The 288,358-nt window shown below is 40.7% G+C and overlaps 1 protein-coding gene and 1 pseudogene across 5 annotated transcripts; one reads left to right on the top strand and one right to left on the bottom strand.

The window, feature by feature from the left end:
* Positions 1-123,121: 123,121 nt before the first annotated feature.
* LOC149318659 (heparan sulfate glucosamine 3-O-sulfotransferase 1-like) lies at positions 123,122-240,067 on the top strand. Of its 5 annotated transcripts, XM_089507847.1 has the most exons (5): positions 123,122-123,299; positions 182,372-182,503; positions 190,029-190,217; positions 194,139-194,231; positions 237,941-240,067. In XM_089507847.1, the coding sequence occupies exon 5, from the start codon at positions 238,067-238,069 to the stop codon at positions 238,994-238,996; it is 930 nt and encodes a 309-aa protein (XP_089363973.1). In that variant the 5' UTR covers positions 123,122-123,299; positions 182,372-182,503; positions 190,029-190,217; positions 194,139-194,231; positions 237,941-238,066; the 3' UTR covers positions 238,997-240,067. The 5 variants fall into 5 exon arrangements, 4 of the variants coding, with proteins under 4 accessions (XP_089363973.1, XP_089363974.1, XP_089363975.1 ...); XM_089507848.1 differs by lacking the exon at positions 190,029-190,217; XM_089507849.1 differs by lacking the exon at positions 194,139-194,231.
* Positions 240,068-279,250: 39,183 nt separating this feature from the next.
* LOC149318658 (small ribosomal subunit protein eS17 pseudogene) lies at positions 279,251-279,701 on the bottom strand (annotated as a pseudogene).
* Positions 279,702-288,358: the final 8,657 nt, after the last annotated feature.

Genomic DNA, 288,358 nt, shown 5'->3' with positions numbered 1-288,358 from the left:
GCAGGCTAGCACCTATTCCCTACTTTCTGGGAGTGGAACTGAATGATGCCAGTCAACTATATTATAATGTTCTTCTTAAGGTGTAAAATGAGATTGAGAAAAGGCAAAGATGGGGGGCGAACTCAAGGTCATGGAAGAGCAGGACAGTCCCAGAAAGAGCAAAAGTGATGTTTCCCTGTGCACAGCCAAGGGGGACTCCATCACCTGGTCCCAGCCAAACTATGTTGGGAGGAATAGATCTTATAATATCTGCCTGGTTGTAACCATCATGAGATTTGGTGAGGAGTCAAGTCTTTGAGTTCAGCAGAGTTTGTGAAATCTGGGGAATCTCAATAAGAGACTTGAGTCTGGCTGATCAAGTGGTGAGGTAACAAGTCCAGGGTCTACAACTTGGGAGAAGATGGTTGCTGGACTTCTCTTTACTTTGTTTTTAGTCTTTTCTTGTTTCTCACCCTTCCTCCTTTGTTCCTTTCCATTCATTCTGTTCCTTCTCCTTTTCTCCTTTCTACCCTATATAATTCTCCCCTTTTCTTGTGCTCATCTTTTGGTTCTCCTGCCTCCCTCTTCTTAGGTGGTCTGTTCCTTTTGGATAGGCATCCTCTCTTTGTGGTGCTTGCTCCCACACTATCTCTGGAAGACCAGTGGAATAAATAGGGAGTAATAATGAGCCAGTATGGCATAGTGGTTTGAGTGATGGTCTGTGACCACTGGGTGATCTTGGGCAAGTCACATACTCTCAGCCTCAGGTAAAGACAATGACAAACCTCCTCTGAACAAATCATGCCAAGAAAATCCTATGATAGGTGTGCCTTAGAGTCTCCATATGTTGAAGGCATACAATAATAAGTGACAATAATCATAGAATCATAGAATCGTAGAGTTGGAAGAGACCACTAGGGCCATCCAGTCCAACCCCCTGCCATGCAGGAAATCCAAATCAAAGCATCCCTGACAGATGGCCATCCAGCCTCTGTTTAAAGACCTCCAAGGAAGGAGACTCTATCACCTTCCGAGGAAGTGCATTCCACTGTCGAACAGTCCTTACTGTCAGGAAGTTCCTCCTAATGTTGAGGTGGAATCTCTTTTCCTGTAGCTTGCATCCATTGTTCCGGGTCCTGTTCTCTGGAGCAGGAGAAAACAAGCTTGTTCCCTCCTCAATATGACATCCTTTCAAATATTTAAACAGGGCTATCATATCACCTCTTAACCTTTTTTCTCCAGGCTAAACATCCCCAGCTCCCTAAGTCGTTCCTCATAGGGCATGGTCTCCAGACCCTTCACCATTTTTGTCGCCCTCCTTTGGACACGCTCCAGTTTCTCAATGTCCTTTCTGAATTGTGGCGCCCAGAACTGGACACAATATTCTAGGTGGGGCCTGACCAAAGCAGAATACAGTGGCACTATTACTTCTTTTGATCTAGTCACTATACTTCTATTGATGCAGCCTAAAATAGCATTGGCCTTTTTAGCTGCCGCATCACACTGTTCACTCATGTTCAACTTGTGGTCTACTTGGACTCCTAGATCCCTTTCACACGTAGTTTCATTCAGCCAGGTGTCACCCATCCTATATCTGTGCATTTTATTTTTCCGCCCTAAGTGCAATACCTTACATTTCTCTGTGTTGAATTTCATTTTGTTAGCTTTGGCCCAGCTTTCTAGTCTATTCAGGTCATTTTGAATCTTGATCCTGTCCTCTGGGGTATTAGCTATTCCCCCTAATTTGGTGTCATCTGCAAATTTGATAAGTATGCTCCCAATTCTGTCATCCAGGTCATTGATAAAGATGTTGAATAGCACTGGGCCCAGGACAGAGCCCTGTGGGACCCCACTGGTCACTTCTCTCCAGGATGAAAAGGAGCCATTGTTGAGCACCCTTTGGGTTCGGCCGGTCAACCAATTACAGATCCATTTAACAGTTCCTTTGTCTAGCCCACATTTTACAAGCTTGTTTGCAAGAATGTCATGGGAAACTTTGTCAAAGGCCTTACTGAAATCGAGATATACTATATCCACAGCATTCCCTTCATCTACCAAGCTGGTAATTTTATCAAAGAAAGAGATTAGATTTGTTTGGCATGACTTGTTTCTCTGAAACCCATGTTGACTTTTTGTGATTATGGCATTGCCTTCTAGATGTTCACAGACTCTCTGTTTAATGATCTGCTCCAGAATCTTTCCTAGAACTGATGTCAGACTAACTGGACGATAATTGTTGGGATCCTCTTTTTTCCCCTTTTTGAAGATGGGGACAACGTTTGCCCTTCGCCAGTCTGCTGGGATCTCTCCTGTTCTCCAGGAGTTTTCAAATATGATTGCCATAATAATGACTTAGAAGGAGGAGGGGGTGTTGCCAAGGAACAGCTTCTAGTTTTGGGCAACTGAGAGATGGCTCCTTGGTGCCTTGCCTATCTATTCTCACAAATTGGCAACAGGCAGCAGATCCAGTAAGCAACTGAATGTGAAGATCAGCAATTCTGTTCTTATCTCCCCTCTCTACCTGAACATGTTATATTGTATTGTTAATAATGGTTGTGTCTCATTTTACTCCAACAAGGGTGTCTGACTATTATACTCAGCACAATGGGTGACATAATAGAGAAGAAGCTACAGAGATAACACATGGCTGCAAGGAATGTGGAATGACAACATGAATGGTATGGCAAGCCAGTAAAATTATTCATTTCTGTGAAAGGAAAGCTGTGCTGAAGAAATGTTCAACATCCAATCAGTTTTAGCACATGCAATGGGAAAGGGGTGTCATCTTGTTATTTGCCTCAGTCAGCATACTGTCTTGGTCTGGCCTGTCCCATATATACTTGATAAGCATATAGACATGCTATACTTGACCACTTTTCACCATATACTGTCACAGCTACTAAATGCTGTGATGCACATCAAATACACACCCATGCAAGCACATGTACACTACATCACACATTCACTGCGCTTAATCTTTGGGAAATGTTCTAGGGCTTTTTGGCCTGAGAGGTAAGGTACATTGAATTCAGGCTTCCTTTTGAGTAAGGTTGCAAAGGATTCCAGTGTATTTAAACCATATGCACTGAGGCAAACAACAACAATAAAAAGAATTTCCTGTAGTTTTACCCTGATATTAAGTCTATGAGATTATTAGAAGGCAAGCTATATCATGCTTTCTTTGCCAGGGCCATTTTGCAGTTAAATAATATAAAGTCTCCAAACCAGAGACTTAACTGAAAATCAATGAATAATGATACTTACAGGCAGTAAATTACTTAATTTAATGCATGTAAGTAGCAAAATTCACTGACTTCCAGTTAAAGCCCCTAGTTCTCAGATGGATTTCAAGACTAGGCACACTATGAAAATCATTGTGGGTGAAGGAATTGGGTTTCAATGCTTTTATTGTTTCAGACAGCAACACACAGTTATTGAAACAAATTTGTACATTTCAGCAATGAAGTGCTGAGATTTAAAAATAATACATGGCCATCATTATGCATCTAAAAAGTTTGCATTGTTTTTGTTCTCCTGACAAGGCTGTTCTGCAGGGAATTTACACTCCCTGACATATGCCAAATTATACAGAAGCTCATCCATCTAATTGCATATCATGTACAGTGACTTTTAGAAGTCTATTTTAAAGTGCCTAGTCTCACAGTAACCTTTAAAACAGTGCTTCGTCCAAACATAGCATTGCTTTCCCCACTACCTGATTCATATTCACATCATGGCATCATCCTTCTCTTAGGTTTCGTCCTGGCTCATTAGAGTAAGATTTCTTTGTTGTCACTTTTTTCACTTTTTCAGGGCTGTCCCAACTTTCTGGCTCTTCCACGATCTACCCCCCCCCCCAAAAAAAGAAGATGGACATTATATGGATTAAGAGCTATCCATAGTACTTGACCCAATTTCACATAGCCTTTGTCCTAATTTCAAATGCCCACTGCAAATGATCAAGTCTCCACAAGACAGAGCTATCTCTTTTCTAGCAACCCATGGGGAGGTCAGGAGACAGTGAGAAAGAGAAGAGGATAATAATAATAATAATAATAATAATAATAATAATAATAATAATTTATTTCTAGCCCGCCCAATCATGAAGAATCCGGGTGGGTTACAACAGTAAAATGCATCAAGTTACAATAGAGTTAAAAAAAACCCAAACCCTAGACCTACCCCCCCCCCATTCCCAGTACTAAAACAGAATTAAACAGTGATAGTATAAAAACATTAAAGACATTTAAAAAAATAGGAAGAAAGATAGGCAGGGAAGAATAGACAGATGAGGGGACAAATATCTCTATATCTCGGGAGGATAACTAAGTTGGAAAGCCCTGTCAGAAGAGATCCGTCTTGAGTGCTTTCTTCAAAGCTGTCAGAGTGGGAATGTGACGGATCTCCTCCGGCAGGTTGTTCCATAGTTTTGGAGCAGTAGTAGAAAAGGCCCTCTGGGAGACAGATGATAGCCTTTTTTTGGCTATAATATATTTCTTCCAGAGGACCTTAGTGTGCAGGACGGACAATAGGGAAGAAGGTGTTCCCTCAAGTACTCTGGGCCCAAGCCATGTAGGGCTTTAATATTTAATAATAGTTGGAAAGGATAACATACTTTCCAACTGTCCTGATATGCCAGGGATCATCCTGAACAATCCACAGCTTTCTTTTTCACTTTTTTCCAGTTGCTTTTAAAATGTCCCAGTTTCTCTTCTCCTCCCATTTTCCTGCTTTGTCCTCAGCTTACTATAACCTTGTCTGCTGGGCCAAAAGGCCCATTCTCTCCCTTCTAGTGTCAGACACAGATGATGTATGGCCCCAAACCTATATCATCTGTACAGATGATGCATGGGCCAAACCTTGGTTCTGATCATGTGGGCCATCCAAACAATGTTTGGCATGTCCCACACCAAAATTGGAGCAGGGTTACAAAGAATTGTAAAAACTCACCTGTTGCTCCTGATCCACCAAGAAGATCCAGAGCCCTCTATTTCCATGCTGCAGTGGCTGTCTGTATGAGGGTCCTGCTGGGCCATACAGTGAGTTGCTGCTGCCATGAGTTGCTCTTTCTGAGGTCAGAATAAGGCACCTAGCATGTGACCACCACATCATTCTAGCCTCCAAAACGAACAACCTGCAGCAGTGACCCAGTGGGGTGCCTGTGCAGACAGCTGTCACGGCATGGAAAAGGAGGGCAAGGTAACAGGCAGATTGGGACAAATGTGGGCCCCAGATACTTCAGACTGCCCCTAGAGTATTCTGGCCAGTGCAGACAAGGCCTATTTTGCTGCAAAGTCAATTAAAAGTACAAAAGTACTATATATACTCATGTATTAGTCTAAAAATTTTAGTCAAAAAATTGACCCAAAAAACCTGGACCATCTTATTCACTGCTCAATGCAAGTACTGTACTTTAGCTCTTCTCTGTAAAAAAAGGAACCATCTTCTTCGGTGAGTAGAGTGGTGGAAAAGAGAGAACTTAGTCCATCTTGGGAACACCTAGAAGAAGCACCGACTCCCTCTACTCACTTATTCATCCAACCTTTAGGGTGAGCACAAACAGTCATGCCTACCAGAATTTTTTAAAGTTCTTTGGCATCATTTTCCTTTGCTTCATGCCCTACATTTTACCCTCAATTTATCCATGGGTCATATCATAATCCATCATTTTAGCCCCAAAGCTTGCCCTTGATTTATACATGAGATGGACTTATAGTTGAGTATATATGGTAGGTTACATTCAATTCAATTAAATCAATTAACTCAACCATGGGGAGAGGAGAAGAGGGGTTACAATTTTGCCTTTCCCTTCAAACTCAGGTGAAAACAAACTGTTGGGGCCTCTACTAGCTTGTGTGCTATAACTTTTGCTATCTTGATCACACTCTAATGTTGTTGGCCACACATGTCCTAGTTTTTAATCTCTGAGGTTATAGGATGCTGGTGAGAGACTATAGAGAGTTTCAGAAATGGAAGGAATGATGGCGTTGACCACTTTTGACTAAAATCCTTCTTTCATTCCATACTACAGAATCCCAAGATTTGTAATTTTGTGAGACACCAGCATTCTTTGGCAGAGGAAGCTAAAGACCTTGTAAACCACAGATCCCAGGATACTATAAGATACTACAGCACTTAAAGTGGTGTCAAACTGCAACAACTCTGTGGAGTAGATGCACCCAAAGTTTTGGTGTCTTTGGCGGGATACAAACCGCCGCTTTGCGGCGGTCTGCCGCCGCCGCCGGTTAGTCTGCGGAGGAGCCGGAGCCTCCACACGGCGCGGCTCCCGTGCAGACTGAAAAAGAAGCTCCAAAATGGAGCTTCTTCTTGAGTTGCGTTTGCGACGTAGCGAGGCGCCAGGGGCGCACTCGCTACGTCACAACGCCCGCGACGCGTACGGACGCTCAGCGTCCGATACGTCAAGATGGCGGCGCCCATGTAGAAGGGGCGCCGCCATCTTGTACGTATTGAATACGTACTAGGGTTAGGGGGGTGCGGAAGCACCGCCCCTTCCTAACCCTAGTACGTATCCTATACGTACTAAATGGCGGTATGTATCCCGCCAAAGTTCCTTAATCAGGATCTCTAACCACTGTAGTGACTAATTCTAATAAAGCTGAAAAGGTTCCACAGAATTACCTCCCAAAAATGTGAATTATGCAAAACTGAAGTGTACTTTTTAAAAAAAATTGTTGTTTTAGGTTTAGTATTTAAAGGTCTCTCAAAGTCTGTGTAATTTGCTTGGCCAACACTGACTGTAAACATGTCCACACTGGTTTCAGCTCTGAGCCTAGAACAGATTATTGCTTAGGGGTTGTCACTTGACAGAAAAAAATGTTGCCCACCCTTACTACATGGTCTGAGAAGATCCATTATTCTCATGCTTAGCCTTCACCTTAGTATTGTAACTTCCTTTATATACTTTTATTACACATGCAGGCCATAAATGGAAAATTTTCCCATTCTCTTTTTCTTTATTTCCTGATTTGATGTAAATACTTCTTAGGTTATTGGATCACAACACAATGAATCATGAGACAAACAGTCCTAGAAATGTTGTTCTGTTTACTTCCTTTTCTTTGCCCCATGGAAGCCCCAAGAAATCTAGCTTCTCTAACCTACCCATTTTTAATATCGCTGGATCATTTTAAATGCTTTTCTTCTCATTCTACTACCTTTTCCTTGAGGAGTAAGTGGCAGTGAGTTCAAAATCTGTCAGTGAGCCTCCTTAATTGACAAAAGCGGAAAGATTTGAGTGGCACCAGGTATTCATTCCCTTCCACAGAAGTTCACCTCTTCAAGGTTTCCCACAAAACTCCAAACTAGGTATTTTGGGGGTGGTTGATCATGTCAGTGTACCCATGGTGCCACAGAAACTCAGAAATGTATAATGCTGCACATCCATAACTTTTTGGTGATGATAATAGAAACTGCTATCTGAATGACTTGTTTCAGTGCATCAGGTTTTTTTTACATGTAATGGCAACATGAATAAGAACACAGGCATAGATTATATTAACAGAGATAGCATGCAAAATCCACCATCATAAAACCAATATATAGGTATACATACAAAGGTCAACAAAATTATCTAGGCCTAAATCCAATGGCTACTCCGAACTAGACTAAAACCTTTGTGTCAATGGGATTTAATGTTGATTTACCATTCAGTAATTGATGCAATGGTTCTGCAGTATGAAATAGCTAGCTGAGACTAGCCTTTGGATTTTCGTCTTAGATTACTAAATGAATATAACAAGCAGCAACAGGCAAATGTTTTATTCTGTTCTACACACTATAGATAAAAATATACAACACTTTATAGTGATTTGCTAATGTCTTAAGTCAGAGGTTGTTCTTTTTAGTAGCAGCTAGCTTGGGTTGCCTATAGTGCACACTAAGGCAATTGGTTTGAGGCAGTCAACCACATACCAAACATATGTGCTTCCAAGTCTTCATCTGAATCTGGGTTTTGAAAGGCATTAAAGGTCACCGTAGGCAAGTCTGGTTCTGTGGGCATAGTACTGTGCACTGGAAGGCAGAGTGCATTTCATCCAATGGGTGGTGGAAGGACTACTGCTTTGAAGTGCATATTGGTATTGCTCAGTCACAGGGGAATGCAGTGTCCCTGACAATATTTCAGATAGTTTAGAGGTCAGAATCCTTAGTTGCCTTGGTCATACAGCTAGATGAGAAGGACCTCACCTCCCGCAAGAGTCTGGACTTGATTTGAGCAGCAAAGAGGTACCTTGAAGTGGTATTTGGCTGCTTTCCTGGCACTATGTTGCTTTGGTCAGATTTTCTGGAGCAGTGATACAGAGGATTGATATCATGAGGAAGAAGGCTGACCTAGAGGCACTGTTCTATGAAGATGGGTTACATCTGTTAGACTGCGGACAGGCCATGTGGCTGTGTGACATCTGATATTAGCTCAGTTCTTGGTTGCAACTGTAAGGGGTTGGTGGGAAACAGGTGCATTGCACACTCCTCTAGGCAGTGTGGCATGGGGAAAGTTCCAGCTTGTGTGTAAGAGGCAGGCTGTGAGCCTGTCTTTCCCTGGGGATCACTTGTAGATTGATAGGGGCAAGGTACACTGGGTAATGCCCAGCTTGGGGAGCATAACTGCCTTGCCCTGGATGGCAGCAGAACCACACAGTAGCTATGTGCCCAAGTAGTTCTTCTGTCACTATTCCTTGGCTGTTTTCTTTCTTTTTTTTGGGGGGGGGGGGTCAGGAGGCTAGGTTGGGCTGAATACTTTGGGTCATTCAATACCTAGGTTCAATCCCAGATCCATGCCTGAGGCTAGGCCAAGCTGTACAGCTGTATGTTGAATTAACACATGGCCATTGTACTTCCAAGTCAGTTGTTGGGCTCTTGTTTGTCATAACTCTTGACTCCTTCTTCATCACACAGATATATGCACCTAGACCTGCAACTGGTCTACATCACTTTTCCTCCTTCTCACTTCACCGTGTGTAGAGAAAGGGGAGTGTGAAGCGTGCCAATGCTGTGTTCAAGATACTGTTGGAATAATGAAAATTTGCTTCAAACAAAGGCTTTGTGGTTTCTTTGTTTGATTCCCTCCTTTCATACATATAAGCATGAAGTCTGACAGTATTTCAGGTGTTTGCGATTTTTGGCAAAATCCTAGCTGAAAGAGAAAGAAAAAAGAAAAGGCATTGACTTTTATCAATGTTCTGTTTCTTCAGAAACATGGTGCTGTACATTTACATTGCACGAGTTAATAAATGATGGCAAATTCCTTTAGGCATGATCAAACTGTGTGAATTTGTGTATCTGATCAAATATTTATTAGCTGCAGTCTCTTCCTAGTCGAAGTTTTTTTTTCCTTTTTCGCTTATTGCTCTAGGCCTTACTCCACAGCACTGTGGCAATACCCATGGGTTTGTGCCCCTGAAGAAAAGCAATCATTATGAAAAACCTTCTTCAAAACCACAGGCAGGATGAATTTTAATTTTTTTTATTTCTCCTCACCTCCCCCCTTAAATAAACTATCATGCTATTTAATTATCTTCTCCAGCTCATTTGCTTGACCTATATTAAAACTATGATGAAACAAAATTTCATTATCAGAGCTGGAAACATACACTAATTTCCACTGATATGACCTTTTACTCATTTTACTCTTTGATGAAAAAAATTGTTGATACCATATGATGACATAATACAGAAATAGTATCTTCACTTTCCATGCTTTACAATAGTTTTGCAGTCAAAAGGTACATTGAAAGGGAAAGGGGTGGAGACTTGTCATGATAAAAATTATGAATCTAAGCAGATTTTATTTATTTATGTAAAATATTTCTATATTGCCCTATGTTTTAAGATCTCTAGGCAGTTTACAAAAAAATTGGTTGAACAATTTAACATGTAGGGCAATGACATTTAAAATAATTTAAACATTCTAAAAAGTTGTGAAAGATTGCACAGTCCGAAATGTGGAAGTTAAAACAATAGGAAACGAAAACATCAGGTGAACCCATAGGCCCTAAGGAAGCTTTATTGAAGAAAAAAAAGTTTTAATTTGGCAACTTGGCACAAGGATGAAACCATCATGGCCCCGGTTGGCTCTCCTAGTTGCATTCCACAATTAGGGTATCACACCTGTGAAGACTCTGTTTTCACATACTGTATTACTCCCATTGGGGGAACACAGGATCTCATTTCTCAGGCGAGCATATACGAGGAGAAGCACAGTGTGTGTTTTTACTCACTTTTAAGGGGGGTAGACAGGGTTCGGACAAGGGCAAGTTCCAGTGTCCAGACAGTTTGCACCACAACCAGGGATTGGGCCTGGCACCATTAGGACTACTCACCATGGGAATGGGGGGAGGGAGACAACATTTTATTTGGACTGTGCAAACAGGGCCTTCCTCTTTTTTAATGTCTGCCATTCCCTGTTTTTAAAAAGTCAGTCAGGTTCCCATATTTGTATTTCCTTTTTTTCCTTTGCTAATTTGGCACTAAAGCAAAAGCAAAGTCCCTCTTCCCTTGTTTTGGTTCCTAAACTTCCCAAAACAAAACCAGAACTTTCAGTATATTTTATTATTTTGTTTAATTTTTTACATTTTGAGATCTGGTACACACCAGAGTGGATCTTGGGATAGCAATGGATCCTGAGAGGTAGAAAATTATCCCCCAAGACCACCAGGGCTGCCTACTCCAGCCGTAAGTATTCCCAACACATGATCCAAAGTGGTTATTTTACTATAGGAAGGGATGGCTGCTGTTCTATATAAATGTGTTTGTGTAATGAAAGAATTTTTCCTGTACATACAGTGAACTCTGGAAGAGAAAGAAGTGTCTCTTTCGAGAGGCATGCACAGATATTTTGATTTCCACAGATGACTATAGTAACCATACTTAGGCTGCATCTGCACTGCAGAAAGAATGTAGTCTGACAACTGCTGTGGCTCAATGCTAAGGAATCCTGGGATTTGTAGTTTGTTGTGGCACCAGAGCTCTCTGACAGATAAGGTTACATATATCACAAAACTACAAGTCACAGAATTCCAAAGCATTCAGCCATGGCAGTTAAAGCAGTGTCAAACTGCATTATTTCTACAGTGCAGATGCAGTACTAGAATCACTGGGAGTACAGATGGAAATCTGGAGAAAGCATTCCATTAGCAAACCCTGTACACTCAGCTCTCCATATTCACTAATTCTTTATCCGTGGATTCAAGCATCCAAGGCTTGAAAATAATCCTAAAAGATATAAATTCCAAAAAGCAAGTCTTGATTTTGCCACTTCATAGAAGGGACACCACTTCACTATACTGTTTTATTTAATGGGAGTTAAGCATTCACAAGTTTTGGTATCCTGGGGGGCAGGAGGAGGCTGGAATCAAACCCAAGCAAATAGCAAGGCCCCACTGTATGTGCAATCACAATTAGTTAGTCTTCTATTTATTTATATACTTTTTAAAATTAAATTTATTCAATTGTCATTTATGTAATTATGTTAAAATTACATTAAAATTTTAATGCATTTGATATTTTTAATTTATTTCCTGACTTTCAATATATATAAAAATTAATCTTACACCTTTAAGCAAACTTGCCTCTCAAAGGTCCAAAACACACTGCAAAAATAATCCAGTCTGAGGCCTGGCTCAGTGCTAGGGAATCCTGGGAATTATTGTGGCACCAGAGCTCTCTGACACAGAAGGCTAAAAATACAGTTCCCAAAATTCCCAAGAAGCATTGAACCAGGGCAGTTAAAGAGGTTTCAAATTGGATTATTTCTGCAGTGTGTTTTGGACCAAAGATCATAATCCACATCTAATTGAGAACCTTATCGTACCCATTTTCCCCCGTTATGGGCACGGGAAGGGGCCGCTTGAGGCTGCACGAGTCTGAGAAAAAACACATTTTACCACACCTCAAAGTGTCCTCAAAATGGTGCCATTCCATCGCCCAGCGCCAAGCCGTTCCCATTCAGGGCTGAGGCGCATCCTTTGCTTCGGTTGGAAGTCTGACACTTTGAGGTGTGGTAAAATGCTTTTTTTCTCAGACTTGTGCAGCCTCAAGCGGCCCATTCCCATGCCCATAAGGGGGGCAAAATGGGTGCAATAAGGTCCTTCAACTAAGGCAGTTTCATTGACTTTTCAAGGGCTACCTTGGAATAACTAAATGGCAAAGTGAAGCCAAGGCCAGGTCAAGCTCAGGGAATATCTCAATGAACATCACCATTTGAAAAGACTAATATGATAGCACTCAAATAATTGATATAGCACCAGAGTCCTTTTGTTGTTGTTACTGATTGCCTTCAAGCTGGCTTCTAATTGTAGTGACCCAATTAATGACAGAGAGCCAGCATGGTTTGTGTGTTAGACTACAACCCTGGAGACCAGGGCTCAAATCCCCCTTTAGCCATGGAAACCTGTTGTGTGCCCTTTGGTGAGTCACATAATCTCAGCTCCAGAAAATCCGTTGATAGGTTTAATAGAATCTAATAATAATAATAATAATAATAATAATAATAATAATAATAATAATTGTTTTATTTATATACCGCTATTCCAAAGATCATAGCGTTGAACAGCAAGTAAGCTAATTTGCCCCCAACAGTCTGGGTACTCATTTTAGCGACCTCGGAAGGATGCAAGCCTGAGTTGAGCTTGGGCCCTTTTGCTGGTCTTGAACTCGCAACCTTGTGGTTTTGAGTGAATGGCTGCAGTACAGGCATTTAACCACTGCGCCACCAGCCACAGAATCATGGAGTTGGAAGAGGCTGCAAGGGCCATCCAGTCCAACCCCCTGCCATGCAGGAAATCTCAATCAAAGCATCCCCGACAGATGGCCGTCCAGCCTCTGTTTAAAGACCTCTAAGGAAGGAGACTCCACTACACTCTGAGGGAGTGTGTTCCACTGTTAAACAGCCCTTACTGTCAGGAGGTTCCTCCTAATGTTGAGGTGGAATATCTTTTCCTGTAGCTTGCATCCATTGTTCCAGGTCCTGTTCTCTGGAGCAGCAGAAAACAAGCTTGCTCCCTTCTCAATATGACACCCCTTCAAATATTTAAACAGGGCTATCATATCACCTCTTAACCTTCTCTTCTCCAGGCTAAACATCCCCAGCTCCCTAAGTCATTCCTCATAGGGAATGATTTCCAGACCCTTCACTATTTTAGTTGCCCTCCTCTTAGGGTTGCCATAAGTTGGAAATAACTTGAAGATACAATACAACAGGCAACAAAAATGAATGACAACCTCCAAGACACAGTGTTATTAATAGCTCTACTAAGGTTTTGACAAGTCAGGTCTATGGCTTTTTTGAGTGCATTTATACACCTGTATTGTGTTCTCCCTCTTTTCCTACTCTTTTTCACTTGACCAAGGACTTTATTGCACCCACCTCCAGTGCCCGATTTACCTCTTCCGAATTGGGCTCAAATTAGGAAGTTACACTAATTTTATCACATGGACATTTTCTTCAAAAAGACTTCCTGCTCCCTCCAGTGTTGAATTTGGGCCCTGCAAGTTGCTTTGGCGGCCATTTTTTCCAAATCAGAAGCTTTGAAATTGGAAAAAATGGGCACCGAAGCAACTTACCGGACCCAAATTCAACACTGGAAGGAAGCTGTTTTGAGGAAAATGTCTGTGCCATAAAATCAGCATAACTTCCAAATTTGAGCCCAATTCAGAAGAGGTAAGTCAGGCATCAGAGGCAGTGCTATAAAGTCCCAAGCTTTTCCATCTTTTCTAAAGAGTCCTATTGTTTTACGATATGTTTAAAGTACAGTAGCCTCAGTTTGGTCATTCTGGCTTTTCAGGACATTACAGACTCATTTGTCTTTTTGGCAGTCCATGGCATCTGCAGACTCCCCCCCCCTCCCCGCCCCATATTTCAAATAAGTTGATTTTCTTCCTGTCAGCTTTCTTCACCATCCAGTTTTCATGAATATATAGAGAAAATGGAAATACTATGGTGCTTTTTATATCACCAGTATGGATCCTTCCCAGTTAATTTCAGGAGGAAGGCAAGCTCACAGAATCTGTATGATTCTGCAGACAAACACATGAGAATTTAATCCCCTTCCCATCTCCTCCCATCTCCCACCTCCTCTGTACAAACAAGCTGGTATGGTAACCTAGAGAGAAAATTGTATATTTTAGAGTTTCCCCTCTTCCACTCTTTATGCAGCACTATCATGGGTAAGGGAGATCTTCAAATGCAAATTCTGCAGGACAGTGACCTTTCCCATAATCTGCATAGGAGAAAGGCTACCAGTGATACTGCCTCACTCACACTGTTCTTTAGAGAATGCTCATAAACCCACCAGTGAACTGTATTAACATATTATTGCAGAAGGAAGGCGAACATACATAAGCAACATGATGGTGAGTTACGGTTTACCAAGCCACGCATTTTATACCAAAAGATTGGAAAGGAGTCTTCAGAGACTAATTGAGACACAAACTACATGTGACTCAAATGTATTTACTTATTTGTTTTTGTTAACAGAAACAGACCAAGAAAGACCTGAGCTGAGTTCAAGGCATTCTTGACAATATCTTATAAACATAGGAGTTTATTGCATTAAAAACAACAACAATGTACCCTTGCCATATTCAAGTCTATTATGGGATGCAGTTGAGTATTATCACATGCAAAATGCCACTGATGCTGCCACTCAACTGCATCCTGCCTAAAACCTGTCTACAAGCCGGACTCAGATGGCAGATTTGCAAAGCCGGGAGCTTCCTGACTTTGCAAATTGGCCATCTGAGTGCGGCTTGTAGACCGGTTTTAGGTAGGTTGCAGTTGGGTGACAGAATCAACAGCATTTTGCATGTGATAATAACCGACTGCATCTTGTAATAGATTTGAACATGGCAGGAGTAAGTTTTTTTTTTTTTTTTTTTGGTAATGCAATAAACTCCATTGACAACACAAAGAACAAACCAGGGCAACTATAAGCCAGGACTCATATCCTGTCTTGTTTGCTAGGATTGTCATGTGAAATAAGGGCTCCTATCCCTTTAACAGTTGCATCAAAGAGTGAGCTTCATCAGGTATTGCTTCCCAAATAATCATCGTCTGCTGAAATTATCTCTTCTACACAACCATTAAAGGAAAAGGAGTCTTGTCCCTTATTTCCCCTGGTAACACTGGTGTCTCCCACACAGAAGATGAATGCAGCACTACACTTGAGCTAGGTCGTAACTGGTGTGTGTGTGTGTGTGTGTGTAAATAATTTGCACGCATTCAGGGACTCGAGTATTTTTTTATGCACCAACTAAAAATATCTGGGGTAGCCATGTTGGCCATATAGCAAAGTGCAATAACATCCAAAATTCACAACAGCAATACCTCTACAGGACTAAACAAAATGCACAAAATACATGATGTAAATTTTCAAAGCTACACTGGCTTCTTCATCAGGCAAAGGTGTTAAAAATCATACACAAAAAATAACAATATGATAATGTTAGTCACTCTTCTGCATTTTGTCAAGATGTTGCTGCTATTGTTGTTGGTCTCAGTTAAGATGGTATGGAGGGATATCAATGCAGGCAGGCCCCTCTTCCCTCCAACCATGGGCTCAGGGGGACAAAGAGCAACAAGGTCCAGGAAATGGATATCATGCAATAAATATTTTGTGCATTTTGTTTGGTCCAATAAAGGTATCACTGTTGTGGATTTTGGATGTCATTGCACCATGTAAAGGCTGTCTTGTTTACCAGTGTTATTTTTTGTCAATGGTTAGTGTTGCATTAATTAGTAGGTACCATTATTAGTGAGTTATTAAGTACTTTATGTGGAGGCAGCAGTTGCCTGTTATGGTCCACGGCTTGCTGACATGTCTTTGATTACTCCTGCTTCAAGATATGAGTTTGTTTTTATCTGCTGCTGCTACCACTACTGTTTATGCATTGTTATTTTAATGGCTTTTTTATTTCTTTAGGAGGAGCTTCGAATCATGCTGTATGGCAGAAAAGTATCAATAAAGAAAGAAAGAAAATAAAATTCATCTTATCTGCATGTGCATGGCTTTCACAGGGCTACTTTTGCATCATTCAGAGGGTTGTTGCAGTATAGTGCTTCAGAGACAGGGCTATGGCAAAGCAAATCATGATTCAGATCTCATTCTTTCATAGACTTATCCAATAACCATTAGCAAACCACTATGACTTTCAGCCTCTCTCCACTGCTCCCTTCTGTAATAAGGGCTTTAAAACGATTGTCTATCTGACATAGCTTTTGTAAGGATTGCAATGGGACATAATATATGGCAAGTATTCTGTTGTTGGGTTTTTTGCCTTCAAGTCAACTTTGACTTATGATGACCCTAGCATAGGGTTTTCTTGGCAGGATTTATTCAAACAAGATTTGCCACTGCCTTCCTCTGATGGCGAGAGTGAGGTTTGCCTGATATCACCCAGTAAGTGTGCTGGAGTCTTAGAGGCTTATCGCACACCTTCCCCCCCACCCCACTATGGGAACTGGAAGGGGACACTTGGGGGCACACACAACCTGGAAAAAACTGAGTTTATCATACAGCAAATTGTCCTCAAAAGGGCCTGTTCTATCCCCCAGCGCCAAGCTGTCCCCATTCAGTGCTGAGGAGTGTTAAATGTTCTGGTCGGAAGTCTTCTGACTGAGGAAAATGGCACCCCTCAGCACTGAATAGGGATGGCTTGGTGCCGAGGGATGGAATGAGGCCCTTTGAGGATGATTTGCTGAGTGATAAACTTCGTTTTTGCCAGGTCGTGTGCAGCCCCGAGCTGCCCCTTCCAGTTCCCATAATGCGGGGGGGGGGGGGAGGTGTGCGATAAGCTTCCTATGTGTCTAACACTCAAACCACATCACTACACTACCCCTGAGAGGCATGTATACAAGCTCTGTTTAAAAATCTCCAGCAAAGAGTTGACCAACCTCTGATGGAGGCTGTGGGACTTATCATTAGGAAGTTCCTCTTAATGTCTATTCAGAAGCCCCTTTCTTATTATTTGAACCCACTGGTCTAGGCTCTACCCTCTGGAGCAGCACAAATCAATCAATCAATCTTATTCCATCTTCCATGACACAGCCTTTCAGATATAAAAAGATGGCTACTGTATCACTTCTCAGTCTTCCATGCTAAAGTCATCCAACTCCCTTCTGTTTCTATTGCAAACAGAACCTGCAACAAAATGTTGCAGTGTGAAGTTGTGCCAGTTCAGTATTCAAACTGCTCTGTTCTGTCGCCTAAACCCAGTTTTTGTATTTCATTACCCACTACAATAGTGGCCCAGCATCTTGTGGCAACTGAACAACTCAGTCTGTACTCAAGTGTGTTGAGGTCCTTCTCCCATTAGAGAAGGATTTCCCTCCTACAGACTGGCGGGGGGGGGGGGGCTACTTCTGCAAACTGAGAGGGTCTGCTGGAACCAACCAGTACATTCATCTTGTGCACAGGCTATATTGGTTTTGTTCCATTAAGTAACTGAACTCACCACTCAAGCATCAGACAATGATGCTGCAATGCACCGGAGGAGAGGGAGGAACTGTATAGTCATAGCCTGTATTAATATGAATTTAAAGATATAGCCATGTTACTCTAGAAAATCAGTATGCAAAGGGAACTTGTAGCACCTTTGAAACTAAGGGGCTGTGCACACAACCCTAAAGGGGCAGCCTCCAGCTGCCCCTTTTTACAGCCAGATCGGGGCTGTGGCAACCACATGTCACGGCTCTGATCTGGCCTTTCCAAGGTGTGAAAAGTAGCCACAAAAAGCAGCTCCTATTTTTATCTGGAAGGGGTACCATGGTCATGGTGGCACGGCTTCATGGCACTTCTTCAGCACTGCATCGTGCAGACATCATGCTGCCCTGGGGGCAGAACTGGGGCATGTGTTGTGTAGATGCTACACCCCGACTCTGCCCCCTAGCCAGCCTTTCAGGCCAGTCTTTACAGTGCCTAAATGAAAGAGAAGTTGGAAGCATGAGCTTTTATAGACTTCAGTCTACTTCTTCAAATGCATACAACAGAGTGGAAAGTCCAGGGACAGACCTATATAAGCAGGCTGTGTGAGAGAAATGCAAAACGTTGTGAATGTGGAGATGAGGTGACAAGTTCAGTTTTAACAATGGGGGCAAGACAAGATGTTGCCCAAAACCAAGGTGAGTAGATAACCATATGAATGAGTATCGGATGTATTGCGGGAACCAGAAAGGAGATATGATAAACTGGCTAAGAGCACCATCATGAGGCTGGGGTGCAATAATATGTACAATAATATGTGTAGTGTGCCAGGAAACTATTGTCTCTGTTCAGCCCACTGTTGATGGACTGTAGTTTGTGGATACATTCCAATTCTGCTATTTCTATAGTTTTTTGTAGGTTTTTCAGGCTCTGTGGCCATGTTCTAGAAGAGTTTCTTCCTGACGTTTCGCCAACATCTGTGGCTGGCATCTTCATAGAATGCTTGCCTGGAAAGGACTTGAAAAATCAGCAGTAGCAGAACATGCCACAAACCATCCTGGGAATACAATACTGTTTGAAAACACTGAAATTCTGATCCATGCCAACCACTACCATGTCAGGATGCACAGGGAAGCCATTGAAATCCACAAACACCTGGACAATTTCAACAGGAAAGAGGAAACCCTTTCGGTTTGGCTACCAGTCCTGAAAAACAGCAAGACAAAGACTCAACAAATGCAAATGAGAAATCTCCCAGCAGACAATGAGCACTATCAAGCAGACATCAATCCTCTTTTGCAGACCCTCTCACCCTGAGGCCTGACATTAGCAACAGAACAATCCACATGCAAATCACTCCTGCCTTTCCAAGTAAGCATTCTCTGAAGATGCCAGCCATAGATGCTGGCGAAACGTCAGGAAGAAACTCTTCTAGAACATAGCCACATAGCCCGAAAAACCCACAAAAAACTATGGATGCCGGCCATGAAAGCCTTTGTCTGCTATTTCTCTTTCCAATCTTCCTTTGTAGTGTTGTGTTGTTGTTGTTGTTGTTCAAGGACCACTGTTCTGAGATGCAAGATGGAATGTCCAGTAAGAATGAGGTGTTCTGCAACCCTTTTTTGTTTTTTGTTTTTTTGTTTTTTGTATTCCCATTCCTAATGTCTGAATTATGTCCTCTGGGCCAAAGACTGTATTAATATGGTAAGTAGTAACAGGGGGTCCAAGGAAGTGTGAAACGACGATTGGCAGATAGTGTGGGTTTGCATGTGAAAGGGGACTGGCTGGAGGGGGGAGGGGAGAAGGAAAGCACAGTAATAGACAGTGGTGATGTGAGAGGTGACCTTTTGCAAAACAAATCATAAACGTAAGTATAGACACATAATCCACATGCACAGTTATATTGCAGCATTACTCCTATTTTTGTTCATCCTACATGGGAAAGTCTATAAGCCAACATCTCTGAAAACATTTGTGGCTTGTTTAAGACCAAAATGTTTACTATGGCACAAGCTTTTGTAGACCATAGCCCATTTCATCAGATTCATCTGATGGCAAATAAAATTTGTTGTCTTCAACGGTGTGACAACCAGGGCTGGGGAGTAGGAGTAACAGCCTTTGTCAAGTTTGTTCACTTAAGTGAAAACCTCTCCTCCATGGAAAGTTCTTTTAAAAAATTTCAGAGCTACAACCAAAGCAAAAACAAAACAAAACCAAGATTTGTGGGAAGAGAAGCCCTAATAAATATTCTCTCCCCACTCCCTCTCCCCAATTGGACTGCTTGGTTTCTGAGACACCAACAAATATTGCTATTGTCTCAGAGATTTATTTTCTCAACCAGGAGGGTTAAAAGCACAGCGCATTTCTACATTAGTTGTTCCCTGTGGGTCAGAGTCTATCGAAGTCATCTGACCTGCCTTGTCTAAGCTATGGCAGGTAACTGTACTGACAGCATGTGGCAGCCAGTAGAGCACGGTGTTACTGTTACCACTCTGAAGATTATGTTGTTGAACAGACTCCAGCTTCAGCTACCTATGTGTGGAAAATACAATTACTCAAGTCATGTGAAAATATGTTGATTCAAGCTGCCTTTATCTGGTTCCTTCCTGAATAAATAATTACATTTATTTGGACTCTCTCTATGACAACAGCATATTAAATTTATTTATAAATTCCATGTGTTATATCTGCATAGGTTCCTTACCACTCCCATATTTGTTTAATACCTTTTCATCTGTACACTAACCGGGATGAGCTAGGAGGAATCAAAATTAAATAAGTAAATAAAAGAGGGAAAATTTTGTTAAGGCACCCTACAGCTTTTGCCAGAGTTTATGATTACCATCTTTTATAACTGCAATTTACCTGGGAATAAGCTCCATTGAACTCAGTGAAATTTGCTTCTGAGTAGAAACATAAAAATTGTGCTTTTCAGGGTAGGAGCTAAGTAGCTGACATAAAGAAAATTATCTCATTACTAAAATAAGTACATGATTTCCCTGTTTTTCAGGTATGTTTACAGATATACCTCAGCTAACAAAGTAAATGAGTTCCTGGCCTTTATTTCTTTAACAAAAGAAGTTACAAGAGGTAGAAATAACCTTTGGTACAAGAGGTAGCATTAACATGAAAAGAATGGAGATAGGTTCCTACACCATAAAAAAGAAGAGCAGTTCATATTTCAGCATATCTTTTAATCAAATAGAATGTTATGCATCTATAGAGTGAAACAACCAGGTCAGGTAAGCCTTGAACAAGTAAACAAAAAACATTTAAAATATTCCACAGACCACTGTTGTTTCAACAGCCTCCACTTTTCTTATGATTTCCATTTTGATGGTGAAACCTATGGATCTATGTTTTTTCAACATGCCTGGGTAGCTAGGGAGACATGTCAATCTGTTTTACCTTTTTTTACTGCTTTGCTCTCCACTTATGCTCAATAAGTGATTCTGGAGGCATCTGTTTATCTTCTCTGTTGTATGCGAGCACACACAACTGCAATAGGATCACCTAGGCCCTTCCTGCATGGGCCAAATAAAATATTTTTTCATCATTCCCATTATGGGGATGTTCCCATTGGCTTATATTCCATGCTACAAATCGAATCCAAGGTACATCGTTCCTATTAGAAACCGAATTAACTCTAGAACAGTTCTAGAGCAACCTGCAATCGTTCCCACTAAAATGCGAATCGTAAAGCGGATTTTAATTTAATCCGTGTTAAAGGCATATAACCCGTGTTAAAAAAATAGAAGGGTCGAACCTACATTTTTTCCTTGATCCGAGATAGAAATCGGATTATTGAAGTAGGAACGATCAGCCTCAGAAATCGGGTTAGCTGGATGGGAGGAGCGGAGCGCGATGGGCTGGCTCGGAGGAGTCTCCCTTTCTTGTCCCCATCCGTCGTGGCTGTCGCCATCTTTGCTTCCCTCACCCCTTTGTCTGCTGATAAGGATTTTTTTATTTTTTAATTTAATGGTTTACAGGCGCTTAATCTCTTCAGCGCTTTAAGCTTCTCCTTCCCTCCTTGCCATCTCAGACCCAAGGCAGCGCTGCCTTCGGTTTGGGAAGGCAAGGAGGGAAAGAGAAATGGCCCCGTGCCAACTTCTCCTTCCCTCCTTGCCATCTCAGACCCAAGGCAGCGCTGCCTTCGGTTTGGGAAGGCAAGGAGGGAAAGAGAAACGGCCCCGTGCCAACTTCTCCTTCCCTCCTTGCCATCTCAGACCCAAGACAGCGCTGCCTTCGGTTTGGGAAGGCAAGGAGGGAAAGAGAAACGGCCGGTGCCAACTTCTCCTTCCCTCCTTGGCAGCGCTGCCTTCGGTTTGGGAAGGCAAGGAGGGAAGGAGAAACGGCCCGTGCCAACTTCTCCTTCCCTCCTTGCCATCTCAGACCCAAGGCAGCGCTGTCTCCCCCAGCCTGGGGTCTTTCTTCCAAGGCAAGTGCTTTGGGGAGGCAGTTTTCTCTCCCTCAACCATCTTTCCCCACGAATAATTGCAGGACTCATAGGCACTTTAAGCGCCTCCTCATTGGCTCTTTTATAACAAACTGTGAAATTTAAAAGTGACGTTATAATGACGTTGCTTTGATTGACAGCACCAAAATGGTGAGTGGGAACGAAATAAGGCTAAAACCGGTTTATATATACACCGTTTTATTTGAATAGGAACGAAAGAGGATCACTTAAAGCGAATCAGTTGGTAAATGAGAACGAAGAAAAAAAAGCGATTCGGAACGTGGGATAAGACCAGGGTTATTTTGAATCGATTTAACTGATACCGGTGTATTTTAAAGCGTTGTAAATCACAAGTGGGAACACCCCCGATGATGCATCCAGATGATCAATGGTCCAAACCCTTGTTCTGGTGTGAACTGCCTGGATGATGTCTGGCCAATTCAGCACCAAACCCACTCTATACCATCCTTACAGCCTTGTTTTTTAAAACTCACCTTCGGTCCTGATCTTCATGGACAATCCAGAGCCTTCTGTTGCAACATGATGCAGCTGTTTACAATGTGTCCCACTATGCCATCCGGTGCCACTACCACTGGTATGAGTCACTCGTCCTGAGATCAGAACAAGGCACCCAGCCATGTGATCAATGCTGGGTGCTTCCTTCTGACCTCAGATTGAGTGACTTGTATCTGTGATAGCAATAGCAGGCACCATAGTAGGGCACACATGCAAACAGCCACCTGGTATTGCAACAGAGGGCACCAGGTAATGGTGGATCTTTAGGGCAGCTCTGAGACCAGAATACACCAGGCTGCTCATGAAATATTCTGGCCCATGCAGACCCAGTCCTAGATTAGAATCCTATTGTTTCCAAGATCGAGCTTTATTGCATTGTTTACTACAGACATGTTGCTGCAATCCTATACTGAAAGTCTATCGTTTTACAGCCCTCCTCCACAATCTTCTGAATGCTAATGCTACAAAACAACAAAAACCCCAAACCCTTCCAACTAGGCAGAAGACAAGAAAATGGGGAGGGATGGGGCAGGGCTTAAAAAGAGAATTTGTAAAAAGGACCTTCTTTGGCAGGGACTTTGTTAACTGAGGTATGCCTGTATGATTCAGACTAATCCCTCAGGAGGTGTACAAACCATAGCATTGAAAAAAATAATAATTACAAATTATGAGTTGCCATTCCTTCCTTTTACCTAATGAATCTGTAAGGAAATGTTCAGACCGGCAGTTTGGGCCAGCTTCGGGGTGGAGTTGGGCATAGTGTACATATGATGCTGTGCCGAAGGAGCACTGCCAAGCCTCACCAATGCGGCTATCACACCCTTTGCAGGGTGCAAAAAGGAGCAGATTGGGGCTGCGGCATGCAGTTGCCACAGCCCCAATCTGGCTGAAACAGGGGTGGCTGCATGCTACCCCTTTTGAGGCTTTCTGTAGAGCCCCTAAGTTGCATATAATTTAATAAGGGGTGCATTTATTTTGTAATGGTGGACTTTTGAGGTTGCTTTTGTAGTTCTAGGGTGTGTAGCCTCACTAAATGAAGGAGGTGGAATATAGGTTGAAGGCTGTCTTGTGGTGTACCTCAAGGAGTTACCTCATGTTCTGTTGTGGGTGTTGAAGTCATGTTGAAGTGGTTGGGAGGAAATTGTTCTATTCCATAATCATTTTTTAAAATTAACTAAAAATTAAATGTTCCAGTTACTTCTGAAGAGTGGGAAAGTGATAGTAAATATTACTTTGACTTGGAAGCATAATGACAACTAATTGCTTTCTTAACATAATTTTACAAGACTATGGACCTTATCGCACACACAATTTTAAACGTTCTAGGGACGGAAGGAGGACGCTCGTGTGCGTGCGTGTGCTGCAGAAAACGGAGTTTATCGCACACGAATACGTCCTCCAAGAGGCCCTGTTCTGTCCCCCAGTGCACACCCATTCGCGTCCAATCCTGACGGGTATGATTTTTTGCTGACGGAAGGTAATCCATCAGGCAAAAATCACGCCCGTCAGGACTGGATGCGAACGGGTGCGTGCCGGGAGACGGAACAGGGCCTCTTGGAGGACGTATTCGTGTGCGATAAACTCCGTTTTCTGCAGCACGCGCGTGCACACAAGCATCCTCCTTCCGTCCCCAGAATGTGTGTGCGATAAGGTCCTTAGTTTGCTTTGCAGTTCTATTTCACTCTTGTAAAGCACCCTAGAACCCAACTGAGGGAATGGCTGTAAGTATTTAAAATAAATAAATGTGTTTTCAAAAACTCTGCAAGGTCAGTTAGACACCACACACTTCCCTTGCTGGTGTTATGTATTTTAAATTGTAGGGATATGATTGACACAAATATCCCTTGGCAACCATATTTGTACTACTGTACCACCATCTTGTCTCATATTTTGGAAATAAAGTGCAGTCATCTATTAGTTAATGTTGGAAAGAACCTTGTTTGAAATCCTGGAGAACTACTGCCAGTCAGAGTTGACAGTAGTAGCCAAGATGGACTAATTGTCTGACATGACTACCATTGAACCTTTAGAAATATTACCACTAGGCCCCTGCCAAAGTCAGCCTCTGTTTGACCCACCACCAGCCAAAATCCTGATAGTATACCCTTCAACTGCCCCAACTTGTCAGGGATAGTGTCATGGCCTGCCCTGGGTCTGATGAGGAGAAGGACTCTGAGTATGAGACAGAAACAGACCTGGACCTTGGGCTGGGGGACTCCCTGCAGTTTCCCAGGGCAAACACGATTCAGAGGAGGAAGAGACAGATCCTACCATGCCTGTACTAGGACCCTCTGAAGACAACACACCAAAGAATCATTAAGACCCTCATCCTGGCTGGAGGCCAGGAGGAGAGCTAATTGGCAACAGCTGAAACACACCAAGGCTCTCCCTCATGGCACCCTCAAGGCTACATCGTCACTCTGATCTTTGATACCATGAATTGGACTCCAGTTTCTAGACCTTCAGAACAGACTTTAGACTACGTTTATGCTTAATCCCTTTGTTGCTTATTGATATTTGCCAAGGCTTTGCAATCTGGACTTCTACTGTGAACTTCTGCCTCTTGGTGTCTGCCAGCTAAGGTTAAACAGGACATATAGTCCTGATGAATTATCTGTCATGCCACTTTTCCTGCTGCTTTTAAGTTACCCCAGTTTCTTCCTCCCCCTTTCTTCTTTTGTCCTCATCTTACTTCAGTTGTTTCAAATTGAGTTCAAAGTGCAACAGTAATTTGCTTAAATCAGCAGAATTTTGATATTCCCAGTAGGCTCAAACAAGAGCAACCAGCTGCAGCCTCTCTTAGCTTGTATGTTCTTCCTCAATGATAAGTTTTCCCATCTTGATCACACTCTGATATTGCTTGTCCACATGTGCCTCAGTTTTCATCTGTTAAAAGTTAGAGCCTATGTAACAGGCAATATAGTTGTTCAAGTTTAAGTTCCAATTTATTGTGTTATAAGCAAACAGCCATTTTACATAAATGTAAGAACAAATAAAAGTGTGAAAGAAATATCTCTGAGTTATATAGAGATATTACCCAACCTTGTCTTAGATAATGTAATTCAAAGTTGTATGGACTTGGCTAAGAACTGTGCAGTTCTAAAGGACAAAAATATATTTGCCTCAAATAGAGACCTGGGCATAAGATGAGAGATCCTTAGATGTTTTTAACAGGGGGGGAATGTATGTAATTCTAAGATCAGGCAAGATAGTGGTGGATGCCACACTTGAAGGTTCCATTTCTCTTATTCACTTTTGTAGGCACTGATAACACAGCCCCCAGACCCTATAGAATCAGAGAATCATAGAATTGTAGAGTTGGAAGAGACCACTAGGGCCATCCAGTCCAACCCCCTGCCATACAGGAAATCCAAATCAAAGCATCCCTGACAGATGGCCATCCAGCCTCTGTTTAAAGACCTCCAAGGAAGGAGACTCCACTACACTCCAGGGGAATTTGTTCCACTGTTGAACAGCCCTTACTGTCAGGAAGTTCCTCCTAATGTTGAGGTGGAATCTCTTTTCCTGTAGCTTGCATCCATTGTTCCGGGTCCTGTTCTCTGCAGCAGCAGAAAACAAGCTTGCTCCCTCTTCAACATGACATCCTTTCAAATATTTAAACAGGGCTATCATATCACCTCTTAACCTTCTTTTCTCCAGGCTAAACATCCCCAGCTCCCTGAGTCGTTCCTCATAGGGCATGGTTTCCAGACCCTTCACCATTTTTGTCGCCCTCCTTTGGACATGCTCCAGTTTCTCAATGTCCTTTCTGAATTGTGGCGCCCAGAACTGGACACAATATTCTAGGTGGGGCCTGACCAAAGCAGAATACAGTGGCACTATTACTTCTCTTGATCTAGACACTATACTTTTATTGATGCAGCCTAAAATTGCATTGGCCTTTTTAGCTGCCACATCACACTGTTGACTCATGTTCAACTTATCGTCTACTTGGACTCCTAGATCCCTTTCACACATAGTTTCATTCAGCCAGGTGTCACCCATCCTATATCTGTGCATTTTATTTTTCCGCCCTAAGTGCAATACCTTACATTTCTCCGTGTTGAATTTCATTTTGTTAGCTTTGGCCCAGCTTTCTAGTCTATTCAGGTCATTTTGGATCTTGATCCTGTCCTCTGGGGTATTAGCTATTCCTCCTAATTTGGTGTCATCTGCAAATTTGATAAGTATGCTCCCAATTCTGTCATCCAGGTCATTGATAAAGATGTTGAATAGCACTGGGCCCAGGACAGAGCCCTGTGGGACCCCACTGGTCACTTCTCTCCAGGATGAAAAGGAGCCATTGTTGAGCACCCTTTGGGTTCTGCCAGTCAACCAGTTACAAATCCATGTAACAGTTACCTTGTCTAGTCCACATTTTACAAGCTTGTTTGCAAGAATGTCATGGGAAACCTTGTCAAAGGCCTTACTGAAATCAAGATATACTATATCCACAGCATTCCCTTCATCTACCAAGCTGGTAATTTTATCAAAGAAAGAGATTAGATTTGTCTGGCATGACTTGTTTCTCTGAAACCCATATTGAGTTTTTGTGATTATGGAATTGCCATCTAGATGTTCACAGACTCTTTGTTTAATTATCTGCTCCAGAATCTTTCCTGGTATTGATGTCAGACTAACTGGACGATAATTGTTGGGATCCTCTTTTTTCCCCTTTTTGAAGATGGGGACAACGTTTGCCCTCCTCCAGTCTGCTGGGATCTCTCCTGTTTTCCAGGAGTTTTCAAAGATTATTGCCAATGGCTCCGATATTACATTTGCCAGTTCTTTTAAAACCCTTGGATGGAGTTCATCTGGTCCTGGAGACTTAAATTCATTTAGATTAACAGGATGTTCCTCTACTATCTCTTTACTTATTCTGTGCTGAAATTCCCCTATTCTGTCCTCTGCTCCATTATCCTCAGGTTGAGCACCCTTTGCCTTTTCTGAGAAGACTGAGGCAAAGAAGGTATTGAGTAATTCTGCCTTTTCTCTATCTCCTGTTAGCATTTTGCCATCTTCTCCACGCAGTGGCCCTACCATTTCCTTCTTCTTACTTTTGCTGCAGACATATCCAAAAAAGCCCTTTTTGTTGTCTTTAACCTCTCTAGCAAGTCTGAGTTCATTCTGCGCTTTAGCTTTTCTGACTTTACCCCTACACATGCCTGCTATTTCTTTGAATTCCTTTTTCGTGATTTCCCCCTTTTTCCATTTCTTATACATGTTCCGTTTCAAACTTAGCTCGGTTGAAAGTTCCTTAGTCATCCATCCTGGTTTCTTGAGACACCTCCCATTTTCCTTTTTCACTGGAACTGTTTGAAATTGTGCCTTCAGTATCTCCCTTTTGAGAAAGTCCCATCCGTCCTGAACTCCTTTATCTTTTAGTATTTCTGACCATGGAATCGCCCTCAATACTTCTCTAAGTTTACTGAAATCCGCTCTCCTAACATCTAGAATGTGTGTTTGACTATGCCTGGCTTCTCCTTTCCACTGTATTACAAACTCCAGGAGAACATGGTCACTTCCACCTAAGGATCCCACCACTTGCACCCCATTAACCAAGTCATCCTCGTTGGTTAGGATCAGATCTAAAATAGCTGACCCCCTTGTTGCCTCTTCCACCTTTTGGAGAATGAAATTGTCTTCCAGGCAAGTGAGGAATTTGCTAGACCTTGAGGATTTTGCTGAGTTTGACTTCCAGCAAATATCAGGATAGTTGAAGTCACCCATCACTACTACATCTCTCCTTTCTGAGTGTGTAGTCATCTGTTCTAGAAAGATATCATCCAATTCCTCAGTCTGACTTGGGGGTCTGTAGTAGACTCCCACCATAACATCCTTGTTGTTTCCCTCCCATTTAATTTTTATCCAGATGTTTTCCACCTGGCTTCCAGGATTGATGTCCTGGATCTCTTCACTGGTGTAAATATGTTGTGACCCTGGCCCTGAAATTTTTAAAAGGCATATTTCTACATTCCTGTGCATTTTATATTGTTTCACCCCACCCTAATCCCCCAAAAGGAGAGTTCTCGGCAGTAGTATTTTTTAAAAAGCTTGCAAATGGTCACATGTTTAATAATACCATATCCCAAGGTGTTTTACTTTATGGCTTTCTCTGGATATAATAGACCCTGAAACCGGATTGATACAATAAATTTTTTCTTATTGACTATCTTTAAATTCAAAATGTGAAGGTCTTGAAGAGCCATTGTGAAGATAGGCATGGTATGGATTATAAAGCACTTGACGTATGGGAAAAGCAGTATAAATGATAAATCATAATAAAAATTATCTACTGTCAAGAAAGCTGGTCTATGAATGCAGGAAGAGGAGATGCACTAGAAGCAATAATTGTATGTGTTGTTATGGAGCTTCAAATCATTTTCAACTTATGACAACCCTAAGGTGAACCTATCATGGGGTTTTCTGGGGCTGAAAGTGTGCGACTTGTCCAAGGTCACCTTGTGGGTTTCCATGGGGAATTGAACCCTGATCTCTAGGGTTGTAATACAAAGCCTAAACCATTACACCACACTGGAATATACTGGGAAGGGGAGGTGTCTATTATCATTATCATTAGGCCAAGACTGTAAATTAGAAATAAGTTGTTTTGCATCTTTAAGGCTGAGACTCCAATTTATAACAAGTATATGAAGGCTGGTGCAAAACATATTGGGGTCTCTTGACGTTTCTCTCATATGGAAGATGCAGAAGTACACAGTGGGCCCTTGGAATCTGCTGGGGTTTTGGTTCCAGGACCCTCTGTGGATACCTAAATCTGGGGATGTTCAAGTCCCATTAAATACAATGGCACAGTAAAATGGTGTTCCTTATATAAAATACCAGAATCAAGGTTTGCTTTTTTGAATTTATAAATTTAAAAAAAAAAAATTCAAGCTGAAGATAGTTGAATCTGTAGATAAAGAATCTGTGGATACAGAGGGCTGACTATAATTTGTGTCTCCACTTGAAGAGAATTCTACTGCCCTGTACAAAGATTTCAGCTGATTCAAATGGCAGTCACTGCAGCATGAGGCTGCCTGTTGATTAAGGCAGGGAGCAAGCACCAAGCTGTTTCCTCTTACATTGCTTATTTGCACTGCAGTCCTCATCAGTGAAAGGACTCAATTAGGTTTCTCTCTGGGGATACTAACAGTATATTGGAAAGCAGAAAAGATGCTTGAGATAAGACTCCTTTGAAGGCCTGCTTAGAGGATATTCTTGGGCTGCCTATCCCCCCCCCCCCCTGCAACACTGCTGTTGTCTATTGAAGCTTGACTACCGATTGAGGCTTCATGTTGGCATTGATAACACAACATGTTTATTAACAGGATTATATGCCACTTCCCTACAGGGGTCTAAATCTCAGATGTACAGAAGGTTTTCTCCATTCCAAGGGAAGAGAAGGAGAAGGAATCTGGAGAAAGGATACTGTGTACTAAGGAGGTATGTGATACAAATAGTACACAATCACCATCAAATAGATACAATTTTAAATGCTGTTGTTGTGTGCCTTCAAGTCATTTTCAACTTATAGTGACCCTAAGGCAAGCCTCAGGGATCAAGGTAAGGCTGTTTTCCAGCCAGTTTAAAACTGGCTGTGGTTAAACCAATCCTTTAAAAGCCTTTCCTTGACCCCCTAGAGAGATCCATTTATCACCCAGAATTACTTCTACAGTTTTTGGGTAAGGTGATTGAGAGGGCCGTTGCCAAACAACTCCAATTAGTCTTGGATGACACCGATTATCTTGATCCATTTCAAGCTGGCTTCAGGTCAGGATATGGAATGGAGACTGCCATGGTCACCTTGGTCAATGATCTCCATCTGTGCTTTGGCAGGGGAAGTGTGGCCCTATTGGTGCTCTTAGACCGCTCAGTGGCCTTCGATACCATCGACCATGGTATCCTTCCAGAATGGCTGAGGGAATTGAGAATCGGGGGCACTGCTCTGCAGTGGTTCCAGCCCTATCTCTCGGGCAGATTCCAGATGGTGTCATTTGGCGACAGCTGTTCAGCCAAGAGGGAGCTCAAATAGGGTGTCCCTCAAGTCATGATACTGTCGCCAATGCTCTTCAACATTTACATGAAGCCGCTGAGTGAGATCATCCGGAGATATGGGGCGGGGTGTTATCAGTACATTGATGACACCCAAATTTGCTTCTTCATGTCTTGGACTGCTTCAGTGACCAAGGATGGCATCTCTTCTCTGAATGACTGTCTGAGGTCAGTAATGGATTGGATGAGGGAAAATAGACTTAAATTGAATTCAAATAAAATGGAGGTACTCGTCATAGGCAATTTCAATCCGGGCATGGTAATAAGCTCCCCAGTTCTGGATGGGGTCACACTTCCCCTAAAGGACTGTGTTTGTAGCTTGGGGGTCCTCCTGGACTCGTCACTTCACCTGTTGTCCCAGGTGGACGCAACAGCCAGGAGTGCCCACTATCAGCTCTGGCTGGTTCACCAGCTACGACCCTTCTTGGAACGAGAAAACCTTGAAACGGTTGTACACTCCCTGGTAACCTCTTGTCTAAATTTCTGCAATGCGCTCTACATGGGGCAACCCTTATGCCATGTTCGGAAGCTGCAACTGGTCCAAAACATGGCAGCCAGATTGGTGACTGGGAGTTCCAAATTTGATTCTATCATACCCATTCTAAAATCCCTTCACTGGCTACCTATTAGCTTCTGGGCACAGTATAGGGTGTTGATTATTACCTATAAAACCCTACATGCCCTGGGTTCAGCTTACCTGAGGGAATGCCTCCTCCCATATAATCCTTCCTGCACTCTCAGATCCTAAGGGAAGAATATACTATAGTTAAAGAGAACTAGACTGGTAACTACTTCCCAGAGGACATTTTCTGCTCCTAAAATTTGGAACGATCTGCCGGACGAGATTTGCCAACTAATATCTTTGGAGGCCTTTAAGAAGGCAATAAAAACGGATCTCTTCCGGCAGGCCTTCCCAAACTGATCCCCTAATCTCACTCTCCACTTGCTAAAATTGTTCTCTTCAGACTGATTCATGCCCATTGTTTGGGAATTGCTTTTAATGTTAATTTTTTTTGGGGGGAAGGGAGTGGGAATCTGGAGTCTAGTGTACTTTTATCTACCATTTCTGTGCTTTTGATTTTATTGTTTTCTCTTTTTATATGCTGTTACCTGCCTTGATCCAACACAGGGAGAGGCAGGTTATAAATAAATACTATTATTATTATTATTATTATTATTATTATTATTATTATTGGGTTCTCTTGGCAAGATTTGTTCAGAAGAGGTTTGCTTTTGTTTTGCTCTAAAGCTGAGAGAGGATGGCTTGTACATTAAGTGGGTTTCCATGGCTGAGCGGGGAGTCAAATTCCGATCGCCAAAGTCGTAACCCAACATTGAAGTCACTATATAGCTCATCGGTTCACTATAATCCACTATAGGCATAGCTAATACAGTAGTTAATTAATAAGTTTAGCTAAATAATTCTACCTGTTTACAATAATGTGCACAACAGTGCACTCAGTAACCATACTGGCATAAAGCAAAATCCAAAATCCATATTAAGGCAATACCTTTATTGTATCAACTAAGAGCACAAACTTGCATGCAAAATCTCTTTATCAGGCAAGGTGTTGCAAAAAGTGCTGAGGAAGGATGGGGGAAAGGAAAGACTTAAACCTGATCTAAAATTCACTACGTTCCCATTGCACCCAGCGCTGTGATGGAAGAGGAAAAGTAGAAAGAGTCTGCAGATATTTGTATGTAGCTCTGTCGGTGTTACAGTTACATGGCAAAAGGAGTAACAAAGTTACACTTGTAATGCTATATCAGGATGCAAACCGAGTTCAAAGTGCAAAAGTAATTTGCACTCAGTAGAGTGGAGCGAGAAAAGGGAGGGTGGAGAAATTATGCTCTTCATAAAAGCAAACTGCTGCAGCCTAGCTTGTCTATGCTTCCTCATTAGTAAGTTGTGACCACATGCTGACGTACCTTGGCTACAGGTGTCTTGGTTTTCATCCGTGAAATGTTGGGTGGTATTCAATTTCAGCCCCAACACCAATTCCGACAGCCATACCACTTGTGGGTTATGGACAAGCCCCCATTTCACAAGAAAGTTCATTGAACCAACAGTGCAGAAATCATTGCTTTACCAGGCCACCTCCGGTCAGGCACACTAGTACACAATGCTCTGAAAAAGACTGATTGTTGACTGGAAAAACCAAACTAAATGACTTTGATTCTTCTCAGCCAAGAGCTTTTGCATCTCATACTTCACTGATGAGATTGGTTAAATATTTCATACCCAGAAAGGACTCCATTTGGGTACAGTGTTTCTCTCAGGTATGAAAAGTAAATTTTGCATTAAAGTGAAGAAGTTGCTTTTCTCCTGGGAATTCTTGCTTCTATAATATATCTGAAGAAACATCCTGAAAATGTAAACTGTTTTATCCTAGTTAAGATTTTTGAACTATCTTATACAGTGTGTGCACCTGTGTCATACACAGGTGTGCCATACACGGCTTTCAGCATATGCTGAAAGCCGTGTGCTGGAAGATGCAATGGCGCACACACCCATGATGCACAAACTGCACCACACCACAGGCACAAGCCCATTGTTTTCAATGGGGCTTCACCATATACGGTGTTTCCCTTACGTAGGGAGGTGGGTCTGGAACGGATCCCCCGCATAAGGGAAGGGCACACTGTATACTGGGCCCCTTCAAAGTTTATTCTACCTTCTGTCACAACCAACTTTTCAACAGCCAAGACTTCAGCAAACATACAAAGAGAATTCTCTCATGTTCACTGTACATATGCTGCTCACTGTGGTGTGTACTTAGAATTTGTGGATTATTACTCTAGCAAGCCTTAAAAAATCCCAGAAAAACAAAATCTCACATTCCACTCATAAAACTAGCCAACCAGAGAAGTGGCTGAATAGGAGAAGAATTACCGTGGAAGGAAATTTCCATGATGCTAACATCCTCTGTGAAGCTTACCATCACTGCTTTTACAATCACAACACTATTTCTCCCCTGTTGCCTGAAAGAAAATCTATCTGGCTCAGTTTGTTTCAGGATCTATTCTGTCCCTGGCACTCCATGTTCTCTCTTTCTCATCTCTAAGTATATTGTGCTAGGGATTTAAATCTTCACATATTTCATTTTCTCATGAAAGAACAAAAGTTTTCTCCACCCTGGTCATGATTATGACAGGGCTTTATTGATCTGTGGGGTATAGTTTTTGCACATTTCCTTTTTTAAAAAAAAACATTTCAGGACGTTTCCCCCTCAAAAACATTACTTGTATTTTAAAAAAGGATTTTTTTCTTTTTTTTTTTTTTTTCATTTTTTCATAAACAGTTTTTCTCTTCTGCAAACAACAACAACATGATTTCTTGGACAAAAATTTTGTATTTTATACAGTAAAAAATCACGTACTAAAATTTTGCTTTTTGTACAAAAATTGTGGTTTTGTAGGGAAGGAAACATTTTCAGGGAAAAAAAAACATTCCTGAAGTGCACTGTTTTCCTGCTGGAGTGTCTTCAAGTGTCAAAATAATAATAATAATAATAATAATAATAATAATAATAATAATAATAATTTATATCCCACCCCTTTGAGGTCAATCGGGGTGGCTAACAGCAATAAAATACGATACATTGTACATCAAAATTCCCTCCCGCCCTTAAAAAATTATTAAATCAATTATAATTAAAACCAACAAATTAAACAACATTAACATATACACATTATTACAAGACAAAAACAAAACAGAACAAGACAAAACAAATAAAACAGTAAACTACGGTAGCATTTTCAGGGAGGAACCTTGGGAATTTTCATGAGAAGAGGGTTCCTGAGGCTGGGGTTATCTATCCCGGAAAGGCCTGCCAGAAGAGATCCATCTTGACAGCCTTTTTAAAGCTGTCTAAAGATGTCAATTGACGAATCTCGTCCGGCAGGTCGTTCCATAATCTGGGGGCAACAACAGAAAAAGCCCTCTGGGAGGTAGCTGAAAGCCTAGATCTTTGAGGCTGCAGCAAATTCCTCCCAGAGGACCGGAGTGTGTGGGGAGGATTATATGGGAGGAGGCGGTCCCTGAGATAGTTTGGACCCAAGCCATTTAGGGTTTTAAAGGTGATAACCAACACCTTGTACTGGGCCCGGAAACTAATAGGCAGCCAGTGGAGGGACTTTAATACCTGAGTAATATGGTCCCTCCTCGATGTTCCTGACACTACTCTGGCCGCCATGTTCTGCACAAATTGCAGTTTCCGAATCAAGCACAAGGGTAGCCCCATGTAGAGCGCATTACAGAAATCTAGATGTGAGGTTACCAGCATATGTACAACAGTCTCGAGATCCCTTACTTCCAGAAAAGGGCGTAGTTGGCGTATCAACCGAAGCTGATAACAGGCGCTCTTGACTGTCGCATTTACCTGATTTATCATCAGGAGCGACGAGTCAAGGAGCACCCCCAGACTGTGAACACAGTCACTAGAGGAGAGTGTGACCCCATCCAGGACTGGAGGTTGCAACCCAATTCTTGGTTTCGGGGCTGCTACCGTGAGCACCTCTGTCTTGTCCGGATTCAGTTTCAATCTGTTTTAACTCATCCAGCCCATTACTGCTTGGAGACATTCATTGAGAGAGGAGATGCCATTAGAATTCGAGGCCGACGAACGAGACACGGAGAAATAGATCTGGGTGTCATGAGCGTACTGATAACACCCAGCTCCATAACTCCGAATAATCTCACCCAGCAGCTTCATATAGATGTTAAATATCATTGGGGACAGTATAGCACCCTGTGGAACCCCACAGGTGAGCTCCCTTTTACTGGAGCAGCTGTCCCTGAGCAGCACCCTCTGGGATCTGCCCGAGAGGAAGGACCGGAACCACTGCAATGCAGTGCCTCCGATACCTAACCCCCTCAGGCGGTCCAAGAGGATGCCGTGTTCTATCATGTTGAAAGCTGCTGAGAGGTCTAGGAGCACCGACAGGGTCACACTGCCCCTGTCGATGCTCAAATGCAGATTGTCGGTCAAGGCAACCATGGCAGTCTCAACTCCAAAGCCTGTCCTGAAGCCAGTTTGAAATGGGTGTAGATAATCGGTTTCATCCAAGACAGCTTGGAGTTGAAGAGCAACCACTCTCTCGATCACCTTGCTCAAAAATGGTAGTAAAGAGACTGGCCTGTAATTATTCATATCCAGGGGGTCAAGGGAAGGTTTTTTCAGAAGCGGCCTAACAGCCGCTTCCTTCAAACAAGATGGAATATGTCCTTCCCTGAAGGACGCATTGATGATATCCATAAGGAATCATCAATGCACCCTTTGTTTCTGAGAAAATGTGCAAATATTTTTATATCCCTTTATCACACACATTCCCCAAGGACTCGACAACCTACAATGACTAAGACAGTATCATCTTAGGCCAGTCTCTTTACTACCATTTTTGAGCAAGGTGATCGAGAGGGCGGTTGCTCTTCATGATGATGGGGATGAGGATATTAGGGAATCTTTGGCCTTCTGGTTATTTTGGACTACAGCTTCCACAACAACCATTTTAGACCATAAGACAGAACTGATGGGAGGTATAGACCAAATCATCTAAATTATTGCAGATTCCTGATCTTGGACCATGCATCAGGTTTATCTTACTATGAGCTGGCATTATTTGCTGTTGGATCATAAAATATCCACATCCAGGGCTTTGGCTATATTTGTGAATGCTGTCTTGATGAAAACATTTCCCTTCTCAGGAGTGAAGAGTGAAATGGTGCCCTTGAAGTTAGACTAATAGAGTCCTGGTGGCTTTATTAGTTGACAGTGCAAAAATTATGAAGGGCTGGCAATGTTTAGTTCAAAAAACACTTTACATTGCAGTATCGCAAAATCTGCAGTGAAAGGAATATGAGGCTTTTAACTACTACCGTCAGCTGCTTAGTTAAAAATACCTAGCAGACTGTTTTCTTTCCTGAGAGTCAGTTATATGCTGTGAAGTAAGCTATGAAATATAGACTTGCATCCAGGAAGAACATTATAGTAATGTGCCAATAAACTGTGATTCTGCTGCCTTGATTTGATTTTCTTTCCACAGTACTATGTTTCTCAAATGAAGACTGCCTAAAGGCTTCTGAAAGATTAGACCTCGTCCTTAGGTTTCCCTTTGCTCCTAAAAAGAGGGCATTTTAAGTGTTAAGAGCCTGAGGTCAAAGAAATCTGGGAGAATGTATGTGTTTTATAGATATTAGTAAAATCTTTAGTGTAGCAGTAATAAAAATGGAAGTTAAAAATTGTATTTTGTTCTCACCCTGCAATAGGAACCACAGATTCTAATTAAGTTAACGTTGGAGCCAAAGGCAAAATTCTCATATGTGTTACTTCCATCTTAATGGTCTTTAAAATTATAATATGAAATATAGTTTGCATTATTCTTCTAACAGGCTATACTTATCATTTGCATATTCCAGAATATCACTCTGCATCTTCATAGTCAATCTTCATATTGTTATAGTCTATCAAAGTGAAAGACAAAGGGCTGTGCTTTATTAGCACATTGATATCTGTACATTTATATGTTTGGTGGCCCCTGAAGTGTATTTTCCTGCATCTATTATGATTTTATACTCAGTTGCTTCTGAAAACAAAATATCTACTCCAGAGTAAATGTGGCTTACTCCTTCCTCCATGGATTGAGTCTCAAGCTATGTGACTGGCAGCAAAGAAATTGCAATAGCAATAGCAAGTTTCTATACCACTTATCAGTGAACTAGCACTCCCCAAGTGGTTTACACTGTATTAGCCAATTGCCCCCCAAAGCAGGGTACTCATTTTACTGACCTACAAAAGGATGAAAGGCTGAGTGGACCATGGAACTTTGCAGGATCAAACTCACAAACTTGTGGCTGTGAGTGGTTGCACTACTGGCATTTAACCACAGCGCCACTTTGCAAGAAATGCTAGTGATTGATACAATAAACTATTAAAACTTGATAAGGAAACATACCTGCTTCCAGACACAATTCAAAATGGGGTGGCTACCTTTAAAACTTTAAATGGCTCCACGTTCAGTACCAGTTTGTCCATGCCCTAATATTTGATGGAGAAGTACTGCCTGAGCATAATGATGGTGAAGTTGATGGAGAAAAGAGGACAGATCTTCTCAGTGATTTGCATCACTCATAGAATTACTTGCCTAAAGAGGCTTCGTTCATACCCCCTTTTTACTGGTCCAGCTGGGGCTGCTACCACACTGTAGAAGTAGTGCAGTTTGACATCACTTTAACTGTCAAGGCTCCATCATATGGAATTCAGGGATGTCTAATTTGTTTTTGGCAGAGAAGACTAAATATTTTAACAAAACTGTAAATCCCAGATTTCCATAGCATTGAACCATGGCAGTTAAAGCAGTGCTAAACTGCATTATTTCTGCAGTGTAGATGCAGACTGAAACTCTTATTCCTGTAGGTGTTTGGTTTACTGTGTAGTTTCTTTCTATTGAACCTGCCTTTATTCTCTTTATCAAATCTTATTATATTTTATGATTGCTGTTATAATTGCCTGACTGATATCTAAACCTTATAAGCACCAGATGACTGCAATACAAATCCATATAAAAATAAAATTATACATAAATATAGGTCTACCTTATGCTTCTCCAAGCACTCACTCCCAACCTCAGAGTTTCATCTTGTTCACTGTTGTCTCTTCTGACTGAGAACAGCTCTTTGGCAGGGCCCTTTTCAGCATTTCAGCTGTCAGCATTTCTTCAGCTGGAGGTGGCAAGAACTGAATTTGCACACAAGCATATGTGCCCTAACATAAAGATTTGGCCCTTTGGCCTCATTGTATGCATCCGCAAGGATGCCTGATAGACATTAGAAAGTGGTCCGTTTGTCAACTGAGTGCATTCAACCATCTTCTAGAAGTCCAACTTTAGGTTGTATGTTTAAGTCATTGTTTTGCATGTGGTCAGTTACAACAGATCCCGTCAACTCAACCTACTTCTTGGTATGTTTCGGTATGCAAACTGAAACTAACTGCTTAGGTTTCAAACCTTTGAGATTTATCTTCATTGAACCAATCTGGGATTCTGCAAAAATTACTTTTTTAAAAAAAAATTCTATGGAGGGTTTTACAATCCATCAAAAAAACCCACTACAAGCCATTGTCATGTGAAGAAGAAATAAACATGAATGTAAGCATACTTCAGGCAACTTTTTCAGGCCGAGTTACACAGTTCCTCAGTTAAAAATTGTCTAGTCCATTTGTTTTGGCATAAAAGGCAGAGATGTCCAGTCCAATCTTTAGCCATATTTCTCCACAGGTTAGACTACATTGCTGGAGACCATATGATATTCTTGCTGAGTTAATTAACAATACAGATGAAAACCAAATAAACCTCAGTATTATGTCTCTCTTTAGTTTCCAGGTTAACTTTTGTAAGAGATCTTGTTTAGCTACATCCTTACTGACAAGTAGGGTTTGTTGTTGCTGCTGTTTACTGCCTTTGAGCTGACTTAGGAGTTTTATCACATGCACTTTTCAGCCAGACCTGGGACGGTATCAGACTGGAATGGGGGAGAACGGGGTTTATTGCATACAAAATTGCTGCTGTGCTGCCATCCAATCATCACCCATCCCTCAGCTATGCTCTACTAGCCAATTTTGATGGTACGAGAAGCACAGCTGGAGGATAGGTGGTGGTTAGGCAGCAGTGCAATTTTGTGTACGATAAAACCCATTTCCCCCGTTCCAGCCTGATCCCATCCTGTGCCCAGATCGGGCTGAAAGGTGCATGCGATAAACTCCTTAGACTCATGGTAATCCCGTGAATGAGACACCTCCAAACTTCTCTATTCTGAACTGCTCTCAGTTCCTGCAGACTCAAAGCTGTGGCTTCCTTAATTGAGTTTATCCATCCAGTATGCAGTCTTTCTCTCTTTCTATTGCCCTCTGCCTTACCAAACATTTTCTAGTGAATCATAACTTCTCATGATGTGGCCAAAGTACAACAGCTTCAGTTTAGTTATCTTGGCTTCCAGAGAGAGTTCAGGATTGATCTCTTCAAGATCTTGACTAGTTCTTTCACAGCTGCCCTTCCCAATCCTAGGGTTGCCTGGTTGGATTTGGATTGGGGCTATTGTAACTTCAGGCCTAAACAGATTGAGAGGCAGGAACTTTGAAGCTATGGGAGATGGGGCAGATGAAAGGGGACTTTGGCGGGATACATACCGCCATTTAGTACGTATAGAATACGTACTAGGGTTAGGAAGGGGCGGTGCTTCCGCACCCCCCTAACCCTAGTACGTATCCTATACGTACAAGATGGCGGCGCCCCTTCCACATGGGCGCCGCCATCTTTGCGTATCGGACGCTGAGCGTCCGTACGCGTCGCGCCGCTTGTGACGTAGCGAGCGCGCCCCTGGCGCCTCGCTACGTCGCAAACGCGACGGTAAAAGAAGCTCCATTTTGGAGCTTCTTTTTCGGTCCGCGCGGGAGTCGGGCCGTCTGAAGGCTCCGGCTCCCCCGCGGACCTACTGGCAGCGGCGGCAGACCGCCGCAAAGCGGCGGTCTGTACCCCGCCTTAGAATCCATAGAATCCAAAGCCTTCATTTTCCTTACAAAATATCCTTGAAGCTGCCCAGACTTGCTCCAGCCCTAGAGCTAGGACAGGTACTTTTGGGACTGTTAATGTCAATAAGATTTTTTATTATTATTTTAAAAGAGCCACAGTGGTCAAAAGATTATTCAGTGCATAGGGAGTTGCATTGTTAATTCTCCCCCTCCAGCTACCAGAGAACTCCTGTGCTGGACTCCTTAATACTTTGACCATCATTGTGATCATACTTTAGAAGACAATCTTTTTTTCAAAATGAATTCATCAGATGTGAGAATATTAATCCATAGTGTAACTAGAGAATGTTGAAAAGTTCCTGAAGTATTCATGTTGTTTTGTACCTGAGGCAATATAAAGACTGATTCCATATTTCATCCCCACTTCTACCCTGCCATTTTCTTACTAAGCATGTGGAATTCACCCATTTCAAGATATAAAGTGAAAATTCATTTCACTGTAAACCCATAACTTGATTATATAACAGCTTTCTTATGGCTGCAGACAGGTCTCTTGACAATCCTTCCAGAAATGGCTTTTTATAATCCCACACAGCACACCGCAGTTTCCCATTGTTTATACTGTCCTAATTATATTCCACACTTGGACTTCAGTTATTAATTTTTCTGCCATTGTCCCTGTCTATAGAGGGCTGGTGTTGATATTTGAGTTCTCCCAATCATTCTAAGTTAGGTCTCCTGTGGCTGACCCACATTTGTGAAACTCCTTTTCCTTCAATTCATTGAAAGCTGATTTTGAGCATTTTCCAGATGCTTTATAGAAAGAGAAAATTTCTTGGGGACAGCATCTCAATGGCTGGGCTGGGGAGAAAGGGAAATGTCTGATCATTTAATATTTGAGATATTAAAATATTTGGAATCTGAAAATATATTGAGAGCCAGCATAGTGTAATGGTTTACGCATTGGACTAGAATTCTGGAGAACAGGTTTTGAATCCCCACTCAGCCATGGAAACCCACTGGGTGACCTTGGGCAAGTCACATACTCTTAGCTTCAGAGGAAGGCAAAAGCAAACGTCCTTTGAACAAATCTTGCCAAGAAAACCTCATGATAGGTTTCCCTTAGGGTTGCCATAACTTGAAAATGACTTGAAGGAACAGAACAACAATATTAAAATAAATGTCAACACCTATCTTAAGTAACCCAAGCAAGAGGAGGAGGAGGAATACCTATACCTGTAAGCAATGATTAGGAATGACTGATAAAGTGGAAAGAGCCTCTAGCAGGAATCCCTGGTCACTGGTTCTTATTGGTCCAATCAGGACGGTAAAGTAAATCCTTAAGTACAGTATTCATAATAGGGGGACAGAGATTGGGTGAAGTTGTAACACTCCACCAGCACACCTCTGTACTGTTCCCATGCGCATGTAAGACAACATCTGAGTGTTGAGGTGCACCTCCTCGACAGGGATGGATGGGAGCTATGTGGGCCTTCTATCTGGTGAGGTTTCCCCTTTTTAAAAGGAATCAGGAACAGGAAAGACCACCCACAGTACAGCAAAGTTCAACACCTTCATTTACCGAAGAATCCTAGCTACTGGAATTCTCTTTTCTGAGTGAAAAAATGGAGAGTGGCCACAGAAATGAGTGAGAGTATGTGTAGCCCAGAGACTACATGTCACCCAGCTTTGTTGTATTCAACCAACAATGACCTGTTTCCACAGTGCAGATTCAGAGGCTTCTGATGTCACACTGCCAACAGTGTCTCCATTCATGCTTAAGCAGCAATGTGAGTGCGTTTCTAACAGACAACCAGGGCCATTTCACACTACAGTATTACAGCACTACAGCACTATGATTTCACTTTAACTGCCATGGCAACAGTGTATGGAATCCTGGGGTTAGTAGCTGGTGAAGCACTAGAGCTCACTCATTATTGGGAGAAAGGTGGAATATAAATGAATGAAATAACTAAATATTTATTTATAAGATACCTCTCGCCATTGATTGTGGCTGATAGTAGTAATTTGATCATTTACCATTTTCAAGTTTCTGAGAATGGATGATCTGTCCAAGTTATGCATTGCCCAAGTCAGAAATGAGCAGGTGTCTTTGTTTTTAACTTGAAGTGCACAGTCCATCAAATCAGAGATAAAATAAGGTATGAAATAGGGGAGATGGAAGAGGTGACTGTTCATTCAGAAAATTAAGAGACAGAGGCCAAGATCCTAAACTGCTTATATGCAGTGTAAATTTCAGCTGGCAGAGTTAATAATATCACACAGCCCCTGCAATGAATACCAAAGTAGAACAATATATGGGGATAAATGCTCATTGCCGACAGCTGACATCCCGTTTCACAAATGGAACACATAGTTCCCTTGAACTGCCACATGCACAGCAATTCTGCATGTGGAACTTGTTTACATAACCATCAGCAACTGTTGCACAATGCCCACAGAATTCACTCTGCCTGTGTAACACAACTTACATCAAGGTAGGTCACTAACAGGATTCAATCCAAAACACCTTTGTTTTCCTTCTGCATACCAAAGCTGAGGCCACAGTGCTTCTTGTAAGTACTCTATGAGGGGTGGGGAACTCACTGATCTCCACCAAAAACACACATACCAAAAGAGCATGAAGGGTTCATTCATTCATTCATTTATTTAATTTATATCTCATCTTTCTCCCAACACAGGATCCAACCTGGTACCTTTTAAGTGTACAATACAATTGAAAAAACTATTAATGCAAAAATTAAAACACAAACTCAATTTCTCTTATTAAAAATAACAAGTTAAAACCAGCATTGAAAATAAGTTAAAACAGTATTAAATGATGCTTGAAAACAAAATAAAACAAAATCACTACATGCCCCAATTTTTTTTAAAAAAACTTTGTCTGGAACATATACTGGGACCCAAAATCTTCTTTAATTACAAAGATCTTTACCTGATGGTGGAAAGACAGCAGGGAGGAGGCCAACTAGACCATCCGGGGAAGGGAGTTCCATAACTTGGGAGCAGCCACTGAGAAGGCTTTTTCTCATGTCCTCAGCAGACATGCCTGGTATGGTGGTGAGAGCAAAAGAAAGCCTTCCTCTGCAGATCTTAGAACACAGGCAGGCTCATATAGGGAGATATGGTTGTTCAAATAATCTGGACCCAAGCTGTTTAGGGCCTTCAGGGGATACAGGTAGGTGCCTTCTTGTTGATCTTTTGAACAACCAGAATTGTAAAAACCCCGTCACCATTCTCCTAGATATTTACCAGAAGATCCAAATCTACTTTCTGCCCACCCCACTTCAGAAATGAGAAGCACTGTATTTCAACTGTCTCTTCAATATAAAAGAAACAGCAGGCATGTGCCCTTACCATTTTTTCATGCTTGTTTGCCCATTCTGTCTCCTTTGCCGAGAAATTTTCAAGATCTGTTCCTTGCTGGTAAAATCCCAAACTTCTCTGGTCCTTTTTTCTGGGTCATGTCCCTGAAATTTTCTTGAGGCAAAATATCTCACTTTGGGAAATTTTCCTTGCCACCCACGCAGTTTACATCAACACTCAGGACTCCTTTTTTGTCTTTATTTATTTATTTTAAAATCAGTTTTCTTCTCTCATTTCTCCCCATACTTGCAGAGAGATGCTTTCCCCCATCACTTAGCAATCCAGTTGAGCCTATCAGATCCCCCTGTTGTTGTTTATGGCTTTGGTGTTATTAAAACTTTGAGGAAAGAGCATTCCAATTTAGGTTTTTGTCAATGGTCCAAAAACAGGAGGGAGGAAGCTTAGATGGGTAGTAAGAATGGCAATAGAAAGGCAAATTAAATGGCACATCAGATTAATAAAACTGTCAAGCTTCATTCAGCAGAAGGATACCTTCTGTGTTGATGTGGAAGGTTATGGTTTGGCTTTTGTGCTTGGCAAAACAATGATGAGAAGGTGCAGCTGGCTGTTGAAGCCTTTCTGACTATTGCCGTTTAATATTGCAGCAAGCCATTACATTATAAAGCGTTCATTAAAATGACTTAGTGGTGATTCACGCTTGCATGTTCATTACTCTATGCCTCATTACTTGATTATTCAACAGTTGAAGAGTCATAACTGAATGTGTGAACTTGATGTCTTATCACTTGATTACACATTCAAAAAGAACACAAGTGGGGGGGGGGGAATCATAAAATACCTCTGCACCTATCTAAATGGGTCCTGTGTTTACAGAGCAGGAGACATAATTGTGCAGGAGCATTCTGGGAACTGTAGTGCAAATGAGTAGCAATGAGCACCAGATATGGCTGTGTGTTGGTGGATGAACTTTGACTATTCTTGAAAATGTAGCATCAGTCTGGTATACTTGGAAACAAAATGCTAAAATGTGATCTAGGAAATTATCGTATGTCTTTTTTCACTCAATCTGGACATGGGCTGGGCACGGGCATGGGCATGGGTGAAAACGGATCTTATCACATCCCTCCATGCCCAACTTGGCAGCATCACATACTTGATCTGGACTTGGTGTACTTTTTGAAGACGATACTTTCCCGTTCTTTGAAAAGAATGCCAGGTGTCCAGTCCAGATTGGTTATGCAATGTGGCCGAGTTGGTCATGGAAGCATGCAATAAGATCCATTTAAACCCCAGCCCATGACTGGATTGGGCAAAAAGAGGCATGCAATAATTTCCCTAGATAATGCAACTGTTAGATAGATGTGTAATTGATTGGTGAACTTATAAAGGTTTGTTGTCATTCTAGACAGTCCTGTTCTGGCCCCAGTGTTAATCATTTTTTAATATATATATAATCTATTCTAGAGATACTCATTACATTTGCAAATGACACCAACCTGGGAAGAGTTAGTATTACTTATGTAGACAGAAATTAAGTATGACTGTTAGTTTCAATAACAGGTTGAAAAAATGAGCCAAAACTAATAAATAATAATAAATAAAACTTTTATTTGTATCCCACTTCTCTGTACAAGCAACCAGAACAGCATACATAAAATTCCAACAATATCTTAAGTATAACCCACAATTTCCACCCCCCTTAAAATAACAATTAAACAAGTAATTGTTAAAATAACTGTTAAACAGATCATAATTAAAATCTCACAAATTTAATAATAACTAGAAAACATCATTCCAATCTGGGCAAAGGCTAAGTAGGGTATAATGTAAACAAACTCTATTATTTTTATAGCCGGGGTTTTCTTATTCAGGAAAGGCCTGCTGGAAGAGATCCATCTTGACATCTTTTTAAAAACTATCTAAGGCCCCATGCGGACAGGCCAAAATAAAGCTGCTTCGGGTCACTTTGGAGGTATGCTGTTTAAATGATGTGTGCATCCTAAGAGTCCGGAAGCTGTGCCAAAGCTGTGCTCTGGCCCTTAGGACTGGATTGTGGCTTTGGCATGGCATCCGGCCTCTTAAAACGCATGCATCATTTAAACAGCATACCTCCAAAGTGATCTGAAGCAGCTTTATTTTGGCCTGTCTGTATGGGGCCTAAGCTGGTAATATGACGGATCTCCTCTGGTAGGCCGTTCCACAGTCTGGGAGTGGCGGACAAAAAGGTCCTTTGGGAAGTAGCAGTCAATCTGATCTTTAAAGGCTGCAATAGCTTCTTCCCAGAGGATCTGAGTGTGTGTGTGTGTGGAGGGGGGGGCAGATTATATGGAAGAAGTTGATCCAGTAGATAGGTTGGGCCCAAGTCATGTAGGGCTTTAAAGGTAAAAACCAACACCTTGTACTGTGCCCAGAAACCAATAGGCAGCCAGTGGAGTGATTTCAGGATTGGTGTTATATGGTCATTCTTAGTTTTTCCGGTGACCAACCTGGCTGCCATATTCTGTACTAACTGAAGTTTCCAGGTTAAGCACAAGGGTAGCCCCATGTAGAGCACATTACAGAAATCGAGTCGTGAAGTTATTAGTGCATGTACCACAGTTTCTACTAACACAATGAATTTCAGCAGTGGCAAGTATAAGGTACTATATTTGGTTAGGAAAATTCAGATGAACAAATACAAATAGCATGGGTGTCACCTAGCTTGATGCCACTACATACAGAAAGTATCTAGAGGTCTTAGTAGACTCCAAGCTAAATAATAGCGGTCAACAAATGTGGCTGATCAAGGCAGGAAAAGTATTATTCTATTCTGCTTTGCTCAGAGATCTCACTCGGAATGTCACAGTACAAGAAGGCTATGAACAAACTACAGCATGTTCAAAGGAGGATGACCAAGATGGTGATGGGTTTGGAAACTAAACAGCATGATGAAAAGCTGGAGGAGATGGCTATGTTTAACCAGCAGAAAGTAAGTATGAGGACTGATATGATAGCCATATTTAAATAGCTGAAGAGATGTTATGTGGAGGGACTGTCATGTGAAAAGTAAGCTTGCTTTCTGCTGCTCCAGAGGATTTGAATGAAGAGACTGAAATTGCAAGAAAGGTAAACTCCAACTAAATATTAGAAAGAAATTCCTAATGGTAAAAGCTGCTTGACAAAAAGATTTTTAATGAGATTGGAATGTCATTTCATGTGGATTCACTGACATTTGGCCCCTGAACCCCTTCTACCATTTCCTCAAAACCCCACCCACCCCTCAATGGACTAATTTCTGTATATGTGGGAAGGCTGTGTGTATATGTGTCTTATACTGTGCAATCCTGGCAGTAGGGTTGTGCTGGATGTCCCTTATGGTTTCTTCCAACTTTATGGTTCTATCATTCATCACTTTAGTCCCATAACAGAGCACAAGTGAGAAACACCAGGTACAATATCAGCTAGCATCTGAATCTGGACATTTTTTTCTTGTTCCATCAAGTGAAACCATGTCCTCATAACTATTAAAGTAAGTAAAACATTTTCATTACACCAAAGAAGGAAAGTTATTCTTTCTTAAGTTACAATGCTCACATGATGCACTGAAACAGTTGGCCCTTCAGATCCAATAATTTTTTATCCATGGATTCAGTCATCCACAGACTGAATATATTCCTAAAATATAAATTCCTAAAAAAGCAAACCTTGATTTTGCCATTTTATATAAAGGATGTAATTTTACTGTATGATTGTATTTAATGGGACTTGAGCATCTATGAATTTTGGTATCCCCAGAGGGTCTTGAAACCAAACCCCAGTCCAAGGGCCCACTATACTTTCAATATTAGACAAAAGAACTAATCCATTAACAAGCTATTTGAAAATTATTACTTCAATCCTATGAAGATACTAAAGTGTTAATGGAGACACTGGAACAGAAAGGGAATTATAGTTCAGCACTTTGGCCACATCATAAAAAGGTATGGCTCACTAGAAAGGATGATAATGCTAGAAGGCAATAGAAAGAGAGGAAGACCACATGTCAGGTGGATAGACTCAGTCAGGGAGATCACAGGCCTGATCCTGCAGGATCTAAGCAGAACAGTGGAGAACAGGGTGTCTTGGAGATGTCTTATCCATAGGGTCAAACTCGAGAGCAGTTAACAACAACAAACAAAACATCATTTAAACCAACATCAATATTTTTAACTCAAATCTTTTTTTTTAACACAAATTAATCCATTTGTGTATTTATGAAGGAGAACAGTTGACATTTGTCACAAAGAAGTGGCGTAGTCAAAAGTAATTTTGGTATCTAACATTTTTAATAGGAAAAAATGATGAAGCACCAATCAGCACACATACAACTTAATCCTATTCATATTTATACAGATGTCCCACTGTGTTCAATGAGTTTTGTTTCTTAGTGCATTTAAGATACATATTGAGACACATTCACAAAATGAATTGAACATACATGAATCTTCTGCCAGACTGTGCCCACTTAACCAATTAAACCAATAATATAGAACCACTTTCTCTGGCACTAAATCTTGACCTCCTGGTCACAATCCAGCCCTACTCAAACCTTTTGAGTAAAGGAGACTCAGCCTGTATTTTGGTCCCACCTCTTTGCCTTTGCTCCTGCTCACCACTGGAATGGGCCGCTGCAACTCAAAACATTGTCCATCCTTTAGATAGTTCATTTATTCATTCATTCATTCATTCATTCATTCATTCATTCATTCATTTATTTGACATGTGTGCTGCCTTTCTCCCCCTTTCTCCTCCCCCAAGATAAAAATGGTCAGCTTTGTATCTACTTTGCAATATTTAAGCAATAGGAAAATTTATTTCACAGGACTTGTGAGCGTTTTTTCCATTTTAATTGTGCTTCGTGTTGTATGAACAAAAGTTTGTTTCACTATCTACATAATTTACAAACAGAATGGACAGATTAATAACATAGAGCTCTTGGTAACAAGACTGTAGACATTCTGTGCATTGTGACTTGGGCCTGGAAATAATAAAGATGTTCTTTTCTAAGTCTTTGCTGTGTTGGCTGGTTGGTTTCACACAGTAAGAAATCTTTTTTCTGCATGTGGAAAAGACACTAATACATATTTCAGTCCTTTATGCATTTTCAACTAGTCTGGAGCTTTGAAACTACCTAGAATGCCTCTATGTATTTCACTTTTATGAATTCATGTCTTTGACCATGCTTCTGCATAATTGGTGTATCCCAGCATGACGTTATGGCCTAAGAATATGCATAATGCTGATTCTTACCTTCTTTTTCAGCACAAAGCTATAAGGGATTCTCACAAGGATTATTAGAGACAATCTCAGAGTGATTTTGGAAGTGGATCTGTTATTGTCTGTCAGTAGGATCAACTCTCCTCTGCACTAAAGCAGCACAATACATGGATTACCAGAAACAATGTGAACTTCTAAAATTGTATCTTATTTCTATCTTAGGGCTAGTCCAAAATGTTTTGCTTCCTGAGAAAACAGACAAAATGACATCTATACCCCACCACCACCACCAATCATTCCACCTGCAGAAACCAACTTGACTAGTAAACTTATTTCAACATTGATTGACTGTAACATGCTTCACCTTTCTTGAGAACAAAGCCAAGACACTACAAAGATGGAATATACAGGTCTATACTCTAAAAGAAAGGAATGACTAGCGGCTATTGCTCTGCCCCCTTTACACTACTCAGCATTTGTTGCCAGACTTGACTGCCTCACTCTGCTTAATGGTACAGTATGAAGCCACACCTAAATTGTGGAATTCATTGCCGCAGCAGTCTAGAGTGGAACACACAGAGGGATTATTCCATCACTTGGCAAACTGTCCTCTTTAGATGCATTTGCTGCATGAGTTTAAGTGATGCCTATTGTATTCTGTCCCTTTTTATCGTTGTTCTGAAAATTTAGTGTACTTCATGTAATTTAATGTAATTTTATGACTGGTTTAAACTGTTAATTACACTGAGTGTGGTATGAGATATATTTATGTCATCTCTCTCACTCCCTCATTCTCTCACTAATGGTGGGGCCCTTTTTGGAACTCATAACACCTACACAAGTCCTGTACAATTTCTAATCCCAAGGGCATATATCAATGCTACTCCAAGTGGTGGTCCATGGTCCACTGCCACTTTGTTAGCTATCAGTTGTGTCAGTTACTTGGAGAATCTCCAGAAACAAATAAATAATGTGTAAGTGCCCTGATATTCCCATGATCCAGCTGTATTTTGATATCACATTGCTGGAGGTCAGCATGGACTGCTGAGAGTATAATGACTTACAAAACACCAGAAAAGGTAGTATTGTGAATATTGCACGTAGACCCTGGGCATGTGGAAGGCTGAATACAATGGTTGAGGGGGCTTAATAGAGGACTTAACTCCCTCCTCCCCTCCCATTATCTGCATTTCTTACAAAATCAAAAGATGAGTTTTGGCAACTAGATCAAATTAGATCAGATTCCCTTTCATCCCCTATTGTATTTCTAAATACCTTTCCTGTCCACTCATTTTGGGGGTACTCCAGATCTGTTGTGGTGTTGTGAAGTCAATGAAGCTGCTGTCAATCAAATTCGTCTTTTTCATCTTTTGGATAACAAAGTAAGCCAACACTTTGGGAACCCTTTTGGTCCTTCCAAATGACTATCAAGTCTTTGTTTCCCATGAAATCATCATGGCCTGGAGCTAGTTTTAAAGTACAAATATGACCAGGAAAAAGACAGGAGTTTACTCACTCAGCTTCTTCCTTCTTTATATTGTACAAGCTGCAGGAGAGAATCTGATGTGGTGTGGACTGAACTCTTGATTCACATGGGACAACAGTGAGATACAAAGGTCAGTGTGGAAACAGTTTCTTGAAGATAGAAAGTTAAACTATTGAAGCTGTATCCCCAGTTTCATTGTGTTAATCCAATGCATCTAGTATCTTCAGGCTACATGAGAATTGACACAAATTACCCACTAACAAGTCAGAGAGAAATGGCAAGTAGCACAGTCCATGGGGGGAAAGCAAGCATATAACCCCTGTAATGTGTTCCTTTTTCTTTCCTGAATGCAACTGCCGGTATCTCTGGGACTGCAGAGTACTACTGTATCTGAAGCCTTAGAAGTTTCATTTAAGCTTTCGGCCAGCTGTAGAAGCTCTGCCAGTATATGACAGAGTATAGATCCAGTCCTGCAGTTTGTGTCATGTTGGTAGTGAAGTTTGGATGTTTTCTCTGCCATCCCAGTGTTAGGAGGGAGGGCAGGAAAGCTCCACTTGCTTAGGGGCTTGCTATGCTTGAAGAACACAACTTCAAGAATAGAGGGGCTCAAGCTGTCCCTTGGCATTGCTATTCTGTTTTAAAAGATGGGTAACAGAATTTCCTTACTGCATAAATCCATATACTGATTTGGTAGGAAACAGAGTGGCAGATGGAGGGTAAAGGTACTAAGAATTTCTGCAAGGCTACTCAGTGAAGAAAGGTGGTGTAGCTCTGAGTTTCATTTTGTTAAATATGAAATACAGATTCATTCTGTGGGAAACAAAGCTCATAGTCGTGCTGGTCTTCATATCCAAACACCCAAGGAGATTCTTACAATTGGATTGAACCATGTCTGTCTGTCTGTCATACCTCTCTCTCTCTCTCTCTGTATTTATGTATGTGTAGGTGGAGCCCTGGTGGCGCAGTGGTTAAATGCCTGTACTGCAGCCATTCACTCAAAACCACAAGGTTGTGAGTTCAAGACCAGCAAAAGGGCCCAAGCTCGACTCAGGCTTGCATCCTTCCGAAGTCACTAAAATGAGTACCCAGACTGTTGGGGGCAAATTAGCTTACTTGCTAATTAGCTTACTTGCTGTTCACCGCTATGATCTTTGGAATAGCGGTATATAAATAAAACAAATTATTATTATTATTATTATTATTATTATTATTATTATATCAGGGATAAAAATCTTCTCTTTCTGGCCTCTCACATTATACATTACCACAGTTTGATGACACTTTAACAGCCATGGCTGCATGCTATGGAATGGTAGGATTTGTAGTTTGGTGAGCTCTCTGGTAGAGAATTCTAAATACCTCACAAAACTGCACATTCCAAGGCCTCAATCCCACTTACGAAAAAAGCAGTTTGAGTCTGAATTGATGGATCGATTCGATGGCAGAGTATGGTTCTCACTACATTTGCCCTGATCGTATTTTTGCCCTGTAAAATAATCAATTTGTGGCTCACATTCACAAATGAATAGGTTCAAAGTGGACCCGCTCCAGCCAGCCAAAGGGCAAATTTAAATTGATTCCCATCCACATCTGGTTCACACTTGCGCAGAATCGCTTTATCCAAAAAGACGTGGAAAACATCGGTGTCAAAAAGACGTTAAATGGATCTAGCATGTCCCCCCCGCCCCCCACCAAATCACTTCAGTGATTCGATTTAAGTGGGAACCAGCATCATTTGAACCAGTTCAAACCAAATTGCAGTCTGGTTTAAAAGGTAGTGGGAATGAGGTCCCGGACTCCATATGTTGTTGCTACAGGAATAAACATGGTCTCAAAAGCTATAACTTGGCAGTGTGAAAGAAACCACTTTGTTTTCACATACAGAGAGGGATATTCACCACAGCAGTCTCCTCACTGTGGAAGAAAACAAAGACTTCTCTGCAATGACTGGGAAGTAGTCTCATCTTGTAAAGTCTCCAGGGAAAATATTCTGCACAGAAATTCACATTTTTTTCCTATTGAGAAACATGGAAACAGTATGTGTGTGTGCGCGCGCACAAAACATAGCTCCTGTCCTTACCCCATCCTTATTGCACCATGCTTATCCTGTCCTTCTCCCATCAGTGGGCCAGTCATTCATTGTATTAATGGGAGTTTCCATTACTAAACAGTGATGGGACCATGCCACTTCAGTGATGGGAGAAAAATGGGATAAGTGCGACATCGTCTGATAATCTTATCGCGGTCATACCTTAAGGATGCCTTAAGGACAGGGTAAAGATGGAAGCATCCTTCCTTTACCCTGTGTGATAATCTCCATAGTGTCTGCAGCACAAAAAATACATTTTCTGTGAAAAAAATGTTATGTGTTTTTGCTGGGTTTTGAGTAGAAAAAATTAATCTTATGCAGCTGGAAGGACTGGCATGTATGGTTGATTTCTTTCTCTGAAGCCTGTCTTACATACTCACTCATGGGAAGATCCTTTGTGACTTCTACCTATGTTCCTTTCTTAGAATTCCCATTTAAAATGATATTTCCCTGTTACCAGGAAGAATGGCAGCTCCCTTAGAATATGCTTTCTTACAACCTATTCACAGCATAATCTCTTTCTGTAGTCTTGAACGTAGTGTTCCACATCAACAGTGGAGCAGATACCATACCCTCTAACTGTCCCAAATTGGCAGGGACAGTCCCCTGCTGCTTTTTTTGGCTGCTTTAAAAATGTCCCAGTTTGTCTCTCCTCATCTCACTTCCCCCCTTTTCCTTCAGCTTATTTCCATTGCTGCAAACTGAGCTCAGAGTGCAAAAGTTGTTTGTGTTCCATTAACTCAGCAAGGGAAGAGGAGAGGAAGGGTGGAATTTTGCCCTTTCCAGCAAGCTTAGGCAAAAGCAAAGTGCTTCTGTACTTCCTAGCTTGTAGGTTCTTCCTAATTTATAACTTTTTCCCATGTTGACTACACTAATTTAGGGCCGAAACAGATGGCCCTAAAGGAGTGGCTTGATCCTACCCCTTTGATCGCCAGATTGGTGCTCTGGCAACCACACACTGAAGCCCTGATCTAGCATTTTTCTGGCCCAAAAAGCAAAAAGGGTTGCTTTTTTTGTTCTGGAAAAAAGCCACTCTTTCTGCCACCACCATGGCTTTTCAGCTCTCCTGTGGCGTGCGGCATCTAAATGCCACATTGCCAGAGCACAAAAATGCTGTCCCTTGTTTGGGTGGTGGGGCAGTGTGACGCTGGCTTTGGGGCAGTGTCGAGGTGCGTGTTATCTGTACGCCATGTCGGCACGCCACTGGGAATTTGCTGTATTGTGTCGGTCTGTACCAGCCCTTAGTCAGGCATGCCCCAGTTTTCATCTGTGAAATATTAGAGGGTATAAGATACCCTCTGCCTACTTGACCATTCTTGTGTGTTTCTTGTTTAAGCTCAGGACGTCATGCTTCAAGGTAATTTAGTTCTTTCCCTTCATGACATGTCTTCTGGAGCTCAGTTCTTTTGAATAGTAGCCCTGAGGTGCATGGGCTTTTTATCATTTGAGAATGGCCCAGAATAAAGGCCTTTTGGAGTTTGTGTAATTTTATAGGAACCTGCTGGTATTAATATCTTAGCCAAGCTGTGCAGAAAGCCACACTGCATAAGTAAATTGTGCAGTTTACTTTACTTATGACATTTTTGGCAGCTTGAATAGTACTCTGTAATAAACTATGTTTCTTCTGATATAAACTGTTTTCAGGCATCATATAATACTAATAATAATAAATAATAATAAAATTTATTTATATCCTGCTCCTCCAAGCAATCAAAGTGGCTTACATTAAAATAAACCAATAAAATACAATATCAATACAATATCATATAATAACATCATAACCCAACCCCTCCCTAACTCTCCTATCAGTAATAATAAAATACAATCAAATTATCAATTATTAAAACAACCATTAACAATTAAATAATTAACAATTATTGACAATAACCAGAGCAGAGGCAACAAGCAGTCACAGATTGTTAGGATATCGATTTTACTCTGAAAGGCCTGCTGGAAGAGATGTGTCTTGACTGCCTTTTTGAAGCAATCCAGATTAGTGATACATTGAATCTCCTCTGGCAGGCCATTCCATAGCTTGGGAGTGGCAGACAAGATGGTCTTCTGAGTAACTGCAGCCAGCCTAGACTTAGCTGATTGCAGTAGATTTTTATTTGAGGACCTCAATGTGCAGGGCAGGTTGTATGGGAGATGGCAATCCTGTAGGTAGGCTGGACTTTAAATCTTACAGTGCACCCATGCTATACGCGGGTGCCTCATACGTGGCTCCCTGCTTACACAGAAGCCATGTGATGGGAGAGTGAATGGCGCACATGCCCATGGAGCACACACTCTCCCACAACGCAAGCAGGAGCCCCCATTTAATCAAATGGGACTTGAACTGATGCGTTTTTTGGCTTACGCGGGGGGATCCAGAATGGATCCCCGAGTAAACCAAGGGACCACTGTATAACCAACACCCTGTACTGTGCCTGAAAAGTAACAGGCATCCAGTGAAGGGATATGGTGACCTCTAGATCTTCCAGTGACCACCTTGGCTGCCATATTTTGAATTAGTTGAAGTTTCCAGACTAGGTGCAAGCGTAGCCCTATATAGAGCTCATTGCAGAAGTCAAGTTGTGAGTTTATCAGTGCATGCATGATAGTTTTTAGGTCCTCAGAGTCCAGTAAAGGGCATAGTTAGTGTATCAGCTGAAGCTGATAACAGGCACTCCTGGCTGTCGCATATATCTGAGCTGACACCTGAAGTGATGGATCCACAAGTACCCCCAAACTATGAACACAGTCCTTTAGGGGAAGTGTGACTCCATCCAGGACCAGTTCACAAACCTCCAACTCCAGATTAGGGCTCACAACAATGAGCACCTCCATCTTATCTGGATTCAGCTTCAGTCTGTTTTTCCTGAGGCCCATTACTGCCTCAAGAAATTCATTCAGAGGGGAGATGCCTTCCTTAGTTGACACTGCAGTCCAGGGCATGGAGAGATATAATTGGGTGTCAGCAGGGTACTGATAACACCCTGCCCCATGCCTCCAAATGATCTCTCCCACATTGCACAATTAGAACCTCACATTATTCAATTTGAACCTGTCATAGGAGAGTTCGTTGCATTCTTTTGTCAAATTATCTGGAAGAAACAGATAATCTCAAGATCAATAACTCTTGGTTGTTTTTTTTTTATTATAATAGAGTTTGGAAAACTCCCCAGAATCTTCCAGCTAGGGTGACCAGATCTTGAGGTCTAGTCTCCAGGATTGTGTCCAGGCAGGAGATACAGTAAAGGTGGGCTCAACTTTGGGCACTTGGAAAGAACTTTGTGCAAACCTTCAGCTCAGCTAGTAGAGCAGTAGCTTGCTGCTCTTTGCAAAGATTAAATTATTAGTAGCTACAACTTGCAAATACAGTCCAGGGTTTTTGTTTTGTTCTGTTTTTAGTTAGATAGTATCCCTCTTCCCTCTCAGTCATCATGGCACCAGGACTCACCATCCACTCTGTTTTGCATCCACCCTCTGGATAGAAGCAAGTAGGCTAGATTAAATGTTCCTTACCTTATCTCCCTAAGCAGGTGAGAAGAAAGAGTCCCCTCATTTCATGTTGATTTGGAAACAGCTCCATTAGCTAAAATTTCTGACTTAAATTTCGAAGCAAGAAAATATGTTCTCCTTCCATCCCTCCCTCTCCCTTTCTTTGTGCTCTTGAATGACAAGTTGTGAGCAGCTATGTTTGGTATTTCATGCATAATATTCAATAACGTAATTCCTAGGTTTTATGTTTTGGCTGAGAAACCTTAAGGACAAAGACAATCCTAAACTGGCAACCCTACTTCCAGCTAGTATCTCTGTTATGCAGGCTAAGAATTGTGGTCCAAAAAAGGAACTTTTCCTTGCTTTCTCTATGATAATCCCGGTCAGTGCTGACATATGATATCTGCCTTTCATGATTTTTTTTAAAGGGAATCAGTTATAGGATTCAAGTGGAGGATGTTAATAAATTCCACTGTGTGGTAAGAGCAATAAAATGAAATTTACAAATCCTCAAATGACACTGATGGGGATCCATATTGATTCTGGCACTATTGGAAGCAGGATTTCAGTGCCTGGGCTTCAATATCCCTTGGAGCAGATCGTCACTTAATTTTTCCTTTCCAAATATTAGGTCATATATTTAGTATGTGATTAAAACTGAAGCTGAGGGAAAGGGCATGTCAGAGGATGCTGAAAAATGTCTTAATTTCTTACAGCACCAGCTATGAACTATCCTGAGGCATAAGGTGGGAGGCTCTTCTGCGTCCATCTGTTCTACTGGGAAGCTATGAATCTGCTCTCTATAACTCATCTGCCGCAAGAGAAATCATTGGGAAGACTTCCAATGAAGTTGCGATGGGTCTTTCAAGATATCAAGTGGGGGGGGGGGTTATGTTGGGTTTATATTGTTGGTATCTATAGCACTGATTCTGCTGCAGCAGTGTTAATAGCCCTGACATCTCAAAGTCAATGTGGTATAGTGGTTACAGCATTGGACTAGGGAGATTATCACACACTTCTTCTCGAAAGCTGGGCACGGGCTGGGTAGGCGTAAACTGCGTAAAAATTGATGTTTTTTGCATGCTCAGAGGCATTGTGTACCCGATCCGGACTTTGCAAAGAATGGGACTCTCCAAGCTGGGCACCGAGGCATGTGAAAACATCTGGTTTTAAGTGGTTTATACCCATACTCAGCCTGTGCTCAGCTCGAGAGAAATATGTGTGCAATAATCTCCTAGGACTTGGTAGATACAGGTTCAAGCCTCCTCCAACTCATTAGTTGTCATGGGTCTACTCTCTCATTCTCTGTCAGCTTCACCTACCTCAGAGGATTGTTGTGGAGACAGCTGTATATATTACCTTGAGTTCAATATATGCAGCAAATGGAGGCTGCAAGTGAACAAATAAATCAAAGCCAAAAGAATGATTTTTGTCATCACATGCTAAACAGAACCTTCCCAAATTAAATCTAAGTAAAGCTGAAATAGTGAGTCAGCATGGTACAGTGGTCTCAAGGTTGTCTGAGCACTGGCCTATGACTCTGGAGTGCAGGGTTTGAATCCTTGCTCCACCATGGAAACCCACCTGAGTGACCTGAGGCAAATCACATTCTCTCAGTCTCAGAGGAAGGTAAAGACAAACTGCCTCTGAACAAATTCTTGCTAAGAAAACCATGATAGGTTTGCATTAGGGCCACCATAAGTCAGAAATGACTTGAAGGCACATACCACCACCACCAAAGGCTGAAATGCACAATCAATTAATAGGTTGTCAAATTATTTGATTAGTGCATAATATATGACATTCACTTTCTCAAGCACCTGGATACGTTGACGTGTTTCAGCAGTTCTGAGAAATGGGTGTTAGGAGCCAAACACCCAGGAGTCATCAACCTCAGAAATGCTCCTGAGTTGAGCACAATGAATCCTTATCTTCTTGGACATTTTCAGGCATTAGCTGGAACAAGACAGAGTCAGAATAGCAGCAACAGCAGCAGGAAACAATTGTGGGCCAAGAGGTAGATAAATCCAATTGATTCAGTGGGAATATTTAGGACTAACAACAGGATTCAGGTCATAACTATCTACACTACAGTAACAAATGGAATGCAAGGTACCAGCAAGTCAGGCATGATGTAGTGCAAAAGGTACTGACCAAAAAGACTTTATTCTGTTAAAATTCTGATTTTTTTAGCCTCATGTGATAAAGCCCAGCATCCCTTATCATATGCTATGACCTCATGGGGTGCTGGAGCCTCTGTGATGCAAGATCTTGGATCAAATATCAAGGCATTTCAACCATCAAATATAGTCAAATGCTGAAATGGTGTTGCATGTCAATTCTAATAACAACTTTCAAAGAAAATGCTATTTCATAATGTTTGTCGAATATGGATAAATATCAAATATCACCTCTCAGAAAGAAAAATCATTATATGTCAAATACTGATATTAAATATTGCATGAATAATAAGTATTGCACACCTAATGGTATTTCTTTCTGATAGGTGATATTTGATATTTATCCATATTTGACAGTATTTGATATTCAGTATTTGATATTAAATACTGGATGAATAATCAGAGAAGTCGCAACAACAAAATTTGTAGGGAGAACCTTTGAAGGAAATTTGTTTTTGCGGTGGAGTCTTCTATTATAATTTTATCAGGTGAAATACACAGTGCTCTTGACGCACATGTCTTTCCATAATGCGACGTCTGAAGATTTCATATACTCATCAGAAATATTTCATGCCAGTGTGGTAGAAAACCCATTAACAGACAATATGATTTATTTATATTCCCCAGACATGATGCTGTTGAGACACAACATTCTGAGCCTATTTCTGGATAGGTAGGTGGGAAACTGCTGGTGTTTGCAACTGACAATTTTTGTCCAAGAACTAGATAAGATCTCTTCAAGGTCTTTCCCCCAAAGACTTTGAATTGGGTTTTGATAAAAGATTGTGCCAGTCAAGTGTGCAACAAAGTAAATGAAAGATGCAAAATTGTGTTATTTATACTCAGATTCTTAATGCCAGTTGGGTGATGAAGCAGCAGCAGTCATACAAACATGACATGTTAAATGTCAGTGTTTTTAATTTGGCATTCAAGCAAGCTGGTATTTCAGCGACATAATGTGACTATCTGAAATGCATGTCAATTGCCTACAACCAACATGACTTCACTTTCAGGGGAGGGGGGACGAGTGATCTCCTTTTTTTGTCTAGAATAAGTCCTGATACCACTTGGACTTGGGTATGAGCCACTGATTTCATTGGGATTTTGCATGAACAATTTTGCACAGAAATGAACCATGGGGCAATAGTCTATTTTCTCAGATTAACAGCCTTTTTGCAGATCTGCATTCAGTAACACTGCACACTGTTTTGTGTGGAAATCATTTTAAAGAGAGTGATAAAATCCTGAACTGAGAAGTGGAAATAATGCTGTGTTTTCATTAATGACATTTGATTACATACCAACACACTGTGGAGTTTCGTAACCAAAAAACAAAATTTATTGAACAAAACTGTAGGAGATAGCTATTCTTCCTTTAAGGGTGGAGTGGGAAACATATGGCCCACCCAATATTATATTTATCTTATTTATTTATTATTGAATTTATCCCACATTTCCCCCCCAAGGCAGCTGAGATTCATGTTGTTGGATTATAGCTCCAGCCACAGCTAGCATAGACAATAATGAGAAATCATGAGAGTCGCAGTCCAGCAACGTCTAGAGTAGGGGTGAGCATTGTGTAGGAGCTAGGAGACAATTCTCCCTCCCATAGCCATCCTATGGGTAACACTCCCTAGCAAGCCCAAATGGCTTTGTAACTTCCTATCTCCATTTTGAGATGGACTACAGAGCAAAACAAATGTATACCTACCATTACCTACCATTAATTTTCCATATGCCAGCTTTTATTTTTCCATTTTTCTAGATAAAATATAGACATATTGACAATGATCAGTACAAAAATGTAAAAAAAAATCATTAATTTGTGAAGCTACTATTTTCAATTCCAGATTTCAGAGAAATATTTATAATACTAGCAGTGCAAACCTAAGGGTTTTCTCAGGCAACTCCATCATTAGACCCTGCAAAATAACCAAGCCATACTGGGCTCTTGCCAATGGGACAAAGAAAATAAGAGGTTGTTGTTGCAGCTGCTTGCTTTTAGTTCCAGTGGGTGGGGGAATACTTCACACAAAGTCCCAAGTTCAAGTAAATGTTCCTCCAGGTTGGAGACATTTGGTGGCTGCAAAAGATTTAGATCATTTGGACCCAAAGTCTCCCAATCCTCGCTGTAAACACTCACAAATTTACTCCATTTTCCTCTCTTTCTGAAAACAGAGTTCTAATATCAGAGCAGAGCCAAGAATGTTACTTGTAGAAACTGATATATCAGCACTGCTGTTGCTTTTGTGTGAAAAATTAATGCATTGGGTGTTGTTTGTTGTTTTACCAGTAATGTGTTAGTAATGTGTTACTACCGAATTATATTTTAATTATTTTTAAAGCTATAAAAATAGGGATGGAATTATTCCCAAACAAGCCTCCCAAACAAAGTTTTGGACTAATTACTGAGGGAGGGGGGAGATGTTTCATTATTTCACACAAAACCCAGCATCATTATGCCCTTGCTACTTCCAAATAGTCCAGGTTGGGTCTCATCCGAAAAGCTTGGGGCCTAAAGTGCTTTGGATTTCAGAGGGGTTTTTTATAACTGTTATTTTGGAATATTTGCATATACATAATGAGGTATCTTGGAGACGAGATCGAAGGCTAAACATGAAATTCATTTATGTTTTATGTCCACCTTATACACATAACCTGAAAGCAATTTTATACACAATATTTTTAAATAATTTTGTCCATGAAACAAAGCATGTGTACATTAAACCACCAGAAAACAAAGATGTCACTATCTCAGCCTGTAACATATTAGAGGTATTATTGCTATTTCTCGGGAGCTGGTGTAGTGTTGCAGTTTGAGCATTGGACTACAATTCCCTACTTGGCTATGCAAACTCACTGAGTGACCGTGGGTGAATCACACACTCTCAGCCCCAGAAATATCTGTGAGCTTTAGGATCATCATAAGTGAGAGACATCTTAAAGGTATACAACAATAACAATTGCTATTTTCAATGTGTTATTTCCAAGAGCTGCATGACAGAAGTGAAGGACATTTATCTATCCATTGGGACAGTGAGAGAAGGTTTCTATGCAGGATCTCCTCCTTTGGGGTCAGATATTCTGTACAGTACAACCTTAGAGGAGGAGATATGATATTCCTTATAACCCTTGGGATGCCATCAAAGGGACCATAGGGTTGCATTGATAAAATTTTATTTTTAATATATCCCCAGTTATTATTTTCCATTACACAGCCATAACACTTGGATGTAATGGGTTATGCTAATAGCAGTGACAATATCACAAGGCTAATAAGGTGTAAGAATTCATTACATTTGATTAAAAATTATATTGAGCATTAGGTTTTAAAGAAAATGGTTACAGAATATCCTTTTTTGGCTTGGCTTAAGTATAAAATGCCTCTAAAATAAGGCCTTACTAGCAATTTGTTTCTAAATGTTTCCTATATATAAAGCCCTATTCACTATATGTAATTAGTGCCCCTCTGAGACATAATCCAGTAGCATAAAAAAGAAGAATTGATTTTCAAGCACTTCTCATAGATTTCAAAAGGACCCTAACTCTCGAGAGCAAACATAGGAAAGGGTGAGATCCATGCTATGCAGGTACAGCACTTTGATATCATTTTAATATTGGCCACATCCTATGAAATTCTAGGTGGTTTGATATGATCCTTAAAATATTCTGGTATTGCAGATCATGAGGAGTGGCCTAGAGTGCTTTACTGGTGGATTCTTTGTCTCCAAACTACAAACTCCAGGATTCCATTGGATGCAACCATGGAAGTTAAAGTGGGATCAAGGTGTTATAATTGTCCAGCGTAGATACACTTTAACTAATCATCATCATTTTTCTCATCCCACTAGTGGATGCCTTCTGTCAGAGGTAAATCACTAGTTCCATCATGTCCTTAATTAAGAATTAATATAAAGATCGCCATCCTCACCAAATTATAAACTGTCAGCTCTGCAAATGTAGGGTTCTTAACTTTCTTCCTTTTTAAAAATCTTGATTTTTTAGTTTCCACATATAAGTCACCAAGAGTACAAAACAATAAGGACAAAACCATGTACATTCCCTCTGTCCTGAATTGTAAAATACAACACAAAACACAACACAACAGCACATTTGGTTTTTTAAAAGTTCTTAACTTTTAAAGATTATCATTTCCGTGGTGTAGTGGTTTGAGCATTGGACTAGGACTCTGTAGACCAGGGTTTGTATTCTGGCCTGGCTATGTAAAACCACTGGGTGACCTTCGGAAAGTCATATTCCCTCAGCCTCAGAGGATGCCAATGGCAAAAATCCCTGCAAAGAAACTTACCAAGAAAGCCTCATGATAGGGTCGCCATGAATCAGAAACGACTTGAAGGCACACAACAACAGCAACAATAGGAGCAAGAATAATTGTTTTATCTAAATTATTTTTGTCTGTGAGCCACCTGGGGTCCCTACTGGGAGAAAGGTGACATACTAATGCAGGGGTAGGCAACCTTTTTGAGCCGGGGGCCGGGTTGCTGTCCCTCAGACAACTGGGGGGCCGAAGTGGGGGGAGCTTCCACCCTCCGGGGGGGGGGGCCGCATGCCAGGGGTGGAGCTTCCATCCTCTGGGGGCGGGGCCACATGCCGGGGCGGAGCTTCCGCCCTCTGGGGCGGGGCCACATGCCGGGGCGGAGCTTCCATCCTCTGGGGCGGGGCTTTCTCTGCTCCCTTTCCCGACCTCCAGCTGTCTGAGAGACAGCTAGAAGTGGGGGGGGGGATTGGGAGAGGGGGGTGACAGGCGCACGCCTGCTCCTCCTGCCCTTCCTTGGCCCCCAGCTGCCTCCCAGAGAACCAGTAAGGGCCTGTGAGGGGCAAGAACAACAGGCGCGTGGTCCCTGCTCCTGTCCTCGGGGCTCTGCCAGGCCTCAGGTGTCCTCTGAAGGACACCTCAGGGCTGCCAAAGCCCAGCGGGGAGGAGGAGGTGTGTGCCTGCCCTCTCCTCCTCGGCCCCTTCCTTCGGCTGAACGGGCTCCAAGGGGCCCTTTCAGCCGAAGGGACGGCCGAAACCACTATCATTGTTAAAGCAGACCTTTTAGCATTAAAAGCACTGAAAATACACAGAAATGCACTTTGCAAAGTCACACTGTCTCAGCTTCAGAAAGACTGCATGTCTCTGAAACTGACATATCATCATCATCATCACTACCACTCTCATTGTAAAAGCAGACCTTTTAGCACTGAAAGCACAGAAAATACACAGAAATGCACTTTGGAAAGTCACACTGTCTCAGCTTCAGAAAGACTGCATGTCTCCGAAACTGACATATCATCATCATCATCACTACCACTCTCATTGTAAAAGCAGATCTTTTAGTACTGAAAGCACAGAAAATACACAGAAATGCACTTTGGAAAGTCACACTGTCTCAGCTTCAGAAAGACTGCATGTCTCCGAAACTGACATATCATCATCATCATCACTACCACTCTCATTGTAAAAGCTGATCTTTTAGTACTGAAAGCACAGAAAATACACAGAAATGCACTTTGGAAAGTCACACTGTCTCAGCTTCAGAAAGACTGCATGTCTCCGAAACTGACATATCATCATCATCATCACTACCACTCTCATTGTAAAAGCAGATCTTTTAGTACTGAAAGCACAGAAAATACACAGAAATGCACTTTGCAAAGTCACACTGTCTCAGCTTCAGAAAGACTGCATGTCTTCTTCCTCCTCCTCCTCCTGCTCCTTCCTTCCTCCTCCCTCCGTCCCTCCTCCTGCTCTTTCCTTCCTGCTTCTTCCTCCTCTTCTTCTTCCTCCTTCCTCCCTCCCTCCTCCTGCTCTTTCCTTCCTGCTTCTTCCTCCTCTTCTTCTTCCTCCTCCCTCCCTCCCTCCTCCTTCTTCCTCCTTACTTCCCTCTTCCTCGTGCTCCTTCCTTCCTCCCTCCTCCTCTTCCCCTGCAGACCCCCGCCTCCCTCTCCCCAGGCCCGTGGCCCCACTGCCTCTCCCTGCCCTCTGGGAGGGCCAAGGCTTCCCCACAGGGTGGGGGGAAGGCGAGCGCCGGCGGCCCCAGCGCTTTCCCCGCCCCTCAGGGCAGGCAGAGGCCGGCTCTGAGGGGCGGGGAAAAGCTAGCGCCGGCGGCCCCAGCGCTTTCCCTGCCCCTCAGGGCAGGCAGAGGCCGGCTCTGAGGGGCGGGGAAAGGCGAGCGCCGGCGGCCCCAGCGCTTTCCCCGCCCCTCAGGGAAGGCAGAGGCTGGCCCAGAGGGCCGGGGAAGAAGCGTGCCGGCGGCGGCAATCAGCGGCGGGGTCGGCCTGGGGCCGCTCCTACAGTGCCCGCGGGCCGGATCCGGCCCGCGGGCCGTAGGTTGCCGACCCCTGTACTAATGAAATAAATAGATACATAAATATAATGAATGAATGAATAAATAAATACATACATACATACATACATACATTGTATGGGCTGGTTCTGAATGTTCTTTATTATTATATTATTACAACTTATAATTAATGCAGCCTCTCAGGAGGGAATATTTCCATCTAAATTAAAACAAGCAGTAGTAAGACCACTTTTAAAAAAACAAAACCCTCCCTAAATCCCCTGGTAAGAAACAATTATAGACCGGTCTCTCTCTTACCATTCTTGGGCAAAGTGATCGAGAGGGCAGTTGCCTCCCAACTCCAAGCTGTCTTGGAGGAAGCCAGTTACCTGGATCCATTTGAAACTGGCTTCAGGGCAGGAAACAGAATTGAGACAGCCATGGTCGCCTTAGTTGATGATCTCCATCTGGGCATTGACAGGGGAAGTGTGATCCTGTTGGTGCTCTTGGATATCTCAGCGGCTTTCGATACCATAGATAATGGTATCCTTCTGGAACGCCTGAGGGAGTAAGGTATTGGGGGCACTGTGCACTCCTACCTCTCGGGCAGATTCCAGATGGTGAAGCTGGAGGACAGTTGCTCTTCTAGGAGAAAGCTGACATCTGGCATCCTTCAAGGTGTCATTCTATCCCCCATGCTGTTTAACATTTACATGAAGCTGCTGGGAGAGATCATCCAGAGACATGGGGTGAGGTGTTATCAGTACGCTGATAACATCCAAATCTATTTCCCTATGTCTCCGACTGTTGCAGTGACTAAGGATGGCATCTCTCCTCTGGATGCCTGCCTTGGGTTGGTAATGGAATGGATGAGGGAAAACAAATTCAAGTTGAATCCAGAGAAAATGGAGGTACTAGCAATAGGTACCCCAAATCCAGAGATGGAATTTTGTCAACCAGTCCTGGACAGGGTCACACTTCCCTTAAAGGACAAAGTTTGCAGTTTGGGAACACTCCTGGACCCATCTTTACAGTTATCATCCCATATGGATATGATGGCCAGGAGTGCATGGTACCAACTTCGGTTGATATGCCAACTGCATCCCTACCTGGACCAAAAGGAATTTGAAGCACTGGTTCACGCACTGGTAATCACTCGTTTAGATTTTTGTAATGCGCTCTACATGGGGCTACCTATGTACCAAGTTCAGAAGCCTCAAATGGTGCAAAATGCGGCAGCCAGATTGGTCACTGGAACATCTAGATCAGACCACATAACACCAGTATTAAAATCTCTTCACTGGCTACCGATCAGCTTCTGGGCTCAGTACAAAGTGTTGGTTATTACCTTTAAAGCCCTACATGGCTTGGGCCCGAGTTACTTGAGGGAATGCCTCTCCCTACACAATCCACCCTGCACTCTCAGAACAACCAGGAAGAACTTATTAGAGTATGTAAACACCAGGTTAACAACAACTTCCCACAGGGCATTTACTGCCGTAGCTCCTAAATTATGGAATGGTTTGCTGGAGGAGATCCATCTCATTACCACCTTATATGTCTTTAAGAAAGCACTTAAGACTGATTTCTTCCAGCAGGCCTATCCACCCAATCTGCTATTAGAGAGTTTGAAATATCCCACCTCTATTTGTAAAGATATGTATTTTAAATGATGGTTTAGTCTATGTATTGTTTTGACTGTTTTACTGAGTGTATTTTATATGGAATTGTAGGTTTTTATCTTGTAATATTGTTTCTATTGTTGTAATCCCACCTTGATCCGCAGGGAGAGGCGGGAAATATAAATAATAATAATAATAATAATAATAATTATTATTATTATTATTATTATTATTATTATTATTATTATTATTCCAAGCTATACATAACTTTAGTACTCCAGCAATCTATTCTTTAGCTGGCAGCCCTCTAGGCAAGAAGAAAGATGGGAAAAGAGAGAGAAGAAAGGGGTGACAAACAAAGAAAGAAAGGGTGAACCACTTTTGGTTCTACTCCAGTCCCCAGATTTCTTGCACTGCAGAGTGAGACACTGAAAATAGTTCATACTTAGAACTCTTCTATTTGCTACGTTCATATTCCTTTGGTAACTCTGCCTTGTTTCTTTGGATACTGAAAGCTATATTTCTAAATGCCCAATGAAAGATTTCAGTTACTACAAAGCTGAAGGAAAATTTCATGGGAGTTGGGCAGAATTCTTAGGGGGGGGGGGTTGTGCCCTCATTTTGTTTGCTGCCCAAAACTACATCTTTGGAAGAGATGGGTAGTGAATAAGGAGTTTGTTTTTAGTATATTTGTGTATAATTTTAGTGTTTTAGCATTTTATAATGTTGTGTTTCATCTTCTGTTTCTGATTATATACATCTGATGTTCCACCCTTTGGTGGAAAGTGCATTATAAATCATCATCATCATCATCATCATCATCATCATCATCATTGACAGAAAACAAATTGCTCTTCCCTCCATTTGAGTATACCATTGTTGTCACTGTTGTGTACCTTCAAGTCATTTCTGATTTATGGTAACCCTAAGGCAAACCCGTCATGGAGTTTTCTTTACAAGATATGTTCAGGGTTTGCCTTTGTTTTCCTCTGAGTATAAGAGAGTGTGACTCACCCAGTGGGTTTCCTTGGGTGAGCAGGGATTCCAAGTCCGGTCTCCAGAGTTGTAGTTCAACACTCACACCAATACACTACACTGATGCTCAGAACATACCATTATACTGTACTAAGCTATTTCTTATTTTCTTCTTAGACAAAACTGTATTTTACATGCTACCATTTCTGCACTCATATTTTTTAAAAGACTTGCCTACTTTGCTAAAACATACATAGGCTAGTGACAAATGGCTTATGGGTTGTCTGTATAAATTTCATTTTCAAAAGCTGTCTGATATTAATCTAGAACCATTCTTCCTTTTCAGCTTGAATTTAATGGTACAAAGGCAAGGAAGTTTGTGAAGGCAGACTGCTAGCATAACAGACTGTTATTTCTACTTTTTGCAAAGCAACTGCAACAAGTCACTTGGAACAAACTTTGATGTGGTAAAGAGCCATTTGCACTGAGAAAAATTAGCAATGCAAACAAGACACAGCCGATTCTGGAGTATTTTCTTGGTATGAAGACAGATAACAGTTTCTGAGAAAGCTAAAGGCTGATGAATTGAAGGATTGCTTCCCATGGCAATACAAATGTTGATTTGTCTGAAGGTTAGCTTTGGTCAAATGGGTTTTCAAGCACTACACAAATCTGAAAATCTGATACCAAAAAAGAGGCCCTTCACAATACTCAGGGTACATCTACACTGTAGAAATAATGCAGTTTGGCACTACTTTAAATACTACAGAATCCTGGGATTTTGAGTTTTGTGAGGCACCAGGATTCTTTGGCAGTGAAGGCTAAAGACCATGTATAACTACAAATCCCACGATTCCATAGGATTGAGCTACAGCACTGAAAGTGGTGCCAAATGACATTATTTCTGCAGTGTAGATCAGTCGTTCCCAAATTTTTATCCTTCAGATGTTTTGGACTTAAGCTCCCAAAATTCTTGTCTACTGGCCAAGCTGGCTAGGGTTTGGGGAGTTGAAGTCCAAAACACCCAGAAGACCAAAGTTTGGGAATTAATGGTATAGATGCACCCTCAGTTATGGTAATGTGATTCCATGATGCTGTAACTTTAACTACCATGGCTACATCCTATGGAATACAGGCTGTCTTTTAAAACAACAACAATAACAACAAAACTACCAGATTATTGACTACTAATCTGTCTGTCTAATTTGTCAGGTTAAATTAGGGATGCTATATCCCGCCTGTAGGCGGGACAATCCCGGTTTGGGCGGTGCCATCCCGGTCCCGGTCCGGTTTGGCGCCCAGACCGGGACGGCACCACCCGCGGCCACCTCCATGCGCCGCAGGGTCCTCCAAGGCCTCGCTGAGGCCTGGGACCGCTCTCCGCGGTCGGAGCTTTGGCCGCGGAGACGCTCCCTCCCAGGCCACAGCGAGGCCTTGGAGACGGCTCCGCAATCGCGGGGTCCTCCAAGGCCTCCGCGAGGCCGGGGAGGAGGAAGAGGCCGCTGGAACCGCGGCAATCGCCGCGATTCCAAGCGGCCCCCATTCCTCCTCCCGGCTTGGGAGCTGGCCTAGGCATCCTCCGAAGCCGGGTGTCATGCCCAGCCTGGAGGACGGCTTGGAGGACTCAGAGGATGAGCTAGAGCCCCTGGGACCTGAACCTGTAATGGAGGAGCCAGAGCCCCTGGGGCTTGAACCTGTAATGGAGGAGCCAGAGGCTGGCCCTAGTTCTGCTGGAGCAGTCTGTGGCCCCTCCAGAGGTTCAGCAGTCAAGTTTGCCTGGTGCCGAGGCTGTGGACATGGAGGAGGATCGGGGCAGTGTGCCTACCTTCAAGGAGCGTCGAGCAGAAAGAGAGGGCCTTTGAAGATCTTGGAGGCTTTATCAGAAGCATGTTCGTAATCAGACACAGCTGAAGGCCGGCTCCTTGCCTTCTTAAGCAACTGGAGCATGCGTGGTTCTTTGCCAGTGGATATCTGACTCTTTTAGAGGAAATTATGCCCAAGATTGTAAGGGCTACCTGTTTATCCTGAGAGCGTGTAATGAATATCTCCCCTCTCCAAGGACTTATTCACAGTAGGGCTGACACAGACATTGAGACACCAAATTTGGTTTTAAACACCATGCATGTAACATTTATTGAATCACACAAGTAACACAACCATTGATTATCAAGAGCTCTTTCACTCACACATTCATACAATACTCACACACACTTTCCTTCCGCCGAACATTGATCAGTTGTTCTCAAAGGCTGGGGATGACACCGTTGCCGTGGTAGATGCCAACAAAATGGAGATGAAAGTCCAGGGTCTTTATACTTTTTCTTCTCTCTGGCTTTTGGCTGCTGAAGTCTTGCAATATTGCAGCCCATTACTCAACTTCCTCTTTTGGGAGGACAGACAGGTTGTTCAGATCAGTCTGTGTTCAAAGCAACTCGTTCTGTTCAAAGCTCTCCATTGTCCTGTCAGTTCCTCATCATGACGACTCAGGAGGTAAGGTTCTTCCTGGTCATGGTTCGTCACACCTGGACGGCACCCCGCTTCAGCTTCCAAGTTTTCAGACTTTCCTTGCCTCGGTTGCCAAATACCTTCGTCACATCAATGCTCTGCAAGGAACCATCTTGTTTGGTCCTTTAGCTATGTTTAAAGCATAATTCCTTGGTTCTTCGGTTCTTCAGCTCTGGGTTTAAGTCAGAGCTCACTCATTCATCTTACAAGACTGGCTCGTTTGGCTTCTTGTCTTGACTACTCGGAAACATTGACCTTGGACTGCTTTATCGACCTGCCTATCTGTTACCCTGAACCTCGGACCATCTGACAATTCTCTTGGTAATCCCTTTTGGTAGAACTGCTGTGAATCTCCAGGACTGTGTAGCTTACACTGACTTTGCTGTGCTGGGAGGGGGTTTGTTTGTTTGAGAACTAGCTGCCTTATCAGCCCTTTGGCTGCTTTCCCGGACACCGGGAGGAAGAAGAGGCCGCTGGAACCGCGGCGATCGCAGCGATTCCAAGCGGCCTCCGTTCCTCCTCCCGGCTTGGGAGCCGGTCTAGGCGTCCTCCGAAGCCGGGAGGAGGAAGAGGCCGCTGGAACCGCGGCAATTGCCGCGATTCCAAGTGACCCCCGTTCCTCCTCCCGGCTTGGGAGCCGGCCTAGGCGTCCTCCGAAGCCAGGAAATTTTAAAAAAAGTCCTACATTTTCAAACCTGGTCCTACATTTGTCCCGGTTTGGAGGTCCTCCATTATGGCAACCCTAGGTTAAATATAGTCTACATAGTATGGGCAAGCCCAGCCCTTATAGCAAAGAAAACAATGGCATCTAAAGGAATTAAACAGAACAATTTAAAGGGTAGAATGTGTGGCATATTATTATATTGCTTGTTCATTAAAAACTAGTTTGGACACATATGCAAGATCTCTGATACTCACCATATTTCTCCTTCAACTGTTTGGAAAAGAATATAAAACTAGCACAAACACTGTGCCAAGGGAATCGACTGTGTTGTAATAGCCTTACGCATACAACTGGAAAAACAATACAGAGGAATTCCTGTTGCTTCTAAACTGAAATATTTACATATAATGCTGCTTTTTTGTAAATTTAATCAGAGTGTTCAGAGAGAAAAAATTATTTTTCTGATTTTAGCATCCCCTCCATGCTATTATGATAAGTCGCTACTCTCAATATACACAAAAGAACATGATGTTAAAACTATCCAGAAGGTTGCAGTGTTTTTCAATGTGGTTTCAAAAATCAGGATGAGGATATTAGTAAGTTGCTTGTGGTATTCATTGGACCTTTACCATCATATGAATTCACATTTTATGTGGTTTTTATTGTTTTGCTGATTAGTTGCCACTCTGTAGCTCCTCTGTATAGCCATCTTTCTCCTTGTAAATGGTAAATGCTGTGTGGACTGAGTAAAGCAAAGTCATTCCATATGCATAATCTGTATCACAATTCTTCTCAAACTATCAGCTATAACTTCAGGTAAACCAATTAGATAAAATGTGGGATTCTGTACCAGAAGTAGTAGGATAAATTCATACAGGTTGGGGCTATCGGTGGTCAACAGTCATGAGGGCTGTATATTATCTATATATTCCTAATATACCTCTGTAGATCAGTCTCTTGGTAGCATGATCAGAACATTAGTTGGCACTTACAGTATATGTGGGCTACTGCCTAGGTTGGTGAGTATGAACAGAACATTGGACTACATGTTCTTAGATCTATAAATTGATATAGGCTGCATCCATGCTACATAAATAATGCAATTTGACACCACTTTAACTGCTATGGCTCAATGCTATGGAATTCTGGGATTTGTAATTTTGTGAGATATTTAGCCTTCTCTGTCAGAGAGCTTTAGTGACAAAAAACTACAGTTCCCATAATTCCATAGCATGGAGCTATGGCAGTTAAAATGGTGTCAAAGTACAAATTATTCCTGCAGATGCAGCCACGGTCACCTGTCTTATTTCCATACAGCAAGTGCTAGGCAGGATGTCAGATAATCCCAAGTAAGGCCAATAGCTTCATTGAGAGGCCTAGAGCAGATCAGACACAGCATGCAGGAAGCCAATCTGAGCTCAAGGCACACATCAGAGTCATCAAAGGAAGCAGGCAAAAAATGGAGACCAAGGAGATTATCACATCCTTGTCCTGTCCTTCCTGTGCGATCATGGAAAGATTATCATATGATGTCATCAGTATCATGTCTGTGACATGGTCTTATTGCACAATCGTGATAAGATTTTCAGAGACGTCACACTTATCCCATCCTTCTCCCACCCCTGAAGTGGCATGGTCCCGTCAGTTTGTATTAATGGAAATTTGCATTAATACAATGATGGGGCCACTGATGGGACAAGGACTGGATAAGTGTGGATGTGATAAAGACAGTGTTAAGGACGGGAGCAATCCCTCCTTATCCCATGTGATAATCTCCTATGAAACAGAACTGGGAAGATAACGGATCATTTCCAAAAAATTCCTTGCCAGTCAGATGCTTGGAAACCAGAAATGGAGTTCAAGAAAGGTCAGACATGAGGAGAACCAAGTGGAGTAGGAATTTTTGGACTGGAACTAGAGAAGAGAACACGACATTTTGATTGTTGGCCAACAGGACTTTGTACAAAGGAACAGACAGTACTCACAGTTTTTGCCATTGTAGACATGCTGCCAGAATGTCTTGACACTGTCTGCATGGGCCAAATAAAATGTACTCCTCCCATTCTCTTGGTGCGTACTCTGGATGATGCTGAGCTCAATCCCCAAGTCTGGTGCAAATAGTCCAGGTTATACCCCCTTTAAACTTTTAAAAAATTCACTGTTTGCTTTGGGTTTTCCCAGAATAGCCCTCAGTTTTGATGCTGGGCAGTTGTTTAAAAGGTGTCCTACTGTGCTGGCTGGCATAGTTGCCACCACAGTGAGGTCAGAACATGGTGCCCAGCCATATGATCACTGCTGGGCACCTCATTCTGATTTCAGAGTAAAGCGCCCCATGGCAGCAATGGCCGTGCTAGGTGGCATAACATTGTGTGCAAACAACTGCCTGGCATTGTAATGGAGGATTCCAGGTGACAAGAGTGGTCAGGGCAGCTCTGAGGCCAGACTACTCCAGACTGCTCTCAAAGTATTCTGACCAGTGCAGACACTACCCTTTACACAAGCAACCCTTACTCCCAAGGAACCCTCTGCTAATGATTTGCTCTTTTTAAAGAACATCACTACCTCTTTAAGTGTTATCTCTCCCTCAAACTTGGGGGTCACTCTTCTTTAAACTCTAGTTAGGTGTTTGATCATCCCTCCTGAATGCCCATACTCTGCTTCAACCTCCTGTGATTCCGTTGAAGCAGAGTATGGGCATTCAGGAGGGATGATCAAACATCTAAGTAGAGTTTAAAGAAGAGTGACCCCCATGTTTCAGGGAAAGATAACAGAGAGAGAGCAGTCTGGAGTATTCTGACCGCTAATGGGGGAGATTGTTAGCTGTAAGGTAAGTGGCATGGTTAATATTTTCTGAGGTTTAGTTTGAACTTTAAAGGTGCTGAACTTGTTTTGGTGCTTATCTAAGGTGCATAACCTATTTGGAGGCTAGGCCTCAGCAACTTGAACTTAAAGTTCAAACAAAACCCCAGGCTGGATTTGCAGTCCCATTGACAACAGAGCCCTCAGGCAGTGGCACCACTAGGGTTGGCATTACCGAGTGCAGTAAGTCAAGGTGTCATCGCTCCCCCCCCCCCCCATTGATGTCCTCTCATACCACACCATACAAAATCCTTAAATTTTTTTGTACTAATATTACTCATGAATGGTAATTCCCATATATCACTTGCGGTAATGGCAATAGTTCTGACATAAACAGCTAGCAAAATTAAAATTACACCTTTAAATTATCACATCATATGCACCGCTTCAATGTAATTACATGTACATACTTTCATGTGGCCAAAGTATAAATTCAGTAACGTGATGGTTTAAAGAAAAAAATAAAAAAATAAAATAAAATTGCATTTTATTTTTTAATTTTTTAAATTAAAAATTAAAAAAAATATTTTTTTTAAAAAAAAAATCTGGGGCCCTTCCTTTGTCCTTGCACTGAACTTCATCCCATTCAAACCATTTCTTCAGTGTTTTAAATGGATGCAGGCGAATGCCACGGCCTGTTTCTGCCAAATGGCAGATGTTGAGGAGCAGTGACATTGTCCCCTTTAGGGTGCCACCTGGTGTGGTTTGAACCCCCCAAACCCCCTAGTGATGCCTCTGCCCCTGCCCCCAGCTGCCAAGGCCACTACAGACTTGTGTCAGAATATAGAAATAACTCAGGCCAGAATAAAAATGTAAATGAGAATTTAAGTCCTCACTGTTGAAGAGAAAATTACTATGACTCTCTCTCTCTCTCTCTCTCTCTCTCTCTCTCTCTCTCTCTCTCTCTCTCTCTCTCTCATATTTCCTCTCTCACATTCCTCTGAAACACATCCTGACAAAAACTGGGAAGTATAATAGTTACAGCTTCACTTAAGGCCAAAGCAAACGCCTGGAAGGAGCAGCCTCTGGCCTCTCAGGCCCCAATTGGGCTTGGACCATGACAGCCGCATGGCCTGCTCCAGAAACAAGCCACTGCTGCAGTCCCAACCTTGCAGCTGATCAAGAGTGGATTATTATTATTATTATGCTTTATTAAATCTGCTCCTAAAAGAGCTGGCTCTTGCCAGCTTGGAGCAGCTCTGGCGCAACTTCCCGTCATTTTGGGAGCATGCGCCATCTAAAAGCCATGCCCCCAAAGCAGCTAGAAGCTCATCCATTTCGAGCGCTGGTCTCTTGGTCCAATTGAAGGAGGGGTGGGGAAAATAGAGTGCATGGCATGTATGCAGCCAGTGAAGTCTTGTTTTGTGGCTTCTGAAGCATCCCCATACCCAACTCCCTCATTACAAATTCAGAAGCATTGTTTTGTGGTTCTTGAAGGCCACCAGACCCACCTATCCAGCCCTTTAAAAAGTCCAGCAGCTCAAAACTGCTGCAAAATGTAATGATTTTACTCTCACAACCCCTCCTGGCTCCCACACTGATTAAACCACCCACCCAAAAATATCACTAAAACCTAAATTAGAAGTGACTGGATGTCACTTCCAGTCACATTAACTGGAACTAGGCCTGCTGTTCCCCTTCTCTCACAGGATGAATTTGTTTTTGTTTTGTTTTGTTTTTTAAAGTGGTCCACAGTCCCTCTGCAGTTGCCCAGCCCTGAATTAAAGAACAGCCAATGTAATATTGCCAGACACATATGTTTTTTTCAAACTCAAATTTGAGTTTGTTGCAGCTGAAAATCAATACAAAACAATACAATACAATAAACTTTATTTATATCCCGCCTACTCTGGGTAGGATCAAAGCAGCTTACAGTAAAAACAAATACATGATACAATAACAATATACAATAACCCCAGGTTGTACCCTCCCTCCCTTAAAATAGCAATTAAATCATATATACATTAAAAGAATTATTAAAAACAACAGACAAAGGATGGGATGCAAGATGTTTGATAAGATGGGCTGAGCAATAGTTGGTTTTTATGATGGCTGATATACTATTCCAGAAAAGCCAGTTGGAAGAGATCCATCTTGATAGCTTTTTTTAAGTTATCCAAGCTGGTAATATGGTGGATCTCATCCAACAGGCCATTCCATAGTCTGGGAGTGGTAGCAGAAAAGGTCTTCTGGGACGCTGCAGCCGATTTGGTCTTCACCAGTTTGAATAAATTCTTCCCAGAGGACCTGAGGGTGCAGGGTGGATTATACAGAAGAAGGCGCTCCCTTAAATAGGTTGGACCCAGGCCATGAAGGGCTTTATAGATCATTACCAACACTTTATACTGGGCCCAGAAACTAATGGGCAGCCAGTGAAGTGATTTTAAAATGCGTGTTATATGGTCGTTCCTGGTTTTATCATCAGCCAGTCTGGCTGCCATGTTTTGAACCAACTGAAGTTTCCAGACTAGGTACAAGGGTAGCCCCATGTAGAGTGCATAAGAATATAACACAGACCCACAGAACAATAACAGATGCATCAGTTCTACACTAAATCAATAATGTTAAAGATTCCACATTGTGTCTCAGGGTAAAACGTTCATTTCTAGAAGCCACATGATTTCCTGGCTTTACTTTTCAGCTGTCTGAATTAGACTCAGCTATATGCAGATCAACATAGCTGGTGACATTTTGCTACAGCCAAAGTAAGGAACACCTTTTGTATCACTCTTTGTTGTCATTCTCAAGCAAAAGTTCACTATGTAGCTGAATTATACTTCTGATATCCCTGAAGTAACTGAAGAAAGAATTTGTTCTGCATAATTTTAGTCAAAACATTCAAATTTATAGTGCGAGGAATCTTTAAGTACTTTCTAAACAGAAATACTGTGGTGATAAAAGATGATTGGCACCAGGAATTCACAAATCTGCTTGAGAATTCAGCAGCAGCAACCAAATACTTTAATTAGGGATGTGAAAGGTTGTTTCATCTTCCCTTGCATTTAAATGTTCTCATCCTCAAGGATTTTTCCATCCCAAATTTGAAGGAATTGACAAATGTTGGGCAACTGAAAACATAAACAATATTGTCCCCACTTGTCCCCATCAAATTGAACAAGTACGTCTGAGCACAGAGGGGAATATATTGTAAATGAATGCCAGAGAGCTATTAAAAATGAACAGCACTTTTGAAAGAAAAAGAGGTGTCACTCTAATTCAGTGCTGATATGGTTAGTATTTAGTGATTAAAACCTATCATTTAAGAGTTAAGTGATCAAAATGATGGAACCAGGATGGACAAAAATGTCAGTTTCAGTTTCTCCTTTTTTAAAAAAATCCACCCCAAATATGCAAAATTGGGGAAATTCTAATAACCCCACACACACACTTGTATGGAGTGCGATGTACAGATGTTCAGCTTATCCTGGAGTCTAGAGGCTCTCAAAAGCACTCCACTGAAGTTTGTCATGGATTGCATCCACACTGCAGAAATAAGCCATTTTGAGTCCACTTTAACTGCCATGGCTCACAGTGATGGAATTCTGGAAATGCTAGTTTGTTGATCATGCAATCACACAATGTCCCAGGTGTGACTGTGCAATTGGGTGATTGCAGTTGTGACATGCAGTCTGGAGAGGATGAGCAGGGAGGAGGAAGAGAAAAAGTAAGAGAAATGGGGAATAAGAAAGGACATAGAAGCTGAATGCTTTCCGGGTTCTTTTTACTTCGGAGAGAAGCCGCATGGTTTGGTGGCTGCGGCTTCCCTCTGGAGGGAATTAGGCCACCAGCAGAAAGGGGCAGTCTGTACCACGCCTAAGAGAGCCTCTAACTCTCACCATAATACCAGAGATAAGAATTCTGCTCTGGTCTTAGGTTCCTGCAGCTGGGGCAGCATCTACACTGTGGAAATAATCTGGTTTCAGCCCACTTCAGGGAATGGTAGTTTGTTAAATGGTAGTTTCATGGGTACTGCCCATGAAAGGAAAGGGATGGGTGGAGGACAGGGCAGCTATGAGTGGGAAGCGACATCACGCGATCAGATCACCAAAGCTGCTACCTTCCCAGTGAAATTACAGTTTAAAAGCTGTGTGTGGTAATCTCCTAAGAAATATATTGAAAAGATATGGCTAGTAAAGTTCATTGGTTAATAAGAACACCATATTTAAAGCAGAGTTTGGGAACATTGTTTTTTCTTTGGAAAAAATTTCTTTGGTTGAACATCAACTCCCATGTGTTAAAATTAAGGCTTGGGTTGGGATATAAAACATCTAGGAAAAATTTGATTATTTTTCTATTCAAAGCTGAGCCTGGCAAAAGTTTGTTTGTTTATTTATTTATTTACTTTATTTATATACACCTTTCTCCCAGGATGGGACCTAAGGTACATCCATAAAAACACATTAAAAATGTTTACAAAAATTTTTAAAGTCACTATATTAAAACTTTATAAAACAGATTTAAAATCATACAAAATTGGATTACATCTTCCATATATAATTGCTATAAGCAATGTTTACAAAGACCTTTAAATAAAAGAGCTGGGAAAATTTTGTTTATCTGTTCAAATCAGGATAGAAATTGTTCTTCAGATGGACTACAACTCCCAAATGGTCTTTAAAGTAGTATTCACCAGATGTTACAGAGTTATGGAAAGCTTGTGGGGTTTTTTCTCTTCAGTGCTGAGAAATGAGATCACAATATTCAATCAGATAAATATTTTTTTCACTTGTTAGACTTTGTACTTTTTATTGGAACGAAATGCTCTAAGCAACTTTGTTTGATGCTTAATTTATCATGCTTAATTACATCACTAGGGACTGACCCCCTGTGACATCATAAAAGGCTGTCCCAGCTCAGATTTTGGTCCTGACATCTCAGGATCTGACCTGGCGAGTAAGGGACAATTAAAACTTAGAAATCTTAATGCTGGTGCTGGGAAACTGCTAAAATCCAAAATCACAAGTGGCAGGAATGAGTGCAAAGATACACTTATCTCTGGGGTCCCTGGCAACAGCAGTTTGCTAAATATAGATGAGGATAAATGTATATTTTCTTACATTGCTTTTTGGGATGATAGGGTCCATTTAAAGTGTGTGTGTGTGTGTGTGTGTGTGTGTGTATACATACATATATCTCAAAGTGGCAAATTGAAGGTTTGTTGATTTGATGCCAACATGCAATAAACCTGTTTGCAAGAATCCAGAGAGGTATGAAATGGCTCCTACTCACTATACTAGCCATTTCTGTTTCACATTAAAAGCAAACCCTCAGAACAAGACCAGATGGCTTAGTGATATAGGCCAAAAAATGGAAACTATGCCATTAGATTAGGAATGAAAAATGTGTGGCCCTCCAAATGATGCTGACTTGCAACTCTCAGCATCCCTCCTCATAGGCTGTCCTGATTAAGGCTGACAAGAATAACATTCCAACAACAGCTAGAAAGCTATGCATCCCTTTCCCTGGTTCTGATAATGAGGATTTAACTGTATATGTACAGTGGGCTCTTCTTATCTGTGGGCTTGCCATCCATGGATTTGAGTTTCCATAAACGGACAAGCCCCATTGTTTGTAATCGAGGTGCATGCATGTGGCTGCAAGACTTGAGGTCCTGCGTTTTTTGTTATCTGCAGGGGGATCCTTAATGGTATGCAACAAGAAGGGATGACTATATTTAGGCTGCAATGGTGAAGAGACTGTTTTAACAACTGTCAGGATGGAAAATCTGACAGCATAGTGTGGTCTACTGGACTGAATGTTGGATTAGGAATCTGGGAGATCTGGGTTTGAATCTTCACTCAGCCATAGAACCCACTAGGTAACCTTGGGGAAGGCCTCAAGAAGGCAATGTGAAACCACATCTGAACAAATCTTGCCAAGAAAACCCTCTGATAAGTTTACCTTAGGGTCACCATAAATCAGAATGACTTGAAGGCACATAACAGCAACAATAACAGTACTTCTCCTGGGCTTTTAATAAATAAATAATAAATAAAACTTTTGTTTATATCTTGCTTTTTGTTAAGACAATCAAAGCAGTGTACATCATTAAAATAGTACAATAATATATACACAATACCCCCCCCCCTTTACCACAGTTAGCTATTGTAACATCAGCTTGAAGGCTCTGGGGTGCATCACTGTGACCAGACAATGACAGGGGGAACTGGGTGCTCCCAAGAGACATCTAGCTATATGTATGCAACTTTCCATCTTCACTGGCTATGGGAGTGTACCCAGTGTCTTCAGAATGGGGTTGTATGCAAGGGTTTGATGCCTGGAGATGTTCCGTGCATGATAGCTCTCCTTCTGCAATGATTAGAAAGGGAACACACTTATGTAATGGGGTGTGTGTTATACACCAGTGTACGTCACCAACAGGATTCAGCCTGTATACTACTTACCAAGGACAGACCTCAACTGAGACCAATGGAAGAAACTGTTGATATGAATATCACAGAAGGCAATTATACTGCAATTGCACTGGTTGTGAGGGTTTTGTAATGCTACAAAATGACTTAGTTCCTGAAGTTTTCATTAAATTAAAATGGAACAATTGAAAAACTAGATTCAATAAAGTAGGAAATTAAATCAAAAAGCAGTTGAATCAAATGGGACGCATAGAGACCAGTGGAATAATGGATCTATTACATTACAATGCAAAATATTATATTACATTACAAAATTTTGCATGAAGTTCAAAATATAATTTACTCAAATAAGCTTTGGGGAGCTTTTACCTAGATTTTTGTATTCATGTAAAAATGTTATGCCTGTTTATATAAGAACTTGGAAATATACATACATTTTCATATATAGATGAATGTATGTGTATTTCATAGGGATGCGACGGCTCAATGGTTAAGATGCTGACTCTGATGATTGCAAGATCAGCAGATTGGCAGGTCGAAGGCCAAGTGCCACATGATGGAGTGAGTTCCCATCACTTGTCCCAGCTTCTGCCAACCTAGCAGTTCAAAAGCATGTAAAAGTGCAAGTAGATAAATAGATACAGCAGTCTGGGAAGCCATGCTGGCCACATGACCATAAAGATGTCTTTGACAATGCTGGCTCTTTGGCTTAGTAACAGAGATGAGTGCTGCCCCTTACAGTCGGACACTACTCAACAGCCTTGTCAAAGGGGAAACCTTTACCTTTACCTATGTATATTTCATATTACTGCAGTTAGATCAATCCAGGACTCCTCTTTAAACAGAAGTTATTTCACATACTACATATACCGGACCCACACTGGATTTAATTGTGACAATTAAAATAGACTACGAACTCATATCCAGAAACTCATTTGAACACTTTCTTTTTCCTTTTCTGCCAATCTTATTGGGACCCAGTCAGAAATATTTTCTGTAAGGGTAATAAACATATGCACATTTGCATAAAATAAATTATTCCATTCCATCCACTTCTTGTCTGCTTGCTGTATTAAACCCATTGGGGGGGGGGGGGGGTTACAAAACAGCGTCATTGTTCTCCCATTGTCTTGGTGGGGAATATCATTTAGAATACACTTCTTTTCCCACTGAGATAGAACTACCCTTTTTCTATGGATGGAGCTGCACTATTATTGAAATAATGATTCCTAAAAATCTAAAATGGCAATTGTGTCACCATAAGGAGAATGTTGGATTGCATTCCCAGCATGCCTCTTCATTGGCTATGTTGACTAGGGTTGCTGGGACTTGCAGTCCAATATGTGAAATGCACTACTCTAAGGTCTTTACCAGCCTTGAATCAAAATGAATACTATTTCTCCCTCTCCCCCTTATTTTTATTATTTCATTCATTTATATCCCATTTGTTATATAAGATGTTTTTGTATGTTTTAAAACTGTATATATGATGTGTGTGTGTGTGTGTGTAAAATGTTGGTTTTGTGCGCCTTCAAGTAATTTCCAATTTATGGCAATTCTAAGGTGAACCCATTACGTGGTTTTCTTGGCAAGATCTGTTCAGAGGGGGGTTGCCATTCCTTTCCTCAGAGGCTAACAGTGTGATTTGCCCACGGTTACACCTATTGAGTTTCCATGACTGAGTGGGGATTCAAACCCTGTTCTCCCAGCGTCTTAGGCCAACACTCCAACCACTACACTGTGCTATTTAAGACACACTAAGTTAAAATCAATTAAACAATCTATGGAAATAAAACCATTTAAAATTCATCCAAACAGAGATTATAAAACAGCACACCATGAAAAGCCCATCACACTCAATTCCTGAAAACCTGACAGAATAGGAAAGGTTTCATTGCTAGTGAATGGAGAGGAAGAAGAGAGCCATCCTATCCACCATGCAAAAGGCGTACCAAAGTCAGGGAGCAACCATGGAAAAGGGCATCTCCCTTGCTCCCACTAAACAAAGCATACAGATCTATACAAACTCCTGCTGCTATGTCTTTTCTAGCACTGATTAATAAATGCAGGTCAGAATCTGGAAAAGTTTCTCTTTTGAATAACAACTCCCAGAATCTATGCCTATGGCATTCTCAGAGGAGTATCCAAAAAGTAATTCTTCCAAGGCCTATCACAAGCATTATGTTGGAAATATCTTGTTTGGTTCTGACTTGGAACATAATTGTCATTTGAAATTTGCAGATGACTGAGGAAATGGGGAAAGCTCCCAAGGAGTTAACTGCAGCTTTGTTGCTAGCAAAGAACATGGAAATGATCAAATAATCAAACGGATTAATCCCAAAGTGTGATTCACCTTAAAATTAGCATCTGACCTTGGGGCACAAAACCATTCCCCAGCAAACTAAATGTACTCTTTTCTGAAAACAAACAACATACTGGCCTACTGATGTGGTTTTATATAAATGCAGATTAGCTTGGGGAGGCGGAGGGAAGGAAATCCTCCATGTATATGATGTTTGTATTCTAACTCGTATGGATCCTTCTTAATTATGTGCTAATGAATGCCACAACACATATTATATTCTCACACCAGAGGCTGACATTTTTACGCTTCATCTTTTTTTCCCCTTTGCAGTTATTTGAAAACAAATAGATAACAACTTCAGTATGCTCCTCCACCAAGTTCTTTGTTTGATTACCACAGGCAAGCTTCTAAATATCAGTGGGATGCACAACCCCAGTGTATTACACTGTGTACGTGCAGGGGAACGACAAGAGTGACTGCCCTCTTGTGGCAGGTGAAGCTCATCTAATCACTGGTACTGTTTCTTTAGCTGAAATAGTGTGGCAACTATACTGTGTAAGCATAAGAGTAGACTCAGTAACCAGACTAGTGTTAGATCAGAGTTAGGAAGAGCTAAATGCCAATTGTACTCATCACTTACATCTCATAACTCCATTAGCTTCCAGGGCAAGCTGTTCTAATAGTCAAGAATTTGGGAGGATGTAATCTGCTTGTGACATGGTAGTTAATGAAAACTCCTTTCTCTTGCCTCTTAGAGCATCATTCTTCACTCTGGAAAAACCAAATGTTTTGAGAAATCTACATGGCAAAATCAATGTCACACTGGGACATCTCATAATTGTCATGATGGCCATGATGTCTTCAGCTACTCCTAATAAAAAAGGTTCAGCAAGGATAATGTGGTCCCTCCAAATCTATATCCTTGGGATCCTCAACACCAACTGAAAGATCATTTTCATGAATCTAGGCAAAGAGCATCGGAAGCGTCGAAAATCTTAATCTGTCCTGCTTTCACAGCGTAAGATAAAAACACTTGAAAATGAGACATACCTCATTGTCTAGACTGATGCTTATTCAGATACCTAAGTGGGAACAAATGAATGGCATTAAATCCTCTTGGTTTGTCCATCTGTGATGGCTGCCAGGTTGCCCTCTTCATCCATGCGATGATGTACTATTTGACACCCAGCGCAGATCATTTTTAATACCCCTCTCCTCTCTTCAGCAGCTTGGTTCTGGCAGAGCTGCTAAGTGAATGGGAAAGGAAAAGACTCACTTTCCTTGCTCAGCCAGCATAGCTGCCAAAACTATAAGGCAGCCTCTTTCCACCAGTGGCTGCTTCTGTTGCCCCACAGCCTTTCTGGGCCTGGTGGAGTTCCTGGGTGAGCAGGAAAGAAAGCTGACTCACTTTCCTGCCTGACCAGCAGAGCTGCCAGATTGAAGGGCAGCCTCTTCCTCTTCCTACCAACTTACCAAGTGACACCCCACTCTGAGATGTCACCCAGTACAATCACATCCGCACTTTACCCACCCCTTGTGATGCCCCTGTGGTCCATGATCCTTGTATCATGAGTGATGGGAGTCCAAACTGATATCCTATGCAGCACTGGTAGGCCTGAAGGTAGATTGGCAGAGCAACTAAAATCACTGTAGTTTGGAGGGAAATGGAGGGGTGGAAAGCATTAAATGCATGAAAATCAGCATTGAAAGAGGGAGAGGAGAGAGGGGGGGTGAGAGAGCAAGAGAATGATAGGCATTGATGAATATGGGCATCAAATACTTGGTGATTAAATAGGACCACCATTTTTAAAGGTATGTAGTACTGTTTGGAGCAGGTCCTCTTTCCTAGGGTCTTTTTTTTTTAAGACAAAGGAGAAAAATCCCTGGCTTCCCCATCTGGACCACAGGAGAGCAAGCCTTTCCTTCTGTGGTAGGGTTCTGAGATACCCCGAAGGCAGTGGACACTGGTGGCTTCCATGTCAGGAGCGGTGGTGGTGGTGGTGGTGGTGGTGGTAATGAATCCAACTTGTGTTTTAGCCCTTAAAGGAGCTGTCCAAAGTGCTGAACCCCTGCATCTTGCATAGCTCCTTTGGCATATAGACTAAAACCTGGATTCACCACCCCATTGACAGGGGAGGCACTGGGTGCCATATTCATGAGGGTGATCCAGTCTATCTTCAACAAGTGGTGATAGATGCCAGGGATTCGTTTCTTGGCTTTGTTCCTTTTAGAAAGAAAAAGGGAAGAAGTCAGCTGCTCTTAACCAGTATTTCCAAGTGCCCACTCAGCTTCAGTCTGCTTTATGTGGAGAAGAGTAGAAAGAAAATAAAGCCATTTACCAAGTGGTATCTTGACACTGTGGGCAACTAACCATTCTGTATTGTCCTGCCAAATTGTAAGTAAGCATTTTCTTGTGTGTCTAGATTTCTGATCTGGCACACAATTTGAAATCAAATGGCATCTACACTACACAATTACAGCATGTTAATGTCACTTTAATTATCATGGCATCAAACAATTGAATCCCGACATTTGTAGTTTTTTGAGGCACTAGAGGACCCAGACTCTCATCAGCCTACAAACCCCAGGATCTCATAAAATGGAGCCATGGCAGTTAAAGCGGTATCAAACTGTCGTACTTGTACAATGTAGATACTCCCAAAATTTTACTTGCAATTTATATCTAACTTTGTTATAAAGGAAAGGAATAAAGAAAGTTATTATTATTAGTATAAAACTATGGAACAAAAAACATTAAGATTAACCCTTTACTAACTGAAATTCATGTACATCAAATCATTGTCAAACACATGCCCAAACAAATATGAACAACTACCAAATCACATATACCTTCAAGAAGGGTACTTACTGGAAATGCATTGGCAAATGAGAGGGAGATGAGGATGGTGTACTATATTTAGTTTTTGCTACTTCAGAACATTTCATAAAGAATGAATTGGGAAAATTATGCCCACTTTATTCTAAATTGGAAGACCTTATCCAGTTAAAAATAAGAAGGAAATTGTTTTGTCAAACATACTATTTGCTCTGAACTACTGCAGGTGCATTCTGTAACTCCTCCTTTTCCCCAGACATCTCCTGGTTCCATAAGCAATTACATAAGCAATTGCCTGGTTAAATAAGCAATTGTCTTATCAGAGCGTGAATATTGGAAAAAGAATGCATAGCTCCATCTACATTACAGAATTAACGCAGTTTGATATTGATTTAATGGCCAGTTAAAATGCTATGGATTTGTGGGAGTTGTAGTTTTGTGAGATACTTAACTATCTCAGTCAGAGAGCTCTGGTGCCACAACAAACTACAAATCCTAGGATTTTATAGGCTTCTGATGTCTATGGAACAGTTTTAGAATGCAAGTGGAACTACATTTGGAATGTTGTTGATTAGCTCAGGGTCAGGCCTGCTCTTAAACAGAGTAAAGCAACTGCCTCAGGCAGCAGATTTGGGATGCCATTAAAGGAAAATCGTTCTTTGGTTATTTACTTTGTACAACTAGATTTTTCCCCCTCTTCTAAGGATAGGAGAGGTGCTTGTAGGATCTCCAAAGGTACTGGTGGGACTTTCTGCTTCATGGACAAAAAGAATCACATGGTTGATTTTGTCTAATATGCACCATGACTTGGGTGGGTGTGGCTTTGTCTCAAGCAATAAAACTTTTTGGGCTTGCACCTCCATTTATTTGATAAAACAATATATGAAAACTGGAATGGCATAGATTTTGCATAAGGGCTAAATATTTAGATTTTGTCACTGCCATGAATTCAGCACATCAGTGGTTCTCAGTTTTTCATCCTCCAGATGTTTAGGCCTTCTGTTCCTAATCAACCAGCATAGGTCAGGGATTCTGAGAACTGAAGCCCCAAAATTTTGGTAGACCAAAATTTGAGAAGCACCACACTATGGTGGGGTACAGACCACCAGAAAGAGGCAGCCAGGAGCCGCCTCTCTTTTCCGTGTAGCCGCACCGCAGCAACCAAATTGCACGGCACGGTTGCGCAATAAACAAAGGAGCGCTGAAAAGCGGCTCCTTTTAGTGCCGCTGCAAACTGCTGGGGGCGGTATGAGCACATCACTGCTGCGCGGGTCCATCTGGATGGCATGCAGCAATGACATCATAGCTGTGCATGCCATCTGGATGGTGCTACACAGCTATAGTGTCATGGCGATGTGCTAGAGTTGCAGGGCGTGTGCACGTGCTGCCCCGAGGCAACCCTAGCACATTGCCATGATGCCGCAAAGGGCCCGTCTGTCCAGGGCCTATGTGACTTTTTGGAAACACATTGTCTTTTACCCACCCAGTCCTCAATGTGGAGATAATCATGTTGACTTAATTCACAGAATACAGTATACAAGAGGATAATGTCTGTGAGCATGCTAAGCCTGCAATTCTATATGCATTCACCTGCTAGTAAATCCCAATTACCACTGTAGGCTAAATGCCAAGTAAAGCTGTATAGAATTGCACTAAAACCCAAAATATAAAAGACAGAGATGTTAAATTTGATTTTATCTACTCTGATGACCAGTTCTATGAGTAGGAAAACTTTCATCACCATCATTCCTGATGTCAGCTTAGGAATGAAATGGACATAACTGGAATGGGTTTTTTTTAGAGCAGGGATGGAATCATGTGACCCTCATGAGGTTATTGCATTGCAACTGCCAGTGTGCTGAATCATTGGCTGTTGCCATTGGCTGCTGGACCTTGCAGTCTAATAACTGTAGGGTCGCTTGATTCTGACCTCTCTTCTAGAGATTCACTGGACACACAAGCAATTTAAAACAATTCATTTTAAGCAAACATCAGAATGCTCACTTAGCAGCAAGGGACAGCAAAACTGATGCCTCCGTTCTCCAGCTTGGCTGGACACACTACCTTTTATGGGAATTGCATAGTTTGCATGCCTTGACTCCTAGATCCTATTTGTGGCATCTAAAATTAAAAGATCTCAGTGGCAGACCTGAGATAGTCAATGATAATTATGCTAGGCTATGTTTTGCTTTGAGAGCCATATGTACAATTTTGGCAGGTTACTGGCAGTCAGCAAGTTGCAAAATAGGCTAAAGGCCTGACTCAATTCAAGACACCTTCTATTGTATTCTATGTTACATTTATGTCCTGATGTTTCAACGCATTGGTTTAAGGTGACATATGTGGCTGTCCTCCTGCTAATTTTATCCTCACAATGATTCTGCAAGGATGGTCGGTCTGAGAGACAGAAAGAGAGAGAGAAATTGAACAAGGGATTTCCCAGTGACCTGTGTAGCTCAGTAGGTTCTACAATCTAGACTTTTTGATTTGGATATCATGACCAAATTATGGCTCAGAAAGACTACTCCATCCTGGCTTCCCTTTCTCTGTATCCGTCCAATCCAAGTGAGTGAAACCTATAATGTTTCAGTGTAGTGTGTTGCTCAGGCAGCTACAAGTCCACCCATCCTCTCTCCTTCCTGCTGGTTTTCGATCTCTACCAAGAATGAGGCAGTTTCTATAGCCACACTACACAATTATTATTAATTTGACACCACTTTAAGTGTCATACTAGTGTTCTATGGAATCCTGGTATTTTTAGTTTGGAGTAATTAGAATTCTCTACTAAGGAGCTCTAGTAGTGACATTCATAGAGAATAGACTAGCATAGAGAATTCTAAGCAGTTCACCTTCATAAATCCCCAAATTCCAGAGGATGGAGCCATGACAGAGTGGTACCAAACTGCTGTAACTGTGTCATATCAGTTCACTCTTATTCATTTAACAGTTTGGGGGTTCCTCCCCTTTAAGATTTTTTTTCCAAATAAGGATTTCCTTTGTACTTATGCAAAACTTTGGGTATCATCTCTCAGGTCCATTGATACCTCCCTCTCTGCATGGATGGTTCAAAGCCTGAACATAATAAATACATTCAGGAGTGGTTTTAATACAGGAAATGCTTCATTATACTCCTTTCTTGCCTTTCCAGGTAGCAACCTTTGCCAACATTCTGAAGCAATTTCCCTAGTATTAAAATGATCTATGTGTATACCTTTTTATTTAAATTGTTAATTCAAAAATTACAAACAAATACAAAATGAGGTATAGAGTATAGCATCCCATTATTATGGGTACTTTTCATTGTCTTGTTATCTTTAGTGTTCAGCCACCATTATCAGTTAACCTACATTTTTTGAGCATTTGTGCTGGAAATTCCGGTGACTATTTGCTTATAAGTGGCATATATTTAATATTTAAGCACTTTCAGCAAATCTTTGAGACAATTATCTCATAATGAGCAGCCCACATGCCAGCAAGCTAGTCTAGAGTGCTTCACAAATGCATGAAAATATTAACCTTTAACAAGGGGGTAGAAAGAGGAAAAAAAGGCCACACGATCATCATCTCAACCAGAGCACTTACAATGACAGAATGTATTATATTTACAGAAATGTCCTTTCTAAAGGTGCTGTTTCTATATAAAGTAGCAAGTAATTGCTGTAAGGGAACTTGTGATGCTGCGGATTGCCTTGGCAATAAAAAACGGGGAAAAGAATGATGCTTATACAATTTGGCTTACAAACACAAGCTAAGTCAGTGCAGATATAGGTCTAAAACTGGGCCAGGCTTCTTATTTATCTATTTCTCTATCTATTTTCAGATATACCAGCCTTCCCAAATCTAGCACATTCCAGATGTGTTGAGTAACAATTTCCTTCAATCCGAGCCAGCACAATGGGATGGTTATCCAAAATATCTGGAAGAGGCTTAGCATGGGCATATCAATGGTATGATCTAACTCTAGATTTTATTGTCTGATTGTTTGTCTTTATGGTACCAAAGTGGCACTATTTAGGAGGCACAGATGAGGGAATTCTCAGCAGGTCTGAGTAAACCCAATATTTGCAGAAATTAAATTTCTTTTTTAGAAAAGTAAACTATAAGGAAGAAGGGAGGGGAGACTGAAGCACCCCAAGTGAGAACCCAGAAGAGCTCAACTTAATAGCATTGGTCAGCATAAAGTATTGATAGTTGAGGGAGCCGGGATGGAAAACTGGGAGGCAGGGAGTTTCCTAAGAATGAAATGTCCTGACCAAAAGCAATCCAGCATTCTGCAACATTTTGTTGCAGGTCCCACTTACTGTATATACTCATGTATAAGTCTAAAAACTTTAGTCAAAAAACTGACCCTCAAAACCTGGGTTGACTTATCCATAGGTCAATGTAAATACTGTACTCTATCAAAAAAAAGGAATCACCCTCTTCTCTGAGCAGAGTGGCAAAAGGCAAAAGCTTAGTTCATCCCAGGAACACCTAAAAGAAACACCAATCCACTCTACTCTCTCTGCCACGGTGCCACTTCTAGCCTTTTTTAGTGCCTGGGCAGGAAAATGGTGGTGGTAACTCTTTGGCACTTCCTCTCAAAGGGTACTGAGTGAAATTAGCCCTTGAAGGTTCTGAATAAGACATTTGTGTATGTTTGTCAGCTTTTCTGGATTAAAATCAGGCAAAGTTATCACATTAAAGTATAGCCTGTAATGATGGCTAATAAAGTTTGCTTTGTCTTTTCATCCTTTTTGACATGTGTTACTGTTTGCATCTGGTTGCCTCCCTCACAGATCACACAGGAATGATTTACTGTGAGTCCCTCCTAATCCATCCACCCTTTAGGGTGAGCACAAACAGTTATGCCTGCTGGAATTTTGTAAGTTCTTTGGCATCATTTTCCTTTGTTTTGTCCTTGACATCCTTCTTTTACTCTCAACTTATCCACGGGTCATATCAGAATCCATAATTTTGCGTCCAAAGCCTGCCCTCAGTTGACTTATAGTTGAGTATATCTGGCACATTCTCATGCTTTAATTCTAGGAAGTCAAGCCTTCTTGCAATATTTCAATCCATTCATGTGTGGAAATAGACTTTCTCCCTAAAACAACTATCTAAAATGCAGAAAATCCACAAGTCACAACAAAAATAAAAGATGCACAACCATATATAGAGATATAGAAATATAATGTGATGGGGAGACTGGATATGCGGTGTAGTGGTTTGAGTGTTGAGCTAGAGCCCTGGAGAGGTTAAAAATGTGCTTGGTGATGGCAATCCATTAGGTGACCTTGGGCAAATCACAATTTCTCAGCAAAAGGAGGTGATAATGGCGAACCTCCTCTGAATAAATCTTGCCAAGAAAATCCCATGATAGATTCAATATAAGTTAGAATCAATTTGAATATACATAACAACAAAGTGGCAGTGGAAGCTGACTTTTCTGACTGTCTCACAAAGCATATTCCTCTAAATGTTGTTGGACTCAAGTTACCATCAGTACTAGCCAAATCAGGGTACATCTACACTACAGAAATAATGCACCACTTTGTGCTGTAGCACCATCTTATGGAGTCCTGGGATTTGTCATTTTATAAGATCTTTAAGCCTTCTCTGCCAAAGAGTGTTGGTGCCTCACAAAGCTACAAATCCCAGGATTCTGTAGGATGGAGCCATGACATTTCAAGTGGTGTCAAACTGCATTATTTCTACAGTGTAGATGCCCCTTTTGCCAATGGTGAGGAATTATGGAAGATGCAGTTGCAATAACAAATTGGAAAGCCACACTTTGGCTACCCAAAGTTTATAACCAAGGTTTGGAAAGGTTACTTTTTGGATGACAACTCCCAGAATCTCCTAGAATCTCCCAGTCACTTTTGCATCTGCAAGAGTCACTTTAACATGTCCTTGTGAAAACCTTCTAACAGTTTGGATCTATAATCAGATAAATTTGCCAAGGTGGGGTGCAAAAATAACATTCCTCAGCAGGTCAAGTCATTGAGCCAGCAGCTGACTGGCACTGTGTCCTCCCAACTCAACTGAAATCCAACATAGTCAATTTTTAAATAAAATAAATGGCTTTTAAAAAAGATTTCAAACTGTAGCATAGATGTTTGTTATTCTCCATAATATAATCATGAAGCTTAGCTATCAAAAAAGGGGAGATTTAAGATCGTTGACATAAAAGCTTACTGATGTTGCTGAAAAATTCACAGGTAAGGGGTACTTTGAACTGGTGAATAGACAGGCATTGCTGTGATCTGATAAATCCAATCTTTTAATATAGAAATCTGGGGATAAAGCCCAAAGGAACAGCTCTCTAAGAGGACATTTGAAAAGTATTTCTTATTTAGATTATAAACATACATTTAAGGAAGCACAAAAATACCCAAGAAACCATGGAGAAACTGCTTTTAAAGTGGCTCTTACTGGTTCCCTTGAGGCACAGTAGCACTGACTCTCAAACTAGAAATAAAAAAGTCTATTACAAGATTAAAATATCTTAGAAAATAGGTATTTCCATTGGATAAAATTCAAGATGGGTAAGGTTTTAATTTGTATAAGAATTTGTCAAAATTTCAGGGGGACCCCTAAGAGAGGACAAAACAGAATTGCTGAACATATCTTTCCAAACCCAGGTCCTTGAGGCCAACATCCAATTGTCAAACTAGAGTAGACACATTTAATCACTGGTAAATTAACAGCTATGCAAGTTCTATGGATTCAGTGTGTCTGTTTTAGTTGTCTCTAATTGGACTGGCCATGCTGAATGGAGGATTTTGGAGATTGTAGTTGTGGTAGTACTGAATCACTGTCTGGATGCAGTAAAAGATACAGGTGCATAGACTCAGGCCTAATCCAGACAAGAAGAAAGTGCTGTTGGTCAGTAAGAATATCAAGCTGGGTGTGGAATCACAGACTGTTTTTGGATGGAATTCCACTCCATTTCAAATATCAGGTTTGTAGTTTGGGGGATGCTCTTGGACTCAAGAAAGCCAGGATCTTGAAGTGGCCAAGACTGCCTTTGCCCAACTTTGGCTGCATCCTTTCTTGAGGAAGGCAGATTTGGCCACAGTGGTTCATGTCTTAGGCCCGGAACAGACGGGCCTTTTGTGACACCCTTGTCACGTGCTAGGGTTGCCTCGGGGCAGAGCGCCCACACACCTCTCAACCCTAGCATGTGACGAGGGTGTAACAATGGCGGCACCCTGTATACATAGGTGCTGCCATTGTTCCGTAAGCACTGTGCAGAATCCGCATGGCACCACATGGCACTTACATAACAAGTTGACCAGTGGCACACTAGGTATGTCCCCGCTGCGGCTTTAGAAGAACCTGCTTTTCACGGGTCCTTTTTCTGCCAGTGGGAAGCTACATGGTTTGGCGGCTGCGGCTTCCCTCTGGCAGAAAAACAGGTGCCGGTAGGCTGCCCTTTTTGGGTGGTCTGTACCACGCCTTAGTTACTTCTTGATTAGACTACTGTAATGCACTCTATGTGCTGCTGACTTTTAAAGGTGATTGGAAGCCGCAGCTAGTGCAAAATGCAGAAGCCAGACTGGTGTCAGGTGTGTATTTTTGAGACCATATAACAACAGTCCTGCAAGAACTGCACTGGCTTCCACTTTGCTTCTGATCTCAGTTCAAGGTGCTGACCTACAAAGCCTAAATGATTTGGGGTCAAAATATTTGAAAGACAGTCTCCTCCATATGAGCCTACGAGGAATTTGTGATCTTCAGAGAAGGCTCTGTTGAGTGTCACATCATTTTGTGAAACTGGGTTGGTGGGTACATATACCAGGTTTCTCTGTAGCAGCACCTCAACTGTGGAATTCCCAACCCAAGAAAGTTAGGCTGCCCTCTCTCTTTTAAGTTTCCCTGCAGGCAGCCAAACAATTATGTTCCACATGGCATTTGAAGTTTGAAATTGCTGTTTTAACTGTTTAAGAACTGGATTCTCTAGTTGTTTTAAACTGCCTCTAGGAGTTTTTCAAGAGAATTTTAATGTGTTTTAAACAATGTTTTTTATATTTGTATTGTTTTAATTGGTTTTTACTTGTCCATCACCTCAGGAGCCCTTGTGGACTGTGAGGAAATACTTTAAATAAATAAACAAAGAAATAAACTTTATTTGAGAGAGGGTTTCCTATATTTTGAGATGCTCTGGAAATTTTTAGAAAGAGAATTAAGGACAGAAAGAAATGTGGGAGACATGAGCTAATACTTGGGCATGTTAGATCCCATCAGATCTGAGGATCTAATTTGCATTACATTATGCAGATTATTATAATTATGCATATTATAAATTTGCATTCTAATTATAAAATTCAGCACATTGATAATTGCATTTTTCTCCAATTATGTTACAGTCTTCTTGCCATTTTTGCAGCTACAACTCTTTTCAGAGAACTAACATAAAGGGGTGGAACAGATGGGCAGGAAGGAGCAGCTAGAATCCACTCCGAGCTTGATTGCCCCAGGGCTGTGGTGAACACCTGCCATGGCCCTGAGGGTACCTCCTCCCATGGTCCTAAATAGGAGTGGAAAAGATCTGCTCCTTTTGAGGCTGGATTTGGGCTGCCTTAGGCAGCCCCAGCATGGCCCCAGGGCAGCTTCTGAGTGCTCCGGGGACATGTGTCATCTAAACTACACACCCTCCTTGAAGCCACTCCCGTCTGCCCAACTGTTTCGGGCCAAAGTCACCTGTCAAGTTATGGTGACCCATGGAGTTGATAGGGTTTTCTTAGGCAAAGAATACTGAGGGGTGGTTTTGCCAGTTCCTTCATCTGAAATATAGCCCACAACACCTGGTATTTGTTGGTGGTCTCCCAACCAAATACTAACCAGGGCTGACACTGCTTAGTTTCTAAGATCAGGAAGGATCTGGTGCCTAAGGTATTTAGGCAGAGAGACCCAAGTTCAAATCTCTGTTTGGTCATGGACTTTGCCATGTGACCTTGGACCATTGCTACCTCTCAGCAAATATACTACTATTGTGGGAAGATCCTTGGAATGATGACTGCCACTATGTGTGTACTGGATCCATGCTCTTCCTGGCTCTTAAAAGCACCCCAAGGGGGACTGGTATAATGGCTTAAGGGAGTAGTGATTGCCTCACTACAGCAAAGCTGGTTTCCATCTGGCCTAAAAGAGGCTATGGTGAGGCTATTATTGGGGGGGGGGGGGAATCTTCCCCTGGACCCCATCACACTAAAGAATTATTGGCCAGTCTCTACTATGTTTTTTGTTCAAGGTTCTAGAGCATATGATGGCCTCCCAGTTCCAAGAGTTCCTTGATGAGATGGATTAACTAGATTCATTTCAGTCTGGTTTCAGGCCTGGCTATGGCACAGAGATAGCTTTGGCTGCCTTGCCTATGCAGGAAATTAAACAGAGGAAGTATGTCCTGGTAATTCTCCTAGACCTCTCAGTCACTTTCATTACCATTGACCATGATATCCTTCTGGATCATCTCTATGGGATGGGACTTGAGGGTACTGATTTGTGCTGGTACTGCTCCTTCTTGAAAGGATAAACTCAGAGGGTGGTGCTGGGGCTCAGTTCTTTCCCTCATGCTGTTCAATATTTACATGAAACCAATGGAAAACATTATCTGAAATGTTGAGGTTCAATGACCAGTATGTTGATGACACAATGCTTTCTCTCCTTTCTATTTGATTCCAAGAAAGCTGTTACTTTACTAAAACCAGTCTCTGCCATTAGTAATAGGCTGGATGATGGTGAACAAGGTGAAATGTAATCCTGGCAAGACAGAGGTGCTCCTAGGCAGTTGCAAGGCAGATCAAGCAATATGGATTCAGCTTGGGCTGGATGAGTTTATACTCCCCCTGAAATCTTATGTTCATAGCTTGCGTGAACTCAGAACTGAGCCTGGATGCCCAGGTTTTGGTGGTGACCAGGACAGTTAAAATTAGTGTGCCAGCTATTCCCATTCCTTGAGATATAACATCTGGCTATGGTGACACATGCCTTGACTACACCTCTTTTGGATTATTGCAACATACTGTATGGGAGCTGATTTGGAAACTGGAAATTTCAATATGTCCAAAATGCAATTGCCAGGCTCTTCACCAGAGCTGGTTACATTATGTGACCCTGTTTCTCTTAATTCTGGCTTTTGTATATGATAGCTCATCATTCCAAGGTTTGAGCTGGAAGGCTACTGGGAAGAAACTCTGTGATATAAGGTAGGTCTCATGGTATTTTCTCCAAATAAGTTCCAGTGAAGTCAGTAAAACAGATCTTCATGAAGATGCATGGGAAAACACCACTTCCAAAGAGAATGGCTTCTTATGATTGAACTTTCAGGCTAGGCTGCAGTAATTTTTTTTATATGCAAATAATACTTATATTAATCTACTGTCTGTATAAAAAAAGAGTAGTATCAAATACTAGTGTGGCAAGGTATAATAATGTGAATTAAGCCTTTATTTTACATCTTAGAGTCTGCAAGCCCTCGATTTCTCTTTAAACAAAAGGTAATTGATTTTGCATATATAAAAACTACCACTGACTTCAGTGGGAATTTGCAAACTCAAAAAAATCTATGCAACCTAGAAGGATACATAGATTTTTTTTAAAAGTTCCTTTAAATATAGTTTTCTTTACAAGTACAATTGTAGTAGAAGCTTTTACAGAGAAATTTAGTGAGCAGTTAATGAGGGAAACTGATTTGAATTATCTGGGTCTACCAGTCAAAATAACAAATACCTTAGTAAAAAAAAATCAAAGGAGTAAATTCAATTGCTAGTCCCAACGAGAAGAGACCTATTGAATAAATTGATTCAGTGGTAAGTTAACACTTTTGTAAATTCCTTTGATTCAGAGGACTAGCAACTGGATTTTGTTGTTGCTGCTAACTGCCATCAAGTCAACTTTAACTTATGGCAACCTCATGAATGAGAGACTTCCAAGCCACCCTATAATCAACAGCTCTTCTGAGGTCTAGCAGTAGCAGACTCAGGCCCATGGATTCCTTGATTGAGTCTATCCATTTGGAATGTGATCTTCCTCTTTTCCTACTACACTCTGCCCTCCCCATATGTGGAGGATCCATTCCAGACCCTCGCACATATGGGGAAAAGAGTATATGTTCTTTTTTCACTGTCCAACTCTCACAACTATACACAGAAATGGAAAATACAATGGCACTGACAATCCTAACTTTAGTCTTCAATAATATATCTTTACAATTGAGGATCTTGTCTACTTCCTTCGTAGATGCCCTTGTCTTTTGATTTCTTGACTTCAGTGTCCATTCTGATTAATGACTGAGCCAAGGTATGGAAAATCTTGAACTATCTCAAGGTCTTCATCATCTCTTTTAAACTTATGTAAATAATCTGTAGTCATTATTTTTGTTTTCTTAATGTTCAACTGTAAACCTGCACTTTCTTCAATAATTGTACGAAGTCTTTGATCTTTTCTGTTAGTAATGTAGTGTCATTTGTATTTTCACATGTCCTACCACTGATTCTAATCTTACATTACATATGATATGATCAGCATACACGTTAAATAGATAGGGTGATAAAAGGCAACCTTTCCTGGCTCCCTTTAGGTATATTATTTCTAGAGTTTACAATTTTAAACTGAGTTTAAAACTTTTGAAAGTATAGACCCCATCCTTCTCTACCTTGCAACTAGCCACATAGTCTAGGGGGTTCTGTGAACCTTAGTACAAAAATTAACTTGTTCCAGCTCTGATTATCTCACAGTTGTGCTTCCTGATCAAAGATGGGAACTAGCATAATGACACTGAGAAGAACTGAAGTACAAATACATAGTTACAGTTAAGGCATAGCCAAATTCCTTTACACTTGAAACGTAAAGCAAGATACCTCTTTACTCATGCATCTGAAATTTCTTAAATCCATGTCCAAGCATGGATTCAAACTGTTGTCTCCCAGTGTCCTAGTCCAACACTCAAACCACAGTACCAAGGTGGCTCACCTATAGAGGTATGTTCTCATTAAATTATGGAGGAGGAATATGTCATGGTTCCAGTGCTGGTGTATGCCGCTGTTTTGTGTTTTCTGTTGAGGAAATAGGGAGCTGTGTGTGAGAAAGTTAGTGGCCTGCAGTGTTCAGAATGTTTACTGAACTAAAAGTTTTTTAAAAATCGTTACTTATGAGAAATGGGAAAGTGCATTTTACTTTATTTTAAAAAGTAAATATAACAATAACTATCTACTTGGGGATGTTTGCAATATTGTGTTGTTGTGTTCTTTCAAGACATTCACAACTTATGGCAATGCTAAGGCAACCCTATCACAGCATTTTCTGGGGCTGAGAGTGTGTGACTCACCCAAGGTCATCAATGGGATTTCCATGGCTCACCAGAGAATCAAACTCCATTCTCCAGGGTTGTAGTCCAGCACTCAAACCACTACACCACTCTGGCTCTCATTTGCAGTATAATGGCAAGAAATTAGTTTTTATAAGTAGCTTTCCAAGCTCTGTAACTGACTTGGGAAGCTAATGCTGTTTCCTTTTGCTGGAAGGTTCCTCCTTCCTCCAAACATCAAAAAGCCAGCACCTATTTGCATATGCACATTAACTGAAATATATCAACATTTCATTTCATGCATTGTTGCTGAGGTCTTTGTAAAAAAAAAATAATAACCATAAGAGGAGGGGGGTGGGGAACAAACTGATTATGATACCCCACCACCCCCCCAAAAAAAATAGGACATTTGAAGCCTTTCATGTAGCAATCATAGCTGTGAGATACTTTTCTCATTATTAACTTTCAAAGAAGCAACCCATGAATTTTCTTGCAGGCAGCTTTCAACCTCATGACCTTTTATTAATATATGGTTTGTTTTTTAATCAGAAACTCAGTGTAGCTCTGTTAAGCTAAACTTCTTGTCTTGCATTCTAGTACATGAAAAGCCCTCTTTCCTGCATGCTTCCAAAAGCGATATATGATGTTTGTGCTTTGGGCTGACAGCTGGTAGCCGGGAGGATAATTCTAATTTTACTGTACTTTCTCTGTCTTTATTACAGGTAGAACAGGAGACAGACATCCAGTATTCTATAATGGAAGGAACAGATATGTGAAAAGACTGACAGAATTGCAATTACACTGCAGTCATGTGATAACATTTTGAGAGCTTTGGAGAGTTACTTTTCTGGACTGCAACTCCCAGAATACCAGCAAGCTGGCATGGGCACTTTAGTAATTTTTCCAAGTCCTGTTTATATATTTTCAAAGGAAAAGGATCAGATGAGTGCTGAATATTTTCATGAAAGGGGGATGTTTCCACACTTTGGAAGCCCTTCCATAAACCATTTAACAACATACCTTTAATTTTCCCCCCCTCAGTATTATGCTGACAGTGAAGAACAGGAACAGGGAATGTATAATGATCCAGGGAAATTGCAATTCCTTCAGTCATAGCCAATATAACCAAAGATGGGAAATGATGGGAGATGCAGTCCAACCACATATGGAGGACTGCATACTCCTCAGCACTTAACACTCGCACTATAAAAATTAAAACCACACTTGAAGTACAGCTAAAACAACCTGAGTATCTAATTCACTGGGCTAAAACTGATTCCACTGCAGTGTTACCACAGAAAGTGGTGGTTCCCCACTAACTGTGTCAGCCTCTCTTTAAAATATGGGGGAACTGATTAGCTCAAAGAATCATGCGAGAGGCTGGGTAACATCAAGGGTTGTTTCCACCTATTTCCACCAGTAGTAACTGTGGGTGGAATAAGTTTGGGTGAATAAGAAGATTTTTGTTTAGAAATATGCAAGAGAGCAATCAAACACATGGTAGAAACACACCAAAATAACCAAAATAGAGAGATGGATATTGGATAGCGAAGTTTTAGGGGAGCAGTGGAGGTAATATTTACCTGTCCTGAAGAGGTGACCATGGAAAGTGGGATGTGGCTCAGAAGGGGTATGAGGAAGACACAGTAAGCAGGTAACTTGGTTCGGGAGTGATATTTATATATGAGAGCCTAGCCTTAAGGGGTGCTAGGTGCTATCTCACAATGTAACAAAGACTTGATTGTCTTCCCAGGGAATTGACAATGGGATTCCAGAACAACTGGAGGCTTTAACTTGGAAGTTACAAAAAGAGTGACTGGATTTAGGACAACCCCAGGACAGTTAGATAGGGAGGAGGTAGAAAGTGTTGGCTTACTCGCATTTGTATTTGTTTCTAGTCTGAGAAGATGTGCAGAGAGCTTGAATGAGGAGGATGAAGCAATCAGCAAACCCATCCCGCTTTTATCTTGGTATTACCTGGATTGTTTAAGTCTTCAGGTCTATGTGTGCATCCCATGGGGAATTCTCCTAGTGTTCCAAAAGTCACTGTGATCTCTTAAGATCTTGCCTGGCTCCAGATATGAAAATATGTAGACCTCAAATATAACATGAGGTATGTTGTGTGTGCTAACAGCAGGGAAGTATAACTAACCCATTCACTGGCATTACTATTTCCCATCATAATGTATTTAGAACACTTTACACTTCATCACCTTCATTAAAATTAAAATGACTGTATTTACTCAGGCAGAAAACAGAACCAAAGAGCTTTTTATCTGTTGGAGGCTACCATTGGCATGTTTGATGTGTGTGAGGATAAATTGTGCAGGTTTTTATTTTTATTATTTAAAACACACACACACATATAGCGCAAACATTTCAGTCAAATCTAATCCTGTTGTCAGGACAGTTTTCTCCCACAAAGAACATCAAGCCCAAAGCATGAAAATGAAAACCCAATTTGTAACTTTAAAAAAAAAAAATTAAACAATGATTAAGCCAACCGTGCAGATCAAATGGGAAATCGAAATGCTTTTTGCATGTGGGAACATTCCTACCCAAGATAAATAGGAAGAGAAAAATAAAAGATAGAGTGACTAAGTTGAAGGTACAGAATATTAGCCTATTCACAAATGTAATCATTTATCAGTGAACCTCTGTTCCATTATGCTGATTGATGGAGCTTCACATCCTTCTTTTGAAAGTAGTAAGGCTAGCAAGTCTTTCCCTTGTTCCTCACATTTCTCTCTCCTGTATCTATCGCTGTCATCTGTTAAACCATAATGAATGCTTTGCTTGATAAAAAGGATAATGATCATTCCCCAATGTCTGGATAAATAAAATTCCCAGCTCCAATTTTCTCAGCACTGAGTTGAATGCAGTGGGACTAATCTCAGCACATTTTATAAAAATAAAATAAAATAAGGTATTTCTTGCAAAAGACAGAAAAAGAATGGTGTGTCTTCTCAGGGCAATTATATATACAACCAGGCTTAGACTGAAATTAGTTCTTATGGGACTAGTTTGTCATAAAATCCTAAAAGAACTAATTTGAGACCAGTCTTCCCAGGTCAAAGGAAGAACAATGCTATCACTATCTCCAAGGTGGATAACAGGAAGGTTGTCTTGGATTCCCCCAGAGACCTGAAAAGAGAGAGTGGGAAAACAATGGCAGCAGCAATCTCAACACATAGACCAGAAAGGACCTATATGCCTTTAAATTATCTTTAAATTGCACTGTTGATGAGCAGAAGTGTACCAGACCTAGGCAGCATGTTTAGTAAGCTTTGCCTAGAAGGCAGCAGTTGAACACCAATGCCTAAAAATACAAAGAAATTTACTACAATGATATATAGGTCATATCTCTGTGCCACTTGAAGTTCCTATTGGGCCACTTTGTAGCACTGAAGAATTTCACCCTGTGTATGTAAACAAGACTCACTAGTCCCAGTCTCTTTTGTAGTTTTCACAGAAACTTTACTTCCATTAGAAGTCTTTGATGAAAGTCCAAGCATATAAATTTGGAGCCTTATCATCACACTTCTCCAACTCTGGCAACTTGTGCAACTAGGACAATTTTGTCTTTGTAAGGATACACATTTCCTCACATGTTCTTTGTCTCAACAACTAGGACACAAAATACAAAGCTATTCTGAAGGGTAAGAAATTAAGTTTTGTTTTTCTCCCAACTAGGGACAGTGGTTTCAAGAGTGGTCTCATCCTTGATCTCCTCCTAGCTTCTTTAAAATGCATGCCATTGTATTCCACACCTACCTGCACCTCTGGCATGAGTGTATTTTCACAAGGTGATTTCATTAAAAATTGCCAGAATTACATTCTGAGTGCCTCTTCATAGGATTTCCTCCTTCATATGATCCCATTGCCATTAATACCCATAGACCTGTATCTTATCACATTCTGCTGTACACACACCCAGCCCACACTTCATGCAAGCCATATATATTTGACTATGAACTCTACAATCCCCCAGCCAGTATGACAATTGGCAGGGCACAGTTAGGCTGGTCTGAAGAGGGCATGGCTTCTGAGATGACAGTTAAACAGGACCAATGCATGCTGCCTGGCTCACCCTTTAGTAGTCCCTGCCATGGAAGGAGGAAGAAGAGAGAGAAAAAGAATATAGTGCTGTTGGTGGTCTCAGCTTTTCTTGATGCTGCTGTGGCCCCATACAAATGGACAAAACATAGCTCACCTCTTGTTTTTAAAGCCTGCTGAGGCAAAAGCACTATGGAAAGGAGGCACCAGTGATTTTCCCAGCCTCATAGTTACTTGGATCCATCAGGCATACATTAGGTTACACCAGCCTCCTCCTTTCTTGGTTCTTGAGTGCACCCATCTTCCACTCTTCTTCATTCCATGGTGCGCCCGATGTATGGATCAGGAATAGGTAGGTAAGTGTGTTATAGTGTGGGAGCACCAACATTGAAGAGCTGCTATAATGGCTGCTGTTTCTAAAACTTAGGCTGTTGTCAGGCAGCAGCAGCATGGATCACTGTGGGGACATTTCTGCTTCTTGGTTCTGGGCTGCCAGCTCCTAAGCTGCACCACTGGCAAATGGCTGTATAGCCAGGTATGATAAGAGTAGTAGTCCACTATATCAGGACAGTGTTAGGTTGGGGAGGGCAATAAATGCCCAATTGTCCATCTCTATCGAGTGGACCTGAATAAATATGAGTTGTGTAAAAAGGTGTAATGCAGTCACTACTTTGTTTCCCTGCCTCTTTCTCCCATCACCTTTCCCAATTAGGTAAGTGCAGAGTTGGTCCTTGTCCCCATTGGAAATATTCTCAAGACTCTGAGATTTTCCAGAACAATAAAGAAACAGATTAGATCACTGATTGCATATTCATCTTTACAACAACCATGCACAAAACTGTGTTTTTTAAGAAATGCCTGGGGAAGAGGAACCCTCTCTGGCTTTTGTGGTTGGGATATCCAATTGGTCATATGTTTACTAGCCTATTCCTATTTTTCTGGGCTTTCTAGCTTTATTTTTCTCATGTTTATTCTTATGATGCTTAATTATATCCATCTTTGGAGTTTTTAAATTTTATTTTATTATATTATAAAAATCTATTTTATTGCATCAGTTTATGGCATAATAAACTTTTTTACCTTTGTACCTATAGATACATGAACTCATTTGTTGTAGTGGTTTGAGTGTTGGACTGTGACTCTGGAGGCCAGGGTTTGATTCCCAGCTCAGTCATGATACCCACTGGATGGCTTTGGGCAAGTCACATGTCCTCAGCTTCAGAGGGCAGCAATGACAAATCTTTTCTGAACAAATCTTGCCAGGAAAACTCCATGATAGGTTCACTTTAGTGTCGGCATAAGTTGGAAACAAACTTGAAGGCACTGAACAACAATAACAACAACCAGCCTGTTGATACAAATATTGTCAGATTCCTGCTGGGTCGTTACGAAAGCATAACTGAGAGTTACACATTTCTGTCTAATTCATATTCATGATCCCTAAATATCCCCTCCTTTAGGGGATGCATAGGGACTGCTGTGAAAGTCACCCAACACCCACATACCAACCACTGTGATGGACAGGGGTCCATTCCCCTGTCACTCAGGAAATGGCTGACTGATATTCTCACCACCCCCTTATGTGAGTGATCTCCACTGAGGGGGGATTCTGACAAGGACCCTGTTTCTGCTGTCATAATCCAGATAGTTCACACAAGGGAGTGGGCACAGTAGTAGGCAGCTTCTTGAGTGATAGGGGAACAGACCTCCATCAGTCACAGTTGCTGCTGACTGGTAAGTGGGGATGAGAAGGGGCTTGGGCCAGGATTCATTACTAAGGTACATAACTACCATGGTTACATAGCAATATAAAGGATTTTGAGCTTTGTTTGCAATTAACCTTATTGTTCTGTTTTGATTGTTGTATTTGTTGCCATTGATTTGAACTACTGTATTGTGAGACACTTGAGAATCAATCATGTGCAATGAGAGGGAGAGAGAGAGAGAGATGGTGATCAAAATCCACAGCTTGGTGCTATGCAGCTCTTATATTGCGGTGAGAATGTGAAAATGTTTGTTTGTTTGCCCAAGCATAAGTATACTAGAGAAGGAGGGTGGGAATCATGTTGCACTCCAGATGTGTTGGCCTGCAACTCACAACATTCCCCTCCATTGGCTATGCTGGCTAGGGCTGCTGGGGGTTGCAGTCCAACAAGCTCTGGAGTGTTGCATGATTTCCACCTATCCTATACAATAGCCATATATTTACAAACTAAAGTTGTGCTGGCTTTTTCCCAGAGTATAGGCTTTTTTTTTTTCTGCTAAAAGTTCTGCATTTTTTTAAGAAATTTCTCACCCTTTCCCACTCTTTCAAAAGACTATTCTGCAGATTTTTCTCCAAATATTCTCCATCGTGAGTGGAGGGTCAGTCTGGACCACATTTCCAAGAAAATGACCTGAAACAATGTTAAAGCATAGTTCAGAACTTTGGTTTGGAAGGTTTTGGGTTTGTTTTTTTTAATGGTTGAAAAATGTGTTTCAACCATTAAATGAGGAGAATTAGGCTGATGAGAGACTTTGCAGTTTGGGATTCATTTGGCACAAAATACACACATGGTTGCTTTCTGTGCAGAAAATGCTGTTCTCAGCACACATACAAGGGACCGTGGGGAACACAAAACAGCCCTGGGGCCACATGTGGCTCTCAGTACAAACTTTTACCTGCCCCTATCCTATAAGAACCTGATAGAGTCCAGTCAGGGAAAGGCTTTCTCTAGGTCCCACCACCACCATAGGACCATCTGCTGAGGAATGGTAGCTGCTCCCAGCCTGTGGAATTTTGGGGGGCTAGGGAAGACTACCCTCACCACCTCTCTGATCTCCTTTCATCAGCAGGGCAAAGACCTTTTATGCAAACAAGACTTTAATGCAGTGGTTCTCAGATGGTGTGACAGGACCCACTCAAGTATGTGTGCAAAAGTTGCTAAAGGTGGGTGTGAGACCTAAAGGCTCTGATCCCTCCTTTTCCTCCTCCTGCTCCTCCCCCTCCTCTTCACAAACTTTATGTGTAAATTTTGCAAATGCGTTGAATTAAATATCGAATTTACTTAAATAAAACTTCTAATTTGGATGATATTATTCCTTAACAAAATGATAAAATATGAATATACATGAATGTGTGAATGAAAATACATACACTAAATAAACAAAATATATTTATTTTTATTCTACATCATGGGGGGGGGCATGACATCAACAAATAGATGTAAAAGGGGCACAGGTAAAAAGTTTGAGTACCACTTCTTTAATTATTACAGTTAATTATTACCTTCCCGTCTGCAGAGGTTTGGTGCCAGGCCCCTGTCCACTGATGGGGAAAAAAGGGGGCGTGCAAGCCCATATTAGTCAATGGGTGGTGATGTGCAGTGCCTGCACTTGCCATCCACAGGCATGTTCTGCTGTTGTTTAATATGAGGTGTGGTGATCTGAGGAATCTCCACTTCACAGATGACTAGTTCGCTGATACAGTAGGCTCACTATAACTGCTTGTCAGGAGGTTTTTATGGTATGTGTGTGTGTACATGCTGCATTTTTAATTTTATAATCATTTAAAATGATTTTATATTTTTAAAAATATAAAGGTGCTTTAATGTGATGATCACTTAATAGTGTCTTAATTTTTTTGTTATTGTGTTGGTAACATTTTGTTTTTAGCCACTGTAAGCTGCCTTGGGTCTCATGGATAAAGATGGATAAATAAAATAAAATGATAATATGAATAAATTATCATAATATGAATAAAATAAAATAAAGGTGTGTCATGTTTCCAGACCACCACCAAAGCTTATTGGGGTAGCAAGCATCCCACATGTAATGCTGGCATGGAAACAAAGCATGTGATTAAGCTAATGCATAGGGCAATCAATGCATCAAAAGGAAGTGTCCCAAATATAAAACAACAGGCAAATATTTATAATGATATAATCATTTTTAAAATGTATTTTATTTTGAACTATAAAAGAATAACATACCATGCTATTTTACAGGCAGGTATAAAGTCAGGTAAGTAGGCAAAGTCCATTTTAATTGTTGTGTTGTTCCTTTGATTAAAGTTTGTTCTAGGTGCTGAAGAGGAAATATGTCTTCATTCTAATTCATGGATTTAGGTGTCCAGGAAGTTCACTGTCCTGTCGCTAAGAGGAATTGAGCTTGTAATTGCATTGAGTTAGGATTCTTCCCCCTTGCCAATTACATTGAATAAGAGTTTTGTATCTGAGACGCCAACTTGTCTGACATCATATTGGAAATACCATTTTAGTTTCTCCTGTTTATTAAGCCACCCAATGGCAAATAAGAGAAACATCACAAAGAGAAAAACCAATCATAGCTCATTTGCTGATGGGAGTTTATTTATTTTTGCCCCTGTTAAAAAGCATGCATTGTCTATCCTCATTAACTGACTCTTTTATCCTTTAAATTACAGTTTTGCAAAAGAGTCAGAGCAGTTTAATACCAGACATGGCAACTTTACTCAGAACTGAATAGAGTTGCAACTGGCTTTCTTTCCCTCCTTCCATCTACTTTTCTCCTCTTCCTCCTCCCCCTTCCATCCTTTATTTTATTCTCTGTCTGCAGTGTTTGTTAGGCAGTTAAATTTTCAAATAGCTGTTCTCTTTTGAAGTGCTAATGTCAGCACTGCTGCTTCCTTAGCATTTAACTTTGCCGGCTGTCAAGTTTCACTATTACTTTTTGTTTTGTGTTTGTTATTTTTTAATTATCAGGAGAAAAGCAACACAACAAAAAAGAAACTCTAATTAGGATTTTTGTGAATAAATGCTAAATCCCAGCAGCCCTACCACCTTCAGGCTATGATCTTTTCAGATCTAACCAGCAAAGAAGGTTATGCCCACCTAAGTAATTGGATAGGAAGCCATCTTAAAAAACCAAGGACACTGCATGATGCGGAACTGAAGATCTGCAATTTGCTAGCAGATGTCATGTGCTGCCTATAAGCAGAAGTGCATGATTCAAAGCCTGCCTTAGCCATAGGCTGCAGAATGCACTATAGTTCAGTGGCATAACCCAGGAGTGGCAAAAGGCCCCAGCTTCGATCCCTGACATCTCAGGGTAAAAGTAATAGGTAGCAGGTAATGCAAAGTCTTTCTCCTGAAGCTCAGACCAGCTATTGCCATCACAGTAGGTACAGAAGACTGGTGAAACTGTAGCGCTCTATATGTTTTTTGGCTATGCTGGCTGTAGCTGGTTAGAGCTAGAATCCAAAAACATCTGGAGATTGTTCACAGGTTTCCCATCTTTGGTAAAGACAATGAACAAATCATTTGCCCTGGAATTGTCCTGTATTCCAACTTGGAAGATGACTTTAGGCATTGTGTGAACCTCTATATATTGCTGGACTGCAACTCTAATCAGTGGTGAGGGATGCAGATTGCTAAAATCCAACTTATCTAGAAGGCAATTAAAAAAAATCAACAAAAATGAGTAGCCTCAAACCACAAGCCATAAGTAAGTATACCAAATTCCATGGGATTTATTCCTAGGTGTCTACAGAAGAGCAGTTCCAGGGATCATAAAGATTAGAGAATCAGAACAATCATGAAAGATTGTTATCATAAGCAGTGCTAAATACTATTAATCCACAGCAATTACAATATTACACACCAAAATTTCTGTCTCTCTTGTGGCTCTGCATCCTACCACAGAAGAGAATCCTTGTCTGTGTGCTGTGTTGAAGGGCATTTATTTGGGGTTCCAGGAGATGTCACAACTGTTTGCATTTCTTTTACTTCAGCACAATATTTGTGTCATAGCCCCACCACTTTCCCTAAAAAAATAAACCCCTTAATGTGTGTAGGACTAAAACTCACTTCATCCTGAGATGGCTAGGGTGATGGAAGTTGTAGTCCAACATATCTGAGAGGTGGATGTAAGTTTGAGGAAGGCAGTGTTATAAGATCACTAGTAGTGTTTACATAGTTAACTACCATCTGTGATCTCCAGTATCTCCAGTGGCACTTTGTCATTTAAACAAGAAATTCTTCTCTAATCCTAGAAGTCCTTTGACTTAATTTTACTGCTGAGGCAGAGCATTCATATTCACACTCAACAATGGCATAACTCTCGAATGAGCTATTCTTTCAGGAGAAAGGCTACACAATAGTTATTTATATGTTAATGCACAGAGCACTTTTGGGACTTATGGATTAGCTATAAACATGTGGTATTATTAAAGCAAGTATCATGCCGTAAAGTTACTATATTAATCCCCATCAACAGGGACTAAGAAAGGTGGTATTGGGGGTAGCTATAGTCTAACTAAGGGAAGAGGTGTAATTCATGACTGTGTTATGTTGCTAATTTTCAGATCCATTCCACACCACAGAAGAATCTGTTCAGTGAAATGAAAAGCCTGTGATTGTGCTGTGGCCAATTTATCAGAATGCTGCTACAATTCTCATTTGTTAATATTGTATGCCTTACAGCCTCACAGTAATCATATTGCAGAACTACAGCATTTTCCAATCTCTTCAAATTTTAATTTATTATGGAAGTTTAATCAGTTTGCTAGATGCAGTGATTACAGAAAGGAAAAGAAAGCAGAAAGGAGAGAACAACTAGGTTCAATAGGCCTAGGTTGAAATACTAACAATAGGCCTGCTGAACAGAGGTTTGTATGTATCTAGGATTAGGCACCAAAAAACCGGTTCAAATGTATATTTTTGAAATAGTAGAATTCCCTCTTTTACTTGTTGTTGCTGTTGTGTGCCTTCAATTCATTTCCAACTTATGGTGGCCCTAAGGCAAACCTATCATAGAACTTTTTGGGCAAGATTTGTTCAGAGAAGGTTTGCCATTGCCTTCCCCTGAGGCTGAGAGTATGTGACTTGCCCAAGATTACCCAGTGGGTTTCATGGCCAAGTGGGGAATCAAACCCTAGTCTCCAGAAACATAGTCCAACACTCAAAACCACTGTGTCATGTTGTTTCACCTGTACCTCTATGGATTTCATTTGTTGAGGAAGTCTTTCTATGTGAAAAATCATGTTAAAGCTACCATTTTTGAGAAAAGGCTAAGTAAGGACCTTATCACATTGACAAAAAACCTGACTGTTCCCCAATGGTATACAGTCGGGTTGTGGGTTGAATTATCGCACATAATTCACCACTGATTCCTCTGGGTGATTGCAACCCAGCTGCATCCCGGGTCCCAGGAGCGCTTCAGAAGCCATTTTCCCATGACAGCAGCTTTCTGACTTTGAAAAGCAGCCTCCAAAACATGCTTGGGACCTGGGATGCAGCTGGGTTGCAATTGCCTGGCAGAATCGGTGGCACATTACATGTGACAATTCCCAGTAACAATCTGCAACCCAACTGTATCCCGTGGGGAGCAGTCAGGTTTTTTGTCGATGCAATATGGTCCTATATTTTGCATATTGTTTTCTCACTCTTTCTTCCCCACTTCATCTAAATTTTCCCCTCTAACAGTGTCTCTTACCATTTGGTCCTTTAGATGTTTTGGACCTTTTTCTCAGATCCCTTACCATTGGCTATGTTGGCTGGGGTTTCTGGAAGATTCCAAAATAATAAAACATCTAAATGAGCAAAGTTTAGGAATTAGTGTTCTTAATACCCAGGTCAACTTGTGAGTCTGGCACAGAAGCTATATGGCATAGAATCTTTTTCTTTTCTTTTCTTTTTACAATTAACTTAAAAATTAAGGCTAGTGCAATTAGATTTGACCTGATTACAGAATAAACATACCTTTACTAATAAACTTGACACTCAATGAAACCATCGTATAACTAATTGCATCCAAGCAGCAATTATATGGTGTTCAATTACTGTGGGTCTCGTGTTCCAATTGTTCCAAGACTGGTGTTTGAGCTGTTGTTGGACTTAAATTCTCATTGGCCTTAACTATTGGCTATGCTGGCTAAGGATTATGGAAGATGAAGTCCTTCAACATTTGGAGGAATGGATGTCAGGGGATGGCTGTAGCTCAGTGGTCCAGTGCATACTTTTCATGTAGACGTTCTCAGATTCAGTTCCAGACATCTCTAGGTCGGTTGGAAGAGTTGCTCCAGTTTATTATTGGCATCGTTGGGTAGATAGACAAAGAGTTTGACCAAATATAATGCAGTTTCCTAATACCACATAGCTCTCAACCTTGTTTTCAATGCATTACATTGTTTGAGCAAGTTGCCTTTGAATGTCCAAAGCTAGGATTTATTATTTTTCAGAGGATAGGAAATTAAGTGGGATACAGTATGGTGGAATGATTTGACTCCTGCGCTATGAATCTGGAGACCAGTGTTCCATTCCCCACTCAGCCATAGAAACCACTGGGTGACCTAGGGAGAGTCACATAATAGATTCGCCTTAGGGTTGCCATAAGTCAGAAATGACTTGAAGGCACACAACAACAATACAGAGAGTAAGTGCAGAACTGTGCAACCATTCTGCAATGGTCCTTATTTGACAGGGGATAGCAAATTATTTCTCATTAGCATTAAACATTCCAGAGAGGCATAGATCATCTCATGAGATGGATTTGCACTGGCCTGCTCCCAGAAATTCTGGTCTGCCTCTTTAATATTAATAGGATTTTCTAACTATCTGCAAATTTTCTGTGGATAACATTGTTTTATTATAATTAAGAGGTCAGGGATTATAATATTGGTAATTAACAAGTGTTAAACAATATGCATTTCTCTGGAGTTTTTCCTAGTCTACTCATGTGCAAATTCCAGCTCAAGTATGCCAGTCTTGAAGATTTTTTTATCCTATCCACAGACCCAATTTGGATACCTGATTGTAGATACATGACTATGCTTTATTTTTATTTATTTATTTTTTAAAAAGGCCAACAATTTAATTCTACCAGTTCCTATCAGTGGTACAATGATAAATGGTGCAATGCACATGTTCCTCATGGAAGCCCCAGAACCATATGCTAGAGGAGAGTTTAAAAAAAAAACAGGCAACGGTGTTCAGGAGCATCAATAAATCAGCTATAGCTGTTTTCCTCACTACCAGCTACAGGTGTTCTATAAACCTAATGGGCCTTAATTGGCCATTCAAGACTGTGCCACTCCCAAATATCTTTCCATAACTACCATTACTGGGAAAATCCACCAATGCAGAACACTGCAGTAAGAACTGCAGCTGAGCCCATATTTGCGGAACAAAAAGTAGATGATATCAGTGTCTACTTTTTAGTTAAGGCCTTTTGCTTTAGTTCTGTAAGTTCAGAGTTTAGTTCAGTGTTTAGTTCAGAGTTTAGTTCAGAGTAAGTTTAGTTCAGCTTGACACTATCACTAACTGAAGTATATCAAAAGATAGATTCCAAAAGCAGACACTGGGGATGGATGTTACAAGATGAATTTAAATGGTTCTTTTTCTTTTCCTATTGTTGGACTCTGCACCTGGCTGTGAAGGCTTATTAACAAAAACTGAAACTAAATATGTCTTAGAATGCAATCCTATGCATGTTTTCTCAGCAGTAAGCCTCACTGTGTTCCCTGAAGCTCAATGGGTTGTATGTTCATAGTTGCAGCTTAGGGTTTATCTGGCCATTTTTTAGCTAAAATAAGAAAGAATCTGTAGCCAAAATAGAGTGCATGTTAGCTGTGTAACCAGCATTAAGATGTGTGTTTCAAATCTCCTTGAAAAGAGAAACATCTGAAGAAGCATGTTTAGTTACAAAACATTGTTGTAAGCAATTTTAGGAAAACTAAAAAGGAAGCATTTGTGCTTAGTCTCATTGTCTGTCATGTTTGCTTAGTTTACTAGAAGCACCATCCAAACACAGGCTGTATCCCTGTTCCCAAATGGGTCATGTGCCTAATCACTGGACTAAGCTTCCATTTGTTCTCTCTCATCTTGTCCAACTCAGATGTTGGTTCAAAATTTACTACATTGCCTAAAAAGACAGCAAAGAACCCAGCAATACCTTGAAGACCAATCAGTTTATTGTAGCATAAACTTCCACAGTGCTTCAGTTGCATCAAAGATGATTTTTTTCCCCTTTACCCTTCTGGTGCTTGATTTAATAACACATGGTTTATTTCTTAGCTTTGGAATTTTATTCACTTACCTGGAACAAATAACATTGTTATCCTCCATTTCCAAATAGTTCAAAGGGTTTTCATGTAGCACAAAATAAAATATCAAAACAAAGAGTTTTTAAAAATTCTGGTTATTTCCCTGGAATAGTATTAAACTGATATCCAGGGATCATCACAGCTTGTTTTGAAATTATAGGTGTGTAGATTGCTGGGGCTCTTCATACTGTAGTAATCAATCTCTCCCATCTCTCTACCTGGCCATCATTCTGAAATCAAAATTTTCTTGCTTCTCAGGACCTAATAATCAGAAGCTCACATACTTTCTGCACTTTTGTGAGTTATTAGGAAGTTAATCAACATGCATTAATTATATGTATATAACTATTATGAATTCATTATACTAACTTCATACAACTTCAGCATATTCTGCAGAAGCTATGGGATCCTTTTCAGGTATGTTGACGAAGGTTGTATTTCTCTTTGTTTTAAGAGCCAGTGTGGTATAGTGTTTTGAATGTAGGACTAGGACACTGGGAAACCAGAATTCAAATCCCTGCTCAGCCTGGAAACCCATTGGTCTTGGGCGAGTCACACTCTCTCAGCCCCAGAGGAAGAGAAAGGCAAAGCCCTCTGGACAATTTTTGCCAAGAAACCCCTGTGATAGGTTTGTCTTGAAGACACACAACACCCACAATATAATTCTAGTCTATTGGATTCACTCCCATATGCTGAGTTATTGTTAGGAAGTGAACATCACAATTCTATACATTTTTATTTGGAACAAGTGCCTCTTAATTCAGTGGTGTTTACTTCCATATTAAGGGTGCAGATTTACTTGAAAGCAAGCACCACTAAATTCAGTGATATTTACTTTGTGTAAGCATGTACACAAACATGTACATAAGGGCTGAAAATCAAGCGTCCTTCCAGATATTGGACTGAATCTGCTGCCTGGGAATGCAGAGGGGTGTAGTTTAACAATATCTATATTGTTATATGATTCCCAGCCTTGCATACACTTGTAATTCTAAATTCTCTTTCTTGCAACTAACTTATATTGAAACCAGTGGAGTGCACTTCCAGATAAAGGTTTTTGTTAACACATTCAGTTAGGAGATGCTTGAATGTGTTCCATGTGTGCTTGAGGGCTATATATCTAATTTTCTTCTGTTCTCTTTCTCTGCCTCTTTGTAGCACTATGGCTTGAAAGGTCATAGAGCAATGGCTGTGAAAGTCAGAAAAAAATAAAAGAAAAATAAGGGAAAATAGAGAAAATATGGTATATTTTTAGAAAGGGAACTTTAAAAGTATTCCCTCGGTATATGTGAATATAATTGTTCCAAGTTAACTATTTTCTCAAAATGGGATTAAATTTGATTGTTCATGTATGACATACAGAGTTCTGAGTTTTGCTTTAATAGTATAAAGAAATGTGAAAATTCAACAGTAGGCTTTCTAGCCATGGTTTTCTCTAATACAGAAAGCAAATAAAAAGTATATATATTGAGGAAAAGAGCAGAGAAAAGTATGAAAGGCTAATAATAAATACTGAAAAGGCAAGCATCCCATGAGGTCTTACTTTGCATCTTACTTTGTGTTTTTTCCTACCCTTTTATAATCGTAATTATACATGCAATCATTAAAAACATTTATTTAACATTTTATCTACTGCCAAACTATTGCACCCAAAGCAGTGTACAACATAGTAGCAGCAATAAATATTACAATAAAAACTTCCTCAAAACACAATAAAAACCCAAGCTCAGCTAATACAGAACACAGCCAAAAAATTTCAGCTTCTTCCAACTGAATGGTACCAGTTCCTATTGCCATTAACTAAGAAAGAAAAAGCATTAGGCCTCAATTGTGGTTAGGTCCTGATCATTGGGTGTCAAAGGGAAAACATGGATAGAACACAAAAAAGCTCTTATTTTTTCTGAACTACAATTTCCAGTACAGCTTTAGTCTTTAAAAAGTAACTTTTCTAAGATCTGGGTTTGGTACACACAGGCTTAAGGCTGGAACAAACACACTGGGGGGTAAAGCGCCATGATCCCAAAATTCCAGAAATCTGTACTGCAGAGCACATCAAGGCACTGGGGATCTTTTTCTGCTGCTAAAGTACTTGTAGAGATAAGTTGATCTCATCAAGACAGCTTTGTAGTTTCAGCCTGTGGCCTATCTGACTGACCATCTGGTGTGTATGGTCTTCCTCTATTTCTCCTGCCCTCTACCTTTCCTAGCATCATTGCCTTTTCTAATGATTCATGCCTTCTCATGATATGGCCAAAGTAGAAGAGCCTCAGTTTAATCATCCTGGCTTCCAGGGAGAGTTTGGGCTCAATCTTTTCTAGAACCCATTTGTTTGTATTGGCTGTCCATGTTATCCTCAGCACCCTTCTCCAGCACCACATCTGAAATGAGCTAATTTTCTTTCTGTCGGCTTTCATCACTGTCCACCTCTCATATGCTGAAAGGGAAAACAGTGACTTGGGCAGTCTTCACTTTTGTGTTCAGAGTTATATCTTTACACTTTAGGATCTTGTCCATTTCTCTCATAGCTACTCTTCCCAGTCCTAGTCTAATTCTAATTTCTTGACTGTGGTCTCCGTTCTGGTCGATAGTTGATCCAAGGTATGGGAACTCTATTACATTTTTCTCATTATTTAGGTGGCAGTCTTAAGTCAGCCAGATTTGCAGAGAAGGCAGAACACCAAAGACACAGGAAGCAAGGTGTCACGTTGTCTTTGCCAGATGCCCTTTCCCCACACTCTGGAACCAAATAAAATGATTCCTACAAGAGCTGTATCTTAACATGGGAAGTTAAGCAAAGACATAGCCGATAGAGAGGTCTTTCCCTTTGTCTTTTACTACGTAGGTGCCCACCACAGGCTATGCAAAACTCCAAGTATCAACAATTAACTTAAGGATAGGATGGGGAGAAATCATCTTCCCCAGTTCAAGTGGCACTGTCCATGGAAGAGCTTTCTTAAGGTTCATAGACACCAAACTATATTGAGTGTTAAAGCTTATAGCCAGTTTCAAATCCGGGAAGGAAGCAGTTGAATCAGAAAAGGATATGCTGTATATCAGGGGTAGGCAACCTTTTTGAGCCGGGGGCTGGGTTGCTGTCCCTCAGACAACTGGGGGGCCGAAGCCAAAAAATAAATAATTAAATAATTTAAAAAAAATTAAATAAATAAATAAACCGGGACAGATGTAGGACAAAATTTTCAAACGGAGGGCACTTTTTAAATAAAAAATGGAGGACACGCAAAAAAATTTGCTGGTTTTTAAAAAAATGTTAAGATAAATGCATGTTTCTGAGGCTTCTATAGACAATTGCCCCCCTTGCCCCACGCGCAAGACGCCAAAGGCCCTGGCGGCAATCGGCGGCAGGACCGGGCTGGGGCCAGTCCCAAGGCCTTGCCGGGCCACATCCGGCCCATGGGCCGCAGGTTGCCTACCCCTGCTGTATATACTCATGTATAAGTCTAGAATGTTTAGTCAAACTTTTGACCCTAACAACCACAGTCAACTTACTCATGGGTCAATGTAAGTACTGTAGTTTAATTCTAATATATATAAAAAAAGAACCACCCATGGGCAAAAGGAAAGAATATAATCTGTCATGGAAGCTCTATTCCTTCATCCATCCAGCCTTTAGTATGAGCACGAACAGTGTTGCCTGCTGGAATTTTGTAAGTTCTTTAGCATTTTTCTTTGCTTCCTCCTTTAGATCATTTGTTACATGCCCCTAACTTTTACCTTCGATTTATCCATGGGTCTTATCAAAACCCATAATTCTGGTTCCAAAACCTGCCCTCTATTTATATATGAGGTCTACTTATAGTTGAGTATATAAAGTAATGTGATTCTAGTATTGGGATAGGGACTAGATTGGTAAAGTAGTGGACTTCCAGTTGCTTTTTGGAATGGTTTCCACCTCCTTTCACCTTATGTTGACTAGGGCTGATGACAGTTTTAACCCCCTCAAAAAAAAAAAAAAAAAAAAAAAATCTGCTGGGACCAACATTTCCCACTTATGCTCTAGTGGTTCATGTGATAAATTGGTGGAAGTGCCACTGGGTCTGAGAGCCAGCATGGTGTAGTGGTTTAAGTATTGGACTATGACTCTGGAGACCATGGTTCGATTCCCAGCTCAGTCATGAAATCCACTGGGTGACCTTGGGCAAATCACATGCTCTCAGCCTCAGCAAAAGGCAATATATCGCCAAGAAAACCCCATGATAGGTTCACCTTAGGATCACCATAAGTCAGAAATGACTTGAAGGCACACAGCTGCAACAAATCCACTGTGTCTTCACTGTTGAGACTTCAGTAGCAATACAAGATAACACCTAGGCTATTATCTTTGTATTTTAGGAGAATAGGAATTTTCCCCCCAAAAGCTTGTATTGGCAACCCTCCAGGCTGGCAATGCTCCACCCAATAGCCTAGGAGAGTTATTAACAACCCCCCCTCCACACACACACACACACACACCCTGCAACCTGCATCTACATTTAGGGCTTCATTCAATGCCTAAACCATGGCTCCTGGATTTGAGAACTGGCTTTTAGCCTATTGATATCACAAGATTCCAAACTGCTGAATGTTTTCTGTCATGTATCAGACAGTTGCTAAAAACAGCTGTCAAAAAAAGTAGGAAGTAAGATGATACCTTTTGCTGTGTCATACAGCATTTGTCAGAGAGCTATGAATTACGCACCAAAGTGCTGGGCATAAGAAAAATTCTGTGCGATAGTACTATCTTTATTAGGCTAACACAAAGGTCAGCAAATGTGCAAGATTTCAAGATCTGCAGAACTCTTTATCAGGCAGTGGGTCAGGGGAGAAAGGGAAGTCATAAAGTCTGAACAGTGAGATTCTTAAGATGAAATGAGGGAAGAGACTGCAGATATTCAAGTTAAGCTCTGCCTGGTGATATGAATAGTCCTAGCTGCATCCCACATGCATGTCCACAGTCCTGATCAGACAGGCCTCATAACTTCAACATGACAGCCTTTTCTTTGTTCCTCAGTCTTCACCTACTTCACTTACTTTTTGTCATACCTTGCTCTGTTTCACCTATCCCATTCCCCAGTGATCCCAACACTGTCAAGATCACTGGTTTCCTACTGATAATGATCTCAGTTGGGATCACTGAGTTTGACCTCTCACTTAATTTGATCCCATACCTAGAACCCAGTGTACAACAAGGGGCAAGTATAATTGTATTTATTTTAATTTTCTGCTTTTTGTAAGTCACCTTGAGTCCCAGTTTGGGAGAAAGGTAGGATATAAATAGTGGTGATGATGATGATGATAATAGTGTGTGTGGCACTGAAAATCCCTAAAATTATTAAATAGTTTTAGCAACGGTGAGAATGTTGTGGCTGTCTAGATGTTGTTGGACTGCAACTCCCAGCAGCCCTAGTCAGCAAAGCCAATGAAGATGAATGCTGGTAGCTGCAGTCTGAGAACACCCAGAGGACTGTTTGATTTCCCACTCCTGTTCTATAAATATATTACTGCTTGGGTAAACAAATATCTTACAGAATGGCCCAGAAATAGAGGGATGAGGAATCTGTGGTTCTACAGAAATTGTTGGACTCCAGTTCCCAACAGTCACAGCCAGCTTCATTAACAGTCAAAAGACCAGTAAGACTATCTGTACTGGCTCCAGATATAGTCTTTAATGTCCTTATTTTCTTTGTGACTAAATAAGCAGTAATTTGGAGGTCCCAAAAATGAGTGGAATAACAAGCACAATGGACCAACTTATCCCAATATGCTCAGTCCTTCCCTCTCAGGGGCCATTCAGTCCACCTTTTACCCTGGTTCAGAAACCGGATTAAAAGCGGGAAGTTCATATTGGCCCCGATTCTTTAACACCCAAATTTGAGGCTTGCACACTCATTCAGGGGAAATACCCCTTGGTGTGGGTCTTTTGAAAGCGGAGTTTTACCTGTATCTTTTGAGAAAAACCGAGTCCCGGCAAATATGAACTTGGTCCTGGTCATGATCGGGTCAAGTTCAGGGGAGGGATTAGGTCAGAGGGAGGGCAGAGGGCGGAACATGCCTCCTCTTCATCGGGGTGAAGGAGGAGGAGGAGGAGGAGGAGGAGGAAGAAACAGGAGGAAGGGTGCCATGAAGGGCAGAATCGGGGCAGAGGAGGAGGAGGAAGGAGCAGGAGGAAGGGTGCCATGAAGGGCAGAATCGGGGCAGAGGAGGAGGAGGAAGGAGCAGGAGGAAGGGTGCCATGAAGGGCAGAATTGGGGCAGAGGAGGAGGAGGAAGGAGCAAGAGGAAGGATGCCATGAAGGGCAGAATCGGGGCAGAGGAGGAGGAGGAAGGAGCAGGACGAAGGGGAGGGATTAGGTCAGAGGGAGGGCAGAGGGCGGAACATGCCTCCTCTTCATCGGGGTGAAGGAGGAGGAGGAGGAGGAGGAGGAGGAAGAAACAGGAGGAAGGGTGCCATGAAGGGCAGAATCGGGGCAGAGGAGGAGGAGGAAGGAGCAGGAGGAAGGGTGCCATGAAGGGCAGAATCGGGGCAGAGGAGGAGGAGGAAGGAGCAGGAGGAAGGGTGCCATGAAGGGCAGAATTGGGGCAGAGGAGGAGGAGGAAGGAGCAAGAGGAAGGATGCCATGAAGGGCAGAATCGGGGCAGAGGAGGAGGAGGAAGGAGCAGGACGAAGGGGAGGGATTAGGTCAGAGGGAGGGCAGAGGGCGGAACATGCCTCCTCTTCATCGGGGTGAAGGAGGAGGAGGAGGAGGAGGAGGAGGAAGAAACAGGAGGAAGGGTGCCATGAAGGGCAGAATCGGGGCAGAGGAGGAGGAGGAAGGAGCAGGAGGAAGGGTGCCATGAAGGGCAGAATCGGGGCAGAGGAGGAGGAGGAAGGAGCAGGAGGAAGGGTGCCATGAAGGGCAGAATCGGGGCAGAGGAGGAGGAGGAAGGAGCAGGAGGAAGGGTGCCATGAAGGGCAGAATTGGGGCAGAGGAGGAGGAGGAAGGAGCAAGAGGAAGGATGCCATGAAGGGCAGAATCGGGGCAGAGGAGGAGGAGGAAGGAGCAGGACGAAGGGGAGGGATTAGGTCAGAGGGAGGGCAGAGAGCGGAACATGCCTTCCTTCTCACAGGCAGCTTTTTCTCTCTCTTTTTTGGGGGGTAATTTTTATTTTTGACATACTATGCAAATAGTTCTACAGGTTGATACATATTGATAGAATGTGTCTGCTTGTGCTACATTTCTCTTTCTGCTTGCTGCTGGCATGGCAGGTCACTTTGCAAGAGGATTTTTTAAAAAATTATTTTTTGTGTTAAATATGCAAATACTACAACGCGAATGTTACAAATGTTTCCCTTTCAATTTGGCAAATTGATACAATATGTGAATGCTTTTGCTACATATGTGTATTGTAAGGCATTCTGAGGTTGCAAGGAGGTAAAGCAAAGCAAGAGGATGCAGAGATGGCATTCTGAGGTGTTATTATTATTTTTATTATTGTTGTGATGGGAAGAGGATGGCATGGGGGGGAGGCAAGGGCTTCAGAGGCAGCATTGGGCTGGAAGATAGAGGCTGGCATTCAGAGGGAAGGCTGTGGAAACCCATGACTTTGGGGGAGTCACACTCTCTCAGCTCCAGGGGAAAGGCAATGGCAAATCTCCTCAGAACCAATCTTGCCAAGAAAACCCCAGGATGGGGTCGTTTTAGGGTTGCCATGATCTGTAATGACCCAAATACACACTACACACAACACACACACACACACACACACACACACACACACACACACGGAGGTTTTTAAATTTGTCAAGTTGACAGAATATGTGCACACTGCCACCAGTTTTTTTTTTAAAGGAGGGGGAAAGCACCCATTCCATTGGCCAATGGCTGTAAGATATATCACCTTTGATGAAAACGGAAGTGAATTTGATTGACAACAGAGGAGGCTCCATTTTAAACTGATACTGCAAATGTGAACTTCAGAGGGGCAAATTGCCCTGATCAAGGTAAAAGATAGTGGGCACTTGTTTCCAAGCAGATTCGACATGGGGGGACCCGGATCTGCCCAGTTCTATCCAGGACAAATGGGTGAGTGGGAATAGGGCCTCAGTTTAGTGAAAATGATCTACATATGAGACCAATGGGTCCTGCATATCCTGCCAGACAGGAATCTCTTTCATTGGATGACACTCATTATATCTCAGCCTAGCCTTTTTGAAAAGATAGCAGTGAGAATTAAAAAGGACAATGGTGAGTATTAATATCACACTGAGAGCCAACAAGGTAACAGAACAGAGGAAGGGAAACTCTGCCCCTTGGCCCTAGGGAGCTGTACAAAGCTTCAGAGACAGTAACTCTATAGTATAGTGAGATTCCCTTATGTGCCTTTCTAAATGGGTGGAGAGATCCACTTACAAATATTCATTACAAACACTTCGTTGTTTAGAACTGTGGTACTGATGCATCTTCTCTGTGCCAGACTTGACTCCCTTCCCACTGACTTTGAGAGAGGAAGATTGGGAACCTCAAGGTCAAACAAATACTGAAGGTTATTGGGTGGCAGCTCTTTCCAGCCTTACCAGTCTCCCAAACTTATAATGAAGATAAAATGGGAAGATTAAGTTCAGCTCCTGTTGATAGCCACAGCTAGAGCAGACTCATTGACTCAACTGACGAATGGATAATCAACATATAGGCAAATCCTATAAACTTTAGAATTAGCAGAAATGGATCAATTATCTACCATTCATCAACAAAAATCACCTGAAAATTTTGTGAAAGGTTGGATATGATTTATTCAACTCCGTAAAAAGAAAGGAGGGAAGACCATACATGCATCTTTCAAGTCTTGAAGTATGAAGGAGCTGTTTACAACTGTAACTATAAGAAGGAGTGGAAGTTGATGAGATACTAATGATAAATAATAATAATAATAATAATAATAATAATAATAAAATTTATTTATATACCGCTATTCCATGGATCATAGTGGTTTACAGCATAGTAAAAACAATTTAAAAACACAATATACAATAAAATAACAAGATAAAAACAACAATACAATTACAAGGCTGACAGAATGGAAAAACGTCACATTCAGGGGGAGAAAAATAACACCAACGTTCATGGGGGGAATGCCTGACGAAAAAGGTAAGTCTTCAAGTTTTTCTTGAAAACGTCAAGTGAAGTGGACATGAGGAGCTCATTAGGGAGTGTGTTCCAGAGTCTAGGGGCTGAGACAGAATAAGCCCTCCTCGTAACAGCGTAGCGGACATCTGGAACCGTCAACAGATGTCTTTCTCCTGATCTAAGAGTGCGGGGCGGACTATATGTACTATATAAAGTACATAAAAGGTTTATAATTATGTCTTAGGTATAGGAAATTGTGTTTTTGTGTGTAGGGATGAGTTGTGGGGTTGTGTTTGTTTTTGTCTGTGCTATTTGTGAAAATTCAATAAAATATTGGAGGGAACATATGCTAATTCCATTGATTTAGTGAGTCTCTTCTACCCAGGCCTAAAAATAAAGTTTAGGCTCATGTGTGCTGCCAGGAGGTCCTTGGGACAGACCAGGAATGAATACTCAGTAAATGTGTTTTCCAATAATAACTGAATTGTTTGTTCTGCCAAAGGTTTGGTGTGGGTTCCTTTGAGTTCTTGGGATGGATTTTTGGAAGAATTCCAAAGGTAGTGAGAAGCTTCAGAGCACAGCATGATATTGTGAACAGGGTTGCCTGAAGTGGCAACCTGAGAGATCAAAACTGCTGTTTACCTAGAACAGTACAACGCCAAAGGCTGCATCTGCACTACAGAAATAATGCACTTTGACACCGCTTTAACTGCCATGGCTCAATGCGATGGAATTCTGAGATTTGTAGTTTTGTGAGACCTTTAGCCACCACTGTCAGAGAGCTCTGGCACCACAACAAACTACAGATCCCAGGATCCCACAGCATGGACCCATTGACAGTTAAAGAAGGGTAAAGTTGTGTTATTTCTGAAGAGCAGATGCAGCCAAAGAGGTGGTCAGTGGACCATGGTTATGACCAGCCTATGATCCATCAGCTACTAGTTCCTGGAAAGTTTCCAGGTAAGAAAGAAAGAGTTTGAGGACAAATGAAGTATCAATTCCTGACACATTGGGAAGAGGAAAATATATATAAAAATGCAGGTCCTCCATGATGGATAGCTTGAGAGGCACTGATTTAGAAAGCATTGCCAGGGATGAAGTGCATCTATTCCTCAGAAGCCAAAATAACTTGGTTAGCTGATTTCGGGTACTGTGCACTTTTCAAGAGTTGGGGAGCGCAAATTGCTTTTCTGCCTCAGGCAGTAAAATGTCCTGGGTTGGTATTGGTTCAGGAGCAAGGTACCATTTCTCTTACGCAAAACACACACACACACACACATATATATATCGTAGAGCAGCCACAAATCTGGGCAGGCTGCTAGCTGCTCAGAAACTGTGGACAAAGCCTTACTCATTCCTGTTGTGACCAATTTATTGTTTTCCTTTTTGAAAAAAAAAAACACAGGGAGAGGTTGAGAGAGAACACCGAAAGGCATGTTCTGTTTTTAGAAGCTATGCTTAAACGCTCTTCTTGCTCCCCCTTCCTGGTCACAATTTTGCCTGTGTGATTCAAAATGCTACCTTGGCTAGAGTATCTCTGTGGGATACACACATGCTTTTCAGCCTGTTCTACTTTCTTATGAAGTTCGAGGGCTAAAATTACCTAACCTTGCCCTCGCTTTTATATCCTTTATACACACCTGGATTTATGGAGAGGCAAGGTGGGGAGGAGAGAAAAACATTATTGCTAAGGAGATAGCAGTGGCCTCGTGCTTTGAGTGTTAGGACTACAACTCTGGAGTCCAGGGTTCAAAACCCTCCTTGGCCATGAAAGCCCTGGGTGGCCTTGACCAAGTCACACTCTCTGAGCCTCAGAGGATGGCAAAGGCAAACCCCTTCTGAACAAGGTGACCAGAGGCTTCCTTTTCCAGGACATGTCCTACATTTCAGCCTTTTGTCCAGGAGGCATTCCAAAATATCCTCCATTTTGGGCACAGCTAAGAAGCAGCATGAATTTACATTTCTGTGAGAATTTTTAGCTTTTTTATTTGGTCATGTCTCTACATTTTTTTCCCTTGAATGTCCTACATATTGAGGAGCCTTTACTAGGACCACCTTGGGCAAGTCACACTCTCTCAGCCTCAGAGGATGATAATGGCAACCCCCCTCTCTGAAGAAACTTGCCAAGAAAACCCCATGATATAGGGGTGGAAAAGACCAGAAGGAGGAAAAGACTTGAAGGCACACAATACGCATACACACACATGTGAGGAGAGTTTAAAGTATGACTAAAATAGCCAAGTATGACTATTTTAGCCCCCATGTTTCTCCGCCTTTTTCTTCCCCTCACAAATTCAATCCTGTTTCTAGTAAGGGGCTGCAACGGGAAAGAGGCTCTGGCTGGACCACCTTCTTGACCCTGAGGCCTCCCTCCTAGCCATCCCTCCCTTCTCAGGGGGAGCTGCCTCAACACCCCCCAAAAACCTGTCCCAAAGACTTGACTACAGAAAACAAGACCAGCTCAGACTCAGAGTGACTAGACATGTCCTCCTTTCCCAGGACATGTCCTCCATTTCCTGTCCAGGAGGAATTCCCTCCGTTCTGAGCAGGACAAAGAAGCCTGCATTTAATACTTAAGGGAGTGTTCTGGGCTTTTGAATTGGGCCAGGTCCCACATTTTGAAAGGTCCTCCATTTTGCGGTGCCTGGCCCGCCTTTGGCGGTGAAGCCACCTGGCCACCCTGCTCAGACTCGGAGTAGCCAGACATGTCCTCCTTTCCCAGGACATGCCCTCCATGTCCTGTCCAGGAGGAATCGCCAAATGCCTCCAGTTGGAGCAGGACGAAGAAGCCTACATTTCATATCTGAGGGAGTGTTCTGAGCTTTTTTCTTGGGTCAGGACCTACATTTGGGAAGGCCCTGCACCTGGGCCCCCTGTGAGCCTGAGGGCCCCCATCCCAGTGAGCCCAGATGGACTGAGGGCTGGCTCCAGTGAAGAGGGCCAGGAGGGAGCCCTTGCGCGCCAAGGCGAGCCTCCTTCCTTCTCCAGCCTTTGAGGGGAAGGGGAAGGGGAAGGGGAAGGGGAGGGGGGTCTGGCTTTCCAGAGCCAGGGGTTGTGCCTTGACAAACCAGGGCTAGTGGGGAGCCACCTGGCTGCTGCCTGCCTCCCGCCCCAAGCTCCTCCTTCCCTCTTGGACTTGGAGAGGGCTCCTTTCAGGAGCCTCTAAAGAAGCCAGCCATGAGAGGAGAAGAGGCATGCATCCATTAAGGAAGTCCGCGCGCGGGAGTTCCAGCCAAGGGACCAAAGCTGGCCTTGGCCTCCAAGCAGACCTTCTTTTTCTCCCCTCTCTCTCCCTCTCTTTTTGCCCGAGGTCCTGGTCACTGGGATTGATGAATGAATCATGAGGTGGCTGCTGCTGCTGCTGCTGCTGCTGCTGTTAATGCATTTATCTGGGGCAGACTGTACCGCAGCCTGAGACGCCAGCGAGGAGCGAGTGCTCCTGGAGAGCTCCCCTGTCTCCAGACGAGCGAGCGAGCGAGCGAGCGACCCAGCCATCGCCTCCCTTGACTGCCCTCCTCCTTGGCCAGAGATGGGGGGACCTTGCAGCCGAAGCCTCGTCGCCTTCCCTGGCTCCTGAACAGGTGAGGATGCCCAGCCAAGGGGGGGAGTGTTTTGTCTGAGGGGGGAAAGCCATCCCATCCCTTTCAGAGGGAGGAAAGGTCTGGGAGGGAGAGGGTTCTTGCAACCCATCCTTGGGAAAGGGGTTACTGAGTGGTCATGAAATCACCTTGTGTGTGTGTTGTGTGCCTTCCTTCCCTGGGGTTTCCTTGGCAAGATGGGTTTATAGAGGGTTTGCTATTGCCTTCCCCAGAGGCTGAGAGAGTGTGACTTGTCCATGGTCCCCCCCCACCAGTGGGTTTCATGGTCCACCCAGAGGCTGAATATTAAGGGAGAAATATGGGTAGGGGGAAAAAAAACTTGGCATGCAGTCTGCTTGGCACTCAGTCAACTGTTCGGTGACTGTTGCCCTCAGACTGGCAGTCTGAGCTCTTCTTGTTTTTTGTGGTCCAGTCTTCAGGACTGAATCATAGATTCGTAGAGTTAGAAGAGAGCCCAAGGGCCTTCCAGTCCAACCCCATTCTGCCCTGCAGGAACTCTCAATCAAAGCACCCCCTGTCACAGATGGCCATCCAGCCTCTGCTTAAAGACCTGTAAGGAAGGAGACTCCACTACACTCTGAGGGAGTTTGTTCCACTGTCGAACAGCCCTTACTGTCAGGAGTGATATTTATACCTTACTGTCAGGATAGGCAGATATGCCCCTCAATCCAACCCCCAATCTCCACTATCCCCTTTCACGTTTCCACTTTGGTTAGCTCTGAAAGCTGGATATTGGAGCGAGTTATTCTTTTCTGCTTGTTATTTTGGATTTCTTCCAAATTAAAGCCCTCCGAGTTCTGGAGTCCATATCAGTTAGTACTGGTATACGATGATGGTTCCAGTCCTAGACGTTACCCACCCTCTTACAAGCCAAAATAAGATTCTCCAACATACTAGACTGCCGTTGTTAGAGGAGGATCCACAAGCCTCAAACCTTTGTGAGCAATAGAATTGGGTGACACAAGGTTACTAAAAGGTTTGGGTTACCTTTGGTTGTGGGGAATAGATGGGATCCACGTGTAAATCCATCCTGCATGTGTATATGTGAGAATGGCAGGCTTCTGAAATTTCCTCAGACAGTAGCTGAATGTTGCCCTAAAATTGGGTACGCTGACTGGAGTTTCAACTTCTTTCAGTAGATGTTATGAGTAAAACATTGTAATTAAAACAAAACCAAAACACACACACACACAAACTTGTCATTAGGGGGATAGCTATGATACAAGTATAGGTTCCCCTCTCTTTCATGAGAGTAATGAAGGTTTACTAATCAATGTACATATTGGGAGCATTGCTTTTGAAGGAGGAAGGGAACGCCACTTATGCCCCCTTACCCCCACTATAAGAAACACTCCGTTTCTCATCTTTGTCATGGAGTTTGTCTTCTGAGTCTTGGGGATGAGTTTTATGCTGGTTACTGATAGAGGATTTGGTTTTGGTTCTCTCTTTCCACTCTCACCCCCTCATACAGCACATTTCCAAAATATGGAATTTGAATTTCCCATTGATTTAAAACTGATGTCAATTACAGGGTAGCTAACCCATTTTGTAGTAAACTGAAAGCCTGAAGAGAGAATTGTCTTGCCTTATCCAAAGGCAGGTAATTTATGTCATGTTGCTTAATTTCTAACAGAGCAATCAGGCAGAACTCAACCCTGCTTACTAGTTATTTGCCTTGATTGGGAAACCAGATCTCTTGTTTTCCCAATTGGGTGTGGAAAGGGAACTCTGCATACACTCAGGAGCCATGCTACTATTGCTACACCTGGGCTGGAAAATAATTTTCTTAGTTGGTACATTTAAGCCCTGTTTCACATATCCAGGCTCATGTTAACTAATTGCTTAAAAACCCTGGTCTGTTTCAGCCATTGTGCTGTTGCTGTTCCTGGCACTGAAATCATTTTCCTAATTTAGTAATGGACAGTTTTAAATAAGTGCTTTAAAACATTAGTCTATTTCAGCTTTAAAATACAGAATGATTGCTGCAATTTGGCTAATGAGTGTGAATTTCACTTGGATATTTAAAGAGTAATCATGTACATTCAAGCTGTCCAGTATATATAATAACTGAGAACTTGTAGGCACTCCTGCAGAGGTACTCTATTGTGAAACTGCTAAATTCATACAGTTTGACGTCATACTTAAATTCAACACTTTTGAAATTTTTATACTTCATACCACTTAGGTATTTTTACCATTTACTTCTACTTTTGTGATGAAGTTAAAATGAATGAATTTGACTTTACATTGCATCTGTATTACGGCTGAGGTTTGGGTTTGTTTTTTTTAATATAGTCCATGATTTTGACCTGGCCAGTCTATTAAAAACCGGTTTTGTAGTATGCATATACACAAGGGAGAAGCAAATTGGAGTTGGACATCAGCAAAGCTACATTTGATTGTTTAAAATTAAAGGCATGCTTTAGAGAGCAATCTACGAAACATGTAGGGCAGGAGTGAGGGGGGAGAGTAGATTATAAAAGGTATCTTTCTACCTGCTTTGCTGTTGTTCATGAGGGTGTATAAATCTTGGTAGTTTAACAAAAACAGCAACAAATAGGTTTCCCCTTCCTAAATTAGACTGTGGAAAACTTAGAGGAAAATCAGGGATAGATTTTAATTCAGAAGGACTGTCTTGAGGGCCCTGGTGGTTGAGTGGAAAAAACAATCATTTTGATATATAAATAAATAGGAATTCCTGACCATACTGTCCCTTAATTCTTTCCACCGAACCTACTATTTTACACCTGGCTCCAGGACAAGGTGGTAGTAGATATCTGATTTCCATTAAAAAAAAAAAAAGCAGATCTCTTTATCCTGAAGTGCCCATCCATGATCTAAGACATCTTAGCCATTTTGGTCCAGTTCAAAACAATGGCATTGAACCACTCTAAATAGTTCAAGTCGTGTGTGCAGCTTTGTAATATCCAGTATTTACATGGAGACCTGGGTCAAAAGAGACTGAAAACTGTCCCCTTGTGTTATAAAATCAGTCCTCTCTGAAAACCAAAGGTGACAGCCAGCTCCTTGGTGTGACAGCAAAACTCATCCTGTCATATTAAGAAGAAAACCATCTTTAACATGATCCATCTGATATGTCACCTTCATCTGTGGCCATTTCTGAAGCTTGAAAGTTAACGAGAGAAGATGAATGTAAAATATTCAGTGTGATAGTCTGTGTAATCCTTCTTAATTTCAGTAGGCCTCCCATTGTATTATGTGCTCAGTGCTAACTGTAATTTCTTAGAAGTAAGTTCCTTCTACTGAATAGGCTTCACCCCTGAGTCAAAGGGGACAGAGCCAGACTGCTACATTTATCATACAGTGACACATGTACATTTAATGTGTGCATGCCTAGACAGCTGCCTGCTGTGGGACCCAAATCTAAACATGAAATTCCTTTATGTTTTGTTTGTACTTTATACACATAGCTTGAGGGTAATTTTATGCATAATATTTTTAATAATTTGTGAATGAAATAAAATGTGTGTACACCAAACCATCAGGAAGCACAGGTGTCACTATTTCAGCCACCCATGTGGACAATTTTGGATTTTGGAGTATTTCAGATTTCAGAATTCCAGATAGGGAAGACCCAACCTATTTGGAGGCTAAAATACAAGTTTTCCCAACCAGCTTTTTTTCAGACGGCTGTGCATTCAGTGTGCTGTTGCTACTTATTTATGGTAGGGAAATCCAGAATCTACTCTCCTGTTACTGGGACATCAGGTTTCCTCAACAGTATATGTATTTTTATTTTGCACCAGTTCTTCTGCAGCTGCCATGTAGGTTCTCTGTGGTGTGTTTTGAATGTGGCATATGTTGAGTGTGGTATCTGAAGGTGAACACAGTTGTGACCTAGTGCTATGCCATTTTATGGTCTTATTGTTCTGAACCCTAAGGTGAACCTATCACAGGGTTTTCTTGGTAAGATTTATTCAGAAGGGGAGGTGCTTTTGCCTTCTTATGAGGCTGAGAAAGTTTCAGTTGCCCAGGGTCACTCACGGGTGTTTGATCTCCCTCTGAACAAATCTTCTCAAGAAAACTCCATGATAGGCTTGCCTTATGGTTGCCATAAATTAGAAATTACTTAAAGGTACAAAACAGCAGTCCCCTTTGCCATGCTACTTCTATCATCCTGGTTTGGATGTTACTTTATAATGAGTCAGTTTAGAAAGAGAATACACAATTTTTATCTGATTTCCAGTTTGGAACAATCAGAGGATTGGAAATACCTTTAAGCATATTCTGAATGTCCTTGCTGGTTTTGCAGTTCATTTGCTTTGTGCTGTTATTTTAAAAACTCCATGTCTGGTTTGGTATTGTTATTTCAGGGTGTCCATACTCTTTTGCAATCCATATTGAAACTATCTCATGGACATTTTTCAATGAAAGGCGAAGAAATTGTTCCTTGGAGATTGGATACTGGGATTGATGTTGTGGCTTGCTCTTACTAGCATGACCTCATCTGGGAAATGCTAATTAAACAGAAAAAGATTTAACAGGTGGTGGCTCTGTAGGATTCGAATTTTGTTGTCACTGATAATAAATAGGCAGTATTATCTGACAATTGCACAGTTTGGAGCATTGAAACAATATGGTGAATCACATGGTATACAACAGATGTGAGATTTGTTTGTCTGTTTTGATGCAGATCTCTTTCCACTGACATCACTGTGTTCCACTATTGTTGGTTTGGGAGGGGGGAAAGTTAGCAGTTATAATTAACCTGTAGTTCACAATACATTTTTTTACTGCTCTTAAAAATGTATTGTTCTTCCTCCACCCTATTCTGGGAAATGTCATGAATTGGTTAGAATATAAACTAGAGTACTTTGGTGCTCCTGCCCCTGTAGTCTAATAATCACTACATGACTGGCCATTTCAGCTTTCCCATTTATTATAGTGCTTGAAGGTATTTGGAACACATTGGAAAAAGAGTACAAAGTCTGTGTTTACAATTTCTTGGGGGTTTTTTTCTTCCTAAAGTTCCTTCCCTTCAAACAGGTCTTCCCCCTTTTGCTGATCTCTCACTTCGAATGTACAAGTTAAGTATATTCTCACTTCGCTCATCTTTGTTTTGATTTCATTATAACTGGGAAACGATCAAACCACTAATTTCTTTCCTTTGGAGGAAAAAAATGCTATGACAGAGTCTGATGTGGAGATACTGAGCCTTGCAACAGACTGATATATAAGTTAGTGACTTATGCTGAATGTGACTATCATATGCCATGCTGCTAATAAATATGGAGAAAAGTAGTGGATCACTAGTACATGGAGGTGAGGCTGAAATTTAATTTATTTAGCTGTTGTTTTTCTATTCCTAACCCTCAGGGTGGGAATCATGCAACCCTCTAGGTATGGTTGGACTGCAGCTGCAGTGGTCAGGAATACTGGAAGTTACAATCCAAACACTTCTTGAAGACTTCAGGATTCTCACCACTGGAATCTAGTTGGCTTTTTGAATGCTTGCTTCAAAAATAAAAGTGTTGTATATGCATACAGTATGTGTGTTGTTTCACTACTTTCTACTCCATCCTACTTGAAAGTAAGTAGACAGAAAATAGTATTTATGTATTCCCTCTACTCTTCTTGCTCAATCCATATCAACACTGTTGTGTAAGACAGTGTGGCTATGCTTAATGACGTGAGTCAAAGACAGTCCCATCTGGTTTTTCACCTCTTGCAACAGACTGAAGTCTTTGTCTTTTTAAATCTTAAAAGCTTAGTGCTACATGCTTCCTGATGACACATGGTTTAAAAGGAGCTGAGCAGGGCAAAATTGATTTCAGCATTGCTCAAGACACTGTAAATGACACACAATTCACCTTATGACTGCTGGTCCATATTGGTGATGATGTGAGCATACTCTCTGTCGTTTGTTGTTGCATTGAATATTATTCACTGGTGCTTGACATCATAAATTGTACACCAGTATGTTTAGAGATTAACATGTCAGAAAGATGTTTCTCAAGGGTCAGCTACATCTTGATATTTTTAAAGAATGGTGTGCATGGAACCTTACTAGATGGCATCATCCGTCTTCAAAATGCAAACCTGACAGGTCTGGCTTGCTTAGCTGAGCTATTTACTCTTTGATAGCCTTTCTTTTTATTGTCTTTACACACTGGAACAAACATTGCAACTCATGATGCAAGATAAAATTGTTTACAACAGCAAACATTACATACAAAATAAGCCAAGCCCATAAGCAAGTTAATCACGTGGAGTGCTCATTTGTGGGTTTTTTTTAATAAAAAATGGAAAATTTTGGTGTGTGTAAATGTACTGATGCACACAATTTGTAGACAGTGACACTGAAGGTCAAAAAATTCCTTAACATATCTTCAGGAAGATATAGTGCACCATAATTTATTACTTGCTGACAAATATAACTCCTAGCTTCTGGTTGTATGATATAGTTTGCTTGCAAAATGGAAACAGGTTGATGATTGTACTGGACTAGATTGTGAACTAAAACGCAACAGGTAATCAAAGCGTTTGAAAGAGCCAATATGATCTCAAACTAGTTGATTGCCGGTATAAAATGGCAAGGAAAGGGGGATTGGATTTGGCTTCAGTCTCCCACACAGCTGCCATTTCCTTAACTGTTGGTTGCCTGCTTGTATTGGTATAACCCCCATGCTTTACTTGCCTTCATTCTTCTTGATCACCCTATTTCTGTGTTCATTTTTTAAAGTTGAAATTCTTTAAATAACTAGAATTGTAGAATCAAAATAATTTGAACAAATTAAGTAGATGTATTCAGATTTTATAAATTTGTAGGATTTATTGTAAAGTGTTATTTTACCATGACTTGTGGTAGAGATTTCAAAACTATGTGGCAGTTATTTTAAGAAAAGCCATGCACAATTACATGTGTTATTTTTGACCAAGCATAAGCTTGCTTATACAGCTGGCCCGCCCCTTACACGGGCTTGCCTTACGCGAACTTGAGTTAATGCGGAAGGCCTGCCCCAATGAAAATAATGGGGTGCCCGCTCGTGTAGTGCACACCATGGCACACCGCAGGAACATACCCCATTATTTTGAATGGGATTTGAGTCCCATTCACGGGATTCCCCTTAAGGGATTCCCGTAAGGGGATTCGATTCCCCTTACGCGGGAGAGTCCGGAACGGATCCCCGCGTAAGGGGCGGGTCTACTGTAGGAATTTTTGTAGGCCAATCTTTACTAAAGTGTTATTGTTTTACTAACTCAGTATCTAAAACCAGTTTTTGACTTTAAGTTAACCATTATTTAGGTATATTCTATATTTTGATTGTGCTAATTCAAGAATAGTGCTATACTACCAATGGGGAGAATTCCTATTTACAAGAAAGCTTATACTATATTTGGTAAAACAGAAGGGGGAATTATGCCTTGGAGCATAGGAGAACTGAACGTAAAGAAGTTTGAGGAATCAAAACATTTGTTTTCATTCATTTTTCCTCGGACATCTCTTTCTCATCCCCACCAATAAAACAAACCACTGGAAGGTTGGGATCCATCCTCAACAATATGGGAAATGGTATGGATTCCTGAGAGGGGGAAATTACCCCCAAATTGGCCTTGAATCATAAAACAATTTAGCTTAAAGAATTTAATAGAAAGAAATTACCTCTTCCCGTACAACTTTAGGTTTTTCTACAATTAGATGAACTATGTAGAAGATATAGCTTTAGAAATTAAAAAGTTATGAAGACACCACTGGTTATTTATTAGGTAGACTGTAAAAGTAATTTAAAAACCCCTAGTTTTTAGAGCAAATTGATATCCCTTATAAAGATCTTAATTTCCTCTCTTCTCCTATTCTCTTTCTCCTTCTTTTTGTTACATAAGATAACAATCCACATTCAGTTTATGGAGGGGAACTGCTTATGTAATACAGTATTTTTAAGTAGAGACCAGCTGCATGTACTGTAGTAGGTAAAGTGTCAGATGCTGAAGACTGGGGTTCAAATTCCCATTCATCTGAGTGGCCTTGAAACAGTTCCTTTTTCTGATTCCTGTGGTTTCAAATGGATTTAGGTCATTGGATACCACCTGTTCAGCTTTCAAGGATGAAAATGTAACTGGTACTGTTAATGCAAAATTGTGGCTTGCTAAATATAAGGCCAACATTTATAAGGGGCTATACAGACTGCCCCTATCCTGGCCGGATCAGGGCCGCAGCAACCTCACATCACAGCCCCGATCTGGCCTCTGGAGGACACAAAAAGAAGCCACAAAAGCGGCTTTTTTGCACCCTACAAAGGGCACCATAGCTACAGCAGTGTGGCTGTATGGCATCCCTTCGGCGCTGCATCATCTGGAATTGTGCCGTGGTACCGTGCACCATCCGGAATGGTGTGTAATATCATGACGTCCTGGGGTGGAGTCAGGGCGTCCAGTGTCACAAAGTCTCTACTGCATCTATCTTTCAGGATGAAGTATTCCATTTACATTGTATGCAAATCAGTGTAACACTAAGGCCAATGGTTCTGGTCCATTTACAGTGCGCCTGTGTCATATGCAGGCACATTATATGCATCTTTCAGCATATGCTGAAAGCAGTGCTGCTTCTTCCGGTGCCATGCACCAGAAGAAACAATGGCATGTGTGCCAAAGGTGCGCGTGTGCCGCTGCCACGATGCGCCACCGCAAGCACGAGCCCCATTACTTGTAATGGGGCTCGAGCATACATATTTTTTGTTTTACATGGGGGGGTCTGGAATGGATCCCCGCATAAAACAAGGGTGCACTGTATAACATTTTTTCAGCTAGTGCTAGCTGGAATATGCCTTCTCATTGGATGCAGCACCCACCTTGAGAGGTTTTGTTTGACCATCTTCACAGTTATGGAATCTGTTGTATAAGTTAGTGGTCTGCTCAGATCTAAATTTGTTGTTGTTTCTTAGTGCTATTAATTGGTATATTCCCTCCCTGTGTGGTTGTTGTTGTTGTTGTTGTTGTGTGCCTTCAAGTTGTTACCGAACTTTGGTGACCCTAAGATTATCACTGTTCTTTCTTGACAAGCTTTGTTCAGAGGAGGTTTCTCATTGCCTTACTCTGAGGCTGAGAGAGTGTGACTTGCCCAAGATTACCCAGTAGGTTTCTGTTGCTGGAAATCGAACCCTGGTCTCCGGAGACCTAATGTAATCTTGCATTATATTAAAATAATTTATAGTTTCTTTATTCTTGTTTTATGGTCTTTGTATCAGTGTTAGTACTTTTGAATAAAAAAGCAAGTTGAAAAATATTGATATTAGTAATATTTGCTAGACATAATTCCAAACAGACTGGCAAAATATCTGAATGATATTACTATAGACAGGTTCACAACAGCACAAATACAAAAAAAAGGAACACTACTTGGAGAATACTTTCTCCTTCTACTTAGATTGTTGGACAGAATCCAAATCACTGGTGGTCAGAAATTCCAGTGGTAGGCTGTGAAACTATTAGTAACAACAACAACAACTTGCATCCAAAGGTATCCTTGTAAGAGCAGAATGCACTTCTGGTTAAGTAAAGTGGGATCAATTGATTCTACTTCAGTCTTTGGCATTCATCTGTGCTACAGAAAAGTGTCTGTGAACAGTACCCTGAACAATTTAAGTGGGGAAAGAAAGAGCTTTTGCAGAAAAGCAGAAATGCTATTTAATTGCACATTGAAATCTTTGGATACAAACCATTATTTATGACACTGACTAGTTCAAAAGACAAAACAAGTTTATTATACAGAATATTAAAGAATGGTAGAGAAAAGACAGAAATTAGCTATCTGCTCTGACATTTTCTCTAATGCCAATTCTTTAAAAGTAATATAAAATTGGTTAGTGAAAAGTCCAGCATATGTGCATCTTCTGCATTGTCGGTCAGAAAGTAAGCTCTCATCTAACATGCTTAAATTATTTGTTTATTTATTTAATATCTACCTTCCTCTCAGTGTGGAACCCTCAAAATAATTTTCTTAGCTATGGAAAGAACTCTGGCCTTCAAGTGTTTTCAGAGTATCTGCTGTGCTCTTTCCATTGCTGTTTTTGAAAATATACTTGCTGCAGCTGTTTGTAGACTTGTCTTCACTCAGTGATGCTGACAGTAGCTCACTACTTTAATAGAGTTTTATATGACAGTGGGTGAAAGAGAATAGCTTCAGCAAGTTCCCGTACTGAGACTATGGAGGAAAAAACTTTGATGAATGGTGTTGAGGAAAACAGTTCTTCTGCACACCCAGAAAGGAATTGCTGTTTTGTATTTTCTAAAACTAACTCCACAGAGGTAAAATTTAGAGCCTTAACCACATTTGTCCAGAATATCAATATGAAAAGGGATTTTGTAGTACATTTGAGACTAAGGAGATTATCAGATTGGGAGGAGGGGAGCTGGGAGGTAGTTTTTTCAGCCTGTCTGTTTGAGGCCATAGACTAGATCTACTTCCTCAGATGCATGGAGTAACTGGTGCTCAGGAAGAACCTTTGTAATCAGACTCTGTGAGTAGCCAAAGAAATTCAAAAACCTGCGAATATGGTGATGAGGTGACAAGTTCAGTTTGAGTTATGTTGTTGAAGCACAAAGATAGGAAGAGAAATGTTGCCAAAGGCCATGGTGGATAACTGACCATATGTAATAGAGGGGTACAGTCAGTCCCCCTTATCTACAGATTCTTTATCCATGGATTCAGCCATGAAAATATTCAAAAAATGCATAAATTCCAAAAAGTATACCTTGATTTTGCCATTTTATATAGGAGACACCATGTTACTATGCCATTGCATTTAATGGGATTTGAGCATTCACATACTGGAACCAAACCCTGGCAGATGCCAAGTGCCCACTGTAGTATCATATTTCATAAATTGTATACTCTGTGGGAACAAGTGAATTAGATTTTATTACTCCAAGCAAATGACTGAATTATTAATTGCTGACTAGTGGTAGACATACCACAACATCTTTCCAACCTGATGCTTACCTTGGGACAGCAATTCCCATCATCCATGACTACTGTTCTAACTACAGATGATGGGAGTTGTAAGTAAAACTACTTGGAAGGCACTAGGTTAGATAAATCTGTACTATATGGGAAAATGTTGATTGCATATGTTTAAAAAATTACCACATGTCGCTTAAGCACCTTATTATTATTATTATTATTATTATTATTATTAAATTACAAGTACAAAAATCAAAGCCTTTTTCTTTCTCTCACTCAGGTCAAGAGAGACACAATTCCTACTTATGTTCTCCAGCCAACAGTGCAATGTAAAAACATTCTTCAGGGGTAAAGTCGAAGGCTTTAATGGCTGGCATCCATAGTTTTTTGTGGGTTTTTCGGGCTATGTGGCCATGTTCCAGAAGAACAACGTCAGGAAGAAACTTTTCTGGAATATGGTCACATAGCCTGAAAAACCCACAAAAAACTATTCTTCAGGGGTTTCAAAAATCCTGTGATGCAGAATTTCATTATGGGATAGGGGAGACATAGGGAGGAAGGGAAGAAAGTCTCATTTGCACTGACTGAAGCAATATTTATTTATTTATTTATTTATTTATTTATTTATTTATGGTATTTATACCCTGCCTTTCAGCCCTAAAGGCTATCAGAGCGGCTTACAATTGTTATTTTTAATTAGACGGTTCCCTGCCCTTAGGCTTACAATCTAAAAGACACAAAACAAAAGGAGAAGGGAATGGTGGTGGGAAAGGGGATGAGGTCCAGTAGTTATTCTCTCCCTCTGAGGCCTGTACCAAGGTAGATGGACTGGAGGGAGGGCTCTCTATCTATATACCACACACACACACACACACAAATTTATACATACACACACATACAGCAGTGCTTCCTAGGCTATTTGATGTGGCAGACTGATGATTATTATTTTACAGTGTGCCAAGGATCCTTACCATATTTGTGCTCATTGGCTATACAGTGGTACCTCGGGATACGAAATACCCAGGTTACGAAATTTTCGGGATACGAAAAAATCCCATTGGAAAACATTGTTCCGGGTTACGAAAGTTTTTTCGGGTTACGAAAAAACTTTTGGTGCTTTTCGGCGCGATTTCACACGGAATCGCGGCTTTTCCCCATTAGCGCCTATGGGAATTCGGCTTGCGAAAGCCTTTCGGGTTACGAAATTGACAGCGGAACGAATTAATTTCGTAACCCGGGGCACCACTGTAGTTGTTTATTGCAATCCTAGAAACTGGACCAGCAGGCAATAGCTCCAAGACTTGCACCATGACAGTGGCTGCCACTTTCAGTAGCACTGCACCATTAGATCTTGGCCTCTGGAGGGAGTTTCTCTTCTTACGTGGTGCTTACCATGACATGAGTGTGCAAGATGTGGTTGGTAGTGGTATAGGAAGGGACTTTCTAAGAGCTTCTTGTTAATGTGTTACAGGTATGGTCTAAACTTTAGAATTACTATTTTAATTTTATTTTTTAAAAGAAAACTGCAGTGTCATAATGAAACACAGTGGAGCTCTTACATACGTTTTGTGCCATGTAATATATACTCTGAACAGAGATGCAGTGATATAGTTTCATTGTTGGATTTACAAGTGTTTCCCCCTCCTCCCCCTCCCCCCCCATGAAAATAGAGTATAGATAAAAGTTATGATAGACCAATTTAAAGAAGTGGTTTAAATCACCAAGAAGAAAAAAAAGACTCATTCAAGAATCCTCATATTTTGATTCATACAATTCCTGAACAAAAGTGCATACTGATTAGTTGGAATTACAGTTGAAACATGTGGGTTTGAATTTAAATAAAACCCTATTACTGTCATGGAGAACAAAGGAAGGGACCTTACCTTGGAGAGAGATCACATCCTTGCTATTTTTAAGGCCAGTTCAGTCCCCTCAAACATGCATCCTGTTAGTGATTTCTATGTGCATAAGTACAGCTTATGTGCATACAAGTCCCTTTTTGGACCATTTCACCCACTTTGATATAAAAGCCTGATTTGAATCTTGTGTGTACATAAGTCTTTTTAGTTATGGGACTGGGCAAAGGGGCATGGAACCTTCCCTATCCAGCAATGTCAGTCCCTGGAAGGGGTGGCAGTGGCTGCAGCTGTTGTTCCTCCTTTTTTTTAACCAGACAGAAAGGGAGGGAAAGGGAAAATTCAGAATTCATGGAGGAGGAAAAAAGTGGTTGTGCTGCATTTGAAAGTACACCCTTGATCCTACCCTCTCCCCAAGCAGAGCTGAGACCAGCTGCTTTTCTATGGTCTAAATATCATCCATTCCCTTCCCCACCTGTAAGTGATAGCAGGAGCATTTCCCAAGGCCCGACAGTTGACAGGTAGTAGGAGGATGTGAACATCACAAGCGGAGCTATGCATACATATAAGGATTGTTTATTTGTTTATTGAATTTATTTCCCAGCTTTCTTCCCAGATGGGATTTTAGCTACAGCACAAGTGGAGCTATGCACACATGTAGGATTATTGATTGATTTAATTTATTTCCCAGCTTTCTCCCAAGATGGGGTTTTAGCTAAAGCGTGATATAGGAATTATGCATTTGACCACTTAACATCTTTTAGTGCAGGGATCAAGATAGAGGTCTTGAATGGTAACACAACAAAGTCCCCTTCCCCTATGCAGAGAGAAAATGCAAGGCCCTTGTGTTTCTGCTTCATTACTGCTTTAGGGAGTGTGATACTAAGTGGGAGAACTGGTGCAGGCCCAAAGATGTAGAACACCCACATAGGGCCCTGCTCTAAATCATATGTGTAGTGTGCCTAGAGTATGTGCCCTTCCTAGAGGATACTGCGTAAAACAATATAATCAGTACTGTTAAAGATCCCTACCTAGTACTGTATGTTGGAAAATTGTTCCTATTTAAAGTAGATAATGTTATTTTTGTATGCCTTCCAGTCATTTCCAACTTACAGTGACCCTATCATGTCACTGTTTTTTGGCAAATTTCTTCAGATGAGGTTTTCCATTGCGATCCCTTGAAGCTAAGAGAGTGTGACTTGCTCAGAGTCATCCAGTGGGTTTACATGACCAAACCTGGATTTGTACCTGAGTTGGGGAATTGTAGCTTTTGGACTATAACTCTCAGAATGAACCTGCCCATTGGATTCTGGAATTGATAATCTAAAAATGGTGGGGGGTTTTTCTCCATACAGATTTTTCCAACTCTGCTCTCTCCTTCTTGGAGAGATAAACAATTTCATATGTATCTTGATTTGCATGACTCCTCACAGAGGTAATTCTGAGTTTGGGCATAGCAAGCATTAATGTTTTCTTTTGTCAGTACATGGTTGTAATGTCCAGACCAATCAGACAACAACAAGAACAACATCAACAAGATCTGATCTAGAACAAGAGAAGTTCTGAACAGTGTGATGATTTCAGCAGAAGAACTAGGTCAATTCACACAATCAGTCTTTGGACATTAACCAAAGTTAACTAATAGGGATGTGGCTGGTGCACATCCCTACTATTTCCAAACAAAAGGGCTTTGGGGAGGAATTGTTGTTATTTTTTTTTACTAGTCTAGACAGTAGTATGATGTGGAAAACATACTTGTTATGTAACGAAATAAGAGTAATTAGGATTGCAACCAGACAAAAATTTATTGAGAATATCTAAAAAATATTTGACAAATATAAGAGTACATTAATATGAATTGTAGAAGGTGACAGTGATGGTAATAATTCATTCCTGGAAACTCCCAAAGAGGAAAATGGGAAATAATTGAATATATTTTTGTACAAGATCCACTGGGGGAGGGGGAAGGGGGAGAATTTTATAGATATTGTAAGGAGGAAACTGATGTGAAGACAATCATTATAATCTTCTCCAACCCCCTTTTTAAAATAGTTTTTAACTAAGATGGCAATTCATTTTAAACACTATTAGTTTCACCTTTCTTTCTTTAGTGCATTTGTGCCATATTTCTTCCTTTCCATACATTATTTTCACTCTACTTGGTACAATACTTTCAAATGTTTATGTTTTTAATTTTAGACACTTGCATGAAGTTTCCCCTACACACACCTGCTTCTCTTTATTTGGGCTAAAATGAGTGTGATGGCACTAGAAATATGCAAATTTATTGGTTTCATTGCATTTTTCGTAATTCTACCAGCACTACTTTTCTGTCCCAGTTCTGTAATAAGTTGAAAGCCTTTTTTTTTGTCCCATATGGTAATTCATGCCTTTGTGTGTGCATTTTTGAAAAGGTATATTTTCTCTTACTGTATATATTTATGTCTGTATTTTTTTCTGTTTGTCTGTGTGCACATTTTTTACATGTACCCATGATTTTGTGTACAGTTTTTCTCTGTTGAATGAAAGGTGGTACTTCCCTTTGTTGTATGTCCAGCCTAATGTTATTTAATTCTATTTTTTAAATGATAAGGATATAGGGACTGGTGAAATCTGAAGAAAGCTTTTGTGTATGTCACGCCAAAGAACAGAGGCTTATGGTTAAGAGCGAGTCTCAGTCCAGTTTCTTTTTAATGGGAAAAAAATGTTTCATTAAAGTGCCATATAGTCTTCCAGATTATTGTGAGTAGGTGGACCTTAATAGTTTTCTTCATCCCACTTAAAGGCTATCATTATTTCATAGTGTACAGTACTTATTTTTTAAAAGAAAAGAGTGATAGACAGCAATATTGGCCCAGGAATTATTATTTAAGGATTCATTTCGCCAAGTCTGTGAAATCTCTTTATGAATAAGGGTATTGGGTTTTACATATCAAGATCATTTTGTTTAAATGTCTAGAAACCGGTGCATAGATTGTCCTTTGGAGAGAACAAAGACTGTTGCAGTGTTTGTTCTTTACAGCAGACAAATCTCTTTGGAACGTTGAAACATTCAGAATTTGGAGCAAATGACTGTGAGGTTGTCAGCAATGGCAATCAAGTCTGAACTGAAACATCCCTTACAGTTCAGAACAAAGCAAATGCTAGTCTTTGATCCTTATTTTGCCAAAACTAGAACAGTGTATCTTTCCCAAACCATATGAAAGCATCTTGACAATGCTCCATTTGATAAAAGTAAAAGATGTTGTTTTCATTCTGTATTTTTGAGCAGAATTATCTGGGCATGTGACAAAGTAATGGTTACTCAGAATTGGATTATGATCTCTGTGACCTTGATAGGGGTCAACAGTTTCATGCAACCCTTGTGGTCCTGACCAGGAAAAAAAACAGCCATCAGAACACTTGAGAGTTTCTAGTAATTACTTCCTGAAAGTGGATTCAAATAGCAGTGCCCAGTACTCTTCCACATGACCTTTGTCAAGGGGAGGAAAGGGGGAACACAGAGGAAAGGCTTGGGCCTGGGGAAGTACATATTTGGGCATGATTTCTCAAATACTTATGGGCTGCCTTGAAGAAGTGTTTTCCATAACAGCCTGTCTATCTCCTTTCCTGTTCTAGTTCATGAAATTCCAGTGAGGGTTACGGAGTGGGAAGGTTGATGGTCTGGCCCTGTGTGGTGAAGGCTTTTCAAGTGCCTTTACCACTCAGCTCTCAAAGGAGTCCCAGTCTTCTGCCCATCTTTGGAGCAGGTGAGGTGGTGGGAATTGCTGCATAGCTGTTTGATTACACACAGACCCTTCAAGTGGATGGGTTGGAAAGAAGGCTGGTTGAACATTTTGGTCACCAGAGGGATTGTGGCTCAGTTACAAAGGTCATTGCTTTTATTCCAAATCCAGGATGCATAACATTTTATTCTGGTCCATGGCCATAAGTTGTCTATCATAGGAAAGGTACAATATCTAAACTTCTGCTGGGCTGCAGATGTTCAGCAAGATATTAAATTCATTGAAATTAAACTTCATCCTTCTCCAGTCTTCACAACCAGACCAAATCCCCTTGGAGCTTGGACCTGTCCTCTTGTTCTTTGTAAACATTCATTTTATGTGGCTGCTTCTATTTGAAGTAGTAATACATTATTTCAGCAGCTGTTTGACCTCAGGCAAGACTACCTCAGGGCATCCTTACACTAGTGAGCCAGTCAGCTGCTTCTTGTATTTGCTGTTGAATACTGGTTGATGTTTCTTCTTCCTACTGTAGATGGCTGGCTTTCTAGTGTGAGAGCTTGGAATTAATTGCCATTCTAGCTACTTCTCACAAGACTTTTCTCTTGGTCTTTGGGGTGCAAGGATAAATAATGGGCTAGCAAGATGAGCGTATTGTCAAATGGAAGGAAAAATAGTGTTCAGGATACTCACTTGCAAGAGTGTAGATACTGGAAAGTACTAAACTCTGCCAGTGTCTGATGCCAGCCCTGTAGAGGGATTAAATGAGTGTGCAGGGTTTGTATTAAGTGGTTTTACAGGATATGTAGAAAATCCCTGAATAATTCATATATACAATAAGGAGAACTTGGTAGGTCTTGGGCCTAACCAAATTTTGAAATAGCATGTTGTAGATAATATAGGTTTCCTGTAGCTAAGAACGTTTAGAGGGTAAAGTCAAATTTTTGGGATATTGAGGATATCATGAAAAGTCACATTTCAAAACAAAAAAAAAAGCATAAGGAGCAAGAGCAAAGTTACATTATTGGTATAGTGAATAATGTTATGTTATGTTCCTAAGTTACATTTAAAGGGCATCTTTAGAGGCATTTTGATAGGAATTTTTCAAGTTTTATACTGTTACCTTGAAACAGTAACAAATAATAATTGTAAAACAGCAACAGTGCAACCAACTTTATGGTTTTTCAGTATATAGGGAGTAACAAAAAGAGCCCACTTCTCAAACACTGGTAAGTAAGGGGAATGGATTATTGAATTATTTTTTTAAATGGTCAGACTATTGGGCCATGACTAAGGCTGGTCTTAGAGCAATAGGCCTATGTTATGCTGTGCTCTTTCATTTTTGCTTCACCTAGTTTGGAATTAGCAATAGTTTCTTAGTTTATATAATGTACACCTTGTTCTCTCTAAAAACTGTACGGAACAAACACCATACATTCAAGACCCACTTCAGTTTTCAGCTCTACACAGGCTCCTTGCTTCATTACATCCTTGCAGGTTCCTTGCTTCATTACTGTAACTTGATGGCTAACAACTAATGTGCTCCATTTGATAGCCTATGATCCAAGCAGGGGGCATGCCTATTTCTGCCACTGTGAGATAAGATGTTCTACTCAGACCAGTTCATTTGGATTGCAGTGTGCCTTAATCACCTTCTGGCTAGATAATTATAACGTGCTTTATGTGGTATCCTTCAAAAGTGTTCAGATGGTAAAGCTAAGGCAAAACTTGTTCTAGTACAAATTACAGCTGATGCAGAACATGGTGGCCAGATCTCTGTCAAATAAGCATTTTACAGAATACTTAACTAAGGCGCTTTACAGGATGCCCAAAAGGGTGGTCTGAAAAGTGCTCTCATTTGCTATGTGGAGGAGCCTCAGCAGCCAAACCGCGCAGCTCCTCCGCACAGCAAAAAGAAGCCGCAAAAAATGCCTTCTTTTTGCGGCGTATTAATGATGCTACAAGGCGCCAATGGAGCACTTGCGTCGTCATTACCGCACCGAGACATGTGGACGCTAAGCATCCACTACGTCAAAATGGTGGCGCCCACATAGAATGGGCGCCGCCATTTTGTACGCGCTCGGTGCATACTAGCGTTAGGGGTGTCCAGAAAGGAACGGACATACTAGGGTGCCCGTGCGGAACGGGCCTAATTGTGGATTGTGATTGTTTGTTTCCAAACACAGTTCATGGTATTCATTCTTACCCATAAAGTCTTAAATGGCAGGATATCTGCAGAACAGCTCTTTTATTAATCTGCACCTAATTTTTAATTATCATGTACTGGCTATATGTTTCACTATCCAGGGAGACTAAGAACTCTACAGGTCCTTTTCTGTAGCAACAACCAGATTATGGAATTTTCTCTCTCTAGGCTTCCCCTTTATTTTGCTTCATACAGGCAGTGAACATTCTTCTCTTCCATTGATACTTGAATTGTGCTTCAGATGATGCAATCTAATTTTACCGTTGGTCTGTATTCTAATTTTTTGATGTTTTGCAGGGATTTTATAAGCTTTATTGGTACTTTCTATTATTTGTATATCTCTTCAAATACCTGTTAGGAAGTATGTTGATTCATATTCTAGCTGACTAATAAAAACATCTGTTAGGTAGTGGGGTGATTTGAGTCAACAAACAAATGCAAATACAAAATTATATCTGTGCTCCATTCTTAACACATGCAAGCAATTAATATGTAGACAGATCTTGGAGCAAATTTGAGACTAACTAAAGAAAGAAATTGGCAGCATGAGCTTTCATAGACTTAAGTCTACTTTCTCAAATGCATTTAGAGAGGAAGTAGACTTAAGTCTATGAAATCTCATGCTGCCAACTTCTTTCTTTAGTTAGTTTCCAAGGAGCTACAAGATCTCCCTACATACTGATTCTACAAACTAACATGGCTATATCTTTGAATTATCCAAGCAATTACAGTCATCCCTTCTGATTTGTGGGGATCCATTCTGGACCCCCCGCCCAACAAATAAGGAAAATCACCAATATTGAAGCCCCATTGATTACAAAGGGGGGACACTTCCGTGTGTGGTGCTGCCATTATGCCATTATGTCCCTCCCAGTTTGCCATCCGTGAAAGACTGAGGGATGCAAACAGCAAGACTGTGAATTGGGAGGGATGATTGGAATGCAACATTAAGAAGTACAAACGTGAACTGGCAAGGTTTGGGGTACTTGGGAAAAACTTGACTTCTTTGTTAATCAGAGGCTATCTGCAGCTACACTCCTCTAATTGGCTATAGCATTTTAAAACCTTTCTGCAGAGAAGATGATTGATAGGATTTCCATTTCTGTGCAGTTTTGAAGGAACAGATTAAACAATTTATGCTTTGTTCCTTTCATTCTCATAGAAAACTCCATTGATACCTCATGTTTTATGGTAGTATAGAGTGATTGGTCTTTGAAATGAAACTTTATGACTTAACATAAAAAACTGGCAGCTTTAATTCACATTCTTTTTCTAACCTACTGCAGATTAAGAACTTGTCTATACAGTGGGCTTTTCCTATATGTTGGAGTTTGGTTCCTGGACACCCCCCACCCCATGGATACCAAAATCCATGGATGCTCAAGTCCCATTATGTACAGTGGTGTAGTAAAATGGTGCCCTTTATATAAAATGGTAAAATCAAGGTTTGCTTTTTGGATTTTTGTGGGGAGCAGAGTATTTTCAAGCCATGGATTATTGAATCCGTGGATGCAGAACCCATAGATATAGAGGGCTGACTGTATCATGCATAGTTTCCTGCACTGCATCATCATCATCATCATCATCATTGCCACCAAGGCCCAGTTCTTAGTTTTGTAGGAAGAACTAAAAAGTACCTGATTGTCTTCTTAGTGGTGCCATATCCAATACAATCAAATTACTCAAGAAATCTAATACAGTCATTTGAATCATTGCATGCTATATTCATGTCTCTTTTACACATCTGTGGTAGGGATAATTTCGTGATATGTCATTGGTAGTGAAAGGAGCTTTCAAAGCTTTTATACTCTTGCCGTGAGGAAAATTGGGAGAGAAAAAATGATTAGAATGTAAGAATTGCCTTTCTATTCTTCAGGAGTGCCTTGCATTCTGAATCTTTTCTAGATAAACCAGTCATTTAAAATCTCATCCAAATATCAATAAAATCCAATTTTAATGTTTAGAACTTTATGTTTAGAAAATGATAGTGTATCTTTTTTATACTTTAGTGGCAATGCAGTAGGAAAATTGACCTTCAATCCTATAGAGAATTGTTGTACTTTGCTCTTCTAATGAAACAGCTTCCTTTAATCAAGTAAAAGCCAATGGGGATACAAAAACATATAGTATGGTTTTATTTAGCTCAGTGAGGTACATTTTTGAATTTATCTCTTCTCAGACACTACCAAAAAGTATGGTAGAAACATTTTAAAAAATACATGTGTAACATATATGATGTTGATTAAATCTATCTCAGAAATTCATCTGGCATTTCTTTTTAAAGTTGACTTGAGCTAACAGGTTAAATACATTCTTCGTAAATTTGCTGCCACTGGAATGCTAAAATGAGAGCAGTCTACTCAAGTTCTCCAGCAGCAACATCAGTGTCATTCATACCTTTGGGAATATCAAAATGTGTTTTCGTGAAATCAAATGTAAGAGTTGGAAACCCTGCCCCTCACCCTCTTTTAATATTGCTACATGTTTAGAGAATATGGTAGTATCAGCATAGCTCGGACTAGAAGTTTATATAGTCACTCATATTTGCTTCTCTGATGTAAGGCAGCTATTTCATAATTCAGCTGTATCAAGCGAAAGAGTTGTGGATTTCTAAAGGATGTGGCTTTCCTTATTTTTAGTTCATTCATTTCATTTGGGATACAATGAATTAGTAGCCCTACTAATCTAATCCTGGGGCTATTTCATCCTGAAAATAGTGCTTTACATTCTTATGATACAATGTCTGAGAAATAGTAGGATTGTATTACTATCAAGCAGTTGCCTGCTGGTCTGGGTACGTAGCATTTAAAAACTCTGCTTGACAGAGGGGTTTTATTTAATTTTTTGGATTTTATGATCTGTTGCATCTACATTTTATTAAAGATTTGGTATGAACTTTTTCTTGTGCTATCCATCTCCTCTCTCATGGGAATTACAATCTTGTGCACATTTGCTTGGGACTAAATCCCATTGCATGCATAGGATTTCACTGTAAGGCTTATATTTTATCTAGCATTTGTTTGGCCTTTTGTTCCTCTGCCACTTCTGTTCTAACAATGGTGCTCTCTTTCACCTTAAATCACTCCATTTCTGCTTAGCCAACAATCATAGGACCCAAATGACAACCTCTTGGATTGATTTTCATAGGTTCTTCTATGATTTCTGTTGATTTTTCTAACTTGCTTCTGTGCCATCCTTGCTAACTTATCTGATATAGCTGACAGAAAATATACTTGACTTATTCTGACAGAAAAGTTTAAATTTTGAGTGGAAGAATGTAGACATTTTGGTGCTTTAACTACAGGCAACCAGGGTAATGTATAAAATATAGAAACCAAGAGAGATTTGTTTTTAAAGGTATATATAAACCTAAAAACGATTGTGCAGCATCTCATTCCAGAATTAATGCATTTTGACACCACTTTAACTGCCATGGCTCACTGCTATGGAATTCTGACATTTGTAGTTTTGTAAAATAGTTAGCCTTCTTTGGTGCTACAACAAAGCACTAATCCCAAGATTACATAGGATGGAGTCATGACCGTTAAAGGCTGTGTCAAACTGCATTCATTATGCAGTGTGGCAGCATCCTTAGTGACTGGAAACAGGATCAATTAATAATTTGTAAGTGGAAGATACCAATGAAACTACTGTACTGTAATCTCCTCCTGGCAGGGCTTCCTCTCTCTCACCTCCACCCATTAATTTCTGTTCAGCATTCAGCTGCACGCATTATTTCACTCACTCGCCGTTATGATCATGTCTCCCCTCTGTTGTCTTCCCTTCACTGGCTCCCTCTTCCTTTCCACATCAGGTACAAACTTTTGTTATTCACCTTTAAAGCCTTGCATGGGCTGGCCCCTCTTTATTTAACTGATCTTCTCTCTCCCTACATCCGTACTCGCACTCTCCGCTCTGGTAGCCAAAGTCTCCTCTCTCAACCCAGGATTTTATCTACCCAGTCCTGGATCCTTCCCTTCTCTCTTGCTGCCCCTCATTCCTGGAACCTTCTTCCTCTGCATGCACGGCTCATCATTTCCCTAACCAGCTTTAAGGCTGAGCTGAAAACCATATTGTTTAGGGAAGCGTTCTCAGGAAATTTGTGATTGTCATCTGGCTGTCTGATAATGTTTGATGTGATTTGCTTTTATATCTGATGTTTTTTAACATGTTTTTTCTTTTCTATATTGTAATTTTAGCTATTTCTCTATCCAATTGTTATTACTTTTAGAGTGTACGCCTTGGCAGGCTTTTATATATTCCTTAATTTTACTGACTTTGTACAGCGCTGTGTATAATTACAGCGCTTTAGAAATAAAGTTTAATAATAATTTAATAATAATGAAATTGCATAAGGAAAGCATTTATCTTTGTTATAACATTAGTCATTATATTGAAAGGAAAACATCCTGGTATAAATTTCACAAATTATACCATATTAGAAGGGCCAACACAGTCATATTTTCAGTTAAAAAACTCAGGTTCAAGTGAATAGCTGTCAGATTTAGTTTAATATGTAATAGGTCTTGGGGCAAAGATTAAAAATGAAATATGCATTTAATTGGAAAGGTGTTAGAAGTACCCAGACGAAAAATATAAATGGCTTGGTAATGGAAGTCCATAACATATATGTTGTACCAATTCTTGCTAGGGATGTGATAATAAAGGCAAAAAAACAAAAGAAAACAAAATAAAACAACAACTACACACACACGATATGTTATGATACACAGAATAATGGAATGTTACTGGAAAACACCTGCTGAAGAGTTACCTAAATTAATTGGACCAGCTACAAACTTAATGTGCATGGTTTATGTGCCGTCTGTTTAATCAAGTAATTTCACTGAGTTCAGAAAAGAGGCAATATATCCCTCAGGGATAAGCTTGTCAGTGGCTGCTATCCATGATGGCTTTATTCACGATATCTCTTCATTAGACTTATCTTTGAGTATCAGCTGCTGGGACACAACAGCAGGAAAAGACAATTTCCTTTAAGTTCACCCTATGTGCAAGATTCCATAGCCCTCTACAGGGCATGAAAAATTACTTTGGGAGTCTGAGGCGCGTTACAGACCGTCGAAAAGCATTGGCCTGCACCCGCCCCTTTCCCCGCCGTATCGGGGCTTCAGTGGTCAGAGCGGCAGCCGCTGAGGCCCCGATCCACTGCTTTCCAGGCCGCGGGGAAGCGGGAAAAGGCCACTTCCCTGAGGCCTGGAAAGGGGTGTCCTTGGGGCTTCAAGCCCCAAGGACACCCTGCGGCGGCAGGAAGGAGGAGAAAGGGGCCGCTTGGCCCCTTTCTCCTCTGTGTCGCTGGGCGCAGCCATCTAAAGGCTGCGCCCAGCGACGCAAACCTGGAAGGAGCTCCGAAACGGAGCTCCTTTCGGGGCCGCGGAAAGGGCGCACTAGGCGCCCTCACATGGCCCCACTACGTCACAACCGTGCCGCCCCGTTTAGAGGCAGCACGGTCATGATGTAATCATGCCGGCAGCCGTGTGGAATGGCCACCGCCATTTTGTGCTCACTCCGTGTGTCCTAGGGTTGGGGGCGTCCAGAAAGGACGCCCCTTTGTAACCCTAGCATGCGCGGAGCTCGCACTTTTAGGCCCGCCTGTAATGGGCCTACAACTCTCAGAGCCAGTATAGCTACAGTAACTTTTCCAAGTTCTGTTCCTCTGGTCTGATCCAGTTAAGGGTCCTCTTGGGGCAGGCTAAAAATAAGATCTTAAGAAAATGAAAGAAAAGGACCATAATCTTATTGGAATGTTATGTTAGTGTAAAAACCTGAGTAAATGTGGTTCCTGTGACAACAACAACAAAAAAAAAATCTAGGGGTAACCGTGTTGGTCATACAGCAAATTCAATAACATCTAAACAATGATACCTTTATTGGACCAACCAAAATGCACAATTACTTGTTGCAAGCTTTCAAAGTCGTACCAGCTTCTTCATCAGGTAAACAGGAAGAAAAAAATTGAAGGCCTGCATTTTCTGTTTCTGGTCTTAGTTCAGATGGTAGGGAGGGCTATATGCAGACTGACGCCTTCCTCTTTGGCCATGTGGTCACTGGTAGATTTTCAAAGTCAAGAAAATTTAATGTTTATTTGCAATTGAAAGAAGCTGTTTCCTTGGAATCCAGCATGTCTCCTTCCTGTGACAACATGTTAGTGTGTGAGCCCATATACAAAACCTCCCTTCTCTCATTGCTGACATGGGTAGAGAGTCAGTTGGCCATGTTGAAAATGATGAGTGAAATTCATTGATACTTATTGCATAGTGGTGGAATCCAGTGTAACTATACTGTCATATCTTTACACTATGCTGATGGTGTCTAGAATCCTGGTTGAAGTCTGAACAGTATGTACAAACAAATTTGGTTTGTATATAGGGTACACACTTTGAACAGGATCCTAAGCACCTTCAGTGTAGTGCATCTGATTCCATAGTATGGCTAAGTTGTTATTTGAAGCATAAAGCCCTGGATCTAAAGAGCTGAAAAACCCTGGTCCTTTAAAAAGAAAGTATCAAAAACATCTCATTTCAAAATTATGTGCCAACTTATAAATAAAGTTGAAACTAATCAATGATTCATCACTATATCACAGCGATACTCTTCCTTAAACACATGGGTATCTAAAAGTAAATTCCACTGAATTCAGGGGGGCTTCCTTCTGAATATGCAGATATATACTGTTATCCTGTGATCATTTTCTGTTAAAATATAATAAAAGATGCCATTGCTGAAAATAAATTATACTGAAGTTTTAGTATCCCAGAAGTATTTTAGTGTGCAAACTTATTAATTAATCAGTAACATAGACATAACCTCTTCATTATAGTAATGAACCAAGTTATAAGTGTTTGCACTTTCAAAATCCAGATTTAAAATTGCAGATACCTACAAAATTTTGCTTACAAAATTCTACCAATGTGCTTGTTTCTGCAGAGGTTCCAGACATTGTTTTAGGATTCCAGTTCATCTTTTTTTTTTATGTCCAAGTTTTCAGACTAAAGTTTCCATGTTTTGTTTTGGTTTTGGTTTACAATCAACCCTCTGTATCCATGGATTCTTAATCCACAGATTCAAACATCCACTGCTTGAAAATATTAAAAATATATATTAGTTGTTTTTGTTGTTAACCACCCTTGAGTCATTCTTGACCCATCAAACATTCTGATGAGACATCTCCAAGATTTCCTGTCCTCTGCCCAGCTCCTGTAAAGTCATACTCGTAATCTCCTTAGTCAAATCCATCTATCTAGCATGCAAGTTTGGTCTCTTTCTACTTCCCTCCACCTTTCCCAGCATTATTGTTTTTTCCCAGTTATTCATGTCTTCTCATGATGCATCCAAAGTATGTCATCTTGGCTTCCAAGGAGATTTCTGGCTTGATTTGCTCTAAGATCCATTTGTGTGTCTTTTTGGCTGTCCACAGTAACCTCAGCACTCTTCTTCAGCACCACATCTCAAATGAATTGATTTTATTCCTATCCTCTTTCTTAACTGTACAGCTTTCACATCCATACATTCAAGCAAAACTTGATTTTGCCATTTTATATAAGGGGCACCATTTTACTACATCATTGAATGTAATGCGACCTGAGCACTTACGGATTTTGGTATCCACAAGAGGGCCCTGGAACCAAACCCCAGTGGATACCAAGCGCTGACAGTATATATGGACATAATTTAAACTAAAGCATAATGAAGAATCCTAAACAATGTCACCTACTCATACGCATTTCTTTTTGAGTTTATTTAATCATTGCATGCATGCAAGTATGCATCAGTGGCCTCCAGGGAACAAAATAGAAATTCATGTACTGAAAGGGTCCAATCTAATCCTAAAATCAATGAGAGTCATTCTCGACCCATGGCAACCCTGCTGATGAGACATCTCCATTATCGAGATTAAACAGGAAAGCAAGTAGGATGGCACACAAGGCTGTATGAAGTCACTGAATAAGAGCAGAGTAAAAAAAAATCATATAATCACAGAGTGGGAAGAGTTCAAAAGGGGCATCCAGTCCAACCCCCTGCCATGCAGGAAGATACAATTAAATCACTCCTTGCAGATGGCCATCCAGCCTCTATTTAAAAACTTCCAAAGAAGGACAGTCATCACATTCTGAGGCTGCATATCCTATTCTTGAACATCTCTTACCATCTTCCTTTTAGATGGAACCTTCTATTTAGGTGGAATTGCTCCATGTCCTAGTCTCCGGAAGCAGAAAAAAGCAAGCTTGCTCCATCCTCAATATGGCATCCCTTCAAATATTTAAACATGGCTATCATGTCACTTCGTAACCTTCTCTTCCCCAGGTTAAGCATACCCTGTTCCCTAAGCCTTTCCTCATTGGACATGGTGTCCAGACCTTTCACCATTTTCATCACCCTCCTCTGGGCACACTCCAGCTTGCCAATATCGCTCTTAAATTGTGGTGCCCAGAACTGGACACAGTATTCCAGGTAAGGTTTGACCAAAGCAGAATAGAGTGGTACTATTACTTCCCTCAGTCTAGACACTACATTCCTATTAATGCAGGCTGGGATCATATTGGCTTTTTTAGCTGATATATCACACTGTTCACTCATCAATTGATCTTAGATTTAGTGGCATCACTGGGTGCAGAGTGTGTGGACCGCACCAGGTGACACCCTAAGGGGGGTGACACCACTGTTCCTCAAACATCTGTATTTTAGCAGAAACAGGCTGTGGCTTTTGCCTGTATCTCTTTAAAATGCTGAAGAGATGGTGCGAGTGGGGTGTCCATCAGTTGGAGGAGAAAGAAGTTTTTTTAAAATTTCAAATTTTAATTTTAAATTAATTTTTTCTTTAAAAACATCACATTTTACCAAATTTTCACTTTAATTACATGAAACTATGTATATGTAAACACATTTATTCTGCACACATGATATTGTAATTTAAAGATAATTTCAATTTTGCCAGTTGTTTATGTCACAACTATTATCGTTAGATTTGGTGATATAGAGGAATTACAAATTGTAAGTAAATTAGTACAAAAACATTACTAAGGATTCTGTATGGGTAGTATGGGAGGAGGTCAAGGGGGGTGACACCATGAGTTACTGCACCAAGTGACACCAACCCTAGTGAGGACACTGCTTAGATTAAAATGTTGAGTTATCACAATTCATTCTCTGAACTGTAATAAACATGTTATGAGCATACCTACCGGTTGTGCAAAAATCACCCAATTCTGTACTTCTGTAGCGCTTGGTAACTGATGGGGTTTTATTGATGTAATACAATGTCTCCTGCTAAATAACCACAGTTCTTTGGAACAGCCAACAAAGAAAAGTGTTAAGCAGATGAATGAAGCAATTTGCATTTTAAGTGTGACAAGAATAAATTGAGGTCCAAAACACATTGCAAAAATAATCCAGTTTTAACTGCCCTGGCTCAGTGCTAAGGAATCCTGGGAATTATAGTTTATTGTGGCACCAGAACTCTCTGACAGAGAAGGATAAATGTCTCACAAAACTATAGTTCCCAGAATCCCTTAGCATTGAGCCAGGGCAGTTAAAGTGGTCTCAGACTGAATTATTTCTGAGTGTGTTTTGGGCCCAAGTTTCTGGACCAGTTCAAAGCAGCTTTGTCCAAGTCTCCACTGATGGATGGTTTTTTTGGGATTAGGACAGTATGTCTGGTTGCTTAGTCACATCTTCTACCCTGTTGGACTTGAACATTTGTGAGCATCTATTCCTAAAACACTGTTGGTGTGCATTCTAGATGAGCAAAGATCGCCAGGGCAAGCTGGACTAAAGCTGGGGCACTCAAAGCTGTCCTGACTTCAAACTCTTCCCAGTTTAGGGAAACTGGAAATTACTTAAGACTACTCTTGTTTATACCAGCAATGTGGCTGTGTGTCTGGGTTGGAAAAGTGTTGTATATGGCATAACTCATGTATTCCATTGTTCCTTAACTGCCCCCTTTTTGCTTCTTTTGATAGCAAATCTTAGCCAGTAGGACAGTTCAGCCAGTAGATTGCTCTCTTGGCGAATATCTAATAACAGCCAGCAGAAGATCCTTACGACTAATTCTAACTTCTTAAAGTTTCCACATCTTTGAGTTAGGATTACAATGCTGGTCTCCAGAGGAATGGATCCTATAAAAGGCTGTCATGAAACTTTCAACTGTTCAGAGACAGGTATTCATAGCAATATTGCTTCTTTCTTTCTTTTTTTCTTTCTTTTTTGTTACCTTTTACTCACATAAGCAGTAAAAATATAAAGATAAGCTTTTATAAGACTTTTTGGGGTGTATTTTTCTTTGAAACATGGAGCAGAAATAACCTACTGTAGTCTTGTAAAAATCTATATAAGTTGGAGAGCATTAGCGTGCACACAGTCAGTAAAAGCATAGAATTGGTGGAAGCCCCTGATGTCTTAAGCTCTGATCATACCAGCCATTTGTCCCAAGTTTTCTGCTTCTAAGATAATAAAGTACTTTCTGTTAGGCATGTTTTTTTTTTAAAATTTTGGGGGAACCCCTGTGCTTTACATGTCTCTACCTAACCAAGAAAGACAGACTTGAGTGAAATGGAAATTAATCAGCATGAATAGTTAGTGATTCAGTAAGAAAAGCACATATGCTATCCAGGCGGAGTGGAGTCGTTTATAATTTTGAATATATTACACAAAAAAAATCTTCCTGTAAAATACTGAAGCCTTAAAACATCTTTTATATTCCTTTCCTCTCTAACTTAAAAATTGCTGAATATTTTATAGAGATGATTTTGATATTTTGCTAAAACAAATTGTAAGGGAAGAACACTAGAATTAACTTCTGTATAGGATAATGATTGATCTTGCATTAGCGTAAGCACTGCTTGGGTGTACAGGAGGAAAGGGAAATTAAATAAAATTAGTGAAGAACAAGATATGTGTTAAAAATCACTTTGAAGTGATTTGATCTACCCACACATGAAATATACAGAATAAAACTGACAAGGATCATAGCACTCTTCAAGCAGCTTTTTAAAAAATATATTCTATACCACCTACGTTACAGATCTGAGATGTTTCTGTTTGTTATGCAAGTATAATCTAAATCCTTCTGATGCCTATCCTCAACACTGTATTGACCATGAATTTATTTAATATATATTTAATAATAAAGCAATATGCATATATTATAATAACAAAAGGAAACTGGAATGTACTTATTTTACCATCTGAGAATGTCAAATATAAAAAGTGTTGTTCAAAAGGATTCCCTAATACAAGCTGTCTCTATAACTGCCCACACAAATTAGTCAACTATCTTTAGGGCTAGGAAGTGAGAAGGCTATCTCACTTGTATCTGTGCCACAGAATCTTGGTAATTATTAAGGTTCGGTGGAATCTGCATTTCTTTCTGTTTGGTGGACACCTTCCCCACAAGTATGTTTTTGCCAGAGATGTGGTGCCAAATAAAGAGCCATGTATGTGTTTACTCCAATATGGCTTAGGCTGAGTGTGTTTGTTGGTAGCCTTTCCTGGTGGATGTTACTTGGGTTATAGAGCATTCATTACTTTGCTTTAGAATTAATTTTGCTTCAGTGTAATGACATGTATGTATCACAGATAGCAATCCACAGTTTTTATCTCTCTCTTTTTTTAAAGTTGAGGCTTTCATTCCCATTGCTATAATTTATGGGCTTAAATACAGCTGGAGTACACACACTGAATTAAAGGTAGCTTACAATTCAACACTTAGGTAATTTCATTGATACAATAAGGATTCTATCGCATGGGGTAAAAAACCCAGCTTACCTTTCCTGAATTGAATTCTAATTCGGAAGTCAGCTGGATCCTATCATGCATAAATCACCACCCAAATCGCCACCTGGATACAGCCTGGGTCCCCAGGGACACTTTGGTGGCAATTTTGTAAAGTTGGAAGTTTCCATTTTCAAAAAGGGGACAGTAGGGCACGGCTTTGACCTGGGCTACATCCAGGATGGATCTGGGCAGTGATTTTGGCAACGATTTACATATAATAGGACCCGGATGCCCCCCAAATTAGAATTCAGTTTGGGAAAAGTAAACCAGGTTTTTACCCCATTCAGTACGGTCCTAAGCCTACTTTCATTGAGACTATCTAAATTGGATTTAGAACAGAGTTTTTACATAAAGAAAAATATTAAACTTTTTGCTGTTTTAGGACCCTGTCATACTACACAGTAACAATGCTGTGATTCCACTTTACCTGCCATGACTAGCCCCTGTGGAATCCTGGGATTTGTAGCTTAAGAAAGGATAGTTAAAATTCTCAGCCAGAGAGCTCCATTGTCTGATCAGGCTAAAAAGCCCAGTATTCCACAGGATGTAGATATGGCAGTGGAATCATAATGCCATAATTGTATAGTGTGATAGGGGCCTTAGTACAGTCAGAATTCATTATGTTATTGTTAGGTCTGGCTCTTTATGTGGAAAAGCCACAACTGATTATTGTTTTACCACAATAAATAAGGGGTTGAAGACAAAAGACACGGTCAAGGTGAGGCTGATAACCAGTATCCAGGGGAAATAGATGAAGAAATATAAGGGAAGACAAACTAGAGGTCAGGGAGGAAGAAAGGCAAGGGAATCTGTGTGCTCAGTTGTAATGAATTGCCCAGCCTTTCTTGTCACTAAGAGTTCTGTAGAGCCTTCTGTTTACTGATTTGCATGTAGAGTCAACAGCTAATATGAAATAAGAGATTGAAGGAGGTCTCTATTGATTCTCTTAAGTCTTTGGTCTGGAAGATCTAGATTTCCTAGATCTGACCTACCTGAGGAACCTCACTGCTGTTGACTGAGACAGTACAGTAACAGAGATTAACTGCTGAAGGCACTACTTGAAGCACCACATTGCACTTTGCAATTGTACCTGAGTTATTTCTTCCTTCCATTGTAGGTGAACAAAGCTTTGATAACAACACTCCCCAATATGTTCAATAAAATTAGCTTTCCTGGAGGCTAAGCATAATGAATATATTATCAATAATGGGTAGGTCACCATCAGCATATATTTCTGTTCAGTTTTGGGAGTAGAATTTTTTCTTTTAACAACTCATAAACGTTTGAGAGGGAAGATGCTTTGGAGAGGGTGGTGATATTTATTTATCTCCTGTCTTTCTCACAAAATTGATATTACAATGGCTAATTGGGATGCTACTTTCAACATAATTCTAAATGGCTTCATTCCTACATTTCTAAGAAACAACCTCTTTCCATTTGTCCAGTAGCAGTGTTTCTGACTGAAAATATCCACAAGCAATCTGATGCAGAGGACCAGCCATTATTGTTTTCAAGTATTCCAGGAACCGATACTAAATTTATATCCATTGCATACAATTGTTTATTCTTTTCCTATAAACTTGACAGGGAACAGCAGCCAATGGCTCAGGGACTAGCACTGGTCCAGTAAATAGCACTGTACTATATAGTGCCACATTGCAGTGGCTGGAAGCAACAAGGACACATAGAGCAATTGTTTTAATAGCTATCCCAAGACTAAGGAATATCCTCGTATCAGCAGGTAGCTCTGGACCTGTCTGTGGAGAAGTCAAGTTTTATATCCCTTATAGAATATATGTGTAAACCTGGGTATTACAAACAGCTAGAACCACACTGTATTCTTTCCCTACCATACGTAAGTAGGCAGCTCTGTGACTGGAGTAGCATTACTTCAGTGGCAAAGAAAGGAGGCAGTACAGTGGAGTATTATCACTGCTTCTTTTTTGTAAAAGTTTTGGGAATGTGTGTAGCAGTGAGAAAGAAAGAGTTGCCTAGGAAACCTTTCTGCCACTCAGGGATTGGCATCTGAAGAGCTCTCTATAATGAAGAAATTATGAGACCCCATACTGGCTGGGGGATCCTGGGAGTTGTCACTTTCCCATGCTTTGGTTTGGGTCAGGAGTGCCACCTATTCTTAGATTTGAAAAGGTGCTCCAGGTTTGGCCATAGATCCATAACTGAACTTGAACAATCCCTATCACAGGAACACTGTTCGTATATTAAAATTTGTGCTTATATTGATTGTTGAGAATATAGAAATTATGTTAGTCCTTGGTTTTTAAGTATTTTAATTTTTCCTTTTCTGATATTGTTTACTAAAAGTACAAAACATATACATTTAGATCATAAAAATCTTTTGGAATGGGACCTAAAATGTGGTGCACTGGTTTGAGTGTTAGATTATGACTCTGGAGATCAGGTTCAAACCCCTGTTCAGTCATGGAAACCCACTGGGTGACCTTGGGCGAGTCACATACACTCAGCCACAGAAGACCATGTGAGAGGGTCACTTTAGGATTGCCATAATGGCTTGAAGGCACACATCAACAACAACAACAACAACAAAAACACTTATATGTAGCAACTTTCCCAGCCAAGAAGCCTAACATCCTCTAGGAGCAATTAGAGTTTGCCTAAGGTGTGGTACAGACCACCCCAAAGGGCCGGCCTGCAGCTATCCCTGTTTGTGCCAGATTGAGGCCAGGGCAACCTCACTGGCAGCCCCTGCAGCCCCAAGCCAGCATTTTTCCAGACCAAAGAGAAGCGGCAAAATGATGCTTCTCTTTAGCCTGGAAAAGGGGTACCCTGGCGCCTTAGGCACCTAGTGCACCCCAGCGGGGCCGGTGCTACAGAGGAGAAAGGGGTGTCCCTCTTCCCCTCTGCATCGTTGGGGCGGCTGTTTGGTTGCCACGCCAATGATGTGTGCGCCAAAAAGGAGCTCCATTTCAGAGTGTGTTTCCGCACTGCCGCCAGGCTGCCATAAGCGGCTTGGGGCAGCGCGGAGACATCATGCCTGCGCTGCGCCATTTGGATGTGGTGTGTGGGTTGCATCATCATGACAGCGCCTTTGTGGATGGGACGCCACCATGTTGCCACCACCAGCACGTTCTAGGGTTAGGGACCGTGTGGTTGGTGATGAAAAAATACCACATTGGATTAAAGTTTAGGTAGACTCTTGCAGGATATCTTTTCTGTTCAGCTCAGACCTCCATTTACTAGTCCATAATTTTATCTGTTCGTTGTTGCTTTGGCTTTCACTTCTATGCAAGAGTTTTAAAATGTTTTGAGTATGTCATTCATAACTTTCATAGAATTTCTCTTCCACTTCCTTCAGACTTTGGCAATCTCATAAATCTCAGCTTTCCATACTAACTTCTGTCTCTTGACTAGTTTATGTACTTTCTGCCTGCTTCTGTTGGCCTTAATTTTAATCCTTTGACCTACTTAGAGTAAACCCTTCAAAAGGAATACAGTTGGTCTTGATTTTAATGGGCCTCCTCCTGTAGCACTCCCATTGGATCTAGACCATTGTCTCCATATCTTTTGCTGTGTGAATTTGTTGTACCATGCCTGTCTATTTGACCTATTGTGTGTGTGTGTGTTTTAAAAAGGTCCTCTTTATAACCTGCCTATCCTCTGCTACCACTTGATCCACTTCTGCCCTATGCTGATTAGTTATCCCTCTTGTGAATTTTTCTTAATGGTGCTACAGTATGTGACTGTCTGATACCAACAGTAACTATCCCAAAGAGTGACTGTGTCAGCCAATGTAAAAATTGCTGACATATATGTTAAATAATTGTAATATTCTGTCCGTTCCTTCTTTGAATAATCAAAGGTACTTCATTCTCCAAAGCTACTTCATTGCACAAGGTTTATCTAGTACAAGAGCAATGCATGTTACTGCATTCCTTCTTTTTATACCTTCAAGGATGATAAATAGAATTTAGGGGCATCCCAAACATTGAATCTCCTTATTATAATCAGGTTAGCTGGAGCTTTTGTTTAAGGTACAAAAAGATGAAAAGATGTAGTCTGGGCCAGCACTGCATTGGCAGTTCTTTCTGATGATAGCATGTCTACTGGCAAGTATTCACTCCAAAACAGAGGATTTTGAAAACAGATTGTCAGGCTCTGCTTTCAGGGAAATGTGCCTGCAACAGTGTTACAGGGACAGTGGGCATATAATCAGAGAGGCAAAGAAAATTCCCTTTTAGAAAAGATGCTTCTAATCCTTGATTAGCTGGCTAGCAAAGTTGCAGACAGTTAATCTGCTGCCACCATGAAGAATTATGTCAGATCTGACCTTTCATTTTGCTTTAGGGTAACTAGAACCATGAAATTTGGCACATTACAAAGAGATGCCTCTCTAGCCAAAGTAGTAATAACAGCTGTAGTTTCCATCAAGGACAGGGATGTTTTGTTAGAGAATTATGTTTCCCTATACATTTATCCAGTGTTCTTCTCTGAAATGTTTTTAGTTGTAATTTCTTAATGCCTAACACATTTAGTTTTATTTACTGTTTGGCAATGTATGCATGCACAGTAGGTGCTAAGAAAAAATAATAATCATATGGTTGTAGTGGTAGCATCATGGGGTTCAAGAGAAAACCACAATAGCCCCCCCCCCAAATAATTTGCATTTACTCAGCAGTCCAGCACACCACTTAGCCAATTATGTTTAAAAGACTAGAAAAAAATATTTCTCATAGTAACTTCTTAAAGTATTGGAAGGATACTAGCTGTAAAATTATATCTCAGTAATGTAAGCTAGTTGGTTTACTGATGTGTCTGAATAGCCTCTATGAAAGCCAAGTGATCGAAAGTTTAAGTGAAATATGGAAGGGCACTGATTTCTACTTCAATTTTTTTTAATGGCTTAATCTAAGGATGTGCCTTGTTTCATCGTAACTTGTTATAACCTGACATAGATGAGGAAGGCAAGAAATCCACATCTCCCTGTAGCTTGGTAACACAAATTTGAAGGGCACACTGTAATTGTCTGGATCCTTCTTCTGTATATGTGACATCAGGTTAGAACCATTTGAAGTGTGGGTTGGCATAAGAGAGGTAGGCCTATCTTTATCCATCATTAAGAAGTTTCAGTATCTGCAGGTCACTGCTATGGTGATGGAATCTTTCTAAAATAATCATATAAGGAAAAGAACTAGTCAGCATTGATTTATCTCTGCTACTAGCTGACAGAATTTATACTCTCTAGAAAGATTCCAGTGGGTTGATAGCAGTGTTACAGGTACTGCGTTTATTCTTTATTTAAGAATAGCTTTTTGAAGACAAAATTGTGACCTTATGGACTATCATTTCCAATCTTTCTCCTTCATTTTTACTACAATTTTCTCACAGTACATGATGTAACATCAATGAAGATTCCAGAGGGGGAATATAATTATCATATCCTATAATATTTACCTCTTGTTGGTTCTATGACTCTCTACACACAATTAGGTTCCTTTTCCAGCACTATTTGCCCTTGTCCTGGTCCTTTAATTCCGCAGATTAGCTAACACATCAGTGTTTATTAATTCTCAACTTCAGTTTCTGGTGGTGTCATCTTGAAAATAAGATAGAACTGCAGTTCAGTTCAGGTATGCGTGGGCAAAGAGCAGAAGGGAAACTGATTGACATGCCAGAGCTGATGAAAATAAAAAGACCTGAGTATAGCATTGGAGCTTGGCAGAAGCCTAATTTCCAAGGCAGCCGTAGGCAGCTGAAGGGGATAAATGCAGAGGTAAGGTGGCCAAAAGCATTTAGAGATCATGCCCCAATTAGAAAAACAAAAGAAGAAATATGTAGTCATGCTGAAGACAAATTGTTTCATAGGGTCCAATATGCCTTGAATGGCTTGAAGAGTCAGTCTGTTGACAGTATACAGCCCAGAAGGTCGAACAGTATAAAATGGTATATATAATCCAAATAGTCCAGAATTCCATGGATGTTTGTTGCAAAATACACATTCATTTTCACTGGAGTCTACTTACACATTCTGCTGTACGTTACGGACATTCAGGGTACAGATGCACTGTGACACTACTTTAACTGCAATGGCTCTATTCTACAGACTCCTGGGATTTGTAGTTTTGTGGAGCAGCAGCATGCTTTGGCAGGGAAGACTAAAGATGTTGCAAAACTACAAATCCCAGTATTCCATAGGATGTAGCCATAGCACATAAAGTGGTATCAAACTACATTATTTCAACAGCATATGCAGATGCACCCTCATTCAAGTGATGTTAATATATGTATGCCAAATACATTGAATCTTCATAGTCTTACCTAGATTGTAGGGACAAAAATTAATGTAATTCTTCTCCATACATAAAGTAGGGCAATCCAGCACCTTCATGCCCAGTCATCCTACAAAATCCACAATGCCAAAACAGAAAGTGATTAATTTGAGAGATGCTTTCATAGAACTAGTAGCAGAAGGCAAGGAAACAGAGAAAGGGCAGAATTTGCTGTGCCAGTTTTCTATCTTCTTGTACATCGTGTGTGCCTTTTAAATCAGAGTAGTCATGTTGTATCTTGTACATTCTTCTGTATTTTCTACATCATGTCTGTTATACTACAGAATGAAAATGTATGTAGTATCATTTGTTAGGACAGATGTCAGAAACATAACCATTTCAGTTTTGTTAATTTATTTTGAAAAGTGAATCTGAAGCTTTCGTAGTTGGCAAAGAAACTGAAAAATGTGTGAAACTTCTGCTCTAAGCAATGTAGCACTTGGGATATAGATGTCACAAATGCAAAGCAGACAATAAAGTTGAATACAAAGTTGATGGTAACTTGATCTGTAGGCACACACAACTGTAATACAGTTTGTTGTTGTGTTGTTGTGTGCCTCCAAGTCATTTTTGACTTATGGTGACCCGAAGACAGGGTTTTCTTGCCAAGTTTCTTCAAGAGGGGTTTTGCCACTGCCATCTAAGGCTGAGAGAGTGTGACTTGCCCAAGGTTACCAAGTGGGTTTTTATGCTTGAGCAAGGAATTGAACCTTGATCTCCAGAGTCACAATCAGACCCCTATGCCACATTGGCTCTCTAATACAGAGTAGCCAAATAGTAGATGTGTTGATGATAATGCTGCATCTTAGAATGTCTGGCTGCTCTCATCAAATCTATCCTGATTTTTGTGGTTTCTGTGATTCATACACGGGAGGCAAAAGTTTTCTTTTTAAATAGTCCTTCAGGTTTTATTAATAGTGACAGAAGGCTCTTTTGATGCATCATGCTTTTTATCTGTGTTACACTTTTAATGCTTGTTAATTGTTTTTAAATGCTTTAATTGTTTTATCCTGCATCTTCATAGAGCATGCTTAGCACCTTGTAGAACTGTGCAACAGCCTTTTTTTCTGCACAAGCACTAGACGTCTACTGTGTAGCCCCCAAACTGTTCCTTCTCAGTCTCTGTGACTCTTTTCATTTTCATTTCTTTTCATTTTCCACACTAGAGGCAACATTTAGGAATCTTCTTGTGAAATGGTGAGATTTTCAATCTCTCAAGCATCCTCACCTGTTGCATATGATGAGAACATAGGAGAGAGGATTCTTGGTGGTTACTCTCTGACTGTGGCATTCCCTTCCAAGAAAGGCTAGGCTGGCCTTCTTTTTGTTTTGTTTTCACTGAAAAAGACTTTTCTTTTCAAATAGTCCTTCAGGTTTCAATTAATAGTGACAGAAGGCTCTTTTAATGGAGTACATCATACCTTTTATCTGTATTATACTTTTATTTTTTAATTGTTTTTAGATGCTTTCATTGTTTTGTCTGTTAGATTTTGTTTTCCAACTTTTTTATTATTTATTGTTTTAGTTACATTTTGCCTTAACATACATTGTAAGCTTCCTTGAATCTCATATAAATAAATAAACAACTTCCTTTTATTCTTTTTTCACTCCTCTATCATTATTCGGCTTTTCCCTCTTCCTGGCTTTTCCCTCACATCTTCAGATGCTTAGCCCTGTTTAGAGACTTGTGACCCTGGATCCATTAATTTTTTTAAAATAGTAATAATGTCTCCTGTAGAAAGAAAGTCTTGATTACCAATGGGCATCCTAAATGTTTACATTCACTAGTGAAGTCTATAATACTGTAATTTGTTGCTGCTGTTTGGCCTTTATGCCTCAGATGCCCCAGGAGCATCTTCACGAGGTACAATAACACTCTGAACATGAAGTACTGAAGGTTGAGATTGCAGTGCTGAAGAGGAAGCACTTGACACCAGAAGAAGATCTCTTGGTACCTGTTCTTCTTTCTTCCAGGAAACCTTTCTGAATCTCGGGGGCTTCCAGTTTATCCACCTCTATATTATTTTTAGCTACCACCTATTGCTTATAGCACCTTCACATCCACCTAATCTCTCTTCTAAACTCAGCTTTATTTGCTGCTTTTCTTTTCTGGCATCCTCTTTTACGCTTCATTATCTTCTCTTGATTTCTCTATTCACTATCGCCAAAACATTATTCCTTTTAGAAGTTTTTCCTTTCACTATACTCTGGTGGCCATCACTCTCTTTTTAAATTCTACAGTTCAGCTCTCTCTACCCCACTCATAGGAGAATAAAAGTGTTGTAGAGCTAAGTTTTTTCTTATATGTTCTTCTATTGTCAGCTAAGATGTTCTGGATATCATTGCAGATAGAGGCTACAGCCTTTCTGGACCATGTGGGGACCAGAGACAGAGGGCAATAAAAGACAGGGAATAAAATTTCAAGTCCATGAGCAACAGAAAAGTAATTTCCCTTGAGATCCCAGTTGTCCCTATCTGTGTAAAGCTGGAGATATGCAAATGGTGTTTAAATTTCCTGGACTTTGAAAATCTTCCAATTGTCACATGGCCAGAAACAACAAAATGCAGGCATCTTACTAACATCTCCAATTTTTCTCCTGTTTGGTATGTAACATCTTGCCTGATCAAGAAGTCAGTAGAGCTTCGAAAGCTTACAACAAGTATATTGTGCATTTCAGTTGGCCAATAAAGGTATCACTGTTTAGTGGATTCTAGTGCAACTCTATGGTCAACTTTAACTAATTCCTAGTAGAATACTCTACTAGGCATTTGTAGCTCCTCCATTGCAGTTCTATGGTCACTGTCTGTCAGAAGTTGACCACAGAGTTGCACTGGAGGACCTAGAGATTTCTAGAGAAAATATTCTACAAGGCATTTGTAGCTCCTCTAGTGCAGTTTTATGGTCAGTCTCTGTCGGACTTTGACCACAGAGTTTCACCGAAGGACCTAGAGATTCCTAGGGAGGTGTTCTCTCAGGTAAAAACATGATGTTTTTGTTATTTGCATTTTTTCCATATTGATGGGGGTCTTGTGCCCCTAACCCTAGCGAATATGGAGGGACAAGTGTATATATCTAAGAAAACGCTATGAAACTCATGTGGTCACTATACATTGACAGGTGACTTGAAGGCGCACATACAGTAGGTTTCTCATTCATTGGTTGAAAACACACTGCAGAAATCATCCAGTTTGAGACAGCATAAACTGCCCAGGCTTAGTACTAGGAAATCCTGGGAATTGTACTTTATTATGATGCCAGAACTCTCTGATAGAGAAAGTTAAATGTCTCACAAAACTACATTTTCCAGAATTCCCTAGCATTGAGCCGGGGCAGTTAAAATGGTCTCAAAGTGGATTATTTCTGCAGTGTGTTTTGGACCACTGTCTGTTGCATCACTCACTGGCTAAGACAAGAGTAGGCTCACTTTCCAATAAATGATTGGACAAGATAATGCACATATATCTTTCAATCTCAAGTTCTACAAGGACTTCCCTTAGTTTTTTAGAGAATGAGACATACTGTTTGATATGTTGCTCAGTTAGTATTTTAGCCATCCCTGACTAAATTTGTAACTGCGTATAAATAATTAGTTAAATTTGGAACATGCTGGCTTTCTGTGTGCGTAAATGCAAAATAAAAATGATGAGATCTCATTGGCATTCTTCCTGACTTGAGTATTAACATTAAAAATTAACATTAAAAATCCACCCATATAAAAGCAGGAATTTGATACATATGGCTTCTAAGAGATTCTTATTCTTATCAAATAATTAAAAATGGGGTGTATTTAAGGGGCTGTGTATACCAGGCATAAAGACTGGGTCAGAGGTGGAGTCGGGGCATAGTGTCCATATGATGTATGCCCCGGCTCCAACCCCATGATGCACAGCATCATGGCGCTGCTCTGGCTCTGCACCTGCATGACGCAGCACTGAAGGAGTGTTGTAAAGCCACGGCTATTGCACCCTTTGCAGGGCGCAAAAAGGAGCTGTTTTTTGCAGCTCCTTCTCACACCCTGCAAAGGCCAGATCGAGGTTGCGGTGTGCCATTGCTGCAGACCCAATCTGGGTGTAAAAGGGGCGGCTGGAGGCCACCCCTTCGGAGGTGTCTGCACAGCCTCTAAGGCGGGTTACAGACCGCCCATTTGGGGCGGTCTGTACCCACCCCTTTCCCCGGTGTATCAGGGCCTCAGCTGTGAGAACGCAGCCTGAAAAGGGGTGTCCTTGGGGCTTCAAGCCCCAAGGACACCCCGCGGTGGCGGGGAGGAGGAGAAAGGGGCCACTTGGCCCCTTGCTTCGCTGGGCGCAGCCGTCTGAAGGCTGCGCCTAGCGACGCAAAGCGGCGCCGCAAACCAGGAAGGAGCTCCGAAACGGAGCTCCTTCCTGGTCCGTGGAAAAGGCGCACTAAGCGCCCTGGCACGGACCGACGACGTCACCTCCGCGCCGCCCCATATAGAGGCGGTGCGGTCATGACGTCGTCATGGCGGCCCCCTTGTGGAAGGGGAACCGCCATTTTGTACGGGCTCAGTCCGTACTAGGGTTAGGGGGGTGCGGAAGCACCGCACCTTCCTAACCCTAGTACGGACTGACTCCATACTTTAATGGCAGTGTGTAACCCGCCCAGGTCTCTTTCTTTTAAGCTAAATGCTGTTTCAACACAGGTGTACAGGACAAGCTAAAGAGCAGGAAGAAAAGAAATTTGGCTGTGGAGCACTTTGTCTGCCTCTAACTGGGGAAGGGAGAAAATAAGGTGTGTTTGTAGTAAAAAAACAAAATAAAATATGGGGACTTATCCCTTCATATGTCTTGACAAAATTCATAATGTAGAAATGCAAGATTTTCTGGCAGCGAGTAACAAATCAATGTTTGCAAAATGTAGTGATGTAATAAAACTGCAATTGTGCTGCAGTATTAAAACAAAATATATACTGTTTTAATTTAACAACGTTTGTTGGGTTTTAATATCCATGCAATTACATGAATAATGTATACAAGTGTTTAAATGCAGTTGGATGAACCTGTGATGCTTTTCCATTTTCTTCTAACTTTGATCTCTGAAGCAAACAAATACTAACAATTGTTTTTGAAACATCTTGCTTTTTAAAAGTAAAAAAATAATAAACAAAGTAAGCATCAAAGGCTGAAAAATATTTTATTCACATAACAGTATGAAAACATTGCTAGACATAGCATATTTGTTTTGCACCAATACTACAGACATTGATGACACCAGTGAAAATTAATTTGATATGTGTGTCCAAACATAATGCTTGTGGGGCATCATTGTGCCTTTAGATAATTCTCTTGGGAGATTATCAGATGGGGGGGAGGGAAGACAGGAGCGGAGCAGATCACTCCTGTCCTTATCGCAGGATTGCGCAAAAGACTACCACACATGCCATGCTTATCCCGTCATTATCCTGTCAACGAAGTGGAATTGTCCTGTCACTTATCAGTAATGGAAACTTCCGTTCATGAAATGACAGGCCAGTTCCACTTCACTGATAGGTTAATGATGGAATAAGTGTGAAGTCGTCCGATAATCTTTCAAGTAATTGTGTGATAAGGACAGGAAAGGGACAGAAAATGGATGTCCTTTTCCTCATGTGAAAATGCTCTCAGTCCTAACAGCTCCCTTCTCCTGATGATATGTGTTCTTGGGATTATATGCACACACACACACACACACACAGAGAGAGAGAGAGAGAGAGAGAGAGAGAAAGCTGACATTCTGCAAAACAAATCACTGTGTTCATTATTTTCAGAAATGGACCCAGAAACTTTTTTAAAAATCCCATGAAATCCCCAAATGTATCATTTGGAAATGAAAATAATGGGCAGCTGCAGCCAAGTGATCTATTTTGAAACACACCTAGCCACCCAGAAAAATGAAAAAGATAAGTTAGAGTTGATAAACTATCCTGACAGCTTGAGGTAGTGGTGAGATATTAAGTATGGTATGTGTCTTCAGCTATGCTGTGTACTGGCTGTGTGTGTCACCTGGTTTGTTTTGAAGTGGGATGGGATGTTATTTTGTGTGTTTGTTTTTTAAAACTGATGTGGTAGTGTGATGCAGGGGAATGTTTGGTTTGTATGTGTATGGCGAAGAGGTTCAAAGTTAGTATTTGGTTCAATTCGTTTTATTTTGCCAAGCACTTTATCTTTGACCAGTTTGCTTTCAGCATTAGCACTGGAGTAAAAAGCTGTCAGTTTACAAAAGTTGCTGCGTGATTTGAAGCTCAGACCCATCTGATTGTTAGACACTGAGGTTCTTAACCAGTTTTTGGCAGCCATTTTGGAGAAGGCCCATTGTGCACAGAAAACAGAAAGGGCCAAATCAAATGTAAAGATTGCTTTAGGATATACTTCAATACATGTTCAAAGGAAGGAAATCAGCAACTGTTGGCGCTAATATTACACTTTCACTTCAGAGGCAAATCAGAGATAACTATATACATATGGAGGGAACAGAGTCTTATAAGCTAATTAAAAATTCTAATTTAAAAGATTGTATGTACAGTGCTGTGTAAATTTACAGTGCTATAAAAATAAAGCTTAATAATAATAATAATAATAATAATAATAATAATAATAATAAACACTGCAGTTTTGAGCAGTACATCATTAAAAACAGGGATCACTGTGGTCCTCTTATATGATTGATCACTGATGAGAAGTCTGGGGTTATTTTGTTCTGGGTCACATTCTTAATGTTATTATTTTGCCTCATATTTTTAAACCGATTGGCAAGACAAGATGCTGTGCAGGGACTGATTGGTTCGGGTCCATGTCTTGGGTGTAGCTAGGGTTGTTTTGTGTGTTATTTCTTAGATGGCATATGCACACACTGCTCTTTTTCATATTTGTATAAAAGAGAACATGCAAGAAACGCACATTTATGGCAGTGTGCTTTATAAGAGACTGGACACATTTACCACCGCACGAAATATAAGATTTGCCCAGTTGCCATCTCCCATATGAACATTATCAGTTACAGTTCTGGAGTAGTGCAGTGCCCTTCTGAAAGAAACCTATTTGGTACTGTGAGTGTTGCCCTTCTGGTAAAGATATGGCTCTTTCTGGCTGGGGAATAGCTGAAAATTAATGGATTTAATTTTGAGAATACTGATATAATTAGATTTGTTTAAATATTTTTACAGAGATGTCTTGGTTACTTTGGACCACCTTTAAAATACAAAATCACAAGATACAACTGTGTTTTTAAAATAAAATAATTTAAGAAGTACTAAAAAAAACCCATTTGAGAGGCTGAACTTGAAAGCCCAGCTGGATTCGACCAAGGTTCAGATACTTTCTGTTTCCAGCTGTGGCTTGCCAGATGCCTCTGGGAAGATCAGACATGGGCATGACGGGAACAGCTGTCCTCTATTATTTGTCCCTAGCACCTGTCATTTAGAGATACACAGCCTTTGAATGTAGTAGTTTCCCCCTTTAGCTACTGTGGCTAATAGCAAGTAAACAGGTGGACCTGCTAAGTTAGTTACATTGCTTCACAAACCTCTGTGTGGATCATATTTTTTTCATTAATCTATTTTATGAAGGGAGCCCAGCACTGGCTTCATCCATCAGTGTGCGTACACATTACAAAGCAGTCCTGTTGTGTGCCTGTTGTACTCCTTAGACATTCCTTTCCCTATAAACATTATGTAAACATCTTACGGGAGGATCCTTTGTTAGGACTAGTACAAAAATGCTTTTTATAAACAGATAGCAAAATAACTTTATTTGTTAAGCTTTTCAAACAAGCATTGTGGACATATTTGTGCAAGATAGTAGTTATTTTTGATGCCGTGCATTAAGGCATTTTAACAAGATACCCAAAGTGCTCTTCCAGCTTGAGGCATTTTTTCACCATAAAGACACAATTGAACTTTAGTGTACTTATTTTAGGGCTTGTGACTCCCAGATGGTTGCCTTTATTTTGACAATGTCTCTGTTTTTCCCCTGGTTTATGTGTTACATAAAACAAAACAAAATAACTTGATGTCTTACCATAACCCCTTCCTAGCCCATAGTGTGAATTTAAGAGAAACTGGCTTTGAGTTTTTCTTCCATTAACAACTAAAATGTTAGCATGGGTCCATTTTCAAAGGCCACCTTTCAGCACCATTCAGTAGAAAGGCGGGATACAAGTCAAACAAACAGCGCTGTGTGAAGAACAGTTTTGTTACCTGCAACAATAATAAAGGAGAATCTTTTATTATTTTAAAAAAGGAAAAACAGCTGCATGAAAATACCAACTGACCACTTAGATCATGGGGACAAGAGCATGGAAAACTGCTGTTCAAGGACATTGAAGCTGCTGTGAGAACATAACTGTGTAGATTCCTCTGACCAATTACCACAAAATATAATGATGCTTTTATCCATGACTATTGTACTTAGAACAACCAGATGCTTTGAAATTATTGTGTTTTTAAGTTTTTAACCATAAGCTTAATTTCTCACCTGTCCTAGAGTCTCTCCTAGAGTCTTGTCAGAACCCTCCACAGGTTAGGAATCCTAAGGCAGGCAGGCAGGCAGGCAAGGAAAATGTTAGATTTCAAAATTGGCATTCAAGATGAACAGAAGTAGTCCAGTTGTAAATACAGCCATGTTTCAGAGGCAGCAGCTACTGTAACATACTAGTGTGTTCACTTGTGCATGTGTGTGTGGAAGACAGAACAGGAAATAGAAGCAGAAATATAGTCTGGTGGTGTCCATCTGTTAAAAGCTGTCTCCAGGGCTAAGGCTTTATAGTATCAGGTGATTATCTGGATAACCTGAGCAGATAACTTGCTTAGACAGTTTCTTGGGTTTGTGATACTTTGTAAGTGGTATATCTCAGTAGTGCAGGTTTGTCTGCAATGCCAGTGTGATTATAGTATAGGTTGATTTGGACAGTTTGTGGAGAACAACATAATCAGCAACATATGACAAGAAATGCTGGATCTGACTAAAGGCTAGTTTTCAGTTTGCATTATAAGTCATTTGTGTGTGGAAAGCCTACCAGGAGGAAAAGGACGTATTGTGTTGATTAGATGTTCTGGAGTAGGAAAAGCAAAGAAAATAGTCTGAGGCCTAAAGGCTAGCCATCTCCAGTGAACAAAGACACTGGTTCAGGAATACTTTACTTCCCAGACCCCATGATGGAATTTTGCAGCTGCTTGAATTCAATAACTTGCTATTACCAGTGTGTCCTTGAAAATGATATATGGAACCCAAGATTGGAAGATAGCAATTGAACAGGTTGACCATTTGCAGATGGCCTAAAGAAGAGCCTTTGAAGATAAGGTACCTGCATCTTGTAGCCTTGGAGGCTCCCAGTTAAAATTATAAAATCAAAAGCCCATTTCTTAAAACTGCCATAAAAGTAAAACATAAAGGTATTCCCCATTGACAAGATTGTCAAGTCATGCCCAACCATAGTCAGAGGTGCTCAACTAAGCCAGAGAGCCAGTGTTGTCAGAGACTACTCTGTGATCATGTGGCCAGGATGATTGCATAGAACGCTGTTTACCTTCCCACCAGAATGTTACCTATTTATCTACTTGCAGTTGCATGTTTTCGAACTACTAGGTTGGCAGAAGCTGAGACAAGTTATGGGAGCTCACCCCATCATGCAGCACCCGGGCCTTGAACTAGCAACCTGCTGATCTTGCAATCAACAGAGTCACCATCTTAACCACTTGAGCCACCACAGCCCTGATGCTGCCATGTTGGCTGTGAAATAACAGAAAGAATAAACCCGAAAGCCTAATAATGATTTTAAAATGTCCTGTTATATTTTATTTGCTATTACCCTATAGGTATTCTGGCCTCAAAGCTAACCTGACCTCCCCCGTTATGTGAGCTTCTTTTTCTGTACAGGGCCAGCTGTCTGCAGAGACATCCTGCAGAGCAACTAGCACAATTGCCCCAGCTGTGGGCCACTCACTTCTGAGGTCAGAATGAGACTCCCAGCAATGATCACAAGGCTGGGCACCTTATCTCAGAGTGAGTGACTGGTGAAAGCAGTGGATGTACAAAAGAGTTCAAAAGGATGCCCATGCAGAATGCTGTCTCAATACTGGAACGGAAGGCTCCGGATTTCCCTGGAACATCCAGAGTAAAAGTTTTAAAAACAACCCTATGATAGGTTCTCCTTAGTGACTTGAAGGCACACAACCACAACAACAACAACCAAAGAAAGGTATAGGATTCTGAAGCTATCTTGCTTCCACCTATAGATAATTAGGCAGGTGGCAACCAAGGACTGGACTCCCTTAGGAATAGATTTGCTCTGGACTGTTCTCCACATCATCACCTGTTAACGAATTTTAGGTGGCAGGCAAAAAGTATTACTTTACAGTATGTTTTAAAATATTTGCAGTGTTTATTGTCTTAGGTCTGAAAAACCTATTGGGCATGAATTTCAGATGTCCCACTTTCTCCTTTGTTCTCTCAGCACCTCTTAAATCTGTTCTGGGAATTGAAGAGTCAGTATATAACAACTAGGATACGGGGCTGCAAGGAGGGTGAGGGTGGAGAAAAAGTCATTTCTGTTTATTCCTGCTTGTATCAGTATGCACCTCTGCTTTCTCTTTCATTAATAGGAAAAGACTTTTGTTCCTGAAAGGGAGATGTAGTATTTAGACCAGGGCAAGCAATATTTGCCAGGGCACAACCCCCTCCTCCCTTTTCCTGGGACATTGCATTTAATGTTACAGGTTGAGTGTCCCTTATTCGATATACTTGGGATCAGAAGTGTTTTGTATTTCAGATTTTTTTCCGCTTTTGCAATATTTGCATAATATATCATATTTTGGAGTTGGGACCCAAGCCTGAACACAAAATTCTTTTATGTTTCATACACACTGTATATACATACCTTTAAGGCAATTTATGCCTACAAGCCATTGTATTCCCTATTAACATGTATGGATGTGAGAGCTGGACAGTTAAGAAAGACGATAGGAAGAAAATTCATTCGAGATGTGGTGCTGGGGAAGAGTGCTGAGGATTCTGTGGACAGCTAAAAAGATAAACATATGGGTCCTAGAGCAGATCAAGGCAGAAACCTCTCTGGAAGCCAAGATGACAAAACTGAAGCTGTCGTACTTCGGACACATCATGAGAAGGGTTTTTAGTTGCTTTTTGACTTCTTGACAGAACATGAAATGTAAAATCGGGGGCATAATTCTTGCTAACATTAGACTGAAGATTTGTAACAGAGGTCAGACTTTATATTACAAGTTGAATATCCCTTTTCTGAAGATCCAAAGTCTGAAATGCTTCAAACTCCAAAACTTTTTAAGCACCAACGTGAATATACCATTGTAATCATGCCATAGCCAAACTGAATCATTTCCTGTTTTATGGCTTTATGGCATGGTATGTCTTGGCTTCAGCGGACAAATATATTCTTGTCTTAGGTGAAACTGTTGCAAGATTTTTGCATTCTCTTTCCATCTCCTTAGATAGGGATTTCTTACATGCAAATTCCTCCTTCTCCCTCTCTCATTCAAACTATGTGACTTAGATCACTCCCTCTTTGGGACTAACAGACATTGAAATTTATCACACGGGCCCTAAAACGGGCCCATTGCATTCCAAAACGGGGGTACACACGGGCGTACAGGGAACAGGATGGGGCTAAGACTGGAGTTAATGCACATTTGGAACAGTTCTCAGAACAGTTCTTTGGAACAATTCTCAGAAATCGTGCCCTTTGGAAGGGATGTAGGATGCGATTGGAACACCCAGTGGCAGCAGCGGAGTTCCAGTGTGCTGTAAACTCCGTTCTTAGCCCCATCCCGTTCCATGTGCGCCCCTGATTTGGAACACAACGGGCCCATTTTAGGGCCCGTGTGATAAATTTCATTCTCTCAAAATATTTTCAACTGAACTATTGTGTTCCATCTTCCTGCTCTCTCAACTTCCTTTTAAAAGATGGTGAGATAAATATTTCTTTTATCTGAACTATTCACTAGCTAAATTAGTATATAGTCTCTATGTAAATATAGATTAAAGCCATTAGTAAACCTTTGTTTTTAAACTACAACCTATGTGTTTGTTGTTTTTTGAGTCAGTCTTGTTCTTAGGGAAGCATAGTTAGACAAGAGCACATTTCTGCTGCTCTGCTAATTTAAAGCTTTTTAAATTAACAAGCTGTAACAGGCTTTGCTTTGATATTTTTGATGTTTTAATATTTTTGTTCCCTTACTAAAGGCTGAAGCCCTAGGAAACTTAAACTACCCGACAGAAATAACAAATGATTTCTACATGACACATTAAATAAAAGAAAAGCAGGTTCACCCATTCAAATATACGGTTATAGAGGATCATATGAAATTTTAACATGGTAAATACCTAATTCTGATACATCCACTTATAATGTAGTTAGTGATGTTCATATAATGTACATGAAGATATAAAATACAAATTTTATTTTGTTTTTGTACATATGATGCAAAGGTAAAAAGTAATCCATACACATTTCATTCAGCCATTACAAGCTGAATGAAATGCATATGGAAAGTTGCCCATTACCTAGTTATTCAAGAACGTTTAATACCATCCTGAAAACACAGAATCTCATCTGATTTTGGGAGCTAAGCAAGTTTTTAGTACTTGGATGGGAGACCACCAGAAAAAAAAATCCAACATGAAATCTCACTAATTAGAGCTGACAGTTCTGGGCTAGAAGGACCAAAGTCTTGATTAATATAAAACAGCATCCCATGTTGCCTAAATATTTAATGGAGATGGGATGGCACATAATATATTTTTCTTCACACATTCTCTAGATTAAACATACAGCAATGAATTAACTGATTACAGTTTGCAACATGATGTGCTTAAAGATTCTGCATTTACCAGTATTGTTACTGCAAATGATTCATGTCCAAATAAAAACTCTGAAGTTTACCGCACCAGGGATAAAACATTCCCCGATGCATTACAACGGGCACAAGCAAGGCCACACACGGAGCATGATGGGAACTTGATGGGGCCCAGAACGCTAGTTTACCGCACAGGGAACGCCGCCACCACTGCGCGTTCCCATCGGGTTCCAGGGGAATCAGTTCCCAGAAATGGCGTCCCCTGGAACCCGATGGGAACGCGCGGCGGTGGCATTCCCTGTGCGGTAAACTAGCATTCTGGGCCCCATCAGGTTCCCATCATGCTCCGTGCACGGCCCCGCTCGTGCCCATTGTAATGCACAGGGGAACGTTTTATCCCCGGTGCGGTAAACTTCTCTATTTCAGTCTATTCCACTTATTACAACATTGTGTGTGCTGGTAGGGAAAATCTCATTCAGCTAAACAAGGGGAAGTGTATAGTTGTATGGAGAATTCTTTGCACATCCATTGTTCATTAACAATTACCATGCATGGTAGGTTAGGCTAAGGCAAAACCCAGAAGTCATAAACTGAGTTTTGTGGCTGGGCAGAAGTTTGAACCTTACTGTTCCCATCCCTAGTGCAACCCCTGAACTGCTAAACCCCACTGTCTACCAGCCAGTTTTACATGGAAAATGGATTTAGGTGTACAAAATGGAACATAGCTAGTTTGGATGTAAGTTTGTTAGCCATTTCAGTTTGTGCAAGCCACTGTCCCTCTGTCACCCATCTTAATTCTATAGGTAACACTGCCCTATCTTCCTCTTATGTTATTATAATTAGTTATGATAGTCAAGTTACTAATATAATGTGTATTATGTATATTGAATCCTTGCAATACACAATTATTATTTCGAATTCTTCAGCTAGAGAATTTTTAACATTACATTGTTAGTGTCAGCTAGAATAGTCCCACTGAATCAGTGGAACTTGTATAACTCTTGGTTTTCTAGTTGCTTTTGATCAAGTGTTCTTCTTGGGACTAACAATTTGATTCAGGAGTCACACAGTCTTCACTAAGGCCCGATCTAGACGGGCCTAAAGTGCGCCCTCGTCACGTGCTAGGGATTGGCTGAGGGCGCACCGCCCTTACGTGCCTCACCCTAGCACAGATGTGACGGATGCCTAGTGTCCACACATCCCGGTGTCATTGTGATGCTGCAAGTGCGCCATTGGCGCACTGTGGTGTCACAATTGTGCCACAAGAAGAACCCGCTTTTTGCGAGTTCTTTTTGCTGCGCGAGGGAGCCGTGCGGTTTGTCCGCTACGCATCCCTCGTGCAGCAAAACAAGGCATGGATAGACTGTCATTTTTGGCTATGCAGTGGAATCCGCATGAAGATCAATAGGCCAAACTGTAAGCAGATGTTCAGTATACTTTATAGCAATGCTAATCAAAGTGGTAATTCACAGACTGGTTCTGGTCCATGAACCATGGTGTTGTCCTCATGGACACTTTGCTCTGGACTGTGTATAGGTTTCTGGTTGTTATATCTGTTGTGAAATCAGGTGCACATCAAGTAATGGGTCTAGGAATCCAAAGACCAAATTTTACACACTGCCATATTTGTCCTCTCCTAAGATTACATTGGATTTAATTACAATATGTTGCTAATGATTCCAGATTCTATATTTTCATGCTTCATGCTTAGAAGGCATTAATTTGATTCAAAAAATTCCTTCTAAGGCTGCATCCACACTGCAGAAATAATCCAAATTCATACCACTTTAACTGCCATGGCTCAGTGCTGTGGAATTCTGGGAATTGTAGCATGTTGTGGCACCAAAACACTCTGACAGAGAAGGCTGAATGTCTCACAAAATTCCCAGAATTCCATAGCATTGAGCCATGGCAGTTAAAGTGATGTCAAACTGTGTTATTTCTGCAGTACAGATGCAGCGTTAGAAAGCTTGCTTGATAAAGGCAATTGAAATTACATCAGATTACTATTTCTTTTTTACTTTTCTTTTTGCTTCCTTCAGTTTTGGAGTTGCTTATAATTGGTCATTTGCTAGGTCCACCTGTATGTTAAGAAAGATTATATAAAAATGGAGTGTCCCTGTTACTCTTTCTGTCCCCTCCCTTCAGTTCTCCCCACCCTCTTTTATTAAACCCCCCCCCCCAATAACATTTGTCTCATGCTATTCAGAGAGAGAGAGAGAGATTTATGTAGAAATTGAGTTGCTATTGGTGAACAGTGTGGTAATCTGCTCCTTATCTTAAAAAATACTTCCTATATGTCATTAACAGTATTTCTTGGAAATTTTCTGGAAACTTTTGAATTGGGGGAATTTTAGAAAACTTTGCAGAAATTTTACATAGCATTTTTATCTTGCTTTTACTAAACCACACTAAATTTTAACACTAAAAATAACTTACATACTAATTTTAGCCAATGTGAAGAGCTAGATACTTCAATAGATGAGCTTTCCTAGGGAGAACAACTTTAAAAAAGTGAATTACAACTATGATTCTATATTTGTCATGTACACAATCATTAAATGACTGTATTATGAAAAAATACATTAATATAATGAAGAAATGTACGTGAAAAAATAGCACAGATGGAAATATTTGAACATTTTCTGCCATACATCCCTCATGTATGGCTAAATGGTTCGACATTAGGCATTTTGTGATATATATACTTTGATGGGTGTGTGTTTGTGTGTGTTTGGGGGATTCACACACTCGCATTTAAGCTCATATGAGCCAGCTGTCTCTTGGTAGTTACTTGAGTTAACCTAATTGGGAAGTTGAAAAGCTCCATGTTTCAACATGGAACATGGTTTCATATATAAAATTGCACTTGGATACTTTTTGTCCTACATTAACATTCACACTTAAAACAGTTAGCAGGAGAGACTCAAATGCAGTTTTTATGTTCTAAGTTAAAGCATCAACCTGAAAGCTGGTTAGAGAATTCCAATTGTCTTGTGTTTTCAGTTGCTAGAAGAGTCTAAAGGAGAGTCATACATCCTAATCCTAATTCTAGTCTTGTTTCATGCATTCCTATTTCTTTAATCAACTTGAACAGCATTACATGGATTCTGTTAATGCAAAGACAGCATCGGTAGAATTTCTTACTGCACTGAATAATCAGGCAAAATTAAGAGCCGGCTAAACAATCAACATAATTACATGGTGCAGTTTTTGATGGCTGATAGCAGGTGAGTTGGAACTCATGTATTTTACTGCTTCAGCATATTAACATTTAACATCCATTTGCAACACAAAAAAGATACTTCCTTAGGAATCCAATATGTCTCCATCCTTTCTGAAACCACAGACCACTTTGTAGGCAGAAGACACTGAATTTCTCAAGAAGCTGTATGCTTTGCTTCAGGAAAACGTTTGTGTTCCAAATGGATATTAAATTTCTTGGCTTGAAGGAGGAGGTTCCAACCTGCAAGAAATACCCCCTCCGTACTATCTGAGTAGCAGGACAGCAAAATGCAGGCCTATAACTAACATCTTCCATTTTTTTTCCTCCTGTATGGTTTTTAATACCTTGCCTGATGAATCATAGAATCATAGAGTTGGAAGCCTTGAAAGATTGCAACATGTATATTGTCCTCTTTTTTTGTAGGACAATGCATCCACTCACACAGCTGGCAAGATGATATTTTGAAGAATTTGGGGTTTGGGTGTATAGAGCATCCACCCTACTCACCAAATCTTACTTCATCTGATTATTTCCTGTTTCCAAACCTTAAAAAGAGTTTGGAAGGAAATTTTCAAATGATTGAGGGGTGATAGCAGCAGCAGAGCAGTATTTCAGTAACCAGGCAACAGGATGATGATGATGATGATGATGATGATGATGATGATGATGATGATGATTGGAAAGGTTAAAGAAACTTGAGAAATTATGTACTAAGTGTGTCGAACTTTAGGGTGAATATGTGGAATAGCCTTTAAGTTTCATACCTCTATGTCATTCCTTCTTAGTCAGGCACAGAACTTTTCAGCACCCCTTCACTTATCCCTTGTATGCAAGCTGAAAAAGAAAATGTCTACCAGATATTTCCCAGTAAGAACAACAGTGTATGTTAAAGACTGTTCTTGTTAAGATGCTTCAAGACATCTACGTAGTTGGTTTTGCTACAACAGGCTAACAGAGCTTCACCCTCAAAAATATTATCCTTTTGTTACTCACATAAAGTACAGTCATTCCTCCATATCCATGGATTCTGCATCTACAGATTCAATCATCCACAGCTTGAAAATATTTTTTAAAAATTCCTCAAAGCAAACCTTGATTTTGCCATTTTATATAAGGGATCCCATTTTAAGTGGATATAATGGGACTTGAGCATTTACAGATTTTGAACCAAACACCAGTAGATACCAAGAGCCTATTGAATAGTTATACAATTAGTAGAAAGTAATTCAGCTTCATTATCTATATGGTAGCATTATTTGCCGACCTGAAATTATTAAACTGATTATGTGATCTTACATATTCTCAACAATTATTTTAAAGGATTGTCAGTATGTCTCATGTATGGACAGTTTGTTACAGTTCCAAAGGGGTTCACAAGTAGAATGCATTTTATTTTATTGTGGATCATTTTTTGTTCCACTTTCTGCCAGCATGAACCTAGTCAGGCTTTGGGTATCACAATTCATCCAGCTCATCTTCTCATGTCCACAGCGTGTCAGACTGGAATGCTCTGAGTTTCTTTTATTACTTTTTCTACAGGTGTCCATAACTCAGGGACGTAGGCAGGATTTTAGAAGGGGGGGTCCAGACTGCCACCATTATAATGGGGCTTGGGTGCAGCGGTGCAGCAGCATGTGCCATTCATTTTTCTGATGGAAGGGGGAGTCCAGACCCCCCCCCCCTTGGCTACGCCCCTGCATGTTTTAGATGATCAAAAGCTTTTTTAGTACTATGTTTCTTCTGACTAGATTCTTGCAAAAATTTTGGTGGTAGTCTTTATTTTTTTACATCTCAAAAAATTAGATCCACATTTCTGATATGTAATAACATCAAACATGGTACTAGACTTTTTAAAACAATCTTGGCTAGCATACTATTAGATAGTTTCCCTTATTGTAAACTGATGCATGATCACATAAAATTGAATTTTGTATAATGTTGGTGTTCTCAGGTGGGGAGCAGAGGTGTTAACTGTACTTTTGGAACATTGCACAAGCAGAGCCATCATGGATTCCTTTGCACAGTGGGCATCATATCACCATGGGTCCCATTAGGACAACACACAGGGCTCCCTGGTAAACACATCACAATTCACTAGAAGGATTGTATATTATGCCATAGATTTAGCTATGTTACTGTCAAGTTGTGAATTGTAGCCTTTGATGCAGAATCTGGGCCGTTAGATTTTCCTGATGCATGATGCTTGAGGAGAAAGAACTCATCAATAGGGATATAGTGTCTAGAAGATTGAGGAAAATGATAGTACTACTGCATTCTGCTTTGGTTAGGCCTCACCTGGAATACTGCGTCCAGTTCTGGGTACCTCAATTCAAGAAAGATGTTGACAAGCTGTAGTGTGTCCAGAGTGCAGCCAAAATGAAGGGTCAAGAAACCATGCCTTATGAGGAGAGACTTAGGGAGCTGGGTATGTTTAGCCTGATGAAAAGACAGTTAAAGGGGACATAATAGTCATGTTTAAATATTTGAAGGGATGTCATATCAAAGAGAGAATAGGCTTGTTTTCCATGTTTCCAGAGACTAAGACAAGAGCAATGGATTCAAACTACAGGAAAAGAGATTCCCTCTGAATCTCAGGCGGAACTTCCTGATGGTCAGAGCTGTTCGACAGTGGAATGTGCTGCTTCAGAATGTGATGGAGTCTCTTTTGGAGGTTTTTAAACAGAAGCTAGATGGTCATCTGTTGTGGGTGCTTTGACTGGTATTCATGCTTGGCAGGGGGTTGACTCAATGACCCTTATGGCCTCTTCCAACTCTATGATTCTGTGATTCTATTCTATAAGTCTAAAAATGTTGGTCAAAAAAATTGACCCCCTCCCCCCAAAAGGAGGGCCAGATTATGCACAAGCCAATGTCAGTACTGTATTCTAACTGTTATTTAAAAAAAAAAAGGGGGGGGTGAGAGCTTAATCTTTCCTGGGAGCATATAAAAGAAGTACTTACCACCTCTACTCTCTCATCCATCCAGCCTTTATGGTGAGTACAAACAGCTGTAATTTTGTAAATTCCATGAAGAATGTTTGTTTGAGGACACCTACATCTCAAAACCTCCATGGATGTACAAAGTTTACATGAGAGATAAAACCATCACTCAAGTTTTCAAGATGTTTCAGTTTTGTAACAGAAATGTACCATGTGCTCGTTAAATTCTGGGATCAGCTCAGTTTTGGGAACACTGACTGGTGTTCACTATTATATAACTGGACTTTTGTTGGAAACAATTGCATTAAATGTTTCTGGGCAGCACTGAAAATCAGTAGAACTTGCTAGCCATGGGGGAACTGACTTGCCACTGCAATTTTTTGTAGTTAGAATGGGTCAGGTAGGGTCAGGCTCTCCAGTTCAATGGAAGGAAAGCAGACCCAATTTTAATAATATCCTGAATCCCACATAGCTTCTATTAAGCTTTTGGAAGAACTCCTGGATATTCTCACAAAGAGGATACAGTGTGTTCTATATATCCTGCAGTATGTTTTGTCTTTTCTCATTGACTAGCTCCCCCAACACTACATTGTAAACTTCACTTATGTAACTCTGGAAAATTACAAGAGATTTATCACACTGTGTGAGTGGAAGAAAGGAAAGAGCTATTTGGAGTAAATAAGTGAAAAGTCCCACTTAGCTCACATCCCCTGGTTATCTAGATTGTGATTTCTTTTTAGAAAAAATTGTGCCCATCATTTATTTTCAAGAATTTAAATCTGATCACGTGACATGAAAAATATACCTCAGTAAAGAGTGCTGGATAAGACGGTGTCAGTTCTGGAGTTCACTTAGAAAACATCTAATATCAAGTAAATAAATTTCAGTAAGACATATAAAGGTGCATTTTACCAAGTTCTAGTCTTGTTTAACTTGTTCATGGAATACTTTCAAAAGGTTTATTTGTTAACAAGTTGCATTTAACTTTCACAGATGAACCAGATCATATAGTTTCACCTACTAAATACCTGGGTTCCATCTAAAATCTTGAAAGCAGTATGTCATATAGAGGTCATTGAATAATTCTGCAAATATTGTAATACAGTACAAGCCCCATATCCATGTGGGATGCATTCCAAGGCTTTCCACTGATAGTGAAAATCACACATTATAGTGAATCCTGTATTTCCAGCAGAAGTTGACCAGACAGTCAACTTCTGGCAAACGTCAAACATAGAGTCATGTTTCAGGACCTCCAATGAGACCATAGTTTTTCAGACACGGGTAAGTGAAAGTGCACATGCTACCCCTGCAGATAAGGATGTCATACTATACAAGCACCCAGCAAGGAAGTAGACAGTGGACTTTATTGTTAAACTTTTGGGGTGAAGCAGATAGGCCAAATGGAGCCATCTGCAGTTGCTTCAGCCACGATCACTCTGGGACCTCAGTGACCAGATGCCATGGTCCCAAAGATGGCCGCTGCTGTGATCCCAAATGGGCCACTGGCAGGAGTGGCTTTTTGTTGCTCCTTTTGGGGCCAGCTTCAGGTCATGTTAGTTGGTACCAGAGCAGCTTCTGGCAACTTCAGGCGCTTGTGTCATGTGAACACCATGCCTTCAAAGCACCCAGAAGGCACTTTATTTGGCCTGTCTGCTTCAGGCCTAAGAATTGCTGGTTTTAGATTCTCTGAACTTTTTTTGTTCTAGAAAAAGCCCAGTCATGTTGCATCTCAATAACAAAGTGGTGCAATTTGTGAGTTATGCTCCTAAATGTTTTCTTTTAAGTCTCAGTAAGGATAGAAAGCAGGCATTCAGTCAAAACAACATACTTTTATGATTATATACCTGATCCTTCTTCCTGATATGTGCGAGTGTGTGTGTTTCTACATTTGTTTGAATGATAGCTTGAAATGTTTACCCTGAATGGCTATTGGCATACTTAATGAGCAAGCACATAGTAAGAGAACCTGCTGTTCCACCTACTGTGACCAGTGATTATTGACAAGAAAGCCATGAAAAGTCTGGAGATCATGGTGTACTTAAAGCAGCAGAAAAGCATATTCTTTTCAGTATCATGGGAGGATGGCGAAGGCTGTTTGGCTTTAAATATTAGACTGCATCTTTTTCAGGAGATGCCATTTAAGAGATTTCAGCAATCTATTACTAATGTTCCAGCTATTTTATGAAAATATCACATTAGCTCCATGTTGTCAGTACTTAAGAACAGCTAGTATTTTTTTAAAAACACACACAATAATTTCTAGGAAGCTCATAGAGGTGTAAAGAAATGTCCATTGAAGAACTCTGACAAAATAATCTGTATTTCTAATCTTGCTCAGCACAGACAATTTTTCATGCATCAGGCCCATACCCTTGAAGCTATCGTTTTCCCATAACAGCAAGATTCTTTCTTGCCTATCTCAGTTGAAATTTTAATTGGCCTACTAAAACTTTCTCATGGGCAGAGGGAAACACTGTGTGTGTGTGTGTGTGTGTGTGTAATATAACTTAGTCTTGATTTGCCATTTAAAATGAAATACAACCTGTATATAAACTTTTTTAAAAAGCATCTTTTTAGAAGAGGAAGAGGACCCCAACAATTGGCATATGAAATGAAATACAGTCGGCCCTTCTTATACACAGATTTTTTATACACGGATTCAAGCATACACGGTTTGAAAATGTTCCAAAAAAGTATAAATTTACCTTGATGTTCCATTTTTTATTAGGGACACCATTTTGCTATGTCATTATACTTAATGGGACTTGAGCATACACGGATTTTGTTATACACGGGGGATCTTGGAACCAAACCCCAGCGTATAACAAGGATCCACTGTACTGGTTTTCAAACTCTGCATGGGGGAAAAAATAACATTTGATCCTAATTTTATGTTATGCTTCTGAGGAATATGTTAGCATGTTCTTGCTCAGTCTGGAGGTCTTGTGCATTATGACATTGAGTATTGCAGAGAAAGTGCAATGTCAGGTGTTCAGGTGGTATCCCTAAGTAGATTATTTGCATGACTCTTTGGCCTGTCCATTTGGTAGAGTAGACCCACAGAACTAATTCCTTGATGGCAAGCCCATTGTGTTCCATGGGTCGGTTTTATTTGGGACTGCAATTGGATTTAGGCATTAGCACTTACTCTCAGATGGGATACAGTCTGAGATTAATGTACACAGAACCAGAACCAGAACCTGGGTCTGATGGGTACATGTGTGTGTTTTAACAACGTTATGCATTTTTCTGTTATTACAGGTTTTATTACATACAAAAAGAAGCATTACTCTATGGAATGATGTTTTGAGTTCCTCCTATCACAGTACAGTTACTGGCATCATTGTTCATTATTTCCAAGTGATCCTAATGCCAACTGCTTTATAAATCCAGGTAAGTGTATTTCTGTTCCAATTTATGACAATTAAAGAAAAAACACAAATTGAAAGAATAAAAAAGGAAAACCAGTATTGCACTCAATGATGTCTGTTCACCAGTGAAAGGGCAGTGTGGGTAGAATGGATTCCCTAAGCATTGTGGTTGCCCCACCTCCAAGACCCATGAAATATGCTTCATAAATGGAATGGACTATCCAGACGAGATTTTCTTATCTGGCCATATCAGACTTTACAAAAGGACATTCCTTTCTTCTGCTCCTCACTGCAGGAGATCCTTTTGAGGAGCAGCAAGAGAAAAAGTTTTGCTGTATGAGTTGGATATAATCCAAGAGGTCTAAAGCCAAGCTACCGATAATACCATATTTATTTCTGAATTGATAACTTAAAGAGTGTATAATTCTGCAGTTCATAGTATTCATGCAAATTAATAACAGTTTGTTGTGGCAGAATGTTGTTTATTTATGTCAGTGTTTTTTGTAATAGCATGCTACCTTTTAACTGTTTCCACAGATAACAAAAACTATATTTATAACACAAGGTTATAACACATGGGATGTTTCTTTTTCAATAATGGTGTGTCTGGTGGCCTATTGCCCTTAAGTAGCTGTCTGTTACAGACTAATTAACTTTCTGATTTGCAATATTTTTATTTGTTTATTTAATTAGGCATTTGTATATTGTTTTTCAAGGTCAAAGGTTTATATTCAGGTCTTATTCTGTTAGCACAAAATTTCTAGTGCTTATGCAAAATCATATTCCTTCTTTGGCTTGTATAAAATCCAGTCCCACAGATATTCCCCTTCTATTCTCACCACTCATTGCAGTTTAGACTATATGTAACTCAGAACATGCCACAAACCATCCTGGGCATAAAATACTGTTTGAAAACACTGAAGTTCTGGACCATGCCAACCACTACCATGTCAGGATGCACAGGGAAGCCATTGAAATCCACAAACACCTGGACAATTTCAACAGAAAAGAGGAAACCCTTAAAGTAAACAAGGTTTGGCTACCAGTCCTGAAAGACAGCAAGACAAAGACTCAACAAATGCAAATGAGAAATCTCCCAGCAGACAATGAGCAGTATAAAGCAGACATCAATCCTCTTTTGCAGACCCTCCACCCTGAGGCCTGACATTAGCAACAAAAACAATATACATGCAAATTCACTCCTGCATTTCCAGGTCACACATTATATATACCCAAGTCTTTTCCAGGCAAACATTCTCTGAAGATGCCAGCCACAGATGCTGGCGAAACATCAAGAAGAAACTTTTCTGGAACATGGCCACATAGCCCGAAAAGTCCCACAAAAAACTATGGATGCCGGCCATGAAAGCCTTCGACTTTATATATGTAACTCACATTACATGTTCTGATAGCATTACTACCTCTACAAATCAAGCATACAAAGATTAAAAAAACTGTTTGTACTTTTTCTCACTCAACAGTCTCTTGAAAATAACTAGGATGCTAAAAAAATGGTTATCCTAGCTTTGTTATGCTAGCTAATATACATATATACATATATATATATATATATATATAGCAACTCATAATAAATAGGCATCTTAATACTGGGAAGGCATCATGTGGCTCAAGTTAGGTTTCAGGGGTGAATGTTTATTTGCAGCAAGGTATTTCAGAGACTGTGGAAGGTTTGATTTCTCATTGATTTTTTGGTCAATTTTCATTGATTTTGTAGAGCAAGCAAACATTCTTTCATCTACTCTGTTGAATGAGAGTTCCAAATATATTTGTATGTTTAAGTGCTTACAGATAGGAAGTTTATTCAAACCAGGATCTCATGCACTAAACTGAACAGGAAATGTTCACCCTTTGACAACTCTACAAATAGCAATCAGAGGAATAGCATATTATTCAAAATGTACAAATAATTATGCACAATAGGAAGTATAGAAGCTTTGGAACAAATAGTCTATGGATTTAGACAGGAAAAAATTATGCAAGGATACAGATAAATATGCCATTAACACTGATGGGGGGGGGGGGGTTGAATAAAATATTATCTATGTGCTACTTGTGCCTGTAAGACGTCAAAGACTGTATGACCAAACAAACAAGCTGGCTTTCAGATGGAAATGATTTAGCAGAACCTTTGGTGGGATTATAGATGTAGATATAGCACTGTATTAAAGGTTACATTGATTATAAAATTCTATTTATTGCTATAATTATGTTATTCCTGTAATCATGTTGTTAGATGATTTGTACCATATATACTCAACTATAAGTCGATTTCATGTATAAGTGGAGGGCAGCTTTTCAGGCCAAAATTATGGGTCTTTATATGACTCATGGATATATCTAGGGTAAAACTTAGGGGCACATAACAAAGGATGTAAAGGACAAAGCAAAGGGAAATGATGCCAAAGAACTTACAAAATTCCAGCAGGCATAACTGTTTGTGCTCAGCCTAAAGGCTGGATGGAGAAGGAGGAAACTACAGTAAATGGCTGTGTGATATATGGTGGAGGCAACCAGATATGGGTGGAGCTAAAAAAATGTCAAAAAGGATGTGAAGGCAAGTGAATAAAGCTTTTAAATTTAATGTGATAGTTTTACCTGATTTTAACCCAGAAAAGCTGACAGACATACACAAATGTGTTATTCAGATCCTTCAAAGCACGATTCCTCTTGGCACTCCTTTGAGGGGAAGCACCAGCCGCCACTGCCATTTTTCTGCCTGGCAGCACTATGGTGATAAAAATAGAAGGGGTTGGTGCTTCTTTTAGGTGCTTCTGGAATGAACTAAGCTCTACTTTGCCACACTACTTAAAGAAGAGGATGGTTCTTTTTTATATAAAAGATTTAAAATGCAGAACTTAGGCCTGTTACAGACAGCCAAAATAAAGCTGCTTCGAGTCACAGTGGAGGTATGGTGTTTCAATGATGCATGCGTCCTAAGAGTCCAGAAGTCGCACCAAAGCCACACTCCAGCCCTAAGGACTGGAGCGTGGCTTTGGTGTGGCTTCTGGACTCTTAGGACGCATGCATCATTGAAACACCATACCTCCACTGTGACTCGAAGCAGCTTTATTTTGGCTGTCTGTAACAGGCCTTAGATTGATCCATGGATATGTCAACGAGGTTTTGGGGTCAATTTTTTGACCACAATGTCTACACTTAAACATGAATATATACAGTAGCTCTTAAGTGCAACACAACTAGTATCATACTTGTTAACTGTAGGCAGTACATTGCTGACTAATGCAGAAACAGGCTACAAAAAATGGAAATATACATAAAAACTAGAATATTGTGATACTATATATGTTGTTTTAGGCTACAATCCTTTACAGAGCTGAATCCAGGAGTACCTCCAAATTGCAAACCTGTATTTTCAGAGGGAGTGTAACCCATCTAAAACAGGCTGTATTCCTATTCCTATTAGCTTTATTTTAAAATACACTTTTCAGTGGGCTAGAAAATTTGTATGCATGTTGGAAAAAAGGAGGGGTACTCCTTTGCCTTATATTTTATGTTTTAAATGCTATATAAATAAATATTGGAGGAAAATATTGTTGTCCCTTATCTGTTGGAATTCCTCAGGGTTCTGTTTTGGGTCCCCTTTTGTTTTCTCTCTACACATTGTCCCTAGGAAAACTTATCAGCTCCTTTGGTTTTTCCTATCATCTGTATGCCGATAACACTCAGCTGATGACGCTCTTTCCACCCCTGACCTGTCTCTGGGTCTTGAACAGCAAGTTTCATCTTGTCTTACAGTTGTCTCTCAGTAGATGTGCCATCGGCGTTTGAAGATCAATATGTCCAAGATGGATCTTCTTGTCTTTCCACCTAAGCCCTCCCTCTAATACTCCTTTTATGTTTCTGTTGATGACATCTCTATTCGACCAGTCTAGGAAGTCCACAGTCTTGGTTTCATTTTTCATTTTTCTCTGTCATGTATCCCTCAAATACAGCCCACAGCCAAGGCCTGTAGATTCTTTCTATACAATATTGCTAATATCCGTCCATTTCTATCGGCCTCTACTGCCAAGACTCTGGTCATCTTACAACTAGATTATTGTAACCTCCTTCTGGCAGGGCTTCCGCTCTCTCACCTCCGTCCTTTAACTTCTGTCCAGCATTCAGCTGCACACATTATTACATCTGCCCACCACTCCGACTATATCTCTCCTTTATTATTATCCCTTCACTGGCTCCTCTTCCCCTTCCATATTCAGTATAAGTTCCTGTTGCTGACTTTTAAAGCCCTCCATGGGCTGGCCCCTCCTTATTTATCAGACCTTCTTTCTCCTCACCTTCCTGCTCGGGCCCTCCGTTCTGGTAGTCAAGGTCTGCTGTCTCAACCCAGAATTTCCTCTGCCTCATCCTGGATTCGTCCCTTTTCACTTACTGCCCCTCATTCCTGGAACCTCCTTCCCCCACGAACATGGGTCATCACTTCTTTAACTAGTTTCAAAACTGATGTGAAGACCATCCTGTTCAGAGAAGCATTCCCAGGCATTGTGTGACTATTATTTGCTATTTGATGTTTTTAATTTGTTGCCTGTTTTATTGAACCCTTTCCTGTATTGTTATGAATTATTTATATGTATTATGCTATTACTTCTTAGATTGTATGCCATGGGCAGATTTACTCTTATCTATTTTATTGTTTGTATGTACAGCGCTGTGCAAATCTACAGCACTATATAAATAAAGCATAATAATAATAATAGGTAACTATCACCATTACGTCTGCTGTTCTCCATTGACTTCACACAAGTTCTGCTATTATGATTCAAATTTCAGCAGAGTTAGTACATTGACTGATGCTGACTCTGCATTTTCCCATACCACTTTAGTTTTATTATTAACTGCAGGTGTTCAAGGTTCTTCTGCTGACCTGCTTTATTTAAACAAACCCCTTTCCTATCCTTGTAAATTTTAAATGGAAATAAAAATGCTTCCATGGTAGTATATCCATTAAAACAAAAATTGGCTATGTTTATATAAAGGGAGAAGGTGAGAAAGAATGCAACTGCAAAAGCTAGATGCAAGCATATTTTGCCAAAAACATTGCTAAGTGTTATACAACTGTATGTCAGTCTTGTAGAACAGCAATTGAATTAGAGTAGATTGTATCATATTTCATTGTAAGTGTTCAAAATAATCAAACTTGAGATCCCACTTTGCTTCATGCCCTCAGATAAATCCCCTTATCCTACAGGCATTAGTTACTTCTTTAAGACTAGTTCAAAGAAAATGTCCTGTGTGCTCAGATTATTCCTTATAGTCCTACTAACCTTCTAGGTACTCATAGCCTCTATAAAAAGGGTTGAAGACAACAGTTCAAGACACTTGGACCTTAAACAAATTCATTAAGAATTAATGGAAATCAAAACATGTTAGGTCCAAGAATTTAAGGGGGCAAAGGTAATGGAGGAGTCTAAAGTATTTGATGGTGGTGGTGGATGATGATGAATAATGATGATGATTCATTTATTTGTATTCCACTTTTTCCCCAAAATTGGGACACTATGCAGCTAACAATACAATTAAAAACATACAAAAAAGAATACTGAAATAAAATTAAACTATTTACAATATTAAAACAATTCACTATCAACTTAAAAGAATAAAATACAATTAAAAAGATTAAAAGCTCTTTAAAACAATTCAGGTGCAGTACACACTGCCAATAAGCGGCATACCAGTGCCGATACTAGGGTTAGGAACCATGCAGCAACCACTTCTCAGCGGTCTGTCCCAGGCCTCAGTTAAAACAATACATCACCCCCTTGAAAAACTTTATGTTTTAAAAGCTTATCTGAATAATGGAATGGAAGGACAACAAGCCCTCCCTTGAAAGGGCATTCCAGAATCTAGGGGCAGCCACTGAGAAGGCCCTTTCTTGCTTATCAATCAACCATGCTTACAGTGGTGAGAGAAAGGCCTCTCCTAATGATCTCAGAACCCAGGCCAGCTTATACAGACAGATATGGTCTGTCAGATAGCTTAGATGTGAGCACATAGTGGCCAGAAACCATTTCTTTTGGCCAGTGTGCTTCGGGCCTGTATTGAATTGGTCCACAAGGAATGTAACTAAGGCATGTACCACCATGGCCAGATCTGACATCTCATGGTATGGGCTCAGCTGTCACACAAGCTTGAAATGTGCAAAAGCACTCCTGGTAACTGCAAAAACTTGGGCTTCCAGGTTCAAAGTCAACCTCCATAGTATACCAAAATTGCAAACCTATGTCTTCAGGGGGAGTATAATCTCATCTAACAGAGACTGAATCCCAATTCCCTAACCTGTATTATGACAGACCAAGAGCACCTCTTTCTTATCTGGATTAAGCTTCAATTTGTTTCCTCTCATCCAGTCCAAGGATAGCAAACACTGCTTCAGGACCACAAAAACATCCTTGAATTGGGAAGAAAAGGAGTAGTAGAGTTGGCTGTCCAGGAAAGAACAGTGCCCACAAGTCCCATCCCAGTAAGGCAGCCCAGAATTATAGCATGGTTGAAGGTATTGAAAGCTGCTGAGAGGTCCAACAAAACCAACAAGGTCACACTCTCTCTATCCAGTTCCCTGTGTAGATCATCCACCAGGATGAGCGAGGTCCCATAGCCAGGCCTGAAACCACATTCAAATGTATCTAGATAATCCTCTTTGCCCCGAAAGCCCCAGAAACTGTGTGAGAGAGGCAGGATAAGGCTCCCCTTTGCAAACTCCATAAAACCAGAAACACACACACACAAGAGAAAGAGAGAGAAAAGAGAGGGCTGCCATAAGCCTGCCTGATTCCACTGACACTCCCAAATGCCCTCCATTTCCAGGGCATGTCATCCACTTCTCCCTTCTGTCCAGGAGGACTTACAAAACGCCCTCCCTCTGCCTTCTCCCAGCAGCTCTGCCCTTAATTAGAGGCTGCAGGAGGAAAGAGAAAGCAGCTGGGAGGGAAGTGTGTGTGTATCCCTTTAACTGAACGTACAGTGACTAGATGTTGCCGGCAGAAAGGGGCGTCAGGGCAACGCCCCTTCCTCCTTCCGGCGTTGCAAAAAAGAAGCCACTCTAGGAGGCTTTTTTTGCAGCGCATCTGTGCTGCAGCAGGGGGATGCTGCAGCACAGACACGGGGCAAAGATGGACGGATGGCACGGAGCCATCTGTCTGTACTGCCCCTTAGCTACTGTTTTTTAAATGCTATTCTTTGCAAGTAGGAATTTTCATGGTTAGATCAGTGAAGAAATGGTTTACAAAGCTCCTTGTTTGTAAAGTAAAAGTAACTAAAGATTGAACATCATAAATATGTCATGCAATTATCAGGACTACTGATCAATACCAATATGTTTAGTAATCATAACATGTAAAAGCTTAGAGGGTAAAATTCTAACAGCTTCTTGACAAATCTGTTGAACATTTTGATAAGAAGGTAATGAATCAATTAATATATTCTCCTTTTTGTGCGCATATACAAGGTTTAAAAAAGTTACTGAAATAAGACTGATTTCCTTTCCATTTGTTATGTTTTTGTTATTGTAGCCTTCTGAATTTGAGGAAAGCTGAAATTCACATGAAAGCTGACTGTGTCATTTATATCTTTCAAATATAAAACATATCACAAAATCTGGAGGTCAGATTTAGTCATTTTATGGCTAGCACACATTTAATGGTTTGTGAAAATACCATACATCTGAGTCAAGGTGATCTGCAAAAGAAGCATTGCAAAAGGTAATATTAGTATAATATGTGGTAAGAATTACAAAATGCATTTGAAAACTCAGAACAATAGAAATTGAAAGCTAAGTGCCCATTCACATTTTGTGTTCAAGAGGGAAATATTAAAGGCTAGCATGGTGTGGTTTGAGAGTTGGACTATTCCCAGCTTGGTCATGAAACCCACTGGGTGACCTTGGGTGAGTCGCACACTCTCAGCCTGAGGGGAAGACAATGGCAAACCTACTCTGAAGTAATTTTGCCAAGAAAACCCCATGATAGCTTCACCTTAGAGTCGCCATAAGTCAGAAACAACTTGAAGTCACACAACAACAACAACAACCATGGGCTGAAGGTGATGTTTTGGTATCACACTGAATGCAAGTCACTTGGTTTGTTGAGCTGCTCATAATAGTAGCTAGTGTGCTGGACCATACAGAGGAAAGGAGCCTCTGAACTGTTCTGTGAAAGGTATAATAAGACAACCTGGAATTAATGATGAGCAAGTGTCGGGGGGGGGGGGGTGTATCTAGGAATCATCACTACTAGCTCAGGATTAGGAAGGTGGGGAAGGATAAATCTGTTCAGTGTTTGGATTCTTTTCTGCTCTCACATATGAGGCATAATGTATCCTAAATGCAGGGATACATTACATCTCATATTTATAAACAATATTGTACTGCTATACCTGTGTTAAAATATGAAATGACTTCTGAGTAATAGATGCTGTGGAGTTGTATACAGTGATGAAGATGCCTAAATAAATATGAGGATAGCTTTTATCTTAAAATTATGAACAGTCTTCTGCTTGATCATTCCATTTAGGCTGTTAAGTAATTTCACTTGGACCCTCTATCATGTTTGGCATATTTATATTGTACATTAAGCTGCTTTTATTGTTCTGAGTCTTTTTAATTGTAGAACACTTTGGATATAAATTTCGTATAAATAAGTCTGAGGACACAACTTCAATGAAAAAAAATGTGCTCAATAAAAGTAGAGGGGGAAACATGAAGATGGGATTGTTCTTCTCTTTTAAAAAGAGGTTTTTTATAGAGTAAACTTTGCTGTATTATGCCACCCTATTTGCAAAATAGAAAATTTAGGAACTGTATCAAAGTTTTAGGCAGTGGTGGGGCTGGTTAGGCTAATAAAACTGGTGCATCATTATGACCTAATTCTAGTAATTATCAACTGATTGGTCTATGTTCTCTTAAAAAAATTAATTACTTGAAAATAAAACATTTTTATCCCTTGAACTGCTTCTCATGGCCTATCACTTCCAGCATAGATGGTGGATATAAACAATTTACTTTGTATACTATTTATTTATTGGAGTATTAAGCATAATCAACCGGAAATCAGAAAAGCTATGAACGAAGCCAAGGACACAATCAAGGACAAATGCAGAAAGTCACTATCTGTGGCCAAAGAGAAAGAGAAGAAACAATGGACAGCAGAAGAAACACTTCAAGCAGGAAAGGAGAGATTAGAAGCAAAAGAAAAGGAGATAGGAACAGAACCAGAACTGTGAAAGCAACTGTTCAGTGACTAGTGTACAAAAATAAAGAGAACAAACAATGCAGAGAAATAGAAGGCAACAAAAACAAAGAAAAATGAGAGATCTCTTTCACAAGATCTGCAATCTCAAAGGGAAATTCAAACCAAGGATGGGGATGCTCTTTGCTCGGAAGAGGAACATACTAAATGATCAAGATAAAATAAGAAGATGATGGAAGCAATAAACAAAAGAGCTATATAAAAGAGATGAAAAAATGAATGACACATGGAATGAAGAACCATATGAAGAGGAACGCCAGATTTTTAAAAAGCAAGGTGAAAGCAGCACTCAGGAAAATTGGAAAGAATAAATCACCAGGAATAGACAATATCCCATTTGAACTGCTACAGATCACACAAACAGAATAAATTCCAGTGATAACCAAAGTATGCCAACAAATACGGAAAACAAAACAGTGGCCAGCAGATTGGAAGTGATCAATATACACCCCCATCCACACAAATAAAAGGAGACACAAAAGACTGCAGCAATTGTAAGACCATAGCATTAATTTCCCACAAAAACAAAATTATGCTCAAAATTTTGCAGCAGAGACTCCAGTCATATATCGAGAGAGAACTGCCAGATGTCCAAGGAGGGTTCAGGAAGGAAAGAGGCAGTAGGGATTACATCACAAACATACAATGGACAGCAGATTGGAGCTAGCTAAAGAATTCCAGAAGAAAATTAGCATGTGCTTTATATATTACAGCAAGGCCCTTGATTGTATAGATCACAAAAAGCTATGGAACGCTCTTAAAGAAATGGGAGTGCCACTACATCTGATAGTCCTGACGAGGAATCTGTACTTAGAACAAGAGGCTTCTATAAGAAAAGAATATGGACAAATTGAATGGTTCCCAATTGGCCAAGGAGTCAGGCAATGGTGCATCCTTTCACCCTATCTGTTCAACTTGTATGCAGAAAATATCATGCGAAGAGCAGGCTTAGGCATAGAAGAAGGAATGAAGAAAGGAGGAAAGAATATCAACAACCTAAAATATGCAGATGACATCATACTACTAGAAGAAAACATCACACACTTGGAACAATCACTAAGGAGAGTCAAAGAAGAAAGTACAAAGGCAGGTCTAATGTTAAACTTAAAGAAAACAAAAATAATAACCACAGAGGATTTGTATAAATTCAACCTAGATAATGAGGAAATTGAAATAGTTAAACATCTCCCATATCTTGCATCAAATATTGATCAGATCAGAGACTGCAATCAAGAAATCAGAAGAAGATTACGAATGGGAAGGGCAGCTATGAAAAAAACTATACAAAATACAAAAACTGCAATTCCACTTCAAGCACCGTGGCTTTATCCTAGGAAATACTGGGCTCTCTATTTTTTAATCTTGTTTGGCACTAGAGCTTTCTGGCTGAGAATTCTAAAGACCGTTCAAAATGGCAAATCAAAGGATTCCATAAGATATTGTCCTATGAGTTATCGTATAATCATAATGCTAGAATTGTCTAGTATTTTGAGAAACAATATCTCCCCATACAAACATGCTAAAGCCCTAAGAAGTTCAGAAGAAGGCTTTCTCTCACTCCTGCCACCCTCCCAGGCTCACTTGATCCTTCTTGGTGGCTGCTCCCGCCCTCTGGAATTCCTTTCCATGGGAGGCTAGGTTGGCTCCCTCACTGCTGGCCTTTTGCTGGCAAGTAAAAACATTTTTATTCAGGCAGGCTTTTTAAAATCATGACAAGGTGGTTTTCATATGGGGTAGATGTTTTAGATTATGAGTTTTAACGTTTGTATGTTTTTAATCTGAATTTTATATTGTATTAACTGGATTATTTTAATTGTTTATTTAAAATTTGTTTTTAAATTGTTTTTATTTGCAAACTGCCTTGGGTCCCTTTTTGGGAGAAAGGTAGTATAAAAATGAAATGAAATGAAATGAATAGAATTGTGTAGTGTGAAAAGGCTCCATTTGCTTGCATTGCACTAGCCCTTTGCATTCTGCTCACCCAAATACCAAATACTCTTACATTCCTTTTTAACCAGTCTCACCACCTCCTTCTTGCCTACCTGGCCTGAAAAAAGGAGCAGCTTTTCATAAACCACTTGCTTTTAATTTTCTTCCCAAATATTCCAAAATATCCATTACACATCTTGTGTTATTGCACAATACTCACTTTGATTTTTTAAAAAACCTCTCAGTTCTTTCTTCCAATTTCTCTGCTTTCAGAGCCTGTATTTTTTTTTTCATTCACCTGCTCAATTTCTAGGGTTATCTGGGATAATGATGGTTTTATTCCCTTGAGCCCCATCTTTAAATCTCTTTTAAAATCAGTCTCCATTTGACTCACCTGTGGCTTAATAGATTTCAGTTCATCCAATACTTTGTGATTTATATCCACAGACTTTACTGGTTGTTCAATGGGGTCTCTTCTTCTATCGTGAAACTTCACTCTTCAGCCTATACTCATTTTAACAGATGACACTCAAGCCAGAAGTGAGTCAATAAAGAAAAAAACAAAATACAATAAAGGGGGGGAATCCCTTCTTCATTTTCACTACATGTTACTCATTACTCTGCATTATATTCAGCTGGTCTTATTTATTGTGCTCTAATTTATAGACCAAAACTTTGGTTCCAACAGCTTCCCACAGTTTACACAACAAGGAATTGTCCTTGTCCTCATTGCCAAAATGAAATTAATAACTTTCTCACAGATCTACTTTTAAATCCAGTTGTTAATTTTTTAATATTCTTTATTTTTTTTAAATTATATTTTATTGAATTTTTTTTTAAAAAAAGGGAACAAAAAAGAACAAGACATTATTACATTGAGAAAAAAACTATCTACATACATTTACAAAAAAAAGAAAAATCTCTCATACATTTAACCTCCTGATGTTAAAGTTCATTAGTCTGTGATATATTGTATAAATTTAGTCCTTAATATATTTTTATAACTTATTTGATTTTCTATGTGCTGTTTACTTCTTGTATATAAATAAATTGCCATATTTCATCCATAAAAAATAGTTTTATATTACCCAATATAAAGAAGAGAAACAAAAAAGCTCCTAATACATCTTTCTTCATTTTTCCCAAATTTTTCCAGAAAGAAAGGTTGTTTAGCATATGAATTTGTCCATTTTACTTTCCTTTTCCACAAATTTTATTAGTGGCATCCAATTCTTTTTATGCTTGTTCCAGTCTTTTTCTCTTAATAAACAGGTAAGTTTGTCCATTTCAAAGTAGTTCATCAACTTCGCGAACCACACATTCCAAGTTGGAAGACTTTTCTTTTTCCAGTGCGCAGCATAAACTGCCCGAGCCGCCGATATCATATAAAACAAGAGAACACCATGAGTGTTTTCTAATTTTAAGTCCAAAATCATATTTAGCAAATAGCATTTCGGGTCTAACTTAAATTGAACGTCTAGGATTGTTTGTATTTTCTCATGTATCTGACACCAATATTTCCTTGCTAACTCACAGTTCCACCACATATGTATGAGGGAGCCTGGAGCTTTTTCGCATTTCCAGCAGCTCGGGTTATTATGTTTATAAATTTTAGAAATTCTAACCGGCGTGAGATACCAACGATTTTGCATTTTATAATAGTTTTCTTTAATTTCTACACAAACGGTTTGTCTAAGTCTATTTTTCCAATTTTTTTCCCACTGTTCGAGGGGGAACATTCTTTAAATTAAAAACTCAAAGTCTCTTTGCATACAACTCATTCAACTTGCAATTTTCCACTTTGATTTTCTATATTTGTTTTAAGTAATTTTTAAAAAAATATGAGTCAGCTTACTCACTGACTAATAGCTGTATGGTGATGAATAAGAACTCTGTTATTTCACAATAATATGTCAAGACTTGGAACGAAATTAAACAAGATGAGCAAACAAGATTTCAAAGATGAGGAAAATGTAAAAATGCAAATTTTTAAAACTTAAAATTTATCATTGTTAGAAAGGATTTCAGTGGTAAAAATGTTATTTCTATTCCAGGCTATACTGATTTTGACTAATGATTTGCCATTTAAACAATGGCAGAAACATTTATCAAAATTAATCTGGCACGGGAAGAAGTTGAGAGTAAACTATAAAATTTGACAGAAGGTAGTTTGAGTTACTAGATTTAAAATTGTATTTTTCCACTGTTGCTTGGTTTGATTAAAGGTATGGACTGTGTTTTATTTTTTAAAGGAGGATATTGGAGTTGGAGGGATGTGATATGACATTTGATTGGCATTCTTCTTTGTGATATGACAAAGTGAAAGCTAATGCTGATTTCAGTTATATTTTTATATCTGAAAATGCTATTGTAGGATTCAACACAAGAAGCTTTTTACAGAAAAGAAACAATAGTGAAAGAAAAGTGGGTAACATTGAGATCTCATATTGTTAAATTAAGGCAAATCAAGAATTAGAATTGGAATGTTTTAGTTTTCAGGGGGAACACATAATTACAGACATATGAATGATTTAAAATGGACAAGAAGTGATATGGTTTAGAACAAGCTAGATTTGATTAGCAAGAACATTTGATTAGCAAGATGTATAATTTACTGTGGTAAATTAAACTGGAGGACAAACAAGTTAAAGGTTGTATGATAAAATGGGCTCAAAATGTTGGTTATAATATATCGATGGAATAATAGGAGAAAATGTAGTCTAAGGGACTAAAATTTACACTGCATTATGATCTTAAAGATAATTTTTATAAGATGATGTTTCATTGCTACAGTGGAGTTGCATCTGTTCTGGACCCCCCCCCCCCCCACATAAGGCGAATTCCGCCTATACTCAAGCCCCATTAAAGTGAATGGGGCTTGTGCTCACGGCGGCACAGCGTGTGTGTGCTGCAGGCACACACCATTAAATTAATAGCAACCTGGAAATTTAGACCAGCGCATGAGGCAAAACCAGGTGGAAATCAATATAAAGCCGTGCTCTGGGACTAAAATGCAGAGTAAAAAGAAGCTGGGATAATCCGACTCAGTACGGAAAATGTGCATCATCACATCCACATATAAACAGCCTGGTACTAGTGTGGGACTGTGGCAAAGCAAAATCATGAAAGTGGATGTAATTACAACATACACAACAATGGATGTGATTACAACATACACAAACCAGGCAGTCCAATAGTGGCAGAGGGTGGAGGGGGCATGTATGGAGAGCCTCAATGTTGTGCTTTGCCAATGTATCACTCTGATGCACTGATGAACTGTATAGGTGGTGCATCACACATGCAAATGTGTGGCCAGTCATATGGGCGGGGGTCCAGTGGAATGGCACCTGAGTTGAAAGAAGGAGGTAATTGGAAGTTGCAGGCAGTGTGTTTGCACAACAGCATGCATCCATGATGGGGAGATGACAAAAAAAATGTGGTTCACAATGCTGCTTGACTCCACATGGTGCAGACAGCCCATGGGCATTCAGCCCACGTTGGGAGTGGGCAGTGCGGACAATGGGGTCTCAACTCACTTTCAAAAAATTCAGGTTTGAGCCACTTTTTCCTGCCCATCTGCTCCAGCCCTTAGACACTAAGAGAAAAATCACTGAGTAATTTTAGGGAAGATTGAGATTCTTTACTTGGTTTCTGTTTTTGTTTTTGCAGAAAAAGGAGGGTACACTGTGGACAGTGGGGTTTGATAACTAGTAGGGGGAAAAAAGTAGTAGAAGATACTTTGAAATAAGAAGTGGTTTTTTTTAAACATATACTGTATAACCATTGATTGGAAAGTTAGAATTCAGTTTTTCACTCTTTTCTTTTCTTTCTTTCTAGTTTTTCTATTGGCTCTTTTTGTATTCCTTCTGTAATTTTATGGTCTATATTTTATGTCTGTTGTAGTTTTAGTTTCATTATATTGGAAATTCTTTGTAATAAGAATACTTTTAAAAAGAACATTATGAGTTCTCTTTAAACATCCTGCGCATCCTGCGGAATCATGGGGTTTGTATTTTGCTGGGACACTGGAGTTGTTTAGCTGAGAATTCTGAGTACTCCTCTCTAAATTGCAAATCCCAGGATTCAGTAGGATGGAATCACAACAGTTAAAGTGGAATCATTGTGCTATAATTGTCTAGTGTGAAAGGGCCCTAGATTCTTCTCTGCTTTGACTTAACATAACAGAACATTATTAATTCTTAGTCCCCCACAATTAATTAATTCAAAAGAAGTTGTAAAAATCTGGACAGTATCATGGAGTACTCAGATACCTTCCAATATCTCTTGAATGTGAAAATAATAGGAATATTTCATTCCTGGACTGTTCCATTTATTGAATTAAGGAGACATCTGCAGTGAACCAACCCATTGACATAATTACATATTAAATATATTCTAAAATCATTCTGATCTAATTTTTGAACTTCGTCTTGAATATTAAATATACTGTACTTTGAACAGCCATATCTATCAAGTAATGGACAAAAATATTCCAAACAGAACTGATTCTGATTCTGTCATTGACTGTACAGTTAATCATAGGGTGAAATTCAGAAAGGGGACAATGCCACTAACTACCAGTCACTTGTTTAATATGTCCATGACTTGAGAGCCAGCATAGTATAGTGGTTTGAGCATTGCACTATGACTAAGAGAGCAGGGTTCAGATCTCTTTTCAGCCATGGAAGCCCACTGGATGACCTTAGACAAGTCACCCTCTTTCAGACTCAAAGGAAGGCAAGGCAAACCCCCCTCTGAATAAAACTTCTGCCCTCCACACACACACACACACACACACACACACACAAACTGTGATAGGTTTACCCTAGGGTAGCAATAATTTGAAATGACTTGAAGGCAATAACAACAACAGCAACAACACAAAAGTTATTAAGCAAGAAAAATCCAGGTTTACCCGAACCTGTGTCTTACAGAGTACCAAGTGAACTAAGTATGATGGGAATTTGGCACTGTGTTAGGAAAGGCTGAAATAAGATCTGACTTGCAAGCCCTGCTAATTAATTTGTCCCTGTGTGTGTGTGCATGTGTAAATATAAGTAATTAAAATTAATAAAATTTTGTTTTAGTTAGACTGCATTAAAGGTGACCTGCTCTTCAAAGACAGAATTTTGTAATATAGATTGGAAAGATTAAATTCCATTTAAGAAATGATAGGACATAAATAAGAGGAAATAATAAAGCCGAATAGTTCTAAAGCAAGTAGTACATCCTATTTGATTCTAATTGCCTGTTAAAATAGCAAAAGTGATATTTTTTTACTTAGTTTATACACTGTATATAAACTAAAATAAGCATCTTAATGTCAAGTGAGAAGTAGGCCTAAGGCTGTGAAGTAAAAAAGCTGGCTAAATAGATGAAAGGCAGCAAGCTACACGTTCAGCAAGAGTATTCTCTGTAGTTCTCACTGTTAGAGTTTCCATAGCCAAAGCAAAACATATTTCATTTTAAAACTGGCCTGCCTTTACTCTTTTCCTGACTATATGATTTGCCATGGTGAACAGCACAAAGAAAGTTCTAAAGAGGCAAATAGTTCCTTATATGCATATAAATTGCTTCTAGGGTTTCAGTCTTCGTAAAGGAACTCCAGTGCACATAAACATTATTTGTAAGATACACTGTTGGCTTATAATATGTTTCATGATATAATTTATGCACCCTAAAGAATGATTTGTTTTCTTGCCTTGTCTCCTAAATATAGTATCAACATTTCTATAGTCTTTATATAACCAGTGTTCCGAGTATGGCAATTAATTATTTAATACCGTGTATATAGTTGTTGCTGCCTACAGAGTCATACAGAGATTTGTTCTGAAACCTATACATAGCTATATAATGCTCAACTATAATTAGAATAATTATTTTTTTATGAAAGTCCTATAATTATGGGTTTGATACAGGCTTATTATTAAGTCATCTTAATGGAAACACAAAGCAAAAATTGCCGTATCTTTGTAGTGGTATAAAAAATGTTCAGTGAATAACAGTACTTTTTCTTTCTCTGTAAGACCACAGGATAAGTGCATGATTATAGAGTTTTCATAGAAAATTCTAGTGTAATCTTTTAACCAAATTAGACAAACTAGGCATGATAGCATTATTTGGCCTCACAGCCAAAATGAAAGACGAGATTGCAGCTAACTAACTGAGGAGCACAAGTCTACATCTTGCCAATGAGGCATGCCATTGAAGTGTTAGCAAGAATGGACAGGAGGCGATCTCAGAAACCGAATATTATCCTGACTCTAACAAGTTAGCGTAGACTCCAAAGCTGTTTATCTGATGACGTGAAGCCAAGAGAAAATATGAATTGCCAAGATGATTAGGTCTATAACTAGAAGAAAATGTCAGTAAACTAAATGAATATAGGACAGATGCAGTTAGAAGGATGAAAGGTGACTGGCAGAGGAAAATATGCCAAGATACATTTAAGACAATTACCTGTGTCAGATTCTTTGCCCGTGTCCTAATAATGCACTACAGTAGAGTACAGTCTTGGGTGTTCCCAGTTTTATTTCCTACTAGTCCATACTTAATGGTAAAACCTGGGATCTCTTCCATGCTAAATTTCAACCTTTCCACTATATCTCTGCATGTCGTTCATACCATATTTGCTATGTCTAATAATAATAATAATAATAATAATAATAATAATATTTATTTGTATACCGCCCTGTGGCAAACCAATCCGGGCGGTTTACAACAGTAAATATAACAAGAGTAAAATATAAAATTAAAAACATTATAATCCCTCCCCTCCTTAAGAAAGTATTAAAAAATATTTGATATGTAGGAGGCTGCAGGCAGGGAACTGGGCATGTCACAGGAATGAATTTCTTGGAAATGTTTTGCAAAGATGTTAAATCATGATGAGATTAAAAAGAAGGGTCAGGCAGTTTTGTAAAAGTCTTCTTTTGAATTTGAATGCACAAGTATGCAGTGTAGAGGGGCAGTACGCAAAACCATGGCACATTCTTAATAATCCAAACCAGTGGAGCTTCACCTTTTCATTACCAGGAACACCCTTTAAATATACTTTGTTGCTGCAGATACCCAAGACTTAACTCAAGGTTTAAAATAAAAATACCTGAAATAATAAATATACCATTTGTTAAATCTTCCATCAGAGGTGCCAAAGGAGGAGTCTTTTCTCTTCCTTCTTCCTGCCAGTTTGTGGCTGAAGCAGACTGAATGGCAACACACAGACCCACCCAGCCACCCTTTGCTTTGGCTCCTGTCATGTGGGGCTCTGCTGAGGGAAAGGAGTGAGCTGAGCAGCTAAGCGATAGTGGAGCTAACAACCAGTGAGCCTGTCATTGCCCTTCTCTCTCTCTCTCTCTCTCTCTCTCTCTCTCTCTCTCTCTGAGGCTGAGCATATGGGCCAGGCCAAGCCCATGCTCTCCTGACCTGTGTCTTGACCTTATCTTCCTCTTACTGTGCACCCCTTACCTTCCTCTGCTGTCACCTCTATGTAGAAGACCCCCTTCACACCCTCTGACATGGAAATGTGGTGCCAGGCTAGACCCATATGGCCAGATGACCCCTTTCCACATCAGAGGCATCTTTTCAGTAGAGACAATGACAGATGAAGGTAATGGGCATGAAGGGCTGTTCAGTCTGCCAGGCATTGCCGCACAGTTTCCTAGAAACTTTGCAGCAAACAGTGGATCGTTTTGGCCCACATTAAGGCCCCTTTGGGCTAGGATCAGACTGGGGACTGTCATATCAGCATCCAGTCTGCCCAATCCTAGCCCAGGGGTATTGGCCTGTGTCATCTGAACAGGACGATGTGAGCAGGGATGAACGCAGACTTTTTGGCCCTTGCATACGGTCCCTCTCTCTACCTCCCCTCCTCCCCAGAGAAAACAACTAACACTAAAACAAAGAGCTGAGGCAATACAACGGGAGGGGGAGGCACTAACCTTTATTCAAAGCTCCCCCTTCAAACAGTGATGCCACCAACAAGAAACCTTTGTGTCTCCAACCTTAAGTTAACTACACCCCCTTCATGATTCCTCCATCACCACCACAAAAACAAACTGAGGTTCCTAAACTTTGTCACTTCCTTCTCCACACTGAAAGGGAGAGAGAAGAAACATATATTTCTTCACCACCACCCCTCCCTCACACATGGGGTCAAACTTACCACACCTTATGAAGCAATGTGTTGGTGTTTGCGAAGTGATCACACAAACATTTCTGTATTGAAGGATTGTTGCACAGGAGATATTGGAAAGGGGGATGGAACAAGGGGGAAAATGGAGGGCAAGGGAAGCAGCATCCCAGCAAAATACCAAACCTAGAGAAAGCTCCACAATCCTAGAAGCTCACCTTTGAGATTGCTTATGGAAGAAACACTTCAATCCCCATTGTTTTTACTACTTCATCAGGAAGGGAGTTAACTAAGATGGGAGAAGGAGAGAGGGAAAGAAAGAATGGGTAGGCAAACAGGCAGGCAATTAGGCAAGCAAGTAAACAAAGGGGTTGGCAAAATCCTCAACACTGATTTTAGTAGCTGAAAATTTGAGAGAGTTTGGTTCCCCCCCCCCTCCCTATTGTATTGCCTCAGGTCCTTGTTTTAGGTGTCCCGTTTTTCCCCTGGAAAGAGGGAGAGGGAGAGGGAGAAGGGCAAAAACTGGCTAGCTGGCTGTTAGCTTGACTGTTATTCAGCTGCTTAGCTCACTCCCTCCCCACAGTAGAGCAGTCAATTGACAAGCAATGAGCTCAGCCAGCCTGGCTGCATGCCTGCCTTTGCCTTGGCTTCTGTCATCTGGCTGCTCTACTGTAGGGAGGAGATGGCCTTAGTAACCCTCAAGCCTTCACAGAGCCCCTGTGTGGAAATTGTGCCTCCCTGTGAGTCTTGGACCACAGGTGTTTTTTTAATCAAATTTATTCAAAATATATCATACAAAATCTTACAATCATAAGACAATGGTATAAAGAATTTCAAATAATTGAAAATCCTTCCTTATTAAAATTAATAAGGTATTCTTTATTAAAATTTTACACAATTATTTAAAATAAATCAGGTTAAGAACCCCTGTTCTGTGGACTGGAGGGTCAGGACTGTTATGCTTCGACTTACTGTACTTAATCAGTTATGTGTTATGCTTAGTGTGGGTTTCCTACTGATCGCAGGCACTGGCAATTCTTCACAGAATCTAGAAACTGGGAGATGTTGTGCTGTATGTCACCATGATAATACACTGAACCCAATCTATTTGAATGGATAAATTTTATTACAGTTAGTGACCAGTACAAAAATCTATTTCATCTTTTGTATGTCCTCCAACCATCTGAGTCCTGCATTATGAATGACATGGATCATGTGTAATACATGTCAGTATTTTTGGCCCATGTGGATTCTTCAAAAGTTGACCAAACTGAGGAAGGATAAAAAGAAGCATAACATAGCAATACCAATAGAAAATACATTTCTGTACCTCATATCAGTGCACTTAAGCACTCCCTAAGCAGTTTACAAAGTGGAACCTAATTTCCCCCAACAAGCTGGGTGCTCATTTTAAAAACCTTGGGAGGATGCCAGGCTGAGTCAACACGGAGCCCCTTGGCTGGTATTCAACTCACAACCTTGTGGTTTGTGAATGAGTGGCTGCAGTACCGACAGCATTGCACCACCACTATTAAAATGTCACTTCCCTACATATTTTAACTCACAATTACATTCCTAACTACTCTCTTGTTAACCAAAATTTGCAAATGAGTTAATCCTTTTACTGAGAATGGTTTAAATGTGTTCTAAGCAAGGGATGAACAATATTTGGACTGCACTGATTCTTTTGTGGCTATTCTTTGATATTACTGGCACTTCAGACACCTTAGGTTAGATTTCCCCCCTGCTACTGTCATAGCAAGATAATTTCACACAATCACTCTGGCTCTATGAGCTTCTATGCATTTCACTCTTTGAGGAATAATTTCTTGTAACACTATTAAAATGATCTGTAATGATGTACAGCAGATAGTGCTTCTCAGTATATTGAAGGGTTGTTCATAATACTAAAGTTCATAATAATAGGTTTCATGGCAGCTCCTCCAACAGCCTCAAAATAAAAGGGTCAAGAGAGTCTGCTGAATGTGTTAGGCTATGGCAGAAGAGCAGAAATTCTTGAAGATTAAGTGGAACCATATGCAAAAAAATTGTCTCCTCTCCGTTCTTGGAGATCTCACTCCATCTTGTTGCTGTATGCCTTCAAGTCATTTCTGACATGGTAGTTCTTAAGACTACCATATCATGAGGTTTTCTTGGTAAGATTGGTTGAAAAGGGATTTGCCTTCTCTGAAGCTGAAAGAGAGTGACTTGCCCAAGGTGACACAGTGGGTTTCCATGGCCAAGCGAGAATTCAAACCCTGGATCTCCAGAGTCATAGCCCAACACTCAAGCCATTACACCACACTGGTTCTCTCTCCCTCCATAGGCCATCCAGTCAAGACGTTTTTGTTTTATTTTGAAATGTCACTCTCCCTTTCTTTACTTCCCAATCTTTGTACATTTTCAAGGAACTGGAAGGGTGGCTGAGAGAAGGAAGGAGCTGATAAATCCAGTTTTACAACCTAATTGTGTAGTCACAATCTACATCCATTTATTTTAAAGAGATACACAAATCCTGCAGCTTGCAACCCAGAACTCCTTTGCTTTCCTGATTCACAATGCTCAGCTTTTCAGTCCACTCCTATCTGCAAGTAATATATGGCTCTCTCTGCATGCTTTTTGGTTTGGTTTGGCTTTGCTTGTGGTTTCGCCTGTGGTTTATTAATGAATTACTGTTTCACACACAAACTCTGAATATCAAGTGGGACCTAAATCTAGTTTTACTTTCAAATGTAAATTTGGCACCCACAATACATCCTACATTTATAATACAGCATTAGGAAGAAAAAGGCAAAAATAAAAGAGTTATTGTTTTGAGAAAAAAGATTACACTGTATTCTCAAATGTATTTCTGGGAGATACATATTTTTATCAAAAAATGCTATCACTAACTACAGGCATTCATCAGTTTGGTTGCTTTCTTAGTAGGTTTTCAACAGAAATAACTCATCTATGTCTATATATAAAACTTGTAATTCAATTTCAAATCATGATTTATTATCCTATGCAGATATTACTGAAGGTGTAGAGTTTGTATCTTTTATATCTTTAAGTGAGACTTTATAATGACAAAATTCATCATAGAAGCATTTTAAATGAATAATTATGGGATGGTTAGAATAATTTACAAAATATATAGTAATTATTGCTAATCATAGGAACAGAGGTATAAAAACTCTAAAAGTAAGAAAAACGGATATGATCAATTATCATTTCTAAGCATATGTTTCAAAAATAGTTTTGACATTAATCCTTTTAATGTTTAATGATTATAACCTTCGCTTTTTGATCCCAAGATGATATGAATGCCCTATGGAAGACTGCTGTATTTGAAAATATATTTAGCTGACTGATAAGCCTTTAATCCTCACATTTTTAAGTCCAAGAAAAGAGGCATGCACACAAAAAAGCAATTTTAGTTCAGAAAGGAATGTCCAAAGAAGATTTAGAAGAAATAGTAAGATAAATCAATCAACAATAAGTCCATTTGGAAAGTAGGATTAAAAGGAACATCAATACAGCCTGTTTAGAGAAGACATATTACTGTTGAAATAGCCCAAGGGCATTTGACAAAAGTTACTAGTTTCATCCCAGTCTTTTTTCATACATCACACAACTGACCTGCAATGATGTCCAGTTGACTCAACAGGATTAAGCTAACAACCATAACTAGGCTGCAAAAATGGGTGGTTGACTGAGAGATGTGTATGTTCTTCCCTTTGAACTGTTTTGAGCAGAATTCAAAAAGAAAAGCCATTCAAAAATAAACAGCAATGGTGAGAAAGGATCTCTTGTATTTTCTTAGCAATTTTTAGGAATGATGTTATCATGAGACTCCCCCTCCCCATATTTCATGGATTCGGCAGCACTGGGGGGCAAAACACTTATACCCTAGCAGATGCTGGTACCAATGAACATGTATTCTAGCAGGGAGAAGGGAGATCAGAGATGGCCACGAGGGAAAGTTGTAAAATATTTGAAGAAACTAAAATAGTTTACACTGCTATACTTCCCTCCTTTGCTTCACTGATTTGACAAGACCAACTGTTCTTCTGGGAAAGTATCTGCATGGATTGGACACACAATAGGCTCAGGAAGCTGTCACTGACTCTTTGTAGCAGCATCCTTCCCCGTCACAAAAATATTAATAATTGGCATCTAGTTAAAACTCCAATGGGTCATTGCCTAATCCCAAATTATTGCCACGCAAATTTATTTTTGTTTCTCCAATTCTTAAAAGACTTGCTAATGTTACTTTGCTATAAGGTTTGCTATGTGTGCATTTTTATTGGATTCTTTTTCTGTTTCCATTTGTTCTTGGGAACATAAAATTGTGTTATTATTTATTTTCCAGGGCTTTCCAGCAATGCAGTGGCTCAAGTAGTTAAGATGCTGACTCTATTGATTGCAAGATCAGCAGGTTGGCAGTTCGAAGCCCAGGTGCCGCATGATGGGGTGAGCTCCCATCAGTAGTCCCAGCTTCTGCCAACCTAGCAGTTCAAAAGCATGCAAATGCAAGTAGATAAATAGGTAGGGAAGGTAAACAGTGTACTGTGCAATCATGCTGGCCACACAGTCACAGAGTAGTCTCTGACAACGCAGGCTCTTTGGCTTAGTGATGGAGATGAGCACCACCCCCTATGTTTGGACACGACTTGACAACCTTGTCAATGAGAAATACCTTTACCTTTATATTTATACCATTTATAATTTAAAAAACAAAGTGATCTGTAACATAAAATGCATTGATGCTTAGAGCATTATACAATATACTGAACATACAATAAGTAGCTAGAGTCATACTTCAGGTAGGACTGTCAGAAACAAGTAAATTGTCATCAGACATTTAATTCAGAAATGTGACTCTGCAGGTGTTCTTGGATTGCAAGATCCTGTGGTCCTGGGTAATATAGCCAGTGGTGAGAAATGCAAGAGTTGCAGTCCAGCAACATCTGGAAGGCTGAATGACTCCACTCCTTGCTGCACAAGATAGGTTTTGTTGCAGGATGAAATGTTTCCCAGGTTTTAGAGTGAGGATTCATTCATTAATTGAAAATGAATAGTTCAGAGAGTTAAACAAATAATTGTTAAGGTAAGATAAGTACAGAGAGTAATAGGTTTGTTAAATATGTGGTCTTTAGAGATGCCACAAATTCAATTTGGGATCCCAGGTTCTAGCTTGTGAAATGTATGTTCTGCTACTGAACTTTGCAGACCACACATCTTGACTGGGAGTAGGAAGGCAGAAAGGCTTAAATTGTGCAGTAAAATGATCTTCATATGCTTATAGGCTCTCAATCCATTCATGATTTGAGTCACCCCTGTTTCAGAGCCTTGTCTTTGTGGCTATCCATATATTCCTGTACATGGTGGATCAAATGCAGTATTTCAAGCTAGCCAGATTTTGTAATTTGTAATTGCTACTGCAATTTTTAATGTTGTTTTTGCTGTTTTTATTGTGTCTTATATTGTATTGGTATGCTGTACTGGCATGTGTATGTAATCCGCCTTGATCATTGGAAAGGCGGGCTAGAAATAAATATTTTATTATTATTATTAATACCATTAAAATCAAATAAATAACTCTTTATTAACCTTTAGAGAAAAGGGCATTTTAAGAGTGAGTGAATTATAGGCCTGATTCCCACTACCTTTTAAACCGAATCGCAAATCGGTTTGAACTGGTTCAAACCGGTTAATGGAATTTTTATAAACTCAGCTTTCCCCTTGAACAGAATTGCTGAAGCGATTCGGAGAGGGGGGGCATGTGCTAGAACCATATAACCCACATCTTTTTGATGCTGATTTTTTCTGCATCTTTTTGGATAAATCAATTCTGTGTGAGTGTGAACCAGATGCGGATTAGATTCAATTTAAATTTGATCAATTCATTAGTGAATGTGAACCACAAGTGGGTTATTTTACAGGGAAACATGCAATTGGGGCAAATGTAGTGTGAACCACGCTCCCCTGTCAAATCGATCCATCGATTTAGATCACAAACTGATTTAGTTGCAAGTGGGAATGAGGCCATAGATATTGATAGGGGTGGCAAGAACAGAGAGAGGCAGGTGAGTGAAATAGATCTGAGGATTCACACTATTCCCACAGCAACAATTATTTTATAGGCTTTGTAGTCTGGCTGGAGGGGAGGGGGTTGGAAAAAAGCAATTTTAAAAGGAGCCAGTGATGAAATGTGCTCTCCCCCTGGTCAGCATTCACACCTCCATGCCATTCTATGTAAATCCTAGGGCCTGGCACCATTTTGATCAGTGAATTAACAATAGCTCAATTAATTAAATCTTTTTTATATTAGTGTTTATGGTAGTCAATTAATTTTCCAGATTCTAATGGTTAACAGTATCAAATTAATTTTCAAACCTAACATTCCAACCTCAATGAAGAGAACATGATGTTCTAATGAAAGTGCCTTCCATGATTATCCCAGTGATTGAGCAAGGACACAGAAGTTATAGGATGTAAACTGAATGAATTAATTGTGTGATCTGAGAGGTGCATCTCAGGATCCTTCAAGCAATTACAGGGAATGCCTGAACGCAATCTTGAGAAGGGTAATATCAGTAAGAAACATTGCAAGGGATCCTAGGATACACCTCTCAGATTGTGTGCTGCCTCATCAGTTTCTTTGGAAAACATTTAAAGGTACCATAGCACCTTTCCTAAATTAACTAAAATGTCACAGAGTAACAAGCAGATTTGGGCTTGTCTAGAATTCTTCCACAAGCGGGATGTTAAACTAAATAACCAATGGGTAGATGGGAGGTGGAAACTGTTATGCAGATGTATAGTGCAATCTTTTGCACAGTTGCTCAGAAGTATTCTTTACTGGTTTCAAGTGGACTTATTCCCAGGGAGGTGTTTATAGAATTGCAATTTTCATTCACTGAAAGCTCATTCACTGCTTTATTGGAATGCCCTATTGGGCCTTAGTAAAGGTATTGTACTACTGTTCCTTTTGGATTTTCCCCCAAATGGGCAGGCATATCCACCTGACATTTTTGAGAGAGTTTCTCCACCACAAACAGCTGTTTATGTTGCTTTTACTGTTGTGCATATTGTGGTAAAGTAATGACTGTAAGTCATTTTGATTTGTTTGATAATTGCTTCAGATCATTTACCTGTACTAGGTTCATTTTTCCTGGTGAAAAGCTTGTTGTGTATGAACAAGTAGCCGGGTTAAAATCACTGAAATTGTTTACTGTGACATCTACTTCACTACTGTAAACAGTATGTCTACCACAACTTGAAAAATGGATAAATCTATACTTTGGTTCACACAATTCAACCATGCAGTTTTGGGGAAAAGTTAATGCAAATAGAAGTGTGTGAGACATTCACGCTTCCAATTCAGTATGAGCTATAAGCACAAATATGGATGTCAGCTGCCCACACGAGAACATCCTATTGTAAACCAAATATTCATGTGTCTTTGTAGCTGAATGAAGGGATTTGCCCACATGATCCAATTACACAGCACCTCTTGTATCCCAGATGACCTGGCAAACACTCTGTCAAGGGATCCCTACAGTAGTAAAATGCAGCATTTTCTGATTCTATATTTTCTATCCTGATACATGATTAAAACACCAAGCCTTTAAAATTTTGTTCCTTGTATATCTGGTATAGCTTGTTCTCTTTTTAAAAAATGTCTTTCTGATCTAAGCCTATTGCCTTCCACTGTCAGCCTTAACCTCTCTCCTGCCTTTTCTTTCCAGAAATGCAGTAGTCAATTTGTATTACTGGCATCTATGACATGTGCTTTTGTCTGACCTGGCTGCCTCTCATCCACTTGTCACCTTTCCTACAGCTTCTAGATTAAAGAGTCTCCCACCAATTTATCACTTTCCTTAGCAAAAAGCCTGAGTGCACGTTAGTTGAAGTGGATTACAATAGAAACTGTGTCTCTTCTGGTCTGTTATGTACAAGAAAGAGAATTAAATGCCATCCAATGGCACACCAAAGGTTTTGTCATTTTCAAGCATGCTCACCTGAGGGATAAAATAAGAAGCATTTTGTGAGACAGTTTCAGTATTACCACTTTAGCTAATGAATTGGAGTGATTAATTAATCTCAAAATATGAACAATTGCTTTTCTTCTGCTTGCTATAGAAACAAGCTCATGCATATACATAGATTCTTTTTACATGTGTACTCTACAATGGTGTGATTGCATTTTCTGGGCACAGTGACACATAAACACTTAGCAGGACTTATTTTTGTATGATGATTATCTTATGAAGGTCTTAAGTTAGTAAATAGTTCACATATTGTATATGTTTTATACCATAATAACCAAATAATAGCAACTTTGCTATGTAAAATGCAGGCATGGTTCATGAACTAGGTAGGGAGTACCTACTTCATAGTTTGAGGTAGGGTCCTGTTCTGGTCATAAAGTGCCAATAATGCAATGGCTAGATAAAGCTGTGAATTAGACACTAGATAAGCAGAGATAAGCACCTCTGCCTCTGGCACATTTTTATAAGCCAGGCTTAACTCTTGTGGAAGCTCAGCTAAAGAGAAAATGACAGGAAAGTGGATGTGGAATTAAACAAGGAGAAAGCTGAAGAGAGAAGAATGGTTATAGCTACCTGGTAAAGTGCTCAATGTCCAACATTATCTCCAGGAGTCTGTATGAAACCCTGGATTGCTGGTTCCAGTTTAGTGTAGCTGGACACAGCCACCCCTCAATTCAGAAACAGGCTATGATGCATTCCACTCTAGCACACAGCATTCTCCATGGCCCCACCCCATCATCTGTTTGTCATGCTTCCTTAGAGGCTTCCAGTGGTTACTTTTGTGATAACAAGACATCTTGCATACCTACAATCAGTGACTCTGTAGTTTCCTACCTGCTTTTCCTAAGGACAAGGTGAAGAGTGGGGAAAGCAAGATCCATTGGGAGCTACCATTACAAGTTGCCTTGGAGCAAAGTGGCAGGTAACATGAAGGTGGAAAAGACAAAGATAATGGATGCGTGTGTGTGTGTGAGAGAGTGAGAGAGAGAGAGAGAGATTCTCAATAGAAAAAGAGTGTGAGGGCAAAGTATGAGGGAGTGAGTGTGGACTTGCCAACTGCCAGAATGCAACACCTGATACATTATCCCAAGGGGAATAATTATATAGCACAGTTTTCTATCTTCTTTTCTTCCTGTAATTTCTCCAGGAAAAAAAAGTCCTTTCTGTGCCTTCTTTATTTTAAGAATCATACTTGAGGTTGGCCACCAACTTGGCCAGGTTTTTTCCCCCTGGAAGCGTCACAATTATCATCTTCATGGTGATGTCAGGAGATAGTTATACCATCAAATATTTAGCATAGTTAAAATAACATAATGGCTGGAATCCTATTGGTGTCTTATGCATCTGTAAATTCACTGTGGAACTGGTTGGACATTCTTGTACAGTGTTTCTGATTGTGGAAATGGAATTACACATGTGATACCATTGTGGATGGATACATATTGTACATGGGTGTACATATACACTGCACACAGTTGTACATGGTTCCACATTGTGTATAGATATACATGTGTATTGCATATGGTTGTGCATGAAGACTCTAGTGCATTTGGTTGCAATTCACTGATAGGGCAGCATTTGCAACCCTCATGTAATTCTGTAAGTACAATGTTATACTCTGAACTTTATCGCATCAGAACCTGTAACGTTCCCATAGAGTTCCGAAAATGTTCCATGGCAGAACAATCTGGGAATGGAATTCATTGCATTTGAGAAGTAATAACAGGATGATAATGTAATGGGAACACATTATATTGCACAGCCACTCCCTTTGAATGGGTGCTTTGGCCAAGTATGTTCTCATATCGTATCATATGCCTCTGTGTATATGTGTGTGATATATATATACATACATATGTATATACATACATATATACACACACATATACATACACACACATATGCATCTCTGATTATCTTTTATATTAATATATATGTATGTATCAATACCAATTATATACATATATATATATACACACATACACACACACACACATATACACATACAGATAGAAAGATAGATATACATGCATGTACATATCACACACACATATGTGTGTGTATATATATGTATATGTACATAAACACACACACACACACACGTGTGTGTGTGTGTGTGTATCCATAAAAAATAAAAACTATTCACATATAAACATTTGTTTAAATATGATGTGGGGGAAACCATTTCTGCTTTCAGGAAAATCATTTCTACATGTTAACATGGCACCGCATCATACCCGGAAGAGCATTAGGCTTTTTGAACGCTCTAGGACTGCAGAGGAGGAAATTGTCTCAGCCAATCAGGACACGAGGACTGACAGAACGGATATAAGAACAGATAGGATTACTGCACTAACTTTTCATGTAATGGTATGATAACGTTCCATCTTTCCAAGAACTATTTTTCATCTTTCTCACCCTGGAACACTGTTGGAACACTTTGAGCTCGGAATGGGAACTCGATGGGACACATACTGTGCGGTAAACTTCACCATGTTCCATTCTCATTCGGTTCCCAGAACGTTATCATAACACTGTGCGATAAAGTTCTCTGTCTCCTCGATATAGACTCTCAGCCAATTAATTGGATCCATATTTAATCATACTTAGAGCAGACTGGCTGAAATGAGTGGGACATTAGTTTTCACTAAAGTTCTATTGATTTCATAGATTTGATGTAAAGTATTACTAGTCAATGTGAACCCGGCTTGCAGATTCAAAGTATTTGAACACAAAAGTCAGATATTCTGAAAAGGTATGACTTTTCTTAAGAAACTGGTACATACTTCATGTTAAAAGTCCAGGTCTCTCAAGAAATGCTTGCTTTAATTCAAAACTATTGTAAAGTTGTCTGTCTTAATGCCAAAGGGAAGCACTGATTCATGTATCTTCCATGATATCAAACATTTAAATACAAATAGAACAGTCACATACAAACAGATAATAACCATTGTGACATTTCTGTGTCCATAGTGGGCAGAAGCACTAATCTGTCTCCTTAACTGAAATGTCACACTGAAAAGTTTCTAAGCAATCAGGCAGAAATACCCCATTTCTCACAACTTATTCTTGCAATTCTTGTCAATGAAAGAAGCTAAAGGTTTTAAAAATCTCTTAAAATAAAAAGTTGTCAAGATTTTGCCAGGAGTGGCTGAAATAATGTTTGTAAACCCACTTTTGCATCCTAAAAGGGTTTGCAATGTGCCAGGGTTACAGGAAGCCATTCTGCATGGCCCATTGTAAATAAAACAATACTCCACACAGGAGCAGCCACTATAGTGAGCAGGTTATAGCTGGCTATTATGTGGCTGTTTCTCCCTGTGCCAGAAGTGGTGAAGGGGGAGCCTGAAACAGATACAAATAACTTCCTGGGAAACAAGGACTTGCTGCCATTGCAGGTGGTTTTAAACAGTTGCCCACTAATCTCTTATGCTTTCTCCAGAGTTTCATATAGAGGAACTTTATTAAGTGTATTATTATTATTATTATTATTATTATTATTATTATTCTCTTGGGCGGGTTACAGACAGCCCGTTTGGGGCGGGCTGCACCCGCCCCTTCCCCCGGTGTATCGGGGCCTCAGCTGCCAGACCGGCAGCCTCTGAGGCCCCGATCCGCCGCTGTCCGGGCTGCGGGGAAGCGGCAAAAGGCCCCTTCCCTGCAGCCTGGAAAGGGGTGTCCTTGGGGCTTCAAGCCCCAAGGACACCCCGCGGTGGCGGGGAAGAGGAGAAAGGGCCGTTTGGCCCCTTTCTCCTTTGGTCTGCTGGGTGCAGCCGTGTGAAGGCTGTGCCCAGCGGACCAAACTAGGAAGGAGCTCCAAAACGGAGCTCCTTCCTGCTCCGCGCTAAGGGCGCACTAATCACCCTGGAGCGGAGCAAGGGCATCACGTCCGCGCCACCCTGTATAGAGGCGGCGCGGTCGTGATGTCCTCATGGCAGCGGCCGTGTGGAACGGCCGCTGCCATTTTGTGCGCGCAGAGCGCGCACTAGGGTTAGGGGGTGCAGAAGCACCACCCCTTTCTAACCCTAGTACGCGCTCTGCGCATACTTTCCTGCCCGTTTGTAACGGGCCTCGGTTACTTTATTTTTAAGCCTCATGTGATTAAAATGTGTTTGCATGCACAGTCAAGTTACCGGACATTTTTGACACCAATGATTTTTTTCTAGCTTTATTTGCAAGGTTGAAGTAGGCAATAGCAGGCCTCTGCCTTGCCTCCTCACTCAAGCATTTCATTCTGATTTTAGAGCAGAAACATAATTGGTCATCCAGTGCCTCTCTCATCATTTCCAATGCCTATATAATGGTAATGGGTTTAAGTAGCACTTCCCATCAGGGATATAGTGAGACAATTTTCATTGGGCAGGCAGAGACAAAAAAAATAGTGGCAGAGAAGGACTGAGACATTTGTCTTTGTAAAAGAGGGTTTACTGAAGAAAATTTAATCAGAGGATAGAAATATCATTTGGGTACAATGCTGCCATTTACCACCACAACTCCATCACTACATGTCTGCACCTCACTCTCAGTTGTCTTCTAAATAAGACTGACTTGTACCATCTAGCTCAGGGCACTGAACTGGAATAAAATACTCTAGGTAATTTATTTTGTTGTTAATTGTATTACATACAGTTTCTTGCTTGCCATGATACTTCATTCATGGATGGGTCACGCTCCAGTGGGGAGAGAACTGCTCCCTGAAATGGTGGAATGAAGCAAGCACATAGTTTGGACCGCAGATTGCCAGTGACCTTAGATTAGACCATGGAGTATATCACACGGAGCTTTCCGGTGGTTTTGTGGCTTAGTTCAGAGTCATTTCCGTCGTGACTGCACTTCCAACGATGCGGTTTCACGTCTTAAAGTGAATGTGTTATCAGATGCCATTTATTTCTATGGGAGCTCCTTGCGAGGGGCTTCAGCAGTGTTTCCGAAGTGACCCCTCATTTTGGTAAAACCGGTAAAAAAGGGGCTTCAGAGAATTCACTTCCAAGCTCCCTTCGATTGCACTGTGATTTGAGCTGGTGTGGAATGCAGCTTTGCTACTGCTCTGGTACTCCACCGCAAATGCCCCAGGTTGCAAATTTCCCATGATCAGAGGCAAAGGGTGACAGGAAACAAAAAGGGGGAATGGGGTGACTGACAGGGGCTGCAGGAGCCAGGTTATCTCTTCAGTGTGTCTGGAGCCTCTCTCTGGCCAGTCTCTCCGGCGAAGGTGCTGCTGGAGAGAAAAGGAAAGGGGACGTTGGTGCCCCGGCCTGGCTCTCCTTTCTCCTCGCTTAGGTGTTTAGTCATGCAGGGACTCATTGAGCTCTCCGCTGCCCTGGATTCAGCAGAATGGGGAAGGACGAGACCATGGCTGGAGAGAGGGCAACACAATCACACACAAAGCTCCTTTTCCTTTGGCACACAACCACCCTCCTCTTTGCACACGCAGGGAATCACTCTCAAATGCCCTCTCTTCCTCCTTTTTTCCTCCTTTCTCTCTCTCTCTGTCACACACCAGGCATCCTTCTTTCACTCCCAGACCCACAATCACACACACACACACTCTCCTACACACACCCCCCTTCTCTTCTCGCCCCAGGGTGACCAGAGGTCCTCACCGTGAAGGAGGACAAAGCACTGCAAAATGGGGGGAAATTGGAGAACAACAAAATAAAAGCTAAGAACACTGATATGAATGTAAATTCGTGATTCTCAGCCAGGCTCCAAATGGAGGAGGTTTGGGGGTTCCTCTTGGATGGAAGGATGGAATGTAGGGCATGTCCTGGAAAAGGAGGACAGTACCTGGTGCCTGGCCCCTCTGCCCCAATGGCCAACTGGAGGGCAGTCCCTTTGCTGCTGGTGGTGCCCAAGGGCTAAGCTGGAGCTTCATTCATCTCCTGGTGATCGGATGGGGATCTTTTGGCTGCTCCTGGAGCGGAGACATTGCCAGGCAGAGGAGAAGAAGGAGGGGGATCATTGGTGGGTCCTCTATCAGAGGGCGAGGACAGTAGCCCTTCTCCTCCATCCCTTGCCATGAAGCTGCAGAGCCTCTCTCTGGCCAGAGCCCCTTGAGGGCATCTCCTTCCAGGAACCCTCTGGTGTGGTAATACAATGTGCAGTCACTCCACTTTGCTTGAATCCACATCATGTGACTTGCTTGGAACAAAACTGACTTCGCTTCAACCTCACTTCGGAAGGGCAGCGGAAAGGCAACCAGGTGTGGTAAAACATCACGTTTAAACCTTAATTCGCCTTGCTAGACAGGAGTGACTCTGGATCTGGTGTGGAAAAACATCATACTTTGCATTGCTAGAACAGAATTGACTGAGGATCTGAGCTGCAAACCTCCCCACATGTGATAAGGTCCCTAGTCAGTCACCTCTGGCATGTTTCTGGTACTCAATAAAGGAACTCAGGTTGCTGTCACACTGCAGAAATAAAGCAGTTTCACACTACTTCAGCTTTCATGGCTCAATGCTATAGAATTCTTGGATTTGTAGCTTGGTGGGGCACCAGAGTACTCTAACAGGGAAAGCTAAATATCTCACAAAAATTATAAATCCCAGAATTCCATAGCACTGAGCCATGGCAGTTAAAGTGGTGTCAAACTGCATTATTTTTGAAGTGTGGATACACCCTTGCTAAGTATTCATGCTGCCTGAAAGTGTGGGTTATTATATACACTTTCACTCCAAAATTTCTCACCTCAATGTTAAAATGTATCGGTGTTAGCAGAATTACTTGTCATACCTAAAAGTTTCCCAAACTCTAATTATATGGCACCCCATGGATTTCGTACAGCTGGAGGTCTTTCTTGTCACTTCATAAACTCAATTTCAGAGTGTTTTAAAATTCTAGGATATTAATTCAAATCAACTTGAAACTCAGCATATAAAGTAGTTCTGGTAATGATGTGGAGAAACTCTTTAACACATACAGTTTTATGCCTTGATTACAGTCTAAATTTTAAATGTGGTATCTTCATCTCCATCTTTTTAAAAAATATATTAGATCTTTTTATATAAGGACAGAAAGAGTACATTTTAAAACATAGAGGGAGAATGAGGGGACAAGAGAAAGAGAATGAGAATGCATTCTTCAGTAGTTCATGCTGGGCTAGATTTTTACAGTTTTCAGTCTGAAACAGACAGGCATTTTAAACTGGCTTCTGTGTGGCTTGGGGATGTAGTGATCCACACCCCCAAGATGCACTGAAGCTGCTCCCAGGCTGTAGAAACCTGGCACAAAAAGGAGTGGGGGTTTTCCACTCCAATTTGGGCCTGCGGCATAGGTCACCTTTGGGTCCTTGGTATGTGTCTGTGTGGTGGGGTCAAATTTAAGCCACCCCTTTGTACTGGTCTGTTTTCCCCCATTGTTAAAGTAGGTTCACCTTAGGCAATGGCGCCCCCACAATGGGTGACACACAGTGTGTGGGGGTGGGAATTCTGGGGTGTGCGAGACCTCTGGCCCCAGACGTTTGGTGGGATTTCTGGAAGTCTGGGGCTGGAAGGGTCTCAGCTGCTCCCCCGTGAGCCCAGGAAGAGCTGGTGTGGCCTGAGGAGAGCCAGCACAGCCCAGGGAGAGCTGGCCTGGTCCCAAGCAACTTCCGGGGGGGGGGGGGGGGCAAGGAGCCCATGCATAGGCCAAAACAACACCCGTGGGAGGCAGGGAGACAACAGGGTGTCACCCCCCATCCTGCGGTGTCATCTCCCCTTCTGGGGTGTCACCCAGTGAAGTCCGCACACACACCTCAATGACGCTACTGGTGTTAGGGTTGCCATAAGTCAGAAACAACTTGAAGGCACACAATAACAACAACAAAGTGCTAAATAGCATACAGTTCAGAATGCTAAAATGTTAAAGCGAATCAAAAAATGTGTGAGAGAAATGAGCAGGTTATATTCAAGTGCCACAGTTTCTCTGGATTGTATCTACTGACCTGAAAGCTAAATATTATTTCATGTTTGACTGTATCTGTAAGTCTTCAAGCAAGTGAGACTTTGTATGTGTTTTAAAGATCTACCAAAGATACAGTAAAACTGTTTTATCAGTCTGATAATTTCTTATTTTCTGCATATCATAGCTTTATACAAAGTTATTAGATTCTTGATTTTTGTTTTAATAATTGAAATATGGGATTAATTATATATTTTAGCATAGGGTACTTGAAGCAACTCTACACCAAACTTGTGAGAAGGATGTTTTCCCTCAGTGCTCCTCTTCTATTAACCCTTCTCATTTTCTTCAAGTAGAGTAGATTTCTGAGATACAGCATGGTGTCAGAAACATTGATTTTAGATGTTAAAATAAAGTCCTATGTAGTCTCTTGTCCATTCGCTTGCACTCTGCGTGGTACGTATCAGCAACTACTTAATCTTAGTCAGTTAAACCTGACACTTGATTGATAGGCAAGAGCTCTGTTCACAGAAAAATCCAATCAGGAAAGCCTCTATGGAGGCATCAAGTCTAGTTTAGGAGCCAAATGTTATTCCGCAGCAATTCCATGGAGCACAAATGTAAAGGTTTGCCAATAATCCATAGATCTGATTAAAGAAAGAAGTGATTCATCCATCAATCGCTATGTACTAAAGATGGGCCAGACCGAGTGTATTACACCATAGTCAGGAAAACAGATTGGAAAGGAAAGGGTTGGAGTACCAAAATCAGTGAAATTAAATTCTACACTTGTCCCTGTCTTTTTGTGGACTTAGAGTTTGGGGTCTCGCTCTTCAGCGAGGGACAAGCAGGGAGGGATAAAATGGCGGCATGTGCCTCTGTGCCTCCCCAACAGGCACCTTGGCGCATGCACCATTATTTTCAATGGGACTCAAATATTTGTAAGTCGTCATTTTCGTGGGGGTGGGGATGTCCGGAATGGATCCTTTGTGAATTGGGAGGGGCTGCTGCACTTTGAACAGAAGAGCCACATCCCATTTTGCCATAATGGGATTGTGTTCACTGCAGGTCAGAAATGTCTAACATGCATCAGTTGTGTCCAGAGCAGTGCCCAGTATGTATCACAAGTATTTGATGCACATCACAAGCACATTAGAAGAACCTGATGCTCACTAGAAGCAATCAGTGTCCATTGGAACATTCTTGCTGGTGCCAAAATGCTCATCTGGTGCCCAGATGCCCAGGTTTTGTAGCTATGGATTCGTAAAGCTATAGAACAAAGGCTGTGATGTAGAACCTTGGCCAAAAATATTAACTGTATCAAAATGTTTGTTATTGTCCTTCAAGCTTTTGATTCCAGGACACATTTTGCTACGCTTTAACAGAAACATATTTCAAATCATTTTGTGGATGTCATAACTTATACCTTTAACTGGACAATATTTGGCAGTGTCTGCCAATTCTGTCAATGTAAGGTTCTTTGTCCTTGAGAATTCAAGAACCTTTTTCTGATTAATGGATTGAATTGCCTGCTTGTTAATAGTCTAGTTTACTAATCTCCTGCATTCTTAAGTAGTTGAGAAATCACCACATTTCTCCAATGAGAGGCAGGTCTTGTCCACCTTGGATGTGTTGTTGCCTACAATTTCCATTACTTCTCACCATTGATCACACTGACAGGTATTTATGAGACTGAACATGCTAGATCCACAATCATGTCATATCCACATAAGAAAAACTGGATGATACAGAGAGAGATTTAGAAGCTTGCTCCTCTGATATTTAGTAAGTATCATTTGCTTTCCTGTCCATACCTTCTGTATGCTAGCCTTCTATTATATTGCTTTCCCAAACATGTAATGGCAGAGGAATAACAGCACAACAGAATGGTGCAATATGAGCTTAGATCTTCAAGTTGCACTTCATATTGGTTAGACATTACAATTGTTTGAGCCAACATATTCATGTAACAATAAACAGTGAAGGTTTGCAAATCCTTTTTTTTCCTTTATCCCCTTGAGATTCAGTATGATTTATGGATACTGTATGTTTCAATGAGAATTTTTGATATTGGAAATGGGTAAAAATGGTGCTTCTCTAGGTAGTCTACTGCAGCTTTCCCTAAATCTCTTCAGTTAATAATAATAAATAATAAAATTTTTATTTATATACCGCCCTTCCATCAGATCAGGGCGGTTTACAAACAATTAAAATACATCAACAGTAAACATTAAAATCATACAAGAATTGCAAAAACATAAACAAAAGACAAAAAGCCCCAGGTTAGCCAAACCCATTGCCAGTGCGGCAGGGGGGCATATGGGACCTTATTCAGGGAATGCTATCCTAAACAGGTAGGTCTTCAAGTCCCGTCTAAATTGGGCCAGGGAGGTAGCTGAGCGGAGCTCTATGGGCAGCGTGTTCCAAAGGGCCGGGGCGGCGATGGAAAAAGTCCTCCTAGAAGTGGAGACGTATCTCACCCCGGGAACCCTAAGTAATTGCTGCCCAGATGTTCTGAGGGTGCGGGGCGGAATGTATGGGGAGAGGCGGTCCTTCAGGTATCCTGGGCCCAGGCCATATAGGGCTTTATAGGTCATCACCAACACCTTATATTGCGCCCGGAAGCGAATGGGCAGCCAATGGAGCTCTTTTAATACCGGTGTTATATGGCTGGCCCTGGACGTACCAGTGACCAGCCTGGCTGCCATGTTCTGCACCATTTGAAGCTTCCGGGTTTGGTATAAGGGTTGCCCCATGTAGAGTACATTGCAGAAATCCAGTCTCGAGGTTACCAGGGCGTGTACCACAGTTTCAAGGTCCCTCTGGGCCAGGTATGGGCGCAGCTGGCGAATAAGCCGAAGCTGATGACAGGTGCTCTTGACCGTCGCATTCACCTGAGCAGTCAGGTGAAGGGACGAGTCAAGAAGCACCCCCAGACTGCGCACGGAGTCCTTCACAGGGAGCGTGACCCCGTTCAGGACAGGTGGAACCACCACCATTCCTGGACCAGGGGAACCTATCACAAGTACCTCCGTTTTCTCTGGATTCAGCTTGAGTCGGTTTTCCCTCATCCAGCCCATTATTGACTCCAGACAGGCCACGAGAGGAGAGACGCCATCCTCAGTCACTGCATCAGTCGGAGACATAGAGAAAATTATCTGGGTGTCATCAGCGTACTGATAACCCCGCGCCCCATGTCTCTGGATGATCTCTCCCAGCGGTTTCATGTAAATGTTAAATAGCATGGGAGACAGAATGGCTCCTTGAGGGACCCCCGTTTTAAGGGCCCTCTCGTCGGAGCACACGTTTCCCAGCTGCACCATCTGGGACCTCCCGGAGAGGTAGGACCGGAACCACTGGAGCGCAGTGCCCCCAATTCCCACCTCTGCCAGGCGCCCCAGAAGGATACCATGGTCTATGGTATCGAAAGCCGCTGAGATGTCCAAGAGCACCAACAGGGACACGCTTCCCCTGTCAATGCCCAGACGGAGATCATCGACCAAGGCGACCATGGCCGTCTCAACCCCGTAATCCACCCAAAAGCCAGTTTGAAATGGGTCCAGATAATCCGTTTCATCCAAGACCCCCTGAAGCTGGATTGCAACCGCCCTCTCGATCACCTTCCCCAAAAATGGCAGCAGTGAAACTGGCCGATAATTGTTATACACCAGGGGGTCGAGGGAGGGCTTTTTTAATAAAGGTTTTACTATGGCCAATTTAAGAGCAGATGGAAATTGCCCTTCCCTCAAAGATGTATTAATAATCCGGTGTAACAATAAAGTTACAGCCGGTCCCCCCTGGGCTGCTAGCCACGAGGGACAGGGATCGAGAGAGCAGGTTGTCTTCCGAACGCTTCCGAGGATCTTGTCCACATCCTCGGTACTTACCAACTCAAACCGATCCAGTTTAATAAAGTCCACGGAGGCCCTGGATACCTCTACTCTAGGTTCTGCCTGAATGTCGGCGTTAAGACCTTCGCTTATCCGAGAAGTTTTATCCGCGAAGAAGTTGTTAAATTGGTCACAGCAGGCCTTAGAAGGTTCAAGGATCTGGTTCAGGGCAGGAGGGAGCTGAGTTAGCTCCCTGACTACCCTGAACAACTCTGCTGGACGCGACTCCGCGGACGCGATACGAGCACCATAGAACGAGTTCTTTGCTGCTCGTATCGCCTCTCCGTAGTCCTCTAACAGTTGGGCTAGGAGAGTCTTGTCGTCTAAGCGAAGGTGTTTCCGCCAACGGTACTCTAGCCGTCGCAGCTCCCGCTTCCTTGCCCGGAGATCTTCCGTATACCAGGGCTTGCGTTTGGAAGCGGGTCTGAGAGGGCGCTTGGGAGCGATACTGTGTATAGCCCTTGAAAGACCGGTATTCCAGATACCAGTCAGGGCATCAACAGAGTCGCCGTCACTTCCAACCATGTGTCCCTCTAGGGCTTCCTGGAACCTTATGGGTTCCATTAGCCTTCGAGGGTGGACCATCCTAATAGGTCCACCACCCCCGGGAGGGATCTGGGTAGAGACCTTGATTTTCGCCTCAACCAGGAAGTGATCTGTCCATGGCAGGGGGGAAATATTAGATATTTCCACCCACGGATTTTCCGCATCCGAACAGAAGACCAAATAGAGAGTATTACCCGCACAATGCGTAGGACCCAGAATCAGCTGGGACAGGCCCATGGCCGCCATGGTATCCATGAATTCGCGAGCCGCACCGGGTGGAACATAGCTGGCCATGAGGGAGATGTTGAAGTCGCCCAGGACAAGAAGCCTGGGCGTCTCCAACATCAGTTCAGCGACCAGCTGTGTCAGCTCGTTAAGGGAGTCCGTTAGTGCACGGGGTGGCCGATACACCAACAGAATCCCTAGACTGTCCCTCGCTTTTAGGGTCAGGTAAATACACTCGATGTAGGACGTCTGTCGGATGTGGTTCCTGGTGAGGGACACGGTGTTCTTATGTATCAAGGCCACACACCCCCCGCCCACCTAACCTGGGCTGGTCCTTCACCGAGAACCCGGCAGGCAGGGCCTGAGCCCACACAGCGTCCCCTTCAGGCCCAAGCCAGGTCTCGGTAATGCAAGCCAGATCGCAACTTCGGTCCTCCAACAGGTCGTGGAGGATGTGGGTCTTGTTGTTAATCGATCTGGCATTGCACAGGAGCAGCGACAGGGTTTGTGGCACGGTTGGAGTGACCCTCAGGTCCCTTGGGTTGGGAGAGGGACAGGAAGGGGAGATAGATATAAGGCATCGATCTCGCCTTCCCCTGGAACGCAAGTCCCTTCTCCCACCGCCATACCTCCCCCTGCCCCACACAACTTCAATAGGAGCTCCGCTCAAAATGATGTTATCCCCTTCCTCCCCAGCCCATGCATCCCCTGCATCCATGCCCTCCCCCCCACCTTACACCAACAACTTAAAGAGCAGAGGTTAGCCACCACAGGCATCCTCTGCTCTAACTAACCCACAACCTCCCAAGCCCAGTAAAAAACTGTGCAGCTGCGCAATTGCGGAGTCCCGCTGCGGTGCTTCTTCAGTCCGTGGGCGGCACTCCCGGGGCGGTGCGCAGATGCGCACCTCCGACACCCCGGGAGGAGGCCGCCCGGCAGAGGCGCGGCTCTGGCTGCGGAGTCCGGCGAGGAGGCGGAGGGGGCATGGCAGGGAGGTCCGGCGTCCGGCTTTTACGCTCGCCGCTCTCACCTGGCGAGCGCTCTCCCTGTCTTCCCCCCAGGAGTCTTTAAAGGGACTCCTTTAAAGGAACTGCTCATAAAATGTCATCACGTAGCATGCACAACATTTACAGCTGGTGCTGTATCGAAGCTTTTATAGCCATATTAGGTTTATCCGTAATTAGCAGCAATAAAGTACATGTTTCAAAATTGACATCATTGCAAATAATGGATGTCATTAAGCCAATTTAACTTTACTTACGATATGACCTGTACATGGTAAATTCCACTTACATTTGTTTCTGTAATTTGCTTCAGAACTGTAAATGAAGATTGAAAAGACTGGTTGCATCTCATTTAACTCTTTGAAGTTTGGTAGAAGTGTGGATGTGTGCATCCATGCATACTAGAAAGGGGTGGCAGAGAGAATGAGCATTCCTCAAAGCCATACTTTCATCAATAAATTTTCTACCTAAAGTTATCAGAAATAGGAATTAGAGAAAAATAATTCTAGCCTTAGGCAAATAAAATCTTTTTTTCTTCTCAAATGCATATCTTGAAACATCACCTGCCAACCATTTAATGTACTTATAGTTTATGCTAACCTTCCCCAACATTACTTTTTAATCTATTCTAGTCTGTGCACCTAGTAAGAAGGAAGCCTGAAGGCAATTGCAATTGCTTTGCAGCTGATATCTGTAGTCACCAAGTAGCTAGGTTTTTTTTCCCCCTTTTCTTTTTGTTCCTCAAGGTTCATGACTGTTAGCTCTTAATGGAAATGGAAATGCTGCCTCATTAACACAAGCATCAACCAAGTAACTTCACTACAGACTTTTGGTGCTTGAGTGTACCACTTCAGTTTCTCTGTGATTGTAACCGATTATGCCCTGCTTTTCTCAAAGGCTAACTAAGTATATATTAAAGTCTTGCATTTTTCCTCTTTTAAAAAAGGTTAAAATATATTGGTGAATTTTAAGAGCCCTTAAGCTTTTATTAGTTACAGCTGCTTCCTTGAAGTGTTCATCCATTATTCTAGTTTCTGAGATACATAGTGGATCTATCAGAATAAATCCCTGAATTCTAGGCTGAAGACTTGCTGGCATAGTTTCTTTGCTTTTTGCTAGTTTAAAATATAAACAGGTTTCATTTTATGCAGGTATAAGGTGGGGGGTAAATAATTAAACATTAAATTAAATTCAATAGAACTGAATGAAATGTTGAAAAGGGTCTTTTCAGAGCAAGATCCTGTAATCACTTTTTGTGTTTTCACTATTTGAAAATCATTTCATGTTGTCATTTTAACTCCCTGAGCAGAGGCTGGTCCTTTATAGAATAGGTCTTCAGCTGATAGCAGAAACAGCCAACACTGGGAGCCTGACTAACTTCAATGGGAAAATCATTACTCTTGATAGGCACTGTAGCAGAAGCTGCATTCACACTGCAGAAATAATCCAGTTTGACGCTGCTTTAACTGCCATGGCTCAATGCTGTGGAATTCTGGGAACTGTAGTTTGTTATGACACAAGAGCAAAGCAGATTATTTCTGCCATGCAGATCCAGTCAGAGAAAGCTTTCTTTTGCTGCACAATGAAATCAGTGTTATTAGCCAGCATTTCCCCTACTTTATAGTCTCTTCAGAAGGGGACAGTGGTCCAAACATACTGCAGAAATAATCCAGTTTGAGGCTGCTTTACCTGCCCTGGCTCAGTGTTGGGGAATCCTGGAAATTGCGGTTTGTTGTGGCACCAGAGCTCTCTGATAGAGAAGGCTAAATGTCTTACAAAACTACAATTCCCAGGATTCCCTAGCAATGAGCCGGGGCAGTTAAAGCTGTCTTAAATGAAAGGGGTCTCAAACTGGATTATTTATTCAGTGTGTTTTCGACCAATGTCTCAGTTCACACAATAACCTGTTCACACAACAATGAAACATATAGCAACTCAGCTGCCCAGTAGATGCTAAGAGTTGTCATATATGCAGATAGGCCATATCTTAGTGTTGGATCATGTGCTTTGCTTATAGAAACTCTCCGACATCTTCATGTTGGATCAGAAGAGAATCTGTCTAAAACCATGAAAAGTCACTGCCAGTCAGTGCAAAGAACGTCAAGGTGGGTGGATCAAAATTTTTGATTCAATAAAAAGCAGCTTTGTAATGTGAGAGAGGCAATGATATGTTTGAGAGGAACAAGGACAGTAACCAGATCAGAGTCTTTCCACCCTGGGAAGTGATATATCTGGAGAGTGGGGAAATGAATAGAATATCATTTATCAAAGCAGAAATATGGTGCCAGGCATGGTACTTTTCTATCCCTGAAAGACAAAATGCGGATATGATTGGTGATGATTGTACAGTTATCCTATTTAGTTTGTGACTGATGGTCCTATGGTTCCAATCCCCTTCCCCATTTTAAACAACATTATATATATTTTTAATGCATTGAATTGCTTCTTTGAGTGATAGCAGGTCAGGTTGGCTTTAGTTCTCCTTCCCTCATTCTTTTGGCATCTGTCAAACCTATGCTTTCTCACTCCACCCCTTCATTTTACTTCTTACTGCCTTCTGTCTCCCTGCTCTCTTCTCACTTGATGTTTTAATTTAAATACTTGTGTATTTTAAAATACTTAGGAGCTTGTCAGATGAACTTTAAAACTGTCTCAAACCTCCTGGGCTGCAGCCAGGATGCGGGATGGAGGCAGGGATTAGCATATGCTAAATCGCTGCCTAATCGCCACTCACCATTAGCCCGTGTCCCAGCCGCACTCTGCCAACGCTTTTTCAAAACTGGAAAGCTTCCAACTTTAAAAAGGTGCTGGCGAAGTGCGGCTGGGATCTGGCTTGGACCCAGGCCGATGGTGGGTGGTGATTAGGCAGCGATTTACTATGCGATAATCCCTGCCTCCATCCTGCGTTCTGGCTGCAGCCTGGGACACTTGAGCCGGTTTTAAAGTTCATCTGATAAGCTCCTTAGACTGTCGCAGTGTTATTTTAGAATAATGACATTTTGAAAGAAAGGGGAAGGCCCACAGTGTTTGAGAACAACTGCACTACATACCATTTTTTGCAACAGGCGGTTAATAATCTGCATTCATTTCCCCCACTCATGTTAAATGAAAGTAAACTAGGCAGAAGTGACAACAGCCAGGCACCTTCTCTTCCCATCTTTTTTCCATTATTTGCACAGTCTGTTATTTGGCCTTCTTGGTGAATATTCCCTTTAACTCATGAGATCATTGAAAGGAGAGAGAGTCTGTCAGCACAGTAAAATGTGCCAACCTGTACATGTTTATCAGAAGGCTATAAACTCTGACCTGGGCCAGCAGGACTTGAGATCTTTCCAGCATTAGATTGCTTGAGATTGCTCTGCAGATCTAATTCTTGTGTACACTCTGACTCAGAAATTTTCCTGCTGTTCAAAATATCTTTTAGTTCTTTATTTAGGGCCTCAGTTTCCTAATAAGTTTGGGTTTTTTCTTCTTCTTTATGCCTAATGCATACCATATCATTTTGTTACCAAGCAACAACATTATGAAATAATGGAAAAACATAACATGCAATAAGGTGCTATAATTTGGATGCTGTACTGGTGAGCTGGAGGGAAAAGAGACAGAACTAATTTTTAAATTATATACCATGAAACTATTTCGAGTGATCTGTGAGATAGGGAAAATGCAATATCGTCACTTCAGAGTCTTTGTTTTTATTATCCAAAGTCACTCAGATTGTTTTATAAAATTGATTCCACATCTGATTCCACAAATTTAGCACAAGATGGATTTTATTTAGATAACATGTCCCAATTACCTATTCTACTTGTAGTTTAAACCCTCTTTAGGTTTATATACCAATTATAGTATAACCACAGGAACTGACATTCCCCAAGATTCATCAGAATCAATCAATTTTCTTAGACTAAATCTGGAATATTATTCCAATGGAATTACTTCCAAAGGCAATTTTGATGCATTTAGCTTTAGCTCTGTAATGCATTCTGAATCTGATTATCCTTTGCAGTATATTGCTAGGTAAAGTTTTCTTTTGGCAGCAATTTTTGCCATATTCAGTAATTAATTACTGCAAACTTGCTAGAGCCTTATACCTTCTGTTGTTAGCCTGTGCAAGCACAGGACATACAGTGGGCCCTTCCCTTACGTGGGTGATCCATTCCAGACACACACCCCCCCACGTGTGTGTATGCTCGAGCCCCATTGAAAACATTAAGGTACGTACATGTGGCACAGTGCGCATGCCATTGTTTTTCTCATTGTGCAGCTTCAGCGTAAGCTGAAAGCCAAGTATGGCCTGGGCGTACTGAACTAATGCTAAATCATATGCAAATGTTAAATGTGGAGTAAGCAGCTGAACTTCACTTTTTCTTCGCCTTATAATTACATGGAAGGAGCAACCAGTATCAAGACCACTATGTGCTGGTAAAATAGGTGTAAATCAGGAATCAGAATTGCACAGCCTTCCAGCTGAATCCAGACAAAAAGGAGGTACTTACAGTAGGGGCTCCTAAACCAGGTATTGGGCTGCAACCTCCAGTCCTAGAGGGGTTCACGCTCTCCTCAAAGGACTGTGTTCAGAGTCTGGGGGTGCTTCTTGATCTGTTGCTTCAGATGAGAAATCAGGTGAATGTGACGGTCAAGAGTGCCTGCTATCAGCTTCAGCTGATATGCCAGCTGCGCCCTTCCCTGGAATTGGATGAGCTCAAAACTGTAGTACATGCACTGGTAACCTCAAGACTTGACTTTTGCAATGCGTTCTACATAGGGCTACCCTTGTGCCTAGTCAGAAAACTTCAATTGGTACAGAATATGGCGGCCAGGTTGATCACTAGAACATCTAGGAATGACTATATGACACCTATATTAAAGCCACTCCACTGGCTGCCTATTAATTTTCAAGCACAGTACAAGGTGTTGGTTATTACCTTTAAACCCCTACATGGCTTGGGCCCAACCTATCTAAGGGATCGCCTACTTCCATATAATCCGCCCCGTACTCTCAGGTCCTCTGATAAGAATTTATTGCAACCTATAAAAACTAGACTGACTGCAACTTCCCAGGGGGCCTTTTCTGCAACTGCTCCCAGCCTGTGGAATGGCCTGCCGGACAAGATCCATCAAATCACCAACTTAGACAGCTTCAAGAAAGCTATCAAGACAGATCTCAAGAATGCTATCAAGATGGCAGGCCTTTCCAGAATAAACTACTCGGCCATGTGGTGATTGCCCCCCCCCACATATATATTATGACTCTGCCACTTTTATTGGTGTTAATTGTTATGTAATTTTAAATTCTGTATTGTTTAATTGTCTTTTAAGGGGGATATTTTGTATATATGGATGTATTTTAACTCTTGTAAGCCGCTTTGATTGAGGGGGAAAGGAGTCCACATGCAGTGCTCCTTATTCATATGCTTGTGGGTTTAAGAAAGAAAGTGTTCAGCTGCATACTATGTATTTAATACCATGTAGTTTAGCCCTTAGTTTACATTTAAAAAGAAAATGTGTGCATGCTTTGTGCTTGAAAATGTTAGCTTGAAAATTTATTACTATCAAAACCCAGTAGCAGCTCCAGGTTGATGCACTCTGGATTTCAGTGCAAAGTTTATAGGAGCTATCTGGAGTGCTCAGAGCAGATTGACCAACCCACTAATATCAGAGCCTGAAAATGCCAACAAGAGTAGAAGCTGAGCAAGTGTATTCTGTGGTCAGGGACTGAAGGAAATGCTTTGTACATACTTTATTCTGGGAAACAGAGTAGGTTCTGTAAATATGTGCATAATGTATACTCACATTCACAGTCTGACATTATTTAAAAAGGGAGATGAGGAATAATCTGATCTTGGAAGTAACTAGTAAATAATTTATTTTCCAGTAACCTATAAATTAATTATAACAATGAGAGATAACTTAATTGTTTTATGCACTGTAACATATAGTTCCTTTTATAGCTAAAAGAATATGGCTTCACTACATGATGGAGGAAGAATGTCACATGTTTCAAGTGCTGCCTCCTGCTGTGCTAATGTGGCTGACTCATGTTCTGTTGGTGTGAAAGCATCTTTGAGGGGGATTGGAAGAGATCATGTTTTGTACACAGACCAGAAACTTGTAGTATTCATATTTTTCAATTAAAAAAAGATTTAAAGGTTAACTACTTACATTTGAGGGTGGGGGGGATAAGTGAAGTTATAATGTTAACTATTAACGGCACTGGAGCTATAAGTGTAAGTACTTTTGAAAACTAACTTCATTGATAACCATCTTGAAAAGTGATGACTCATTTATGGATGCAGCCTAGATCTTGGAAAGAGTCTGGAAGGCAGACAAATGGGAGGACAATAGGTTTTTTAAAATCCTGGTTTGAAATATTGCCAGTCTTCTTGTTTATAGTCTGAAGTTGCTGCCCACTTGACTAGATCTGAATTCTGTACTTTGCAAATTTCAGAGTATGCAGGTGGGTGGCCCCAGTAGGAACATAATCAGCCTTAATGGGACAGTTGGCATGGAGACTTAATATTCATATTAAGTTTGCCCCTTGTATTTGTTTATATGGATAAATTTTTAAGTGTTATTCCAGATTGATGGGAAAAGAATGTGAGGGAGGAGGGAGCTTATTCTTGAGTTTCCTCATACATTTCAGGTGAAACTTAGCAAAAATACAGGTAGGTATGTGGGCCTGGATGGCAATTAAGAGCAGAACAAGGAGTTTGTAACTGCCAGAGTAAAGAGGAACTTTTACTCATGGATATAACATTATGATGATAAAGGCAACAGCCTAGGACATCATAGCCCAGTCAGCAAAGCAAGTTTTATGATCCAGAGCAGCATCTATTAAGATCAGGCAACTAATATTTTTTAAAATCTCTCTGTTTCTGCCTCCCAGAAAGAAAGAAGTGAATATGTCAAAAGACAGAATTAAGCCATAGAAAATGTAATACAACACTGTGGAGATTATCGCACTTCCTTTCCTCCCAGCCTGATACTTGATTTTTAAAAATGGGTGTTTTCGCACACCTCTGTGGCCAGTCAGGAGGCATCACATAGATGTTTATCACACTATACTCTTATAGTGCTACCATTCCACTTTGACTCCTCTAGCTGCCTCCTGTTGCATTCTGGTATTGGCAGTTTTAAGGAGGGGTATTTAGAATTCTCAGGCAGAGAACTTCTCTGCCTGAGAATTCTAAATACCCCTCCTTAAAACTGCAAATCCCAGAATGCAATAGGAGGCAGCTAGAGCAGTCAAAGTGGAATAGTAGCACTATAAGAGTATAGTGTAATAAACACCATACTCAATTTGGCATCCTATCCCCAATCCGTATTTCTCCAGCAGCTTTTGAAAGAATGGGAGTTTCCCCGTTCTTTCAAAGAGTGCCAGAAAAGTACAGATCGGGGATGGGATGCCAAGATTGGGTATGCAATGCCTCCAGACTGAGTACGGCGGTGTGTCAAAACATTCGTTTAAAAAAAATTCAAAAGTTTCAGCCCATGCAAAAGCTGGGAGGAAAAGAAGTACAATAGTCTTCTGTGTCTATGGGATGGTACATACTGGCAGGAAGTGGCGTGGTGGCAGCGATACTAGGACTTGGGATTGCGCAGCAACTGCACGCTCCCGAGCCCTAGTACGGGTGGATGGCAACATCATGACACCTTCCTGTCCATCTGGGGGGCTCCATGATGATGCCAACGCCGAGCATCCGGACGTCACTTCTAGGAAGTAACATCATAGCGGTGCCGTTTCTCTTTTACGGTGCCACAAAAAAAAGCGCTTATAGCAACTTCTTTTTTACAGCGTGTCGGTGCTGTGCGGTGTGGTGGCTGCAGCACCAACAAGTGGGAAAGACAGGCGGTACACCTGTCTGTACCATGCCTATATGTACTACATGAGGGTATATCAACACTGCAGAAATAAAGCAATTTGATGTCACTTTAACTTTCATGACTCTATCATACATAATCCTGGGATTTGTAGCTTGGTGAGACACCAGAGCTCTTTGACATACCAGGCTGAGACTCTCACCAAACTACAAATCCCAGAATTCCATGATGGAGCCATGACAGTTAAAGTGGTGTCAAACTGCTTTATCTCTACAGTGTAGATATACTGTTATTCTTCTGGGAGAAGAAGCGGAAACTGTATTGTATATGTTACTTGTGAGGTCTTATTCAAATGCCACAGGAAAGGCAATATTTCCCTGAGTGCAAATTTTCTCTGTCATGTAACATGGGAGTAAGTCTGAGAAGCATAGATTGGTGATAGCTGGGGGGGGGGGGGGGAGAGTCTTCCCTACCTGAGCCATGCCAAGATCAGCAAAATGAGAAAACACCTCTTAATTGGCCCATCTGTCTGTCTCTTGTGTTCATCTGAGTAACATAAGTAGATGACATTGCAGAATCTTTAGGAGAATTCACAGTGCTGTGAGTGCACATGAAGAAAGCTGCAGGTAAGGCTCAAAACACTTTTAGAAAGCAATTCAGTTATAGACAATACTTGCAAGTCAACACTTTGTATTAACACTCATTTCATGATGAGTCACCATTTTGTGTTAACATTCATGATGATGTTAAGTAAATAATAAATGGATATTTCTAAAATGCATGTGAAAACTTGTGAAGTGGTAATAAAATATTTGTTATTCCAGTGAGGATACGTATTCTGAATAAGAATGATTTTGTTCCTTCAGATATTGAAAAGGAACTGTTTTCCCATGTGCAAATGATTTGTCTCTCCGTTGCCTTAATTAGGACATTGTGAATCAGTCTGAGATCAGCTCTTGTTTACATCTGAAGTCAATGACTGAACATTGTTTTCAGTGGCTTTTCCATCTTCCTTTGGAAAACTGTCATTTAAAATACACACACAGAGAGCATTTATTTCCATTTCAAAGAAGTATATTTCATTTTTGCATAAATACACAAATTTTTCGGGCTGCACAGACAAAAGTTTCACTGTTTGACAAACTGGCATTATCTATGGACTATTGTTCAGGTGGCTGAAACCAAGTTAGCTTTTACCTATTGCTGTTTTATCATGTGCTTCACACCTTCAGCAAAGCTACAGTCTCAACCTGACCTACTGAAATTGAAAATGTAACCTTCCCACAATAACAGATGAGGGTTTCTTTGTGTTGACATTTTGTGTGGGTCTTATTCTCTGAGTCTGTGACCTACCACATGGAGAAACTTCTAAAAACCACCAAGTTGCAATACCAAAGACAGTTACGGGCTCCTGGGGGGTCTAGATCCATTGAACTACACTTGCAGTGTTAACTCTAATGATCACAGAGGTTGAAAATAATAAGAAAAATGAACAGCGGAACACAGCTAACTCTGCTAAAGAGCGTTGTCTTGGCAGTTCAAGGTGCTTGTAACTTTGTTCTTACATCACAAATCAAAATCATAAGACCAGGAGTAAAACATATTCCCCTGAGATTTAAGTACTGTATATAATGAAAAATTGTGAACAATGCAACTATACAAAGCCAATAACAAATAATGTTTTTCTTGTATTATTTGGTACCTTTAGGAGGGGACGGGTGAACCTATACCTATATGAGAGCTCAGATGCTCTGAATCAGCCTGGATGATTAAAAGTCTATAATTATTGTGAATTGCAATCTTTGGGTGAGATCCAAAGAACAGCACAAGTAGATTGTTCCAGCAGAGCTTTTAGTTTGAATGGCAGCCTTCTTCTCATGCCACACAGCAAATGTATTATGAAATCAAGGAGACTGTCAAAAACAGTTTGTGTGTTATGACATGGAAGTTTGCTATTAAAAGATAAAAGGTCCTAATAATCTATTTGGAAAGTGGCCTATGTATAATGTGGGAACACCCAAAGTTGATGTTTTTCAGTGAAAAAGATGAGTTTCCATATTCCATTCTTCACCCATACAGATGAGGAAAGCCCCTACCTTTGTAGGATTTCAATGTAGCATGGAAGCATATATTTTAATTGTTTTGTTTTAATTGTTTTAATTGTTTGGTTTTTCCCCATTATTTTAATTCTTGTACAATATTTTAGGCATTAATGATAACTTAAAGGCACAGAACACACCCCACACCCCTCCTCCTCCTCCTCCTCCTGTAACCTAGCACTGTTCTTCCTCTTCCTTCTCCATAGCCATACCCCTCCACCACATGCTGGTTCCCTCCTCCTTCTTTCCTTCCTCTTCCTACCCTTCTCTTCCTCCTCCTCCATGCCCCTTGCCACTGCCACCAGTTCCCTCCTCCTTCCTTCCTTCCTCCTCCTCCATGCTCCCCTGCAAAACTCCTTGAGCAAACCTTGCCAATAAACCCCCATAGGTTTGCCTGAAGGTCCTTATAAGTTCTAAACAACTTGAAGACACACAGCAACAAGCAGTTGCAGTTCCTAGGACCCCAATCGCGAGGGGTGGAACTTCCAGCCAGAACGCCAGCTCTGCCAGCTGGCTCCTTGCAGCCCCATTGTCCCAGGGCAAATTGGGCTGAGACAAGGAGCTGGGCTGTGCATGTGTGCCTGTGTCCCACCCTTCTGGCCCTTCCACTGGTGGCTGCCGTGCCCATGCGAATCAGGCTTCGTGCCGGAAATGGCACACATGCCATGGGTTTGCCAACATGGTCCTATGGGATTTGTGGTTTAGTAAGGCATTAGAGCTCTCTGGCTGAGAATTCTAAATGCACTTCCCTAACCTGCCAATCCCATGATCAGCTTGGATGAAACTAAAAGTTAATCATATTCCTATAACTGTGAAGTTGGAAAGGGCTCCAGTTTTCTGTTAGTTTGAGGTTAAGTGCTTGCTCCAAAGAAATTTTGTATATTCTTAAGGAGTTGAAAAGCAGTAGACTTGAGAAAAATACAGACGACTTAGAAATTGAGGAATAATCATATCCTCATCTGAAAACACAGGCTATACTAGAAACTTAGTGAGAGATTTTTGTGGGTTGTAAGGCAATCACTATTGCATTGTCAATGAGGGGGTGATTACACCTGTATTGGCATGTGCTTGCCTTCTAGTATTCTGGTTACAATATACAATGTATTTTGGTATTATCGAAATTTATTGTTTAAATGATGTTAGGGTATCTGTTTATGTAGGCATTTCTTTCTCAGTTATTACTTTTGTTGTTCTGTTGTTTTCACTGTTAAATGTTTTAAAAATGTAAATGTTTGAGGTGTTTAAAATTGTTCTTTTATTGCTTTGTATTTAATGGGGACTACTTGGAGAATATGTAGTAGATATTGCAATTCCTCTGAGACCTTGCAATAATTTGAATATAGAAATAAAATATAAAAATTATTATAATATTCAAATATAAATAAATAAAAATAAAAATAATGTTTAAGTGGGCATTTAAAAGCAGTCTTGATTTCCTGGCAGATATAGGATGCTAAAATTACAGGTTGAGTATCCCTTATCCAGAATTCTGAGGTAGTCCAAAATCCAAAACTTTTAGAACTATAAAAATGCGGCTGAAGAAAGATACAGGTATCTGTGAAGTGGCAGGAATCCATGCCTCCTACCATTTCATAGATGCTCAGTCTGTCTCCAGCCTTATTATATCTCATTATGGATATGCAAGTACAGTATTCTAAAATCTGAAAAAATCTGAAATACAATTCACAAAGGGAAGACTAATCAGTGCTGGAAATGCTTGAATGCAAAAGAAACTTGGCTACATGTTTGGTGGGATTGTCCTAGGATAAAGAAATATTGGACCCAAATTCACTTATCTACAACTAAAATTCTTGGTATTGACTTTGAATAAACTCCCGAAATGTATCTTTTAAATATGACAAATAAAATCCCAAAGAGAATAGAAGCCCTTCATTGGTGCAAGATTCTTTACATGACAACAGCTGGAAGGTTGCTTCTGGCACAATATTGGAAACTAAGGCCCGTTACAGACGGGCTCTTCTGGCGCCCCCGTCACGTGCTAGGGGTTGGCCGAGGACCTAGCGTCCACACCGGCCTCACCCCTAGCACATGATGAGGGCGTAAAGATGGCGGCGCCCTATACACACAGGCTCCACCATCTTTACATGATCGATGCATAGCATCCGCACGTCGCACACCAGATGTGATGCCATGAGTGCGCGAGTAGCGCCTTGCAGCGTCTCATCCAGGGCGGAAGAAGAAGCGCCATTTTGGCACTTCTTTGCTGCATCTGGGAACCGTGCGGTTTGGATGCTGCAGTTCCCAGACGCAGCAACCAGCAGTGGCGCGAGACTGCCCCTTCTGGGCGGTCTGTAACTCGCCTAAATGAGATTCCATCGATTGATGAGTGGTTGATAAAAATCTATGCTATGATGGAAATGGACAAGCTAACTGACCTTATTCATGGAAAGGATGAGGAAAAGATAGAAAAAGAATGTGAGGCATTAAGGATTTTTTGTGGTAAACGCTGGAAAGAGATATAAAATAACAAGATAGACATGTAAACATATATGGAAATACCATTTAACTCTGACAAGGATAGGAAAGTGTAAATCACCAATGAAATAAAGAGACTGGAGTTATCTAGAATTATTAAAAATATAAGGAAATAATATAGAAGACAGTAAGAAACACACAAGATGAGTGATATACATAAGAAATATATTTATTTTTATTTAGCTTTCTGAAAAAGTGGATAATTCTGGACAGCTGAATATTTAGGAAGATACAGATAATTATGTGTTTGTAAATGTAAGGTGTTATAACTACTAATTTTTTTGTTGTTTAATGCTTAAATTTTCAATAAAATCATTTTTTAAAAAAGATGTATGTTGCAGCAGGAATTCTGGCACCTAAACTAAAGAATGACTACAATCCTGAAAGAAAAAAAAAAGAAAAAAAGAAAAAATCTGAAATACAGAACACATCTAGTTCTTAGCATTTTGAATTAGAGATACTCAATCTGCATTTAGAAACTGGAGATATACATATGTATATCTGTGTGATGAAAGCAAGAAAAAAAAGCTACTGGCATTATCAGTTATTGGGAAGTCATGTTTTGAATGAAGGATGGAATCTGTCTATGAGGATTTTACTTACGGAAACTAAGAGCCTTATTGCACAGGGCTCCTGGAACGGTACAAATGGGGCTGAGAAGGGAAGGGAACTAATGAGGGATGCATTTTACTGCACGCAGGAAGTCCCCATTCCATTGCGTTCCCCATCCATCCCAGAGGAGGAGATTTTTGAGAACTGTTCAGAGCAGTTCTCAAAAATCTCCTCCTCTGGGATGGATGGGGAATGGATGCGGAACAGAACAGGAATTTTCGGCGGTGGCGGCAGCATTCTGTGTGCAGTAAAATGCGTCCCTCACTCATCCTTCACTCATTTCATTCCCTTCCTGGCACCTTTTGTACCGCTACAACCAGCCCTGTGTGATAAGGTTCTAAGAAAGACAACACAGGCCCAAAACAAATGGGCCAAATAAACCAGCTTCCAGACACTTTGGGGGCATGGCGTTTAGACGAAGCACACCGCCAAAGCAGCTGGAAGCCCCACAGAGAGCGCATCAACTCAGGAAAAGCCAGTACAAAAATGGGTAGCAAAAAGCCGCTCCTGACATTCAGGACAATGGTGGTGGCTCACTTTGAGAGAGGGCCATGCGGTAGCCATAGTCTCCACCTGACCACAGCTGGAGCAGCATCTGGCTGCTCCTTTTGGCCAGTCTGCTTGACACCACAGATTCTATCTTTTTCAAAACAGCTCCATCTTGACATGTTTGGGATCCTTGATAGTCCAAAAAATAACTATCTGTGGCCGGTTACACATCGACACTTTAGTGCGTGACGAGCACGCACTAGGGTTACAAAAGGGCGGTGCTTCCGCACCGCCCTAACCCTAGTGCGTGCTCGTCGCACCGCCTCTAGACGGGGCGGCGCGGACGTGACGTCCTCAATCCGTGGCAGGGCGCCTAGGGCGCCCTTTCCGGGGACCAGGAAGGAGCTCCGTTTTGGAGCTCCTTCCTGGTCTGCGGCGCCGCTTTGCTTCGCTGGGCGCAGCCTTCAGACAGCTGCGCCCAGCGAAGCAAGGGAGAAAGGAGCCAAGCGGCCCCTTTCTCCCCCTCCCTGCCGCCGCGGGGTGTCCTTGGGGCTTGAAGCCCCAAGGACACCCCTTTTCAGGCTGCGGGGAAGCGGCGTTTTGCTGCTTCCCCGCAGCCTGAAAAGCGGCGGATTGGGGCCTCAGCGGCTGCCAGTGTAGCCACTGAAGCCCCGATACTCCGGGGAAAGGGGCGGGTCCAGACCGCCCCAAATGGGCGGTCTATAACCCGCCTGTAATTGCCTTTTTTGTAATGCTTCGCAATTGCATATATGTGTGTGAGAGAGAGTTCATGTCAGTTCATTGCTATGTTTGGGCATATTTTCCATAAATGGTGACACCATTTAGACATCTAAAGTCTGGGGGTAAAAAAACATAGATTTGCTCATTGTGTTAGTTTTCACGATTACTTTGCCTATAGAGATTATAAGTTTCAAATAGAATTCTTTGGTTATTATGTATAGACAGAGAGATGCTAATTACTGTCTTTTCCATCCCTCTCTCTCAACTCCCAGATGCTTAAGAAATCCATTGCTGCTTTGGCCCTAGTTCCATCAGCTCCCTCGTCAAGAGGAAACGTGTTTATTGCTTCACCAGCCAGGCACAGCAGCGTTTTGCACTGATTGTTTCTCCGTCTCCACATGGCCTTTCTACTTGTGTCAGCATACCTTTTGCTGTCCCCAGCCCATGGTGCTCCAGTTGAGAATGGGGCCCTCATGGAGACACTGAAGTCACAAGTCATGTTGTTCAGCAATAAGAGTGAACACTACTCTGCACAAGTGAGACCTCCTGGAACAAGCAGGCGAATACCTCAGACAATCATTATTGGAGTTCGTAAAGGAGGGACAAGGGCTTTACTTGAAATGTTGGATGTTCACCCGAATATTGTGGTGGCAGCTACTGAAGTTCACTTTTTTGACTGGGATGAGAATTATGTGAAAGGAATAGACTGGTATAGGAGCCTGATGCCATTTTCATATGAAAATCAAATAACTATTGAAAAAACACCAGGCTATTTTACCTCGCCACAGGCTCCCGAAAGGATTCATGATATGAATAGCTCTATTAAACTGCTGCTTATTCTCAGAGACCCCACAGAGAGAGTTATCTCTGATTATACCCAAGTCTATTACAATAGACTGGAAAGCCACAAGCCGGTTCAGCTCTTTGAAGATATTGTTATTAAAAATGGAGCACTTAATACCAAATACAAGGCTATCCAGAGGAGCCTGTATGACATCCATATGGAGAGGTGGCTTAAACATTTCCATTTGGATCAAATTCACATAGTAGACGGGAATACTTTGATCAAGGACCCTCTTCCTGAATTGCAAAAAGTGGAAAGATTTCTTAACCTGCCTTCCAGAATCATGTCTTCAAATTTTTATTTTAACCAGACCAAGGGGTTCTATTGCATTAGGAGTGATGGACGAGAAAGATGTTTACATGAATCAAAAGGGCGCCCCCATCCTATTGTCAACAGTACTGTCTTAGAGCAACTGTACTCTTACTTCAGAGAGCACAATGCAAAATTTTACAGAATGATTAAGCATTCTTTTGACTGGCATTAGCAACTTTTCTTTTGAAGGAAAGGATTTTAGATATAGCCCTGCTGTAATTTATTTTCAAGCACTTCCTGATAAACTTTGGGTTGCATTTGCCTTGATGTGAAGACCAGAGTTTGCTTCCCTGTGTTATAACACTAGGAGTCTATTGTGTTATATGACAAGCACTCTTTAGTTTGCAGGCTTAATATTGGCTTGTAACTATTGTAATGAACTTGATTGCACCAGTCCAAGGCCACTGACTTCAATGGAGTTATTTCAGAATTACACTTGTATAGCCGAACTGACTCATTTGTCTCTTTTTATTCAAATGTGTGAGCAAATGGAATTTCACTAGAAACCATTCCTTAATTGATGGGTTGTTTTTTTAAAAAGTGAAGCTGAAATGGTATTATTCTAACTTGTAGGGGTTTGTTGTTGGCTGCTTTTATTTTTTCCATGACAATGGGACTGAATTTCTAGAATATTTTATTTTATTTATTTATTTATTGAAGAAAAGGTGAATTGAACTGGCTCCTTTATAGTTTTTAAATCTTTCTGTGAAACAAAGATTCTAAAGTATATATCTAACTTAAATGAGCCTCAAGAGTAACTATGATCTTGAAGAGGTGATTTTTTTTCCTCTTTTTGTTGTGGCTCTTCCCATGTAGTTTATTTGTATTAAGTAAGAAAATTCTTACCCACCTGCTTAGCCTCATTGAACAATAGGTAAGCTTTTAATATTCGCAATACAAATAAATGAGGACTCAAAAATGTCCAGTTTTACATAATAGATATCAGAAATCACACAGCTATCAATTAAATTGCAAAAAAAATTGAGCCAACTGTTTGGTTGTTGTTTTTTTTAATGTACCCTTCATTAATACACAATTATTGGTCTTGTTTGTATTTTGTAACCATTTGTTCCAATAGTTTATATAACTAATTTGGCACAGAGTTTATAGCAAAAAGAATTAATTGCCTGCTCTCCAATGTGTGGAGTAATTTTTGTAATATCTATTTGCAAATCATAAGATGTACTCAGAGTGCAAAGTAACTTCATGTGGTATTGTATACTATACACGCAATATTCAAAATATCAAGTATGGGTTTCTGATTTATCTATAAAATTATAAATCTACATAGATGCATTAGAATTTGTTTATTTATAATATATTTTTTGACAAAGTAATAGCTTTCTCTCTTTTGAAATATTCTACTTTTTTTGGAAATTCGACAGTTTATTGATCGATGTATTGTTGGCTGTCCATGTGTGTTAATTACATACATAGAATGTTGAGAAAATGTGAACATGTATACAGACTAGATCCTTTTGCTTTACAGGTCTTCAGTCATACTTATAGATAGGTAAGGCTTGCAAACCACTTGCAGTCAATTTCTTCATTGTCACTAGAGGAACCAAGCATAGAAGCTTCTGAAAAAGTTATTCTTTTGTCTTTTTGATCATAACTGGCTAACATAAAATCACAGAGGTGGAAGGGACCTCAAATCTCATGTAATCGAACTTGGTGCTGATGCAAGAAATTCACTCCTTGAGTTTTTCTGATGAGGGGTTATTCAGCCTTTACTTAAAAAGCCCTTCTGAAGAAGAGCTTTCTGAGTCAGTTTGCTCCACTGTCAAACACCTAGGAAGGTCTTCTTAATGTTTAGTTGAATTTATTCCACCTGGGGGGGGGGCATAATTTGAACCCTCTGGCTCATTTGTACACTTCAAGAAAACAAATACTTAAAGATACCCATCATATCACCTTTTCAATTATTCCTATCTTAGGCCCAGTATATACAGGCCCTTTGCAATGCCCTCATCATGTGCTAGGGTTGCCTGGAGGCAGAGCACCCACATGCCCCGGAACCCTAGCACGTGACAAGGGCGTAGCAATGGTGGCACCTTGTAAACATGGGGGTCACCATTGTTACGTAAGCTCCACATGGTGCCACGGGACGCTTACATAAGCAGTGCGCCAGTGGCGCACTGGTTACACTGCCACCATGGCATTAAAAGAACCTGCTTTTCGCAGGTTCTTTTTCTGCCGGCGGGAAGCTGCACGGTTTGGCGGTTGCAGCTACCCTCTGACGGAAAAGCAGGCACTGGGAGTCCGCCCTTTGTGAGTGGTCTGTCCCATGCCATATATCACTATAACTCTGTCAGGAGACAGTGTTCATGAAAAATTCATCAGTACCCTGAGAGAAGGGCTTATGATTTTGCTGGAAGAGCAAGGAACTCACAAAAATACTGCAAGAAACACCATTATATCAGTGTATCTACAAGGTTATCAAATTTCTAGCAAAAAAAAAAAAAATAGGAATGGATTAGTAAGGAACAGCACACCTGTGGTAGGAAGCTCAGAGATCAGCTGCTAGGCATACCTGTCAGGTTTCAGGCTCAGCCACAAGGAAGCATTGAAGTGACCATTATAAAGCTCATCAAACACACCACATCAAAGCTGAGAGGTTGTATCACATTCATATTCTCATATTCTACGCATGAAATATTGGGGGAGGGGGCAAGATGGGTAATGCAAGAGCATGAATATTACAGGTGGTCTTTGCATCACTCACTGCTGTCATTTGATCCTTGCATCTCCTGATTCCTATGCTGTTGAGTTGGGTTGAGCAAGAGTTTGGAGTTAGGGAGCTGCATTGCCCTCCCCACCCCCCAGGATCTTGGAGGGGGGGATTATGGACAAATGCCTTCTGATGCCTCTGAGGGATATTGAGGACAATTTTCCCTCTCCCCCATCCCTTTCTGGGCCACTTTAGACCCAAGAGGAGACTTTTTTTCCAACAGGAGGTGACCCATAGTCAACATTAGTGTCACTTTCTATTGGGGGGAAAAAAACCTTCTCTTGAAAGTTAGTCATAATTAACTTAAGCCACATTGATTCCAGTTGCTCTGCTTTCAGTATGGCTAAGTTTAAATCCAATCAAGTATTCTAAATGTTGCTGCATCATAGCTTTGTATGACAGCATTGCAGTATTGGCAATTCTTGGTTCAATACTTTCCCCAATGATCCCTATCTTGAAATTAGCTTTTTTTTTTTTCATAGCCGGGCTACAAGCCATGACCAAGATCCCTTCCCTGGTAAGTCCCTAGTCAGCAACAGGAATATGAGAAATCAAGATATTTTTATTTGTCCCAATATGCACTGCTTTACTTATTTACACTGATGTACTGTTAACTGCATTTACCAGTTTATTGTCCACTTCATTCATTTTAGATAAATCCTTTAGAACTCTCACAATTGTTTTGGATTTCACCACTTTGAATAATTTGATGCCTGCAAACACAACCACCTCACAACTTATTTGTAGCTCTTCCCTTTTCAAAAGCCACATTAACTTTTCAGCAAAAATATGTTCCTCTGCATCATTAATAATTGTATCGTCAATCATGCTTCCTAGCAATTTACAAATTGGAGCGACACTGATTTCTTTCCAGTCCTGTCCTGAAACAGAAGCCAATCTTGGGGACAAATTATTTTGTTAGAGTTCCTTAAGAGCTGTCAGGTGGATATCCTCTCTTCCTTGTGATTTAACTTTTAATTTGTCAATCAGGCTTAAAGCTTCTTATGTTGTTATTGCTGTTTACCTTGCTTCTTTGGAATTCCAATAGCAATGATGATGGAACAGTGGTACACATTGCAAAGCAAAGCTCTGTCTACTTGAAGCAGTGGTGGTTGCCACTCTGTCATAACACAAGAGATGCTTCAGATTAAAATGGATTTATATGGATTGTTGTGTATGTGCCTTCAAGTCTCCTGTCAAGTTATGGCAACCCCACAAATTTCACAGGGTTTTCTTAGGCCAGGAATACTTAGAGGTGGTTTTGCCAGTTCCATCCTGGTATTTGTTGATCTGTCATCCAAGTCTCATCCAAGTATTAATCAGGACTAACCCTGCTTGGCTTCTAAGATCACATGGAATCTGGTGCTTTTAGGATATTTAGGCATAGATTTACTGGCCTTGTCAGGTAACACATAGATATACCAGCCTTGCCAACTGAGACATCTGTTATTATTTGCTCAGGAGTTCCAGGGAAAACATTGAGAGAATGAACCTGATTAAACAACTGGCTAATATGAGAGAGAATTCTATTATTTTTAGTAGACCTCTGCATGGCATACTTTTTAAAACACATACACACACACAAAACACCTGAAATCCTCAGGTTGTATTTGAATTTGCTTTTACCGAAACAGCTTTGACATCTGAGTTATCACATTCTTTAGCAACCTTCCTAAAAATAGTGGACAGAATTTACTAAGAAAATTACAAATGCATAACCACCATAGTTACCTGGCCCTCCTTCCCCAATCCCCGCTTACTAGACAGCAGCCACAACCATCAACCAAGGTCTATTCTCCTGTTAGTAACGAAGCACCTGACTGGCATTCCCAGCCATCCCAATAGTTACCTCTGGCGTTTTAGTGAAAATCAGGGTCCCTATCACAATTCCCCAAAGGGCAGGTAAGAATAGCAATCTTCCCAATCAGCAGGGGAACCAATGCATTACAGTGGCTGCTGCCTTATAAGGGAGAGATTGGGGAACTTACATGGTCCCTAAATATCCCCAAAACTAAGGAATACATCATAATTGTGAATATGAACCAGTCACTAATTAGGAACTCTAGGGGGCTTGACAGACTGCCCGAAAGGGTGGGCTGGAGTCTCCTGTTTTTGCTCATGAGGGAGCCCACAGCAACCAAACTGTGGGCTGGCACATCAATGATGCAAGCATGGCACCGTGACATTTGGACATGGCACTGCATTTATATCATCATGGTGCCCCCGTGTGGACAGGAGGCTGCCATGATGTCGCCGCCGCCACCATGCACTAGGGCTCGGGAGCATGTGGATACAGGTATCTAATAACATTTGGCTTGTGAACATCATTGGAGAGCAGTCATTACTAAATATATACCATATATACTCGACTATAAGTTCACCTCATGTATAAGTCGAGGACAGGTTTGGGGGCCAAAATTATAGATTTTGATATGTCCCATGGATAAGTCAAGGGTAAAACCTAGAGGCATGTAATAAAAGATCTAAATGATGAAGCAAAAGAAAGCAATGTCAAAGAACTTACAAAATTCTAGCAGACATAACTGTTTGTGCTCACACTAAAAGTTGGATGGAAGACAGAACAGAAGCGAATGAGTGCTTCCAGGACCGATTATGCTATTGCCTTTCACCAGGGAATTGTTCCCTTTTTATAATAGTTAAAGTACATATAAGTATAATAGTTAAAGTAGAGGACTTAAATTGATGCATGGATAAGTCAATCCAGGTTTTTGGAGGTAAATTTTTTGACTAAAATTTTTAGACTCATACATGACTATATACAGCAACTACATATTTCTCAGAATGTTTTACAGATTTGGGTCTCACTTTTCTTTTGGAGTGGCAACAAGTTTTTTATTCTAATCAGGCTGTATTTCAGAGGAAGAAACTGGTAAAACTACCTTTGAGTATTCATTGTCTAAGAAAAGCCTATGAAATTCATATGTGTGACTTGAAGCCACACATACACAATCAGATCTTTTCCCTCTCTTTTTTTGACAGGTACATATACAGTTTGCAGTGCAACTCTGAAAACTACTTTCAGACAAATCCATCTACAATGGAAAGCATAATTCCAAACATGGGACTGCAGCACTAGAGACTACAGCCAAAGAACTGACTAGATATGTACAAAGTATGACACTATAACACAATGTGATTTTAGCTGTATTAAGACAAGTGTCTAACTGAAAACTTTGCAAGTTTTATTGCTGCCTGTGAACATTTCAAAAACTATGCTTGGCTCACTTGAAGTCTTAACATGGTGCAGTTCAAAAAGATCTTCCGAATAAACATAACAGTTCATAGAGCAGCCTCCTCCAATGGGGTGCATCCAAGGTATTTTGGATTGCAACTTTTATCATCCCCAGCCAACATGGCAAATAGGGATGATGGGAGGTACAGCTTCAAACAGGGAAGGCAGCCTTCCAAATGAAGGTCACTTAAAATTTAAAAAAAAACATGGAAAAGACAGATTTGGGTTTTTTGTTTGTTTGTTTGTTTTTTGTTTTTTTTGCTGTTGCTGCTGTTCAGACAAGGTGAGAGGGTTCTCATGCCTTTTTTAAGAGAAGCATTGCTCCCCCAAAGCTACGGTTCAGAAATATTGTGGGGAGAGCCTCTGGATGGACTCCAGTACCTGCAAAAAAAAAATCTTTTGAGAATTTGTATGCAGCCAGCGGCATCACTAGTGGGATTGGAAGGGTGCAGACAGCACCAGGTGACATCCTAAGAGAGGTAACACCACTGCTCCCCAACATCTGCCTTTGGGCAGAAAGGGGCTATGGCATTTGCCTGCCTCCCTTTAAAATGCTGATGAAATGGTGTGAGTGGGACAAGGCTCAATGGGAAGAGAGAGGCCTTAGGTTTTTAAAAAAATATTATTAAATTTTAAAAAATACTATTTAAAATTTCTTTTAAAATATCACATCTTACCAAATTTTCACTTTAATAATGTTCATGTAAATACATTTAGGCTGTGTGCATGATGTAATTTAAAGTTATATTTCAATTTTGCTAGTTGTTTTTTGTCATAACTATTGTCATTACATTCAGTGATATATGGGAATTATGATTTATGAGTAATATTAGAACAAAAAAACATTACTAAGGATTCTGTATGGTGTGGCGTGAGAGGAGGTCAATGGGATGACACCATGAGTTACCGCAACTGGTTACGCCAACCCTAATGATGCCACTGTATGCAGCTTGTGAGCCCTTGATCCTCACCCCAAATTCAGAGAAAGTAGAGTGAATATTCACTCAGGACAAACAGCAGGGAGTGGTTCAAGCCTGAAGACTGTAAGGAGTATTGCAGAAAGTCTTATTCCAGTAAGAATAAATCAGCCATATAATTAGCTACCTGGAGAGTGTGTGAGGGATCTCCTTCTTTGGAGGATAGTGAAGGAAAGCCAGTAGGAGAGAAGCAACTATCCAGATATGGTGCAGGTGTTGACTTTTCTGACCAGCATGGGCTTTTGTACCTAATGACCCTTTGGCTCTCTTTCAGCATAATTTCTTGTCAAAAAAAGGGGGGAGGGGGAGGAAAGGAAAGGAATGAATCCTGAGTTCGTGCCTTGAAGAACTCTCTAGCACTCTGAAAATTTAAGCTGTTGCTTATTAAAAATTAATTTGATTCCCCTTCTTGTTGCTAAGATACAGCCTTCAGGATACTGGTTGCCTTTTTCACTCGGTTTGCAAAAAAAGCTATCCATGGTGATAATAAAATGAGTTCTTTTTCCCTTGTCCATTTACCCAGAAGACTGTCTTTGACACTGTAGCCTAATCCAACACTTCACACAATTTCAAGTTGGTCTTGTTCACATTTCTCATTATCTTGTTCATAATGTTTCTCCACAGATGTTCTATGGAGGCTGTCTGTGCATTCTCTCTTGGAATGCAGGAACCTGGACTATTCTGGATCAGCATTTCATTAAATGCCCAAGGCATTCACCTGATTATTTTTTAAAAAAATTAAAGCTGCAAACCTATCCTCCGTAGGAGTAAGCTCCACTGTAAACATGGAGATTTACTTCTAACAAGACCTGTTTGGAATTGCAGATTCCATAGCTGATACAAAACCTTTTCATTATGTAACTGCTGGAATCTTAGATGACCTGTTGTGTTTAGTAACTTTACGTATACTAAGTTATGTAGCAAAGGTGCTAAGAAATCTCTTTACTGAATTGCAAAGATGTGTAACAGGACATTAGCAAGAGTGTCTGATGTGCATTGTTGCTGTGCACATCAGGACTGATAATGATGTGTATCAGGATTGTTCACAGCAGGACAGATGTGGTACATATAGGGACCAATGCATATCAGTATTCTGGCTATTAACTGTAGTAGAAACAGTACTGATAAATGAATGAAGAAAGTTCTGCAGCATCTTTTGGTGTCCTTCATGTTCTTCCTTCTTGATCTTTCTGTTAAGGGTAGATGTTTAGTCTATTCATACTGTAAACTGAATTTATCACATCTGTGGGATACGTTTCTCAAAGTATTCTTAGCACTTGCCTCTTCCAGAGTCTCCCCTCCCGTATTTTAAGCATTGTACACACTCCTACAGATTCAAACTTAAAATCAGTTTACATTTAAAAGATGGAAGAAGGGTTAGTGTATGTGTACTATCTCCTATTTCCCCTTAGTGGTTAAGACACCAATTCTGACGATAGTAAGGTCAGAAGGTTGGCAGTTCGAGCCCCAAGGGCCGTATGATGAGGTGAACTCCCATCACTACTCCCAGCTCCAGCCTACCATTTCAAAAGCATGCAAATGCAAGTAGATAAATACGTACCACTTCAGGTAACAGCATTCCATGCAGTCATGCTAGCCACATGAACATGGAGTTGTCTTCAGACAACATTGGCTCTTCGGCTTAGTAACAGAGATGAGCACTGCTCCCTACAGTCAGCTACGACTAGACATTCATGTCAGGCCAAAACCTTTACCTATTTTTAGCAGATGTACACTGCAAAATGGTATCTGTCTTCTAAATATTCTTAAAATTGTTTTCCAACGTGCTGAATTTATTTGGGGGTACACTTTAGCACCTTGGGTAACTCCTTTGAAGTTCCAACTGAGACCTGGTTCATTCCCACATTGTCATGAAAGCCATGTGGTCAGAGTGACCAGATGTCATAACTACAAGGAAAGACAAGACTCCACAAAATAAAGGTTATTCAATAAAAATATAGGACATTATAATATAAAAGCTAAAACACTAATATAAATATAAATTCATTCCATACGGTTTATTTACTGCTATATTACATATATTGTATTTTATTATTTACTCAAACCGTATTTTTCTGATTAGTTTATCCTTGTTAGGATGCATTGTGGGCCTACAGTATACTTACAGAACTCTGAGCAAATATAGTGTGACTCAATGAGCTTCTTAGTCATGTTCAAAATGTAGGACATTTTGGAATTCCTCCTGGACAGAAGGTTGAAATGTAGGACATGTCCTGGGAAAGGAGGAAATCTGGTTATCCTGCATGAGTTGCTATTGTCCAAAAGTAACTTGTTGCACATTAACAGGTACATAAAATGGCCCAAAATGAATCCCGACGCCAACATTTTGGGTGTATAAAGAGGGTTGAGTGATATTATTCCATGGCTGTGAGTGATACTTAAAACATTTTAAAAAAATAACTATGGTACCAATTATTATGTTAATTTGTAAATCAATACTCTCAAGCCCTTGTTACTATGAAAGCAATTTGTTACAGATAGCATCATTCTCTGTAAGCTGCAAGTGCCATGGTCTGAAGAAGAATCCCATTTTATACATTGTGACACATACCCTTGTTAATAATGCAGTATCCCCGCAACAGATGTGCTCCATGCAGAGAGAAGGTCTGTCCTCCATGCACTAGTTGAGTTCACAGCTGTGTACTGTAACATGGAAGAGTCCTTGGGGTACATTTTTAGATTCTTGCATTATGTCAACAGCGTGGTATGAGTGCTGTTTCAATGCTGTTTCTGTGCCACTAATATGAAAAGGCCACCCAACAAATGCAGCACTATCCAATTCTTGGAGAGGGAACACTTTCATCAGGAGGACACAAGAAATGGACCCTTCCACAGTGTGATCTTAACCCAGCAATGTTGGCGCACCTCTCACATCACAGGTATAATATTAGAAGGAGACCTCTTTAGGATTCTTTGGAGGGTGGGGTTCATGTTTCATTTCTCTCCCCAGTTTGTAGTCCTGAACATTATTTCTCAATCCTCAGTAATTTTAATTCAACTGGCAAAAATGCATTCATTTATGAATATCAATAATGAGGAGCATTGACAACTTTGAATAAATGAGTGCTGTGGCTAGTTGCCATTATCTCAACAACTGACCAAACACTGTAAGCATCTTTGTTGCTGTTTTACAGGTGTTGCTGTTGTTATTGCCCATTTTCAAGTTAACTCTTATGGTGACACTCATGGATTTCTTGGTGAGATTTATTCAGAAGAGGCTGGCCTTTGCCTTCCTCTGAGTCTGAGTGAATGACTTGAGAAAGTGACTCACCCAGTGTGGTTCCATGGCTCAGCAAGGATTCAAACTCTGGTTTCCCAGGGTCCTAGTCCGACATTAAAACCACTACTTAATGCAGGGTCTCACCTATTTAACACCTTTTTTTTTTAGTAAGCTGCCTTTAGAGAAAAGTTGAAAAACCAATGGAATAACAATAACAATATGATGATCACCAGAATCCTATTGGGTAGTTATGAATGCATAGCTGAGAGTTACACGTTTGTGACTGCTTCATATATGTGATCCCTATGTAGCCCGTTGTTTAAGGGATACATAAGGACCACGAAAGTCCCTTTGTCTTTACTTACAGATCAGCAGCTGCTGCAACTAAGAAGGGTTCGTTCCCTTGTCATGCAGGAAGCATCTGACTAACATTCTCATCCCCTTCTTGCACAAGTGATCTCTGCTGCATGGGACGAATGTGACAGGGACCCTAGAGCTTATCACATTGCCCCCAGGGACGTGATGGGGGCAGAACAAAAGGGAGTGGGATGGGAATGGAAGGGGGCAAGATATGCATTTTACCGCTCACTGAAATGATGACGTTCCGATTCCATTCCTGATCTGTCTCAGAGGAGGTGATTTTCAGGAAATGTTCAGAAGCGTTCCTGAAAATTGCCTCCTCTGGGCTGGATCAGGAATGGAATGGGAACTTTCGGCGGTGGCAGCAGCATTCTGGTGTGCAGTAAAATTAGTCCCTTGTCCCATTCCGTTCCCATCTCGCTCCCTTTTGTTCCGCCCCCATCACATTCTCCACGGCTTAACTGTTTCTGCTTGCCAAAATAAAGATCTTTCATACAGTGGGAGGGGAAGGGGGGTTGAGGAATAGGAACCGCAGACAACCACTTTCCAAATGACAAGGGAACAGACCCTGATTGGTCACAGTGGCTACTAACTGGTATGTGGGGACTGGGAGTGAAATCAGGCCCAAATTCATTAACCACTACCATGATTATGAGAACCAGTGTGATGTAGTGGTTTGAGTTTTAAGCTATAACCCTGGACAACAGGGTTAAATTCCCAGCTCAGCCATGAAACCTGCTGTCTGACTTGGGCAAATCATACTCTCTCAGTCTCAGGGGAAGGCAATGGCAAATCTCTGAAGAAATCTTGCCAAGAAAACCCCAGTATAGATTCAACTTAGGGTCTTCATAAATCGGAAACAGCTTGAAGGTACTCAACAAGAAAAACCATGTTTTTATAGTAATGCAGTGCATAGAGGATTCTGCCCACCAATAATAATGATTCTATTATTATTATTATTATTATTATTATTAGCATTGTTGTTCTTGCTGCTGCTATTGCTGCTGCAGCAGCAGCATTAGGTTTTCTTTTTCCATAACACAGTTCCAAGTGTTTGCCCATTAACAGTAATAATATTGGCCCATTAATAATTTAAAATAATTATAGTAGACATAGGAGGAGAACTCATGTCAGAATTGTTGTTGTTGTGTGTCTTCCAGCCAGCTCTGACTTATAGCAACCTATCATAGCATTTTCTTGGCAAGATTTATTGAGAGATGGTTTGCTTTTGCCATCCTTAGAAACTAAGAGAGTGTGACTTGCCCAAGGTCACCCAATGGGTTTCTATGGCTGAGCAGCAATTTGGACCCTAACCTCTTAGAGTCATAGTTCGATACTCAAACCATAACACCACACTGGCTCTATTCCAAATAGTCTTCACAATGGCTAATTTCAGGATTGTGAGTGTTATTATTTCCCCCCACTTAGGACAACTTTTTGAACAAACAAACTTAAAACATCTCCCCTATCCTTAGTGTTACCCCATGTCTTAGGCTCATATAAAGTGAGGAGAATAAAGCTTCCCTGGGCATCCAGGTCTCAAACAATCCTCTCTTCATACTTGCATCATGCCAAGGCAGACTCCCAAACACAAGCAGACAGCGGGGCGCACCAGCATCTCTGTTGGCATCATGCAGCTTCTGCAGCTTTGTCAAAGAACTGAGAATCAACATTCCCAAAAAGTGTGCAGAAATAATAATTATTATATAATAACCATACAATATAGTTATACCATGGTAGTAACAATATAATAACTATAGAGGAATATATTAGCCTATGAATGATAACTAAATATATTGTACTTGTCTGTCTATCTATCAGTATAAATAATGACCAAGATCTTAGATCGCACTCTGCGTGTCACAACGTTACAAATCGGCAGAAATGCAACAACATCCTGTTAGTAAATTGTGATGCTGCACATCTGGACACCACCAAGAGTACTTCGTGTGTATTGGGCATGTCTGATGTTCATGGGACACATCTGATGCACATCAGATGCTCCTGTTCTGCTCTGCCATTTCCTAGCTGGTGTCTAGGTGTGCATTGGGGAGCACATCAGTCATTCCACTAGCTAGCATTATGTAATGAACACCCGTAGGTAACATAACAGTAGTCCCTAGCTGAATTAAGATATAGATATACAGAATTCAATTTTGCACACACTTACAAGCTCATTTATGAAAAAGAAACTCCCAAGCAGAATGCCAACCAATATATTTGGACACTTCTTCACTGATTTCCCAACATTGCATTCTTCCCGCCCTCCTAGTGGGCCACCTTCTCCTCCTCAAAAATTTCTGACCTGCTTGAGACAATGTTTGGAAACCCTCTGTTAAGGTCTCTATTGGAATACAAGATTTCTCAATCCCATAATGGATTCCTTTATTCAGAATCCAGCTGTGCTGAACAGACACCTCTGCTCCGAGACGGCTTCTTGTTTTTGAAATTTTGATCTGGTAACCCTTCTGAGCATTGTGATCAAAGGAAGTGGGATTCCATTCCTCCACTTTAATACTGAAGCCCAAGGTGTTTATTTTACATAAACACATCTTCACTGTCACTCAATGCCTGGCTTTGATTTGTCTCCCTTTACAGAGTCTTTTTGAAATTTTGAATTAATTCCAACCTTATTAATTCATGAAATGAGGAGATTTGACCTTAAAATGCTTCTCCCAAAGCTGAGAGAATAAAAACAACAGCAAACCCTGTTACCAGCTTCACTTGCAACTGAATGTTTTTATAGCAGTCAGGTTTACACTGAAGACACAGTGGCAGTCAGATCACATGCACAAGTCGGACCTGCAACAAAATGTTTTAGCCTCATATTCTAACATAGGTGAGAATCATGAGACCCACCAGATATTGTAAGATCACAAGGCCCAGTACTTCTACCAATATAGATACCAATGACAAGAGCTGAATTCCATTTCCTAAAGATTCCCTATAAATATTCTGGTGATGGCCAGAATCTTGTTCTCAGTAGCTATGTTGTTTGTTTGTTTGTTTGTTTGTTTGTTTGTTTTTATTTTTATCCTGCCCTTTCCTCAGTATAGGAGTTCAAGGTTTAAAATAATTTAAAATGGTGCAAATTAAAAACAATCCAAGACATTAAAATATAGATACAAGATTTAAAAAACAAATTTAAAAAGTTAAAAACATTACACAATAACAAATTTAAAATATATTTAAAAACCCTATACAAAACTGTGTAGAAAGCTTATACAGCACTTATATAGCTTTAGGAAAGGAATTAAACTTGCCTTTTCAAACTGAGCAAAGGGGGATCCTATACAAAAACTGGGACATCATCAAAGGTGATACAATGGGGAACTGCTTTGGGATTGAGTTTTGTCAGCAAACCTCATGGTTCTCCTGAACATTTGGATGCCTCCCTCTTACTGGCTGCATTTCAGACTTCCTTTCTGCTGGTACTCACCACTTAAGTTTACTATTGAAGGAAGACTAATATTCTTATTAATAGCTGTCAAGTAGGCTTTTGACTTACAGAAACTCTTTCAATAACAGATTTTCAATACACTCAGTCATGAACATCCCTGTCAGGTCTTCTTGCAAACTCAGAGTGTGGTATCCCTTGTCATGTCAACACATCTATAATGTAACCTTCCTCTTTTAATACTGCCTCTTACTTTACTGGGCATTATTATCTTTGCTAAAGGTCATGTAGTCTCATGGTGTCCGAATTAAGATGGCCTCAGTTTGGTCATTTTGACTTCTTGGGAGACTTCAGCCTTGATTTGCTCTAAGATGCACATACTGGTCATGACAGTCCATGATATTGATAGAACTTTCCTCCAGAACAGTATTTCGAATAAGTTCATCCTCCTTCTGTCGACTTTCTTTAATGTACAGCTTTCACAACCATATGTAGAAACTGGAAACGCTATGACATGGACGATTCTGACTTTGGTAGTCAGTATTGGTATTGGACTTGAGAATCTTATCTGGGAGAAAGGTGAGATATTCATTAATTAATCAATCCGTCTATTTATTCATAGATGCCCTTCCATGTTTTAGTCTTTTAATTTCTTGACTACAGTCTCTGTTGAGTCATGACTAAGGTAAGGTATAGAAAATCTTCAATCTCTTTATCATTCACTTTAAAGTACATTATGTAACTAATCCGTGGACATTATTTTTCTTGAGCACAACAGACACTTTAAAAGAAGAAATGGGCTGTACAATGGTGCTCAGGCATTTGTCTTGTGCGGGGTGGGTGGGTCCAGAACGGATCCCCGCGTAAGACAAGGGCACACTATACTACTACTACTACTACTACTACTACTACTGCTATGACTACTACGACTATTACTACTACACAATTCTTGCACTGAATGGCAGGCTTGCATAACCAAATGCAACCCAACACACAAGCAAATGTACACGAGCAATGATATTGCATGTGCAACAAAACTTTTGCAATCTTGAATTAAATGCAGAATTCCATATTGAACAAAAAAAAGTCCAGCTGTTTCTGTAATACACCAGCAGGATTCCAGCCACTCTATTATTTTATGAATTTCAAAATATAATAAACCAGCCTTCCTGTGCCTGGAGGCCCTCCTGCTCAGTCTGTTGAAGGGGGTCCTAGATATCATCTTGATGGCACCACCTTTTTTAAATTTGATGGGAAAGATGTACATTAGGATCCACAGTGACTCACAATGTATAACCCATGCATAATAGTTTGACTTTCCATAATGAGCATCATTTTGGTGTTCATGTCTACATTAAACATTTGATAGTAATGTTCATAGTAATGTGTAATTCTTCTCCCCCCCCCCCCCCCCCGCTCCAATTAGGTCTTCAGCAGAAATCAGAGTTCAGTAAGTTAGCAAATGACAAGTGAGAAGATGTGTGCTTCTTTTTTATCTTGAAATATAAATGGCTACATTTACTGCAAGGAGGGAAAAGTTGCTGTTATTTGCAGCCCTGTCCTTGTTCTGTCAACATCTCACACAGATTGCTGGATTCACGGAGTGATACATTCTGGCAAGGTAAGGAGGGGCTCTCCATTTCCTACTGTCTGCTTCAGCTTAATAATAATAGGGTGATGTTTCTGGCACTTATAAAATAAATTAATGTGGAATTAATTTAATCCAGAGAAGATTTTTAAAGAAAAATAATTGAAGACACATTTATTAGAATTTTGCAATTGTCCTTTTAAAAAACAGAATAAGAAAATAATTACGTTCAGTCACCTAATTGCCTAAAGCTGAACTAAATGTTACAAAGTCAGTTCTGGAACCATGGTGCATAGCGCTGCAGAGAGGAACTGGTTCTGCTGGGCCCGAGGGGAAGAAGATTGAGGTCTGATCTACGCTGCAGAATTGATGCACTTTGACAGTGCTTTAACTGCCGTGCTCAGTGCTATGGAATCTTGGTATTTGTAGTTTGTTGTGGCACCAGAGCTCTCTAACAAAGAAGGGAAAATATTTCACAGAGTTACGGGTTACAGAATTCCATGGCACTGAGCCATGGCAGTTAAAGCAGTGCCCCCCACTTTCATTTTTAATCCAAAAAAATTGTGGGATCATCAGAGAGTGAGTGCTGTGACTGAGGACGCATGGGCGTATCGTATGCACAGGCTTTAAATTTTTTATTTGAGTGGTCTGTGTTGATTAGGGCAAGTGTGGGTATGACTTTTCCTTTGTGAATTATGGTTAACACATATAGCACCCATTCTGGGGTGGGGAAAATTTCCCTTGTAGCTGGCCTGGGGAAGAAGATTTTCCTTGAAGCTAGGGAACTGTGTCATTACTTTAAGTTGTGCAATTTAAGGGAAGGATTCCTTGGGTTTGCCTTCTATTAGGGCTGGCCAAGGAGCAACCAAGGTATTTGGGTTCTCCCTAGATCTCTGGTGTTTGCCCAGGGGAAGCTGAGGAGGGGGTCTAGTGGAAACCTTCCACCTCAATTGCTTCTTCACCATGTTGTTCTCCCCTATTGTGTATCATAGAGTTTAAATTAGTTAAATAGTTTAATAGGTGAATAAAGTGACCTTTATTCAACCCAAGTTCTTTTGTCTGGTCTCTTTATTCCCATTGTGGGTCAGCAAACATGTTTCCGTTTTCTTGAAAGGTAACCACTCAACAGCTAATAAAAGAATATGAAACTGCAAGATTCACAAGTAGTGAAAGGTTTAAATAGCTACTTGCTTTACTGTTACATCTTAAATTATCTTGATTTGTTCAAAAAAATTATTGCACTGGTATGTTCACATGCTTCCCATTAACAATTCTGTTTTTACTGTTCACATGCTTGCCGTCAGCAATTCCATTTTCAGTGTTTCACTGTTTTATAATGTAGACCATTTCAAATCTTTTTTTCTAATTTTTTTTTACTGTAGTCCAGAGTTGGATCTGCAATAGTGAATGCATTTGTTTGTTTGTTTTTTAACTGAACAGTCTTCTCCCCAAACTAATGCCTTCTCAATATTTTGGACAATTCCTACAACCCTTGGCCTGTATGGTCAGTCGCTAAACTACCTGAGGATGATGAGAGCTGAATCCCAAATATTCCCTTTGGTGAAAATCTGTAGCTGACGATTTGTAAAATAATATTATTTATATAATATATGCCTCTTTTCCTTTTCCTTAATTGATAGCCCATCCTAAACATACATTAATAGAAGAATGGTCTTCTATTTCTGGGAATAACCCAGATAGGTACATTTTTGTTTTTATATCAGCACCCAAACTTTTTTTTTCATATGACATTAAGGTAGGCCCCTTCTCTTTAAATCATGGGTGGACAGCATGTAGTCCCATTAGTGCAGCCCACCAACCACCACCACCCCAACAAGATACAAAGCCTGTGTAATTGCAGTACTGCTTAGCAAAGCAGGACAAGCAGAGGCAAGAGAAATGCTCTTGCTTTCTCTTTCCCTTCCCTTCCCTTCCCTCCTTCTCCCCATCTCCACTTGTCCTGGAACTATCATGTTTTTCCATCTCTTTGGTGTCTCTTGTTTTCTGTCCCACTCTATCTCTCTCTATTTGTTTTCACCCTCCAGTCTCTGTTTGTGTCTTCCTCTGTTTTCTTTAAACTTTAAAGCTGACTGGGTCTACTGCCCACACATCTAGTCTGAACTTTGAATTCATGGAATCAATGAAGTCCATTGAAGCCTAGCAGTTCAGTGACATCAGCTGTGCATATGCCTATGATCATGGACATTACTCCACCATTAGATAGAGGAAATCAATAGGAGATGATAGGTACTGTGGCAGGGACAGTAGAAGCAATTCTTCTGTCTGGGAGGATGAAGATGCATGTTTCTCACATCTTCCCTTCCATCTCCTAAACTAACCTCTGCCCTTACAGGGCTGGGGAAAATCTGTTTGGCTTTCTTTGTCTCAATGAAATCTCTAGTTCATTCTTTCAAATATCTGAAGGCACTCAGAGATTTTGGTAAGCTCCTATCAAAGGTGAATTGAACAAAGTTCTCAACCATCCACACTGAGTGTATTTGGTATGTGTGCGTATTCACAGCCTAGAGTGTTGAACCTGCCTGCTGCAAAGATGTTAAAGAGAAGAAGTCTCTCCAGAAAAAAAAGGGCTAGTGACCCTAACACACACTGGTTGGCTACAAATGGATTCAAAACCAGACTTTTCATTAACCCCAACCCAGATGACCACATCTGCCAGTCTTGCATTTCTTCACACATTCTAATGTTTATTCTTTTTGTCAGTTTTGGAAAATATTTATAGAGATAGAGATATAGAGATAAATATGAACGCAAAGCAAAGCCAGCCCTGTACTGGGGGCTGGGGCTTCTCTGTCTGTGGAGCAATAAAACCTCTCTGGGTTTTGGTATGAATTTTAGGGGATCTATCCAAGATGCTAACTCTGAGGTGTAATGTTCAGTACCTTGGATAGCACTTTTAAAGTTCAAACTCATAGTTGGAGAAGATTCACCATTCCACTGTCATGGAAAACCATCATCTCACATGGCTCATGGCAGTGAGACATTCAGGCCCATGTTGTGGGGGGAAATCACAACACCCAAGTCCAAATAAGCCTCCTCCAAGAACTGCAGGCCAAATAAATTTGCATTATTTTGGAAGCAATCAGAAGATAGGAATATAGGTAAATTAGAAAGGTTGTAGCCAGAGCATCCCAAATTAGCTTGCTGCTCAAGGCAAGGAAGAAGACTATGCCTCTGCATTCCATGTACAGAAGTGAACTGGATCACACCTGACTCTTACTTCACAGAATCTGCCTCCAGACTTGAAGCACAAGGCTAGATTTGGGGATGTGGCGATGAGGTATAGCATGCAGGGAAGACAAGTAAATGGACAGGCGGCTCGGGAGGAATGAAAGCACTGCTTCCTCCTGCCCACCCCAGCATCCACCATCTGAGACAGTTCTCATGCTATCCCTTATGGTAGGGCCAGCCTTGGTTGTAGCTGTGTAGACACAGTGGGCAGGGTGGTATAAAGACCATAAGAGCCCTGGGTAGGGCCAGCCATAGTTTATCCTGAGTGGCAGTCTTTCTTGTAACAAAGACTGTTTTAAATAATGTTTCCAAAAAGAAAGATGGTCACTGGCACACCGTGTTATCATAATGTATGCAACCCCAATATGTAAATCTTTCAGGTCAGAAATGCTCCATTTCTCAGTTCAAAACAGAAACAGGCACCAAGTACAATAGCTATTTATAGAACACTCTGGAGAAAACCATGTAAGAGAAATCTGAAGATTTTTGCTGGCCAGTTCTTTTGGAACAGCTAAAAAAATAGAGGAACAATCATCCCATTTTTTTTAGGGCAGAACAGCCCTGCTGTTGTATAGGGAAGGGGAATCCAAAAGGAGAGAATTTGATGTTTTGGTAGTGAAGGAATCCCCATGTCCAGAACAGGAAAAGAAGGTAAGAGAGCTCTGAGAGCATGGCGTGTCCCAAAAATCATTATAGTAATTTTAGTAAGCCACTGTCCTTTCCGTTGTATGCTCCTTTGAAGTCCAAAACTTCCTGTCCCCATAAATAAAAAGTACACAGAGGAGGATGTACAGGCAGGCCTTATTTCAGGCTCACAACTGCCATATTAGTTGGCATAAAAGTATCCACCAGTTCAGACTGGCTAAAAGACCAATTTTTGTTCCCTACTCTTCCCTGTGTCAGCTCCTTTCTTCTATCTTACACACTCAGGTTGGGAAAGTACACAGGGAGACCTTGTAGCACCTTTGAGACTAACTGAAAGAAAGAAATTGGCAGCATGAGCTTTCGTAAACTTCAGTCTACTTCCTCAGATGCATTTGGTGGAGTGGAAGCCAGGCACAGACACACACACACACACACACACACACACACGCAGTTACAAATCCTTTGTGCATGGAAATAAAATTGCAGGTCATTAAACAGGTTGGGAAAGTTACCCTTTTTTTAGACTACAATTGGCCATGTTGACTTGGACATCCCAGATATTGTTGTTTTAAAAACAATGTTTTTCCTAAGCTCTGCCTGTATCACCGAGCTTGGCCTGCTGTATATAGGCATTCATGGGAATTTTTCCAGAGAGTAGACACAAGCTGCTGTGTAGTGATAATTTGGGTGCATAGCACACTGCTACAACTACCTATACATTTTCTTTTTGTCTTTGGTACATGTGGTGCATATTTTGTTCCTCAGCATCACAGTCTGTCACATTTAGAATAAAATTGTTGTGAGTCTGACCATACTAGTGTAAAAGACTTATTTGCTCTCAGTTCCACTATCTTTACATGCATATTTAGTGAGGATGTGAGACAGGGCCTTCTCAATGGCTACTCTCTGACTATGGAACTTCTTTGCAGTGAAAGCTAAGCTGGTATCCTCTACTGTCCCATAAACTCCAACATTTCACAGGTGAAAATTGGAACATATGTGGCAAATTAACATGAGTGTGAGATCAACACAGTAAATGTCATTAATGAGAACAAACAGAAAAGCAGTTTACTTTTGCTTGAGCCTACTGGGAAGGGTAAAATTCCACCCTTTCTGTCTTTGACCCCAGTGAGTTAAATGAGTGCAAATAATTGGATAGCTCCTTTAAAATTAAGAGAGAGAAAAACAGAGTGGATTCCTTGCCTCACTAACGTTAAAGAACCAGCCTCCTGCACTGTTTTACATACCTTGAATTGTCCTAGAAGATATTGGTAAGGTCCAGGCTGAGCTAACTGAAACCTGAAGTGAGTTTCCCCAGAATCCTGGCTTCCGCTGCTCAAGCATTAGCAGAACTTGATGCAGTACCCAAATTCTTTGTTGACAAGCTGCAGATGTCACTGACTGAGGGTGTTATAAGTCATTATTTTCAAATATCTGACACTTCTCATTTGGGGGGAAGGCACAGAACTCTTGAAGCCTATTCAGCCTCTCTTTAGTTTGTCCTCAGAAAGCCTTCAGGGCTTGCTCCTGCTGTCCAATACAATGTGTCAAATGGAGAAGATGCAACACACTCGCACCCAAAATAGGAATGAATCACCAGGACCAGATGCTATTCCTCCTGGAGGAGAGAGAAACTCCAAAATAGCATGCTTGTGGCTAATTCACTTGACTCCTGTATCAACCATCCATTGACTTCTGTCGAATTTGTTTGAGAACAGTGGTATATAACAATTAAACATAATTAGGGCAATATAATCTTTGGGGGTGTGTGAAATGGAACGGCTTTTGCACTGTTAAGGGTCCGTGTCTTGCACCATTTTGTGATGCATTCTGAATCTGCTGAAATGAATGTAAGAATTGTACAAAAGCAATGGTTGGGGTTGAGGGTGAATTGTGAATTTCTTTAAATAGTTCTTCATTGGCATGGAAAGCTTTGCAATTCATAAAAGGATCCAAATTAGATTTGCTCATGAGAGAGGATTTTAGCCAAGTTTCTGTTCAGGACAGTACACTTTCACTGCTGGGACACACATCCATGGTGATTGGCGAATCAACTCCTGGACACTATCTAGCTATCATTTTACAGCTGGGGGAAAAGAAGAGCCATTGCTTTCCCAGACCTTTAGCATACTAGAAATCTTGGGTTGTGTATGTGGAGGAGGGTCCTTACACACTGAGGTACTGAATGCCTTCTTCCACAACAAATACAAGCAAACCTGGAGGAATATTCCAACCTATGCTCCATAAAAGCCAATTTTCAGCATGCCTTCCCATGGCTGTAAAACTCCAGCACTTCGTAAGATGAATAGGAACTAGAACTCAGAGCCAGGCTGTCCAAGTAGTTAGCAGCCCAAAGGTTGGAAAAGTTACTTCTCAGACTTCAAAATATCCATGCCAGTATGGCAAGCTAAATAAGAGCTATCATCTCTCTTTTTTTTTCCCCCTTCATCTTTAACCGCTACATGGGAGAAAAGTATGAAGATGTCCTGTCTGTATTAACTGTACCTGTTGAATTTGGCAGGTGACAGTGGCTGAGAATTTTGTCCTGTTCAGTTCTTTTTCAAGAATAACTTATCAAAATCTGCAGGTTTCTTCATAGATTTTAATTAGTCAAATGAAGTAAGTATGAATGCATATTTGAAATGCTTGCAAAATTGTAGTAGCATTTCTTTTTCCTGAATATAGAAAGTTAGAGGATATAAACTTCCCTTCAAATATTATCCATCTGCTTATTCCAGGACAGATTCATTTGTACATACCATTTCATTTTTATTTTTTTATTATTAAAAGTCTGAATAAATCTTCTCTTGCCAACTCCTCTAACTCAAACTCATTAACATATCAGAAGAAAATTTATCAGCCATGTCACATATATTGTTCCTCATATATCAATTTGTCATTCCTCTGCTCCTGTTCCCTTTTTAGAGTATTAGGAATTATTTCAAATATGTATTAATGAGTATCTCCATATGAATTTTAACTATGGCAATTCATCCCTGTCCTTGGAGCATCCTTCTCCGATCTGATGCTCTCTATGTATGTTGGCTTGGTTTTTTTTATTTATGGTATTTATACCCCACCCTTCATCCCTAAAAGCTCTCAGAGTGGCTTACAATTATTATTATTTTCAATTAGGCTTCCACCTCCCATCATCCCCAGCTAGGTCCTCCATTAACCACAAGCTGATGTAAATCAAGAGAAACATTATACATTCCATTAAGTGAAATGATGCACATCTTTAGCACATGTGCACGCAGAGAGACACACAACCACAACAGTGGGGACAAAATAAAACAGGTGTATCCTGTTGATGGAGCAGGAGTAGAGTTGCACATATAGAACCATTGCGGGTACAAAATAACTCACCTAGGATAGTGTGCCGATGCACATTGTATACCACCTGTGCATTGAATATTGCACAATGAGGTGGCAGCTATATGCATTCACTGTATCTCCTACAATGTAAGCTAACATTGTGCTATGGTGGTGCACAGTATAGGGACTGCATAGTACCAACATAGCATAACTCCTTCAGTGGATGCTATGCTAAGACATGCTATGCTATGTGGGATTTTGGCCAATATGTGTTGGCTTGTGTAGAATTTGCTTGGAGAGTATTATAAAGCATCTGTAAAGAGAGAAAATGGTCTTCTTACTATGGCTGCATGACTAAGATTGCATGACTAAGAAAGAGGAACAGTGAGAGGAAGTTCAACCTGACTATCAGTCTATCCACAAAGATGCAATAAAACAGGCAAGACACAGAGAGTATAGTAGCATACTATAGTAGTAATTAGTAGTATACTCTAGTGGTATAGAAGCATTGTATAGTATAGTACTGCCCCCATAGGCACATGATTATTTGTGCAAGCATAATTCCACTTCTCCATTTCCAACTGCATGACTCTTAAATCCAGAGACTATGGGGACCTAATTTCAGTACTCATCTCAGAGGCACCATAAAGTTTTGGGAATAGTAGAGGCAGCCCTATAAGATCCATAGTTCAGTCTTCTCCATATTTACCCAGAAGTAAGTCCCACAGCTTTGGTGGGGGAGTCTCCCTTCCAAGTACGTATGCATGAGATTGCAGCTACCTGCCATTTTGTGACACTTCTCCTTTTTTTCCTTCACTTCCTTGTGCATTGAGGCATGAATTGAAAAAGAAAGCTAATCAGTTCTTCCCAAGTACTTTACAATATTGTTCACCTCAATCAAGCCCTGCTTTTTCCCCTTTGCACTCAATTTTCCTGGACTTGTATGTGTCTCTTCATTTTTCTTATGGTAATGCAGTCATATTTTTATCCATTTTCCTTTTCTTTCCCTTCCCCCCACACTTTCCTGGAGGCTTTCACTATTTTCTCTATCTGTCTTCCACAGCTGTTAAAAACTCATTGCAATCATATATGCTTGACAAAATTGCTCATAAAGACAGCACTGTGAGTGACAGCAGCTTGCTGTAGGCTCCTGACCACACATGTGAGACAACACACTCACTCAGTCATGCCATAAACCATTTCCACAAAAGCTGGTGTGTTCTCATATTAACTTCAATGCTCATCCAGCACACTGCCCATCATAAGCTTTTACACAAGTCTTGGCCTGTGAAAGTTTCCAAATGACAAAACAATCTGACTTTGCCATGTTGTAGAAATGCAACACAATTCAGCAACAGAGGCTGGCAAGCATCAGTGATATAAATTTTGTCATTGGAAAAAGTTTGCCCATTTCACTGAAGTGCTACAGACATCTGTAGAGCATGCTTTCCATCAGCCCAGCACCCTGCAATCATACTGGTCTACAACTCCAACACTACCCATGCATGGGGATGGTACTGATTTGCCCAAAACACTTGGAAGGTACCAGGTTGGAAAAGTTTGGTAGAGCAAGACAGAACCAAGCAATGATGAGCTTAAGGAATTGACCAAGCTCATCATTCTACATGTGAGGCCAACGGGGAACATGTAGTTGGACATGTAGTTAGATGATGGGGGCTGTAGTCAATGGCAATTGAACAGTCACATATTTCATCTTCAGCTAAGATTGAATGCACTCCGTGGGTCAAAATTAGAAGAGATACCAAAGGCAAAGAATAGCAGAAACTTTTCCTAATTGGAAAAATCTTTTTTTTATTTTATTTTTTGTATTAATTGTATTCAGTATTAAAATCATACATACCATTAATACATTCTTTGATACCTTTCATTACTCTGAGCTTGCATTACAATTATAATTAATCCAAACATCCTCATTATCCCCATATCACCACCCACCACCCTGCTTATTTACCCATTAATATATATAAAACACCTTTATTTTTATCTCTATCACCCACACAAATCTTATACACGGCAAAGAGACAGATGCCAGTTGTTCAGCTTCTTATGTAGCCAGTCATCTTCTGTAGCCACTGTAGACTTTATCCACAAAAGACAATAAGACAATCTATGGTCTTATAATAAATGTTAAGCAATGGTGTGCTCTCTTAAGTAAAAGCTTGCATGTGTGAATAAGGCATTGGACATCTGATACCTTCATATCACCATAAGTGCAATACTGCCCCATGAAAGTTGAATATTGTGGTGCCAGTTGTCCAGTGACTAGAAACATCAGGTTAATTACATGTGAAATCAGCTGATAGTCTGGAAAAATAAAACTCTCTCCTAGGGAATGGACCAATAACAGAAGCCATATTTATGTAATCATAGGGCCTGTACAGACAGGCCAAAATAAAGCTGCTTCGGGTCACTTTGGAGGTATGCTGTTTAAATGATGTATGCATCCTAAGAGTCTGGAAGCTATGCCAAAGCCATGCTCCAGTCCTAAGGACTGGAATGTGGCTTTGGTGCAGCTTCCGAATTCTTAGGACGGATACATCATTTAAACAGCATACCTCCAAAGTGACCCGAAGCAGCTTTATTTTGGCCTGTCTGTAGAGGACCATACTCTTACATAAAAGAGGCTGAGTGGGCACAACTATACCATCCAAACAAGCACAAAGCTGCAAGTAACTGAAACACCTCACCATCCGTCTCCTCATATTTCATAACCTTGGATCATGAATGAGAAATATGTGGCCCTCTAAATGTTCTTGCAGTTTAATTCCCAGCATTCCTCAGCATTGGTTATGCTGTGTAGGGATGGTGTTGTAGTTCACCAGTATCTGAAGGGGGCCACTTACCTGAAGAGGTTCCTAATCCTGCCCTTAGAAACTCTCATACAGGTTTGGCTCACTTCCACTATAAGAGTCAGGCTGGTATGTGTAAAACTTTAAGCAACAGACTTCAGAATTTAAAGAAAAGGACAGGGAGAGTTCAGTTCCTCCTCTACATACACTGTGTGTGTGTGCGCGCATGCACGTGCATGTGTATACAAGTAGACCCATCTAGTGTAGTTTTTGAACAGGGCAGGCTTTAGATTAAATAAGTGTGGCTGCTACATCCTATCTAGTATACTATTCAGATATGTTATGAAACTATATGTGGATCTGCCTGTTCTCTGGTTCAAACAGACAAGTTTCTTCTGTGTCCTACCATGGGCTGAGAAACATTTGGTTGGTAGACACAAGAGGAAACTCCTTCTCTGTGACACAAAACTGGCCCTATGATTGGGTACAAAGAGGCAGCTCTCTGAAGTGGCAGGTGGTGGGGAGTGATGGCAATGATGTATTTCAAGACAGAATCATATCAGCCCTATGGTCTGACTTACAACTCCAGAACAGCCTGCGTTTAAGACTGAGGAGGATCCATTGCTTGACAACTCCAGTGCCACCAATCACACCTGCACCCAGTTGGGGAAAAAATGTTTGCCGCCATGTGATTTTTCATTCCTGTTCAAAAACATACAATGTACTCAAGAGTTTTCCACCATGTAGATTTTTTTCCCCTTGCTCCTCTGGATATTGATGGCTCCATGTCTGGCATCATAAGCTGGTCTTAATCACATACATGAACTTACGCCAGGAATTTAAGTTAAAAACTAGCTCTTTTTGTTTAGCAGGATGTTAGTACTGATGCAACTTCAAGTAGTAGATTAAGAAGTTGTGACTAGTCAAGGGTGAAGTTAAAACTTTCTCTAATCTGCAAAGAAAATTATTCATTGTGACTTCATAGCATATAATGGCTCAGGATTGCATCCTACATAAAGGTCTGAAATATGTTTTTCAAAAGTATGTCACTATACAACTCATTGAAATTCTCCCCTGCCACTTCACCACAGAAGTAACCCACTATACAACCATGTCACTTAAACGAAGAGTCCCTATAGAGAAATAAGGAACCACTATGTTGTTCTATGCGTAGACCAGCCTTGTCCAACCTTGGACACTCCAGATGTGTTGGGTGAAGAAGTCCATAATCATCAGACCATGTTGCCATATGGGCCGGTGCCAGGATATAATGTAAGCTGTAGTCTAACACATCTGGGGGAACATCAGATTGAAAGAAGCTGGAGTAAGCGAGTATAACCCAATAGTTCTATTGTGATTTTGGATGGGGCTCAGCATGCCTTATGGCCCATTTTACATCAGTTTTTGCAAAGAAACAAGCTGTGAAAATTGGTGCCTAGATTCAGCTCTACTTCTCAATAAAATGATCAGTAGAGTCAATATGAGACCTAGTGTGGCATAGTGAGAGAGTTGGACTGGGAGCTCCAGGGTTAAGTCCCTACACAGCAAGGCAATGTACATCAGGAAAGCAAAAGTATATAGTATAAACTAATATTTGTTTATCAGTTAAGAATAAAAACATAAAGTGTACATGAATCAATATAAATCCTCACCAAATTGCCATAAACTGGCCCAGTAAACTTATATATGTATTCTTACAGACCACTTATCCAGATTTTGCCTGACCCATATTACCAAAGGAGACATACAAATATTTCATAAGCCTAGAACAGCTTTGCATAAATTGCTGAAGAGACAGTACTTTGAGGAGGCCAGTGCTAACAAATTGGATGTTACTAAGCAACAAACATTCTGTACAAGCCAATGGCATTTAAACACACAATGGTTGTGATCGTGTATGCTCAGTGTAGTGTAGTAGGTCCAGATGTGGACCAAATGTGGGCTGTGTCATATACTACCTCTCCTGACTTACTGAACAGTCTCTGAAGCCCCACTTCCCACCAGCATGGCCATTTCTTGCTTTGTGGTGAATTGGCAGGATTTCACAGGCGTCTGGCTATGTCCCCATTGGCAGACATGAAATGATTATAGCAGTACTGAGACCTCCAGAGAGCCCCAACAGATCTTGGTGCTGATGTCATTACTTCACATCTGGCTATGGGAAGATGCTTCTGCAATCCTCCCTGCTCCCCACAAAGCAGGGGATGGCCATGCAGGGGGCTTCACAGACTGTTCAGTAAGTTAGGGGAGGGATCAGGAGCCATGGAGGGAGGGAGGAAATATCAACCCCTGTAGCGCCCTCCAAAATATAAATGCACACATAAGGAAAACGTACATGTGTGTATGTCTTTAACAGGATGCTCATCATTGTCTACATCAGTGGCAGGACAAAAAGGCCTTGAATAACTCCAATTTCTATCCCCTTTTATATTCTGTTGCTTTTTTACTTTCCTTGTTTGTTGCTACATTTAGAGTCAGGTTTAGAAAGTGTGGGCTCAATAGTGTTACCTGAAAAGCTGGCGGTCCTGGGAGGGCATCCACAAATTAATATGTTTTTAGGGAAATTTAATAGCTCAAATAAAATACCTTGGCTGAGGCAACATTTAGCCTAAGGATCTTAACCCTTTTTATACTGGTTCTAAATCACACAGACCTCCAGAGGCAATTCCAAATAAGCTTTGTAGTTTTATTGAGAAAATAACAACACATATACACACAAGTACATGTGTGTGCGCACAAAAAACTAACAAAGCAAAGGTGAGAGAATGGGAAAACCGGAGGTTTTGCTAACAGTAATACAGCATCAGTCCTGATGCATGGTTCCAATCAGTGGGCATCCAGAACAGAGATGATTCAACAGCCGCCTTGGCAAGTCGGATGGCTGGCTTATTAAGGAGTCTAGTAGAACAAACAGAGTGTTTGCCCAGGCCCAAAGTAGACCAAATTGCTATTGTCTACTCAGAATTATATCCCGGGGCAGTAATCTCGGAATGAATGGATTAACTCACTGCTGAACAGTTTTCCAAGAGAGTAGAATGATTGAGAGATTGAGGAAATGTTCAGATAACTGGCGTGAATATCTCAGACAAAGGGAAATTTCTACTACTAGAGAAGTGTCCTTTGTCTGTGTATGCATGGCGACCTTCTTTGGTGGGACCCCGTCATCACCCAGCATAGACAAAGGGATTATACTGATGTCTTTGTGTGATCCCATTGTGGTGGGTGCCCTTGCTTCCTCCCTTGCTAGAACCAACCAGTTTTCCAAATATGGTATGGACAGGTTTCTACAGTGGGATTGCCTTTCCAGGTCAGCCACCCCAGTGTCCCTTTCAGTATTAAATTGATATCAAAATTGGGAGGTGATTGGGGGCCTGACCATGAGGTAACAATTGGTTATACATCTGATAACCATGGGGCCCTTCTTCATGTCCTCAAGTCCAGTTTCATAAAAGAGATCCACAAGAGAGCACTTATACACATGGACTTATGTATGCATTCCACCTGAATCCTCTGACCATTCCTCTTTCTTGGAAAAACAGATCTAAACATGTTGCAAGCTGACTGTGCAACAGTCTGTCCCTAAAGACCCTAAAGCAGCCTGTTCCCTTCAGGGAAGTTATAGAACATTCTCCCAATTGCCAGCCAGATTTGTTTCTATATGTGGTGTGGGTGAATACCATCTTGTCCTTTGCCTAAGACTACAAAATGTCTTGGTACCACCCTGCTAAAGGCTTTTTTCATACATGGACCATATTTGCAGTGTTATGAGTTGGTTTTTTTCACTAACTCTGAATGCAACCCTGTGGGAGTAAGGTGATAAAGAGATGCCAATCAATATCAAACCCTGAGTTGAAAAAACATAGTAATATACTAATGATACACACTTGTTGTTGTGTGCCTTCTAGCTTATGTTTCTGACTTATGATGATCCTAAGGCAAACCTATCATGGGGTTTTCATCGCAAGTGTCATTCAGAGAGGGTTTGCCATTGCCATCCTCTGAGGCTGAAAAAGTGTGACTTACCCAACATGGTTTTTCATAGCCCAGCTGGGATTTGACCCCTGGTCTCCAGAGTGCTAGTTCATTGCTCAAACCTCTACACCATGCTGGCTCTAGTGATACACACACAAACATACACATACACATCCTCCTGAGAATTTTCCAAAGCAGCTCTTTGGGGACAGAAAAGGTTGTGCTCCATGTAAACTGAAGGAGGCTGCACTAACAGCTTAGTCTAAGTAAACGTGTACATCAATTCACACAATCATATTGTGTGTACATTCTAATGAAATACAACTGTACTTTTGGTTTGTACTCTGGGTAGAAATCAGAAATGAACCATGGATATGGAGATTTTAACCAATATTTGAACATATGACCTTATAGTCTAAACACAAGTAGAGTATAACATGTGAAACCCACTAAAATTAAACGTGTTATTTTTAACTGAGTTTGTAATGTATGGTCTTTGAATTATGATTGTTGCTGGTTTGATACATAGCATTCACTGGTTTATTATTATATTCTTTATATAGCAGTGTGGCCAAGTCACATGCTCTCAGCCTTAGGGGAAGGCAAAAGCAAACCTCCTCTGAATAACTCTTATCAAGAAAACCCCATAATAGGTTTGCCTTAGGATTGCCGTGAGTCCAAAATGACATGAAGGCACACAACAGCTACAACAACAACATAGCAGTGTGGACATTATTATGGACTTAGGTTGATTGAAATGCTGTCATTGCTATTACTATGAACTGCTTTGAGACAAAAGTTGGTTGTGGGAAAGGAATACAAAAATTTTAAATGGATATCTGAACAAATAAATACATATTTAAAAATGATTAGCTTGGTTTAATTCTTGTTTGAACATGAATGCTTTGTATTTTTAGCGTCTGGTGTCTTGGGGATTGTATAGGTAGTTTGATTTAAAACAAGCATGTCTCTTTCCAACCAAAAGTGATTAAAGCCCATCTTTTTCCTTTATCAGTGTAGCAACTGAAAATAAGAAAGAGGAGTTTGATGAAGTGTGATGAAAACCGTTACTAAAATGTACCATCAAGAGAAAGCGAATTTTCATCAGCTTTCAGTAACTAGCCTAATGATGATGCATGGATTTTAGCACTGAAAAAGGCAAAATGTTATAGCACTGGACATATTATTCCCTGTTCGCATTATTCTCAGGACAGAAGGGGAATTATAGCTGATTTTTACCACCCGCACAACTTTCATTTATCTGCAAGACTGCATTACCGAACACCCTGCTCCTTTTTTCTCCCTTTCTTTCTGTGAGATCACTTAACTGCACACACTCATTAGTGAAATGTAACTGCTTCCAATGTAATCCCTTTAGAGGAAATCAGGTAACAGTTGTTCTTCACTGTTTCATGTGCACTGTTTCTTCCACTGGTGTCTGCATCTCCTTCCTTTTCACACTCAAAGGCAGGAAGCATAAGAAAAGGCTGGGAAGTCACAAATGTTAGTTTGCACACTGATTTTATAGCAGGGGTGAGAATCACATGGTCCTTCAAATGTTGCTGGACTGCAACTCCCATCATTTGTACTCAATGATGGTAATGCTGGAAGCTGCAGTCTAAAGGGCCACACAATAACATGGTGTTGGAAGAGACCTGGGAGATCATCCCATCCCAAACCAGGACTGGAGAAGGTATAGGCCTCTAAATACTATTGGGGTGTCCACTCTCACAATTGCTCTCATCAAATTGATGGGAGCAGCAATCCAGTAACAATCTGCAACAATGCAGGATACAGCTAGACATTGGATCTCCTGTCTCTGCTTAAATAACTCTAATGAAAGAGAACACATATTTCCCTAAGCTCTCTGCTCCATTGTCAACCCCTCCCCCCAAAAAAAAACTCTCTTGTCATTGGGAAGTTTGGGGATACAAAATCTTGACCTACCTTTAGGCTAAGTAATCATGCTGACTGGGTGGATTCTGGGTGCTGTAGTTCCCAAATAACTTTAGCATGCTCTATTTTTTTTCTAGTGTTTAGCTGACATTTGCTTCCTTTAATTCCATCCATTAAGTGTATCTGTTCCATCTTCAGTCTGATGATCCTTTCAGTATTTGCAAAATCTGTATTATATCTCCCTTTGATCTTCTCTAGATGATATATCCACCTTATTCAACAATCCTACCACAGGAGTAGTTTCCACATCATGCTGGACACCTTCTTCAGGACATACATTAATATGCCAACAGCCTTCTTCAAATGTAGCACCCAGATATGGACACAGTGCTCCAGGTCCGGTCTGATTAGTTCAGAATGAAGTGAAAATGTACCACATCTCATAATTTGAACAATGAAGCAGTTTACAGGAGGAAAAAGAAAAGAAAAGACAGAAGCAATCAGAAGGAGAAAGAGAAAATATTTCTTATATGTGTGACTTTGGAGTAGATATGGATGTATCTATCAGTTGTGCTCTGTTCCCTGTTTGGAAGTTCAAGGTTTTTTTCATCAGATTTATAAAGAGACTTGCAGATTTTCATAAACTTCCTATCTTAAAAGGACTGAAAAAAATTCTCAACCATCTGTATGGGACAAATTCAGGAGATCAACTATTCTGTGGATCAAGAAATGCCTGATATCCAAGCTGGGTTCAGAAATGTAAGTGGCACTAGGGATTATATTGCAAACATATGTTGGATAATAAAGTACACAAAAGAATTTCACAAGAAAATCAACTTGTACCTTATAGATTACAGGATATACTTTGATTGGAGTCAGTGTGACACAATGGTGTGAGCATTGGACTGTGACTCTGGAGACCTATTGGGTGGCTTTGGGCATGTCACACACTCACTCTCAGTCTCAGAAAATGCCATTCTAGGCTTGCCTTAGTCTCACCATAAGTTGGAAACAACATGAAGACACACAACAACAAGAACAACAACAAGATCATGAGAAATTATGGTTCATTCTAAAAGAAATAGGCGTATTCAACATCTTATTGTCCTGATGCACAACCTATACTCTGGACAAGAAACTATTGTCAGGATACAATAAGGAGAAACAGATTGTTCTCCCATTGGCAAGAAAGTAAGACAAAGCTATATTTAATCAGCCTGTCTGTTTCATTTATATGCAAAACATGACATATTCTTTATTTAAGAAACACTTGAATAATATAGCAAACACTTGGAATGACTGCTGGTGTAAGTTACGGATGTATGTACAAAAATAGGGTTACAGTTGAATATTGAGATGACAAAAATAATGACCATAGATGATTTACCTAACTTTAAAGTGGGTAAGAAAGATTTTGAAATAGTTGGTGTCCCTACACCTTGGCTCAGTCATTATCCAAATGAAGACTATAGACAAGAAATCAAAAGATTAAGATTGGGAAAAACAATTCTAAAGGAACTAGGTAAGATTTTCAAGTGTAAAGATATATCATTAAATACCAATGTCAGACTCATCTATGCCCATGTTGGCGAACGCATGACATACATGCTAGAGAGGGCATGGGAAACCGTCTCTGTGGGGACTCGTCATTGGCCAAGATTCCTTTCCTTCTTGTGTCTTGGCTTCCTATTAGCTAGAGGAAGCATGGATGAGGAGTTTGAAAATCCCAGTAGCTGGGAAGGGATGTTTCCTTCCTCCAAGCGGTCATGCTTTTGGCTCTGGCTGTCCTCAGCTTCTAGGGCCCGGGAGGAGCCTCGCTGGCCTCAGAGGCTGCTGCTGCTGCTACTACTGCTGCCTCTAGAGAGGAGACTTGAAAACTGGGTAGGAATACCGAGCTTCTGTGGTTTTTAAATGATTTTTGTTTTTGTTGTGTGTCTCCAAGTTGTTTCCAACTTATGGTGACCTTAAAGCAAACTTAACATGACAAGATTTGTTCAGAGGGGATATTTTTGTCATTGCCTTCCCCTACGGCTGAGAGAATGTGACTTGCCCAAGATTACCCAGTGGGTTTCCATGGTCGAGCTGGGATTCGAGCCCCAGTCACACGCTCAAACCACTGGACCATGCTGGCTCCCCATATTACATTTGTTGTTGTTGTGTGTCTTGTCTGCTTTCTAAATGCTTGTTGTTTTAAATGTGTGTCTGCAAGTCACCCACCTGCCCATTGGTGAGAGCTGGGAGGGAGAGAGGGGGAGGAGTGGTGCCAGTGGGCAGGTGGTGTGTGTGTGCCTTCACGTTGTTCCTGGCAACCCTAAGGTGAAATTATCATGGGCTTTCTTGGCAAGTTTCATCAGAGGAGGGGTTTATTATTACTAGCCTGAGTCTGAGAGAGTGAGCCTTGGTTTTTTTTCCCCAGAAGTCCTACCCCTGGAAGGTGGAAGTCCACCGCCACAGCACTGTGTGACACCCGGTGTAGGAATGGCACTGAGTTTGGGCACTCGGACTCTAAAACATTCTCCATCACTGATCTATACCATAATATTTCTGATTTCTATGTATGAAGTGAAAACTGGATAGTGAAAATTGACTCATTTGAAATGTGGTGCTGAAGAAGAATTCTACAGATCCCATAGAATGCTAGAGAGAGAAGTGAATGGGTCTTATTGCAAATCAAGCCTGAACTCTCAGTAGAAGTGAAGGTTACTAAAGTGAGGCTTTCATACTTTCGATATATCATGAGATGACACTGGAAAAGCAGTAGAAAATTAATAAAATGGCATTACAGGTGGATTGATTCAATCAAGAAAGCCACAGCCCTGAGTCTGCAAGACTGAGCAGGACAACTGATAACTGGAGATCTTAGAGGTCACTCATGCATACGGTTACCATAATTTGAAGTCAACTGGGTGGCAAATAACTACAAGCAACTCTTTTCTGCCTGTGTCTGCCTGCCCTTTAACATTTAAAGATGAGAAGCCTTTCAGGAAAAAAAAGGTAGTGGCAACTCTAATTCAGAAATGCATGAATTTGGAGGAAATTCTTATTTATTTATTTATTTAAAAAAGAAATTCTCAATTATCACTAATTTGGACATTGAGTTCAAATAATGAACAAAATAGTTTTTAGTCACAAACTGTGCAATGTTTTACACATGCACTCAGAAATCAGCCTTATTGAGTCTAATGGCAATTACTCCCCAAAAGTTCCAGATACTTGCAGCCTAAATATATTTAAGTGCAACAGAATCAAGAAAGACTTTTTAAAAGTCGTGTTTTTTTAAAGTGTATCACACTTCCCACCCTTCTCTGCAGATATAGCAGCCAAGCAAGGCAAACACCTAAAGTTGACTTTCAGAGACGGGAACAATCTATCAGCAGAATGCTGTCTTCACACACATCATTCTTTCCGAGAAGGAAAAATCTAGGTCCTTTTTTTCCCGAAGCCCTGCTTGAAAAATAGAGTTACATTGCCATTAAGCCATCTCCAATAAAGTTGTGAGACTGACAACAAAGTTCTACAGAGAGATCTGAAGAAAAGCCTTAAGACAAGAAATATGCCAAGCTTCCCACTTCTGTCTGCATTCAACCTGTTTCCTTTACAAGTCAAGGTTTTGCAAATGCCTTTCAGCTCTATTTGGTAGCACCGGCATGACATCAAGTGGTAACTCAAGCCAATTGCTCTGGTTCATAATAATCTCCTGGTTGTTGTTTTTCAGTCATTTTGCTTCCCAAGGAAAAAGAACACCTTACTACACTTGAATTTACATTTTCTTTTTTGCATTCCAATCACAGTGCAGACACATAGCACAATTTGAGCATTTAACTGCCTCCTTGGGTGGTGTACAAGGAAAAAGGTGGTATATAAATTAAATAAATTAATTAAACAAAAATAAACTGCCACAGCTTTCTCTTACAACATCCTGGAAATGTGTAGTTGAATGAAGTATTCAGAAGAGAATTCTGGTAAAACACTATTGTTCTTGAGCACAGAATTATGTGGTGTTGGTGTAAATGTAAGCAGTAATAGGAAAATCCCATGATACCAAAGCATGGAGCCACACAGTTAAAGTGCTATCAAATTGTTATAACTGTGTAGTGTAGATGTTATTGTTGTTGTGTGCCCTCAATATGTTTGTGGCTTATGGTGACACTAAGCCAAATGGGTGTCTCTTGGCATGTTTTTTTCAAATGGGGTTTGCCACTGCCATCCTCTGAAGCTGAGAGAATGTGACTTGCTCAAGGTCACCCAGTGAGTTTCATGGGTGAGTCAGGACCCAAGCCCTGGTCTCCCATAGAAATGTAAGTAGTTGCCTTATACTGTCAGTCTGTCTAGTTGGATTGCAGCAATTCCCAGAGCCAGCCCTATCATTTGGTAAAGTGAGGCAATCATTTCAGATAGCAAATGCAGGGGATGGTAGCAGTGGCAGATGGGTAGCCACCTCCCCATGAGCCCTATGGCCACATCCTTTTGGTTGTAGAACAGAGCTATGTGTACCACATGGCCTGTCCTAGCTACTCAACTGCCTTTTGATGCAGAAGGTGACACTGTCCAGGCACCAGTGTTGAAGAAAGAGTCATCTGTGACTTCAGTACATGGAGCAGGTCACAGATTATCAGACCAGCACTTAAGTGCTGGTAAATCACTGCTGAAACGTTCAGGAAGCGTGTGCGTATGAAAGCCTGGTACGCTTCCTCAATGTTAGGGAATCATCAGTTCCCCTCTAGTGTCACTGAATTGTTCAGGGAGAGGGAATTTCCTCTAAATGTGGAAATTCCCTCTCCCCGAATGATGCAGTGATGCTGGAGGGGAGCCGATGATTCCCTGACGTTGAGGAAGCACACCAGGATTTCACACACACACACACACACACACACACACACGCTTTCTCAATGTTTTGGAGGCGATTTACCAGCCCTTATCCCATAGTAAATGCTGATCTGATAATCTTCATTGTCATTCTTGTATCTAGCTGGAAGTGTTCTAGCAGCATCAGCATTTGAAGGATGATGAAGTAGAACTGAAAAAGCACGAACCCTCAATATCAGATTACACAGGATGTCTGCAGTAAAACAATACAATAAATCTTGATCTGGGGAAAGAAAGGGATTCTGTTGTAGCTGATCCTACTGTAGGTTTGTGCTTGCCTACAACAGGCAAGATAAACAGCAGCTGCTTCCAGAATCTCTTACTGAGTGTGTATGAATAGTAAAATAGAGAGCAAAAGGGGAAAATAGATAAGCATCTAAACACCTAGCACCATGATGGTGAATATTTTAGAGGCTGTTCCCACACCGAGTGTTACCTGGTGACAGGGGGATGGGACTTCCACCTTCAGGGGCAGGGCTTCCCCAGAGACAAATAAGGCACGGGAGGGCAGGAAGAAGAGGAAGAAAAGGCGCACACCTGTTCCTCTTCCTCCCCCCCCCCCCCACCCTCCTGTGCCTTTAGCTACAGAGAGGCAGCTAAAGGCACAGGAAAGTGTGGGAAGAGGAGGTACAGGCATGTGCCCGTTCCTACTCTTCCCCCACCCTCCCATCTCTCTGTGTGCCCTCAGAAATGACTTCACTTGACAGAAAGGGCATGCGTGCCATAGGTTCGCTACATGGACCTAGCATTAGCATGTTCTTTATTTAAAAAATCTCTATGTTTGGCCACCAAAATGAAAATCAGAAAAATATGGAGGCTGGTTTTTAAAAATTAAATCATTCCTGGATGCCCTTTGGAAGAAGCTTTCAAGTAGCATCTAGAAGATTCAAAATGTTTTTGTTTACTTATGTAAAGATGACCTGGCAAGGTTGTTTCATTTCATATGTGCATATTAGTTTTGGATAAAATGTTTGTTGAAACATGTTGAATTGCTCTTTTTTCCGGTATAGGAACCCTGTCCTTATTGTCTTAATTTTATTTCTGCCACTGGTACCAAATTTTCTGTTAAAGAAGTACTGCTCAGGAATACATTACTAACTGATCTGTATATATTCTATATTTACTTGGTCACCCCCCCCCCCCCCAATAGCAATCATTCAGTGAGACAAACTTGCATGTATAGATGATTTCAAGTCTGTCTCATTGTGGAGACCCCATGGATTTCATAGGGTGTTATTAGGAAAAGAATCCTCAGAAGTAGTTTTGCCAGTTCCTTCCCCTGAAATGTAGCCTACAGCACCTCGTATTCACTGGTGGTCTCTCGTTCAACCAGGCCTGAATCTGCTTAACTTCCAAAATCACATGGGATCTAGTGCCTTCAGGGTATTATATATTTATGGCCTAAAACAGAGAGGCCAAATGACATACATGGTTTGTGGTTTCCCACCACATTCGGGGCATAGTGTGTCAGGAAACTATGCCAGACCTGCATCATCAGGAAAGTGCACACGCATGCTCCTCTTCTCCAGCCCACCCCTTACTTTAAGTGGCTTCTGTGCGGCGGGGGGGGGGGGGCGTTATTTGCAATTTTTCATATTCATGGGGATCTTGCGTCCCTAACCCCTACAAATGTGGAGAGCCAAGTGTATCTCATTCTTAACTCGATGTGAACCATTTTGGGTCCCATCTGAGAAGAAAGATGTGATAATAAATAAATAAATAAATAAATAAATAAATAAATAAATAAAGCAATAAATAAAGCAATAGGTGAGGTGGCAAAGCAGGAGTCAAAGCAGAGCTACCAGGAGGCAATCCCTGCTACTCACAAGCATCAGAGCCTTTTTAAAAAATACTTTTTAATTACTTTTTAATTACTTGTTAATTACTTTTTAAGACTCCCCCTGGCCAAGTGGCCATGCTGCTTGAAGAATGTCTACTGCTGTTGTTCAACAATGCCTACCAGCCATTAGCAACTCTGCCCCTATATTTCAAGACCTGAACCCCAAGAGATCTGCAGCCCCTAGCTGAAACGTGACCCTGGTTTGAATCCCGCCAACCCATCCCTCTGCCCCACCCATTCCAAACTGATCATCACTTTCCCAGTATCAGAGGGAAAGGGGCAGTGTTTGTATTCACTTTCCTTGCCCTCTTCTGAACCAGCACTGATTATCTGTTACAGGAAGAGATCTATGATGAGCTGCTCTGCCAGATCAATTAAATGGTTGGCTTAGTAACTAATGAAAGTGTACAGGATCAGAAGAGTGCCAATATTCTAAACAAAAGCTCCAGGGCTCCCAAGCCACTGAACAGAATAAATGTAACAATAATTTGTTATCTTGAGCACAGGAATGGCAGATTCCAGAAACAAATCATATATGGCAGCTTTTCCCAAGCCTGGCATCCTTCAGCTATATTGGGACTACCACCCCAACCATGCTGGCCAGGGAATGATGGGAACTGGTGTTCAAGACAACAGGCTTGCTCAGCTTCTGACTTCACAAAACTATTCCAGATGCAGAATTCCAAAATAGGCGCAGCACCTTAAAATGTGGTTTAAAATCCAGAGCAGATTCACCGAGGCACTGACATGGAATTCACCAACTGCTATTAAATATCAGTATGGAATATCCAGATGTCTCTATAAACACTATGATCTCACAAATCATTTTCCTCTCACCCACCCCAGTTTGTACACTATTTTACTGGATGTATGCCTTCATACTATTTATGGTCATGATCCTAAACACAAAATGGTCATAGGTTCCATCAAAACTAATGTGACCTACTTGCATGTGATTTTGGTAGAGCAGCATAAGTTGTGTGCACTGCATTTCACTTGGCAGTTTAAATCAACCTAGTGAAGGTTAACCGGCCTAGAGGTACTTCATAAAATCTACTTGCAGACTCTTCCCTGGTAGCAGATCCTGTTCTATGTAATTGTCAGATAACATCTTCTCCAGATGCCCACTTGACACAAAGCTGTCTATGTCTGACAAGAATTCCACCAAGATAGCCTGTCATGTTTTTATTTGAAGCTCAGATCAACTTTGGGAAGTATGTTTACATCTGCTGCAGCTCGTCTATGCTAATTCCAAGACAAATTTGGAAAAGCCTTCTGGCCTTGATCCTGACACTCCCTCAAAATTTCGAGAAAGCTAGTGTACCCTTCAAAGGCAGATAATCAGCCCAGCTCCTGGAGGGATTTTTCTAACAAGCAGTCACCTTGGTTCATCTGAGCGTTGGGGTTTCTCCTATGATATTGATTAGAAATGACAACTTCTAGTCAAGTGATGGATTGAGAATAAATCAAATGTCTTCTGCACAATAAGCATACAGCTTCATTTCATTTTAAGCCTTGTGGTCTCCAGGATATAGGGACCACCGACAGGCTCCAAGTACAGTTAAACATTTTCTTTAGTGTCATTCAACTTTAATTAGGTGGGGCTTCAAATTTCAAAACTGGGAGAAGGTGGAAGTTACTTTCCAAACCTCTGAAAAGTTACAGCCTCATTACTTCCTGAACCAGATTCACTGGCAAACCTAATCAGCCCAACACTGACATCAGCTTTCTTCAGGAGCAAAATGAAGGTTAGAAAAAGTGGGGACTGATGAGGACTTATTTTTAAGCTCCCTCTTTGTTACTGGTAGCACAGCACAGTAACCAAGCATGTTCTGAAGTTGCCATTGTCCACTGTCAGTGCTGGGATCTGTAGTGCTTAGTTGCTCACATTAATCCCCCTCTACCCCTGCTTTCCTCTGGCACCAAAATTCAGACTGTAAACTCCTTCAGTCTAGAACCTATCCTTTTCTTACTTATGTACCTCTGCAAAACATTGTATACACCATGGATAGAGTTAATTCAGAGCCCTGAAGGCCAAAAGACTGCCATTGTGGGTTCTTCCAGAGATCCCATCATGGGCACCATTTTGCATCACAGAAGTGACTACTCATCACTTATGAACTCATTTTAAGCCCAAATTAAGGATGTTGGGGGATTGGTATCCCCTGAAACTGCTCAGAAGGGCCTAAACTTTAAACAAAGAAAGAAAAACACTAATACTGCCAGGGAGTTTGAGCATAGGACCAGACCTGGTTACTGTTTGAATGGGGATCTTTTGTGTGTGTGTGTGTTTCTATATATTTATTGTAAAAGTGACAGTACAGAAACGGCTTCAGGTGGCTCCTCTTAGGGTTTTGAAGTTCATCCCTACGGTGGGCTGTGTAACCTGCAGGTTAGACAAGCTACCAAAATCCAGCAGCTTCAACATCTCCTTGGTATCAGGGTCCACTTCAATGATCTCCTGATCCAGGACAGAAACCTCAGGGACATAGTTACCCCTTCTCTTTCTTCTTCCTGTAGCTTCATGGAGATGCCTATGACCGGCCCTCGTTGAATACATTTCATTAGATGGGTGACTTACCCTGCAATCTTGATGCACAGTTTTTTGCTAGAGATGATGGCAATCTCCTCACATACTCGCTTGTTTGTGTGGAAGTCAATCCCAAGGCGAGGTATAATATTTTTCACTTATGACCTGGACAGCCTTTTTCACTGTCTTCATGCACACACATCCCATGTCGGTGGCAACCAGTAAGAAAAAAAGCAAAGAATGCCAGGAACCTGAATAGCAACCTTTTAAGCAACACCAGGGTCCCTTTCATACGGCACAGTTATAGTCCTATGATCTCACTTTAACTTCCACCGGTAATCCTGGGGTTTGTAGTTTGGTGACACAATAGAGCTCTCTAGTTGAGAATTCTAAGTTTTCCTCCTTAAAGTGCCAATCCCAGGATTCCATGGAATGGAACCATAGCAGTGAAAGTGGAATCAGATCAGTTACACTGTGTACTGACAATGTCAAGTCACCTCTGAGTATTTCTTGCTAAGAAAACCCTGTGAAATTCATGTGAAATCCCTCTGAAATTCATCAAAAGATGACATGAAGGCACATACAGACACCAATGTGGGGCAATTTGGAGGTCTTAAAGGCCACATGGTATTCCCCAAATGGATATATGCCTCCTGTGGAGCACACGATTCATGCACCTGCCATACATGGGCAGCTCTAACAAATTAATAAGAGGTAGGCAACCTGTAAAATGTTTTTTAATGTGTATGCCTATGTATGCGTGTGTATGCATGCACACACACATTCGCAGCTGGACAGACAGACAGACAGACAGAGAGCTTGATTGATTGATGATTGATTGATTCATGGACATTCCTTACATGGGGTAGAATATCCAGTGGCAAGTCTTCCTCAGAATCCCAAGTCTGATGTCCCACATTTCCAGCGAGGCGATCCAGAATACTTCAGAAGAAGGGCAAGGGTCTTCTTGGAAATATAATTCTTATAGATTGCTGTGATTAAAAAAAAGAAGTATTTTAAGTTTTGAAACCTAGTCAAAGTTAAATTTCTGCCTTTTATTGTTGTGTGACTTCAAATCATTTCCAGCCTGAAATGAATCTACCACAGGATTTTTTTTTTGTTGTTGTTCAGTGGAGGTTTACCTTTACTTTCCTCTGAGGCTAAGAGAGTGTGACTTGTCCAAGGTCACCTAGTTGCTTTTCATGGCCAAGCAGGGATACAAACCTTGTTCACCAGACCCATAGTCCAACAATCAAGCCACTACAGCATGCAGGCTCTCTGCACTGTGAACATGTAAAATGTTTGGTGCATTCTGATTCTTTCAGGAATAATGGAAGTACCAGCTCTGAACAGATGGGATCATATTTATTTTAATATTATAATCATCATATTTATTTATACCATATCTTTTCACTAAAATTAGCAGTCAAGTTCACTTACAATCTAAAACAAGTACAATATAGCTAAAACGCACAAAGGTTGACACTAAATAGAATTAAGCTATTCACAGCTCCTTGTTGAAAAATCTAACCCTGGCCTCCCTTAGTGTAAGAGCAAAAATAGATCTGACAGTAACTTTCATGAGCAGGAACACACACACAAACGCAGCCTCAAAGACATGCCCCCATAAATGATTTTGGGAACATTTCATTACCTCCGGCCAAATTTGAACATATTTTGGAGTAGTTAAAATGTCCCAGAACAAATCCATCTGTACTGAGTCTACAGAAGAACATTTACATTTGCTTCTCTGGTTTAACTTTTGTCTGGGGGAAGAGGCTAAGCCTTTTCTTAAACTTACTATCAGCTGGGGCAAGAAAATCATCCCAATAAGAACAGAACAAAACAGAATAGATAGTCTTAATAAAATGTATTTTATCCCCATTCCCTTTTGGTTTGTAACAAATTTTCTATTTACATGTGCTTTCCCCATATCAGGTTCTTTTTCTGCTGAAAAAATTATCTCAACACATGATGTTTGCTCAGATAAACAAAGGATCCAGAAAGAGAGGAAGAATTTTCAGGATTTCTAGTAGTATAAAGTTGGAAGGAACTACAGGGGCCATCTAATCCAACCCCCAGCTAGTACAGGAACCCACTGCTAAAGCACTCCTGATCTAACCAGGAGAGAGTTTAACCGGACCTTGGAAGGTTATTGTTATCTATAACTAAGTGGTATGGGGATGATGTTCTGGGCCTGAGCACCATCCTACCACTACTCACCACCACTATTTGCAGATGGCTTCAGCAGATCATTATCATCTTTCATCTTAAAAGTAACCTTTAATTCTTTCTTCACCTGTGGTACTGATGAAAATTGATCCTTTGAATCTGTTATTTGCATTGAGAGAAAATATTCCAATTGACACCAGTGAAGGAGTTCTTCTCAATCTAAATGGCACCTACAGAAAGGCACATTTTCTCAGGTCCACATCAGGACAGGAAAGAGTTAACTGTCCACTCATTCTGATCCCAGTCAGCCTCTCATCCACCCACTTGCCACATAGATCTAGTCTACACTACAGAAATAATGCAGTTTGACACTAACTGCCATTGCTCCATCTATGGAATCCCGAGATTTATAGTTTGTTATGGCATCAGAGCTCTCTGACAGAGAAGGCTAAATATCTCATAAAACTACAAATCCCAGACTTCCATAGCAAGAAGCCATGGCACTTAAAGCAGTGTCAAACTACATTGTTTCTGCAGTGCAGATTAGACCATAGATGGCTTTATCTGTTTCTTTTTAATGTGTATGTTACATGAAATGATATACTGATTATCATGCAATGACTTGTTTGATAAAGTGTACTGAAAAACTGAGTAAATGAAAAACAAACGGAGGAGAAATTTCACAGTTTTTCTCCATAGAGAAAAATATTTCTTCATTGATAAATAATATCTCTTGATTATAACCAAGTGCCTTATTTGGTGCAAGGGGGAACCAATTCAAACATGGTGTGATAATGGTAACCAGTGATTAATTTTACATCACAGCTTCCATTACTGATGAATTTAGCTTTGTATAGTTTCCCAGGGTTTTCAAATTGCTGTCAAAATTAGCAACCAATAGGAGGAAAAATTAATCTTTCATACATTGGCATATGTGTCAGATAAAGTTCACACATACTCCAGATTTAAGGTTAATTTATTAACAGCAGAAGAGAAAATGACTTTTTCCCCCTCCATCCAACTAAACTGTTAGTTTCTGGAGGGCAAATTATTTGCTTTGTAGCAATGCTATTATGACAGAGATCTGTTGAAAATGGATGTGAAAATACATTCAGTGTACAAATATGAGCCAACAATCCTGGGTGAGGCATTCTTCTATAAAGAGGATCCTCATGCAAGCAGACTTTCCCTGTTAACAAAAGAGAGAGTCAGAAAGGCATTGTATAGGCAGAGCCATGTAGACTTTGGAGATGCAAGACTGTGGTTAATGCTAAACTCAAGGAATGCAATATAGTGTTGCTGCAATTCTATCAGGCTTTTCAACGCAGATAAAAATGCAATCCAAACGTATATTTGAAATCAACAATGAATGGATGGATAAATGACCTTATCTGGATCAAATGGTGTCCCTTCATGGCCAAGTAAATAAGCTTCTAACATCCCAACTCTTAGGTGTCCCTATCTCAGGATTTTCTTGGCATGATTTATTCTAAGTGAGTTTGCCTTTGACTTCTTCTGAGATTGAGAGAGACTGGCTTGCCCAAGGTCATCCAGTCGGTTTTCATGGCCACGTGTGGGTTTGAACCCTAGTCTCCAAAATCTTGGTCCAACACTCAAACCGCTACACTATGCTGATTCTTAGGGAGTAAGATAAGGCAAAATATCACACTGCACCTTCATCGGACAATACTACCGGGACTGTGTTTCTCCTTAATCCCCTTTCCAATGATTTATACAGTGGTAAAGCTCAGAATTGTTTACTTTCATCCTTTAATAAGGTTTCTCTTTGGACATGCCTTAATGTGATATATTTCTTTCTCCCTTGCCCCCCCCCCAGCCACCTTTTAAAAACAAACAAAAAAGTAACTGTTTGCTGAGTAGGTGGTTTCTCTGAAGCTCTCACAGATTTAATTTTAGCACTGAAAAGCTAATCAAGTTGCAGTTTGGAAATCTGTGAAATGTTAACTTCCTGCTGCTAGGTTCAGCAGTGTAATTACTTTTCTTTGGGTTTGAAGAATTGGGAGGAATGTGAGAGGGAGGAGAGTACTTTGTCATTTTATGGACTTCTTATCTAACAGGGTAAGAATGCCTTGGGGATGGGGTACAATAAAGTTTCCCTTTCAAAGGTTTGCTTCCTGGGATTTCATTTTTCTTAAGGTTATTTCACTGACAACAAAGCATACCCACTGACTGTGAATAAGCTTTGTCCAACCTGTCTCCCACCAGTTGTACTGAACTATCAGTCACATAATCACCAGTCCCTTGGTTCAATGGCGTCACTAGGCTTGGTGTCCAAGAAACATTATGTTGGTCCTAAAGTGCTCTTCTGATCATCTGAGGTTGGATCTGCACTGCAGAAATAATGCAGTTTGACTCCTCTTTAACTGCTATGGCTCAATGCTATGGAATTTTGGGATTTATAGTTTTGTGAGATATTTAGCCCTCTCTGTCATGGTGCTCTAGTACCATGACAAATTACAAATCCCATGATTCCAAAAGATGCAGTCCTTGGCCCTTATCACACGTGAAATTGGAACCCTAATCCAAAGCCAATTTGAAGGGAAAGGGAAGCAGAGTCAATTCAAATCCAAGGCAACTCACGTGATGAGTGAAACTGTTGTCATTCCTGAGGCAAAGCAGAGCGAATGCAAAATAACCACACCAGACAGAATCAACTATTTGAATTGGCACCTTTGCACATGCTCAGTGGGGCTCTGGATGCAGTCATCCTTCCCTGCTTCCTCCATTTGCCCCCTCCTTAGCACGAGGACGAATGGTGGACAGGGCCAGATCCCCAGCTCACCACCCACCTATAAAGATCGATCCATGCTTCTTAGCCCTGCAGGGCGTTTGGGAACTCCTCCTGGAGAGAAGGCTGGGGTGGAGGACGCATCCTGGGAAAAGAGGATGCCTGGTGGGACATGACCAAACAAAAGGCTGCAAACCAATCCCTGCTTCTGCTCCAGTCCCTCCTGGACAGAAGAAGGGAGGGAGGGAGGGAGCGTCCGGGAAAAGGAGGACCCCCTGTCCCCCCCCTTTTTACCTCCTGGGCTCTTGCAAGGGAGCTGCCTTCTCTCCTCTCTGGCCAAGTCCAAAGGGGGAGCCCTAGGTAGACAGTGGACCCAAGGCCTGGTGTCCTTCCTCCTCTTCCTCTCTCCCTGCCACCTCCAATCATGTATTTCCTCTTCTTCTTTCCTGCAGGATGCAGGGGGCCAAAGGGGGGTGAGATTGGGGTGATCTTCCACACCAGACCAATTCAGAGTGAAATGGAAGTGACCTTGGAAGCAATTTTTGTGAATTCGCTTGTTACCAAATTCACAAAAATCAGGAGTCACTTTGGATTGACTTTGGATCTGGCTCGGAAGTACTCCTCATAGAAAGCAATCATGTGTGATAATACATCGCGTTTCAATGTGAATTCACATGGTTGGACCAGGAGTGACTTCAGATCTGAGCTGCAAAGCCCCTCATGTGATAAAGGCCATAACAGACAGTTAAAGCAGTGTCAAACTCCATTAATTTTGCAGTGCAGATGAGACCTCAGTTTGGGGTTCTTGTTTTCTCACCTCTATGCATGTGAGCACAAGAACAGAAGGTGGAAAAGCAAGGCAAGCAGGAAGGGTTTAGCCCTTATTGCTGTAATCATAAATGCTGAATTCAGTTAAAAGTTATTAGTCCACAAAATGTTGCAAGTGTCTTTTTTGTTTGTTTGTTTGTTTTGGCTGCCTTAGTCCTGGTGGACAGCTTCTCAGCTTCAAAATGTTACTCACTAGAAACAAGGAAGCCAGCTCTCAAGCACTACACAATTAAAACATATTGGTCTTTCTTTAACCCCATGCCTGCATCCTAGGGAATCCTGGGATTTGTAGTTTTGATAGAAAATAGAGGTCTCTAGCAGAATATGCTAAATTCCCGGTGAAACTACAAATCCCAGGATTCCATAGAACAGAGTCTCAGGTCTTCAGTCAATGTCTCTTGTACCTCGTGGCACCATATTTTTTATAACTTCTCATTGGAAGCAGCTCAAAATGTCCACATCTTCCCCTAAACTGAACACCTTCATTGGGCAATTTTCATGATCTCTTTTGTTCCTCCACAATGCTGACCCCCAATAACTGGAACCTAACTCATCGCATCTTTAATCCTTTCTTTACCGGAGGAGAGATTAGACCCTCAGCTGTGTTGCCCAGATAATGGGCGAGACCATTTTCCCACCACCCCCATGGCCAGTTTTTGGCAGAAAATTAAACTGGACATGTCATTACATCATGTCATTTACAGTCAGTCAGGAATGCATTGGTACAACCTGCCAGGAGTACAGGGGGCAGGGGCAGAATTAATTTCCTACCCTGACCTAGTTGCCCTCCCCTGCGTTGAATGTACACCCCATGTTTGTTATTGTTGTGTGCCTTGAAGTCATTTCTGACTTATGGTGACCCCAAGGCAAACCTATCATGGTTTGGGTTTTTTTGGCATGTTTCTTCAGAAGGGGGCTGAGAGAGTGTGACTTCCCCAAGGTCACCCAGTTGGTTTCCATGGCTGAGCCAAGATTCAAACCCAGGTTTGCAGTCATAGTCCAGCACTCAAACCTCTACATCTTTATTTTCAATCGGCAACCAGCAATTTGGCATGAGCCTCTAGCTGAGCTTCACATGGATGCCACCCTCTCAAGCGCCTTGCTTAAGAAACAAATTATTTGCAACCAGTCAAAGGTGACTACACCCCTGAGGTTGCAAAGAATCTTTCTTAAGGAGGAGCTGCACAACTAGAGTTTTTTAATGAAGCCTGGACCCCCTCACTTTATAGAGAAGCATTAATTACCTCTGGACCTATACCAGCCCTATAATTCATGCCCCTAACAGGCTGATCTTTTGCTCAGAGAAGGAATGACTGATTAATAATGTAGCCTTGTAGCCCCCAATGAAATGGTAAGACAGAGATCAAAAACATTAACGATTTAAGTTGAAGAGGGAAGATAATTAGTGGTAGCAAGACAAAATGCAACCCTGTGTAGTTAATAGCCAGGAATACTGGCTTGGCCATTTTTCACTGATAAGGAGTACTTTATATTGCGGCTGGGGGCAGGTACTGACCTTCCTCTTTGCCTTTCCAAATGTTATTAGTTCAGACTCAGACAAAAAAAAATAATAATCTCTGAGGTGCCCTTAAGGGACCGAGACAGTAACTAATGGCCTCCTGTCTTCTTCTGGTGGTATACTACAAGATTGTGGAGGAAAATGTTTTAAAATTGCCTATCTGCTCTCCAACAAGGAAACATAATTGTTTAGGGTCATGGCATGCCTATCACCCTGAGTGTGTGTGTGTGTGGCAAATGATCAATAGCTGTGATGGATGGAGATGTAGGTTTATGGAGAACTTGGTGGTCAACTGAGCAAGTGAAGAAAGATCTGTGTTGGGAGTAATTTTGTAGAGGCCTTCACATCAGTGTCACAAAGGCTGATTCGGCTCTCAGTCACATCAAGAACTGCCCAGCAACCCCATTGAAGTATATATGGCTACCCATCATGAGTGAATTACTGAAAAGTGGAAGAGGAAATAGAAATGCTGGGAAGATGAAGTTTCTTGTCCAAAGGGCTAAACCCATTGTCACCAAAATAAGTTTATTACCTCATGTTCCGCTGTATGTGTTGGGTTGACAAAGAGGTTGATGGGTGAAGAGTCAGTGTCTTTTGTACTACAGGCTAATGGGTTCTACAAGTCATGATTATAGTTACTTTTGTTATTTTTAGTTACTTTTGAGGAATGGGAAAGCAAATGGTTTTTTTTTAAAAATATACCAGCAGCTATAATGTTCCAACTTATAGTGAGCCTAAGGTGAACCTATCATGAAGTTTTCTCAGGCTGAGAGTGTGTGACTTGCCCAAAGTCACCCAGTGGGTTTCCATGACTGAGTGGGGAATCAAATCTAGATCTCCAGAGCTGTAGTACTTTGCTCAAACCACTACACCAGGCTGGCTCTGTCAAACTATCATGGTAACCAATTGTTTTTTCAAGTAGTTTTCTTGACTCTGGGGAAGACAACAGGATGAGCAAATCTTCAATAGTTCCCACCTCTTAGATTAAGAAAGCTATGATTATCCTTGTCATCAGTATACCATCTCACAGATTCTCATTTATGTGTCCTCAAGCCTGAATCAATGAAAGCATACGAATCCTGAGTGTTATCCAGAGCACAACACTTTGCACTGAGTGAGCATACACCTGAGAAGTTTACACACAATTTGTAGATTAGTATTACCACTAGGATTCCTCCCTTCATCCCTATGTCTAATAGAAGCTGACCCTTGGAAAACCATTAGATTAACCTGTCCTGCCACTTATCTCCACACTGAACGTGTTTCTCTTGTGACTGGAAGAAGGATGAAGTAGTGCCAACATCTATTCTTCTCTCAGCAACTAATTTCTTGTTGGAGACACTGCTCTTCACACACAAACAACATGTAGACTTTAGTTGCTTTGAAAGATGATCTGGATTAAGAATACATGGTTCATATGTTAAGAAAACAACAAACAACATGTGGCGTCTCCTCTTTGGCTTGGTTCCTGGCCTGTTAAAGAAAATAGATATTATTTATTATTTGTCTAGTCTGATCAGATGGAACAGACTTCATTGGACTGGAGCTGTTCAGCTGTATCAGACTCGCTCACATGTCAGGTTGGGAAAGTCTCTT

Source organism: Sceloporus occidentalis, unplaced genomic scaffold (assembly GCF_023333645.1).
Source record: "Sceloporus occidentalis isolate IW3139 unplaced genomic scaffold, rSceOcc1.0.p SCAF_2, whole genome shotgun sequence".
Classification (NCBI taxonomy): Eukaryota; Metazoa; Chordata; class Lepidosauria; order Squamata; family Phrynosomatidae; genus Sceloporus; species Sceloporus occidentalis.
The sequence above is the reverse complement of the archived record's forward strand: the minus strand, read 5'-3'. Positions and strand labels throughout refer to the sequence as shown.

Bases quoted from the DNA above. Each gene is read 5' to 3' on its own strand.
- LOC149318659 (XM_089507846.1), top strand. From the start codon at position 238,067: ATGGCCTTTCTACTTGTGTCAGCATACCTTTTGCTGTCCCCAGCCCAT.